Source organism: Cygnus olor, chromosome 13, assembly GCF_009769625.2.
Source record: "Cygnus olor isolate bCygOlo1 chromosome 13, bCygOlo1.pri.v2, whole genome shotgun sequence".
Lineage (NCBI taxonomy): Eukaryota > Metazoa > Chordata > Aves > Anseriformes > Anatidae > Cygnus > Cygnus olor.
Genome location: NC_049181.1, coordinates 12,211,760 through 12,472,279, shown reverse-complemented (window position 1 = coordinate 12,472,279; position 260,520 = coordinate 12,211,760). Strand labels below are relative to the sequence as shown.

Genomic DNA, 260,520 nt, shown 5'->3' with positions numbered 1-260,520 from the left:
TCATTAGGGTTAGGGTTAGTGTTATGCTTAAGTTTAGGTTTAGGGTTAATGTTAAGGTTTATGGTTAGTGTTAGTGTTTGGTTTAGGGTTGGGGTTACCTGTAGGGTTAGGTTTAGGGATAGGTTTAGAGTTAGGGTAAGGGTTAGCATAGGAACCAGATCCATCGAAATTGGTCTGGTTGTCTCTCCTCTGTTCTGAGTAACATCCTGTATTCACGGTGTTAGAGGAAAACAAAACTGGCAGTGAGTACAGGGTGCTCACTTCTTGCTCCTTGATGACAAGGAAACCCCAACTGCAGAAATAAGGTTGCTGTGCTCATGTGCTTTTCCTGTGATCTGCAAGGAATGTTTTCCCTTTGAGATAAGAAAGCTATTTTGGTGTCCAGAGTTGACATGAGTGGTGGGAATTTTTTATTTGTTCAGATGTGATGTGCCTGCCTTATAGCTTTTTATCACAAGGGTTTGTTCTCTTACTCTGTTCACTTCACCACTGCTACTACACCAGTAGAGAGCAGAAAGCCTTCATTTTCTGCTCATGTGGTAGCAAAAGAGAAAAGCAATGATGTTGGAAGAGCTGCTACTCGTGTTCAAACCAAGTTGAATTAGTTCCTATGTTATCATGAAACAATCTAAATAAATTGTTGACTTTCTCAAAACCATAATAACTGTCTAATGTTCTTGTATTCCTATTATGATAACTTCAGAAAATGATTGTTGGTAGTTAACAACCATAACCTTAACATGACTTTCATGGACTTGCCCTGAAAATTGAGCCTTGGCAAACATAGGCCAGAGTGGTTTATGTTGTACAGTTAAGAATAAAGAATCCTTTTCCTTTTATCATCCGTGTGGTATAAGGAGAAGTATAAAATAAATCCTGCATTCCAAGTTTTAATCGGAAGAAGGCTTTTTTGAGTGTTTGCATATTTTTATATACAAATCATACTCTCTTTGAACAGGAGCCATCTGCTGGCATAATGCTTTTAATAATATGTGTATTTGATATTCTTTTCACATGCCTTCCTCCTTCAGCAAAACAGATCAGAAAGTATTTGATTCATTTATTGGGTGCCTGATCTGCTGTGCCTATTGATTTGAGATGACAAGAATTCCTGTCACTTAGATATTTCCCTCCAGGGAATATTCTTAAGTAGTGTTTTCTTCTAACTCTTACAAATATTATGATAAAAATAAATGTTCAAGCGTCATTAATTTACATGGCTTCTGCATGTAGCTGGACAATCATTTAGGCTTTAGAAATGGCTGTTTTTGAGTGTTTAGAATACTGACCACTCCAGCTGGTTTTAAACTTTAGAAATGAACTTTGCTGAATTTGCTCATTAGCAACCTACTTTGTGCTAATGGTAGAATCTTGCACAGCATTAATCATCATCACTCACTATAGAGAGCTGTTAGTCTTCAACAATATGTTGAGTATATGATATTTTAGAGCTAATGCTGTATAAATAATTAGCGCTGATATCTGTGGTCATGGAGTTGATCGGGCTTGTGAGCTCATTGGGAGAAGCTGTAAAGCACCGTGTGCTTTTCTACAGTTTTCCTAATTTTTTCTACAAATGTTCCCCTCCCAAAAAGGACGGATGGGGGGAGATTCCACATGGAAACTTGTGGTCACTTTGTGCGCTGTTGTGTGACCCTTTGTGTAACTTGCTTTGTGCCATCCTGGATGAACATTATCATTTTGAAGTCTGATGCAGTTTGTTTTTGTGATCCGGCTGTCAGCAGGGCTTGTTATCCTGCTGGGGGGAGGAATCCATCACAGAGCAATGTGGGGTGGGTTCAGAGATGGTGTGTGAAAGTGCCAGGGTAATGGAGGTGGGAAGAGCCTTGAACTCTCAGATATACTTGGATTTGGAGGGAGAAAAGGGGAGAAAACTAACAAAAAGAGAGTTTTGTTTGTAATAAATGCTGATCTGTAGGAGCCATGCTGCCTTGGCTTTATTTGGAACTTAAGGCTTATGAAGAATAACAGATCAAGCAAAGAGCAAAATTTGTGTAGAAGGATGGCTTTGAAAATGTTATCCAGCAGGGATAGAGATTTTTTGTTTGTTTGGTTAGATGTTTTTGGTGTCTCTTTTAGCAACTTAATATGTTCTAGCTCCGGTAATTTTAAGTAGCGTAGATGGAAGAACATCTCTCGGCACAACTTTAGCAAAGAGTTGGGGACTTGCATTCAGAATTGTCTGCAATTTTGTCATTAAATGCTTTTCAGGAAGATGAGAACTAAGATCCACTCCTTTCATTAATTTATCTAATAAGATAGCAGCTTTGCAGGTGAGGTGATGATCATCCACCTCCTTTTCTACTGAGCAGGATCAGGTTCCCTAAGAGGGTGGTGGCCGCCCGACCCACAAATGGGTTCTCCACTGTAGGCTGCAAGTGAACAGAAGCCTTTGCTTTTGGCTGTGGTTAATTTGCCTAATCCCCAGAGAAAAGCAGGATTATGTAGTTTCTGTATTTGTATCTCACTGCAAGGTTTTTGCTGGCTGATCAGAACTGCTTTGCCCGGAGCCTTGTTTTCCCTAGGAATTGAATAAGGATGATAATATCTTTCTGAATTCTGTTCCGAATCAGGTGCTTAATAATTAAGTGCTTGAAGTTCAGGCTTTCCAAGTCTCTTGCTGGCTCTGGTCTGGAAACTTGAGCTCTGGTGATGTCAAGTTGCTGAGCAACTAGGGCACGCAGTAAATTTGGAAAATACCAGTGTTTTCACCCATAACTACTCCCATGCCTTTAAAAATTCTGACATATAGATTAACTTTTCCTTTCCGTGCCCTGTAAGTTTAAAATGTTAAAATTATTTAAGAGCATCTATTTTCCCTCAAAATGAAGAGATAACGTGTACCATTTTTATTGCCATCATATTTAAATAAAGTAGTTGGGCAGAACATCAGTTACAGCTATAATCCTTGACCTTTGGTATTTCAGGTACCTTACCTTCTGTGTCTATCAATCCGCAAGGAAATTTGAGCAGTGGTCCTGGCTTGCCTGAACTGTTCAGTGATTCTCTTCAGTTACCTTTCTTACAGTTTTTATTACCTGTGGTTTTTATTATTCTTTTATCCAACAGGGGGGTGTTTAATTTTTTTTTTTTTTTTTTTTTTGTACTGTAATGGTTGCTTGTAGCAGGTTTTTCTATTTGGTCAGTCCTCTGTGCCATGCTATGTTTTCTCTGCTAGCACCTTATTCTAGACCTTATCTGAAGCTGTTGGAAAGATCACAGTCACCTTCAAAGAAAGGTCAAATTAGGTACTCTGTTCGAGTCTATTGAATTAACATTGAGTTGTCTCTAATGCTGTTCTGTGCCTTTGGCACTTGCAGCAATTATACCAATGCAAAAAATCAAACTGAAAATACAGTTAAATGAAACTGGAAAGCTTACACTCACCTCACACAAATATAAATGAATGCACTATGTGCAGGGCAGTGGGGAATGAAGTTCTTGACCTTTTACAGTGTTTGGAATAATAAATGTGGAAGCCAAATTAACAAGTGAGATGGGAAGCCGTTAAAGTGGTTCAAAATTCAAGCACTATATGGTTTGGGTGTAATGAGTAGTTCAAAACGGAAAGCGGTGGTGACTGATGCCTGATATTAGAGGTCAAAGGAACAGGATTTCTTGTAATTATCATGCAAGCATACAGTTCTTCAGTAACAGCAGCAAATAGCATAATATTCAGTTGAATGTCACTCTGCAGGATTTGGCTCAAAAATACTCAGTTCATATCTTTTAGAGATGAGTTGGTTACCAAGCGTTTACTTTAGTTTAAAAGAAAATATTTTACTATTTAAAAATCACAAGCCACTGCTATCTTGAACTGCCATTTGCTGTCCTCTTTAAAAATCAGTACAGCAACAACAAAATCTCTTTCCATTAATCACTTTCTATCTATCTTGACTCTAGTGAAATATCTGTATGTTGTGGTATAAGGATATGTTTTACTTCTGCATAGATACAGCTCTATAAATACCTAGCAATGAATGCCTTAGATGTGGATAATTGGTGGTTGCCTGGTGAATTCAGCCATTATGTTTATCATAATATTGTGTGCAGTCAAAATTGTTTATTGAAATGTTGATTCATTTTAAGGTAACTTCTGTCAGGCAAAATATTTCACAAAATTCATTTCCATCTTCCATTCTTTCTTGTCGGCATGTATATCTATATCCAGATATTTGTATTTAGATATAAATATGTATATCAATCTAAAATATATGAAACCATTATGAGCGTTTTCCTATGCCAGATACTGAAAAAACAACAGCAAGCTCAAGTTAGTCTGTTATTAAAGTAACATGGAAAACTGATTTAAATGATATTTAAGAGCTTCAGTGTCAAACTCTAGCATGCATTTAGGTGGTGAGAGGATCTTCTCTGGTAGGTAAGATGCACTGTTGAGGCACAGATTTTTTCTCTTGTTCTGGATTTTTGTTATTTTGTGCAATGAGCTTCAGTTCTAGGTGTAGTGAATTGAAACAAAACCCTGGGTGTTTGCTTCTTGCTTTGTTATTCTAGGGATATCAGAGTTGTTATTAAGAAGTGACTTTTCTGCTTAGTTGTGGTAATATATTCTTAAGGTGGTGGTCTTGATTTAGATCAGTGCAAAATAATATTTGCATACATGCTTTAAAAAAAAAGCAAAAAACACGTATCCCCATTAGACAGACAGACTGGATCTATTCATACTGACAAAGCAGCTAATTACAGATCACCGAGTCCTACTGATGCCAGAGCATCTGTTTTTTTTTAAGTATGCATTAATTCTTTTCTGATATTTCACTGTGACTCAGATAACTTACTGTATTAAAAGGTTTTCACTCTTGCTACTTAAAATTGTGATGTATGCTAGTAAATGGATGAGCAAAAATTTTCCAGGTGATGGGTGGGGTTCTTAAACTGTATAGAGGCTTCAAATTGTTTGGGATTTCAAATTCATTAAAGGGTTCATCTTTTTATTTGCATTTCTTCAAAGTACATGGGAAATGACTGCTCTCTTCTTTCATATTATCTATTTGTAAGGGATTGCATTGTGAAAACCTCCTGTGTAACTTTGTCACAAGTCATTCCTCAGTCACAATAGTGACTGAGCCTTCGTAGCACATGTGACCAGCAAGTGTGCAGCTTCTCTGCAGGAGGTGCTCTGGATGGGGGAGCCCTGGCCTGGAGGAGGAAAGAGGGGAAAGCAAGTATTGATGAGATCTTAGTGTCCATTTAGTACTCTGACTTCAATCTCCTTCCCTTAGTGTCTCCTGAATCAGAAGACTCTTCTGACGACTGTCTGACTGGAGACTTCTATTTTGCACCACACAAGACATAAAAATACTTGCTGCATCTGCACTGTGGCATCTGTTGCTTTTTTGTTTTGCTTTTAACTGAGGGTCCATTAGCTTATCACTTCTTATATCAGCTAGCCAGGGACAGGTAGATAGTTGATGAATTACTCAGTGTTGTTTATGTCCATTCAGCTCAGGCTGAATCTGATATATCAGACTAATGTACGAGTAATGAGAGAAGGGAAACAATAACTTTGGATATTGTGAAAAATATTGCTTTCCTGGAACATCTGTGTTTCTTACCATGACTTGTTTAAGACATGAATGGAAACAGGATTCAAGTAAGGAAGAGAAAAACACTGGATAGATTCATTAGTTCACAAGAAAGTTTCCCTCTCTAGAAGAATATGAAGGCAGACCAATACAACTCTTCTGCCAGCTAGTAGAAGACTTAGCATATGTCAAAATAGTTATTTCGGTGCTGAGTTGTCACAGCAATTAGCAACATGAACTGAGGCAGTGTTTGTTATTGTAGTGGCTCTCACCGCTCCTATGCTGGACATCATTGTCTTGAAGCCAATAGGAACGCTGTACCGGTGCCTCAGCTGCTTGGGTTCTGTCTTTTGTCTGAAACCTCTGGTAAGGAAGGTGCTAAGCTGTTCATGCAAGGCTGTGAACTGAATTAGCTGAGGCACCTAACAACCTCTGTGGAAAACTGTCAGAAGAGAGTACAGATAGAAGAGGCTGGTGTTTTGCATTATTTTAATGTGTTTCCTGTATTAATTTCTTTGAGGCAGATGTCCTCCTCTTGTTTTTCTCTTGTAGACTTGCTATTTCAGCCTGTTTCAAGAGAACACAGCCCCAGTGAGTCTTGGTACTTACAAGTTTACTGGACTGTTGTGGTCTGTATTTGTTTGATGTATGTCTTGCTTTACACTTCAGATTAGCATGCTTAATATAACATTTTAGTCTTGGTGTATGTGTTTGCATTTTGTCTTGTCTAATTCTTACTGGTTCACCTTTCTTTTGCAAAATGACCTTCTGAAAATCTGGGAGGATATCAAATAACTGAGACTCTATTTAGTTCCCTCTTATATATTTAGAAAGATTAATTTATATGTTTCTTGGTAAGCTGCTGTTTACTCAGAATATTAGATGCTTTATTACTGGAGAAGCATGCCAGACACTCATAACAAAAAAATTACTTAAATGAATGGTCTATGTGGGAATGTGACTGTGTTATTTTAAAGTTTAGATGCATTTGCTTGCACCTAATGTTCCCTGAATGTATATGCTGTAACAACTACTGGGAATATAAAAGCTGTGAAACATAAATTTGGCCAATTATTTCTGCAGAGCATGATATTTCTAACAGAAAAGATGATGCTTTTTATTTTGCTGATAATTGTACGTTTAGTCTGTAGAAATAAGGGAAAAGAGAATCTCATAACAGATCTAAAACCTTTCAGACCAGTGTTCAGCACAAGCCAATTTCATCCAATCCAATTACAGACTCAGAAAAGTCACCGATGTGTACACGATGCTTTTACCTCGCACTCTGTGTCTAATTGGAAAGGTGCAGCTACTGCACTTTCAGAAGGTAGTAAAACACTGTACCTATTTGACATCTTGACTTCATCTTAATGTGAGAGGCAGTCTGAAGATTTCTCACTTGTCTTTTCAAGTCTCAGATGTTTTTTATCATGATTAAAACAGCATTTTTCAGCACATACAAATATCTAGTGGTTTCTTGTGTCTTTTCTTTCCTCCTTAGAATCTTTCCTCTTTTGATGATCAGTTTCTTCAAAACTTGGACTGGAGTCTTTGAAAGGTTCATCAAAGCTTGAAAAGCTTCTCTGTTAACCTAGAATGCTTAAGAATATAAAATAATGTAAGAAAATTGTGCTATAATGTGATCTGCAAATGAAAGCAGTTGGAAGGTGATGGGTTAGAAGCTGCTTAACACTTAATGAAGCAGCTGAAAACATTGTCAGAGAAAAGGAATATTTTTATATTAAGTATGCAAAAGTTTTCTAGGTATTTTGCTGCACTGTGTATAGAATTGAGTTTAAAGTGGGTTCAAAATCTTCCACTTTCTTTAGAAGTTCAATGCATCATTCAAGAGAATTTTAAAAATATTTCAGTTGTACCTCAGGTGAAATTATTATTTCCATGCAAAGTTTTTTTTTTTTTTTTCAAAAAAGGTAAACTCTACTTACAATAGTAATGCCAGAAGAATGGCCTAATTTTTCTTAATTAAAGTGAAATAGTAAAAGAAGTAAAGTTCCACTAAATGATCAATAACTCTCAGCCCCGTGACAGTTTTTGTGGAAGGTTAGAATGAAGGATTTTGTTCTTAAAAACATTAAGAAATATTTTATATTTATCTGATATTGGCATCAGAAAATAAATGAAAGACTTTGTGACAATTGTTTTGTGTCCTAAAAGTGCTGGAGAAATTACGGAGACATCTAAGTCATAAGATACACATTTGAACTTCTAACCTCATTCTGCTCTAAATATGAAGGGGAGAATAAACATTGACAAATGAATCATTGACAAATCTGATTAGAATTATTACTAAATGCTTTAGAGCTTAAATCTGTTACAAGAAAGCCTGTCTTCACTGGATGTCAAGGTGATTTATAAAGGAATTAGTATTGTTATACTAATTTGACAAACTGGGATGTTGGCATATAAAAAGGTTGTTAGCTTATACGAGCATGTGCCAACCTTTCCATGGGAGAAGAGTTGGTTAGCCCGTAAACCTCAATTTTTTTCCTAAAGATTGCATCTGGCAAATGGTTTCAAGAGTGAACATGAATGAGTTAGCTGGGATGAACAAAGCAAATGCATTATGCACAGAAAGGAGAGTGCAAGGCTTCAGGAAAGTAGGTTGGCATTATGGAAGAGGAAGGCTCTAGGTGAGTCCAGAGGGCTTCGGATTTGGGTTTGATTTTATTTGGGGATTTTCCTTGAAGACTGCTAGCAGATAAACTCACAGTAGTCTGAACAAAGTAGTACTGAAGAATTTTTCAAGAATATGGAAGGGTTGGAAAGTCAGTACTACATGGGAATTTCATGTTTCTTTTAGAGGCTTAAAGGTTCTAGTGGGAAGAGTAGGGCTGGGTTTTAGAGAGAATTCCTGCAGGAGCTGGAGTGGCAGCTGCATGATGGTGAGGGTGTACTGCCAAGCCTGAATATGGGACTTTTCTGCGGCATCTTTGCTGTGCTGGTAGCTGAAGTTGGTGCCGTGCACAGGTGTTGCTCTGAAGATAGAGAACAACACTGCTGTTGAACACTGGGATCAGGATTTCAGCATAGATCTTAGTCCAACAAAATGCCTTTTTTTTTTTTTAAGAGGGAAAAGGAAATAACATTGTAATTTCCAGTGATTTTGAAACCTAAACATGGAGACTGCCCTGACCTTACTGGGTGAAATAAATAGCTGTAACTGAAGTCAAAAAATTCTGCTTGGAATCCTAAATGCTGATTATTCCTGTACTGCTATTATTTCATTTGTTCAGAACTTGCCATATGCATGCTGTTTTATTTCTGACCTTGATTTTCTTCCAAAACCAGTCTTATCTCTGGAAGAGACAACACATCTTTCCCTGTGCTTTATTTTTTTTTTCAAATAGTAACTGGAAATAAAATAAACCTTCTATCTAGTATGTGGAAAAGAAATTAAGACATAGGAAGCAGTAACAGAGTCACCACAGCCGGAGTTCATAGCCTTTTTTATTTTATTTTTTCCAAATCTTTGTCCTATGAAGTTAGTCAAATAATTTTTTTTTTTCTTAGCTGAAAATGGACAAGAGGGGAAAAGAACCTTCCAAAAATAATCCTCCCAACCTCAGTGATGTCTTAATTTTTTGAACAGCGTGACCATTTCACTAAGAGGAGTATGCTATTTTAGTGCTGAAAATTAAATATTCTGGCCTTGCGCTTTGATTGTTGCCATGTAAAATTGGAAAGTTATGTAAAAAAAAAAAAAAATAATGAGATTCTCATATAAGATGCCAAAAAAAAAATTATTGTCTAACATCCTTGGCCTTTGTTTTGCATACTGCATCATTGTGAGGTATAGGCAGAGAAACTAAGAAAAAATAATGGTTTCAGCTGTTCCAGGACTGAATATACCTTAACAACAAGGTTACACAAAGACTGTCAGCACCCTTGCAAAAAAAAAAAAAAGTTAAAAACTGGTCAAGCTTTAACACCTGGAAAAACAAAATGAATAATGACCAGCTGCCAGCCATAACTCTCTTTTTTTTTTTTTTTTTTTTTCCTTACTGAAAGCCAAGTGTTTCTGGTTTTTGTGTTGAACTTGTTACATCAGTATATATTTAACTCCTCTATTACCAGGAAGCTCACAAAACTAGAGAACTACAAAATACTGTGCAAGAAAATTTTAAGTAGGTTACATGTTATCTTTGAGTTAAGTGCCAGAACTTGTAATCATACTGTGTATGTATACTATTTTATATCTTTAAGAGGGCATATGTGATTTGGGAAATCCTGAAAATTTGAGATGCAAAGCTGTGATGGTGTTACAAATGAAAATGTAAGTGCAGCTTCTGTTGCATCATTCATAACCCCGTGGTAAAGGTCACTATATAACAGCAATATTTTAATTCCTTTTTATGGTTAGGAATAGATTTTCTGTTCTTGTTACTATTGTTGTTGTTTGTTTGTTTTTCTGTGTTCTAAATGGGGGGAAAAAATCAACATACTCAACCAAATAAAGTAAAAAAAAAAAAAAAAAAAAACAGTCAACAAAGATATCCCTTAAGATAGTTCACAGTCATTAGAGGAAGTTTGAGTTATGTCTGACTTTTCTTCATTTTTTATTACTGTGGATTAGAATACAATCACAATACTGTGTGGCAGTGAAGAAGTACTCCATACCTGGAATAACTTTTTTGATGGTCCCATTTTCTGTTAGTTTATAGCCTTCTGTGAATAGACTTCAGATGAGAAACATTAGAATATTCTTTGAGCATTCGGTAATTTAACAAGGCAGCTGTTCAGATTGGAGGGTATTTTGAACAATGAATGCTGCTCAGTAACAAAATGGGCTCTAGACGTAGAAAATTCTTCTGTGAAAGCTTAAGTAACATTTAAAAGAACAATAAAAATAATTGCTTCAGAAGAAAAAAAAATGGCCATGCTCTGACATTTCTCATTTAAGGGTACATTTTGAGGCAGTGGCAATTCTACTTGAGACAGGTGTGACATTCAATCACCTTGAGAATGAAATTTGGAGTTGTGTTGTCTGGAATTATTCATTTATTGATTCAGGTTAAAAAAGTCTAAACCTTGGTAGTTCTTGCTACTTTAGAATTCCCAAATGGCAGCTAATAAAAAAAAAAAAAGACACACCAGAGGAAGGCTATAAGTGAGGTGGCAGCTGTTGGTCCTGCAGCGATGTTATTTCTATAGTAAATTATTTGCACTGTTGATGAGCCTTAGAAGTGATATGGGAAACTAATCCAAACTGAACAAGAGGTTTTCTGTAGTAAGTGTAACATTATATTGGTTTGGATGAGTCTGATCCATGGTCATTGATTATTTCCAAGCACTGTTTGGTGCTAGTGTTTCAAAGCTGTCCTTGTATCTTTTTTTTTTTTTTTTTCCTGCTCATCACTTTTGGTACATATAAAACAAAGATATATAATAAAGATATATAATACAAACTGTTGAAACATCTGCTGTGGTTGGACAGCACTACTTTGTTATTCTGCAGTTATTCTAGACACCGTGCAGTATTATTACCTGTGTAGTTCTGTAAGCAGTGGAAGAAAGTCTCTCTCATATTATAATGCTTCTTTAATGCAAGTAAAGTGCTAATTTGTATTTAAGATTTTTTTATAACTCGAGCAATCTCTGTCTGTAAAACTTCTTTTCCTTATCTCTCTTCCATGGCACTAAGACTCTGAGATGAAAACCATGTGAAGCAGTTCCTTTGAAATACACTCAATATCTGGAAGTGTTTTAAAGTCATTAAGTCTTAGTCTGTAAGCAATCAGCATTCGTGTCCTGTGGGAGGAGGGAGAAAAGCTCCTTCAGTATAGTATTGGTTTTATTACAGAAGTGTGGATGAAATACAAGCTTTTCCAACTGCTCTCAGGCATACTGATGTTTTGCAGGTGTTTAAGTTCAGGTGAAGGAAGCTGATACACCCTGAAGACCATAAGAGAAAAAAAAACAAACAACTTTTTGCAGTTTTGGTTTCATCTCCTGTATCCAAAATGCTTAGTGTTCATATACTACAATTGAATTAGATCCTCAGTGGTGATATTTACTGTTCTGAGCATCAAAATAACTGGAGGAAGATTGGGAAGGTGGGATAACATCTGTGACAATACTGCACAGTATCAGCTCTCATTTTCCTATTGAAAACTTAAAATAAAATCTTTTCCTTATTGATCCTTATAAAAGCATTCATCTGTTTCATTCTCTGTGCAGCCCCCTGCACTTTGATTTACACAGTGGTAATCGAGAATTACTACTGAAATTAAAACCACTGTGACTGAAATCATAGTGAAGCTCCTTGGTTGGAAATGAGCCGTTCATGTAATACTGCCAGCAGATGCTGCAGGAAACGAAGTGATCTGATTTACCGTAAGCATGCTTACTGAGGCATTTAAGAGACTCTAGACCTGCTTGTAGCTTGATTTTTCTCAGATTGTGAATTTCAAGACAAATAGGTGACACATTTAGAGATACTGTGTAAACATTTCTCATGTCATGGGTGGCATACTAAGTGTTAAATGATAATCCATATGGAAATATTAGATGCGGTAGTGTGCAAGTAAAGAGGTATCTTGTAAGTCACTCAACTTCTTTTTAGCCAACTATACTTTACAATATTCTGTGTTATATTGTCAGCCATTCAGGAATGAAGAAAAATTCTTTTTTCTCATCTTATAAATGGCAAATAGTCTCAAATGTACTGATTTTGCTTTTGCTAGCAACAAGATTGGAACCATGAGTCCTTTTTCTCCTCCCGTCTGTGCTCCTGAAGCTTGGTCCTGCTCCACTGGCAGGGCCAGAGCAGTGCAATACTGGTGATTTGCATCCATGAGCACAGTGCCAAGACCACCTGCTCATCACCTAGGCAAGAAGTGTTTAGCTAATGCCTGTTTGGTAGGATAGAGCAGCAGCAGGCTCTTTTTACAACCTTAAAGTGTGAGTGGTTCTAACAGGAACAAGAGGCAGGAAAAAAGTGCTTATAATCATAATTAAAAGGAAGATGGGTTGAACGAACTAACAGGAGAGTATCTATGAACATTTACTATGTGAATTATAAGCTGTAGTTCCTGCCTACATGTGGATTTCCAATGGAAATCTGAAAACTCTTAGATGTTACCTTTTAACTTCCTTTTAACAGGTAAAAGAAACAATTTTGGAATAGAATAATCATGCTACATCAGGTGATAATGTGGCATAGATGGTCTGTGTATGAAAGATGCATTAGATAATGAAGCTTGCATTTAGTGTGAGTTGTTTTTGAGGCAGGAGTGTGGAAAATGAGTAGCTGTAAAACAGCAAATACAGCAACATAAGAACAAAGAGACATGAGTGTGTGTGTGTGTGGAAGTGGGGGATCAGAAATGGGTATCTTTGTATTCTCTGTATCTGACAATACCCTGAAGACTTGGCTCCAGCCTAGATAAATGGGAGTTTATAGATATGTTTAAGAAAGTAAAGAAGTTTGTTTATAAAGTTATGGCAGCGCATTAATAGCTTGTTGTATGCTCTTTAAAAGTAAAACCAACCTTTAACTATCTATCTTTTTTGTTTTAATAACAAAGTATTCAGCACAATGGATTCCTGTATGGTTAAACAAATAGCATTGACAACACTTGCTTCTGCTTGCCTGTCACACCTGGTAGAGTGAATCAATAGGAAAAAAACAAACACTGACATAGTTTAAATGCATTATAAATAAAGCTGTCTTGGAAGAATACATAATGTTTCATGGAAATATAATCATTAGTATTCAGTATCATCAATCATTTTACTTAATCTTGGCTTAGCAAAAAGTTGATATGAACATTTTATGCACTGTATTGAGGGTGAAAAAGAAACTTGAAAACATCTTTGACTTAAATCACAAACAACACAGAAAATGGGAGTGTTTAGCAGAAGGGCTGTACCCAGAGAATTGTGGCCAATTGTGGCTCTAGGTCCAGTGGAGTCTGGTGATGAGTGGTGTCCCTCAGGGGTCTGTCTTGGGACTGGTGCTATTTAATGTCTTTATCAGTGACATAGACAATGGGATCAAGTGCACCCTCAGCAAGTTTGCAGATGACACCGAGCTGAGTGGCACAGTTGATAGATGAGAAGGCTCTGTGGAGACCTCATTGCGGCCTTTAAGTACTGAAAGTGGGGCTTATAAAAAAGGTAGAGAGCAACTTTTTACATGGGCTGATAGCGATAGACAAAGGGGGAACTGTTTTTAACTAAAAGAGAGGAGATTTAGATTGGATGTTAGAAGCAAATTCTTCACTCATAGGGTGGTGAGGCACTGGAACATGTTGCCCAGTGAGGTTCTGGGTGCCCCATCCCTGGAGGTGTTCAAGGCCAGGCTGGATGGGGCCCTGGGAAGCCTGATCTGATGGGTGGCATCCCTGCCCATGGCAGAGGGCTGAAACTGGATGGTCTTTAAGGTCCCCTCCAACCCAAGCCATTCTATGATTCTGTGTGCTGACCCTGTAAGGGTAATTATATCACGATCCTAATTAACTATGACTGACTTATTGCAGACCCCAAAATTAATTTCAGTTGGAGATTCACCTTCAGTCAAACCTTTATTTTAGTGTTCTTAGGTCAGATTACAAAATACCCTGTATACAACAAGGCAACTTCAAAACATAGGAATGCAAACATGTTGGCCAAGTTGACACTGGTTATCGCTTCATGTAATATCATAGGGTTTGTAGGTGATCTCCTTAGCTGATGAATCCAACTCTTCCTCATCTCAGCAGGCATTTATGATCCAATATCTGTTGTATTCTCTTGCTAACATTGATGATGTTTTTTTCCCCAATAACATATTTAGTAGTTCATTAAGCCTGTTTTTTAGTAATTTATTCATTTTTCCATCTGTCACCAGGAAATCTTTATCATCTTAGTCTATAGACTAAATTAAATTCATTTACTTTAATAAGTCCTAAGTAACTTCTTTTGAACGTTTCTGATAAGGGTTGACTTGTCTGATTTTAGGCTCTTCTCTGTTTGGTTGTTCTGAAGACCAGCTATGCCCTTTCATTTACGACTTTATTTCTGCAAATATTAATGCAGAAACATGGACTGGCTATTCAGTTTACTGTAATTCTTACTGTATTTCTAATTATGCCCAATGGGAACTTTAATGGTTATGAATTAAAGTCAAAATACTATGTAAACACTACTTTTTATAGGACAATGATTGTTTTTTATTCTGAACAATGCCCAAGGTATCATGGTCAAAATACAAGCAGAGAAAATAAAATAAAGCAAATATTTAATGTGTATGTCAGTTGTTTTTTTCTTTTTCAAAATTCTCCTTAATTCTTTTTCTTTGATCCAGGGTTGTTAAAGAGGTAACATGAAATAAACATGGTTGTAGCTCTGACTGTGCCTTTCCTTCATCCTTTTCTGTGTCTGTTTTAGGCTGATACTCCCTGCAAAACTGTTATGTGGTGTAATGTAACAGCTGATCAGAAGAATTGCTCAGATTCTTTGATCTAAGAAATACCTCTAGCTGTGAGAGAAACAAGAAATGAAATGCTGTAAATAATCAAGCCCCTTGAGGAGCTGAATCTTTTTTGAAGAAAAAAGAGCACTAGGTCATTATTTGTTTCATGATCCTGCAGCCATTCCTAAATATGCTAAATATAATAGCTAAACAAACCAATGAAATGTTATAGTAGATTCTAGTGTTTTATTGAATGACAGTGCAAAACATTCAAATGTATAGTTACATTCTTAAACTACTAATAAATATTTGTTCACTCTAACTTCCAAACAATCAGAAATGAAAGAAAAAACCAAAACCCTCTATCCATTTGTCACATACACATGTAATATAAACAATTTTGGTTTTCTTGATCTTCATGTAATTCCACCTATGTGTCTTCTCTTATCTGCAGATTCTGCCTGCTGTTACTCCTTTCTCTTGTTTCTGGTTTTCCTTAGGAAGCAAAGTTCAGAACTCTGAAGCTTAGAAAGGAGGCAATGTCAGCAGTTTCTGTGAGATAGTTTTATCTTTCAGGAAAGAAATGTTCACACTTCTTCCAAAGGTTTCCGAGAATGTCTGTATTCAGTTCCCTGTTTTTCCTAGTGTGGTAGAAAACTTCATTTTTAATGGGTTGATGAGATGAGAATCGAAGCAGGAAGTTTTATTTCTATTCCCAATTCTCTTTGGCTTTTGTTTGTTTATAAGTATGTGCTTTCTGTTGCCTTTTATTTTTTATTTTTTGAATCAAATGAACATTGCAGAATGCTAATACTTGAGAACAATAATGAAAAAATTAACCTTCTATATTAATACAAAAAGAGGGACAAATTGCCACTTAAGACAAGAGCTCTTCGATAAATTAGATGGCAGTATAAATGACAGGCTACTTCCAAATATTTGAAACTTCATTTTGAGGAATGAAAACTGGTAGCTATAGCTTGGAAATATAAATTTAGATTTCCATGTTGGTGTTTATGCAAATGTCCTGTCTCAGCCTAAGAAGCTGGTGAAATCTTGTATTTGAAACTTGTAAATGTCTGTGTATAGTCTGTTGAAATCTAAATGCTGCTGCAACATGTGTGCAAAATAAAGTTCAACTTCATTAGCCATCTAAAATACCCTCTTTTACTAAAGACATTTATTAAAACCGGGTTGATAGATTATTTGTCATCTTTTTTATTTTTTTGCCTTTATGTATGCCCCTGAAAATGAAGTAAAGTTTTCATTTGTAATGTTGTAAGTATTCAGGGTCACGCAAACTGAGTGAATCGTTGCAATGTAAATGTTCCTGAGCTGTGTGCTGTGGGTTTGCAGTGTGCCTTTGCAGCATTGCCTCATGTGGCCCCCTGTGTGTTACTTGCTGCTTATTTTTGTAGTGGATAGTTGTTGCATCACTGACAATGTCATGTCCTGTTCTTGTTTCATACTCCATCAAGGCAATGACATTAATTTGTGTCCATTTGTATAATATTCTTTGTCACATGGAAAGAGATCTTGTGACAGCCATGAGCTTTGTTTAGTAAAAAACACTTTTAAGAAATGGCAGTTTTGAGAGGATTCATTTCACAAGAAAGAATGAGTAACTAAACAGTTCAAACTCATGAATTTTTATTTCAATTTGACCATTTGTCAATGCACTAGGTATATGACAGATGTAATTCCCTTTCCATGGTGCAGTCTAAATGTTCCTTCAATACAGTGATCAAATTTTCTCTTAATTTCTGATTGCTAAACACTGCCTTTGAGTATTCCTCAAGCTCTTCAAGCCACCTTTGTTCTTATCATGGGAGTCTTGTTCATGCCTGTTATTTTGGGTTTTTACTCTGATGCCTCAAATCAAGGACATAAGTTTCCAAACACCTCAGTGCACCCCACCACCCGCCATTTTAAGTAAACCCTGGTAGTGCCATGCCAGGACCTCCTCTGATTGGCTGGGGGGCTGGCGGCCATTTTGTCAGTTGCTGAGGCAGTTGGGATGGGCACATCCCTTTCACCACAGAGAGCACGTTGCAGCTTCTCACCACCCAAATCCTGCCAGTTGTGCCCAATATTGTGACAAAACATTTAAGGGAATGCATCTGTAAAGATACCAGTGCAAGAAGTTTTTTTTTTTTGGATTAATAAAGAATGCACGAAAAGGAGGTGATGTGGTTACACTGTGAGTGAGGCTAATGGGACTTCTCAGACTGAAATTACTGGTGTAGTACAGGCCAGAGCTCTTCTTGCTAATTAGGTAAAAGACTGCAATACTGTGCACACAAAGCTGCGTGATTCTAAGAACTGAAAGAAAACAAAATCACCACCAAACAAACCCCCAATGGTCTTGCACTTAGGCACTAAAATTTCAGCCTGAAGGTGAGATATCAGACAGGAGTAAAAAGATTTTTTTAAGCTGTTCAAGGTTAGCAGGGTATCTATCCATGTAAATGCTGCCGCAGGAATTATCAGCTCTATGTATTTTTTTTACATAAGTGTTAATTACATAAGCCTTAAGTAGTCAGTTTTCTGGGCATCCCTTTTAATGAAAAATGAGCCTAGAGTAGAATTGAAATGGAGATGGGCAAGAACCATGACCAGTTTTCTCTTACATGGAGAAACATTCGTTTCTCTAATGTAGACAAACAATGGATGAGAGTCTATTTATTTAGTTTACACAAATAGCTGTGTTGTAAGCACTACACTTAAAAACAACAACAAAAGCAACTGTGCTTATTTAAACTAGGAATAGACTAGGAACCAACATTGGCACAGATAGAAAAGTATCCATTCTTTTCCAGGTATCATGAAATACACTTAGGAGACAACTAACCACAACGAAAATTTTGAAACTGTTTAAGAAATTGTAACTTCATTCCAGACTCTGTAGTATTGAAGCATAATGTTAGAAGTAATTGTTTGTCTATGTGCTAAGTGAAATGATAAAATAATACAGATTTTCTTTTTTGTACAAGGGCTCAATATCTAGGCTACTACTGTCATGAAGTCCCATCTATATGGAGGGAGACTGGAAGTTCAAATGGTGTTAGTGCGTACTTCTCTTGTCAGTTTCCAGTTTCAAGTTCAAAGTGACTACTTAAAGTGAGTAACACTATCAGAATTTCAAAGATGGATTAAGATTCTTCTAAGGTAGTTCTTATTCAGAATGAATATCTAATATTTCTTGGTATATGAGTTAAGTGCCTTGAAATTAACCAGCTTTTGTTTAGGTGTTCCCACTTTTTTTTTTTTTTAAATGGTGTTCTATCACTTAGAATCAAGCTTATTCATGAGAATTATTTTAGGCCTTGTCTCTTTCTCCTTTGCTATTTTGAGCCTAAAATTAAGTTAGATTACTATTTATGAGTATCACTTGTACTTGCTGGTAGAAAATCATCATTTCCTTTTGAAGACAGTGAGAAGACTGATAAGTTACAGTTTTCCTTGGAAGCTAAGGAGCAGGTCAGGTAGGGTGATTCTGCAGATGTGACAATGGCTTTCACTCTCATATGTAAATCTGAGGGCTAGGTAAAATCTTCCAGAACCTCTTTTAAATTAGATAAGTAATAAAGATTGGACTTAAAGGAGTTGGTGTGCTTACCCAGTGTTTCTTCATTCATTAACAGTCCTGAACCATACAAATCTCCATCAGTTGAGAGTAAATTGTGTAATGTCGCATATAATATTTTTATTGTCATGTTTTACAGCCGGGGAATATCTATATGTGCTTTTAGGTATGCTCTGTGTGATCATGTGCCTCGCTTAATGTTTTTGGGAGTATTCCATGGACAGAGCTGCATTGCTTGGGCAGCTAACTTAGATATTTTTGTATACAGTCTTTTCTGCTGTTCTGTTTGAAAGAAACTAGTAGAATAATTCTGCTAAATCTGTGTTTGTAAACGCAGGTCCATACTGCAGCTTGCTGGCAGTCTCTAAATGGTATTAGTTTCAAAGTGACATTGTGGCCAAACAGCCAAATGTTATCACTGTATCAGAAATTAATACGGTGATATTAATCTGTTACCTAATTATCAATGGATTTCAAGCAGGAAGCAACTGCATAGCCTTAAGCACCATCCTTTTACATTTAAAAGTATTTGTAATTGGAAAGATGAAGGGATTAATAAACAGACCAGGAGACATTCTGTTTTCAAAGCATATGAAAATATTTCTCGTGATCTAGCACTGGAAGCCCCTGAGGCGAATTAGTCACTGCTGAATAAACTAGTGTGCAAAGTTTTATAGAAATGTTTTGATCATGTCTATGACACTTCAGTTTGTCCTCAGCAAACAATTCTTAGAAGTTGTCCTACCACTTTTGCAATCTTATTTCTTCCAACATTTTGTAAATATCAGCTACTCCAAACTGTACAAGAGAACCTGTCTATCCATCACTGTTTTCAGTTTAGATGTCAAAATGTGATTAAAACCTTTTATGTCAGGCAAACTTTTCAAAATGCTGCATATAGTGGGACTCAGTTCAATATTTTATTTGCAGCACATGTTATACAAATGTATTAGGCCTGATTCTCCAACTCACTTTCAAGACAACGCTTAATGCATGATATTGCACATATAGCATTTTGGAGCTGTAAATTAAAAAAAAAAAAAAGGTATTCTTGAATGTTCATGTTTAGTGTTATATTTGAAGGCCTTCTTTTACAGATCAGGACCTACAAGCCAGCATCAGCAAACTTTCATGGAAAAAAAGCAGTTGATCTCAAATTTCTGCTGCTTCTTTTGCTTATGAAGAGAAACAGGAGGCAAAATGTAGTCTGTAGGTTGTCAGGCTGTGTCAGTGGTCTTGGTGAAGACAGGTTTCTTCTTGGATGCCATATTGTGTGTTTTTTTTTCCTCTCTTCTGAGGTTCAGATGTGGCTTCCAAGCCTCATTGTGACAATGATTCTGAGTGAGGTGTGCCAGGCCTGTATTTCAACATCGAATAAGCCCTAGTAGTCTGCAAATCCTTGTTTACTGAACAAATATTGGGACACAGAAAGAAAAAAGGCTTTGGAGCATCTGATAAAAATGGGATATAAGTGATTCCCTGTTAGTAGCATTGCATAAGGTTGGGAGCAGTTAGGGGTAAACTGATAACTTTGTAATAAGTTTCTTTTCCCTCTTTTTTAACCCTGATATTTTTCCCATCTGTCAAACCAAATGGATCTCAATTGGATCTCAATCTTTTGCCTTTGCTGGGTTGTAAGGTTAGAGAGAGCTCAGCAGCTATGTGAAAACTATAGGCTTTGAAGCCTAAAACAGCATTGTATCTGCCAAGTGTTGAGTCTGTGCACTCATTATCTGTTCTAAAATGTAATTGCTGACTTCAAACAAACATTAGGAAAAGAATTTAATTATCTTAAGTGAATCCACTGGCCTGTCTTTCAAATCATATGGTTTCTAATGGTGGTTCCTTTCTTCAGATTTCAGCTCCATATGAAGAAAGTGTGTTGTTTTGGCTCTAACTGATCCATTTCCTGTTTTTTATAAAGGTTTTGCTCACTATATGTTGAACCTGGAGAACTTCTTCCTCATGGTACTACAGTTTTCTGCAGACAGTTAGTGCTATTTACCTTTGAAAATTTAAATTATACTTAATGAGATGGATACTAATAATCCTGTGTTTTCTGACCAGTGATATTTTCTGTAAAATCACATGAACTATAAATTAACTGGGTGTAATGCTTTTACTTTGTATGCAAATACAGTCTTCAACCTTTTCAAGTAAGTATACTTCTAGATGTGACTGTTACACCTCTGATAAATGAACAATTGAACAATGATAAATAATGAATACAAGAGCCTAGGCCAGTCTGTCTCTCCCTGGCCCTTTCCAGAACACTAAAGGAGAAATCTCATTAGCTAAACCTAGCAGGAGCTCTCTTGTACTTAACTAATGATCCTTCACATAGTCTCACTCCTCTGGGCCATTTGGAAGGTCAGGAGCAAAGGGTGAAAAACATAATGAGTTCAATACACAAAGCACAGCTGGAATCTGGCACAAGTTTACTAGTGGAAGCACAATCTACTTTCTACATAAATAACATTTTTTCTACTTCTGTTGTACCTGCATAGCTTTTCTTGCCCCTTTCGAAAATTTTATTACACATGAGAGAATGCAGAAAACTATGACCAAGTGACAGCTCCCTCTAGTTCACCTTATTGTGATGAAGTTTGAACATGTCTCTGATTCTAACAACTTGGAGAAAAGTGCCATACTCGTTACTTGTCCATCTTGTGCTTGTGAATCTCTCTTTTCCTGTGTTGTGTGTGAAGAATGCCAAGAATTCTCAAGTACGTACAGCTTTAACTTAGGCTTAGGTGATGCTGCTGAGCTATTGTCAATGCATACTGTTTTTCTTACCAGCAGGTAGCTGTAATTGGTCTAAGGTGCTCAGCTTTCATCCTGTTAAGGGCAGCAAATCTCACTAAAGGTATTTTCAAAATATGTAACGGAAGTATGGTAAAGATTTGTTCTTAAATATATGGAATGCATTTAATCAAACACTGTTATTCTTTATATGGATAGAAAATACAACTCGTACAACAATACTAAATCTACCTTTTTAGTTAGCTTTTTCTCATAAAAGTGTACATCAGAGGAAGGAATGTTCATAAAGCTTTTTTGGGGGTGAAAATGTGGCCATTACAAAGAAGGGGAAACAAAGCGAAGTTAACTGACTGGAGTCTTTATTCTCTATTCTAAATAGCTTCTTTAAGCATGAAGCCTTTACGTCAAAAATTTAAAGGTGAAAACCATGTGATGGAATCATGTGGAAAATAACTCACGCTTGCTTAAGTTTTGTTTTCTTGCTAAGTTGAGCATATTTTGCAAATCCAACGCTTATATTATAATGACATGATAAAAAAAATAAATGAAAAAGAGAGTGTTTATTGGCAGTAACTTTTGTCTTAATGTGTGCATTTTTCAGTTTGCAGTGCTACAATTCAGTGCTTTATTTTCCACAGTGTCTTTAATATTTCTTGGATTCACTACAGAGCTAAGTGCTAGGAAAAGCGATAACTGAGACAAGGTTTCTAAGTGTTTCAGAAGGGATGATAGAAAAGGTTTTGACCTGTGCTAGGTGACAAAGTGAAAAGCAAGTGAGTTGTGTCAGGAAGATAGTGGAACATACACATAAATGAAACAGAGGAGTCAGATGAGTGGATTGAGTAGTGGCAGTCTCTTTGGTTTGAAATCTAGTGGGGAAAATATGTAAATTTAGTAGTGAATAGAAAGTTGTTGTAGGACATAAGGGGAAAGGCCAAGTTCCTGTTTTTTCAATGACATTATGGCTAAGCAAAAAATTATTTGGATTCCTAGAGTTTTTAAGGTTTATGAGGATATATATATATATATTTGTTGTTGGTCATAAAGACAGAAGGAAGATTCATCAGACTCTTAGGTAAAGGAAATAATACTTGGATGTTGATTCAATGAACGGGAAGCAAAGTTATAGACAACGAAAGAACAGTATTTGGGACAAATGAAAGCATAATTTGGAGCTGAAAAGAACAGTATCAGAACCACAGACACAGAACAAAGGATGTTATCCAGAATAAGGACTTTGTAGACATTCCATTACGCTTTAAAACATTAGTGAAAGTTGTGGTGTATCCGACAGCTGATAAGACAGACAAATGACAGCCAGCAAAGTGAGCTGAGAGGTGAATCTTTGTGATAACCAAATGACAGCTATATTCAAGGCTAGCAACAAAAAGCCCGTGAGGAAAAAGAGATTAAAAGGAAATTTATGGTCAGTCATGGAGCATTGATATCCCCCATTTCTGGGAAAATGCGTGAAAGTTATAAAATAAAAAAGTTAATGATGGAAGTTACATACTAAAAAAGTGAGGCATTTAGAGAAGGAGTTTTAAAAACAAAGAAGAGAGTCCAGCTGGACTGCTTGCAAGGAAAGACTTATTAAATTAGTAGTAGACTACTAGCAGAAGGGTGAAGAAAGTTGTCAAGAAAAAGTTTCAAATTTAGAGCCTTCAGAAGAAGAATCCAAATGCTGTACTTAAGTAAATACAATAATAATAACAAACAAACAAACAAACAAACATTGTTCTGCATATTTTCCACATTCCCGTGTAAGTTCCTTCTAGTATGCAAAGTTGAGGCATTTTTAATTTTTTTTTTTTCAAGCTTGGAAATCAGATGTACTTAATTACTGTGAGGAGTTGGCTGGGGTGTGGGGGCTTTAGAGAGTGGAGCTGTTCCAATGATTAGACCATGGGAAAGTTTTGGCAAAATGCTTAAGAGATTGCATCTTGCAAAAGAATATATTTAAGGAATTTTTAGTTTTGTATGTGGTGCAGTGAGCTTTTAAAGGCTAAAAGTACTTCACCTTTTCTTTGGTTGCCATGGCTATTCTTCTTCTAGCAGTTTGAGCTCCTCAGTTTGAGGAGATTTTAGAGAAACTACTCAAGAAGGCTTTAAAAGTTTAGCTATCACTGGATGTATTATATTCTGCTTTTTCGTTGTTGTTCTTCTGTGTCTGCTGGGGATTTATTAGTGCTGTAGTGCTAAGGATAATCTCTTTCCTGTAAAATTACTTTTATTATTTCTTACCTGCTTTTGTAGTAAGTTCAATCATTTGTCAGAATTAATTGTGATTATTTTTGGCTGATGTTCTTTCCCTGATGACTGTATTGAGAATTTTGTATTGACAATCGGAAGGTTTAAAACACATTTCTGTATAGATTCCGTTTCAGGATGTTTGGAGGAAATAGACTATATAATCAAATAGTGAATTGGTGGTGTCAGAAATCTGTGATGAAGATTTATTTATTTCAGGACTCTTTGATCTGTCTAAATCTGTGAATGAAAATTTTTATCAAACCAAATTATAGAACAGCAATGATTCAGCTGATTTTGATAGCAACTCATTTGGCGTTAAATCATTATGAGGATCTCTGAATCTTTGAAGCTGTAAAGCTTTTACTAATAAATAGCAATTGCCTAAATGAATTTCTATTTTTGTTATGATTATGTCTGGAGTAAAGCAAACTTACTAGGGTTCGCACGTGTAGGAATTTCCCTGCTGAGGTGGAACTAGATTGATTTATGCTAAATAGTATGTTACTTTTGAAGCAGTTTCATCCATGTGATTCAGGGATACTAGGTTTAGGGGCCAAATTCTCTCCTGTTTTATCTAGTGTGAAAGACTTACTTATCTGAATATTGACTCAGGATTCTGATTACATTTGTGTGGATCAACTACAAACTTCCTGTGCCACTGTAGCAAGTCATTTAAATGATACTTTTGGTTTCTCCTGTATATTATGCTTTATAGAGGCATTGTGAAGATGAATTCCACTATTAATTTGTGAGCTGCATTGATTCTGCAATGTGAGAGGCAAATTATCAGAAAAATGAGCTGTCAGAAATCTGATTATATAAAATTATATAAATCTAATTGTATATTATCTGATTATATTTTCCTGAAGAAGTTCACAAAGAGAAACTCATAGTTTGAGAAATTAAACAGAATATGCACCAGCTAAAGGATACATGAGAATTTTTTGACTGTCAGTTGGGAAGTGAGTTGGGATATATAAACTCTGTGTATTTCTCAGATAAATTTACATTTCATTCAGAAGAAATGGGAGTCATAGTATCATATATGCATGTGTCATACTTAAAAATTTATTTTAGAATATATGCTTTTATTTAAAAACGTAATGTCTAATATATGCCTTAATGAGGGATGCCTTAGAATGTTTCATGGGTCTTTTCTCAAGCAGGAGTGTTGACTGATTATTCTCCATCATCAAAGCAAATCTTCTCTTAGAGTTATGTCACAGTCACTGGGCAACTAGAAGAGGTGAAGACAGCAGCCATCTTTCTGTAGATAAGGACATGTCATTTAGGCCTTCGTAGCATATTGCAAACATTAACTTGTAACTTCCAAGGATGTAGCTATGTGAACTTGATTAGCCAAATGATTGTGGTAATAAATCAGAAAACTTGTAACATTTTCCTTGTTACCATTTGTACATGAAAAATATTCTTTGCTCTTCTACTTCTTTTTGTTTTCTTCTTTCTCCATAATAATGTGGGGTCATATTTTTTTGAAGACTGAATATTTTTCCTGTTTTGGAGCTCTTTTGTTAAATGTTTAATCAGACTCTCTAAATCAGGCTGTGATTTATGTCAGTAAGAAGCACTAGTAGCTTTAAGTCACAAAGAAATAGTGCTGTAGGTTTTTAAGTTATGTTTAGGATGAAATAATATCCTAATTACTTGAGGTATTACAGTACAATTTGCTATTTACTTATTGATGATGTATCCAGAATTCCTTTCCACTCCGGAGTATATTCTTTTACCAATTACTTGAAGTCATGAATCCGGCTCTAAGATACGTAGCATGCACTATAGACGTCTAAATATTTTATTAGCTTAGAGATTCATTTAAAGAGCATGGTTAGTTTTCATAATGGTTGAGTGGACTTAGACTTGGGACATTAGATGAAGTTTGGGTGCAGGTAGGTTTTATATGAAAACCGTATTCATTCTCCTATATGTTATGCGCAACTTTAATCAAAATTAATATGTTTTCTTGTTGTTTTATTTTGTTTTGTTTGTACTTTTTTTTTTTTTTGAGCTAAGTATGACTCTTTTTTCATTCCAGATAGTAGTATTGGACTGAGGTCTTTAATCTTGAGAATATTCTTTTGATTCGAGGACCTATAAAAACAGGCCACGTGTATGGTATATCCACTTCATGGAAGCATTTCTATTAACAGATTATGAGGTCTGCTTTTTGGTTTTTAGAGGATAAGAGTGGGTGTTGTGGTTTAACACTGGTAGGTAGCTGGGCACCAAACAGCCACTCTCATTCCTGCTGCTCAGCAGAATGGTGATAAAATACAATGAAAAAGCTCATGGGTTGAGATAAAGACAGGGAGATTGCTCATCAGTGGCTATCACAGACAGAACAGACTGTGCCTGGGAGAGATTAATTTATTGCCAATTAATAACAGCATTGAGTAGTAAAAGCTAAAAACAAACTAAAGCACCTTTTGCCCATCCACCTTATTCCAAAGTCAGAGCATTCTTCCATTCTACTAATTTCTGCATATGTATTAGGATGGATTACTTATACTTATTCCATTTCCGTTCACGAGCTTAGGCTGGAGTAGTTTTCTAGACATTTGGTTAAAAACAGCTTTGCTGCCATTTTTTGATAAAAAGAAATCTGTACAGGTTTGTTCTCCTGAGTCCTAAAATCTGCAACAACTAATTTGGGAAAAGCTGTGAAATCCTGTTTACTGAATGTAAGGCATAAAACTTGCTGCTTTTCAAGACATTTCTTAGGACATTACACAGTAGACATCATTATTGCTTTCTTCTGTCATTGCTGTGTTATATTCCATGCTTCTTGTAACGCCATTCTGTCCCTGGGGATAGCCTGCTACATTCCTTTTTTGTTGTTGTTTTTTTTTCTTTCCTTTTTTGGTTTGCCTCTGTACTCTTGTTCTCCTAGTTACTTCTAGCTGTAAAGGCTGACCAAAAAAGAATTGAATGATGGGTTTCCAGTGAGAAAAATCAGAGCTGTTGAACTAAAGGGCATAAGGCCGAGATTGTATCTGCAATTTCCCAAGCAACATAAAAGGAAACATGTTTTATGACAGTTTTGTTGCACACTTGAAAGGTTGTGTTTAGTTTGGAAAGGTGTAAAGGATGCTAAATGAGAAATAAACCATTATTCTGTAATACAGGTTTTAACAAATTCATACAGATTTAGCAAGATTTACCATACAAACGTAAACTGCAAAGTAAGATGTTAGTTTTCCTTCTGCAGAGGTAGTTTTCCTGGAATCTCATTTCTAACAAATCTTATGCTGTTTACACCTATAGTTTTTGATCAGCTGTCCATACACCAGCTGTCAGGAAAACACCAAGCTCAAAAGTTACTAATTAGATACACAGCGCAAAGGACACAAGCTGTTTGGAAAGCTCAGCAGTCTTTCCAGAGTTCACAGCATTTGAACAGTACCAGTTTTACTTTAACTAATGATATATTGTATAGCTTGTTTGGCAGTGCGGAATTTATCATAAATATCTCTCTTGTTCAGTTCTGAAGTCAGGTTAACAAATGTAATTACAGTTACTTGTCATCAAAGGTCATATTTTTCAATATAGAAGGAGATGCAATGCTTCTTAAATAGTTCCTTGATGAAAATTCCTATCAGCTACCCTTAAGAAGTAACTGTGATCATACTGTTTCAAAAGAGCTTTTCATCAAAGGTTAGAAATAATCTTTGGCATTCAAAAGACAGCAGTTCTTGCAAAGAAGACAAAGAGGCCACATTATCTTTAGAATCTGTGTGCCAGATTCTTTTTTTTTTCTTCTTTTTTTTTTTTTTTTTTTTTCTGACTCCCCAGAGAATCATAGAATCATTTAGATTGGAAAAGACCCTTAAGATCATCAAGTCCAGACATTAACTAACACTGTTAAGTCCACCACTAAACCATTTCCCTAAGTGCTACATCCACACATCTCATAAATACCTTCAGGGATGACAACTCCATTGCTTCCCTGGGCAGCCTATTCCAGTGCCTAACAACCCTTTCTGTGAAGTAATTATTCCTGATAACCTGTCTAAGCCTCCCCTGGTGCAGCCTGAGGCTGTTTCCTCATGTCCTCTCACTTGTCACCTGAGAAAGGAGACCAAAGTGCTACGAACTCCTTTAAGGTGGTTGTAGAAGACAATGAGGTCTCTCCTCAGCCCCCTTTTCTCCAGACTAAACAACCCCCTCAGACACTCCTCATACGTTTTGTTTTCTAGTCTCTTCACCAGCATAGTTGCTCTCCTCTGAACATGTTCCCACAACCCAAAACCTTTCTGGTACTGAGGGGCCTAAAACTGAACACAGTGTTCAAGGTGCAGCCCCACTGGAGCTGAGTACAAGGGGACAATCCCTGCCCTGGTCCTGCTGTCCACACTATTCCTGATACAAACCAGGATGCCATTGTCCTTCCTGGCTTCCTGGGCAGACTGCCAGCTCACGTTCAGCAGGCTGTCAACAAACATCCCCAGCTCCTTTTTTGCTAGGACAACTTTATAGCCACTCTTCCTCAAGCCTGTACTGCTGTATGGGGTTGTTATGACTAAAGTGTAGCACCTGGCATCTTCTGAAAGGTTTATTGTCTCTGAAGAACTTCATGTGTTGTGGTGGTTCTGAATCATGCTCTCATTTAATTATTCTGGTTGTGCTGTATAGATTCAGTTCCAAAATCCAGATGAGTTGGTATGAATCCATCTGTTCACTTTAGACTGGACCCCTCATGCATATTGGGAAGAATGACTTGTAATGACATATAAGGTACAACGACACAAATAGAACCCAGTTCTGCACAGCTTATAAGCTATCTGGTTTTCAGTAGCCCAGTTAGGGCAGGCGTGACCAATCACTTTATTGCTTGTAAATTCTGCAGTGATAATTCAAATGTTTCTTAATATAATGTATTCCATTCTTCTCTGCAGACATAACCTAACCTTAGTAGCCCTATTTAACATGCAGAGTTGATAAACTGTCAAAGCTGCCACAAGGTCACTCTCAGAATCTTCTGTTTATGATGTCATGTAGTTTTCTCTCAACCTCCAAGCCAACTGAATTTATTTCTAAACAGAGCATAAGCTTCACTATTTTGAATAAAGACTGCAGCAGTTGTTCTAAGTGAAAATATATGTACAGACAAGCCAGAAAAACTCCGGAATGGGATGATTTGCAGATATTTTCTTCTTCATAATGTCCAATAATGTACTGCAATTTATCTTAAAAAGTAGAGGCTTATTTGTCAGCAGACTTCAACAAAATTGCCACTGCACAAATGATCTCTCTTAGTTGATGATGTTCTAATTTTAATGGAAATATACCAATTCACTAGAAAGTTCCTTTAGTTATTTCCTTTGCCTGGAGTGGAGGGAAACAAAACATAACAAAACCAACAATAAAAATGGCCATCCTCCTCCCAGAAAATAGGACTGTCTGATTCTGAAGGATTTTCTGTTGTTAAACCATGAAAAAAGGGAATTCAAAGTATCTGGTCGCTAGTATGTGTTTAAAAAGGGGGCAAAGGGAATCAAAGCACTTTGACATGTCTTTGAAATGACAATGAAGAAATGATCCAGATAAATTTAGTTTAGACCGTCAAAAAGGAAACTGACTGAAATTTAAAGGTTCCAGCAAAAGAGTGAATCAGTTTTTGGTGGTTACATTATGATTTCTGAAATTTGGCTTTTGTCCTTGAAATTACAGAAGCTGTTCATCAAAGAAATGTCTATTCAAACTTGATCTACCTTCTTTATGAAATTTGGTTTGTGGCTATTACCAATATTATAAGCCAGTAACTGCATCTGAAAATTTTGCATGTTTTAGATGTTAAAGTTAGTCCCAACAGTCTGAGTTGGGAGGGTGATTACTTTCAGTACTATGACACAATTGAAAGAAGATAAACTGAAGTGTTCATCTTTGCTTCCCCAAAATGGGAGTGGGTGGGGTGCAGCACATGTTCATGTGGAGTTCATGGACTTCATAGGGGACACAGTTACTCCCTGAGTAAAATGGGCTTGATAGGTAATATCTAAAAGCTGTTTACAATACAGTTAGAAATTAACCAAAATTTAAACAAGATACAAAATGGTCCATCTAAATCATCTGTAATTCTGGAAACATTATACAAGATGTCATCTTGAAATTATCAATTTAAGTTGTCTTGTCAGCATTATTTGGAAAGAGAGCCAAGCCTAAGGGACAACACTGATGTGAATATGTGTAACTGCTTCTATTCTGAGCAGGTTACATGGTTCAGTTATTCACATCTGCACATAGCATTTGCTGGGTAGTCTTGGAGGAGTTACAGGTGAAAACTCCGTAGCTTCTGTTTGAGCACTGATACTATGAGCCAAAGAACAAAGTAGAGCTCATTTTCTCTTGATTAATTCATGTCCTTGTCCTCAACACTGTAGTTGCACAGACACTAACGTGGTATAAAATTGGCTAAGCAACAGGGTGTCTCCACATAAAGCAATCAGCATTGACTGACTGAATTCAAGTCCTCGTACTGTTAATTCTCTCCCTAGCTGGCTCTGCATTCAATCCTTTACTGCATCCCATAGAGTAAGATAAACAAGTCTGTTAATATAAACAGGATTATCATAAATATTTGTTTTAAAATATAGTTGAAAATAAACTGAAAAGAAAATGGCAATAAGTGGATGGTAAGAGTAATTGCTTATGAAATAATAAAAATTGAAAAAGATCAGTATAGAATGAGATTAGTAGTCTAAGGTAAAAATATCTAAAACTAATAGCGGATATTTCACACGAAGCCAAGGTTTTAATTATGGAATATGTTACTGAATGTGCATAATATTTTGAATACTTTGAATATTTTTGCATTAGTTTAAATGCTGAATGCAACATTTAAACATTTTTCAATAGCACAAGAACTATACTTCAAAGCAATTTTACTAAATGATGAAGTATACCTCATAAATCAGTTGAAGATAAACGTTTCTTTGCAAGGAATTTGCTGCCTCAGTTATGAATGTATGAAAAGTCTAGAATTCAGAAGTATTCAAGAGTGGAAGTCAATCCTGATAACTAGGTAAAGGTTGAGTAAAAGCATTTTTTGCTGTCACTGTAGTTAACCTGATTATGAATAGGCTCACAGACTGCCACTTGTAGCTACACTGGGTAAGGGATTAATGCTATTAACAGAGATGTTAACCATTGCAGAAACAATATAATATTTTGCCAAAACTTGTAAAGGTGTTGTCAGTTTTCTTTCCAAGAGCTACAGCCATCTAAAACTTTCTTATACTTGTAAATATAACTCATCATCCGTATGTACCTAATTTCACTGGACCTGATTTTTGGTCTGCATTATCCAAGATATTTCATAACTGCTTACATTACAGTATGGCTTCTGTTACAATTGGATTACGGATAATTTGTGGTATAATGTTCATCACGTTTTCATGACGTGACTTTCTATTCTTGAACAAGTAGTTGAATTCTGAGGATTGACACCTGAAATTGTTTCACATTACCATCATTTTTTTTCCTAAACTGTTGAATTTTGATGCTGTGTTATATAGTGTGTTATTCCCCTTCCCCTTTTCATGTATATTGGATTGTGAGAATATTATTTTGTATCTGTGACTTAATGACAACTTTATATAGGCTGGTAAAACTCATTTTCAACCTTCTCTTCCAGTCTCTAAGGACTTTTGCTTCCTGCCTGCTTGCTTGCTTTAAGCATGTGTCTAAAATTGCTTTCTTTCAACTTGAGGTTTTGATTTGGAAGTTAGGTCCCCTGCATTTGCTCTCTCCCTTCGTTGTTGTGACCAATTTCTTAGGCCTGTTTTTCTTATATATCTTTTGACAAGTGATGCTATGATTTGGCCTTTGATAGCAGCAAATTTTAGATAACTGTAGGCAATAACTGCTTGTTTTTATGATTTACTCTTTGTGCTTTTCTTTGATAGCTTAGACTAGGCTTTTTCTTTTCTTTTTTTTTTTTCTTTTTTCTCCTCTGAATCAGTGGATGTAAAATTGAAACTAACACTTACAAACACATGAATGTAATTTGAAATGATGTGCTTTGTGGTCAGCTGTGGTGGTTTTAACTTGCTGGGCAGCAGGTGGACTCCACCACAACTGCGCTCTCACTCTCCCTCCTCAGAAGAAGAGGGGAGAAGAAAGTATGCTGGAAAGAAAAAAAGAAAGCTCATGGGTTGAGATAAGGATAATTTAATTATCCCACATTGCTTTCCATGTATTATTTCCTTTCTTCAGACAATGAAATATATCAATGAACTGTTCTTTATGGCAAACCTGATTGTTAAAATCAGGGATTCAGTAGAAATGTAGTTTTGGTGACCTCTGTGCTGTCACAAGGCTTAATGGGACAAAATAAAATAATAATTATGAATAATAATAATAATAATAATAAAACTTTACAAGAAAGTTGATTCTTTCAACGTGTTTTCTAGTTTCTTTAAATGTTTTTCACTTTTATTGATCTCTTTACAAGACCCATTCAAAAAACTTCCATTGAAATTAAGTCCAACTAGTGTAGGGATTTAAGCCTGTGTATTGCACACATCCAGCCATTCCTAGGTGCCAAGCTGTGAAATGAAGCTGTCTCTTCTTTTTCTGCCTTTTTGTAGGAGTCTCAAATTCAAAAATTAGTTTGAATAGAAACCTGAAACTGTTCCAACTTTTCTTGGAGTGAAAGAAAGCGTAAAGGGTTTTGATCAGGCTAATATTTATGAGATTAGATCACGGTTAACTAGACTTTTATAAATGATTGATGTATTTAATTACTTTACAGATAAGTGAAGATCTGAGGAGACAGGAATGGACAATGTGTGTTTACAAACATAAATCTTTTATTTTTCTTTAAATAAAAACAAAACAATTTGCATCTAGAGACCAGAGGGGGAAATACTTCATTTCAAAGAAAACCATCTGGTTTTTCTTTTTGGAAGGAACTTATGTGACTGCAAACCCCTCTTATAAAACTTCACAAGGAAGTGGAATCTTGCTCTAAAAAAAATAAAAAATAAAATTAAAAAAATAATAATCCAAACTCCGAAACATCTTAAAGTGTGTGTGTGAAAATATCAAGTGGTTTCAACAAATATTTTATTACATAATATGCTCATCTTTTACACTATTTTACATAATGTCCAAATTATTTCTCCCTTCTGTAACACTGGAGACAAAGGCTCCAAAGAGTGCCTACATTCATAGACTGATGTGTGGGCAGAAGAAAAGCGTGTAATTTATTGTGTCGGGGTATGAACTAGCAGTGATAGAAGAAATAAGCTAATTGTATTTATTTCTGCATCCCTCTTCAGAGGCAATGATGAACACACACGAATACTATTTTTAGATATTTAGACGTGCAGAATGTCTCTTACTTTCTAGGTATGATGCCTAAAAGGACTAAGGAGACCTAATCTGTTTCTTGGAGTATGTCACTTGTGTAAAGTGAATTTTCTCAGAGATTTATTATTTTGACAATATAATTCCATAAGATAAATCATAAGTAAGAATCAATAACAGATTTTAATTGTTTTAAATTGCTATGCACAACACAAAATCAGCATAAGTTGAGTTTGGGGATGTGAATTACTAGTGATCTCCATGATACAGATGACTTCCCTTATTATGAAATATGTTTAGTTTGAGACACGGGCATTTTTTAACAAAGAATGCAACAATTCAATAATACAAGCCATAATGTTGACATTTTATTTATATATATATATATATATATATATAAATATATATATATATATATTTTACCTTAGCTTTTGCAGAATTCAATTCTTTCCTGATGGAACAAGCAATACTTTTCTGGGTTGTACATGACAATAAAAATCAGTCATTTATATGTTTCTATCTCAAATTTTGTCAGATGAGTTGAATTTAATTTGATCTATGCGTGAAATGTTTGTCTAATTTGCAATACGTATGAAAGCTAAAGTCTATTTCTGCCCTGAAAATTATTTATTGTAATTAATGAAAGTGCTAGCATTTAGTTTGTCTTCCTTAAGATATGTTTCAGCCCTTGTTTTTGAAAGAAATGTCTCAGCATTTTATTTTTTTTTTAAACTGAGCAGCAAGCACACAGGTTTTTAAGAGAAATTATATGCATATGTAGGGACAAGAATTGAAAAGAAATTTGTTCTACAACTTCTGCTGTTACTTCTTTTTTGTACCTTTGTCAAAAGTGGCAGTATATACTACTTGTATAGTGTGGCATACAACTGGATACCAATGTTTTGACTAATGGATATGTATATAGTAAATGAAGTATACAAATGTATTATGTTCTGCTTATACTGATGTGAAATTCAGTTGAGATTTTGATCGTGTCCTTGCTGACACTGGGTAACTGTTTTTTTTTATTTAGATGGCTGCATAAGAAACAACACCAAAACTACAGTTCTTCCTCCATTCCCCAGTGTTTCTGCTTTAACACAAAGAACAAGTAGATGGTAACTGACTTAGCAAATATGGAAATCCAGCATACTTTAAAGCACTTGCTTGAAAGCTGAAAGAGGAAAAATCAATAAAGAAATGAGAAAGTTGCCATTTCTAGTACTCCATTAGCTGCTGCTTTAATAAGATCTCATTAAATAGAACTTAAGAGCTGAACAAGGTGCAATTAAAATCAGCAAATTTCGCAAATTACTAGTTAAGCCTGCAGTTTTCCAGTATGTCATGTATCAACAGTTTAAACATAGCAGAATGAAATAGTCAATACGTTAAGCACCAATGCATGTGACTGGGTAGATTGCTATTGATTTTGGTGGAGTTTAGGACAGGCTTTAGTAACCAAAAACAGCAGAATTGGTCAGCTGAAAATGAATGATGGTGTAAGCCATATTTGCTCATTCACTTCATGTTAGAGAAAGAGTAAGGAGAGGAAAAGATTAAAAAGCAGATGCAGCAATGCTTGGAATTCTTGGTATGTTGCTTTAGTTCAGTGTAACATTCAAGTAAGGACAATGTCCTGTGTTTGAGTAGAATGAAGAGAATGATTGACTTTTATTTCCGCCAGTTAATTAGCAGTCATGTTTATTAGAAGAATATAGGATGAGGAGCCTTAATTCTTAAGAGGGAAGTGAGAGGAATCACAAATCCGTAACTTTGATATTATTAGCTAGAGAGCAGCTCTGCAGAAAGGGATCTTGGGGTGCTGGGTGACAGCAGGCTCGACATGAGTCAGCAGAGTGCCCTGGTAGCCAAAGTGACAAACTACATTTTGGGATGCAATAAACACAGCATAGCCAGCTGGCCAGAAGAGGAGATTCTCCCGCTGTATTTAGCATTAGTGCAGCCTCACCTTGAAAGTTGTGTGCAGTTCTGGGCCACACAATATAAAAAGGATGTTAAGGTCCTTGAAAGCATTCAGAGGAGAACAACAAAGGTGGTTAAAGGGCTGGAGGGCATCTCCTGTGAGGAGAAACTGAGGACCCTTCGGTTGTTGGGTCTGGAGAAAAGAAGGCTAAGAGGCTACTTTGTTGCTCTCTATAACTTCCTGAGGAGGGGAAGCAGAGAGGAGGTTCTGGCCTCTTCTCCCTGGGAACTGATGAACTGGTGGGAACAGCACAAAGCTGTGCTGGGGAGGTTCATACTGGGTGTTAGGACAAATTTCTGTACTGAGAGGGGGGTCAAACACTGGACCAGGCTTCCTAGGGAAGTGGTTGATCCCTCTTTGTGTTCAAGAGGCATTTAGATAATGCCCTTAAGAATATACTTTTGGTTAGCCCTAGAGCTAACTTTTGGTTAGGTCCCTTCCAACTGAACTATTCTATTCTATTGTATTCTATTCTGTTCTGTTCTATTCTGTTTTTATAGTGTTAAAATTTATTTTAGAAATGTAATTTAGCACATACTAACCAATTCAATGCCTGCTTTTTGTTGCTGTTTTTTGGGTTTTTCCTTACGTAAGGAATTGTTTACTAGTTAGCTGGAACTGCAGGCATCTGACCCAGGACTTTGTGTTCCCTTTTTGGGTGCTGTGGGACTAAAATAATATATATTAGAGAACCTGCCTTTTGAGACACTAAATCCTTTATTGGATCTAGCTTATGGGTTCACTGTAAGATAGAGAAAAATAGGTACAACAGACAAAGGGAGAAAAGTGTGAGGAAAGGGAGAAAAAGGATGATAAGCAGCAGCTGGGCATTTCTACTCATTTATTAGGTGTGTTGCTTGAGGTTGGCATAGTCAGAATTTTTTTCTGTTGTATTGACAGATTCCTTTTTGTATTTTGAAACATGATCAAAAGCTGAAAATTTATTTGAAGAAAATATAAAGGAAAGTTGAATCTATAACTTTACTTTGGCTCTTTCTTGGTTTTGTCAGGGCATGACTTGACATTCAGCTAGATGTTTAACATCTTTGTTGCAGGTTTATATAACAGCTAATTCTAGACTCTTCAAATCTAATGAAATTGAAGACTTTTTTCAAGTAATGCTTATTTTTTAATCCATATTGTTTGCTAATTACTTTAATTCTCCTTGCTGAGAACACAATTGGAAATGTTATTCCCACCATACCTCATTGTTTTGTGTGTTTTATGTATATAAACATATACAAAGATCATTACTGTTAGGCACTACTGTTCCAGCACTGTGGGGAAAAATGAGTCTTTCAGCTCTCTTTTCGTGGTGGCTGTTATCCAGCACCAAATGTGAATGTGCTCTTGAGAATGAGGTCTCTTCCATCCCCTTTGAATGTCATGTTTTCTTTCATCTTCAGAAATGTACATGGAGATCTGAATATAATAAAAGCAGTATGTCAAAAACTGTGTGAACAGTAACACATTAATTTTGAATTTCAGAATTAGTATTGTTTGACTTTGAATTAATCACATGGTGACTATTGAGTGCAAAATAGGTTTTAGTGTAATTTTAAAAACAATTTAGAGTTATGATATGTACTTAAAATATTAGATTATTTAAAACCATTGTTTTGTGTCAGGAACCAGTTACCTTTTTAAAAAATAAACAGACAAAACCCAGTATGCTATGGATTTAGCTACCCATAGTACATAATACATGGCTAATCTTATTTGTCTAAATGGAAATACTTTTACAGTTATGAAGGTAGCTATACCTGCTTTAATGTCAGTCTGGGTTTTATGAATTCCAGGGAGATAGTGGGCTCCAGGTCTTTTCTGAGGCTGCTCTTGACTTCATTTTACTTCTCTAAGCTTTGCGCATGTGTACAGACCTAAGTGATGATGGTGAGGTTGCCGAAGGTTTTCACCCCTCAGTTTCTCACTGAGTACAGCTTTGTGCTCTCTAGTTACTGATAGAATTGGTCATGTGTATTTCTCATGAAATTAATGTCAATAAGAAAAATCAAGCTAGTATATTAAGAAAAATTAGCAAGATTTTTCCTACCTCTGTCAAACTAAAGTTACCTGAAATATATTCTACTTTTACACATCACTTATGATATTTTCTGAGGGGTGTGGGGGGGGAAATGTTGTTTACTGAGAAACAGAAGAATAAAGATTTAATTTGTTTCTTTTTACAAGCAAAGCTGTAGTTTGTGCTAATTAGAGCAGCTGGCTTACAGAGCCTGCCTTAAATCCCAGAAGAAATCAGGAAAAGAGGCTCATTTTAAGTATTTCTTAGTCTCCAAGGTTTTAAATTAAAACCTCTTTTGGTTAATGAGAAAGCTTACCAGTTCAGTTGATATCCGGCAGGAGGACTGACAAGGAATTCTTTGCTATTCGTATTTCCTTCAGAGCATGGCCTTTTGATTTAGAAAATGTATCAGTCTAATAAACTGTGACCAACAGTACTTGAAAATTTATTGGAGAAGTCAGAGGTCTCCGATAGGTGCCTGCGTTTAGAGGGAGGCGGAGTATGGAGAAGCTATGGAAACAGTAAAAGAAATGTTTGTTCTCCCGCAGGTCTTTTAGCAGAGATGAATTTCAACCAAAAGTAAAAGTCTCCACTTTGTTGGGAGATGTATTTGAGTGTCCTGTTTGATGCTAACACTAGGCCTGCTTTTAATCTGCATTATTTTGCAGCCTAGGTTCAAATCATAACTGATTTATATTTCTCTTTCTAATCTTCTGTAGGTATTTGGCAGGAGGTTTGTTGACTCTCAGTCAGTGAGACCTTAGTTATACTGCGTAATTAGAATCAATCCTGTATTCTGTAGAGCATGGAAAGAAAGAGGTAGATTGCTGTTATATGAACATTTCTTTAACTCAGTTTGTATACAAATAGTCTATTTCCTATCTTTCCTAATGGTGTTTTTAAAATTCATTATTTATATCTCTAATATTTATTATCCCTTGTTCTACTTTATTGATAGGGGCAACATTTCATCAATATAAGTAAAGCACTCAAAAAAACAAAAAACCATGACTTTGTAAATGACTTTCTGGTGATTGTAATCAGTATTCTCTTGCTTTGCAGTTGTTTCAATAACTAATACACAGCTGTATTGATTGCAAAGTTTAAGCAGGCATAATTGCCTTCTAGGTTAATGAATTGTACCCACAGTGAGTTTGTGAGTGTGCTGTAGGTGTTTGGAATGAGTCTGAGTCAGTGGGCAGCTCACAGTCAAGCTGGTAATTTATTGCACAAAACCGGGTAACGTTCCTATTTCTGACTGAAAAACTAAGGAAGAGAAAGAAGCTATGGAGTTTGTGGACGTCTTTCATGTGTGGGATAGGGTATAAAATTTGGCAGGTTTTTTTTTTTTTTCCTAGTTTTGTTCCCATTAATCTTGAAGAAGAAGGATGGCTTCATTAGATACTACTTGTAACAGTAGCATTATTATTGCAAAAGCTGAGTTTGTTTTGGGTTTGTTTCTGGAACATACCATGAGGCACTGAATTCTTACTGAATCCTGAAGCCTATGAAGAAGTTCCAGTGGGCACTTCTGAAGAGTTAGCTACGTTAAGAAACTTCCAGGATCACCAAGCTTTCTGTCAAGTTAGCCACTGGGTGATGTTTTCAGTTCGTAAGGAAAATAAAGGGTAGTAGTTAAATATTTTTCTCTAATATTTTTATGTTTTTTTTTTTTTTTGCAAGTATTTGGGAGTTTTACTAAAATTCCATTTTTATTAAAAACAAAAACAAAATTAATAGAAAGAACAAGATCTTTGTTCTTTCTTAATTGGATCTTAAGTGAATTGCATGGTAAAGCTTAGATATATGGATGTATAAATAGCTCCATCTGTCACCTTGGCGGTGTTATTTAATGTAAAGCTCACCATATATAAATGGGCACATTTTCCTTTTGCTTCTGAATTTTGCAAAAGATATCAAGGCTGAAAACCCCATGTGAAGAGTTAATGTTAGTGAATGTTGGGTTAGGAATTTAAAGGTATCTCTAAACTGACCTGCAGGTAGCCATGAAAATATTTCACTCCCTATGTCCTCTTTTTACTCTGTATGATTCTGCCTTCATTTTTCATGTTTCAACATAGTTAAAATATAAAAAGGTTAAAATATTATTTGAGTTTTGCTTAAGTTTAATAAGGCTTTCTATTCATTTTTAAAAAGTCTCCTAGGCCTTGAATTCTGATTGTGTAAATATTGCTTGGTGATAAAAATTACACTGTTATTGCTTCTGAGTTTTTATTTGAAACTTTTTATTATGAATAGCTTGATTGCAATGTAAACGTCTGGGTACTCGTACTTGTCAGCCTCAAACACTAAAAAACCTTTAATCTGCTGACAAAAACACGGGCTAAAAACAGCCTTTGAAATACTGTGGAAAGAATTTATTCAACTAGTGAAAAGAAAAATGTCAGGTTTGTCTTGAATCATGAAAGTGAAAATTAATGAGAGTTGCTACATATGTAAATGCATTGCTTCAGATAATTGTAGTAGAGATCTGCCCTCTTAGCCTTCAAGAGGGAGAAAAAACACAAAACTTGTTTTAGTAAATCATTAGGGGAAGCACATCAAGTGGCTAGTAATGGGTAGAATAGGAAGAACGTTTTAATGTTAGGGCCAAATTTACCTTCATCAGCTTAACTATATCAGTAAAATAAACTTACCTAGCAGCAGTGTTGTCAATAATAAAATTACACGGATGCCTTAAGGAGAGAGCTGTGACTATACAACCTAAAAACCACTGTAGGCATTTGAGTATCAATTTCTTTTCCTAGTTAAAACTACAGTAATACTTGTAAAATCTTCTGTGGATTGTTGTGGTGGTTGTTGTTGTTTTGTTTTCTAATTGCTTGTAATTTTGTGGCTTAGATAATTGAGGTTGAGATCGCATTTCAGTTGCAACCAAATGCTACATTACCTGATAGCAAGATCATAGCTTAAAACCAGCTACAGAATTTTGAAAAATCAAAATGTGTTCTTAATTGCTTTAATCACCCACAGATTTTCCTAGAAGTAATCAGGGCTAATGTCAGAAATTATTCCAAATTAGTATAAGGAAATCAAAGGCCAGAAGCCACAGCATGTGAGCTGGACCAGAATGAACCAATGATACTGCCACTGTGGGATGCAATACTAAAACCCTTATGGCAGTGGGTTAGTCAGGTTGCACAGATACTTACTGAGGGAAGTTGCACAAAACCTGAAAGCAATAGTACTGCTGCAGGAGTGTGTCAGTTTACCTTTCAGAAACAGATGTTGATACCAATGCTGCATTATGTAGCTATATTGTTTCCACAGACAAGATATATTATGTTCTCAAATGTAATCTGATTCTATAATCTAAATCTCCATAGTGGAAATCCATCAAAAAAAAAAAAAAAAAAAAAAAAGAGCTAATATATCAGAAATAAACTCACAGGAGTGTTCAGTGACATTAAGAATGTCAACTTCCTTGCATGAAAGGAGGAACTCATGCTTGTGCTATCCCTGCAGATCTGACCATGTGCTTTTTTTAAAATGATGTCTCTTTGTCTGAAATACTTGCATTCTGTTGAATGCTAGAGAAGGCACTGCAGGCATTGCACACTTGTTTTTGATATTGCAGGAAAGCCAAAGGAACAGAAGAATCCTTAAATACACTGAGGGATCTCAGTATGCGGTATGCCTAAAAGTACATAAAGATGCTTTTACTTTTAAATATTAAAGTATCTGTAATATTAATAACAGATGTTACATCAAATTTTAGATATTGGCTCATTACTTACTATAACAAAACTACTTATTGTAAGTGCTTCCATTTAAATTAATATTTGGCTTCACTTTCTGAAAATGATGACAGACTGACAATCCCCTTTCTTCTTTGGCCAAATGCAATATTGCAATTTTTTTTGTATACGTAGTATCATAAAGACCATAAAAAATGATAGTATAAACAATATCAATGCTTTCCCTATGACCAAAGTTGCTTCTCAAAAATATCTGCTTGCAATACTTGCAATATTCAGGCAGAAAACAAGCTTAAGAATTGTTCTGAGCTATAAGTGGAATATTAGTTCTGAAATCTGATTGTGACAATTTGGCTGTCAGAGATGCCTATTTTACTGCTAATGCATTTGATTTGGGCTTGTGGACAAGGCTTGCATAGGTTTTTAACTGTTTACTCTTCTCTGACAGCTGACCGAACAACTGCAAGTCCATTAGGATCCAGGTTACCTGGATACCCTTTGCATTCTCCTAGAAATGACTAAAACATGTTTGAAAAATTACCAGAACAAAAAGCTATTCACTATTAAATTTCCTATGCCCTACATTATCAGTAATTGTGGCACTGTATTTAAGCATCATTTTTTAATAAGCTGCTTCATTTCTCAGTTGCTTTTAGTTCCTGAGAAAGCGTTTTGGAGACTTTTTTTTTTTCTTTAAATCCTAATGAATGGTGCCTATCACATTATTATCTGCTTTTTTATGCAATAGTCAATTCTACTAGGCTTCCTGCTTCAGCTCAACTGTAGCTGAAGATTTTTTTCTGCACAAAATACATTTATCTTTGCACATACATTTTTTTATGTTCAGATGCACAGTATCTGAGCGTAAAGTAACTTGCACAGAATGGCTGAAAAGCCATTATTTCTTTAGTATTTTCTATTAAAAACAATTGCTTCTTGTGTGCACCTATTCCTACCATGCCCTTGAATTCCCTGGGGCTACGGAGTTTTTTGACTTGTATTACTTTAACTCTGGGTTTAGCATTTGATTATTTTTTTTTTCCTCTAACTCTTCAGGGGGAGAGGTTTCCTGAAAGTAGATGTAATTCCCTCCCATGCTTATCAAAACCCTTCACAAAAATTCCTTTTGGAAGGGACAAAAAATCTAGATTAGATCTGTGTTGAATATTGGAAAAGTCTGAAAATCTGGAATTCAAATTTGAAATGAGAATTCACTGTTTTAAAAAGCATAATAATTAACAGATATAAAATCATGAATGGATGGATTTTTTTTATTACTATTATTTTTTTCCCAGTATGCAAAGAAAAACATTTGAAATTGAAAACCACCACCTGGACCACTTCACAAGCAACCCAGTGTTAAATGAAGCATATATTCAAAATTCTACTACAAAATTGTTGTGCAGCGTTTTGACACACAATGCTGTTAATGTTAAAAATTCCTGAAGATTTAAAGGAGAGTTTCTCTCTCTATATATATGAATAAAATACTGTTGGCATACTAGTGCATATGAATTTGAAAGAATCATCTAGTATTGTGCTTCAGGTTATAATCTACAAACCAGCTGAGGTCCAGGAAGAAAAATTTCCATGTTACAGAGTGATGATAATTTTTATAGCCTCATTATATTTGAAATATTCAGTATAGTTGTGTTAATTATAGAACTGGAACAAGATGAGATGCTGGGATAATGCATAATTAAAGTTCTTAATGTTTTCAAGGTCCACATATGTGTGGAAAAGGTATTTTGTCAGAAGTGTAAAATTAAGGAACTTGTTTGTTCTGAATATGCAGAACTGTACAGTTCAACAACCCTTACGCCCAAATGTAAGCAAGTATGAAATATGCATGCAAGTGATGAATTAAATTGAAAACGTATTTATGACTTTCAGTCTCTTAAATAAACTTTGTGTAAGGTTAACACTAATCATTCTACATCATAGGCTTAAGTGCTATAAGGAACCAAAGACAAAGCTTTAAATAAATTAGCACAAAATTGGCCTGGTTAAGATTTTTTTTTCAAGCTTTTGTTAGACATAAAAGCAAACAGAGGTTTACCAGGACTTGTAAAGAAACCTTTTATCAGATTCCTGCCAGAGGCAGGACAGTGATCAAATATAACAGATTTGCATTTTTGTCAAACAAAGCTAGAAGGTTGTGAATTATTAGAAAGTAATTACAGAAAAGCGATGAAAGAAGTAGGTGAAAATAACCTGGTTTCCACCAGCTGAGGTCTCTGAAATTTGAAAGTTATTATTACTGGAATATTGTGCACACAGGCAAACCACTGCTAGTAAAACGTGAGCTTCTAAAGTGGAAGATACTATGAAGGTGCTTTAATTTATAATTAATGCAGTGCAAGTGCAGTAGCATGTGAATTCTTTCAGACTACTGCAGAGCTAGTGATCTATAGAAGACAGTGAATTTAATCTTGGAAAAGCTGAACGCTTTTCATTGGACTTACAGATCAATGCCTGTTCATAGATATCATCACAATCTTTTTCTATTTAATTCTGTGATAAAGAATTAAGCTCATATCAGCTGATGGAAGGAATCTCGCATTGGAAAGTAGTTCTTCAAAAGGTTGGATTTAGTGTGATTGTTTTGTAGTTGTAGGAGAAAACATGCAGGAAATACCATTTAATTTATTCCAGGAGGATTTCAGACTGAAGTATTTAGAGATCTCTGGTAGTGTTCCTGTGTTTCTATCTATCTACGAGTAGGTAGTGGTTATTGACAAAATGTAAAGCTTGCAGCTTTAAATGTTGGTGCTTAAATGTTGGTGCTTCATTTTAAAATCAGAAGTTACAAAGAAAAAGGGGTAAAAGTTCAAAAAGCTAGGATGCTTTGTCCCCCTAAGTCCCTATTCAGTGCTTGTTAGGCAGAGGCCATCGTATGCAGAATAATACTATTCAGTGGCCTTTAAATATACACGCATAGTCATTGCAGGTGCTGGTTGCTTCTCAGGCTCAAATTTTAAGGGGGGTTGGATTCGGTACTAAAAAGCATCAAGCAGTTGATTTCTGTGGCGTGTAAATGGAGACATTTCTGAAAGGTAGCCCGTAACTGGAAAGTTGCATAGCAAGGATTCCACAGTCATCGTTTGAAGAACTGAAATGAGGCTTTGTCCTTGGGATGCTGGTATGACTCAAGATAGAGCATCAAAAATTGAGGCAAAGGTGACATTTAGATTCACAGTATCTGTAAAAGTCACAAACATTTTAAGTACCTGGAAAATTCTTTAATAACCTTGCAAACTAAGGGTCACTTTAGTGAGGTTTTTAATAGGTCCTGTATCATCTTTTCAACATGTGTTGTCATGAAAGCAGTGCTCAAATGACACTTGTTGGCAGCCTATACTGAGTGTTGCTTTTCTTAATTGAAACCTGGAAGAACTGTACTGAAAAAAAAAAGCTGGTTAAGTAATGAACGCCACTCAGGGACCTCTAGGAAAATTTACACTATCATGGTTTTCAGACACTTTAATATTAGAGAGAAAACTAAAGTGTCCTTTTATGCTCTTGTGCGTGGTTTCTCTCTTTCTCTCCCTACAAATCTGCATCTCTACCTTATTTCAGTTCTGTCAACATTTTGTCAGTAGAAAGACATTATACACCTAAAAAAAGTGCAATGATGATGCTTTTATTTCTAGCCACAGCGTGGAGAAAAAAAATCATGAACCAAACTTTTTTTTCTTTTTGTCCTTGAGATCTAAATCCTGTGCTAGCTTGGAAATACATATTTATGATTTCTCAGAAATTCTGTATGACTCAAACTCTAGGGCAGAAATAAAACTGAAAAAACTTAAATTATTATAGCATTGATTGAATATCAGTAAAAATCTAATAGAATAACCTGTATCTTTTAAAGAGAAAATGGAGAAAAATATAAATTACTCTAATAGGCTAAGATGACAGCTAATTTTTAATGATTTTGTTCAATTTAAATAATGTTTAATTTAAATTTCTTTCATTTTGATGCTTGTGCTTTTCTAACTGCAAGGCATCACTGAAAACATCTTCTTCTGTGACTTTCTTATGGTGCTGTCAGTAAACTGGCTGTTCTGGAACTTTAAAATATGTTGTAGCTGTTACTATGCAGGAGGATTTATTGAAGTGGATGTGAACTGGAATATCAAATTCTGTTGCAAAATTCCTCATTAAGAGGGTAACAAAGCTAATGATCCCTATTGACTCAGGTTTATTTCAAATGCCTAAATGAGTACTTGGATAATAAATCATTTCTGTAATGTAACAGAATTCTTGTAATTTGAAGAACTTAGTGTTAGATATGCTTTTGTTTGCATATATACTTCAAATGATATGATTATATTAGATGAAGATAAGTAGTTGGTAAATTATCTATGATGTTTGGAGCTCCTTAATAAAGGAACATTACAGCAGATTAAATATGAAGTGAAAAAGGTTTTTCAGTCTAACTATGCTAGAAAGCTGCTCATTTCTTGAACTATGTAGCGTATTTTATTACCTTTGGTAACATAAGGGAGAACAGCTATATATATATATTCAAAAACCCTGGAGTAATTTATTTGGATTACTGTTTTAAAGAATCAATTTCAAGGCTTTTGAAATTATCTTGTTGTCCTGCCTTGATGTTTTGTTGGAAGAGGTAGGGAGCTACCTACTTGAAGATGAGGGTAGAAACTTGCAAAACTAAAGGAAAAGAAGGTAAGACATCTGACAGCACACATTCTCATCCTGAATGACTTTTCCTTCATGTCAGGAGAGAGGAGCTTTGAATAGACTGGATGAGCAGAGCCTAGTGAAACCAAACAGAATACTTTTTATGATGTTAGAGGGCTTTGGATCTATCAGTTGTCTCTATATGGCCTTTTTCTTCTTATAAATCAATAATATGTTGTTCTGGCATATTTTCAAACATTACCCTTAAAATAGTTGCTTTTTCATTGAACAGCCTATTTACAGCAGATCAGAATATTGCTAAATTGTATAACTTCGCTTTAGGATGTTAATTTGCATCAGTAGGTCCCAGTTTTGTAAATATAATAGATCTTCAAAATTAAACTTGATCTCCTTAAGCTCTACTTCTTGATTTCCTAATAGTTAACCTGAGTCTCTGTAGAGATTAATTTGCCTTATGTTTCAGTACAAATGAATTGCAAATGAAATGAGGATTTAATTAGAAGAGAACAGCCAAGCATGCTGACTATACTGAGGCCTGGGAGAGGGATATTTAGTTTTAAGTAACTCTTCATAACAGAGTTCATCATGTGATGTGCAAGTAAAATAAATCTGAATAAAGAATGCCGTATTCTAGATCAGTTTCTGTCTGTGAAAAGTGTAGAAAGTGAATGTGTTACTTTGCTTTGTTATACAAAGTTGTAGTATTTGCTTCAAGTTCTGTGGTGGTGTTTTTGTTTCTGTACTTTTTGTTACACAAAAGTAAGCTGCCTGAAGTACTGCCTATGATATTCCTTGAGCAAAAGAAAAACTCAGAGCTGCAAAAGTGGTTAAGACAACTACCTGCTTCTTTCTACTTCAGCTCTCAAAAATAACTGGTAAAGAACTCACACTTTTGCATCATTGTTGAGCTTTGCAAATTTTGTTTTAAATTTTTAGCACATGTACCATCATGATGCATTAAGTGCATCAAAAAATAAAATAACTACTTCTCCTCTAGGCAGATTTTTAATTGTTCAGAAAACAGCCATTCTCTCTTAATTTTGAAGTAAAGTAGACAAAAGGACACAACTTTAATATGCCTGGTTTAGGAGTATTTGTTCTTGGTAGAAATATAATCTTGCTAGTTATATTTAAAAACTTTAACAATCTTTTCCCTTAATTCGGAACTAGCACTTCATTCAAGATTAGCTCATCTCTCTCTTCCTTTTTTTTTCTTCTTTTTTTAATTTCTAATTTCACCCATTGTTAGGCTAAAAAAGGTGTTCTTATGAAAAACTGGGTCAGAGTTAGGCATACATATGGAGCTCTACTCTTTCCAAATTTTTGTGATTGCCCTAAAAGGCAGAACAGAACTAGGAGGGAGCAAACCAGAGATGACTGTTGAGCCAGATGAGTGTTTACTGTTGGAACCACTGCTACTTACTACTTTACCTTTCCATGCCAGACAGATTGGTAGTATAAAAAAGCATAAATGTTATGCTTATTTTTGTTGTCAATGAAACTGAGTTGATGCTATGAATTTTTGATGTGAATCCCAAATCTTAGTAATACAGGAAGTTGAGCTGCAGGTGGGAATATATAAATTGTTCCTTCTTCTGTGTAATTAATTCATGTGTCTATGATTTTAGAGAACTAAAATAGGAAATCCTACACAATGCAGAAAGCAAAATGCTACCAACTTGAAGTTTCAAGTAAATCAAAATTTCTGGTTATTGTAGTGTAAACTTCAGTTTGTTTTTGTGACTTCATCTTGACTGTTAATTTCTACATTAAATGCATGATAATAGGCCTTGCATAAATGTCGTGTCCTGGGTTTGAAAATTAAAGCGACTTCATGTATTGGAATATTTTCTGAAGAGAGAGTTGTTACTATTTCCAAAATCTGATGAATGGGATTACAAGCAAATTTTGTGGTATTATCTAAAAGTTATCTAATTATTTTGGCATTCACAGTTGTTGAAATATTCTAGTCCCTTATCTTTAGTAATTTCACTGAAAAGGAACATTTGTGCTAAGAAAATTAAATCTTTATTTTTTCTCTTGAAATAATTTGTCACTGAAAAAAATGGGGGGAGGGGAACGGGCTGGGGGGAATATTTTGTAAAGGTTAATCTATGGATATTTTTTTTCTATAGAAGGGTGAAATACCTGATACAGCACAGTTATAGCACGTTCTCTGGGATCAATCTGACCCTATCTTTTCAAGTTCCAGGATATTAAATCTTGGTGTTACATAAGCAATGCTGTAGTACAAAGAATTGCCAGTAACATGAACAGAAAGTCTTTGTTGATGCAGTTTATTAAAGCTAATCCAACCTGACACCACCTTGTGTCATATTTAATTACTCTCAGGTCTAGCAGCAATTGTGAGTGAAGCCCCTAGGTTAAAATTCATTTTCAATTTATTTTTTTGTTGTTGCAAATAAATGCTGAGAGATTTTGTAGGATTTCAGAATGTTTGTAGTTGAGCAAAACATCAAAGATTGTGTACATGAATGTGCTTAGATCTTGGATGTGTCTTAGATGTGGATGTAGTCTGGGCTGGGGGGAGTAAGGGGGTAGGGGATGCATGCAAAGAGGGGTAACTGGCAACCCACAGAATTTCAGACCTGAGAGTCCAAAAGAAAATATCTCCAACTTTGTGTGTAATCTGTGTCACTGAAGTATACTCAAGGGGAAATCTTATCTCCAAAGCACTTTTTCCCCATCTTTTTAATTGGATCTGGCAGGAGAGGAAGATTCTTTTCAGGACTGGAGGTGGGCAGTCTAGTTCCTAGAACTTCATTAAATATGTTATAACTTGAGGAGAAATTTTAGTTGATTACCCACAAAGCTAGCAAACCTCTATTCTAATGAAGATAGAGGTTAGGCTTCCTTTCCATTTTGTTTTACTTGAAAAAGCTAACCTGAAAAGTATGGCTATGTAAGATGCTAGTTTTGAGCAGTCAAGGGGTTTACTTTCCATCGGTTCAAAGTGCTTAATTCATATTTGGACTGTTTTTTTGTTTTTGTTTTTTAATTATTATTTGATGTTTTTAATTGCGGGAAGATGAGCATTATGTCCCTTCTGGAGCTACTGCTTCAGTAGCATGTGTAAGAAAAGGCCAAAGAAATTCTTCACTATGGGGATGGGGAGGCACTGGAACAGGTTGCCCAGAGAAGATGTGGATGCCCTATCCCTGGAAAAATTCAAGGCCAGGCTGTATGGGGCTTTGAACAACCTGGTCTGGTGGGAGGTGTCCCTGTCCATGGCAGGGAGTCAGAACCAGATAGTCTTTAAGGTTCACTCCAACCCAAACTACTCTACCACTCCTCTAGCAATCAGAAGAAAAGCAGAGATCTATTACAGATGAAATTTAGATAGATCCAAATTAACTGCGGGGTTAGAAATTCAGAGCTTGATTTTGTGGAATGTTTCTGTCTCTGCAATGGGAAGAAAAACTAAACTTGTTTAGAAACAGAAGTTCAATGGAAAAAAGAAATAGTTCTGAATTTGTCCAGAAAAAGAGATTTTGTACTAAAACGTGATTACTAATTCAGTGTTTATCAATTATGTTGCTTTGGTTTTTATGTGAATTAGTGTCAGCTTCACTACAGAATCTTGCTCTTAATGGTAAACAATAGGATATATTTAACTTATTATTCAACAACTATTCATGTTTTGCAGTATCTCCCAGAAGCTGAAATGTGAAATACCTTTAATAGAGATGTAAAGGAATAAAAAACTGAAGGATACCGTAGAACAGTCTTGGAGTTGTAGAGTATGTGAGAACTAGAGTTAGGGTGAAGTTAGTGCAAGATTCAGACAGTCCTGATTCTTCTATGTCCTGTGGCTAGTTATGGGAAATGCTAGCCCTAGAAAACGTATTTTTTTTCTCTGATGAAGTGACTTTTTTTTTTTATCTCTGCCTGATTTAAAACACACCATCATAACCAGTTTGAGACAAGATTTTTTTTTTCAATATATATATATATCTATATATCTTGGTTTTGTTTTTCTTTATTGGTGTTTCTGAAAAATACTGAAATATACACAAATATCTTCTGAGATAGGCCAAACTAGCTTCACTTTGATGTAAGATTTTTCCCTTAAGAAAAATAATCAGATGACTCATGTATACATATTCATTGAAACAATCTGATTATGTAGTTCCTCTGTGGATTGTCTGTGCTTTAATATTATCCAATGCTCACAGCTTTGCATCAGAAAAGCAGAGATTTCTCTCCACATCAGCCCACACGTTTTCTTATATTTCAGGTGGTGGAGAGGTTGATGGGTTGATGTTTCTTTGTTAAACTGCATTTTCAAAAAAAAAAAAAAAAAAAGACATCTCAAGACTGACTGAATGTTGAACAGAGCTTGTAGTGACAAAGTGTTAGAATAAGCTGATGCCATATGGCAGGTCAACAGTTCCATTTTGTTTTACCTCTACATCTACGGATTGTACAATGAAAATGATTGGTTAAAGCATGAAGAAAATTCAACTCACTTTTTCTGTTTGTTGGAAAAATTGGGAATTTCTGCCTTATGTTGCATATGTGAAAGAAGGATGTCTGAACTTGATTCTACTTTTATTTTTTAAATTAGGCATCATCAGAGAGACAAAAAGCAGACAGCCGGCAGTAGTAGTTTTATACAGTTCATGACTTTAAAGTTCCAGATTCTATTCAATTTTGTCATAGTTTTTTTTGTTATAGTCTGTTCAGGTTATAAGAAGTTTGCCAACATCTGAACTGAATTGCTTGATTGTTATATTTATGCAACTGTACTGATTGTGACTATTTCTATTCAAATCAGAGATGTTTTAGTTAGAGGTAGTAAATATTGCCATTATTAAAGTCAGTCAGTATCTCTTTCCAAGCTCTGGAGAGGCATGGCAGTTTGTTACCTTTTGTATATTAGTAGAGTCAGCAAACGCTTATTTTCTCCAGTGGTGGTTTATAAACTCCTTGTAAATGTTCCCTTGATGAATTACACCTACCAAAGGAAAAATAGAGCCTGTTATACAGTGATCCTCCAGAATATTGATCTGCTGTCCTGTGTACAGTGTGTTCTTTTTAAATTGGCCTGGTTCTCTGCTTGCAATTGTGCAGTTCCCCTGGAATGTGTCAATTTGTATGACCACCAAATTTATCCATTACAGTTATCCACTTTGTGTGTGGACTAGAGGCATTTCTGATGGTTAAGAAAGTATCTGTAGAGCCATGTTATGCAGAATATGTTTTGGAAATAGTATCTGTGTGGGTGAGATACTTAATTGTCATTGAATTAAAAGCCTAGGAGTAAATGAAAAGTAATGTCTTCCTGTGGGATTCAAATTTGCATTGAAGTTGAGTCTTGAAATATATATCAGTAAATACTGTGCATGATTTTTCAAGGGATCAGTAATGAGAATTTGTGACAAATTGTAAATTTGTAATTAATGTTATTTTTAATTGAGTGTCTATGATTATTCCTATAGCTCTGTGTGCCATAGGAGTGAATGTAAATTGAGGTAGTATCTCATTTATGCAATACTGAGAATGCAAGCCCTCCAAATGAGTTCAAATTATTTTTACTATAGACACAGAAAAAATGCATTCAGTAGTTTCATTATCAATATTTGAGTAAGTACTAGAAATAATTTTGTTTCCAAATTAGACCTATGGAGATGAACAAGGCTCAAAATGAAGGAATATAACTCATTACATTTAAAATGAATTTCTTTAACTTCTGTAAGGTCAAGCAAGATAAAATGTCTGAGCAAATTTAGTCTTAGATTTATCAAGGCCAATAAAATTAGGATTCTTTACATTATAATGTTATTACAGCCAAAATTTAAATAGTTATCTTAAATGTATTATGACTGCTGTATCTGTTAGATAAAATACATTAATTTTAAGTGCCAACAATGTAAGATAGTATGGACACTTCTAGCAAAGAAAAAGAGGATTCTAAAATTGCATTTATCATAGACTTCATAGCAGAAAGTGTAAATTATTTTTTTTGATCTGAAACAATAGTAATTACAAAATTCTCCATTTTTATTCACCAAGACCAACCATTTTTTCCTCTTGAAACTTGTGGAAATAGAGGATTATCTCTAATCAAAGAAGACAAGCTCTCTTTATAACAGGGTTGTAACTAAAATTTATCCTGCTCACTGGATGCCTTTGAAATTGCGTTTTTAGTATGCTTAGCTTGTTCTGTTATGTCCAGGGATACATTTGATAGGTTTTCCTCTCTGAAAGTTTTATTTGAGGATCATGTATGTTTATTTGCAGGATAAGGATGTCCTTCCTTACAGGAAGAACTGGAATAAAACTGAATTCCCAAGTAGTCCAACATTACAAAATGTACTGTCCTTGGGCACAGCTTTGGTGTTTTTTAATAGTTTTTATGAATTTTATTCCTTAAAAGAATAGCTCATGTCATTGATAATAAATTCATATATTATCAATGATAATAGGTAAGATTGATAAGAGATGTTTTGACTCTTTATTTTAAGTGCACCCTTACCGCAGACCCAGAACCAGGAATAAGAATGTCCCTGAACTGCCCAAACTTTAGAAACTTGGGCATGAATTGCTATGTGGAGGTTCAGGATCCTGCCTAACTTGGAGACAATGTACAGGAGTGAGAAGACATTCTTTTTTTTTTTTTTCCTTCCTTCCTTTCCCTGGCACATCTTATGTGATAATTTCCTGTCACGTTATGTCCCCTTTTATTCGATGTTGCAAACTTCATGTAAGTGGCAAAGGTAAAATAGAATATCTCTTCTGTAGTATTGTGATCTTTTTCATAGAACCACAGAATATCCCGAGTTGGAAGGGACCCAGAAGGATCGTTCAGTCCAGCTCCTGGCTCACATAGGACCACCCCAAAATCAGACCCTATGTATGAGAGCATTGTCCAAACAATTCCTGAACTCCAGCAGTCTCAGTGCTGTGACCACTCCCTGGGGAGTCTGGCCCAGTGCCTGGCCACCCTCTCAGTGAAGGTTTCCTAACACACAGTGACCCTCCCCTGTCCCAGCTCCGTGCAGTTCCCTCAGGTCCTGTCACTGCCCCAGTGAGCAGAGCTCAGCACCTGTCCCTCCACTCCCCTTGTGAGGGAGCTGCAGGCTGCCGTGAGGTCACCCTGCTATAATTTGGTCCCATGTTAAATCAGTAACAGAAATGTATTTTTATGTTATCTTTTCAACTTTCTACTTGGATTACTGTCTCAAAGACTTCATAAGCTTTCTGTTCTGTTCATCTGCTACCTAGTGCAGTGTGTCCCATGGCTCTTAATGACTGTGGCTCCTAAACAGTATGGCAATGGAAATAAATATTAGTATTATTTTACCACTACCAATACACGTTACTTAAGACAAGCAGTACTGTAACCTGATTAGTATCTATTAGGATTACTTTGGACATGAAGAGCTATACTGAATGGTAGCTCTTTGTACAATCAGCCTTTTAATTCTCTCTGAGGCAGAAGACTTCAGAGAAAGGTTTGTAATAGGTCCAGAGTGCATTTGTTTTCTTAGCAGCAAAAATAATCTCACTTCATTTAACAAAATGTTTTTTCTCCAGAATGTATTTAGCTGTCCTCACTTACTAAATGGAAATAATACATGTTAATTATGGTTAGTGGGTGCAGTGCATTTCCTATCTGATGGCTTTGTCAAAAGCTGTGTTTTATCTTTGGTATTTTTATATAATGTTTTGACAAAAATAGCTTATTTTCTGTAAAATGTAATGAGTGAGATAATAGCTAAACATTCATCCTGTTTTACTAAGGAGTACCTTAAGGCTCTTTTTGATACTTTGCTACTGTGGAGTTCTTCCCATGCTTAATAAAAAGTATAACACTTAATAACTGACCCTTTCTTACCAATACTCTGTGATAATATATTAATTATGTCATGGCATTCTCAGGTGTTGTATAAACACCCTAGCAGACTGGTAATTGATCAAGTGTTTCTGCTCAAGTAAAGCCTTAGAATTTTTAATGACCAGCAATTGTTTGAGTAGCGTGGAATTGAGTAGTAAAGCTCCTGAAGTCTCCATTGGGATCAGTGTTTTACTCAGATGACATTATTTTCATACTTAACTGAAGAAAGTGGCTGAGCTGTAAAAGTGTGTTAGTATAACTTCTCTACTTGAACCAATCCTATGGGATCTAGATGTTAAATTATTAGGCCATAAGGACAAGGTGTTCCTTGTTTTGCTGGTTTTAAAGTAGTCCTTGATTAGGACTGCCTCACACTATTGCAATACGAGTAATAGGCCAAACAACCATAGCACTGAAGAGATGGTCATTTTGTTAGAGAAAAATGTTACTTGTACAACTCTTTTTCCCCAGCCAATAGCTTCTACTTAGGGGAGCTGATACCTTCATCTTCATTATTTAAAAATTCCCTTGCTAATTAATTTTTTTTTTTTTTAGCCTATTGCTTTTGACTCAAAGCCCAGGTTATGGTACTATTGATTGATAGCCTTGTTAAGGTTTTGAGTATTTGTAAATGTTTTGTATTCTACATTTAACCATTTTTATTTTTATTTAAATTTAATAATGTATTTAAATTTATTTTATTTATTTTATATTTATTATTAATAATATATAATTATATATTTTTATATTTATATATATTTACATTTATATTTTATATTTATTTTTATTTTATTGTTTATTATTTTATTTATAATTATATTAATATTTTTTATATTAAATTAAATAAATTTAATTTTTTTTTAAATGTGATGAATTGGAAGATAGGACAAAAAATCAATTAAATTTTGATTCATGGGCTGTGATTCTAAGGAGACCATGGAGTCTAAGAAATAAAACTTTTACAAAGAGCACCAGTTCTAATATTCACTGATTAAAAGAGTTTGCATTCTCATGTCTTGAAAAACTGTTGTACATTCCTCCTTCAGGTATTACATCCAAAGTGCCCCCTGCGGTTCATTTATGGGGTCTAAAACTTCCCTCCCTTTTTTTTTCCTATGTCTTTCATAGTCCTAACTTCGCCTGTGTTAAAGCACTTCAGCACCTTCAGAGATTCCAGATAGGGCTTGATTGTTTTCTTCAAAATGCTTTGCCAGTAATAAAGAACTTGAAAAAGTGACAGGGTTTGATAAAGATAACTCATCTGGCATCTTGCGGGTGTTGATTGACAGTCAGTACAATAGTTTCTATATCTGGTGTGAAGATACCTGCTGTACCACTTGTGTTATTGCAACGCACTTGTATGTAGGTTGTTACTGTCATAGACTCTGGATTTATATTACTGAGAATTTGGCAGAAGGTGAAGGCCAAGTAAAAAGAAAATAAGAAAATCTCTTAGTAAATAAGAGCTTAGTAATGTTTAACAAAGAGATTAGTTCAAGCAGAAAGAAAACTAATATATCTTAAGTTTGTAATGTTGCTTTCCAGTTGCTATATTACAGTATATCCTCAGTACAGTATATATGGTACATTTTCAGTGGATTTGGGGCGGGGTGGGGAGGGGAAGAGGTTAGTTCTTAACCACCTGATGACTGAGATGGTGGAATAACCTAGTAGGAGTCATGAATGCAAAAACCATAACCTTCTATTAGTAGTTTGATAGATCCCAAATTGTTTGGGGGGCAGTGGAGGGGAGATATTTTTGTTGCTGTCTTTCAAAAAGAAAGAATTCAAGATTTGGGAGAAGGGGATGGGGAGGGAAGCAACACCCTGCTGGTGTTCTGGAGCAAACAGTTGTAAGGGTATGGCCAGTAACAAGGACTTTGAGTTATGTTTTACTATTCATCTTACTGTTGTCACGTGCTGTGTCCTTCCTTAAGCTGCAGTCCAAGTCTGATGTGTGAGACAGAAGGTGCAAGTTTTTGTGATAATATTAGAGAAGAACAAAGGAGAAGACAAGTCTGTAAAATATATGCAATAGTACATAGAGATTTACAGTGGACTATTACATGTGGTCTTTTCCAAGACATTAATTGGTTCATTCCAGATATAAATAAAATACTTGCCTTCTATTAAATGTACGATAGTATCAAATCACTTAATTCTCTTTAACATTAAATGTGCTTTAACTTAATTAGGATCTAAGTGAGAAGACAGGTCTATCAGTGAAACACTTTTGTGTCTATTGGCATTCATGTAAGATTTTCTTTAACTAAAACAGCTTACTGGTGTTTAAATAGAATTTCAAGTAGTACTTAAAATCGTCATATTAACAAGTTTACCAGTCTTAAACAGTGTTTTTTTATTTTTTTATTTTTTTTCTGGTGTGCATCTGTGTCAGTTGCAAATGTAATAGACTCAGGGCTTTAATAATGCAAATTAAAATTTCCAGTAAGAGAAATGCCAATATAGACCAAGAATTAATTCTGAATCCAAAGGGATTAATGCAAAGCTATTAATTGGTTACATCTAGCAGAAGCACTTCAGTAGTTCCCTTTTAGTTATTTTGATACTTGGTCTGAAATAACAAAGGAAGCTGATCTTTCCTGTGTTGTGCATCGATTGCACTTGCTGGAATCTTCATCTAACTGAAGAAGTTGTATTTTGCTTTCTTTCTTCTTCCTGCTGCACTGTCACCTTCTTTGCGTAAACTTCAGAGGTCAACTATATAAGAGAGAAGCAGAAGCAGCCTGTGATATTTTAACTGAATCTGGCAAGAATGGGGAAGTCAACAAGAATTAGGGGCAGAAACCAGTTGAAGTCTTTATTTTTTTTCTTTAGACTGACACTGTTGGGGCTTTGATATTCTGTGCCTTTTTTGTGTGTGTTTTTATATTGGATTCACTAGAGTTCATATTCTAAGATGTATGAAAATTGTTCCACAATGATTTTAAGTACAGAATTAATGTTTCTTTATAAACAAGGAGAAGAATGAACAACTTCAATTAGTTCTTACAGAAACATACAAGGATACTTGTCTTGGTTGGTTAGGAGTGAAAAGAAGGGTAGAAAAACTTAGTTTTTTTTATTTATTTCCTTGATATTTTGAAAATGAATATATATATATATATATATATATATATATATATATATATTCATATACTATAGATATTTTGTGTGAAACTGGTATGGATATCATAAGTGTGTTACCTAGAGACAAAATAGTAATAACCGCTATGGTTACAGACTGCTTCAGTGAAAAAGCAACAGGTACTGACAACTACTTTGGGAGTATCTTCAAAGTAGTAGTATATTTTTAAACATTTCAAATAAAGCTAAATAATTAAAACAGTATCTCCAAATCTAACTGACTTTGGTATGAAAGGGGTTAGGTTTTAAGATTTAGTCCTTTTTCTGTTTGCTTTCCTTTCCTTTTAGAGGTTGGACTAGATGATCTTGGAGGTCTCTTCCAACCTAGACGATTCTGTGATTCCCTTACAATGGATCTTGTTGTTTTGGTGGGGATTTTTTGGTCTGCTCCCATGTCCTGGATGAAGTATGTGGGTGCTTGGGTAATAGTGCTTCCAGGTAGATTTTATACAGTCTGAGAAATCCTGCTTTACCTATCATGAAATGCTTTTGTGTAGGAGTCAAGTTATGTGAGGAGATAAACAGACTATATAACAGTACAAAAATTACTGCTTTAGGTAAAATGCACCCTGCTGATAACTGAGTAAGCCCTCCTGTATATGCTAATGCTGGTTTGTTATAAATGGTAATTAAAGACAGTTTGGTTTACTGCTTGTAGCCACGAGCACCTGGAAGACTGACTAATCCCATCCATATGCTGGGGACAATCCAGCTGGTATTCTTGCCTCACAATGTGGAAATTTTGTATTTGAGAGTTAATTTGTATTTTTTCAGGCATTTAAAGATGCCCTTTTCCGCTGCCATATCAGGAACTGGAACAGAATGTAAATGATTTGGACCTCTACCTAGCATGTAGATTCAAGTAACTAGAGGTAGCATGGATTGTGCCATCTGTTGACAAGAATTTTTATTTATTGATTTTTCTTGTATAGCGTATCTTCTTAAAACATGACTAGGAACACTCAGGTCAGTAAAAAGTCTCACTGTTGAACACTTTTTTTTTTTTTTCCCCCTTCTGGAAATATATTTCACTGGGAGAGTATTCATTCTAAAGACTTCAAATGGTCCATTTAACAAATCATGCAAGAACTGATATAACATTTTAGCTTTTCTTTTCTGTAATCTTTGAGCTGTCTAGGAATTTCCTTTATTTAAAAGTTTTGTGCTAACTTAACCAGGTTTATTGTATATTCAAGACAAGTGTCTCCTAGTATTTTATCGCCTCTTTTGTCACAATGGAAACTATGCAAATTATTGGTTTAACAACTATTTTCTCTTAAGTTTTTGTAGTCAGCCCGTATAGAGATCATTTGCAGCATCTGTTTTGGAAATTTGGAACTATTCTCTCTTCCTTACATATTGTAAAGTATTCTTGAATCTGGAAGGTGGTAGCGTGAAAAGGGAATGAAAAATTAGGGGCTTAAAGTGGAAACAAAGGGGTGTGTATGATAGTCCATACACAATCCAAGTGCAAGTGCAACAGTTATGCAAAATATTATCACTCTTCTCAAGTTTGTTGCATTATATTTGAAATTGCATGGTTTTTCCTGACAGATAAAATTGGAATTTATTCTTTTAAGAAAGCAAAATTAGTTATAAAAAAAAATAATAATTCGAAATAAACCCATGACTGTTACAGACCCCAAAATGAATGCCACCTCTGTAACAATTTCATGTGAATTCTTCTTACAGACAGCAGAGAGCAGCAGTGTGATGACCTGAATCAGAACAAATGATGTTAAGGAATACTTAAAATAACTTTAAAAGCTAAATACATTTAAAAAAACAAACAAACAAAACAGTTGTTGCTTTTATCTGGTATAAATTTAATGAGACTTTTGGGAAAAGGAATGAAAAGGTTAAAAAAAAAAAAAAAAGACATTAACAATAAAATAGCCATTTTGGAAATAATTGTCAAAAAGGATGTTTACATACAGTAAAAAAAAAAAAAAAAGAGAGGGTGGGTAACTGAGTACCTTAGGAAAATGGATAGATTAGTGTCTGAACTGCAAGTAGAACTGTCAAAAATTATGATATAGAGTAATTAAGAGTAGAGTACAAATACTAGCTCACAGACTATATTTAAAGAATAATTCTAATTGAATGCATACTGAACAGTCTCAAATTTGATGAATTCAGTTTAATGTTCAGAAATCCCTTATTATATCTGCTAGTAACTTACAAATCATTATTCTTGTTCGTATGAGAAGTTCATAGGTACAGATCAAACCACGTTAAAATATACAGGGTACCAGATGTCATGTAAAATGTGAAATATTTTTTCTGAGGTCTTGAAAATAGTTTTTCAGGTCTTTCACTTCTTCATTTGGCTTCTCCTTAAAGCAAAACCATAGTTAACAATTTTGATTTTCATCAGTAACACTTTTACCCACCGTTATTTTCTGTAGTAAAAACAGGATGTAGACTTTTGTGGGTAATGAGCAGATATAAATACCTATGAGTCAGATAAATTATGCTGTATCCCTTCATTCCAGAAAAAACTGCTACAATGAGGGACATGGGCGGATGCTGTTGCCCTGGTGATTGCTCATTTGAGTCTAGATTGCAACAGGTCTGCATTTCTCACTTCTCTAAGATGTTTGCGTTTGTGTATGCAACTCATAGAGATAAAGCTAAAAATTGAATGCAATCAAATAAAACAGTATTTGTGCAATGTGTCAGAAATGGCATATATCTTACAGGGAGTACGAATAAGAGATTACACAGGAATACTTACCTTACACATGGATAAAGGAAATCTTAAGAAATATATCCATAGCATACAGGACACCAGTATAACCATCTCTCTGTAGGGCTAATCAAAGTGATATAGGAATAAACTTAGAGGCATGAAATTTCTGATCTGCCTTGCTATGCTGAGTGCCTGAGTGTTAGTGTGCCCCATCTAAGAGTCAGCAACTGGCGGCGGTTTCTGGTAATTGAATTACTGAGATATTTAGGTATTTGTAGTGTCTCTTTCTCATGTTTTTAATATTGTAAGCCACGAGACCTGATCTGAAGTGTGCAGTAAAAGCTGCTATGTTCCACAAATTAGTCTGAGCTCTGAAAAAATACTTTTAATCTCAGTTTTCATTCTGTGATTTTTTAATATTAATTTTTTCCATAATTACACATACCGTTACACTTCATTTTGGAAGCAGGTGGTCCCTTAGCTGTTAGAAGTTATTTGTGTTTAAAATTGGTGTTTTACAAAAGTTTTGCTGATACAGACTGTTCTGAACGTGTTTTGGTGAACCTCATTTGGGGCTTTCATGTATCTCTCAAGATGTTGCATGTTTCTAAGATTATTTTTCTTTGTAGAGCCTTAAAAATCGAGTCTAAGAAAGTGTGACTTAAATTCTAGAATAAGCTGTTATACTGCAAGTTGCTTTTTGAAAAGATACGATAAAAAGATTCAATGTTCAAAATCAGAGAACAAGATACAGACTTTAAGCAACAAAGCTTAAAGCTATTTCACAGAATCACCTAGGTTGGAAGAGACCTCCAAGATCAGCTAGTCCAGCCTCTGACCTAACACTAACAAGTCCTCCGCTAAACCATATCACTAAGCTCTAAATCTAAACATCTTTTAAAGACCTTCAGGGATAGTGACTCAACCACTTCCCTGGGCAGCCTATTCCGATGCCTAACAACCCTTTCAGTAAAGAAGTTCTTCCTAATATCCAACCTAAACCTCCCCTGGCACAACTTTAGCCCATTCCCCCTCGTCCTGTCACCAGGCACATGGGAAAATAGATCAACCCACACCTCGCTACTGCCTCCTTTAGGTTACCTGTAGAGTGCGATAAGGTTACCCCTGCGCCGCCTCTTCTCCAGGTTGAACAATCCCAGCTCCCTCAGCCGCTCCTCGTAAGACTTGTTCTCCAGACCCCTCACCAGCTTCATTGTCCTTCTCTGGACTCACTTGAGCACCTCGATGTCCTTCTTGTAGTGAGGGGCCCAAAACTGAACACAGTACTTGAGGTGCGGCCTCACCAGAGCTGAGTACAGGGGGACAGTCACTTCCCTAGACCTGCTGGCCACACTGTTTCTTTTGCAAGCCAGGATGCTGTTGGCATTCTTGGCCATATTTCATATAGTGGGACATGGCTGCCAAAAAATAGAGATCCTTGAAATATTGGCGGAGGCACAAATAAGTGCTGAAAATCTTTATTTCCAATATTTCAGCTACAGTGACTGATAATTCTAAAATGAACAGGCCAGGAATATCCTGAAACCTCTAGAAGAAGGATCGTAGTATGGGGGAACAGAAATGGAAGATGTCAAAATAAAACAAACCAATGCTGTTGAGGACAAAACATCTTGAAAGATATGTAAAATATGCTTGTTCTTCATGGAAATGAGGAATATTTTGTCACCAATAACAAAAAATAACATTGAATTATTATTAAGATAAAGCTAACTGAAAACATGCATCTTCAAAGTGTTTGGAGATCCCAAACACATTGGCATTTAGGCAAAATAAAATGAGCAGAGACCTTCCGGCGATTTTGTTCCTTCTTTTTAGTAACATGTCTTTCAGCAATTTCGTAGACCTGCATCATGAAGTAAGTATCTTAAACTAATGTTGAAGTAAACCACTTAGATGAAACTTCGCTGTAAATGAAACATGGAAGCACAGGAAAGAAATATGTTTCCTCATCTTATAAAATGGCCAATCCTACTTCACTTTTAGAAAATGGGTAACTCCTTATTTAAATGAGTATATTGAAATGCATTTTTTAAAAGTGTATAAGCATAGAAATGTGTCCTTTTTCTTTCCTTCCAGGTAGTGTCTTTTCTCATTGTTAGAGTTGGGAGTTTAAACACTTCTGCTCTACTCTGTTTTTGCTTGCCCCTTCATAAACTTGAAGGGAAAATATAGTTCATGCATCTATTATGTTATTTCATCCCCTCATGCCAAGTGGTCAGACTTGTACTTTCCACACATTAACTGATAATACAGAATACTTAAACTACCTGTAGAAAATCTGTATTTACATAGTTTTGGCTCTGCCATTTACAGTTTCCAATCCTGCAATCAGCACAGTATACATGAACATAATACTTCAACAGATTTTCTGCCCACATATGTCAATACTTGCATCTATCTGCTGCCTGAAGTCAGTATGACTTTTCTGATACAGCTTTTCATAAAATAAGGTATGTTTACCATTTTCCTCCATTTGTGGATCTAATTTGACTGATAAGCTTGAATACTTTGAAGTCAATAACAGTGCATCTTCTGAGCAGTTTGCTGTGTAATGTCTTTTCTGTTCAAAGGGCTGGTGGATGCATTTGAATCCATATGGGGAAAACAACTTTCTAATTGGTGCACAGTTAGCTATATAAGTGAATCAATGTTCTTACAACTACAGTAGCTTTTTATTTCAAGTAGTGCTTTTTGGGATGGTGAACCTTTGGTAACATTAGAACCATGTGGCTTTCTTATGTCTTTCATTTTGTTCCTTCTGAAATTGCTCCTTGGACTTGTGTAGTATAATTAATCAATGAATTATGGTTGTATGAAATTAATGTCTGTGGCTACAACACTATTTCTATAAAGTTAGAAACTTTATGTATGTGTGTGTGTGTCAGTATTAACAGCTAGATGGTCTCAGTGTATTTTCCTCAGTTGTAGTCTGTTCACAGAAGACTTGATGGTGCTACTGTTCACAACTTTTCTGCTTTGCTTTCATTTGCTAGAACTGGCATCTTAGAACACTAAACCCATTTCTAGAATGCAACCTTTCACTTACATGGAAGGAATGAAGTATCTCCACCAGTTACAATATTTTGGAATGCAAAGTAGAATACCTTAAAATAAATAAATTTTATTTGTATTTATTTAAGTGAAAAACAAAACCCAAACCACCACAAAAGCCTCTCTTCCAGAGTTATATATCAGGTTTCCTGTGATACAGGAAGATGTATGGATACTGTGAACAGTTTGGTAACTTTGGCAAGACCATGTGACCTTGCTGGCTACTAAGAAGTGTATTCAAATCTCTCTGGAAAGAGTATATTCAGTATTCTCAACGTGTCTGAAATGAAAGGAGTAAATGTAGAACTAGTTATACTGAACTTGTCACATCCATTGTTTTAAGTGATTTTGCTATAGCAAATATTGTCTCATACCCGCATTCCTTCTCTAATACAAATTTTCTGGCATTTAACACAGTGTTACAGGATAATTATTCTGATAGAAGCATCAATAGTACAGACTTGATAGAGCATTAAAATCATAAACAAATCAAAATAGACTTTTAAAGTATCAATCCCATTTGAATCACAGGAAATGCTTGAAGCAGCCTGTAGATGGATTTTTATGAGTGTGTGCATTTCTGTCTGTAGTGTTTCTTTCTAAATCAGAAGCATAGAAAGAAATTAAGTGCGAAAAAAAATCCCAACACAGTGATATAGCAGCGTACAATCAAAGTATCTTCTATTTTGTCAGTAGCAGTTTTTTTGGTTAATGACACACTACTTATCATCAAGTTCTCAAATTTTGTTTGCACGTGTCGGTTGTTTTTTCCCCAAAGTCATCTCTGTGGTAGCTGTTAACTGATTGTTCTTATTTTTGGAAAATTAAGCACCTCTTCAAGTCAGCTATTAATGTACTTTTTATCTTGCACTGATGATACTAAGATTGGGACATATATAACAAGGCCCTTATTCTGATACCAGAGACCGATAGGTAACTCCCAAAACAAGAATTAGGCTCTGGTTTATAACTTCATGCAGCAAGGATGTCTCTAGAAGCAGTACGAAGTGAATGCCAGCCATATGTAACCTGATTTTTCTATTCATTTCTTGTTAAGTCTCCATTATTTAGGTGGGAATCATGCCTTCAGTTGCAAAATTAAAACTTATTTCACATAGAATGAGTATGTGAAAGTTAGCTTGGTGCTTTAGTTTGTAATTTAATCCATGTAAGGAAGAGAGAGATTGAATTATACTGGACATTTGGTGTCAAAAATACAGTAGACATGCTCAAAACTTTCAATTGAATGAAAAAATACTTTCTGGTACAGGTTTCTTTTTGAAAAACTGATGAACCAAACCTTAGAATAATTTTTGATGCCAGGCTTTTGACACAGTACCCCGAAATAACTTGGATGTCATTTAATGATCAAATAAACTATCCTGTGAACAAGTATAACATCATTCTTTGTGAATGTCTATTGCATAATAATGCTGTAATAGTTTCTTCAGTTAAAGACTGAAGTACACAGCATACTATGTACTGTGTACCTGAAATGCAAAGGCTTCCCAATTTTTTTTATTTTTTTAAGAGATCTCCCAGTGAAACTGTAATAAGTAGCCTAGAGAAGGCAGTGGAAGAGTAATGACTTGTTAAGAGCCTTGTTCTTATTTGAGTTAAAGCAATTATGATCTGTTTATGATGTTTGTCTACTGCTAATGCTGCCCAGCTGTAGACAATGATTAAACAGTGTTAAGGGGCATAATATGTTAACACAAACATTTTTAATATCCTACTCTCTTCACTTCTTCAAATAGACTTAACATTTAAAAGAAACTCTCATCAATAAAACTGAAATTTTTTGTGTTCTTTCAGTAACATTATTCTCTTATTAGACTTCGCAATATGTATTTTGCTGTATTCAACCCTTAAGGAATGAAGAATCCTAGTATTGATCAAAAGTCTTTGTGTTCAGTTAAACATTTTAAAAGACAAGTAAAAATTGTTGATTCAGTCAGTATAACTAGAAAACTAGAGGATCTTGTTTAAATGAGTAGACTTCTTTGATCCTGTTGGGAAGGGTGCATCTTGAGGTTTTTGTAATATAAATAAGAAAAGTATCTGAGTTCTGTTCTAGTTCACAGTAAATTCCATTAAGATAGAAAAGATTGATTAAAGATTAGTTAAAATTAGAAATTGGAATCAACAGTCTATCCTTGAGGTGTTTGGCATATAGAATAGGAATTCTGCCGTTAAAATATGGAATTAATCAGATTTACCACTAGCATATATGGATGTTTCTGTTGTCCAATCAAAAATAGTCATTTACACCTATTTTTTGATACACAGTGGAAGGAAAGCAATGTGGCAGAGCTGTGTTGTTTCCCCGTTTTTTTTTTTTTTTAGATATCATGAATATATTCCACAGGGAGATAATTTCAATTGGTCCGGGTTCCTAAAGGAGCCTGTATTTCTGTGACCCCAAAGTATTTCCATGATAAAGTATTCCAGGTCAGATGATGTTACAAACTGTGACCAGTGAATTGCAATTTTCAATACATGTATTTATATAATCTTTACTTTTTTCTGACTGCTCAAATATTTATGAATTAGGAAGAAGGGAATGTTTGCACCTCAAAATACGCCTTGTTCTTCATGTCTGTGTAGCTCCTGAATTTAAGGCAGGAGTAAATGTATAGTCTTACCTTTACAAATCATTACAGGCTTCTGAAGATTCTCCAAGTATAGGCCTATTGATATAAAAAGTATTTATTCAGAAAGTGAACACCAATATTGTAGTAAGTTCACAGACAAACTGGAGTGCATTAACAGCTCTGTGGACTATATGCTTCTGTATCTACCTCTGTGTCTTAAATCCTTGTGATAAATGGACTGCTTTAACTCAGTTCTGATTAAGAGTTTCTTTTTGTACAAATTAGCATAATCATAGCAGAACTAACACAGGAACATATGGACAATTTTCAGAAGTCAATGACTTGGCCGTAGAGACACCTAGAAAATCCAAGCACAGACAAAACTAATTAAAGCCAAGAAACAGTTAAAGGTCTTTTGACTAATTTTTGAAATAGATTTCTAGAGGCAAAAAAATAGTTCTCTTCAATATGACTGATTGTCTTTGAATTTTTCATCAGGGAAATGGTTCTGTTTTTTTCTTCTTTTTTCTAGATTTTTATTAATGTAGCTAAGATGATCAGATATGTTTGTGGAAGCAAGTTTTTGAGTGAGTAGGAGGGACGTAAGTTCAAACTCAACCTATAGCAGCAACCTCCTAGTATGCAAGTTTTCTGAACAATTCTGAAAATTGCCTATCAAGATCATAATTACATATCTTGAGCTATCTAAAAGGGCATTCCATTGTCCTCCTAGTTCCTTCTTAATCCGTCTTAAAACACTTCTGATGTAGTGGGTGTGCAAAGCTTTACAGTATCAGAGAAGTGGAAGATGCAGTTAGACCAACTGTTCGTACTTGAAAAGTGTTGACAGACCTAATTAACTGCTAGGCCAGTGATACGAGTGATCAAGGACAAAGAGGAAGCAATTAGAATACAATAAAGTGTATCATAAACTGCTGACATTGGGTGGAATCTGCACATGCAGATGAGTTGTAGGGAGGTAGGATCAAAAGTAAGTGAGCTGACAGGAGACAAGTGAGCTACAGTTGTGGGTCATAAGGTGGGGAGAAGGTGCTGATGGAGAAAGGATCTCCCTGCCAGATATGATTTTCAGAGCCTGAAGAAATGTGCTTACTTGGTACAACAGTCTGATTTTCTTCTCAGATATATTTTCATTTGTAGAGTAGATTATTCTGTAAATAAGTGTTAGAACTGGCTGAAACAGTTAAATTGTACCCACTTGATTTTTTTGGTCAGAAATCACGTTAATATTTTTTGTAAATGGGCAAGACTAGGGGCACAACTGTATCTGAACCTCAATTAATTTATTAAAACATTAATTTCAGTGGTATCATTAAAAGAAAAATATGCAAATTTATTTAACTTTGCACACAATTATATTGTGGGAGTTACATTACTGTCTTTTTAAGGGCATTTGCCCTCACTGCATCGTATTGGCTGTGTCCATTTGACACTGTGTTTTTCTGTCAGAACTGGTAGAGACACTTCATGCTAAAAAGCAGTATTTAACTTTTAGTTCCCTGAGTCGGTTATATGACAGAACATGACTAGCAACTAAATTCTAAACTGACATTAAGATTAAATGAGTGCAGTAATGAAGACTAAGTGTTCAGCTCACAAAGCAGTTCTCTGTTCAAAGAAAGACAGAAAATAGATGACAAAGAACAACTTTGTGAGCAGGACAATTGTCTTTTGCTATTCATGGACTGCCTAAGTAACCAGTAAACAATTTGGCATATCCCTTACCTTTACATAACTCAAAGACAGATTTCTACCGTGTGGTAATATTACAAATTCGCTGAGATGGAGCGTTTCAGAGCATTCATGAAATGGTTACTACAAGCATGTTATCTGAGTTTGGTTAAAAACAGTAAAATTGACAAAATTAAACCCTTCTGTGATTTTCTTGAATACAGTGAACTGTATTGTGAGCAAGATTTGGCTGAGTATCTGGAAACAGAGCCTGGTAGACCCTATTGAATTAATGGATACTGATTAAAGCCTTTAAAGATTAATAATATCTTCCTCTTCAGTTTTGTTTTCTTTATTTTCAAAGCTCGTGATATTGTTTTCTATTCCTGAAAATAATAAGGATGTTCCCGGTGAAACACACATTCAGATAGCCTCAAATCCAATTTATTCTACCAATCTCAGCTTTTTTTCTTTATTTTACACATTCTTAATCATCTATTTGCCATATTTCTTGAAAGTCCTAAAAAGGCATCTTTTTTTTTATCTTTTCTGTTTCTTTTGTTTCGTACCCTCTGCATGCTGATCATCTTAGAAGCATTGAAAGAGTCCCTTGGCTAGAATGCTAGGTGATCTTTATTCCTGTTCCTTTAAATCAGTGAAAGAAAACAAAAATTATTTACTTTGAAAAGGTAAATGAACGGTAAAAAAAAAAAAAAAAGGAAACCTAATGATGTTGGACAGTGAATCAGCGTCATTGACTATTTAATTTTTTTTTAACTGACTAAATTAATTTAAAGTAAGATTATTTAAGGTACGGCAGGCTATGAAATAGATGAAGTTTTGCAAGGCATAGTTAATTATCAGAATATAATAACTTTTACTGCATAGCAGGTCAAAATGAGTTCTGTAGTTTTAAATTAGTTTTTTTTAATATATATTAATGGCTGTGGAATTTCTATCGGGATCATGATCATTTTGTGAATTTTAAGCAGGCTATAGCAAGAATTTTATAGCAATACAAAAAGCTGCTCAAATTATTAAAAAATAGTTTTCAACTAACAGAGAACAACAGAAGAATTCATGGGCTGTCAGAAAAGCAGAACAGTTGTACAAGGAACAAAATATTCCAAAATCAGGTTGCATTAATTATATATTTAATCAGTAAGCACTGTTGGTACACTTCTGCATTTTAGTGCCAGCTGAAGTTCAATGCCAGTAGAAGGTCATCGGAGAACAAATGGATTCCAACACTGCTATTACTTTATGGGGTATTGCTCATTTTACCACTTAAACTTTGGGAGAAGGAAATTTTATAATCCTGAAGTTATCTGGATTAGCTGTGTTTAGAGCCTTTTTGTAAATTATAATGCTCTAAAGAACCTCATTTTTACTTTTTTTTTTTTTGAGCTAAGAAGAATTTATCAGACAAAAACACTGCGTACTGTGCATGTGCCAAAGTAGCTCATGGAAGGTTTGAATACCTCTGAATGGTATGGTGCCAGAGACATCTTGAGCTGACTAAGCTGTCTTAAAGTAACAAAATCTAGAAACACTTTTTAAGCTTAAAAAAAGAAAAAAAAATGTACTCTTTATAAGGTTCCTTTTACTATTTATAAACAAAATAAAGAGAAGCTATTTTAGTGCAGTGGACAAACAGGTATGAGATAATGAGATTGCCTTCTTATCTCTTCTGACCTAACATAATGAAAAAGATAAATAGAAGGTCCCAATTACATACACCGAGGATGTCTCTTCTCTGGGTCTTGTTCTGTTTTGTAGGTGGCTTTATTTTGAAATAGGAATAATAATGTTGCCCAATAGGGAAGGTGCATGGGGATTGTTGGTTATGGGATATTATGTACATAGCTGAGAGCTATAGAAACAGTTTATTTACTGTAAGTCAAATCTGTACCACTGTACCCACAGTATTTTATAGTATTAAGTATAGTATAGTATAGTATTTATAGGATTTCAATTAGCCTCTGAGGCACTGGTAATGAGTCAATAGTTCCTAACAGTTATAAGCACAGGATAAACCTTTCTTAACAAAGGAAGATATATTTCTTAAGCTAGAAGCATTTAGGCTTTAGAAGGAAAGTTGTGGACGACACCAAATTTTCTGAATAATTTCTGTGGAAAATAAGTAAATCATATAGACCTCTCTTCAGTTGTCAGCCAGACGTGACAGCAAAATCAAAGGAAACTTTCTAAGGCATTTTTTTTTCTTCTTAGAACTTCAAACCAAATCACATGAATTTCAAGTTTCTTTTTTTTTTTTTTTTAACTCTAAAGCCATAGAAAAATCCCAAAATGGTATATAGAGCACAGCTTTGCTCTTCAAGCATGGAACTACATGGGCTTTATCTGCTTTGTCATAGACTTATTCTCATAGAACTCTCATTCTGTATACATGATAAGATCTCCATTCAATGACAGAGGTGCAGAGTTGACAGATATGGATGGACTAGATATTAATTAGTTGGGATACCAGAATTACTGTGGAGTCACAGCTGTTGCTGTATCTGGCAGCTGGATTCCACTAAAAGAGCCATTTCCTTGGTTTCTTTGAGCACCTGTTCAGGAGCATAGGCTTTTAAAACATGAGCCTCTTTCACACAGAGAAAAAAAAACATTTGAGAATCTCAGTGATTTACCTTAAGGAAAATATATGCATGCTAAAAAAGTAACTATGCTATAGTACTACAGGCAAAGGAGGTATATAGCCTCTCTGAAGGATTATGCTGCTGATGGTAAGTGCTCGGCACACTCTTTCATACTTAGTTTTCAGTATATTTTTTTCATAATGTCAAACAGGCGTTCAGAATACAGATTTTTTTAAAAAGGTAATTAAACTTAAGAGATTTTATTGCTAGATTTTTATCATTGACTTAGTGTGCTGGAGTGCTTAAGCGTTTCAAGCTTTTCTTCATATTTTCAGTATAGAGACAGGATTTATCTTTTTTTTTTTTTTTCTCCCTTGCTTAAATCCAAAGGACATAACCTGATTCCAGCTGCCAGGATTTTCAAACGTGCAAATAATGATTAAGTTATTTTATTTAATATATATAATATATATATATATATATAATAATAATATATATATATAAATATAAATTATTTAAGTTATTTAATTAATCTTTATGGTAAAGTGACATGATCAGTTACCATCAGACAACTAATACAAATTACAGTGTGACAAGGACAACAAAATTGTCATAAATAACTATGTGGACATTTTAGTAGGAGGCTAGATTAAACTCTCACTCTAGTTAACAGGGGTCATAAGATGGGACTAAAAGATGATGAATTCGTTTGTAGAAAACTGCTAACTTCAGATTACCTTCATTGACTTCGGTGGAAACAAAACTCATGTAAGGGCCTATATTCTGTAATATTGTTAGCAACGGAGAATTACATGAATGAAATGTATTAAGCAGTTCTCGATACATGATTTATTCAGTGCTTAGGATGGTATGATTTTAAGTTCAGATCTCTGGATAGTATAATAAAATAAAAAATAATCTGAGCTTAGCTAAAGACTTGGGGAAAAAATTAGTTCTCAGATTCTTACAAAATTTGAACTTGCCATGTTTTTCTTAGACAAATTACCAGTGATTACAACTGAGGAATGACTACAAGCCATGGCGTGATAATTATTCTAGGAGGTAATTAGGAAGCAGAACAGAAAAATATTACTGAAGGATGAAGGCAGCAAGCTACGTTATAACTTAAAAGAAAAATGCTGAAACTCACATCTATACTTGACTGTATTCTTGTGTCATGTTATGCTATAGAAAATTTAGCCTTCTTACCAAATATCTGTTTGTTTGTTTGTTTGTTTTTTAAGAAATTGAGCCAGGAAGGGATTTTGAGAGTTTGTCTTATTCCAACCCTTGCGTTATCTTTTTCTGAAACTAAATTGATTGTATCCAAAGCATTCTCTCCAAAGTTCCCTAACCTGTTCTTGGACACTTACAATGATCAGTATTTCACAGCGTCCCAAGGCACTCTATATCAATGTTCACTAATTTCTAATTGTTAGAAAATGTGGCAAAATCCAATACAAATTTCTCTTGCCGCACTTTAATCCCCTTATGTATACAGTCTATGCTAAATGGATAGAGAGAATAGTTGACTGTATTTTTCTTTGCAGTTCTGAAAATTGTTATTGTTTTCCTTCCTTTATCTTCCTTTTGAAGTTAGTCTTTAAGAGAAATGACCAATCCAGAGAGAAGTTAATTCAAAATGATGGAGGGATGTTCAGCCAGCCAAGTTAAGGGCTTGATTTGATGCCTGTTGAAGTGAATAGGAAAGTCATCCTGATTCACAGAAACTGCATTTTTACCACGTAAAGTGCCAGTGCCCTCATTCGTGCTGCAGCCAGACATGGAGATTACTGGGCAGCGCAGAGCTGGCTAAGCTTCTCAAATACATTAACAGTGTTAGCTGTACCATGTCTCAGCCTCTGGCCAGCTGGACGAAGGCGACAGAATATTCATACTATCCAATATGCTCAGATGGTGTTCTTTACTTTTCATTCCCAGTGCTTTTGCTGTCTGCTTATCTACTTTCATGGTCATATTTGCCATCTATTTATTTATTTATGTAAAATTAAATTTCCTTGTTTTCTCCTTCCTCTTATTTTCTCTGGTTGTTTTACATGGTCACATCTTTAGAATGCTGTGATTTTAATCACATGTTTACTGTGCAAATTGATGAGACAAGCTTTGGAGAAGGCAGCAAAAAGTCAGGACAAATTTAAACAAAAGTCCTACTTTAAAAAAAAAATACAAATAGTAGTAAAAAATTTACTTTGCAGTTTGACATCAGGGGTTAATGTCAATATAATTTTACCTAAGAAAACACATACCTTCACTGAACTGTAAAAAAATAAAAAATAAAAAAAATAAAAAAATTATTAAATAGAAAATTATAAGCGAGTTTGAATTAGGTACAGCATGAATCAAAGGGAGTGAATTCTACCTAATAAACTTAATATTGCAATATTAAGAGTAATTATTCAAAATCAAAGGAAGGAAGTTGAAGTTACTTTGAAAATATTTCATTTTTTTTAAAGCTATTTTTCAGCAATTCTTAAGTTTTGTCTAACACTTTGTCTGGGAGACGGCAAGGTTGAGTTTTTTTTGAAATGTCTGACGCAGACTCCTGATCTAATAGTAACTGGATAGTTTAAAATGTAATGACAAGGAACACATGCATGAAGCCTCTTGAGTTATATTTATTACAGTTATTGAAATTATCTCTATATTTCTGTTGTCTCCAAGCACTTTGGGGAGCTACTGGCAATATGTCATTTTCTGGTCAAATTCACATACATATCAAAAATTAAGGGTTCTGTTCCTTTTCAGTGCCATTTAATCTCAGATAGGCCTTTATAATGGTTTATGTTGGCTTGTATACAAAAAAAAAAGCAGAGTCAGCCACATTTTATCAAGTTTATTTTCAGTATTAATTCACACGTGTGTGCGCATGTTCATACACTTGCACATATAATTATACTGTACCAGAGCAAAATATATGTATATTGTGCTTGATAATCTGGCCACATCAGCTGAAGTGCTCCTGAACATAACAGCCTGTGTGAGTGGAGGTGACTACTGTGCATCTTACTAATGCTGCTCCACTGTTACCTTAGTGCTGCATCTCATGATATGCTGTATGGGCACCCTGGACTTGGGAAAGACAATTGACATCAGTGGGTTCACTGGGGTGACTTTTTATCTCGCTCTTCCTTGCTCTTTATTATACTTGATTTCAGTACTTTGTTTCAGAATTCCTTTGTCATGGCATGCAAACTTCAGAGTTTAGTTTTATGCACACCATGGGTTGTATTGTCTTCCTGCTTCCTAAAGTTATCCAAAAGAAACTGCGACTTCTAAATGAGTTCTGGGATAGTTCTGCAAGCTTTTCTCTCCAGATAAGGATGTTCAGGAAACATGGATCTCTATAAATACCCCTTTTCATTTTTGATTTACAGTTCTTTATATTGGCATTTGCAATTACTGGGCAACTTCAAGCCTTCTGTCCTGGCACAGCCTGGATAGACTAGGTTACCTCCATCCAGCAGAAACAGCCTCTATGTTGGCACACAGATAATGGAGTGGTATAGCAGAAACATCACTTGCATAATTATGCTTCAGTTTACACTGAAGAAAAAGCAGCCATTTCCAGCTTAATTGCTGCCCTTGTCTCTGAGAGGTCTGTGTCTTCCAAGTTCTTTTTCTCTCAAGAAATTCAGCTACTATGTAATTAGGAGTGCAGAAAAAACAAGCAACAAAAAGGTATGTGTTGGAAAATATGCAGGCAGCAGAAGTACTTTACGAAGGTGTGCAGTATGAAAGCATTTTCACTTCATATCATGTGATCCAAATTAATGAATTTATTAGGACAGCACAGTGGTCTAAGTATTTATTGTACTTTCAGATTAGAAAATTAAACTCAGTTTGAGGGAATAACCAGTGTTCAGGTCATCAGTAATGCTTCTCAGACACAGATACTTTCCATAGTTTGTTTCAGTATCAATAGAAAACAATGCTTTTACTCATTTTCAATCATGGGACTTTGTCTAAGCCTATGGCATTCAGTAGGGGATCAAATCTTGTATAAAGCTGTAGTTATATAATAGAGTAAATATCATAGAATCATAGAATATCCCGAGTTGGAAGGGACCCATAAGGATTATCAAGTCCAACTCCTGGCACCGCACAGGTCTACCCAAAAATTTAGACCATGTGACTAAGTGCACAGTCCAATCTCTTCTTAAATTCAGACAGGCTTGGTGCAGTGACTACTTCACTGGGGAGCCTGTTCCAGTGTGCAACCACCCTCTCGGTGAAGAACCTCTTCCTGAAGTCCAGCCTAAACTTCCCCTGCCTTTTCTTTAAAAAAGGAAGCTTGTTTAAAAAGTGCATTCTTTTATTCAGGCTTCTAGTCATATTGAAATCCTTATAGCATTCAGATAGTGCAGTAATTGCACTCATCTGATGCCAAGAGTACAAAAATTTGACAAAAGCTGTAGCTTTCCTCTTGCTGTGTATATATATCATGTTCATTGCTGTAGTGAATCAAAACAAAGACTTCTTTAATACCTTTCCATGTTATATTTAAATTTTGTGCTTGGAGTCCAGCAAGTCATGTCAGCAGCAAAGCTAGAAAGTGAATTTATATTTTTGTTTCTGAATAACTGTCCCTTTAGGTTTATAAATGACTCTCCTTTTCAAGAGCTGCTAAGTATTCAGCAGTTGCCTGAGCTATATGGACTTCCTCATTAGGCTGATGAACTTCAAAGCATTTGGGGTGCCTTCCAAGTATGAAGGGAGGACACACGATGCATTTCAATTGAAGTTAAGGGTAAGAAGAATGTTTTTGGAACATAACGTTCCAAATCATTCTTTTTTTTCCCCGCTCAACTGAAAGAATATGTAATTTCTCTTCTAGCAAGCCGCTTTTTCCTCCTGACATTTCTGATCTGTAAAATTAAGTTTTACTAGAGTGAAAGCCTATATTGACCTCCTGTGTACCAGATTTTCTTCTGTGAAGGTCAGAATAGGTACGTAGCCTATGAATGAATTCTGGACACATTTTACTGCAGAGGCATTTTTAGTTGTCTTTCCTCAATTCTTTATTTTTAATGCCTCTAAATTCTGCTTTGTTGTGGCTTAACCAGTCAAGCTCTATTGAATATGTTTAAGTTAGACTGGATACTTGTTTTTTTCATACGTAACTTCTAGAAGATGCTTTGTAGGAAGACTCTTATTTTCTGTTTCAGTAGATCTCAGCCTGAAGACAGATTATTGATTTTAGTATTAAGCAAATGAACTTCAAATTCTTCTTGGAGTCTTGAGTTTGAGAATGAGGTTTAATTCTCTTTAACAAAAGTTATATTGAATGGGCTGTAATACCACTGTCTGATGGTCATTTCATGTTTGAGTCCAAATACAATGTAGAAGCTAGTGCGGTATAGTTTCACATAGTAAAAGCCTGTGCGGTGGTGAAGACAACATTTTTTTTAATGATTTGTAAGGAGCTGAGAGAATAAGATCTGAAGATAAAGATTTAAACTAATGATCATCTTCTGAAGCCCAGTGTTGTCAAAAAACAAAAAAAAAAGAAATAAAATCACATCTCAAATTTCTGCAGACTGTAGAAGTTTGCATTGCTTATTTTTTTTTTATCCCCCAAGAATGGAGAAATGGGGGAAATGACTGCTTATGAAATACATGAACACTTACAATGCTGGCAATAGAGCATAAAGCCTACTGTCTGTCAGGTAAATTAAATTCTTTTCTTTGTGGCTATGGACATATTAAAAATGTAGCATTTTGCAAGAAATTAGTGCAATGTGTTGTGATGATATGGCATGTAGTTTTGTGAAATTTGGTGTGATATGACATGACTTTATAGAGTTCAATGGTGTATTAGCACTGTATAATATCATATGTTAGTATCTTTAAGATGAGGGAGAAGTCATCTATTAAAGTTGTAGCTATTTTAATCAAAGCTTTTTTGTTTGTTTGTTTTTTTATAAAAAACAAGGTTTAGGTGTGCTTGACTGAGATGTGGAAAGGCAAAGAAGATGAGTGGTGTTGACATGTTTAGGCTATACAGATGATTCACTATCAACTGAACAACAAAATCAGTTGTGTTGTATAGCATGTAGGAAATCACTGACAGTCTTGTTCAAATCAAATGAATTGGCATTCCAAAGGAAGGATAAATCATCTCTGCATTTTGTCCTTTCATACAATGTCTTCTGCTCAAAAAGAAAGGTGAACAGAGATATTCTTATCATCATCAAGTTATTCCTAATTTTCTCAAGTGAAGGAAATTCCGTTGGGATGCTTTATTTGCACATTGGTGTGAATCTTGAATGTGTCAATAGATACCAGCAGGATGACAATGATATCAGAATTGGTCTAACAGAATGAGACTGGAGGAAATTGGAATTAAAAACCTGGATCAGCTGATTAGCATGATGTTCTGTTTGATTCATGAAATGCTACAGGCTACAATCCTTTTAATTCCTTAGGTTTGTTGAGTGCTGATTTTAATTAACAAATTTAGTAATTATATAAACTGAAGTGATGCTTACAGAAAAGAGAACACCAGTGGTTCTAAGTTCATGGGAGTATTCTCTGTATTACTAGCAGAATTGGAGCTCATTATGTTGTTTACCTCTGAAAACGATCCTTTCTATATTCCCTCTTCTCAAGCGGTAGCTTCTCTATAGCTGTGTTGCCTAGAGTATTAAGATAGGAAAGGGTAATCCTGTAACAGCTGGGATTCAGTAGCTGTAGAGGGAAAAAAAAAAATCCCTCTAAGCTCAGAGAAAAACCCAAACCCTGTAATTAAGATAACGCTTTATTTGACAAATGAAAAGGTGCCAGACCTTCAGTCACTTTTGAGCTGGTATATTTCCATCAATTATTTTAAATCTCTACATTTGCCAGATGTTGCTCTTATGCTGTTAGGCAGGACACTGGTGATGCTGATCTACGATCCAGCCAAATGGTAAGAATAAATTAGCAGTAGTGTAACTGGTACGTAAGTGCAAATGATACCATCATGAGATCACAGCTGTGTCTGCAGAGTAGATTGTGTTTAAGATACTTTAATGAACAACAACGTGGAAGGGCGTGGCAAGAAACAATCAGTTTAGATTATTTCTCTTTTGTTTTTTTTAAGAGAAACATTTAAAGTAATAAAATCTCCATTGCATTCGGGCTATACGTGCACACCTTGAGTTTTCTGACTCAGAGGGAGAAAGGTCTTTTGATCAAATTCCCAGTTACTGCTGAATTTTTACATATTGCTGCTATTTAGCAACATACAAACCAGGTATTTCACACTTGGCACGTTGCTTTGAGCACAAGTCTTGCAGGTTGTTCTGCAGCTGCAATAGTGGTTATGTAACCTGAGTCTGTGTTTGGCAACTGGCAGTGGTTCTTAGGCAAGCTTCTATCCCAGGATATGAATTTTCCGGTGAGAGCTCTTAAATTTGTTGGTGGTACTGCTCAGCCTACTTTAAAAACAAACAAAGAAAACCAAAAAAAACAGAATTCCTTCCTTCCAAATCAAGGAAATCTTCTGTTTGTCACCCAGGGTGATGTTGGTGAGAGGAGCACTGTTTTATTGCTTGATACGTGGTTTTGTTATCAGTAGTTTGTTCAGATACATTTTCAAAACTGATGCAATAAGGCTTCATAAAAATAATCAGTGCTAAACATTTTCTGTGGTAGACTGCAGGCTAATTTTGTTGTCCATTGTTTTCTTTCCTTTACTAGTAACTAGTATGCCATTTAAGCAGTGAGCTAGTTGACTGTTTTCCTCATTGTAAATTATGAAATCCTTAACATAAGCACATTTTGTCCTAGTTTGTAAAACTGTTTTCTACAGAAAAATTAAATGTATGTTTTTAAGCAACATAACAGTAAAAACAGATTGAAATTTATTACGTGCAAATTTCTAGCGGGAGACCTGAGTAGGAGTCTAATATATATAAAACACAATGCTTTGTTTTATTATTTAAATGGAAGGGTTTGGTGTGCCCAGAGGAAAACATTTCATTATGGCTTTGTCCTTTACAGTCAAATAACTCCTCCCATCTAGGTTATCTGTATTTAGATCATGTACTGTTAATTTTCTGATTGATTTTGGAGACAGTTGTTCTTTTGATATTAAACAGAAAGAAAAACTGAAGTATTTTAAAACTTGATTTTAAATATGTGAATTGTAATCTTCTTACTGATGGATCCTGAGGAAGTTGGGTTTGGTGTCAATGTGAGTAAATCCAGAGTTAAACTGAGTATGGAAAGACTTGTTGCTTTAATGTACAATCATGTTATACTTTCCTGCGTACATATTTAGAGTGTCATTGCCTTTCAAGCTACATACATAAAGTAGTACTCACTATGAAAACGAGTTTACGCAGCTCTGCTTTAGGGTACTGGAAGATTTATTTGTTATATCTCAGTCTCACATCTGAGGCTGGAGCCCTGCCATCTGTGGTTAACTGTGCATTAAGGAGACTGCTGCCCGTACAAGTGTATAAGAAGACAAGTAAAAAACGAGTTGGAAATTATCTGCTAGAAATAAGAGAGAAACACATCTCTGGTATAACTAAAGCCTCAGAGAAGTCAAGGATTATGTTAAGTGTTAGACTTCCATGATGTATATGCTTTTCTGTAGCATCTCCCTACCCGAAACCCTATATAGTCCACAGTGGACATTCTCCCACACCCATCTCCCTCGCTCAATTCCCAAATAAAGGTAGATTTGCATTATTTTGGAGAGTTAGGTGACAGTTTGTGGGTTCAGCGGGGGGGGGGGGGGGGGGGGCGGGGAGCCTTATGACATTGGATTTATCCTGTTCGAAAGAGTAGTTTAGTAGTATGGTTTACATCCCTCTGAAGGTCAGCAGCAACTACATTCGTGTCAAGGAGAATAAGACTGAAAGACATTAAGGGCTGCCACTCTGAAGAAATGCCAAAAGCTTGCAAGCCTGTTAGTTTTAACTCTACAAGAGCATACAGGCCACTTATTTCATAGAGACATGCAGAGCATGTCTTGTGAAACATAGAAACTGGCTGCTAGAAATCAATAAGGTAGAAATAATCCAAAAAAAATTGATGAGCAATGGAAACTGTATCATAGAGGAGTGAATACATCAAGGAATTTTTCACGTTGATGTGTTATAAATTAACTTTAGCAACATATTAAACACTTAGATATTGGTATTGCCAGAGAATTTTAAGAAGGTATCAGAAAAGAAGGAAAAGTTTTGAGTTCAGAATACTCCATTTGTATTTGAACCAAAATTGCTAATATCTTCTGGGTGGGAAGGAGGTGGGAGATGACTTTTCAGTTTCACCTGCGCATTGTTTCTTTTAATGAAGTAGTATGTTCATTAGAAATTATCTCCCTGTGTTTGTGAAGATGAGGTACAGGAAAAGGTAATTCCTGGTTGATGTTTATTTGGGTTTGCATTTCCTACATATGCAGCAGTCATCTAAACAGTGTTCTAGGAACATGTATAGGAAAAAATATTAGTTTGAAGGCCATGTTTTGAATTACTATGACCTCTGCTTTACTTTTTGTGTTGTACCACAAAACATATTAAACATCTGAGGATATATTTTTCAAAAAAAACTACCTGTCAAGCTATACACGGTCGAACAATTAAGAATACAGAGGTTAATTGCTAAGATTACACAGGACTGAATCAGCAGTTCTGAATCAGCACATAATTCTGTTATCCTGGGAAGAACAAAGAATGGATCATGAGTCAGTCATGGTACTCTTTTGCTTTAATACTCGATGTCAGTGATGAATAAGTTGTTTCCTCTCTGAGCAGGTAATTCAAGGCCATGCAGTCAAGCTGGCTCTTGGCAAAGAGCAATGCTGCCACTATTCCCTACTGCTTGCTCTTAGTGAAAAGGCACAGAGTAGTAGTTAGTACTAACTTTCCTTCCTGCAACCCGTAGGTCAGCAGCTGTGATGTCTCTATGGCTGTTTCTGTGCTGGGAAGCAGGTGTGAGGTCTATGTGGCTCTGTACCACTGGTCCTGCTCTGGTCCCTGCTCTGTTTACAGTATGCCATGGTGTGTCTCCAGAGTCTGGGACTTTAAACACTTCTACGGCATCACAGATGGTGGGATCTTCTTTCCTGTGTGAATGAATCATGAGCAATACCTGGTATAAATTGGACAAAATGAACTACACTGTCGATGTATACAGAGGGCTGCTCTAGCAAGTGATTCAGAACAGAAACTGTCTCCTGCAGGAGGAACAGGTCAACTGGATTTAGCTCCTTAAAGTTGCATGGTAAAAAGAAAGGAAAAAAAAAAGTCTTAAAAATTATATAGTTCCTCCTTAGGAACAGAATGTGATGTTCACCAAATACCATTGCACGCCCTAAGAGGTACAATCCAATCAAATCCATCCCATTAATTTAACTGGCAATGAGTTTCAGTTCTGCAACTTTTTATGTAGAAGGAATAAGGAATAGAAAGGCATATCATAATCTATTGGGGTGGGGGCTTTACTTTTCCTGTGTAGAATAATGATCCCCACATGGAGAATTGTTGCCTTTAAAGAGTCTTTTATGGGTCATGGTGAACAGAGACGAGTGATGAATGCTTTTTACCAACTTGTTAGAAGCAAGCGCATTAATGATAAACTTTTTTTTTTAAACTACATTTTTTTTTAAAGGAAGAAATGTAACCAAAAGCATTAGTTTGTGTGGCAGTGGGTATTTTCTTTTAGCTAAGAACATTTTTTTCTAAGGCTGTACATCAAGGGATTTTTCACTTCAAAGCTGTCTGCACTGAGGAATAGTAACATCTAATGAAACTGATAGTTAGAATCTCAACATTCACATCATAAATGGGTTGAGATAATAGTACCAGCAACTGTTGCACATCCTTTTTGATTTATTTCACTTTGGATCTTTACCACCTGCTGGACCAGTATAGCTTTGTTCACCCTGTTTTTTGTTGATGTTTTAAAATTAACCAATATACCAAACAAAAAAATATCAATCTGTGGTCACTCTTTGGACTCAAGTAGAAAGGATACGGATAATAGCCAATCAGGTATCCAGGGGAATTTTTTTTTTAAAGCCTCAAACAGAAGGAAGAGAGCAAGGCTACACTTAAATTTTTTTTTTTTTTAAGATAAAAAATCTGGTTATACTACAAATTTCCTTGTACTTTACTTAAAAACCTGACAATGTGTGTTTTTCTTATTTTAAAACAGCTGCTGCACTTGGGTAAATAGTGTTTAAAATAATGGAAATAATGGTGTTTTGTTTTTTTCCCCCTAGGGTTTAAACTAGGCTTTATAAGTATGCATTTCAAAGTGATTGTATGTTTTGAGCTTGCTGAAGGTTGTGTTTGAAAATATGAAATAGGAATAGCTTCCATACTGATATTACTGCATCTTCCTAGCTGAGTATTGCTTCTTCCTAGCTGGATATTATATTAATTCCATTTACCATACTAAAATGGGGGCAGAGGGTAACCTTTATGGGTTTCCTTCTTCAAAGTAAGAGAAAACCCAAAGTCGTCTTGATGGTGGTATGAAAAATCTATAGGTTTATGTCATTATTTGGTGAGAAAATAAGTATAAATTTACCTTTGGGGAAAAAAAAAGAGGATTTTTTTTTCTAATGCCACTAATTTTTCTAACTGACTCCTTTTAACTCGTTCACTCTACTTCAGCACTAGAGAGGATTAGGAGGCCACTGGGAAACAGATGCACTCTGACTGTCATTTTTTGCTCCTGTTGTAAATCTGGAGGATCGCTCTCTTCCACAGTGCATACATGTATGAATGTTGAGAGGGAGAAGTATCTCCACAGTGATAAATCCCTGGGTCTTTGTTCCCAACACAGGTGGTTTTTTTTGTTTTGTTTTGTTTTTTACCAGAACATGATTTATCTTTTTGAAAAAAAGGCTTAGATTGAACACTGAGTTCCAAAGAGTAACATCTGCATCTGTAGTATTTGTTATTTTAACAGGACTTGTTTAATAATTTGCTGAAAAGAAGCAGAGTATTTTAAAAAGTATTTTAATTGTAATTCTTTTTACTTATCTTCCAAGCACTGAATTTACTGTTATTCCAAGAGTTTGATCCCTATTAAAAATACATTTCTTTGAGTTTTCTTAAATAGAAACAAAACAAAAAGCAAAACCAAATACAAAACAGCAAAAACTTGAGAATGGAAGCTGGTTTTGCTGAGCTTTAAAAATGACATTGATACTCCTTATGTAAATTACATATGTTATCCATTTACTGGATTAACATAAGAGATGGGAAATCCTCCAGAGTGCTAATATATTATGAATAAATACATCTGCCACTTGAGACAGTAGATACAGAAATGAGTTTGGTCTGTGGAGTTGTACACTGAAGATTAGCATAGTCCTACAAGTTGAACTCAGTGATACGTGTTTCTCTCTAATGTTCACCTTTATAAATCTTCAGGTGATTACAGAATACTTTCTCATAGTAAAAAGATAAATTTGTTCTATATGGTGCTGCCTGTTTAGGAAGATAACAATTGGAAAACTTATGCAGTCAAATCTCAGGACAGGTAGGGGCTCAGTGTAGGGGGAAGACTTTTATTTTGTTAGGATATTAGGTGAAGAACCACTAAAATGATTAAGGGACTGGAACATCTCTCCTATGAGGAAAGACTAATAGAGCTGGGACTGAGAGCTGAGCCCAGCCCTCCTCATAGGAGAGAAGGCTCAGAGTGGGAAATCGTGATGTGTAAAAGTACCTGAAGGAAGACTGTAAGGAAGATGTAGCCAGGCTCTTTTCAGCGGTGTCCTGTGACAGGACAAGAGGCAAGGTGCATGAACTGAAATACAGGAGGTTCCAGCTGAACATAAGGAATTTTATTTCTTTTTACCGTGACTGACTGAGCACTGGAACAGGTCATCCAGAGAGACTGTGCAGTCTCCATTCTTGGAAATATTCAAAAGCTGTTTGGACATAGTCCTGAGCATCCTGCTCTCAGTGACCCTGCTTTGAGCAGGGGGTTTGACCTCCAAAAGGTTCCTTTCAACTCAGCCATTCTGTGATTGTGATATTCTTTATCAGAGAGATTTAAGAGGTTACATACATCTCATAAGCAGAGCTTCCCATTATGATACAGCTATGCTTTCATTTGTATTCTTATTTTCACAGGGAGGAGTGAATTGAAAAAAATGTCCCTTGGACTACAAAGAAAGTATGTCTCTTTGAAACACTTTCAGGACCTTAAATCTAATTAAGAAAAAAGAAAGTGTTGATCTGTGGTGGTGTTGAGATGGCACGTTCTACTTTCTTTCAAATTCCACCATTTTGCAGACTGTTTGAAACGATAGGTTTCAGATGTCATTGTGAGTAGAAGGTGCCTTACCACTAAGGCAATGGTTACTAGTAACTTTTTTGACACTCTTCTGTTTCCAATATCCAGGAGACTCCACTTAGATGCTGCGCAGTGCATGTAGGCATGATGAGATTATCCAACCTGATTTAGGAACTATGTAGTCAGTTTACCCCAGGAGCCATGTAACTTCATCTGGTCTCCGATTAAAAGGACCTCTTAGCAGGGCTGAGGAGACTCTGAAGAAAGCGTAGTTCATGTATCTGCATCACAAGTTTTATTCAAGATTCCCCTGGTTTAATAGGACTACATACTTAGATGTGTCAGACTGTGATAATGTTCATTAAATTCACTGGTCTTTCCTTTATGGGTGGATTTGAATGTTGCTCGTATTAGATTTGGTACAATCCAATGCAAGTGGATATAAAAGCTTCTTAAACTGAGAATTTGATCCGACAACAATTTTCGTCTATACAACAATCTGAGAAATGAATTATCAATTTGAGATCTAACCATTATGTTGTAAAAGCATTGAAAAAAAGAGATGTTTAATCAACTAAAATAATTTATTTAGAAATACCAGCTACTTGATCTGTTTCACTATCAAGTTATTTTTCGTTTTGAAAAATCTTAAGCTATTTTTCCACGAGTACGTATTGTTTCAAAAACAGATTAAAGGGAGTTGGTTCACCGACTATTAACACCTCGTTTATTTGAAGTAATTATGTGGAAAAATTTCTTCCAGGAAGAATATTTGATATAAAATGAGTCAGTAGTATGTCCTAATGTTGCTGCATAAATGAGGCTTTGTCTCAATAAATTAGAGCCTGCAAAGCCATAATCTTAATAAACTTCACAAATTACTTTGCCAGTGACTGTTAAACTGGAAGTGTTATCCACTCTAGGGGGAAATAACTGTTTTTATACTTGTTTATTTCTGAATGGCACAATAATTATAAGGCGTTCTTTTTATGTAATCCCTTTTACATTTGTATTTAAAGAGATATGAACTTATTTGTTTTATAATTTAATAATTTGGGAAAACACATATCCAGTCATCAAACATTGTTAAATAATTTCACTCAATCATCTGAGTATTTATTAGAAAGAGATGAAGAATATAGTGAGTTTATTCTTGATCTTTGAAAGTTATTTCCTGTTATCCCAATTTCTCTACAATTCCTGAACAGAAACTTACTACGCACATGGACTACAGAAATAAGTGAGTTCCTGTGCCCATTCATCAAATCACTTGAGCATTGGTGTAATGGTAAGCTTATTAACAGGTTCTTTTTAACTTCAGAGATATAGTGCAACTTTCATTCTGTCCAGTCATGGAAGGCAGAGTATTGAAAAGTAGATTTTAATCATGATTTGGTAGCTTTTGCCTTTTCATACTCAGAACTTCCTACTTCTGTATTGCCATGTTAACTTATTCCTCAGACTGCAAAAAAACAACTAGAAACTGCTTCCCTTGCATATCCCGATGCAATTTTTACTTCTCTGTGCATGTTTCCCAACTGACTGACACATAGAGTCATAAAAGCAAGCGAGAGGAAAGTTTTAGTATATTTTCTTATGGTGGTCTCATTTGAATTAATTTGATAGGTAAGTAAAGAAAAGAGCCAGAAATTGTCTGAAAGGGTCTTTAATCCTTCAAAGAGAGGCACATTTAAATGGGCAACTTGACTTTTTTTTTTTATATCTGTGAGGGTGATAAATATTTGGAACTGACTAGCGATGAACAAAGTAGATTCTTCACTCCTTGTGGTATGTAAGAAAAACCTGAATGTGTTTCTGCTTAACTTCAGTTAAGGATAGCTTCCAATTCAGTTTTGGGTATTCCAATTAGTTTTGGGTATCTTCCACTAAACAGATTCTTTTCCCATAGCTCCTGACCATCTCTGAGCTCAAGGAAGGTTTTTTTTTTTTTTTGAACTTGGCTCTTTTTGATGTTTCTATTTTGCTGATTTTCCTACCTCAACTATATTGATAATAAATTGTGTTTTGTTCACTCTGAAACTCTATTTTGAAGACATCCAAGGGCAGCTGAAAGAGTAGTTTTAAAAGGTTAAGAGGGCAATTAGGCACCCACTTTGCATTTAGAGCCAACAATGAAAGACAGACAGGTCTCACTTAAATGCCAGTTTTCCAAGGAAATTTTTCATTAGATGAAACAAGAAATAGGCTTCTATATTCTTCTGTCAATTTTTAGGAACAAGATTTAACCTTCTGTTTGGTTAAGTGGTATTTAGCTCACTTACACTCTTTAAATCTTACCCTTTACACTTATGACAGGTACAGACACATTCATGGCATTTAAGTATAAAGGAACAGGCCATTTCTTGGCATAGTCATAATATCATAGAAGGGTTGATGTGGAAATGAATGACAACAACAGACACTTTGTTTCTTGTTATTTCATTAGTAAAGGAATGTATTACTTCAAAGAATGTACTACAGTTGAGAAATATGCAGTATACAAAATGCTGAAGCAGTCATGACATCCAAGTGAGAATGTGACTATTTAGCTTGGCATATGGTGATAGAAAGAAGGCAATATGTTTTGACAGATATTGTAATTTGACAGTTAAAATAAATACACCAACTGTCAGACAAAAATGTTATGGTAGATGAAAAGTATGTACAGTATTCTTTCCTTATAGTTCTCTGTTTGAAAAAAAATGTATAAACATTTATGACATTGCTAATGTGGAACATCTGTAGACTGAGTGAGAATCGATGACACTACCTCATGCTACAGACATGCATTTTCTTCATGTCATTGACTAAACTAATGATTTTATTTCCAGAGAGTATTGTAGCGTTCTGCCACAGAAACCTGCCAGTGTAAGTATTTTTCACAAGTGAATCGTGAAGGTTAGCACAAATAACTAGACAGAAATGCAGAAAGACCCTACAGGTCTGAGGGTGAGCAAAAATGTTCAAGCCTTTTTATCGCGTTCCTTTGGTTATAGGCAAAAGAGAAGGGGTCCATAAGAGGGCTTTCAGCACTCATATCTTCAAAAGGAGTTAATTATATGTAACTTCAGAAGTCCTGAAAATTGTCTGATAATGGTCAAACCACCCAGGTGCTCAAGCCTTTCACTAAGATACAACACTGTGTTACAAATCCTGGTTCTACCTCCAGAAGAAATGCTGTATCTGTCTACTGCAAGTAGAGCATTTCATAGAGCCAGGGACCTCAGAAGCAACACCATAGGAAGGGCTAATTAGCTCAGGCTTTGTGCTGTGCTGCACTGGCAAGAGACTATACTACTTTGAAGTATTTTGTTTGGTACCAACTTGGTTATCTGTTTGCTTACCTCTCTGTACTTGTTGGAGTTTGGGAACTTTATAGAGAAATACCTTCCACACGCAGACATGATTCTTAAATGGTACAAATTACTTATTGACTTTTATTTAATATGTTGTTTTATTCAAACGGAGGATCTGACTTGTAACATGTCTTGTAAATCTCTGTTATTCCCCTGCATTACAATATACCTATTTTTGGAGAGAAAAACAAACAAAAAAAACAGTTTGGAATAGCTTGTAAGGAAACAGTAAGCCAGACCTTTTAGATGCAACATTTTTCTTTAAGGACACTAGATATTGGCATGTACAGTTGCCAGCTGCCACTGTACTTTGATAGATAATTCGCTTTTTTTGCCAGGAAAAAGATCTGAAAGTGTCAAACAAGATATTAATGTGGCATAGTACATCTTCCTTTTATTTGGTTCATTGTTGCTGTACAGTTCTTGTTCGTGTAAAGGTGATTGCTTCTTAAACCTGTGTTACAGAAATGAGACGATTATAACTGTTATTCTCAAACTTAAATTTTGACCGAAGTCTTATCCAACTTTCTGTTATCAAATGTAGCAAGACTGGAATTTGTTTTGAAAGTTTCAGAGGACTTCTCTGTAAGTACCTGCACCTCTCTGCCCAGCATATTTGTCAGTATGTTTTTTTGAAGGTGGAAATGAATATTGGTACTTGTTACAAGCCTATATAAGAATCTATAACAATGAGAGGGCTTAGCAATTTTGATGTGCTCTCTGGATTACAGGTCTGCCACTCTTTGATTTTCCACAGAACAGAATATGTTAACATCTCCAAAAAAATAAATATGCCTGGGTTTCCAGAGTTTTAACAGTACTTATTACAAATAAGTGTCAGTACTTCAAGATCTCAGGTTATCTATTTCTTCCATTTTTTTAGTTACTAGTCCATGAAGACCATGTTCTTGCACTAAACTGTAGGAAAAAAAAAATCAAATATGACTCAATCTCTGCCTTTTCCAAGCTTTTCAATTTTCCTGACTAGAATAGATGAAAGTACTGCAACAAACAAGATTGCTCCTTTTAAAAATCATTTCATGTTATGTTTTTTTGGTAAAGAGTCTTCAAGAAATCTGGATAGATCAGGATTGATAAAACACAGGTTTAGAATTGTACAGCTGGGGAAAGAATATTTCATTGCTGTTGTAATTTTATTTGAAAAAGTAGCTGATAGCATTACATGCACAGTATGTTTCTGCATTATGTTGTATAGAAAAGATTCTCCACATCACTGCACCATTTGCAGTATGCAAACAAAAAAGGCTCATTTAAATAAAACTGACTGAAGCAATATTTGTCTAGGTTCCCTATAATTATTGTTATAAGGATTTATTTATAACCATATTTTAAGATAAAATAATAATAATAATAATAAAGCGTCTAAGGCCAATGAATAGAAGTCTGTAGGCACTCGAATGTGGGCCAGATAAATATATGTCCCTTTGTATCTATCTGTAATTTGTAAACAAATTCAAGTTTTAGTGACTCAGGCCTTACAAGCTTGGAAAATGTCTCAGATTATTTGCTGAAATATAGAAAGATGAAGTTGGTTTGCATTTACTGGGTAGTGTAATCTTTTTTGTTCAGAGACAGCTGCATTATTTAGCTTTGGGAAAAAGGAAGATCTGATAATAGGTTTCAGAGGAGCTAAATCATTGACAGAAAGCAAAATCTCCTTCCTGTCTATTTTTGAATATGGCAACATGTAATTCTTAGCATCCTAGAAAATTCTTTTCATTGTTACTGTATGTAGCGTGGAGCAATCGGAAATCCTGACTGACAGACTAAAGGTTGGGGGGGTATGTGTAATCTCTGAAATACAGAACTATTTAGCAATATTGAAAAAAGCTGCTTGATACAAGGCATTAACAAAATGCATTGTGAAAGCTTGGCACCCAAATTAATGTGGCTGCCAATGTCAGACCAAAAAATTTGAGAGCGAAACAATTTGTCCAGTACTAAGCAGACACCATCATGGCAGATTCAATGAACACTCATACAGGGATACCATCTGTTCATAATGGCTTTTGAAGAATAGCAGATAAAAATGCAGTGAAGACATGAAAGTGCAAGACTGAACATCCATGGAAACAGGGCACAGTGTATACAGAGAAGCAGTGGTGGAATAGGTTAGCTAATATAGTCAATGGAACTGAAGATGTTGGCACAGAGGAGATGAGTGAGTGTACTCAATAAAAATGAAATAGTTTGGGGGCAGTGGAGAAGAAACACTGGATCTCTAATCAACTGTGAGCTAGTTTATCTTCATGGCTTGGACTGTTCAAATAAGGATTTCATGAAATGCTTTACACTGACCTGCAATTATCCTTACTTTCCATTCTGCATTCCACAAGTTGTCTTCAGCATTGTAGAAAAGATACTTAGTTCCCAAGGTTCTTATAGCTTTCTATTTGTGGTTATAAGCAAGGTTTGTTTTGAAGTGCAGCTCCATCTTTGTATAGCATATTGATAAGTGTTTTATCAATATCTGCTGTTGAAGCAAAAAGAAAATGGGAGAAATGAGATAAAATTGTTCTCTGATATCTGGGTCACTTCAGATGCAATGTTTAACAAACAGACTAAATTCAAAACTTTTAAACTCTTATAATGCAATGCCCCTTTTAACTTCTGGAGCTGATATGAGTTTGCAGTGATACAGTATATCCAGTGATAACCCACTAGTTAAAAGTAACATTTCAGTTATGAAGAACTATAAATGCAGGTGCATCTTGTTTCTAGAGCACTAGTCATGTATTTCTATAAATAGTATTTCTGTTACTTTGCAAGTGTCAGCTTTGGTTGAAATACAAAACCAAATGAAGCTGTACATGATACAAAATCTTGCGAAATTATAGTGGAAATTGTTGAATAGCCATTAATCTTCATTTTGGAAATTAATCAACTGTAGTCTGGGAAGTAGAATGAATATGGATTGGCCACCTGACAAGACAGATATTTAAGACATTTGTTTGAAGCATGTGTGCTTTTTCTAATAAGTAAGATTCTAAGTAAGAGTAGCAATATTGTTATAAAGGAACAATTAAGAAGAAAAGTTTTTTCAGTGGAGTGCTTGTCTTAATACAACATTTTTGTGTGCATGTGCAAGTACTGTATGTGTGAAGACCACAGGTTTCTTTCCCAGATCTTCTACTCCATTTACCTGCAGTAGTTTTGTAATTAAAATGTTGTATCTGCTCAGTCACACCATAATTTTCTTTGATGCTGTAGCCAGAACAGAAAAGGATGCTGGAACTTGAAAGGTTTTGTGTCTTCTAAAGGATTCAAGTTCTGTTTATACAACACTTGATGGAAGAGAAGATAACATTTTATGCATAATGCAGTCTGTAGTGAAGACTTGAACATGAAATTAATGGCCAGCTCTGTAAAAGTAATTTAATTTTAGATTGATTTTAATTTGTGAGCATTGCATAATACATCCTACAGGTGTTTGTGAACTGGTTATGCTGATACTGAGTTACTTTAGATGTCTGTGAGTTCAAACACATTCAGCAATAGAAATTCTATTTCCTTAAAAGTTGTGTTTCAATGAAGGAGAGTATTACAATTGATTACGGCTAATCAGGCATCATTTGATACTTGTTGAGAATATCATACTAAAATTTTGTAAAATCTGCAGGCTTTGAAGGGGGGTTAAAAGATGTTTTGTTTATTATGTTTATGAAGGAACCCAAGGCCTAATTAATAACTTTGTAAAGTATTTCTGAATCCTAGTTAAAATGATTAAAAAAAAAATCTAAATTGAGATTATATTAGGTCTGCATTTCTTGAGATTGGTGGTAGAACTGGGAGCAGTGCTTTTCAAGTCATTTGTTCCAGTATGCGTGTGTAAAAGGGCAGAATGCAAATTGTCGATGTAATTACTCTTATTTAGAGTATTTGTGATTAGCTCATGTATTTAGCTAATGAATTAAGAATGCCCTTTGCAGCAGTTGAGACACCTTCAATTGAAAGATAGGTCAGGGTCTCCGTTTTTCTTACTGTTCTCATGAAAAGTGCTCACTAAAATAAAACCAAGTAAACCTCATTGTTTTGTCCCTACTCTAGATATTTTTGTCATTAAAACTTCCTGTGATTACTAGAGATTCCTGAAAATCCATCGAGCTTTTTAGAATAATATTGTAGGGATGACATGTCTAACTTTGTGACGTTCTTGACCTGTTTGTTTAAATAGCTGATTTGTCCTTGACTGATCTTTTATTTATGCATGAAAATCAATATTGTTTATACCATGATCCTTCACTGCAGAACTTAAAAAGAAAACTAACAAAGTAAAATTAATCTCTTCAGATTTCTCTGAAGTAAGCAGAATAGACTGTAACTAAAAGTATTTCTTGTCACTTGCAACTGTTTTGCTCTGCAATGAACACTGAGCACAGGATGTGTTTTTGAGCAATTTTTTTTGGCACAGCTGTGAATCACTGACCTCCTAACTTAGAAGAGTTTAATTAGAGTCTGTTTGTTATAAAGGGATATCTTGTATCATTCAAAAAAACTTCCAGCAACAATTTGTAGTGATTCATTTGAATGTTCTTATTTTCCTGTTTGCAGTGTAATCTGCAAAGGTGGTTGGTTATTTGAAGAGGAAAAGATATTGGGGCTCAGCTGCCATTTGTTTGATGCTTTTACAGGTGACATATTACATTGTCAACACTTGCTTTACTTTAAATTATGCTGGCAGTAATTTAATTGGCACCATGCTTAGCCTGATGTTACTCATTTTCAGGGTGGTTAGATAAATCAGGGCCATGAGGTCCTGATTCAAAACCTTTTTTAAATAGCAAATAAGCTTTGTTTTTTTTGCACTAAGGATGTCATGTTTACTATTTAGTTTTTAATGTTAGTATTCAGAAGCATTTGCTGTTGAAAACATTCTGGTTTATGCTGAAATAATAGTGCCATCAGATGCTGAATTAGTTCCTGTCATTCTGAAGGATTTCCCACATACTTTACAAACTAAATGTTGCAATGTCAAATCTCTTTCTTCAATTATCGATATAGAGACACACTTTGTCCCCCTCAACAAAACAATTACCAGTAAAGGGTTTTCGAAAGGTAGTTATTAGTAACCTGTGAACCAAGAATCAGGAATCAGGTGTCAATAGACTGAGAACACCGGTTGGACTGAAGAAATATTAGTGTTTTTTGTTTTTTTTTAAAATTGTATTACTAATGTGAAAACAAATGAAAGTCCAAAACCTCATGTAAAACAAGTCAATTTTGTAAATACCTATATCCTAGTTCTATCTCCAGGAAGATCCATTTGGTGATGCATTGACTTAAATCAAAATACCTCTTCAGTTTTTTCAAATACTGCAGATTGTATAAATTTGTGTCATGATATTTACATTCATGTGAGTTTTGACATGTTTGCCACTCATTCATATGAGTTTTGTCTGTATGCTTATATTTCTTAAATAAATGAATAAAAATCCAAAAGAATATTCCAGCCTGGAGAACATCTGGGGACTGATAATGTTTGGCTGATGGAGATCTTTTCCATGAAAAGACTAGCTTTGCTCAGTTTTCCACAATCAGATACTGAGCTGGTTCCCTATCAGCGGCATCTGTTATATTTTAAATGATTCACACTGTTCATATGAAAGATATTAATAAATCATGCAGTAATAAATAAGTAGTTGGTAAATGCAAGAACAGTGAAGTGGTAAATGGATACTGCATGACTGACACAGATGAACCAGTATAAATCTGTCAGTGGGGAAAGTTGTTGTGCTTATGCTTAGCACTCAAATATAGTAAGGCATGCCAAAGGAATTAGAAGTGATTGAAATTAGTGTAAAATGATAAACGAACAATGAAAGTTACAAAACATCCTAAAATGTGAAAGATTACCCAGGTGTTCTGGCAAATTGGCCATTTTTTTTGCCTTTTTTTTTTTTTGCGAGATGTTTGAAATGTGAACGCTATTTCAAATGTTCCAAAGGAATAACACCAAGAGTTCAGCAATGCAGAATTTTGTGGGGGCTGCCTTTAACCTCTCCAACAATTAGCAAGGAGAAAAAAATAATAAAAAACTTGTACACCTCTTTTCAGCGAAGTCATAAGACACCATAGTCGAAGAGGCTGTGTAACTTTCTAATGTTTATCAAACTGAATCTTAAAAAAAAAAAGGCACAAAAAAACAGCATACATTTGTCAGTTATTCAAGGGTTTCATATTTTGCCTCTTGCTTGCCACATAATTTTTATATTATTCACCGGATGTTTAACCCAAAACTAAGGCGTGACCACTGGGAAGAGCTACAGCTGCTTTATACTGATGCATGTAGTGGGGTATCTATTTGTGGGGATGGTGAGCTATAGATGGCCAATTTTGGATTTAAACAAAACAAAAAAGACAAACACAACTACTCATGTAAAAACAGCATTAACTTGTTGTGTGTGTGTGGCTTAAAGCATATTATTGCATGAGTAGTCTGCGTTTTGTAGAGTCTTTCAATAACTTGAAAGTACTACAGTCCTCACAAATCACTTCATGACAAGCACATAGTTGAGCTTTCAGAAGTGGTGAGGCAGATTGCACAGGTAGCCCTGTGATTGAAAATGTGTGTGGTTTCTTGCATAGAACTATCTTCAATTAAGTGCATAAATTATTTTCTAATTCGGCAGTGAAATATAATTCTAATTAATGGCAGAATGATGAAGTGTGACTTCTGTCCTCATCTGCACTATCTTATTGTTTGACAACTTTCTGCCCACAGAATTCACTGCAGGTACCTTTTATTTTAACTAAAGAATATAAACAGTAATGTTTTGCTTGGCAGTGAAGAACATTTGAATGAATTTGGACTTTCAAATGACTTTCTGATGAACTTTATCTGCCACTGGAGCTGCATGTAAATATATGTGCATAAACTTTGATGAATTTAGACTGATGGAAAACTTGAAGTCTAGAGTGTGACAAAAATCTCTTGACCAGGATAAGGAAAATATTTAATGTATTCTAATGTCCTTCATTCTAATCTTGTTTGCTAAATACTAAAATAAGAGTAATACACAGTTGCAGTTACTCCTTCATAGCAAACCTTCTTAGACAATGCATATAATAAACTGCCCATCTGAGGTTAATGTCAAGGTATGTTACCCAAGCACATCTGTTCAATGCAGAACTCAAAGGCAATGCAGAAAAGAAAATGTCAGACATAAAATTTTCTGAGAAGGAAGAGTATTCTCAAGTAATGAAGAAAAATAAATGAAATTACTTGAATCTTTTATGGTTTGAAAAAAAATACAAGGAAGCAGTTTTGTCAATGCAGGTGGAAATGTTGCCTTTGAAAATAAGGGATGTCAGGCAACCATATATTTTTGTTATTTCAATATCTTTTTGTGAAGAAAAAAGAAATCATGAACCTAAATTCACATCTAGATTATGAGTAAGAAAAGCGAACAAGTTTGGGTTTAGAGCAGTACCTATACTGAACTATTAAAATGAGAATAGGAATGTGACCTTGGATCAGTGAGTGACATGTTAACAGAGAGCATCCTTTGATAATTCTGCCTTTTAGCATTTTAGCATATAACAAATCATAGAAATTAATATTTAGCAAAGACTGTGCTAAGTGCAGATAGTCCTGAAACTTGTTAGTGTGCTTTTTTTCACTAAGCATTTTCTGCTGAGATTCAGGCATTTCTGAGATGTAAATGAACTGATTAGTACCAAATAGCAGCACAACAGATCATGAGGGAGGGGGCATAGTGTTGTAGTTTCTGCAGGATAATGTGCATTAGCAAAGGAGCATTAAATAAGTAGAATATAATTTCCCATTAGAATTTGACTGGGACACCTAATTTCTCTGGCTTCCAGCTGAGAAAGCCTCATTGAATTATATCTGTCTGCAGAAATAGCTTGTTAAAATGACTTGCAAAGCAGCATGAACAAGATGGATGCAAATGGCTGAAAACTGGAAGAGGCTGTTTGCTTTTCCAAAGATTCTAATCCCTCCAGACTTGAACATCAAAGACTTAAAACAACTTATGAACCACACTCTTATAATCAAATGGTTCTTGTCATATCATTGAGCTGGTAGAAGGAGCAGAAGGAACATAGAAGGTATTTACAAAAGCCCTGCTCTGTGCTTCTTACTGCTACAGAGGGGATATCTTTGCAGAGCTACCAATAAATAAAATAAAATAAAAGTTCTGACTAGTCTAGACATTTGCTTACATTTGAAGATGTTTAAAAAAAAAAAGGGGGGGGCGGGGATATGTCATTGCTGACTTCAGAGTTTACAAAGTATAGGTTATTTTCTGTGTTCAGAAATGTACCAAATAGGAGTGCTCAGAGCCATCTCAAGGACATAGTCTGTTCAATTAATGTCCTCAAATATTTGAGGTATCTAACTCTTACTGCAGTACTGTCAAAGAAAAATGCAGTGTACCTGTATCACTGACACTATAGGTATTGAACCACCAGTGAACTGGGCAAATAATTTATCAGATGGATTTAGTACGACTGTTTGGATTAAAGAAAGCCAGAGAAACAACTTCTTATATTGCTGGGGGTGTTTCCCACTATTAAAAGCCTTCTACCAAGTCATTTGTTTGTTTTTGATGTGTTTTTGTGCATATCCATGGACTTTTTTTTTTTTGCCAAGAATGAAATGCTTTACAAATTCTGGAGGAATTACTAAATTACTATGTATTGTAACAGGAATGTTATGCTTTGTTTGTCTCTCTTCTTAAAGAAGGCAATTGCACACAGTTTCTGTATCATTAAATTATTAAACCTTCAGCATTTAAATCAACCTATATAAATTGTATGGAACACCCTGATAAGAAAAGATGTGCTTGATATGTGATTATTTTGTTGGCTGTCTTTTAGAAGTATCCATGAAGCTGTGGCATGTAGCATACTTGTGAAAAGCAAGTGTAATAAGTGCAACTATTGTCATTTAATTGTCCGTAAGTAGCATTTCCAGAATAAATTGAGGCTTTCTTTCTGTATGTTTAATCATCAGCTTCCCAACGTTTGACTTCTTTATACCTTTCACTTACAGTATTTGCATTTTTTTCTAGGCATGAAACTGCATATTAACAGTTTTATTAACACTGATTCTGCTTCTGTCAAAGTAGTAAATTTTGTAATGGGAGATTTAATGATTCTTGACAATAGTAATGAAATAGAAGAAAAACTGTGGCATTGATAAAAACTCTAAAATAAGTAAATGAAGCTAAAAATTTATTCTCCCATTTCCTGTCTTGGGATACTAAATAAAAAAAAATATATTCAGATTGAATAGTAAAAAAAAAAAAAAATAACTTGGACACTGAAAAAAATGAATGTTTATTTTTAGCTGTAGAAAAAATCTCAGTCCCAGACTAATTTTTAAATTTAGGTAATTCCATTCTGCCTTCACTACTAAGATGCCCTCCATTTTCTTTTTTTTTTTTTAAAAAAAAGAACATTGTGAACACCTTTTTCTCTTCTCTAGAAGCATTATTTGCCTAGTAAGTGAAATGATTCAAGTTTATCTACAGAAAATGTAATAGATGCAAAAAATGTAATAAATGCATAGGACTGTAGGTTCAATTTGAAAGCAGTATTTCCACAGCTAGCCAACAGTTTGTGGGATTGGTCTTAGGAGAATGCCACAAATGCTTTTCTTTTTTTCTTGATACTTTGATTTTTTTTTTTGTTGAGTAAATATTTTTCTTTAAATATGCTTTCTTTTAAGTGTAGAAAAAACTGTTCCCAGGACTATAGAGAAGTGACTGGTTTGTATTTTGTGTATGGTACTCTAAATGCTATGCAGATATATTAACAATTCTACTTCCAGAAGTCCTGGGAAATATTCGCACTTGGAAATATACTTGATTTCCTACTTCCTTTTGCTTAACAGCAAAACAACTTAAATTTTAGTGAAGAAAAATATAATGAAACCTAAAGGAATTGCAACCCTTGCATCATTTACTATTGTAGTACTTATAAACTAATTTATAAGAGTTAAGTTTCTAATTCCAACTCCATGGAGAAAATCCAGTTTATCATAGGGAAACAGATGGTTTCCTGAAGTTATCTTTTTCTCCATTCAGAAGACCACAGTAATAGGATATCAACAGTCCCTAGTGAGGTGAGTCTGTGACCATGAAGTTTATACATAGGAGACTCACAGCTTTTGTTCATCCTTACTAAAGAAGAGATTTCATCTCTACACTACAGGGTAGATGCAGGGTGTGTGTCGGGGGTGCAGGCCCAGTGGGTGAGCCTGGCCATCAGCCTCACCCTATCTTCAGCACAGCGGAGGTGACTGTGGTCAAACAAACTTTAATCTGCTTCAGGTTTTAGTCGTGTGGCCAGAGTATGATGATTAAGCAGGTGGTGAGTTGGGAGCACTGCTTCCCATGTAAAACCAGGTCTCTGCTGATCTTTGTCATCTCCCTGACTCTGTGGCCCATATCTTGTTGCATGCTCCTATCTGTCTTTTGGTACCCTTTTGGCTCAGGGTCTAACTGGAGAGTAAAGCAGTGTAAGGTGTAGACCATGAAAAGAAGAAGATGCCCTCACCATTTAGCTGGAATGGTTCTGTAGTGGGACAGAACAATTTAAATCCACTTTAAATCCTTCTTTTCAAGCTTTTTCCTTTCTTAGAATAATGAAGTCATTGCTGGTATTGAGTGAGGGAGCATGCCTTTAGTCTGTTGATTAGAGGCTTTTCCTCAGAGAGGGAACACCTCAGCTTCTTTCAAAATATTTAAGCATTTTTACAAATATGTGACTAGAGCCTGGATCCAACGTGTCTCTAGTAAGGACTCTACCCACTGGGGTATTCAGTAGTTCTCACTGGTATAATGAGTATGTATCCCACAGAGGATCGGTTACAGAAAACGGAATTGACAGATTCCTAACTGACTATTCCTAGCTGGCTGACACAGATGACTCTGAACAGTAAATTGACCTATGTGAATCTCATAATCGTTATATGAATTAAAGAATTTGCTTTCAGAGTTAGTGCAATAATGGCTAGGTGCCTAAAATTATTTGCTGAGTAAAGACATTAACTACCTAGACTTGTTTCTTTCCTTTCTACGTTCTCCTTTTTTTAAATTTGTTTGTTCTACACTGGACATTTAAGGTATTTAAACTTACAGCTAGTAATCTGCTGATGCTGTTTCCATGAGACACATCAGAAGTGAAAATGCTCTTGACAGATTGTATCTGAACAGTGTGTGAAAGGCCTTAAGTTCTTACAAATATCTTACTGTTTTGGTAATACTTCAGGAAAATTCTGCAAGAGAACATTCCTGGAGTTCTTGACCTCTCCTCTCCCTTTATTTTTTTTTTTATTTTTTATATATATATTTTTTTCAGTAGCCCTTTTTTTGAAGTACTTTCTAATGCCTTTAAGGAGAGTGCTTGCTAGTAAACGCTGCGGATGTTTCTGTTTGTCTTCTAACAGAAAGTTATGAATATTAGAGATGCTAGGCAGCCTGAACTTGTGACTATATCCTGTCTTGGGTTAACAGAAATGAAAAGGCATATACAGTGTGTTACAACCTCATTGACACCCTCCAGTTACACAAGTGCAGGACTTCTGTTGGTGAGCTGTCTGTGCTAGCATTGCTCAATATTATCCAAGGGCATGACGTACAGCAGGCAGTCACCATAGCTGCTGGGTTTTGTATGTATTGGTGATTTTGTATGTAAAGGTGTTTTCCTGAAAAGAGCATCATTTTTCCCTATCTTGTGGGTTCATATTAATTTATTTTTTTTAGCAGATTGTTTGCAGCTTTTGTAAATGTTGAGAAAGGATGTGATTTTATTTCAGCCATAGATCTTTGTAGCAGGCAAAATGATTGCAGCACATATTGTGGAAAAGGTAATTTGCTTTTGACTAAACATTCAAGTGAGCAAAGACTAATTGTGAGCTTAAGTACTAGAGGTAGGGAAATCTTTAGTGATTTGGTTTAGTGATTAAAGTGCAAAACCAGAAAGGCCAAGAACTTGACTGAGCAGCAGCAGAATTGAGGAAGCTTGATTTCCTGTCTCTGTGTTGTATGATATACTCTTCAGGACACCCAAGTTTGTGAACCTCAAATGAAGTCTGTCCTGAATTTAAGCTGTACTTCCCACATGCATCCTTGCAGTGTAATGAAGGAGTAGGCTCACACTTACAGGGTCTCTCTGTCCAATGGCTTCCCAGTCACTACAGAACAGTACAGAAACTTAATTATCTGTGAGAATACATAGCTCTGTAACCTGTTTGAGTTCTATTTATGCTTGACTGTGCCAAGCGAAAAAGAGAATAGCTCTTCTCAACACAAAGCTCTGAGAAGCAAAACAATTCCAAAAAGAAGTCCCAGCAAGTGTAGGACGATACAAGCGTAGGACAATACAAGAAAGGAAGAAGAGATGTTAGAACATAAGTAATGTTAATTCTTACAGATGAAGACAAGTCAGAATAATCCTTTCCTTTTTCTGCTGAGTTTGAGTAGTCTACCTTGGCTACTGCAACTGTTTAGCTTTAAATTGCTCAAGCATTTGAACAAGTTAATACTAATCTGAACTGCAATTAGCACTTAATCGGTAGTGGTAATGTGAGTTTAGCTTTTGCATCGTGTTTTACTATGTTTTGTGAGCTGGTCACATGCTGGAACACTGCAAGTCTTTGTCATTTCTTCTCAGTTGCTGGACTCTAACTTGGATTCTACTAACATTTATTTTGAGATCGTATGATACATTGATAGTAGACTCTAAAACTTGTCATACCATCCATAATTTTTAATATGTAGCTTTCTGATAAAACCTATGTTCTACAACTCTTCTGTGCAGGCAGCCACCATAAAGAAGTGCTTTCCAGACCCTATCAACATCAGAGATGCAAGTTCAAGAAACTTGTAAATTAAACCTCTATTTCTGATGATGGCTGTGTGACAGTTGGATTCAGTTGGGCAGTGTGTATAAATGCATCAGATTAGTAGCTGGACTTGGCACAATGCAGGAAGCATATCAGGAGAACATGGGCTGATCTGTCAGTTGTTCTTTCAGTTGTTCTTAATTCCTTCCAACAGGAAGAAAGCACACAAACGTGTATTTGAATTATATCTTTATAATCTTTATATCTAACATTTATATCTGCTAGTCACTACAGTCGTGTTGTAGAATGATCCCTTCTTCCTGCTCCTGAGCATGAAGTTTAACTTCGTTAAGTGATGCATTTCTTGTCAAATGTTTTAAATAATATATTTGCAGGATCTTTGTCAATTTAGCAGTGATAGGAAAGTGTAAGAGCTTTTTCTGTAATATAGACAGTCATGACTGACGCAAGTATTCAGGTGCCTTAACATGCTGTTCTTGTCACTGTTCCCTAGGGTTTTCAGGGACATTTTATTACCTGTGGGTACATGACATGTTGGTTTCATCACTAAATGTTAGAGCTGAGATAATTTTGATGACTTTTCAGCAGATTTGATTGTTAAAATGAATTTCATTGGATCCATATTTTGGACTATAAATTAAAAGTGGCACTCTGATGCCTGAGAGCTAGACTAAATGAGGGGCTAAGTTAATTTCTGAACTGAAACTTAAAAGATTATACAGTAGTTTAGCCAAGGGATAAAGTACAGATCTTAGTTACTTTTATTCAGCACAGAAGTTAGGTGAAGTCACTGATCTTGTGTTTAATGACTGAGAAGTGAATCTGGTTCCTGGTTTTCTTGGTGTGTAGTCACCACATACATATTTTAATTTACCTTTCAGAATTCCCTGTTTTTTAAAAAGACTTCTGATCTCTTATTCTAGAGAGAGATATATTTTTCTTAATGCTTGTTTTACTGTGATCATTCTCAAACATCAGTGCATACTGTCCTGTTGTATTAAGTAGTTACAGCTGTCCCCATGACTTTTTTATTTTGAAAAGTTAGATGACTTTTTTTTGTTTTTCTTTCGGTTAGGCATGCCTTATTTCTTACATCTGTAGCTACCTGAAGGGATCTGTGGTGTGGATAGTTGAGCATATCCTCATAATTTTGTTTGAAGATGGTGTTCCTTTTTATTTTCCCTTGGTTGGAAAGTTACGTTTTTTAGAATCCATCCCAAAAGGCTCCATTCCCACAGTTTCAAGATCCAACTCTGATCTGGATCCTATACACTTCTGCAGAGACGTGCACGACTATAAATAAAATTTCCTTCTGAACTGTGTATACGTGTGAAAGGACCATGATTTCACGTTGTGATTTGTGATGAGCTAAGGACCTAATTTTCACACCAAGTAGTAATTAGCATCAAACCATAATGTTGTTCTGGCACAGCACTTGCGCTTGCATAGTTACCTCATTGAATCTTATTCTGCCCCCAAAGCTCAACAAAAGGTATCTAGAAAGACCGCTCGGTGTGTTAATGATTACTTTGTCTTGTAAATAGTCAGGGGCTTCTGTGTCTTTCAGGAGTTTCCGGTTATTTTTTTTTTTTCTTTTAACCTTACTTGGTCATTAAAAAATAGACTATAGAGAAGAATAGATCTTTTTGAGATTTAAATGAACTTCGGTGGGGTGAGAAGGGGATGAAATTGAATCATGACACTTACTCATGTGTGTTCAGGTTTGTTCAACCATAATTAAAAGATGCTAATTGGTTTGCATTAGTTTTGGATGTAAGGCAGAAACTGCACATCTTTTCCACACTATTTGGAATGAAGTCATGCCAATAATGTATGTATTTAATTCAGCTTTCAGTTGGATATAATCCAAGGCCATTTTGGAGAACAGTTATAGGAAGGACTTGTATGAATAAACTAGATTGCTGTTAACGTTTCTATTCTTACTTTCTGAAAGGTTTGCAATTACTTCATCTCCTTCATTCAAGCTACCTCTGTAAAGGTCAGGAAAAAAAAAAAGAAGTGGTTTGGGGGGGAGGGGAGAGAGGTTGTCTTTTTTTTTTTTTTTTTTTTTTTTTTGCAGGGGTGGGGGGGGACAGGAATTTCATCTGAATGACAAATGGTTCTTTGCTGATACGATGGGAAGAAAAGAATTAATGGTTCAATTAAGGACGAACAAATGATACCAGGAAGAAAATCAGAACTTGCCCAATTTAAGTGCTTTGTATTATATGAACAGAACTTCAGTGATTGCTTCAGTTACTGTTAATGCTAAACTCCATGTATAAATTTCTGAAATCTTTAGTGGAATACTTTGGCTACATTAGCCTTCATTCAGCTTTTAGTATTTCATTCTCTCTGTGCTTGTCAATTTTTTTTGGATTTGTTAGGCAACCTTTTTTTTTTTTTTTTTTTTTTTTTTTTTTTTTTAAGTCCATTAACACCATTCCAGAGTCCTGGGAATTTGATCCTTGACATTTTTTTGTGAGGCAAGAGATCATCATCCTTTCACTGGATGCTGTCCTTGGCAATAAAATATGGGAAATGCCAACTAGATCTGGGACACTTTCCTTTCGGTTCCACGCTGAATTATAGTGGCTCTGTCTATGTATTTAGATAGTAACAGCGATTTCATAACTGTAGCTCTTCGTACATCCTTGACTTTGAACAGAGTAAACGAGGTGCCACACTGAGATTACTCTGTTACCCTTTTTGTCTTTTTTGGGGGAAAAGGAAGTTGTCTGATAATACGGAAGGGCTTATGCTATTGTCCACTCTTGACAGTGTAAGAATGGAAATTGAAATGAAGGCAACTTCCCACGCGGGAACTATTAGCATAGCCAGTCACAGATCCTAAGGCCAAAGAGCAAATCAGAGCAAACTCATATTTAAAAGAGCAGTAGTTTTGAATGTCTACCCAAATGTGGAGTTCAATTTGAACTGGCCAATTGATAGAGCTACTTTGTGAAGTAGTAAAGTCCCTGGGAAAGTGTTTTTGAGAATAGAGTTTTTAAACAACCTAAGACAGATTTTCCATGTTCCACTTTAAACACTGGGGGGTGAGAGTTATTTTACTGTAGCAATAAAAATGTCTAACCTAAGTAACTTTCTTAGGCTTCCTTTTAGTCGGATATAAAGTTATAGGAAGTGATCAGTCCCTCTTTAATGTATGTGGAGTAAATTAGTTTTAGAAATGACTGTTTGTCCACATGGACTACAGAACAGAAACTTGGTGACAATCTTTGTCTAGATTTTGAGGCAGGTAGAGTGAATGAATTCCTATGTGATGTGGAGATCTACCATAAATTGCTCTGAGGTATAGGATGTTGTTTTAAACGTTTCTTTTGTTTCATTGTTAGCATGACTCCGGTGCTTTGGTAAGTATCATAATAGTAAAACCCTGCATCACTATAGATTTTTAGGAGAAGTACATTAGAATAAGTTCAGAATGTTTGCTTTATGTTTTGTGTGCTCTTTCAACTCCATTTTCAATTCAGGACTAACCCGCTAAAGAATAATAAGTAGACTTTCCATGTATTTGGGTGATCTTTAAAGTTTAAAAAAGGACTTTTTCATATTAAGTATAAGTTTATTATTTGAGAGTTAAAAATACCTTTCTGTTGAAGTCCTAAGTTTTGGAATTGCTGTTTTATTGATTTTTTCGTAAGGACAGAATGAAAGAATTCTGTCTTTGAATTGTGATAAAAATATAGATTTTTTTTTTCTAGGTGAGTGCTTCTAAAATACAATCAAAGTGTCATCTCTGCTGAAAGATTGCTAAATTGTTACTTTTAGTCTTCCAAATAGGCATGAATTAGAATAAAACATTCAGAATCTGTTGTGTAAACCACATTATTTTATTTAATAACTTCCACTTAACATTATTTATTATTTTATTTAACCACAAACACATGAGCTACTTACCCAGATAAATTCCAAACTTAACATTACTGTAGATCTTAGCAGTATCCCATAACTGTAGATTAGAAGAACACAAAAATGAAATATGGAATTAAAAATATGTAGCATGTGAGACTCTCATGCCTTCTGTAGCTTACAGAAATAGTAGAACCTCCCAACTCTACTCCTGTATTCAGTGCAGGGAGTACACTGACTCAAAAGATGCCTGAGTGAGTACCTCTTTATCTTTTTGTGGCATCATAAGAAACAGCAGGGGAAACAATCAAACAACAACAGAAAGAAAAAAAAAAAAACAGGAAAACAAACAAACAACAAAAAAGACAACCAGGAAAACAGTATCTTTCTCTCAGCTTCAACTACATACTCTGCTCTCCTTTGCATCCGTCAGAAAATGGTGTTTCAATTCCAGTTTTTGCTGTATAGAGTAAAAGTTATCTCAGGTGGCCTGGGTGAAGAGTAAAGACCTTCCTGTCATCCTTTTAGTGTGGCTGTATCACAAATAATTTACATTCAACTTCATTTAGTAATTTAGACAGACTTGGGTACTTATATAACAGTATTAACCAGGTGTTGAGATTGGTAGAGGCAGCCGAATCAGCTTGCTTGCCCCCGTAATATACCGTGGCAACTTCATTATTCTATGTAAAGGACACATTTCTGATGGATTTTTTTTTTTTCCTTTTAAATTTGTATGTTTTTTCAGGACTAGTATTACAGATTTATTTTGAATGCAAAGACCCTAATGTAGGATTCTGTTCTGAGTTCTCACCTAGCTAAACCCATCTGTCTTGGTAGACGGGTTAATCACCTAATCTGATTGGACCACTTGGTTAGTTTTTTTAATTAAGCTTTGCAGGGGTACCTGGCTCTACATTCTAAAGCCTGTGTTGTTGTGACTTTGTTAATGACATCTAAACTAGACAGATTAAATCCAGTCTACACACACTGCAAACATATCCATTTACAAAGTGACTGTCTAATTATGGAAGTCTTTTAGAGCTCTTTGTGGGCTATTCTGATACTGCAAACAATGTGAATCTTTTAAGGCTTTCACTCACTCTGTTTCTATCTCTCCAGTTCTTTCATGTGGCAACTTTAGATGCTCTAAATTATCCTTGGGGAACCTAGAGAGTTAGATTTCCCTTGGCTAAAGTTGGCCTTTGTGAACCTTACTTTCTTTGCGTAAAATTTGGCAAAATTAATTTAGTAACAATTTAAACTGCATGTAGTTCCACAGAAGTAGCTGACTTATTTAACATTCAGCTCTGAGTCTGCACTTGCAAGTTTATTTCTGGTCAAGAGAGTCACTCACAGAATTCAGATATCGTTCATTTCAAGCATCTAGCTTTATTTTCTTTTACTCCATTTTAACAATTTAATTACCCTAAACTAGAATCAGCCCATACTTTTCTTGTATGTTTGGGGTGTAGAAACCTCCCTGACTTTGCTGTGTTGTAGGTAGGATAGCCCACAACTTTTGTTTATAGGTACTTAAGGTTAAATGATGGTATAATATTTATGAAAGTATTTATTGTGCTTATATTATTGGTAGCAATATTAATTATGTCATCATAACGTCCTGTTTTATTCATGCTAATATGATTAAAGAAAACTATAAAACACTGAATTACTCTCCCTTTAACTTAATATTCAAAGTAATTTTTTGAAGCAAAGAGATGGTGTAAAGGAGTGCTTTGGCAACTTCTGAGGAAGGAAAGTGTTGAAGGTACTGTAAATCATTCTATAGTTAAAAAACAACTATGGTTATTCCTTAACTGAGAAACTGTTTGCATGCCTGGCAAAAGAACAAGTACCTAGGGCAAACATCACTTGATCAATATGTATGTTGACTGCTCGGTTGACTGCTATAAACTATTAATTTTATTTTTTTTTTCTGTGCATAACGTACAAACAAATAAAAAAAAAAAGCAATTATTTAAAATAGGACTTTCTAATTTCAGGAAGCTAGTTCTTGATTAACTTGCAGTTAGGAAAGTGGAAATATAGAAGCAGTGTTTAATAACCTGGAACTTTACAAAAACTGAGATTCTGGTCTATGGATCCAGTAGATAATCCTAGGAAATCTCTGAATTCTGGAAAATTTGGAGAGAATTGTAGACTTTTCCCAAATTCATTTAAATTTTCTTATTTAGAAGATTTTCTGGGACCAATCTTGTTAGTTAGTTCAAAATCATAATGGTCAAGTGCTGTTTGTAGAACTTAAACTGTGAAAAAAGTACACAATTTATTCAGCCATCAGTATAGTCTGATTGTAAATTCAAATCTTTAGTTGGATTACGTGGACAAGTACACTTGTCATGCTTTCATGTATGTTCTCCTCAAAACAGTCCTTTGTTTCTACAGGAAGATCCAAGTAGTTGTTTAAATGAAAGCTTGCTATTATAGGTAATCGATAAGGCTCTTATAGTATATAACAGCTAATAAATTCAAAGGACTTCCTGAATATTACAGAAATAAGCTTTGCAGAACTCTGCTGAAATAGTGTCTGTATCTGCACTCAGGGCCATGTAGACTGTCTTTTCTTATCTTTATCCCTGGGGCTGTTTAATTTTACATTAAAGTTTAGAGTATGTTCAAACTCAGGATAGAGAAATATTTTTTGCCAGAAAAAATCCCTTAATGTGCAGGGATTGATCAAGAAAATGCCAGGATGATCTGCTGCATATCATAGCACATCTTAACAACTCTACTTGCAGAAATAAAATCAGACTTAGATGAACAAAGACTGCTATTGGAAAGGCATGGAGGCTAGCTGAAAAAATGTTTGCAAATGGTGGGATTCCATCACCTCTTCTTTAAAATTATGACAAAGTTCCTATCCTCCAGTTCTTCTTCTTCTTCTTATTATTATTATATTTTATTTACTTACATATTGATTTATTTAGTTTTCCATCTCTCTCTACTGCTAGAAAGGTTTTTTAACCTCTTTTGTACTTGGTGTAACAGGACCTGAGGATGATGAATGAAGCGGGTAAGAAATGAGTATTGATTTAACATTGTGTTTGCTGCCTGTTTGGCATTCTCAGAAAACATATTACATTATTCTGTGTTAATAATCAATTAGTAGTAAGGTTTTCATAATCCAATAATAGCTGCAATAAAGAACAATTTACTGGGAAATGGAAAGCTGAATATTGTTGGCTGTAAAATCACATGCAGCATTTATTTCGGTCACCGTTGAACATTCACTGGAATACATGTTGATTGATAGAGTAATAAAAATGATATTGACAATACTTAGAAAATCTTACTTAATAAAAATAAACAACCATCCTGCATAAAAATAAACCAGAAAAAACCTTGAACACAATTAGTTTTCTTCTTTCCTCTTGTTATTAGAAGCTTCAGTAAAATGAGGTAGTCAGTAGGTTGGAAATTGACCTTTTGTGAAACTGGTGTAACTACATGCTTAAGGAGAAATTCTCCCTTACTTGTTTGTTCACTTATGCTTGTGCAAGGAGGGTAGAAAATTCTGTCATTGTGGTGGAGTTTTATGATGCCAAGACATGGAAGCCAATGGAAAACCAAGTTCTGTTTGTCTTCAAGACTTTCCTGGTTAATTCCTTCCTCAGTCAAGATGACTTAGATCTTCAGCTCTCAGGCAAACACACTGACCTGTACATTTCAGTTACTTCCTCCACATTCTTTTTGAGATGTTCAGTGTACAGAAGAGAATTCAAAATGCATTAGGTATAAAAGCAGACCTGTTCATTTGAAGCATTTAAATTTTCAAAAGGGATCCTTACATTTCTTTATGCTATTTTGTTAAATTGTAACTTCAGCCCTTACAACTAGAAATTATTTTTTTTGTCCTTTTTTCTGTTTAAGAGAATTACTAGATCTTTGTATTGAACGTTTGCTGTTCAACCCTGCTGAGCTCTGCCATTATTCTAGCACTGAATGAGGTCTTGGAACTAAAGTGTTCTGACACTTCATCCTGCTTTCTTGCATAGCTATTTCATGATTTCTCAGAATGGGTTTCAAGCTATTGCACTGCAGTATCCTTAATGTGTTTTTTTGTTTGTTTGTTTTTGTTGTTTTTTTTTCCAAACCACTTGCATTTATTTTTGAGGTGACAGTTTGGTATATGGTCAATTAAATGTGCAAAAGCTGTTTATAACTTCACAAAAAAACTATTAGGAAAATAAATGCTAGTGAAACATGCCTAGTTTTCCTTACGTAGTACAAGATCTCAGTCAAGCACATTCTACAAGTATTTGATGCTCCAACTTGGCTGGAAACAAACCAGAAGCATACTCTTTGTAGTTAAGGCCCATGCTTTATTCAACAAAATAGCTAATTCCTGGGCAAACGTGAATTGGTTTATAGCTGAATAGAATTCTGGTGTTGAAGGTGATGGTGACCTACTGGGGTCATCAGTAGAAACTTCTTTCCTTCCTCTAGTACTACATGGATTATAAAGTTTTCCCTCTGATGTTTTCCTGAGTGTGAGACACTGCAATTGACCAAGTCAGTGCTCCTCCTTCATATTAGAGCAGAGAAAAGCATGCTTGCTTAGAGCAACTTCACAGGACATTCAGCCTGCTGGAGCTGCTGCTTGCACTTTTCTAGGTGACATAGAAAATGACATGCCTTCTTGTGTTCTGCGAACACTATTTTTCCTTCTCATTTTCTAAAAGCCTTTTGTTTCATGCAGTATAATGACCTCCTTCCAAACATGGGTGCAGTATTATTTTTTTTGGTGACTGGTTTACAGCATTAATTCAGAAATAGTTGTATTCTCAGAAGTGGAGAGCTGATGAACTGTGATATGGTGGTGAGAAATGGTGACTAAGGATTGGGTGTCGAGTAGGTCTTGTTGTCAAAGCAACTGTATAGAGAACTGTGACCTTACAGTTCAGTGCTACAAGGTCGACCCCTGAAATCTTTAATAGTAGGATTATTAACACTGTAATGTTTTTAAATGACTGTAAAGCTTACTTATTTGTTGTACAATTTCATTGTTGGCAGATTTAAGTCAGAGGCATGCAAAATTGACTAAAATATCAAAAAATATATTTAGGAAGTAATTGCTCCATGGACAGTGATTAAAAATACTTTAAAATAATCTGTGCCATTTTGATTTTCAGTTTTAGAAGGTTGCTTTAAAAAGTTGCTTAGAAATTGTAGTTGTGTATGTGGTGACGGGCCTGAATATGCTTGTAATTGCTGGACATCAGCCCAGCTATCAGCTCAGCCTGTAGAGTCCCAGTGGGTGTCATACTTCGTTTCCTGCCAGTGCTTTTGATGCACATGTGGATGCATATGTAAGTGCTGGCCATTAGCAGGGTTATTAGCATAGCCATGCTCTCCCTACAGAATACCACCAGCAATTGTTTAAAAAATCTTAGAGGTTTATGCATCCTACTGTATTTCTAGCCAGGTTGCCATTACTACCTTTCTAAATTCAGCTATGTATGTGTGCATATCTGTGTATACATACCTGCACCTTTGTGAGAAACAGGTTGATTTATTAAGGAAGAACTACGCAGAAGGAAGAACTGTCCATTCCAAGAACACCGTATATGCAAAACTAGTAATCGCTAACTAAGCAAAGTGGTGAAATTTTAAGGAATTGAGATCAAATGTAAGCCTGGAAACAAATGAAACCACTCTAAAATCTACATCCTGAAAATGTTTATTGCCAAAAACACTTGATTATGCCAAATGACTTAATATCTGCACAGCAAGACACAGCATCATAGACTGAGTTAGAAATAAAATGCACTTCCTTATGTCATGCAATTTGTAGCGAGGAAAAGACAAGACCAAAATATGAATACAACATCTTAGTGTCTGTCCTGCTACCTCTGTCATGTTAAGATTGAATTAAAATTCTGAGACAAAGTATAGGAAGGGAGCAGACTGCATGGGAAAACAATTTTACGAACAGCTCAGCTTGGAGGGAGATATTTCACCCTGAGTATTTTTTCCCCCAGATAACAGCATTTTAAATATTACTTGTTTTGATCTGAATGTGTTTGTGTGGCCACTGGCAAAACAATTTACAACTTAATTACAAATGCACCTTCCTTAAATTAAAATCTTTTGACATACGCCATCAAAGGACAAAAGAGTAAATGTAGGGTTGGGACTGAGGCTCAAAAGACACAATCTCTTTTGAAAGGAGTCAGACTTAATTTCCTGTTTTTTGTTGATCACCTTCATGAATAGCAATGTTTAGGATTTGGGAATTTGCCAGTAAAATTCAAGTATATAAAGTGCCTGGCCACTCCCAGTTATGAAATCTGTGAGCTAATTTACCACCAGAGAAGTCAGGAACAAGGAAGACATTACAGCTGATGCACCACTTTGAAAAAAATGTTCTGTTTAGAACCAGCTTTCTCTTCCCAGATTAACTGACTGATTAGGCCTCCTTTTCCATCTCCCCAGTGAAATAAAGGCTGGGAATATTGGTTCAGGTTATTGGTTCAAACAAAACCTTAAAATGGTTCCCAGAGAGGGACAGGCTTCAGTCTTTTGCAATGTTGGCCTGATTCAGAGAAATCATTTTGCCTTAACATCCATTGAATCTGCTCAAGAAGAACCTCTAATTAACCTGACAAACAAGTATAATACCAAAAAAAGTCTAACATTTGCAGTTAGGGGTATTTTTTCTCACTTACTGTAATGCATTTCCAATTCACATTTAAAAAGATATGAATTAATGCTTAGGGTTGATAGACTATTTGTATGAAAATCTTTTTCTGCTGTTTCATGGCAATTTACATTTTGTATGAGATTTACTGCAGGTGAAATTCAACAGAACTAAGTAATATTTTTGTTTGTAAAACTAACTCCCCAGTTTTCCGGAATGTTAAATACTACAACTGTTGTCCTTTTTGACACCAAGCTGTGAAGTTACCTTGATCGTAAACAAAAAGAGTATGATCTATTTAAAAACACAAACGGTATGGATTCTAATGTCTACATTAAAATGGTAGATGCTTTTTTCTCACTAGACACCCACCTTCTAGGTTTCTGAAGAATTGTAATGAATAATCAGAAGGCTATTTTATTAAGGAACTTAAATTTCAAAAATTATTTTTTAAACCAGTCTTCAGTCCGCCTTAGGTTCCTTAAATAAAATCTGTTGGCTAAGACACTGTAGTGTCTGTTTCAAATACAGACCACTTTTAAATGCAGACTCAGCAAAGTATATCAGTCTGTGAACTAAAATAAGTGAACATAAGTCTTTCACTAGATGAGAAACTACTTCGTGGTATGCTCAAATTCTCTACTAATATTACAGATTTTATCAGTATCTTAAAGTGCTGGCAAACTGAAGCATATTGTAAAGCATATGGTTTGAAAGAGCCTGAATGCAAACTATCTATCTATACAACAGCAGAGTTTTGAGGATTTAAGAATCTGTACTTTTCTGAATTTCTTATCTGATTTTTAGCTTCATAAGTGGAACATGGAAATGCTTTCTAACTATTGGGATGTTTGTAATCCCATTTCTAAAAACTGGAAGAAATGCAAGCTTCTTTTGAGTACTGTCTTGGTAAGTATTTCAACAGGATGATTCAACACCTACACTGAACTGGATTATCTGTAATAGATTTCCCTGTCAAAGAAACATTTTGCGTATGAGAAGTGTTTTTTTTCTGTGCTGCTATGGCATTGAAATTGTTTTAAAATGTTTTTGTCTGACAGTGTACTATTGCAAATGCCATAACATCCATCATGAAAGCAATTATTACTTTTTTCCATTTTCTCAGCCTAACTCACAATGTGTTCAAAGCTGCACACAGTTATAATACAATAGGTGAAGAATTGCTGTAGAGCAGATGGTCTTTTCTGTACTATTACTGCACTCAACAGTGAACCATTTTCCTATGTTCTTTAGTTTATTGAATGGCTGATAAAAACAGTGTGCTGTGTTTGAGAGAAGGAGGGGAAAAATGTCATACTTGATCTTGGCTAATACTTTTCCCTTTTGTAGAAACTCTTCAGAGACACAGGATGTATGATTAGCTAAATTTGCCTTTTTTTAGTATGGCTCATTCAATAAAATATTTTCACTTTACACTTGTATGCAAAACACACAGCCTTATAACCAAGTCCAACATCCAGTATTTATAATTGTATCCTGTGTGTTGGTAGTACTGTTTCATCAAGTTTTAATATTAAACTCAGAACGTTGAAAGTCATTTCCTTTGGTGTAGGATAGATAGAGATAGATGAGAAAAGAAATCCCTGTATTCTTGTTATTTCAGTTTATTAGGGAGATGATTATTACAACTGTTTATCTATTAAAATGGTAAGACCTGATTTGAAAGGAACTGTTTTAAACAATTGCAAATGCAAACCTGGTCCATAATACCTAAATTTTAGCAAGGAGAAAATTAAAGGATGAAGTGTTTTCTTAAACTGGCACACTGAAGTTTTGGATTTGCTTGCTGCTTTACTGTTTGGAAAGAGCAGGATACTGGGCGGTGATAGAGATGGCTGAGGAGGTGCCTACTGATCCAGAATTACTGTTGCAGCTGAAGAGCTCTGCTGTGCACTCAGCCAGAAGGCCATGGGGAAGGAGCTGGCAGTTAGAATAAAGGCAGAGAAGGATAAACTTTTCAGTGTCTTATCAAAGAGCCTTTGATGTAGCAGATGGGGGGTAAATACAGAAGAGATCTGAAGGGAGATGGCAGGAGAAGAATGTCATTAATCTAAGATGACAGCAAAGGAGAGGAGAGCTGTATGGGGCAAGCTGAAAAATAACCCGAATGGATGATGATTTTCCTGGCTGTTTGAAGAGGAGACAGGTTTTTCCAGAAGATGCATGAATTTCTGGAAAGGACCTGGAAGACCTGGAATGATCTGCCTGTCCAAGTTTCCCAATTAATACAGAATAAATCAGGTCTACTTGCACACCTCTGTTCCCATGCTACCACAGTAAGAATTCTTTGTCGAGACCTTGGAAATCTATAATTGCTATAGAATCATAGAATGCTATACAGTATCTATTATTACTATATCAGAAGGGTTAAAACCCCTCTGAATCCTGTGTTAGCCTAGCATTTTGATACTTAAGAGACTTGTCTTTAATAAGCACTATTTTTGAAAAGATTTATCTTATGCATGATAATACTATAATGCTATTTACCATTTAAAATGTGTATTTTGAAGAGGTGCTTGAACACATCTATACAGTTGATTTGAATATATTCCAATCCTCTGATTTAGTAAAACAAACAAACAAACAAAAAAAAACCCTAATACAAATTACAAGTAAAATAAAATAAAATAAAATTTTAAAAAAAAGAAAACAGCATTGTTGCTTTGAAATTTCATTTTTACCTATATTTAAAAGAAACAACAACAATACAGGATTTTTAAGCCTGTAATTACCTCTGTACTTGTTTCTATTAAATTTTAAATCTACTTTAAAAATATTTTTCAGTAATATATCGCTTTCCAGTCAAAGCAGTCATGCTTAACAGGCTTACATACAGCAGACCATTTAAGCTGCAGATCCAAAGACATCAGACACTATAACTAGTTAGTGTACTAGTTGTATATTTTTGAAAGTACGATAAGAAATAGCTCTATACATAGTAAAAATTTATGAGACAGGTACATTTCTTATAGCAGTTATTTATTCATGAGTCAGTTTGTTAGCTACACTCAATGAGGGTATAAAAAATTGCCAAGGAAAACATGGCAAATTGGATGAAATTGCAGCATCCAGTAAAACAATAGTAAAATGTACACTAAGATCAATATAACATGTACAGTAAAAGTAGGTCTCATTTCTTTTATCTTTTTGAGGTTTCCTACATTCACGATTTTTTCCCCTTTTGGCTTTTTTCTTCCCCCTCTCCCTCCCCCCCCCCCCCCCCCCCCCCCCCCCCCCCGCCAATTGTACAAGAATGAAATAAAACCAAGTGAAATTCCCAAATTCCCTCTTATTCTCCTGATATTGAGGTCAAAGACTTTCTCTAAACACAATACACAATACAGTTTGAGGTAGAAGAAAAAAGTGCTGTCCTCTATACAGGTAGGAGTCCACAGGAGGCAGCAATCAAAAGACAGTATGAACTTGATCAGAAACAAAGAAAAAAATGACTGTGATTCAGTGTCTTTTGTTTTTTTTTCCTTTTTGGTTGGAAGAGTTAGAGTAAGTCACACTGTGAGCAATAAGAGCAGCGGTGCTCTCTCTGTGTAAGTGTCTTGGAAAAAAGGTGTTCAGTACTCATTTTCAAACAAAGAATGAAGGTGAATAGCAAAGGAGAGGACAACTTTTACCCTATCTGGTATTTAACAGTGCTGAAAAATGCATCTTTCAAAGTTCAGTGCTGCTTTTCCTCTCAATCCCCAAGGAATGAAGATTTTGATCTTTGATTCTGTTGCTGCCATCAGCAGGTTGTGTGGTTTTGGTACCATTGAGAAAGCACCATTTAGGGTGCAAAAGCCTGGGAGAGTTAGAGCAAGCAGCACCAAGGCCAGCAGTACAGTCTTATGCAGCCTTTGTCAGTTATTAAGACTAAAAGACTTAATATTGATCTGAACTAAATTAGTCTGCTTATGCCTTCTGCTTATTTTTGCTGTCATATGTATTTTAAATTACTAAGTTCAGAAGATGAAAAAAATCAGGTAAATGGCAGTCTGTTCACAGCAGTGAAATATATAGCAAGAGCCTCAGGATAGTACAAGGTCAGGGCGATAACAGAACTAAGGAAAATCTGTAGTTTTCTTGCTGGCAAATTTGAATTACTTCATCCTGTGTTGATCCAGGCATGAAAATACCATTTCCAGGATGTGACCCAATCGTGCATCTCAGTAATAAACTCCTTAAAGTAGACGTCAGTTTGGTTTCCTTATTTATCTTTCTTTAGTATGTTTTAAAAAGTGTTCTCTGGTTTCTAACTTCAGTTTGTTTTGTCTTGAACAAGATAGTTGTAGAAATGATGTGGCGATCCTATACTACCTCAAATGGTGCTGGAAACTATCTCTGTACTAAACCAAATCTTTGGGATAGGAATAAAACTTAAACACACAACTTAGAATGAAGGACCGCTTGAGCTGAGGAAGCATGATCTAGGGCTGATGAGCTTAGGGCACTCTGCTTCTGTGGTACAGACTTGGTTTCTGTTTGCTGAGAACCTCCTTACACACCGAGTGTCCTCATCCTGCACTTGGGAGTTGTGTTCCTTTTGTTTTCTGTTAGGACTTCTGACTTTTTGGCATCAGAAATGGGACAGAGTATCTTTCCATGGGAAGAACGTATCTTATTGCTAAAGTCATATAATGGGAAGTGGAAGGTAGGGGCTAAAATTTCTAGACCTCGATCTGGAGGAAGAAATTTAAGACAAGTCTTTTGGGTAAATATTACTGGAAGATTATCATAACAGCACTCATGAACCGTGTTTGTGAATGGAAGTGATTATGAATCATAAAAAGAATTCTCTATCATTCTGCTACTTTGTGTATTGCAGAAAAAGTAATGAATTTCATGACATTGTATCAAATACTTTTGTAATTATCAAATTTAAGGTCTATTTTGCTTAACTATTCTGAAAAATAATACAATTCTGTAAGTTTTGAAAACTTACAATTTGACCTCAGAATACATCTACATCTTAAATCCTTGCCATGATCGCTATGCTCTCTGCTTGTCCAAGCTGATGTTTTCAGGAGTGAAGGAAATTGAATAATATAATAGAACAAATTTTATTACATTTTTATTATTGTTCTGTATTTTAGGGTATGGTGATGACAGCTCTGAAATATCTATATGCTTTTCTAATCTCTCTCAGAAGGTACCAACATATAACTTTACTTTTGAAAAAACCAAGATCATAGATGGTTAATTTTTACTTCTTTTTTTTCTGGGTACGCAACAGTGAACATCGATCTACATGAGTGCGGTTAATTTATCTATATGACTGTTCTGGAGTGTAAATAAAAATACCCTCATTTACATAACTGCAACTGGCAATATCTGCGGGAGACAGCTTTTCAGAATGTTATGGTCTTTTATTGAAAATATTATAAGAATATATATAAAATATCAAGTTTGTATGTGACTATGCCTTAAGTAGGTTCTCTCAATGTTATGACATAATATGAAGAATCCTATTTTACATACACAAAAATGTAGGAATAAAATGACAAAACTGCTTATATATATATATATATATATATATATTTTTATTTTTTTTTTTGGCCAGCGGCAAAGTAATATAAACAATAAGCTACTTAGTGCATACAGGGCAGCAAAAATAACATCAGGATTATTGCTGAACATTTTTCATGTTTATGAATCATGTAGTGCAAAAAGGCTCCTATACAGAATTTTAACTGTATTTTAAATGAGTTAGGAAGCACAGAATCATGCCTAGCCTAGTCTGGGGATATTCTTCTTAGAGGAAGATTCCTCATTTTTTTTAAGTTCCTGATGTAACAGCTCATCAGAGCAGAACATCGTGTAATTACAATACATTAAATTTGACTTTACAAGCACTTAGTTTTGCTAAACAGGGACACTAATGAGAGCAGAATAATGGAACAATTTAGGAGCCTTGCATAGTATTTCAGTGTTTTGGGTAGTCAGGTTTGTACAGCTCAGGTGTGACATGCTGTCATCTCATGATGAATTGATATAAGTGGTTTGGCATCTTCTTAACTTTTACAAAAACTTTAAAATAAACAAAAGTCACGTATTGGTCATTGAAAATTGGGAACTGGTGATTGAAATGTTATTTAACTTTCACCATTGTTTTAGAAAATTGGATGTGCAGTGCTGACTAAAAGATGCTAAAGGTTTGCAACTTGTAATACCTCCAGTTGGCTGTCCCTTTCTTGGAAAGAAGGGAGTGAAAAGCCCTTTCAACAGATTTTATTTTATTTTATTTTTTTTCTAATTTCGGGGCTGATATAAGCAATGGAAAAACTGTGGTTTCAAAATGGTCTTTTTTGTTTGTTGTCATATATAAGCCTCCTTCCCAGATGCTGCTTTTATATTGAAAAGAAGATTTGCCTTTATTGTTAATGTATTGTTGCATTTCAGATTTGAGAGGCCCTAGTCCAAGGTTATTCATTAGTGATCTTAAGAAGCTAGAGCTGGAAATTAGTTTGTTTCCTTAATATTTCTTTCAAAACCTTGTTTTAGAGCTTCCCTGTCTTCAGTTTTGCTGTTTATTCATATTAGTACAAAAGCAAACAAAATAAACAGCACTAAGAGGAGTGGGTGAAAGCACTATGAGAGCTTTAGAATAGCTCACCTGAATTTCTCTGTCCCATTTGACAAGAAGAGGAGTGCAGTACATATGAATAAGCCTTATAATCTTTCTGAATACGTAACTATGTCAGTCAAATATGCAACTTGCTTCTAAATGAGGAATTCTTTGTCATCGTACTTTCCCATCTTCTGCTGAGTCCTAAGTTAGCAAATGCCATGTGGCGTTATCCTACTGTGTCTCTCACTGCTCACGTGTTCTTTAGCATGGTTTGGATCAATATGTTTCCAGAAATACATATAAGGCACTTAAAGTAGTCAAGAGTGTAGGAAAGTCATAGATGCTTATTTGTAAGGATATGACAAGTTGTAGTGAGATGAGAAAATGGTGGGGAAGGGAGAGAGAGAAGACTTACGAAGGCATGAGAAGATCATATTACACGACAATTTTCTCCTTGCCAGCTGTTATAAACCTAGTGTTAAAAACCGTATAGCTGTACTGAGTGCATGGTAGTTGTTAATAAAGAGGAAGTGTTGAATTGTATGCCTTCATGATTAACCTATACCACTTACATTTGGATTATTTTAATTGTGGGTACCTACAGAAACAGAAGAATCACCACTCCCCAATTTGGATAAAACACTACAAGTTCAGAGTATGAAGAAACTATTTAGACTACTGACATGGAAATAGTTTGTCACAGATTGAGGGAGAACAACCCACAGACACCTCCTGAGTTTTGTGTTCCACTGTAGACTTGAACTTTGGTTCATGTTCAGCAGATGGCTTGAGCCTTCCAAGGGAATTATTGCTTGGTGAATAGTTTTGCATTGTTTTCTCACAGATTAAATCCAAAACTACAGGCAAACTTTTGAGTCTCAACCTTACTCTGCACTCCTAAATGTTTTTTTTAGCTATGTGCTGCCAAGTGATAGGGCTGACACACCAGATACATCAAATCCTGCCTTTATTATGTGTATCAGTGTTATGTAAATTTTGTGAAGCACTGCAGGAAGAAAAAATGGAGGTTTTTCCTTTGTATGCTTACAATGCCTTTTGTAGCTGGAATGAGCAAGGGTCAGGCAGCTGAGTGGTGTACTTGCTCCTAAGGACTTACATGTATGGAAAGGTCAAAAAGCCACCATGTCACAGTTAATTCTATAAATGCTTTCTGTAAATGTAAAAGCTTCATTTTGATAGACATTCTAAGTCAAAGTAATGAAAACCAATTTCATGTTTATTACAGGTTTTATGCTAAAATGCACCTTTGACACTTGCAGCAAAATTGTGACAGGTGGATAAAATGGTTGAGTAATTAGTTATAAATATCTGACTATTGCCATTTGATTTCACTGCATAAAGTGTGCAGATATGTCAAAAAGTATAATCCTTCAAAAGAAGGTTGTTGCAATCGCAAGAAAAGATAGCCTTGTAATCAAAGTGCTGCCTGGGACCATGAAAGGTCTGTGATTATTTTTTTGTATTTTTTTCTTCTCTGCCTCTGCATCTGGTTTCAGAGTCACCTTTGAGAATGTTTGATAGTCCTTGTACCACTGTTCTTTACTGAAGGCCCAGTGTGGTATCCTGTAAGCAGCCATGGAGTTTTTATAGTAGTCAAAATGCAGCCCGTGTGGTGGTAGGGTGGAGGTCCAAAACTTCATAATTGGAATTTAGTCTCAGAGTGCAGAGAAGCTAGAGGCATCGCAGGGAACAGACTATTCTTGCCTCTTCTTTTCCTCGCTGTCGCGACTCAGCTCACTTTGTTCTTGTGCTCTGCTCTGTCAGGCCATGAACGTTCCTATTTTACAATCTTCCATTCATAGGGGCATATTGACATTCATCCTCCTGTAATGTTGAACCGAAATGAAGAGTGAAGAAGTTCATGCTATGTCTTCAAACTACTGTTTTTAGTTCTGTAGATCAGCCTGGCTGTATAAGCGTTGTGTAACCAATGTAACTGCTGGGGCTTGCTTAGAAACTGATTCCTCATCCTTAGCAACTTTGCAGTATGTGCTTGAAAGCTAATTACATAAAACCATGAACTGTTTTAAAACAGGGATAGTGGGATGTTTGTGCATTGCTAAGGTAAGCAACAATTTCCGTATATGAAGATTATTACGCATATATTACATTATTATTAGTGATTTTGAAGTGTCAGTGTTAAAGGCTGATACAGAAACAGTAATGATGCATTGTATGCACAAGAATAATTTACAGTAGCTTTTTTACTTGGTGTACTTAATTAAGATGCTTAGTAATACTTGTCTAACATTTTGAATTTAGGATTACACTACTGATGTGGAGCTCCTTTTGCAATATCCCATATTCTGTTTCTGACTGCACCTGAGTTCACCTGCATTACTTTTAAGACCTGAGAATTGCTGTGTTCCTTCCCAAAGGGATGTGAGTCCTGTCTTCCATCAAAGGTGTTTTTTTGTTTGTTTTGTTTTTTGTTTTTTAATAGTAATGCCTGGAGTAAAAGCTTGAATTGGAAAGATTTGTCTTTTCCATAGTGAATAAAATCCAGAGTCCACTACCATTTAAAACACCTGTGGACAGGGTTGTTCAGATGTCTCTGAGGTAAGAGGCTCATAAGCTTATCTCCTAGTACTTACTCAAAGCACTATGTGGTCTAACCACTGCAAGTGACACAAAAGCCTTGTTGTTATTTCTGCTATTTATTCCTATTATATAAATGGCTTCAATAGGCAGTGAAAATGTGTATTACACAGATATTTTTTCTTAATGTCTAATTCAGTAGGAGAATTCCTTTTCAGATTTAATGAAATAAATGAAGTAAATTTATTTAATGCTAGATAACTGTTGTCTTGACATAGCATCTGTAAGAGAATGTACTGTACTGCAGGACAAATTTTTGAAAGACCCTTGGAGTCTTTTGGAGGGAGACCATTTCTGGAGTTTGAATATTTTAAAACTACTAAAAAGACTGTTCCAAACAGTGGGCAAAAATGCTTCAAAATCTATCTAGTTAAGAACGGAGGAAAGGACTGCTAGATGCAGAAGACTTTGCGACAACACGGGTCTGGGGAAAGGAGTGTGAAACAGAAAGCAGCAAAACTGGCCCCTGCTAAAAATTATAGGTGGCTCAGAAAGGCAGCAGCTCTCAAAAGTAAATACTGATCATTGTCAGAAGTAACTGTCTATGCAGACATACTGTGCTGGAAGATGCTGTGCTAGGACTTCTGATTGGGCTTAAATTCAGGATATTATAGGAAAAAATACTAAAACCTGTGTATAGGAACTAAGTGCCAGAGTTGGTGGTTCTGGACCTGTACAAAAACCTATGCACACTAAAGTCATGAAAGCCTGCAAATAACAGTTTATGTAGATAGGAAAACTTGTGTATTTGTGTGTAGGTTATAGTAATGTCTAGTGCGAAGATGCTAAATGCTCACTGGAAGACCTGGAGAAGCTGAAATAAAAGGGGGATCTCTGTCTTCTGGAGTTAAGATCAGAACTGTGTCATGGCATAAGAACTAAAGGACTTGCAGGGGAGCTTTCCAAAGACAGGAGACAAGGAGCAGCATTGCTAATTCATGAGTGGATTCCCTGAATAGCTTACCTCTGGGATGGGCAACAATTACGGGAAAGGTGACACAAACAAAAGGTTTGGGCTTGTACTTTGAGAAGTGATATTATGTATTCTTAGGAGTATCCTTACGAAGCAGGACAGACCATGCTGTTTTTCCTAAGGACATTAAAGACATGGATAGAGCTTTGGGCAACTTGATCTAGTGTAAGGTGTCCCTGCCACTGACATGGGGGTTGGAACAAGATCCTTACGGTCCCTTCCAACTTAACCCAATCTGTGATTCTATGATTAAGAGAAATGGAAAAAAAGAAATAGGCTGTAAAGGCTGAAACAAGATAATTTAAGAGGAAAAAACAGATCTGCTCAACGCTCTGAAGAGGTAGCAAGTGAAGTCCTTAACACATTCTGGACTCTTGTAGTAGCCAAAAGGGTTGGCATTAGATAATTTAAATGTTATCTTTTTTAAAAACCTAACTGGTATCATTAGTAAATAATGAATTATATTTTTTCACTCCTTATGGAAATAGCATAACTGCTTTTCTGAACTACTGTAACTAATGATAGTAGCCCATGAGTCTCCTGTGAACGTTAATGTATTTTACTTCTGCAGATTTGCTGCTTGATTGGATGTTGTTTCAAAAACAGCAGTGTTACAAAAACTAGAATACAACTTATTACAAAAATAAACTTAGAAAAACTAAATGGGTGGTGGGGAGATGCACATACACACATCTATGTATTTCACAGCTTATTGAAGAAAGTATGAAAGTAAAACAGCAGAACCTATGATGTGTCATAATGTAACAGGTGGCGTTACTTCTGTGCTGCTGGGAACAACTGCTGCTGGTACAGTACTCCCTCGCTGTGCCCCACAGTAAATCCAAGTGGAGTTCAGGACAAGAACAGTAGCATCTCCTGTCTGCTGGACACAAATATAGGTACTATTTAGAAGCGTATAGCCATATGTTATTCCAGGCAGAAAATGTTATCCTTTTTATGGGTATCCTTCCTTGCAGACTATATTTTGTTAGTTTTGCATCATCCTCTAGACTGTAGGAAGGAAATGCTTTCTTCGACAAAACAAAAGCTGCATTTTTCTTAAAGAGCCTGTTTAGCAAGCCTTGAAGAACTGTTTAAAGCTGGGGGAGAAAAATTTGCTAAATGTCTGATCTGCAAACTGGCTCTTAATTTATAAATTTGAAGTTAATGTTCTACCTTTTCTTTTGAGGGTGGTGAATGGGCAGACAGAAAAGGGGAGGGTTTACAATTATAATTAAATCATTGTTTAATTGTTTCTATAATGGCAAAAAATATCACTGATTTGGCAGCCTAGTGCTGATAATTTGTTTACTTTCCTTGGATTTAGGAGGCACAAGTTTTTGATTCCTCAGTCAGATAGAAAAGGGACATATAGCTTAGTCTCCTATATTGTTAGAGTCCTCTCTTTACCGAGGGACAGACTTTCATGCTTTTGCAGAGAGAGAGAGATTCAAAGTCTTGTCTCTCTCCATTGTGGAAGGAAATCATGTTCCACAAATCTGAATCCTATTTTAAAAAAAAGCTTTTTTTAATTTTAATTTTAATTTTTTTATTTTTTCTAAGAAGCCCTACTGCATTAAAAAACAGATTTAGCTTTCTGTTGTACTATACAGCACAACCTTAACTGTGCTCTAGTACCAAAAGCTGGTGTGCTAGGCAGGTAGCTGTATTATCTGGCAATGTCTCAATAATGAAATTTTCTGGTGTTCCAGTATGAATCTGCAGGACACAAACCTGGAAAATGAGTTTCATTTAAACTATGTTATTTAGATACTTCAAACATGTATATACTGATGTCAAAGTAAAAGTAGGGACATACCATTAACAAACCAAGAAATGTTTAAGGGCTATATTTAGAGCCATTAGCTGTAAAGATGAAAAAAATCAATATAATTGTTTTCTCTTATTGAATTTTTCTGTAGGAATTTAACAGAAGGATTTAAGACAAACTAGATGTCTCCTATTATTAAAGTAATTTAGTATCCTAAAAACAAGAAGGTCTTTTGCTGAATGTGACTTCCTTATAGCTTACTTATTGACAAAAGAAATTAGCCATCTTTTTCCTAATGTTACTGGGGTAAATTTTCTTGCTTTTTTTTTTTTTTTTTGCCTTTTTTTGTTGTTGTCTTTCCCCTTTTCCCAAATGACACTCCTTGAGTAGCTGCATGTCTTAAGTTTCACCTTCTGCTGTTTCTACTACTGTGCTAGGAAACTTGCCAGTGCACATAAATCAGGGTTATGTTTTTGCTTGTTTCCTCATGCTGAACTCCACCAGAAGCACTACCTATAAACTGTTCTAATTTCATGCCCTGTTTTAAGTAAGTTTAGAAAATAGAAGCTTTAATCTGGATATTCTCTATTTAATATTGAAGGTGCAACTGCTTGGCGTTGATACGAATTTGTGGAGATTCAAGTCAGAGTCATAAGTGAAGGGAAGAGAGAGAGATCTTTGTCTTGCTGTCAGTCCCATAAAATCATGAGTCATACTGGCTGTAGTGCCATCCTTCTAGAGAGAGATGGGGACAGAGCAATCCATACAATGGAAGATTCCCCTGATACTGCCTCTGTTTTTCTCCTCTTTTTGGAGGGATTCCATGCAGAATGAAGTGGCAGTTTCAGAGGTGACTCTTTCATGTCTTCCCTTATTTGCCCTGTTCATCTCACCAATAAAGAAAAGGGCTGGAGTACCCTTTGGAATGGAGATTCATGTTTATATTGCTCCCTTGCTATCATGAGTCATTTACTCTAGTACACATTTGTTTCCTATTCTACCTTAAGGGAGAGGAAAAGATAAATGCTATACTTGGCTGAGAAAAGTTAAATGGAAAAAGTTGCACTTACCTTTCCTCATTTGTTCTCCCAGTGTACCGTCAGCTTGTGGAAGAGAGAATGAACAGAAACATTGTTTTCTCACTCATCTAATGGAAGGAGACATGAAAAAGTCACTTGACTAATTATTTATGGCCAAAAGCAAAATCAGTGACCTTGCCAGGTGAGGCTTAAAGAGCCTGAACTGCTACATATAAATGCTTGGTATGTCTGCTTCTTTCTGGAGTTCTCTCTCCTAGGGCATTTTGAAAGAATCTATAGCAATGTTCTATTAATTTCTACCCCCTTCTTAGCCTTGATATCTGTACTGCCTAAACTAAAAAAAAAAAAAAAAAAAAAGAACTGAGTTTCACATTACCCATCCCATAGTTGTAAGAAATAAACTGTTACTAGAGTTGGTTCTGGCTCTTTGAAATCGTGAAGAAGTTGGTGATATTTTTGCCTCATCTCTGGTGATATAAGAGATCTCTGGTGATAAGAGAACTATTGTGGCTTCCCCATACAGGAAGGTTAAATAGCAATATAATTTGAAGAACAGGAAATACTCCTGATAGCCCTCCTTAGGTAAGCTGTGTGTATGGCAAGACAGGCTTAGCCAGTAAACCTAGATCTAAAAAAGATCCATGAAGTCTGTTTTGTAAAGGAGACTACAGAAGAGAGCATTTACAAGAGCTATGTTCATGGCTACACACATTCAGTCTGGCTCTGTATGAGAAAGGTGGGAAGGTCTGAGAAGGGGAAACCCCAATTCCTTGCTGGAAAAACAAACAAACAACAAAAAAATATTCTAGAATAATCACAGGACTAAAACATGGGCGATGCTGATACTGTCAGCGAAGACAATTCAGTGACAACTTGCTGGAAGAGACTGATGGCTTTTGACAAGGATGTTTAAGTAAATAATTACTCACACTGATTTTATTTTTCATCTTTTAGATGTGTGAATGATGTGCTTGCAATCCAGACAGTGGTAAAGGAGACTTGTAGTCTTCTGATGCTTACTTATCCTTTCCAGTGGGTGACAGGGAAACCAAATGGTCTGATTTCTGTAAACAGGAGTCAATATTGCTTGTGTCTGGATTATGCATGCAAACCTCTACTTTATGCAAATTGCTGATGTAAGAAGTGGTATGTTGTGCATTATCCATATTTGCTTCAGAGATTTGCGTCCTGCTAGCAACTATGTTAATTTGACGCGTTGTGTGCAGTGCAAGTCATATTTATCTATGCTTCATGTATTTCATGAATGAAATTAAGTGACCCAGACCTTGAATGGTGAGCATGGAGCTGAATTTGAAATGTTCACAGATAGTTCACTATAGCTAGTCTTCAGGCGTAGAAAGCTATTAACAACACTGAATAATAGTTCAGTGTAATAGAAGTGAGGTCTTTCATTTTATCAGTATGCCTAATAGACTTCTCTGCTGCATGGAAAGCATTCTAATTTTACTAGAGGAATCTTTTAGAAGTTAATTTTATGAATATGTTAATAACTGTGGGAGTGCTTGAAGGAATTAGAGAAGTTCCCATTTTTCTTGTTAAACTCTGGAAACCACCTTTTTAGTGCTGCATTAAAAGCAATTTGTGTTAGTTGGTGTCTGTGGTTTGCTCTATTTTTGTACAACTCTCATAGCCCCAGAACATTTTTGCAATTTTAGGTGCTTTCAAAGCTATTAATGAAGAGCACTTTATTACATCCAGGCATTAATAAAACTAGAGATGTAGGCTAAACAAAAATTACAAAGTTTATTTTGTGAGATAACACCCAAAGGATGAAAATAATTATTCTGCTGTGTAGGTTGTGAAAGGTCAAAATAGATGTCTTAAATTGTCATAATTAAGTATTCTCAAAAATAAAGTGAAGTGACAGGTACATACTGTTTCAACAGATGCATTTGCTACAGCACGTAGTATATGATATTGTCTCATTAAGAAGGTCTGGAGAAATGATGCAAATTTTTGCCAGATTTGTGAAAAATAAAGTATACAATTTTTCAGAGTAACCACAGTATTTTAAACAGTTATCCTATGGATCTATTTGCCTCATAGACTTTTTGCAGGGGAAAGGGGGAATCAATAAAAGGTATGAAAAACTGTTAAGGATGCAACACTGATACGCTCTTTGCAGGAAAATTCCAGATCGTGTTCTCAATTTTGTCCACTTCCTTCTACCTCCCAGTGACATACAGGCACTCAGATTTTGAAGTCATTGAGGGATATTCTGCTACTGTCTTGGATAGTAAATCCAATACAGCTGTTCAAAAATCCACAGAAAATTTGATGAGAAGCACAATGCAAAATATTTTGATTAATGTTCCAGTTCTCTGCCTGAGTACCACAGTGCCACAAGACCTGATTTAGCACTAGCAGAGAATCTATTGTCAACCATTGACTTGAAATACAGGGTTTAACCCTAAATGTTTGTGATGATTCATATTCTCAAATTGGAAATGCATTTAGCTGTCAATGCTGTGTGCAACATAAATACTCAGATTTGTCTGCAAAAGTTTAATCTATTTCCTGCAAATATTGCAAATATTCTTTCTTCTTCTTTTTCTATCTCAGGCATGATAAAAGGTCTGAGATCAAAATTTGTATTTTCATTACAGAAGAAATGGTTATGCTGAAGGCAAAAAATTGTATTCCTCTTCCCCTCCTTTCTTTCCTGTCACTCTGCAAACACAAATATGAGCTACAGAGGAATTCCTTGGAGACATGACATATCTAACTCTTATAGCTGAGGTTTCTTGCTTTCACCTTGTGTAATTTCTCTCTAAGTTGGCAACTTTAGCAAACTGATATAAACACGTATGGAAATCCGTGGCAAACTGATTTGGTGGGATAGTACAGCTCTTTCGGAGTGATGGGAAATATGGAGAAAAAGGGTTTTGCTGAAGGAAAAGTGCCAGTCTTGAGTTGTTCTGTAGATACCTTGAGTATCTGATCAGTTTTTAAACTTTGTCTGGAATTTTTCAGAGGGATAGGAACCATTCAGTACCTGTAGAAACAAGGGGCATTTTCTCCTTCCAAATAGGATGTTTTACTCTTATTTTTCTTCCTCAGTTTGATATGGAACAATGCTCAACTCTATCAGGAAAATATTCAGGTAGCTTGTTAAGAGTTTTCTATTTTCCTAACTTCTACATGAAGTAAAAGGTAATGGGAATCTCTATTCCCATTATTCCCTTTATCTCTGATTGGAGTTGACTCTTAATTACCTTAATTCTAGATCTTTTTTTAAAAGTAAAATAGAGTGTTCACTGTTAAAGTCAAATGAAAACACATCCTCATGAGATTTTTGCAAAGAGACACCTCATGGACCCCCATTATAGCCAGGGATATCTGAAACTGTTGAGTGACATGTCTTCCAAGTCTCAAATCTGAATGACAGCTGCCAGCTTACATTTTAGGTTTAATTTTATAGATCACTGTGTAGAACAATTGCTGAATTTGCTTAAGCTCTTTCCAGTTCTATAAATCAACTGTATGTCAGATATTGTAGGTAAATCCTGTCACCATAGTCAATATCATTTTCACAGTGACATTTGTCATACTAATTCTTTGTCTATAAATCTTCTTTAACAGAATCATATCTATATGGAGAACTTGTTTATAGGTGTGTGAGAATAAAACTTTGTTTTTCAGAAGTGATATTTCTGTGCTGGGGTTCTCAATTTATGGTGTGGATCCAAGTCAACATCTGTTCATTTTTGGGGGAGTGTTTCTGTTGACTTCACAGGAGTTTCAAGTGCATTTTTAGACTTTAATAATTGCCTAATTTAAAGTACATTTTGGAAGATATAAATGCAAAACAAAGTGGTTTGTTTTTTTTTAATTGTATAGAAATGCCAACTCCTTACCCTGTTGTTACATATCATATAACAAAATATGCCAGTGTTACTATTAGGTAAAAGCAAAACAGCCTTCAATTACAGTATGAAAGAGGAGTGTACAGTTATTTGATCGAGAAGATGGAAAACTAAACACCATTTAGTATTTGAAAGAGAAGAATTTTCATGTCTGTTGTATAGTATAGTGATACTGTTCTGCTGATGCCCCAAGGCTGGACTTGTAAAGACTACTGAACAACAGTGAACATCACTTACAAAAGCATTAGTTATGCCACAGTATGTTTTGTTTCATTATTGGTTATGTAAAAATACTAAACGCTTCAGAATGCAGGTTAGGTTTATTCAGAACAATTTCATGGAGTTGCCAAATGGCTTGTATTTCTTTTGTGTAGTAGAACTTTGTACAAAGCTGAAGAAAAATTGGAAATAGTTCTGCATTTTATTCAGAAGTAGCCTATTTCTATTCTATAAAAGCTAGCTGGTCACAAGAGGCGATTCTCCCACTATATTTAGCATTGGTGCAGCCTCACCTTGTGTGCAGTGCTGGGCTCAACAATATAAAAAAGGATATCAAGGATGCTTTCAAGCATCCAGAGGAGGGTAACAAACCTGGTAAAAGGGCTGGAGGGCATGTCCTGTGAGGAGAGGCTGAGGACACTTGGTTTCTATGCTTTGGAGAAAAGAAGGCTAAGAGGCTACTTCATTGCCCTCTACAGCTTCCCGAGGAGGGAAAGCAGAGAGGGAGGTGCTGGCCTCTTCTCCCTGAGAACTGATGACAGGACAAGTAGGAACAGCACAAAGCTGTACTGGGGAGCTTATGACTGGACATCAGGAAAAATGTGTTTACTGTGAAGATGGTCAAACACTGGAACAGGCTTCCTAGAAAGGTGTTTGATGCCCCACGACAGTCAGTGTTCAGAAGCATTTGGATAATGCCCTCAATAACATGTTTTAACTTTCGGTTAGCCCTGGTGTTGTCAGGCAGTTGGACTTGACAGTCTTTGAAGGTCCCTTCCAGCTGAACTACTCTACTCAATTCTAAAAAGAATAGTTTTCAGGGATACAGGTCTTATAATGGATTTTAGTGCCTTCTGTGAAGATAAGCCTGACTATTTTTACAGATAACTTTCTATGCTGAGCTAGAGTGAAGTTTTGCAGTGCACATCTATCTAATTACACATAATTAAGAACAGTGAATTCTAAAGGGGAGGAATTGTTCTTAATTTTAAAAAATGTGAAAAAGTGTTTTTTTTTTAAATGTGTTGTCAGCTGCATTCACAGCTAGTTAATTAATTCTCACCTGTTTAGATGGAAGATCAGAATATTCAGTTTTTGATATTTTAAGACATCAAAATTGGGAGAGTTTGTGTATACAAAGCGCAGTCAATTCACAAAACCTTGTTTGGAGTCTTTAGAACCCAGACTAGAATAGAGTTTGTTTTTAATCTAGCTGTCCACCAAATGGTCAAAGGCCATCATTTTGTCTGCTGTGGTGTCTAGCATGTTAAATGTATGGCATGGCAATCTAGGATTGTTTGATTCAAATCTTAAAATTAATGTAATAAATCCTTGGCAGAATGTCATATTACACTTGCTAGATTTCATGAGTTAAAATGTGGCATGTGAGGGAGGAAATCTTCACTTCCAGTATTGATGACAATAACCAACTTTTCAAAATTTATCTCCCTACTTTTTTTCTTATAGTGAAGATCGGTATTGTTTATTTTTATCTCCTTTTACTATGAAAGCACTAATTAGCCATGATGAAGTCAACATAGTGTTCATTATATTTAATAACATGACTGAATACAAGTGCCTTTGAAGTATACTGTAACGTCATTCACGCTAAAGGAATAGAAGGTCTGAATCAAGAGATGCATATTTTTGATCAAAGGGCCAGCTTCTTTGTCGTCTTTTTTTCTTTTTTTTTTTTTTTTAAGACTGAGATGCTATATATAACCTCAATTTCCATGTAGAAAACTTTAATTTTAAAACTATTTTTGCAGATTTGATAAATCTTGGTTTTCACTACTTTCTCCACTGTTTCAATATTATTTCTGCACGTTTCTCAGAGATGAATTAAAGACACACCAAGTTTACCCACATTTTTCTTTTTTTTTGAAATACAAGCTGTAGTGCACAGTGAAGAGATGTAGGGATATTAATGGAGTTATTTGACACCTGAGTGATAGGTTGAATAAAAATCCACTTTGTTGTGTAATAGCCATTTCAGCTGTTGTGTGGGCAAGCTTTTTCCAAGTTGATGTTATAACACCAATATATATATTTTCATTTGAAAAATATATAATCTTGTATGTAAGAAAGCAAAGGGTGCATTTAAGGTACCCTTAGAGCGCATAAAGCTCAGGCTTTAGATGGACTTTTATGGTATTTCCACAAACTATCCAGCTCCTTTTGACTCGTGCTGGAAGTAAAAATATAAGGACTGTAGTCATGATTTATATCTCAGACTGATGCCTGCTGCATGATACTATACATATTTCCACATTCGTCTTCCTACAAAGCTTAGCTGAGTTCAGATCACATGAATTGTTGGTTAAAACTCATACTTTGATTGCAGACATTGTCCTAATGCTGCTTTTTATAGTGTTTGTTCACATCTGTACTTGTTTGGGTGGGATTATTTTTTTTAACAATCACATCTACAGAAAATTCTATCTCATTTGATTAAAGTTGTTCTTCACAGATTATATATATACATATATATATGTATATATTAATTCTGTTTCTTGCAAGGAAAAAGCAGAATACTGTTTGTGGTCCAATGACAGCTCTTTTTTCTCTTCTCTTTGTCCATTTCCCCTCACCCCCGATGTATTGCTGATGCATCTCAGCCTTCCATTTGAAACTAGTTAGTTCAGATTACTAGGGCAATGTCATTAACTTCTTTCTCCTTCATTACATGGGAAGACAAGAATAGAAAAACAGCAAATGCTTTGGTTTGGAAAGACAGTTTTGCTTTCCCGCTTTGTCTGCTTTTGTACAGGGACAAACTGATCTTAATGAACTGTTCAAGTTTTTAGAGTTAAAGCTCTCTTAAGCAAAGAAAACCCACATTATGTTCAGCTGAAATGAAAGATAGTTTGTTTAAAACCTGAGAGGAAAAAGAAAATCAATTTATAAATATTATGGATACATGATTTTTGAGGCATGAAAAATATTCGGGTCACCAACTGGACTCAAGTCCTAATCAACTGAGTGTGGAATGACAATAGATGATTCATCTTATTTCTCTAGGAATAAACAGTCTACAAAGATTACTTACCAAACTATTTGAGGAATTCATTTTCAGCCTATCTACATGATAGGATTTATTTGCAGAGAATTTAATAAGGAATTGATAAAATTTACTGGGTTTAGGCTGAAGGATATTTTTCAAATGAATTGTATTTATTTATTTATCCATCTGCATTTATTTTGGTCCCAAAGTGACACAGCAGGATTCCTATAACTGCAGTGGAGAATATTAAAAAAATAAAAAAATAAAGCTCTTCTGGAAGACTTGTGCTCTTTATTAGGATGTAAAGACAGATAGTGGTTATATTCTTGAACTCCATGTGCCCTTTTCGTACGGTTCACAGAATCACAGAATCCTTAGCTTGATAGTAACTGGGCTATTATTTGTGTGTTCTGTGCTTTTAAATTGCTTTTTGTCTGGAACTTCTGCTGATTGAAAGATCTGCAGAATGAATATTTGCTATTTGGTAATTTTATGAAGGGCTTGAAGGCACTTTATTTTGTCTGTAATTTGTGACATTTAGATAATACATATTAATTTATTAAGTTTAGAAATATTTTCAGATGTTTTAATGGTCTTTCTTGAAGAACGTGATGGTGGTCGTAGGAAAATTTGTAAAGGAGAAAATACATGGATGATCAGCTAAGACATGCTGAACAAAATAGTAGAAATTGGCAGTCTCTTGGCAGTTGTAAAACTGAGTAGACATGCAAGAAGAATCACTTTAGACTTGAATGAAGCTCACAAACTGACATGAAGTAGATATTTGGTAACCTTGGTTTCTTGACCCTGTAGCACTTATCTGCATACAAGAAACAAAGATCCAATGCTTGGTAACAATCCTGCTGAAAGAAGCACTGTGTAATATATTAATGTACTTGCAATTACTCTGGACTAGCAAAAATGTGCTTACCCAAATATTGTCTTTTTTGAAATATTTACTGACTACAGTGTTCAACAGATGTCTAAGCAAGTCTTTCTGAGAAATAGTAGTGTGTCCATGGTGAGCAGAAGAAACCATCAGTCCTGGTGAAGACAGAGGGGTAGTAATTGAATCTAGGTCAAGGAAGACCGATAAGTAGTCCCAAGTAGGCTGGATCAGAGACTGGCACCTCATTTGTGGAGCTCATTAAGTCATTGAGGTAGAAGCAGAGTTGTTTCCTTGTGTAAGGCAACAATCTAAAATGATCTGGCAATCGCGGGTATAAACAAAGCATGTTCCACCAGTATATGGCTGTGGTATAATATAAGCAGTAGTAAGAACAGATGCAGCTGCTTTGTTCAACCGTTCCTTTCTGCATCCTCATCTTCTTTTGGAAGTAAGAAAAAAAAAATAAATCAATCTAGCTTTTTCCCTTGTTCTCTAACTTTTTTCTTTCCTGTGGTCAAAAACTCAGACCCAACCTCTGTGGCTCAGGCAACCAAATTCAAATTTGTCTACCTCACTGAGAAGTCTAGAGCTGACTCCAGGATTTAGTGAACTGTAAATTCATTTTCCTGCTTACAGCAAACTAACCTTCCTTGTGTAGACAAGCTCCTGGTTTTATATAAAATCACGCATAGTGCTAACTTCATTTACAGAATATTTACAGTCTTGCTGTAATTCTGACAGTGATTCTGCTGGTTTATTAAATGAACAGGTCATCTTTCGTGCGTCATTACTGCTGACATTATTATGTTCAGAGTCAGAGCTCTGTGGAATTGATCCATGACATCCCTGTTAGTACCTGCAATGTACAAGGGCATTCCTGCCCTACATAGCTGTGCATCTGGAAATGGGAATAATGGTTTTCCTTAATTTCATGGCTTAGCAAGATATCACAAATACATAAAACAAATTGTCCCTGAAAAAGATCTGACCTACATGTTGTTATCTTATTACAGTTGTGTGGTTATTTATGATATCTTGGTTATACAGAACTGCTCACAATGCCAGCACAGTAACTCTGCCCGTGGTCACTGTAGGAAAGCCTTTTTTTCTTCCCTAGTCTGATTTCTGATGTTACTAAATAGCTGCTGGCAAGACACAACTTTGGCATCTTAGCTTTACCTTTTTTTTTTTTTTTGAATCAGTCTGTTCAATTAAAAACAGCAAAGTATATAGAAGTTAAATGATAAGCAACAAAGGTAGTAATTTGTGCTTATTTTTCTTTTCTTTTTTTTCTTTTTTTTTTCCTTTTTTTTTTTTTCTTTTCTGTCTGTGCCTTTTACCATATTCTTTAACCTTCATTTTTTGGGTTAATATAATCTATTCAAGGGATGAAGAATCGGGACTTGATCTAAGGAGGACAGACATTCTGCTATTTTTAACATAAGATAGAAACAAATGGGTAAAAGTGTAATTTGTCTTTCTCTTTTTTGCTAAGCTTATGGATGTAGGACTGATATTTGAAGCTGTTACAATATGGCATTTGCCAAATGCTAACATACAATAAAAGTGGAGGCCTTTTTCTCAGTATATATCACAGAAGTTTGTGGTTTGTGCTGACATGTTATTCCTCCTGTCTTAGGCTTCAAATTGGTGCTGGGTAGGGAAGAACAACAAAGCAACTCTTTTGGAGAAGTCAGGTCTTGTTGCTGCAGTTAATAGCAAATCACAGTTGCCTTTGATCAAGTTCGGATTTTGGCTGTTGTGTCTGACCATGGGGGTATTTGAGAGATGTTTCAGCATGGTGTTAGTCATTGGCTTTCAGCTGCTTGGCAAACACAGATCATCATTATCTCAGACCTTTGGTGCTCTACCTTCTGTAGTAGCTTTGGCTGAACAGAGAATCCAATTTAAAATCTCTGACCATATGCTCAAAGTTACCTATGGGACTGGCATTAGCAAACAGATTAAATTGCTGTGTGCCAGACATGTCCAGTGACAGCAGATTTTCTCTGAAAAGATGAGACTGCTGAGCGACTTTGATTTTTCATAAGTACAGGATACAAAGTTTTTATGAGAATTTAGTCTTGCCTGTAAGTAACATGTTGTGAAACACGTATCTATGACACTCTCTGTAGTAGTTTGTTCTTGAAACATTTGAAAAATACATTTAAATTTAATATGTTCCCAATTCTTGCTTTTTATCAGTTGGTGGGAGGGTTGAAGATTGAACACCCGTGAAGTTTCACCCTCCCTATTTTTCTTCAAATGCTAAAACAGATTTTTAAAGCTGTTTTTGAAGCAATTGTGTTTTTATTGGAGGAAAAAAATAGAGAAGGAAGAGGAGACAGAAGGTTTTAGGATAACAAGGAGACTTCCTATTTTGGGAGTGAAAGATGTGGACCCACCTCTGTGTAGAATGAAATGTACAGGTTTTCTTCAGATTGTCATTGCCTCAAATAATATGGACTAACGAAGCTGAATTAGGTAATGGATAGATAATAGAAAATGGTGCCAACAAAAAGAGCTTTTAAACTCCTTCCTGGTCAACTATTTCAATTTTGTTCCTGTAGGCAAAGTAGCAGTGAAGTTTAAAAAGAATAGTTAATAAGGATAGGGGAGGGTGTCCAAAGCCAACTTTGTAAGCTGTGGGTAGCACTTGACAGAGGCAAAGTCCTTCTGAAGGCACAAAAGCAGTGACGGTCCAGAACAGGTACCAAAATGAGAAATCACCTAAAATAGCAACATAAGAACACAGATAAATGCCAAACTGTGACAGAATTTCATACAGACATTGCAAGCTCAGAAGTCAATAAAATCGATCAAAGTGATCTGCTATCTTTGCAGAACCACAGCAAAAGTGGAATGGGACTATTTTAGTCACCTCAGCACGATATCGCACTTCAACAGCAATGATTCCTGTAAATTTGTCAGGGACTCCTCTGTACAAGGCATGTCCAGTTTCTTCTCTCTTCCTTGCAGAGATACTACTTCAAAAATACCAGAATTTGCTGGCTTCTAATTCAAAGAGATTTTAAAATATGAATTCATGCCAGTAACTTAGGGCCTATGGCAATGGTTCTTGGTCATGCAGTAGGAAATGTATTGTGTTGGTGAAAGATTGCAAAAAACAACCTTAAACTGCTCTCAATTGTGTTTCCTTCCATAGCGGGAGGTCATGAGAGCTGCAAAGGGAAGTTACAATTTGGAGTGGTTCTCCAGGTGATTTAGATCAATACCAAAGAATGTTAGGTTCTGCCTCTAGGCCTCAGTCTGTGATGAAAGCTTCTGGATAAGTTTTTTTCTTCAACTACATTAACATTTACACTGTACTTATGCCTTCATGATGAAATCATATTTCTACTTAACTCTGCCCTTTAAATAGAAAATTTTGCAACTATATGCTGTTCCCATCTGAATTCTGCTTCCCAGTTGTTCCAAGCTCTCATCTAATGCACTGTCCAGGTTTATTTTCATGAGCATTCCTGTTCAGATTCATGACTCTTCCATCACTGTATTGTCTGTGCAAGGATCATTCATTTTTGCAAAGCTGATGCCTGCCTGCCAATCTTTGCAGCATTTGGTTGTGAAAGTCAACTCAAAGCCCTAAGAAATAGCTGTGAAATAATCTCTCCTATTTTTTGTCATTATTACAGTGTTTTGGTTGAAGCATAGTAAGACTACTCATACAAGTATACAGTCTGCCTTTTTTTCTTATTTCAGTGGTAATTGTAGTTGTGCTGAGGTGACTGAGACTTCCTATAACTACTGTACTTGAAAACGCAAGAATGCAATCTTGAGAAGTGGTGTTAAATGAACTTAAGGGTACTTTTTAACACTGCGAGATTGACTACAGGCACACACTCACAAAGTAGGCTTCCACAAGGTGTTTAACTAGTCTGAGCAAGTCCTTAAATGAAAAGAAAAAGGGAAGAAACATCACTAATTTGCTAAAGTATTTATAGAAGTCTACAGCCAATGTCCAGAGTTTTTTGAGGATCAAGAATCTTTCTTATCTACCTCTGTAGGCCCAAGAATCAAAACTTAACTTTCATATTAGAAATGTTCCTAAGAGAAATAACATTTTCAATGTGGGGGTAAAAAAAAAAAAAAATCCTTTCATCTAAATCAACTCCCTGATGCACGTCCGTATAAGAAAGTCACCTTCATAAAGCCCATGTAAATTGAGCTCTCTGAGGCTCAAGTTTAGTGCAAGCATGGCTTCAGAAGGCCAGATCTTGTGGCACTGGTGCAGCTCATGCAGTAGATGATAGGCCTCGCTACCACTGATAAAGGAATATGAATATCCTGCAAAGTGCTGAAGCAATAGGTTCATTGCTGTAACAACAATACAACTAATGTGCTGGGAATCAGGGAAGTTACTTGGGACAAAAAAGCTCATTTCAGTGGAGAATCTGGGCTCTAATGAGTGTTGTATCAAAACTCCTTCAAGAAGCAGGAATCCTACTGGTGACCCTCTGCCCTTACCTGTTTTTGCATGTCAACAAATTTCAGACACACTTGACAAGAGTTTCAAAGCTATCCTACAAATTTGATGAATATTGGTGGGTTGACACTGTAGTGATGTCAACCCATTATGAGCCCGTGGGTTCACGTTATGTTATACTCCAAAATATCAAGAGAAAGGAACCAATGCAAGAAAGCATCAATTCAGTCTTGATCTCTGTTAGACCCCAAAGAACCTCGTCACGAGGTATGAAGTTCAAAGAAACCCATTTCATTAATTCTGCTGCTTGTGAAGCTGCCTCCTTTAATTATGTCACTTTAAGTACACTTTAAAGTCATTTTCTAGTTGGACCTGGGTCCACAAATATGGGAATGAAGTTTTCCAAACTAGAATAACAGTTTAACACCATGCTTTGTGAAGCTATCACTTGATAGCTCTAAATTAGGATGCCAAGACAGTGATACTCATCTGAAAAGAGTTCAGGGATTTTTTTCTTTATTACACTATCACTTAAAGCTTTCAAGTAGTATGAGCACTTTGTCACAAACTGCAGTTTACTGATGTATAAACAAATTCTTTAAGGGATTATTAATTCATTTAAATGAGGGGGAAAAAAACCTTTCATTTTCAGAAGAAAAATCTGCCAGCATAACTTTGTAGCTTTAGTAAAATATATATTAAATTTCGCAAGTGCTCGAAGTTTATTAACCTTATAGTCTTGTTGCCACAATTAATGAAGTATATATTTACTTATAGAGAATAATTACTCTTTCTGATCACTGAACATAAATTTGTTTTGCTATAAATGATATGTTTGTTATAAATGTTTCATTATAAATGGTCATTTCTGTGTATGACAGCAAGCAGATTCTTAAATTTGTTCTGCATTCTAGCATAGTTTTATGGTAACCTACTGATGAATTTAACAGTCACTGTTAAGTAAAAAACATTCAGGATAATAACCTTGCTAACATTGGTCTGTTGAGCCACGTGGGTGACATAATTTATTGCTGCTGATATGCTGACATGGCTATCACCTCTTCCAAAGTACACTTCAGTTCATGCACTCCACAGTTAAATCACTTTGTATGTGAATGTTGAGTAGTTGTGTGCTTACAAGTATACCAACATCATGTACAAATTAGATCAATTACAAGATAATGTATTCTTAAAACAAGACAAAACAAAACAACAACAAAAACCTTTTAGCTTATCGGCAACTCATGGGGAAAATACCTGTTTTTCTGTTACATTTAGGTATATGATACAGTTTACATAATGCTAGATATAGGAGACTGAAAACCCTAACTAATCTTAAAATACAGAGAAGAGGTACAAGTTAAAACTTGCTCCCAAGCAGTAGGCCTAACTAGACATTAGTGAAAAACTCCGAGGAGCTCGAGGGTCCTTTTAAGCAGTCTTACTTGTCAGGTAAAATTATTTGAAATAACAAAACTTGAAGTTAAAATTATACATTCTTGTGGGTAGTCATATGTCAAAGAAGGGAACGTGTGTGGCTTTGATGAGGTACATAGTCATCTGTTTGGACATCCTGCTTTTTTTCTTTCTGTTGAGTCTATAGGAGCTACTGTAAAATCCCTCTGAATCAATTCATTGTTTTAATGCACAATTTCTTGGTGGGAGTGAGGTGTCTTTTATGTCTATTTAGTAATTTTTGGCTTGTAATGTTACCACTGAATTCATTCATGTCTTTGGGCCAGTACAGACCTGTTAATTTTGGTATTTGTTACTGATTCAAATACATTTGACTGGGGGGAATAAAATGAGATGACAACTCAAATTTTTTCTCTAGGGTTTCAGAAACAGGAAATAGATATGAATATATGTAACAGATCTATTTTTATTCTCATGTGCTCATTACAATCATGCATGTAGTAGTCATCCATGAAGTCATCCATTTCATTCCTAAATATATAGCCAAAAGCATATCTGTCACCTTGCTTGACTAGGTTTCTGTGAAATGATTAGGCTTTATTTTACCAAAAAAAAATAAAAAAATAAAAAAGTGTACAGAACATACAGCTTCTTCTAGTGGTGGTTATTGTCAAAATAACTGATTTGTCTCAGAGTACTTCCCTTTCTTTTTTTATAAAATATTATCATCAAGGATTAGATTTTGTCCTTGTCTTGCCATGTGATCTTCTCTCTACGTGGTGTAAATGGATAGCTACATTGAACTGAGTATATGACTCAATTGATTTGCCTTTGACAAGACTTAGAATGGAAACAAAAATTAGAAATATATTTCTGATCAAAACCAGATTTCAGATGGTGAGCTCATCAACTGGCTCAGACCGTAACATGAGACCAGTAACGGATGGAACTAAATGAAATGGGTTCCTCCCTACCACGTCAGGTTACATCTGGAATTCAGTACTCTCTGCCACATACTGCCTCATGTAAGCCTTCCAGGATCTGAAATGAAAACAGAAGGGATATATAAAAATGCTAAGCCAATCCATCCTTGTGGGTCAAGAAAAAGGGGGCCCTACTTTCTCTCCATGTTTTGCCCATCTCTAGCCTTTCATAAATACCAAGTAGGTACACAGATTTCAATCAAATCTGTGATGATGGAAGTTGGTGTTACATGTTAACTTTTAATAACAGAATTATTATTTAAGTATATAACCTGTCCAGCTACTGAGCACTGTTGTTCACTTTGGCTTACAGATAAGTTCCTGCTTTTAAATGAGAGAGTAAAAGCTTCTGTCTTGAGACTTGGTGGTTACTTACAACTGGTAGGGAACAGATTTAACTGAAGTTGCTTAACATCAGCAGCATTAACCTACAGCAAAGTAGTCCAACAGCAGTATCAAGTACTACTTTCCAATATATCTGCACAGATTTTTTTCTTGTTCTCTTACAATGCCTTTGATCACAAAATATAGTACAGGGCCTTGTCACACTAGCGGAGTCAATTTCTCGTTACAAAATGATCTCCAGTGTGACACAAATAGGCCTGCAAATAAAAATCAAACCTGAAAATGACTGTTTTTAGAGGAAGAAGGCTTGTGATCCTGATCCAAATTATTGTCTACCTTTTCTCCTAGATATCATATGGCAAAAAATAACTTTTTTTTTTCATGTTTAATGAGTGGCAAAACTTGAGGAGAAATTAATGAAATTTGCTTGTAAAAATAGGAACTCTTCTCTGTGAAGCCTGAAGTTTCAAAAGCCAGAGCTTTTACAGGCTCTGCCTTTTGATATCTTGAGGCTGAAATGCCTTAGGAAAGGACAAAGTAATGCATGTGGGTGAGCGACTTGGAGCTCATCTCTCCCAGTCTGTGGACTGACAGAACTGAGTATATGTTTCATAACCATCATTTGCTGAATCCTGGCCCTGCAGTGCCACTGTGACTGATGAAAAGGTTATGATTTTTTTTTTTTAAATGAAGTGTTGCCTTGCCACTGAAGGGTAAGAATCCAGTAACACAAAGCATTGAAAACAACATCTGCTAGAAGATAAAGTCTAGCCAACCAGTAAATCCATCACCATTAAACACGAGAGCCTATAAGACATCTATTTTTTAAAAACTATAAGCCATATTCCTGAGCTTGAAGGAACTGTCCAGAGCAGGGGATGTTTATGAACGGATTTTTTTTTGTCTTATGTTAGGATTTGTGGGAAGTATTTTTCATTATTGTAAAATGTCAATTTATATCCATAAAAAACAAACAAACAAACAAAAAAAAACAATACCTGTAAAAGATTTGTCATGGAAAAGTGGATGAACAAATCTGGCTAATATTTCTCCCAAGTCTGGCATAAAATTACTGTGTGGGTTGTTACAGAACATTTAATTCATGTACCAGAGGACTAGGAGGAGTGACCATTTAGTCTCCAAACCCATCTAGAGTCCTGTCCTTCTGAGTTTCTCAGTCCATAATATATCAAAGGCAGCTACAAAGTTAAGAGAAAAAGACATGTAGGCAGAGAAAATAGCAGATAATAAAATTTATACTCTTTTAGGAATTTGTATAATATTTATGCTCTTGTAGTGTAAAACCATTTGTGATGACAACATGCAGAGTCTGTGGATGACTTCTACCTCTCCCTCAGCAAGTTATGATAGATTTTTGCATTAAAAAAGCTTAAGGAACACAGTTTTACTCCAGACTGCAAACTGTTAGTTCCCATCTAGTTGCTACTGTCCAATAACAAACTTTCACTGTAGATGACGTTGCAACCATAGGTGACTTTTCCATCTGTACTGTGGCTCTCAGGCCTGCTGATACTCTAGAACGGTGGACATCAGCCGAGCAATTCCACAAAATAAATCTGTACTGCTAGTGCTGCTCACAATGTCATTTGTGTCACTACTGTTGCTTTCTGCTGCAGTGCCAGCAGCAAAGGCCATGCTGTGACTGTGATGTTTTGTTGGCCCAAGCTCTAGTATCACACTGTTTGAAAATTAGGAAACAGAATTTATTACTGGAAATGATTTAATCCTGAGAGAGCGCTTCTGATTCATGCACTCAGACATGGTAGCCAGGCAGACCACTGTAACCCACAGTAGTCTGCACACATGCTGCTGCCAGCAACAGATCGTGCTTCTATCATCCCACTTGTTTCCTCTGCTTTAAAGTGAGAAAAATCTTGACTGTGGCTTGGGGCCAGTTTCTGCTCTGGCTCCCTCAATTCCTCATGTATTTGCCTCTGCTGCTGTTTCTGCAAATGTTTTCAATTTTGATCTAAAATTTTACAAAAGCATGGCTCTTTGCACCCTTTTGGTTTATTATGATGCTTCAAGACTCAAATGTAGAGATTTTGGGATTTGCCTCAGTGCCTGAGCTGTCCTTTGAAGTACTCTCCTGTAATAAAAGCGGGATCTCAGATGACAAGATGTATCTCCGTATCTTATTTTGCTTCTCTGTTCCCTTTTTGCTGAAATTGGTTAAGCTTGTAAAGTTTAATGGTGCAGGACATGGCCTACTGTCCCTTTTTAAAGTGCACTTACTGAAGATAAACTAAGGGAAAATATTTATCTGGTATGCAATTAGTGGTTAGTAAGGTGTAAAGATGGCCCATTGATCCTGTGGTGAGCTTGCAATTCAAGTGGTGAGGGAAGAAGCGTTTTTTTGTTTTTTTTTTTTTTTTTCCTGAAGAGCTTTAACACTTAAATTTTCCTTTCTACTCCAAATAAATAATGGTAATGATATCTCATCTAGGCATGTTAGACTGGGAAGCTTTCACTAGGCAGAAACAACCTAGTACAGCCTGTGGAGATAACTGCTTCCAGTGTCAGTTTTCCTGGTTACCCTTCACTTTTAACAATCTTAGAAGGCCTTCCTGTCTTAGAGATTACTCCTGTAGACTACTTTTATCAGACCTGTCATATAGTTATTGTTGCCAGTTCATAAACAATCTAGTGAGACTTTGCCCATCTTTTCGAGATGATCAAGAAATTAAGTTAGGTCCTATCAGCTACCCAGTGGCTGCAGTCTGATCGCTCTGAGTCATGAGTGTCCATCTGGCTCATAGGAACAGCAGCTTCCATGGAGGGTTTGGGTTAGTCCATCTCCGGTCTGGAAAGGCTGGGTGCTCATGTGTAACTGTAAAAAACTCTGGCCTCTGGCTCTTAGCTTACTGTCCAGCCACTGTGAATAATAAAAGTTTGTATAGATTGAAAGGAGGCTGGAAAAGTTCATAGAAGAGAAGTCCCATAACATAAAATGATATAGCTGAGCCTTGATCTTCTCACTTCTGGAACAAGTCACTCTCCATTATTCAATATCTGTAAGATAAAAGGATAGAAGCTATGCTATAAGTTTATATGATGTGATTTTTTTTTTTTTGGCTTGATTACAGTTATTGAATGTAAGTTTTAAGTAAATTAAAACTTTTTTTTTTCTCCTGCTTAGGCAGAGATTCTGAGGCTTAATCTTGCATTTTTCTCAGATTCAGTTTTCAGATTTCAGTTTTCAGAGGCTAACACTAGGAACTCATGCAAGTTTACACTTTATTTTTTTTTTTTGTGGTTTCAAGTGGTAGGTCTGAGTCATGTTTAAGTGACTATAATCTTGTATTTTTTCACGTGCATTGCTACCTGTAATTGTTTTTTGTGTTTTAAATGAAGATTAAAACAAATGAACAGGGAGTGATGTGTATGTGTCATCTTACTTTTGTTTGTGAGAGACGTTTAATCTGTGTATGTTTAAAATAGAGCAGGTCCTCTCAAGTTTCAGTAATGCACTGTCCTACCTACCTACTTAAGAGAAACAGTTTTTAAGGTCTGACTCTTTTCTGGGTAAGAACATCGTAGGTTTAATGCAGCTCTCCCACATACATAATTGAATGGGGGTGGTGTGTAATTCATTAAACATAAAACGTGTGTTCCATATTTTATTTTTAATCTTTTCTGTTATCCTCAGATCATATCCACTGCAAAGTCCTCATATTCATCGGTCTCAACAAGAGGATTATTAGCGGTGTTACCTTTCTATGTGGCATATGTATTATTTTTTAGTTTATAGGACTATACTGTTATGCATATATAATTCTTTTACGGATTAGGGTGAAGAGGGTTATTTAAAAGAAAAAAAAAGCCATTACATTCTTTTAGCAAAGTAAAATGCTTGGTGCAGAAGAGAACAGAATTTTGTAATGAAGAAAAGAAAACCAACAAACTTCTCCAGCATATTGAATGCTAGATCTGTGGTAGTCAATTAAAAGTGATTTGCTTTAGCTTTGTTAAAATATTCTCACACACACGTGCACACACGCAATTTCTGCTCTCTGTCACCCAATCTCCCTGCCCCACATCCCAGCCTGTCAACAAAAGGCAACTAGAGTTCAAGGAATCAGTCTAAGCATTAGTCCTACTGTGTTCCTCTGGCTAGATATTAGTAATGTCCCTCCTGTCCTCTCTTCTACATTCATCTCCAATCTTCTTATTGCTGTTGTCAAGGAATATAAGCTTTATTTTATGTTTTGCATTATTTTCCATTTCAAATTTGGTGAGATGTATCTACGTGTCATGAGCCATGAAGATGTTACTTCAGTCTCTCTCTCTCCCCCTCCCCCTTTCCTTGAGGTATACAATTTTCTTTCCTTACTCTGTATTGAAGAGATTTGGGGGATATAATCTGAAGCATCTCTTACTTATTCTGCTCAATATTTTGAACATACAAGGGTGTCTAAAAAACCGTGTGTTGTCTCTTCTCCACTGTCCCTGTTTTGTCCCCTTTTTTGTTGTTGTTTTCCAGCAAGTAGAGTATTGTCTCTTCATTGCTGGTATGATTGTTTTTAGATTCAGTTCTTCTCAGGGTGTTTTTAGAAGATATTCTTGTGTAGTTGGGAGGAAAATGGGTAAAATTATTTTCAGAGACAACAGCTGAGTTCCAGACATTCACCCACTGAAGCTGATTTGCCATTAGTCAGAAAGGCAAGTGCCGTATGCATCTGTTCACTTACCCAGGGGGGAAGACTTGAGATAAAAACATAATCTGATATCAAAGCTAATTACATGGCAAAGACATATAGCAATGTAAAAATTTATTGACTTTATCAATCTGGTTTTGAATCATGAAACTTGTATTAAATAGGAATTGGTGCTCAGATGATTCTTTTTACAGAAGTTATGCTTAAAATAGAAATGAGTGGGTTTGAGTTTTTTACAGAATATGATTTCTTCCTCTCTCTCCCTCCTCCTTGCCACCCTGTTCAACAAAAGTAAGCCCACGGGACAACCTACATTCAAATTTCATCTTTTTTTTTTTTTTTAATTATATGAAAAGATGAAGCTGATCGAATACCTATGGGAATGCCTAATAAATGTGCTATGACATAATTTTACAAGACAACCTGTCAAACTTACAACCTAGGTAAGCTGCCGTAGGTAAACTGTCATATCTTCAACTAAGTAATACTGTTCTTTCACCTCCACTAGGTGAAGATTTGTACACCTCAGTTGAGGCATATGGTAGAACTCTCTTCTGCATAGCAGAATTTTCAGTTTTTATTATTATTTCATCTGCAGTATTTGACTTGACCCCTTTTTATTATTAGAGTGAATACTAAGCTGTCAGTCCTGCATTATCTTCATCCATGTTCTTGAAGATTTCTTCAGAAGATTTCATAAGGGAACATTGCTTTCCAAAGCTTTTTTTCTTTTTTTTTTTTGATTCCTTTTTTTTCTTTTTCTTTGTATACCACATCTGTTGCAACTATTCATTTGACTAGCTGAGAATTAAAGTTTCATTGCCTTAAACTGCTGGGGACTTCCAGTTCTTGCCTCCTCCTCTCCTCCTCTGTCACTCCTTATCTGAGTAACAAGGAAGAACTGTGATTACTTTCTTACTGGGGTGCTGCAAGGGTGATCAGTTACTGCTTGTAAACTTCTTGGAAGGTCAAAAAACCCCACCTTCTGTTGATCCATTTTAAAGGTCTAAGTTACAGGAGAATAGTGTGCCATAAATGAATGCATAATGTTATCACTGGGAATTTTTTAGGAAGAAGTAAATATTCCCATGTGGAAAATGATTTCTGTTATGATTTCTGAGACTGTTAGTGAACTGCAGGGTAGTAATAAAATAGCTTTTTGAGTTCAGATAACTGTCACAAGTGTTGGCATTTATAAGGAACAAACATGAAAGCGCGGTGGGAGTAAACATTAGTGCTGATGCCTTTTCTACCAAATCTGCTATGGTGAGAAGATTGTACTCTTGAATACATTTCTGCTATTCACTGTATGCTCAGCACTGTGCATGCATTCATCTATGCATTGTCTCCACTTTTGATGGGAAAGTAGGCAGGTCTAGGAACCCAGTGTTGTTCCTGCAAGTCCTCGAGTGAGGAGAAGCTTTGTCTTTGCTTCTTAAATGCAGACCTTATGTGTTTTCTACTCTTTCAAAGTACATCAGAACAATGGTCTCGCAGTATTTCAAGTGAATGAGGGAAATACACTCCAAATGGTGAATGGTTGCAAAGATGCCTGAAAGATGCCTGGTCCACAGTTTGGCTGTGGCACAAGTATCTTGATAAATTCTTAAAACAAACAAACAAAAAAATGGGCATGCTTGTTCAAACTGAAACCCAAAGCACTTCACTGTTTTTGGGCTACCATTGCTCTTGTGCTGACTGCTGGAAAGTCTGCCATCCTCACGCTAAATCCTTCAAAAACAGAGAATGGCCACATTCAGTACAGCTTTTGTTGATTCCTGATTTGTTTCTTTTGAAATAAACAACTACTTGCATATCTGAAAATAAAACAAGTGCTGTAAATGATTTTTTAGTATTTTTAGTATTGGCAGTTTGGCTAAATCATTAAGGATAGTTCTTTCAAGGTTTTGGTAAGCATTAGCTGCAGGCTTTATATACATATATATGTATATATATATATATATATATATAATTATTTAGGTTGGAAAAGACCTCTAAAATCATCCAGTCCAACTATGAGTTGTCTAGAACTGCTTTTTCACCAGAATTTAAAATCTTGCTACAGAAACCAGAAACCTCAGGGACCAAGGGGCGTCACTTTAGCAGCCCATTTTCAGCTTCCTCCTACTTCAAGTATATTCATAGCAACACCAACCAAATCCCATTTTGCCATACTTTTCTATGATGTCTCCATTGTTGCAAAAGAATGCACAAATTTTCTAATCGCTTTATAGCATAGGACTAAGAGAAGCATCAGAAATCCTTGGCAGCTCCTTCGACTTTGGAAACTTAATCACTTTCATTGGTACTTTGGTCTTCGATATGGAGTCTAAATAAGAACCTGACTAGCTGGGTATCTGAATGTAGTTACACTCTACCTAAACTGCTGGGTTTCCTGTTGGTGGCAGTGGATTGGTTTTGGCTGGGTCAAGAACAAGTAATGGCTCAAGTAGTTTAAAAAGCCCTAAAATGCGGTTTCAACATTTAAAAAAAAAAAAAAAAAAAACTATAAAATTCCTTCCTGGGGAAAGAAAATATTCTATATGCAATTTCAGCTTTAAATTCAGCCTGTCTTGGATCTTGTCATTATTTTCTTGGCTGCATAAATGTGTTTCCTGTCAGAGGCCATCCTCTTGTGGTAATTACTGTAAATTGTAATCAATTCTCCTACTGACTTTCTTTTTGATAAATTAACTAATCTAATCTTCTTCCTGTGTAATATTTACATATTTTTGAAAATGCTCTTTGCTATTCCAGAATCCTCACCCTCTCTGTTGTTTTTTCCTTGTAGTACGAGTCTTAACATCATGATTTTCTGCTTCACTGATTGCCGTATAGAAAGATATGTGATATACCTCAAAACTTAATGCAACAATGAAAATATTTTAAGGAAAAATGTTGAGCCACTAGAATCAGTGATTTGGTAATACTTGTGTGGGAGTGCATTCCTGCACTTATTAGCAAAATAGTCTTACCCAACTGTTGGCTTCTTTGTGTTTTTTTTTGTTTTTTTTTTTGACATGTGTTTATTTCCTCTACCTTACCGAATTCTTATATGGGTTAACTTGTTAAGATTTGCATGATGCTGTGAGTATCAGACACTCTGTTAATTCTAGGAATTATGATTTGTATCATCACTCTTCTATTCTTAATTAGAGGATTTGGAATGTGAATAAATGATTCTAGCATATGCAAAAACTTCTGTGAGGGCAGCAGATTAAGCACTTTCCATTTAACATGCAAACAACATGCGAAAGGATTTCAGAGGAATATTCTCATTTTTGACATTTGAACTAACTAAATTACAATTACTTCTCCATAGCATAGAGAGAAAACTTAATTTAGAAACTATAGCTCTGTGATGTCAGGTGAGATGGTTCAGAATGCACCAGTCCTCAAACAAGGAAAGCGATTCCACTGTGGTGAGGGATTTAGCTAGTTATCTGTAGCTGAACACTCATAATTGTTTGTTTTACAACTGTTGTTGGGATTGGAATGTGGCTGTGTTAGTCTTGCTGCTATATTTAGTTGTTTTGTTTAGCATTGGGGACATCAATTCAACATCTGTAGTGCTCTGCAGTGCACACAAGCAGCTCAGCTAGCTGACATCTTTATAGCCAGCCGCCAACAGACTGAAGCTGTGGCATGGGAGGGCATGCATTTTTCATATGACTACAAATGTTAAAGTAATTTGAGGGCATCTAGTTGATGAATGAGATTGCATTAACTTATTTACCTATGTGTATAAGTAAATAAGTGTCTAGGCACCCTTGATGGCATTTAAATATAAAATTATGAATTAGTACATCCAACACCTACTCAAATACAATGGCTGGGCAAAGAGAAAATTAACATTAATTTATTACAACCTTCTTCTTGTCACCTTACACCTTAAAATGTAGGAAGTATATATGATGCTTCTGCTGGAACATACGAATTACTTCAGGAAGATTGTATAGACCAGTTGAGATGTTTGCTTGTGCTTAAATATGCCCCTTGAGACGTGGAGGAGATGCTGCTGCTTCAGTTTCCAAACATGTTAGATGTAGTCAAATCCATGTATGAAGCTCAGTGTTGGCTTTATCTCAAGATCACTATTACACTGATGATTACAGAAGGCACAGCAAATAATCTCTTGGTCCCCTGTAGAAAAACAAACAAACAAACAAACAAAAAAACACAAAACCTGCTTTTTGTACATCTCCTTGATCATTCAGTAACAAGTAGCAGCTGGTAATCTAATGCTCAGAGCAAAATGGCACTGCTCAAGGGAAAGTGCATCATCCTCACGCTGTCTCCTGTGTTGTTGCCTTTGCTTTTTTTTGCAAAGACCTTCTAATGTCTCCTTACGTAGGAGACAGAGATGAGATGAGCTGGGATTCTGCAGAATATTAAAGAGCTTCCTATCATTTCCCTTGAGGGTGTTGATGTTAAAAGAAGAACTATCAGATGTAAGGGAGTGAGAAACAAAAGTGCTAGTCATGGAGCTGTTGGTATTTTTTGATAGCCTTGTGTTTAGGACAAGTTTGAACAGGGAGGGGCTGATCCCTGTGACATAGAAGTGACTATAAATCATCAGTCGTTGCAGCCTACTTCCATCCTGGCACCCAACTAGGTCTATTAATCAGCCTCCTGGTACATTCCGGATCTAGCTGTCCATAAGCTAGATGAGATGCTGCTCTTCCAATCCATGGGGTGTTGACATTTCTATTCTGCAGTGAGAAGAAACTGAGATCATATACATTTTTCATGACAGTGAGTGAAAAATTATGCTTTAAAATAGAAGAAAACCTGTGTAAGGAACTTAGAATCTCTAACCAAGCAGAGGGTTGAACCTGGGTTCCCCTTCTCTCAGATAATTGCTCCAGTGACAGACCTATTGGCTATTTGAACTTTTTTTTTTTTATTCTTCCCTTCGTGTTTTAACCTGTCTGATGACATAAAAAGACTTTCCCCAAAACAAACAAATTAAAAAAAACTTCATCAGAACTAGCATATCTCTGTGAAAAGTATGTTTTTTTGCGTTCTTTGGTCAAAATCCCTCCTTCCTTATTAAATTTCCAAACTGTTCTAGTTTCTGGTTTTCAAATACAGGCATAGCAAAAGTAGTTACAGCTACAGTTGACAAATAAATGTTATGGTGTTTTTTGCTTGGAAAACCAGACTGAAGTTTCTTCCTCCTCCTTCAAGATGTTGGCCTTCTTTTCAATTAATAGTGCTGCTAAGTGTTGGGCCTTTTGTCACATAATTTTGAATGAGAAATGTAGAGTTAGAGAATAGATGACCCAAGAGCAGAACTGCATAATGTTTGCTTTTGTCTCTTCCGTCTCCTATTCTTCCCTTAAGCACATTGCAATGAGGACAGGAAAATGTCTGGTCCAGCTGTCATGGAAGTCTGATTTATAAGTACAGTTTTGAAAAATGAATATATGATGCTTTTTATAGCTGCTGTCAACAACTACCAGGACAGAACAACTTGTGCAGCTGGTGTGGGAATCCAATGTCAAAGCTCAGTTTAAGAAAACATTCTGCTTTCTTGGGCAACTGTCAGAGGTAACAACTGAATTTGGCCTTGATTTAATCTTGCCTTTCCAATTTCACAGAGAAACAACTGTCTGGTTGGAATCCAGGTGGAGAAAATAGATGGGGAAGAGTAAATTAAAGAGCAGCATCACTGTGGGTTATATTCATGATACCGTCAATGAGAGGCTGCATGCTCAACTGTGTCTTTTTTCAGCTGATAGATTAACATTTTCTTCCCAAGTCAGCTGAGAGGATAGTTTGGTATAAAATGGTTTTCTTGACCCTGGAGATTCTTGAGACTTCAAAAACTTCTGTTTGATTTAAAAGGCAAATATAAGACATTTCAGCTTAAAAGACCAAAACCAAACAAAGATAGGGAGATGTAAATACACCCAAGTGACAGATGCACTCAAGAAATATGCAGAAATGTGTTTTTTCATCTGTAATCATCTCTTTCATATTTTGCCTAAAACGTATTAGATGTTTTGTGTGGGAGTGATAAGATGAAGTAATAATTTCTGTAAGAGATGTAGTAACTCTTTAATTAGAATGGATGTATTATCTGTACCCTACAAAGCATTTAGTTAACCTGTTATAACACACAATCTATAAAAGATTATTAATATAGATATATAGATTCCATAGTCAATGTGAATAGGATGCAATGTGTTACCTTATTTTCAGAAAGGATTTTCCAGCTGAAGAAGTTGAGAAATTCTAGCCTCTGGAATGGGATGCCAGACTGAGACTCAAAGTTGTGTGGCATGGATTCTCGGTGTAGTCAGAGCCCTTTGTGTGCTGGTAGCCTTATCTGCACTTTTTTAATGTTGTCAGCTTTGGCTTCAAATGGGTGTGAGGGTGACAATAGCTCTCAGCTTGAGGGTCCAAGGCACACCTATTTTAGCATAATAAATACATTTCAATACCAAAAATGAGCCCAAGAGGCTTAACAGGCAGAGATAGACGGTTTTATTAAATACAGCTTGTAATAGAAAGATTTTCATCTGCTAGCAGGCAAGCAAATTACTGTCATAGATGATGTGTAAGAAGATTGACAATGTACCACTTCGGAGTGGGAAAGGCAGGAAAATAGCCCAAATTACCATTACAGTACAAACTTGTTATGCAGTCATGTCATGCCTCCTCTTTGACCCACAGATTTTCAAAAAGAGAATCATAACTTTTATCAGGGATTTTTCTGACCTACAGTTCATACTAGAAAGGCACCTCATTAGGTGGTTAGCAGGATGTGCTCAAAGCATGGGAAAAATATTGTCAAAAGCACTTCACCTGCATGACCTCTCTTTTGAAGTATACCAGGAGCTTAACTTCCATTCTAAAAGTAATTATCCTTTTATTTTAGCATCCTTAAATAATAGCTATCATCATACAGAAGCTTTTCCATTCACTTCTTCCCCTGCATGTATTGGACTTTTTTTTTTTTTTAATTGCATAAGTAGATGCTTAATATATCTTAAATCAAGATATATCATAAGTACTCTGAATAATCCAGAAAAAAAAATAAAAAAACCACAGGTAATACTTTCTTCTCCTGTTCGTTTTATGTTAATTTAAAACAGCATTTGCAGTGAAAATTCTTTTGCTTTGCTGAAAGTTGTGAATATCCAGCTTTCAGTGGATACTTTCCTTAGTTTCAGTCATTCCAAGTTATCCAACTATCTGAAAAAAAAATACAAGCTTTAAAAGGCACAGTCCTGAAGTTGTTGTACATGACCTGTATACCCATGTGAGCAAACATATGGAATTGGAGCTTGCATCTCAAGAACTTTCAAGTGAAAGTACTAAAAGAGACTATTTTCTGAAACTTGAAAAATTGATTTTATATTTAATTAGGTTGTGAAACTGAATTTTTCACAAAAGACAGATACTGAAAAAAAAAAAAAAAACACAAAAAACACAAGGTTTTATACAACATTATTTTTTCTGACATTATACCCAATTGAGATAAAATGTAAATGTCAACAGTTTGAAAGCAAATGCCTTAAACTAGTCAAAATGAAACTGTCAACATGTGTTTTGACACTCTGCCATCAAAAAAAACCATGATCCTATGAAATGTTGTTGCTGCATTCTTTCAGCCAGCTTGAGAAAACAACAAAATACAGCCAGTTTCATTTCATAAATTTAAATTTAAGTAAATTTAAATTGAAATAAATTCCCTTTTTTCTCTTATTTCCAGAAGGAGCAATCAGCGTCTGCTTGTCAAACCAACCCCAGGATGATTAGATTAGCCCTTCATCTCACCAGATCAAAGTCTGATTTTTTCAATTTTTTTTTTGAAATGTACCTAACCCATAAATTATATGTTTCTTATGATTTTGAATTACTGCAAACAGCTAGTAGCTGCTCTAACATTTATTACCCAACACTATTTTCTGCCTACGCTTTAATCACTGGCTCTTATGCAGCTGTATTGTACTGTCAGCACAATTGTTGGTTTTTATGCTAAACAGTGGCCCCCATGCAAAGCTAATTAATGTTCTCCTCTAGAAATGTAGATGGCCTTGTGACTTTAAAGTTCTGTAGCTTAATGAACAAGTATACTAAGACTGCCTTCAACCTTGGGTTTAGCTGTGGCTAAAGCTATTAACTTCTGTAAGCTTTGTGATTACACTGAATTTAGCCTTGTTTTTTTGCTATTTTTACAGCTTTAAGGTGCCCTAGTCATGGTCAGAAAGTGTTATACCATAAAAAAAACTAAAAGATAATCTGTACCCCAAGGAGATTAAAAATATGTTCATGAAATGAGAGATAACAGATGATTATTGGGAGGAGGCAAGTGCAGAGAAGAATAAGATGCTACTGGAAAATATAGTAGGCAGTGAGTTCAGTAACTGAGACCCCAGCCATTCTCAGTTGTCTTTTAGCTTCACATTAAATGCTGTACAAAACCCTGTAGAAGAATTTTCTGCTAAGGGACACATTCAGAAATAATGTCCACTCTAGCAGAAAAGTATATGGATTTGGTCTTGGGGCATTATTGCAATGTAAATAATAAATAAGATAACAATTAACAGATCCATATTCACATATGGAAAAGAAAGATGAAACAGAAGATCACTTACAATCGTTAGTGTTGTGCATTTTATATTAAAGCAGTGTGCAGCCCATCGTTTTCAGCATTGTGTACATGTAGGAGCATCTGTGTTAATACTGACAAGTAAAGTAATAACTGTATTTGTACATAGTCATATTAACTAGCCACAGAAGATTGCTGCTGTATCCGGTTATGCAGCATCCCATATGCGCATGTGGAGACTTTTTTACCTTGGTGAAACTGCTGTATTATCCAGGTAGAGGTGCATTGGTTACAGACACCCCAGTCTACCAAGTGCGTAGACATCAGTATTCAGAATTTTTTCCTGTGTAATATTTTACCCTGCATTTCTGAGCTGTATGACACTTTTCTTCAGATGTGGTCCAGCAAGATAGCAAATTTGTTGTTGGTTTAGGGAGGTTCCCATTGGCACCATGGGTATTTCTGGAGAAGGGTCCTTGGGGTTTTGAGTAAAAGGAAATGTTCAAATGGTTTATGAAGTGAGGCAGTGTGTATTTCTAGGCTTTGAAGAGCTGTTTTGATGAAAATCCTCAAAATGGCTGCCTTACCCTATTTAGGTGGTTTTGAATTGCAGTTATAATGATTGTGTTGTTCTTAAGCTTTTATGTTGTCAGTCCAGCTTTTTGTACTTAATATTCTTTGAGAAATAGCTATACAGTTCTCCCACAAGCAGAGTCATACCATTGAGGAAAAAAAAAAAAGGACACTCCCTGCCCCGAGGGTCTTACAGTCAAAAGGCTGGGACAGACTGAAGGGAAAGAAAAATACCTCCAAAATGAGAAACAGCACCTTGTTTTCCTAGTGCATGGCTCTGGTCATTCAGACAGCCTGGGACACTTGTGAAAGTTACTCCACCAGCCGTTAGGAAGTGAATTTACGGCTCACTGGCTGCTCTATGCTGACCTCCCAGGTGGGCACTAACTGAAGATCTTTATTTTTCTGGAGCAGCTAGTGAGGAGTGTGCTGTAAATGACTCAGTGAAATCGGTTTCTGGTGTAGGTTACAGCATCCTTGAGGCTGCTGTAACAGATGACCTGATCCTGTGTCTTCCCATCTGCCTCCTCTTGTCCCACTGCAAGTACTGATCACCTGGGTACACAGCTTTAGCCCACCGTGCCCTGTGGCTCTGAGCCACAACAAAAATGTGTTCTCTAAGGATCACTCGTGAGATTACTGTCCCTTCCAGTTTGCCCTTACTCTAACTGTGTAAGCAGTAAAGGTGCTTCTCTAAGTGCTGCTTTTACAGATTTATGTTTCAAAGTAGAAGGTTACCTTAAAGCATAGAGCTTCACTTCGCAGTTCAGCTGTCTGTATGGCAAGGCTTGGGTTACCTCTGGAGGCCATAACGTTATCAGTCATCCTGACTGAGAATCAGAACTCAAACTTGGCATTGGAATGTTTTTCACTGTTGATAGCCTTTTGTAAGTCCACTCTAAGCAGTCATTTGCAACTAGTATGTAACAATCAGCTCATGAGAGTCATAAATCCACTATAGCAATTAATTCTGTAGCATATAGAATTGCTTATGTTTGGGAATCACAAAACTGTAATTGTGAAATTTTTTGTTTTGATACTGTCTTTATCCATTTATTTGGGGTCTGTTTTCAGTAGCTCTGGTTATTTACAGTGCAGTGATGTGATTTATTTTCTTTCTGGAGAGTACATCAGCATTTGGAAGGAGCACCAAGAGATAAAAATTGTGTGAATTTATGAAAATGCAGATTAAGACGAGAAAAAAATTACTTTGGGCAAGTTCTGGAATAAACTACAAGACTCATGCAGTTGAAATCTGTCTGTCAACTGTGCAGAAGGACAAAACCTGCAGAGTTCCCTAGGACTCCCTGTCTTGTGCCAAATCTCTGTAGGACCTGTCTGCTGAAGGGGGAAGTAGAAAGCATTTGGCCATGCTGCTGTTTCCAAAAAATGCTGAGATACTGGTTATATTCTGAAGGAGAGGTGGTTACAAACCACTGGTATCCTTTCTTCATCACTGCTATCCATCCAATTGCACGAGTAACCCAAAGGATTTACTCGCAGACCCATAATGATTTTGCATGAACCAAGTACTTTTTAGTGTTGCTTTGTTTCATTTTTCTCTGTCCAGCTTTGTGATGATTCATATGGACCAGATGTTTCTTGGCTATCTATGCTTGACTTTCAAGTTAGTTGCTCTTTATCATTATTATATTGATGTTATAAAGAACATCTCAACTTTCTTCACAATAAGCTGTGTCAAAATTGTTGCAAGTGGCAGTGATAGTACATCCTGTAGCTTAAGGAGTTGTTTGGTGTTCTTCCAGCTTTTATCCCCTGTATCCCCTGTTTGCATTTATCATCCTTTATGCATTGTCTGGTATACTTCTTCAGTCAGTGGCTAAATCTTCAGCTGGATGAATCAGCACAGACCTCAAATACAAGCTTTTTTTGGCACCATTTCCCTTCCTAATTTTCAATTCCAGGAGTGAATTGTTATTTTAAGATCAATGTTTAAACATTCTTAAAGCTTACATGTAGACTGTTACCAGACAAAAGCTTTGGTAGGGAGAACTGCTAGTTATGATTTTAGAACTGTTAGTTACGATTTGACTTTCTTAATGTGATCAGCAAATGGAGTTGAGAGGAAGCTCTTTCTGACTACAACAATATTGTCTGCAGTATCCTATCAGACTAGTTAGGAGACTACAGGATGCCTGCAATGCTGTTTCCCTTCTCTTCATTCCAAGGCATAGCATGCTGCATGCATTTCTCATGCTTTGTTGCTAAGGGTGAACATTGAATCTGAACCAAAGGTTCAGTTAAATGCAGCAGTGCTTGTAACCTCCGTTACCAACTGCAGAAGTTACTACAGTGCTAAAAGTGGAAGAGCTGCACTTAATTCTGTGCTGCTTCTGGACTAATGCATTCAGGTGTCTCTGCAATGCACTAATGAGTGTTTCTGCTTCTCAGTTTGATGCATATTTGGGTATCTACGGCCAGCATGCACACAAGTACAATTTTGCATCTAGAAAACAGTTATTTGAAATCCCTGAAAACAGCTATTATCTCTTAAATACCGCTTTTAATAAATAGTGACAAAAGATTTTACTATTAGGTTGGATCTTGTTTTAGCAGGCAGTTAAAGATAATGAAGGTTGTGGGATTCATGAGTTCTTCAGTTAATTTAATGATTGAGAAAACCATTACCTTAAAAAGGAGAAGAAGAAAAAAAAAAGAGTGGCATGAGTCTGGTAGTCTTGTAGCCAAAATTATTTTAGAATGACTAAAGTTCTTACACAAGGCCATGGTTTCATTACTACTTCACTGCTCTCGTCCACTCTTCAGGAGGTCTGCTGGAAATGAGTTCTCCCAGCTTGCTGTTCAGTTCCTTTCCCGCGTAGGTATTTCTTCATTCAAGCAAAACAGACACCTAGTTTTTGATTTAGCTGCTTTACTTCAAGTCGCAATTAAAATTTTTAACATTTCTAATCAAATATGTTAATAGAAATGTCTAGCTTTAGTTTGTACGGTCCCACACTGTAATACATTCCTAACAAGAAGTAGTGGTAATAGATAAATACCACTGTATGTAATACAACATGCCATTATCTCAAAAAGAGGAAAAAAGGTATCCGACTGCTTTTCTGAAATATTATTAGCTTCCTGGTGAAAAGTGTGTTGTCACTTGATTGTCATTTTCAACTGGAAAATAAAACAAATGATCATGCAGGTTCTTTGTTACAGTTACAACTGGGGAATGAGCTGCTGATAGTTCTGGCATAAGTGTTAACTTCCACGGCCAAAATAAATGTCAGAATGTTTGTGACTGAACTGGAACCAGCCACACTACTTCCACTAGCAAACTATGTGTTTGCTAGTGTAGTCTCTTATGTGGTGAGTCTAGCACCTAATGGTATTGCTCTGTGTACCAGTGATGGATGAACAACAGCAAATGCAACACTATTTGCATGTGTAATTGTTTGAGAATATGTTAAAGCACAAATTTGTAACTACTGATTTATTAAAGCCATGACTGCATCTTTCAGAAGCTGTGCCAGCTAAAGACGAGATTGCCCAGTTTGTCTTCCCTCCCACCCTGACTGGCAGAGGTCAGTGCACTTAACCGGGCTGCTTGCTGCCTCTTGAGTGATTTCAGGCAGAATGAACACATTCACAGCAAGCTGTGCTGGAGAAGGGCTGTCGGTGTTGCCAATCCAACCCCTGCTGAGTGCTCTGAGACAGCATGGAGAGCTGTGTGCGGGCTGCATGGGCTGGATGTAGGTAGCTGTTGCACATCTTTGGATCTCCAGTAAGAGACATTTTAGTGTCCTAACCTCCCTTTTAAGAATAAGTAATGTCCGCTCCATGACGCTAAGACCTAGTTAAAGTCTGTGAAGGCCTTAAATATGAAAAACATAATTCTGAAAACTTCCTCTATTCAGAATGAGAGAGGTCTGTCCACAGCATTGTTTTTTCATTTTAACTGAAGGCTGTCTGATTAAAAACTGACTATTCATCTTTCAATATATATTTTTTTTCAGTACAATCCCATCCACTTTAACCATTGACATACAGGACAGAGTATTGGTTTCAGCAGGTCAAATCAGCTAAGGATCTCCCAAGATGATTTCATAAAAACAGCTTCTTGCAAGAGCTCTCGTTTCTTTTATCTTATCTATCTCATGTTATTTTTATATTCTGTTTTGAGTTTTTGAGAGTATCAGCAGAATTGTAGGTGCTGTGTTATGTCCATGTCATTCAGCACCAAAAGTAATTGCATTGTATTTTTGTTTTGCCCTCGCATTTTCAGTCTTTAATTCCCAATTTCTACAGGAGATCAAGAGGTCCGTCCTGAAGACATGATTGCTACTGGAGTGCTTCCCCCCCCCCCCCCCCCAGCCCCCCCGAGAAAAATACTGTTCCCATGCTGGTGACAAAATATGCATCCCAGATATGCATATAGCTCTTTATAAAAATATGACAGTAAACATGATCAGGTAAATTGTAAACTACAAGTACTCTGCTATTGTATGGAATATAAGTTGGAGTACTGGATGTTCTGGCATAGAAAGATGTCTCTTTGGCTTACTGTGCAAGACGTGCCCTTGAGAAAGCAATTCTAAACATCTCATTCATTGCCTGTGTATCTCTAGCACACTTGCTGTAATCCAGGATTATTGCAGAAAGGTTCCTACTATGGAGTAAATTGTTATTTACAAGAAGTGCTTAATCTTTGCATATATGTGCCTTTCATTATATATGGCAAGCAAGGAACGCCTCCAGTTCTTACCTGTCCAGTCAGGTATATTGTGGGATATGTGACTTTGGGTAGGATCTGTAATGGAAGTTTCTGTTTTAACCCTGCATTTTGATTACTTTTATTCATAAGAAATGATTTGCATATCTGCCTACATCATATATGCAAGCAAATTTCTTCATTTACCCTTGATTTTATTTGAAACCGAAATATTTTTTGTCAGATTGTTGTATCTTTTATCCATCCTAAGAAACAGACCTGCTTTAGGATTTTATTAAATTGCTACACGTTGGTCTTTGGACCTGGTTGTAGATTTCTGTTCATAGGAAAATGCTTATAAATACAGAAATACAGTTTTTGTTGCATTTCCATTTTTTGACTTGAGACTTATCAGGATGCAAATGAGATAAAAGGATATTTTATGCTGAGGAGAAGCATTTGTGTGTGTATGTATATTTTTCTAAAGTTTTGTGCAGACGCTTTCCCTTTGATTTCCCCCCAGCCAGTGACTGTTCCGATATAATCAACTGTAAATCATTTACAGAAGATACTGAATGTAAAACAAGTAGACTGAAATAATAAATGATCATTTATATTATTGTCATATGAATTAGCCATTGATTTAGGTTTCAGTAGGTTTTGAATAAGGTCCCTTTTCATTGCAGTGGGAAGGGAAACAGCAAAGTACAATGCATAAGTATATTCTTGTCCGTCCTGAGAACAGGCAGTGAAGTGGTCAGATTTTTAATTACATTATATGGTGAAGTATGCATCAGGAACAAGATGCTTGCAAATGAATTTTATCCAAAATTAAAGATGAAAGCCAAATGAAGAGACAAGGGTTCAAATTAGTTAACAAGAAGAAGATCAATGTCAAGCAGCTTGTTAAGCTGGTCCATTCTGTTAGTTCAGTCTGCTGGTATTTGACTATGCTAATGGCAAGTTGCAGCTTTGGTCTGTGTAAAAATAGAGAGTGGGCTTTTTTTTCCTGCAACTATAATTTTGGGAAAACACACGCAAATAGATTTATGAACTTCGTGATTATTTAACCATTTTTCTTATATATTTTTAATAGGGATTTTCACCCTTGATAAAAGGTGGTAACACCTGTATTTTAGTTTCTTGTAGAATTTGATGGTGCTACTTAAAATAGGTCTGTTTGCACAGCCTTGTACAGATTCTGCCGGGATTACAATGAGGTAAATATAAAAGTTTGCTTTATTGTTTAACAGCATCACTGCAAGACTTTAGTACCTAAAATAGAATGAAAGCTTTTTAGAGAGTTTTGACACAACAAAGAGTTTATTTATAAATCTTTTGCCTCTGAAAAAGTGCAAAAAAGGCTCAAATAAGACAAATATCTTTATCTTTCTCTCTAAAACTAAGATATGTCACACATCGCCTTTCTGAATTGTCCAAGCAAAGATAAAAGCATTCACTGATACAATTCCGATTTACAAATATTTTTAAAGGACATACAGGACTGGAAATCCAGTCATCACTGAGTTAATAAATAAATAAAGATCCCCAGTCTTCAAATTCCAGTCTGTATTGTTGTTCTCAGCAAAGACTCCACCGCAGGCATAACTGGTTGGACTTTCCAAGGCATATCACGTTATATCAAAAGTAACATTTCTATGAAATATTGGTGAGGAATATTGGAGTTGTAGTCTGCGACACACTAAGAGATCTCTTTCTACTATGTTACATATATAAGGCCACAAAGTTTTTATATGTACATTCATTCATCTCTATTTTAATACTTTGTTTTGACATTAAATTTTCAATATTTTCATAAAACTTTAATACTGCTTTTTAGTTGAACATGGACAAAGCTGCATGAAAAAAAAAAAAGTGGCTGAGTAAGAAAGCTGTCTGGACATTTCTTTTATTTCTCTTCCTATGAAGCAGACCCATGCTTGCTTTTTCAGGTATGGTGCCTATCCCAACATTTTTCTCTTATAACTAGCTGTCCCCCAGCTGCTGTCAGCTGTGGTGGCTGACTGGGGAATTGTTGATGTCTGTCCCCCAGGACTAGCAGTTAGACAGAGACTATCTGCAAAAAGTCAGTATGCTTCTCAAAAAAAACCAAAAAACAACAACAACAACAACAACAAAAAACAAAACCACTATGATTTCCATTGGGTATTTTGTCCAAATAGGACTAGAATGTTTGTCCAGCTGTTTACCTTGTTCTGCATGAGGGAATGAAGGGGTATTCCTTTCCAAGTGAAATCAGTATGAGGAAGCTTTGGAAAGCAACAGTCATCACTTCTTTTTTTTTCCCCATGGAAATAATACTGGTATCTAGCGGAAATTGACCTTTTTTAATAATTTAAACCACGCAACATTGATATGAAATATTGATTATTGCAAACAGTTGAAATTTGTCGTTTTTCTAAACGCTGTAGTTAGGCATACTGATAGAAGGAAAAAATAAGGACTTTAACTGAAACAAATGTACAGTAAAAGCAAGCTAATTCCTACCTCAAAGTACGTTTAAACGGGAATTTTAAAGTTCTGTATAAAGTTGAAAATGTTGGTATGCCCTCGTCTTTTTATCTCCTGTTCTTGCAAGGCCTTTTGAAGTGCATCTTGCATGGCACATATAACCCAGCTGGGTAACTTTTTGCATGCGACAAGTACTTTTGTGAGCAGTTGAATAGCGCCTGGTTCCCTGTATCTTTCTGTCTCCTATTTAGATAATCTCCTATCTAATACTCCAGGAACTTTGAAGCTTTTTCTTTCTCTTTTTTCCTCTTTTCTCTTTCTTTTTCTTTTTTTTTTTCCTTCCTTTTCCTCCTTTTCCTCTCTTTGAAAAAAAATTATATATTATTTTTATTTTAGAGCATACATAATGTCTCCCTTTCAAGTAGATTTTACTAGGGCTTAGAATTGTACCTCAGATCATGCTTCTGACCTTCCCTTATGGAGATATGAATTTGAGTCCATTTCTTCTCCCCAGGACTTCTTTTCTGATATTGCTGTAATTTAACATTTTCAGAAGCTGTACCATTCTGTCAAACTTTCAGCCAGAGTGTCTTAACAATTATTAGCATATACTCAGACACCCATTCAACCAAACAACTTTTATTGCTTACTGGAGAGAAAATTTGTAATGACACTACCCTGCTGTACATAAACATTAAATATAATTCATGCCATTGACAACATAAAATTTTTCTCCCAGTTATTGTTTAATTCAGTTTTGAATACCAGACATTGATACCTATTCTATGCTTCTGCTTAACATATTTTTGTCTCTATTCACTGAGTTTTTGCCTGGTACTATCATGATCTTGGATCCTTTTCACCACCACTCTTTGTAGTTTGCAACCTTCTCATATATGTAGAGTAAAGGATATTTAGGGTAAAATAAACTTTCTGTACATTATTATTTTGTAAAACAAAACAAATGTTTATATGGAAAATCATTCTAATGAGAAATTCATGAGTCACTTTACTCAATATCTAGGGAAGATAGGCCTATAATGCTCCATAATCTGAAACTGTGCCCTTAAAATTGAGCTGTGTAATCAGTATTCAGACAACGGTGAAGAAAAAGGATCAAGAGTGTAACAATGATTCTCAACCCTAACACCTACGGTCTGTAGCATTCTATGCTATTGTTTCTCATTCAGTATCCCTCACCTGCTTGCTGGACTGCTGTTATTACTCACTGTTTGCTTCCCTTACCTGTGCTGCATTCAAGACAAGTCCTGGATTTATATTTTACAGTAAGGTTTTGTGACATGCTGTATAAATTTTGTTCCAAAAGTCCAGACACAACTGCATTCATTGGCTTGTCTGTTATAATTAATTATCTTATTCTGTTTTTTTTAGGGGGTGGGGTGGGGAAAGACATCCTTCTGGGTATGACGTGTTGACTAGCTTACCTGTGAACTGAACTTTGCGTGCTATAACTTTTCTTTTTGTTTCTGTGTTTTGTTAGCTTTCTGAAAAGAGGTTGCTTTAAATTGTTTAGAAAGGAAGCAGAGACCACTGTGCGTTACCATTGCTATAAACGTCATTTGGTATTAATGGCAGACAAATGCAGTGCACATGTAAATATTCATCACTGTTACAACACCCTGTGGGCCTTGAAAAGTATCACAAAAGCAGATGTGCTAGGAAAAGAAAATAGAACGTTTTTAGAATAGAACATTATTTTAAAAGTTAAATCAAAATCTGTTTTTTGTTTGTTTTCCTGAGTGCATAACAGCCTAAAATTTTACAGAGGACTCCAAGTCTGTGAGAAACAGTTAAATGAGGTTGCAAATATGACTGAGGAGGCTGGTCTGAGTTAGGGCAGTCTGGAGTAACCCTTTAGGTTCCTGTATCTTGCAGCATCACAGGGTTTGGGAAATGTTTTTGTGAATGAGTCCTGGACTGGCAGGGCTTAGGCTTTGTCAATGCCTGGCCAGATTGGCTGTCAAGGACTCCTCTCTTCTTCTGTACCTTTCAAAAAGGATCAAAATATATATGAACTCGTGTAATTTCCACCAGCTGGTTCACAGGGCTACAGATTCTGTTAGAAATCTGATTCTTCGTCATCTCCCATATAGACCATGAAGTAGAAGAGAGGCTTTTATAGTCTGAAAGATAATGCCTTTTCCTATTTGAGATGAAAACAAATGAGGTACTGGGAGGGAATGCCTTTATTTTTGTTATTTACTCCAGCTGTAAAAACATAAAAATTAAAAAAATAAAATAAAAAAATTAACTTTCATCCAGATCTTGACCTTGTTACCCAGAAACATTTTTAATTACAAAAAAACTCCAATCGTAGGCCTTTGCATATGAAATGTAATGCAATTTTCAACTGACTCCAAATCAAATTAAATTTTTGGCCATTGATCAGTGTTGAAAGTATTTTCCTTATTTTGAACAGAAAATGATTCAGTCTCTTAAAAATTTTGTAAGGAAGTATAGAAGTTATGTTAGCCAAGAGAGGGAGTTTGTTTTAGCAAGGAGTTAGGAAGAGCAGAGTGGTTCTGTACTTCTGATGGTATAAAGCCTTTGTGAGTCCGAAGCAGTGTTTGTGGCTGTTGCTTCAAACTGCAAGGAGGAGTCAGAAGTGGCTGAGGATACACCGAAGTCTTGTTTCCTTTCTTTAATAGGGGAAAACAGATTTTTTTTTAACTTCTTTTCATAAAGAAATGAAGTGCTCTGATTCTCATTGTGTATATGACTTTGTTCTAATAAGTCTTTGACCTGTTGGCAGACTTCTGATAAGCTTAAGCTGTTGAATGCTCTTAAAGATATTAAATACCTACATGCCATACAAAATTAGTTGACTAGAAGATTACAGCTTCTGTATTTTAATTGAGTAATGTGATAGTCCATTTGTCAGAGGGTCTGAACATTGTTTCTGGGAGGAAGATGGCAATGCGCAATGACACTATATTTATTTGAGATCATCAGGAAATCTAAATGGGAGGGAGACACATTGTACACCTCAACTTTTGCTAAAAGTCTCAGTAGAAGTCTATATTCTAGTAGAGATCAGAAATCTATGCCTGACGACCTCCAAACTGGCTACTGTGTACTCTTTTCAAGACACCTATTCCAGTGCTTCACTTTACCAGTTTTGTAGATAGATGGTATCTTTAGTCTCTTATTTTCTTCTTTGTACTGTGTCCACCTGTGACAAAGTTTTAAAGGTGTCAGCTCTTTAAACACTCTGGGATGGAGTTTGCCAGACCCCGAGGCTTTAAAAATTTACAGAGAATAAGACTTGAGTAGAACTACACCTGCTTCTCTTCATTTATTTCTGAAGAAGGAGGTCAAACACCAGGAGACACATTAAGATATCCAACACTTAAAATATGGAATCTATATACAAAGTAGTTCCTATGGGAATTGTCAAATCAAGCTCACTAATCTGTGAAGCCTTAATTTTTTTCCCCTTGTTATATATATGGAGATGGTTTAGTCAGTCTGTCAAAAGATTGGGAGCTTAGGGTCTATCATTCCCACTAGGCTAGAAAGGTAAATCCAGTCTGATTGAGGGAGTGAGGCATTCAAGGACTCATATACTTGGGAGGAGACAGAAGTAAACCCTTGGGATTAAGTCTCAGGCTAGTTTCATCCATAACTCTGGAGCTGTACAGGCATGAAGCATAGCAAAGGTAAATTGGAGTTCTTAAAATTCAGACCAGATCATTTTGCTCTAAGTGGAAGCATTTAGGTTTTGCCGTAGTCTTAAGGGAAATAAATGATACTCATTTTGCTTGCCTTTTAGAGATCTGCTAGCATCTCTCTGTCAAAATCTGTTGCACCCTCCAAACTTAAATGAACTGCAGGTGAATGTTGAAAATACTTAAGTTATGAGAGAGTTTAGATTTTTAAGTCTTCTAAAAGATATTCATTCATGCTGGCACTGAAAAGTCAAATGGTATGCCACAGGATATAGGATAAACTGGCTGCATATGGTTATAAAATATGAATATAAAGTTTAAACTCAGACAAAGGTACAGAAGGAATTATGCTTAATGTGGAGGAGAGACATAAGAATCATAATTTTGAGTGGATTCCATGTTTGGAATGTGTGTGTGTATATATATACAGTGCTCTATATGGCGGACATTTTGCAATCAAATTATTTTTACTTAAAACATAAAAATATTTCTGTCCAGTACTGTGTCATGACAGTTATTTTGCTCTTCTATACCTGGGGAGCACAGTTTCAGCAAGGTTGTCAGCAAAATCAATTATAATAAATGCAAAACTTCCATGTAAGAATGCTTTTTCTGTTGCAAATCAAATTACATTGTTTGTGATACTAAGCTGACAATATTTGAAAGCTTCATGCTACGAGTGAAAATTGTACCATCCACTGCTCTTCGCTTGTCTTCACATTGCCTTTTAATTCAGTCAGAAGGCTGGCACAGGGACATAACTGATCATGGAGGTAGTGATCATTGTGAAAAGTGGTATTGACTTTGCCTCTTTGTTAACAAAGGTGTTAGTGATGGCTAACCAATAAATTAGCACTTAACAGATTTTGCTTCTTGGGAAGATCATGCAGTTGTAGTACTTGCTGTTACCATTAAGTCAGAAAAATGTAAGAATTATGGTAATGCGGCAGGCTGCTAAAAAGAAAAGGTTCTGTAATTTTTTTCAGAATTAATTCAAGTTTTATATTTAGAGTGAAGTAGGAAGAAGAACATCTGCAGAACAGAGCTGGACTTCTTGAAACAAAAAAAGGACAGACTTGTCCTGGCCAGAAAACTCATGATATTCAGAGGCATTATTTAAAAATAAGAGTCTGAAAGGAAGCTGAGGAGTGCTGGAAACATCCAGGTCAAATAAAAGTACATGTTGGTGATGTCAGTAACAGAAAGCTGAAGCTCAAAACTGAGCTTAGATTTCTTTGGGAAAGCTTGGATGGTTTTAAGCCTCCCAAGTAAGTCTCCTCTGTCCCTCTCTTGCCCTTAGTGCTGGCAGCTTGCAGCATCCCTGGCTGTTACCCAGATGTACTGCTCTTTCTGAATCTGCAGAGATGTTTTGGCATGGCACAATCCTCAGGAAAAAAAAAGGGGGGGGGAGGGGGGGTTAGAGCTTCCTTGGCTGCAGTCCCACACTGTGGGCCCACCTATACCAACTGGTTTGGCATGGAGGTGGGAGAGAAGGGAGAGGGCAGCTCTGCAGACCCCTCTCCCTTTTTCTCTGAGTGTACTGGGGCTGTGCCTGCTGGAAAGAAGCCACAATTGAAGAGAAACAGATGGAGTTTAGATACAATCTCTGACAAAGAAACTATTGTAAATAGCTCTTCATATACCACTGAAACTTTAAAACAGCAAATTTTCCTGCAAAAAGATCAGCTTTGGCAAAAAACAAAATGCAAGAAAACAACAACAAAAAGTGTTATTCCACTTACTTAGATAGAGGTTTGTCACTAGTTGTGAAACCCTCATGCTACTGGTCTGGAGAAGAATCTTCTTTATGGGCAGGACTCTAACACATCATCCACTACATTGTCACTTGGGGCTCTCCTACCTTCCTTTGAAACACCTAGTATTAATTGCAGTAGGAAACAGCATACCAGAAGATACAGCATAGAGCTGTGAGATCTAGTTTAGCTGTTCTTAAATTTCACCAGATGAATAGCTGTGTCTGCAATTTGGCTAATGAGCAACACAAGGCAAAGAATGCCCTTACCTTTCCTTAGAGAGACAGTGGGTTTTCCAAGGAGAGCACAGAACACTTTTTCCCAAGTGGTGAATTACCTAATTTCAGTAAATTGCCTCCTTTCCCAGTTGTACAAGCAGCTCTCTTTTATAGCTTTAGGAGATACTGCCAGGTGTTACAAATAGTGCAGATGATACACTATGTTGCCAGTTGCTTCCAGACTAAAAGAAAATCAACATTTCTTTTTTTTCTGTTTTAAAAACTGTTTTCAAATTAATTTCATTAATATTTTCCAAATGAATGAGCAAGTGTAGAATAACTCCCTCCATACCTGTTTCAGGCACTGCTCATCCTTGGTAGTAACCTCACATGGAAACATTAACAGCAGCTTTTATTATTCATATTTTTGATCTACTTTGTGGAGGTAGAACAGCACTAATCACTTAATTTGACTTCCTCTGAAGTAGCTATTTTGTAAAGCTTAGTTGGGAAGAAGATGCGAAGTGTAAGATACCATTGGTCTGGAAAGGAAAACAATGGTGATATTGCCTGAAAATGCTCAGTCTTTTCTGTAATCTTTTTTTGTTTTGTTTTTGTTTGTTTGTTTATTCATTTTTTATTCTTATTTTTTGAAGGGGAAGGGGAATTCAGGGGTGGTGGTGGTGTCAGTTAATGATAAGGAAGAGGTGTGGACTTAATTGGAAAGTATTAAGTCAAATGAATACCTGAAAGAACTGGGTAACTACTAATATATACATAAAACTTCCTCATGTGTAATACACTATCTGCAGATCTCTGGAGGTGATTTATTTTAATGCAGCTTGAATGGAATATTTCTATTTGCAAACAAATTTGATCAAATACAGTGAACATTGTGCTGGAGTCCTAATGTCCTATTACCTGTAAGCCAGTACATAAAACAGTAATGCAGATGCCTAACAAAAGGCAGAGTGGCTTCTCTGGCTTTGCTGATAAATATCAGTGTAAGTCATGTAAGTCTAATAATCAAACACAAAAGTTAGAGAAAGCAATATCCCTAGTCTTGTCAGAACATAAACAGAATATAGATGAAGGCTGATGCTCTGAGTAAAAACACATGCTGGAGTTAATGTAAGGAATAGTAATGTAAAGCTGAAATTTAAAAACTAATAAAAATATCCTTTGACAACCTGATGTACAGAATATCTTGGAAAATACAAACTACTCTAAAATAAAGATCAGACAGAAGTAGGTCTACCATATCTGGTTTGTTTACTCATCCTACCACACCATTACTTATACAGTTCTGGAGTTGGAGGATACCTGGGGGCTTCAATCTACAATAAATATCTCCCTTACTCTTGTTCATTGTACCAAAAATTGTCAATGCTTTTTACTCCCTCAACATAACAGTTATAACAATTTTCCATAGGAGAAAGACGTTTTTTTTCTGAGGGAAATATTCTCAGGTGCTTTGCAGCCAGGCATTTGTTCAGTGCAAGGCAGTGTTCTAAATATTTTTTCTCTTGGATTATAACCTCCTGTTGTCCTTTGTTTTCTGTATGGTCACAGCTGTGATTTTCAACTTTGAAAGTGTGTTAATGAGGGCATACAATTGAAATCCTACCATTGTAGGTCAAAATGAATTTTGAATTTGGAAGCTGCAGCTGTGGGATTTGAGAAATTTAAAAACATCAGACTGAACTGGTAAGCTATTAGCAGAAGGAAAGAGCAAACAAACTCCAGGTGGCTGAGAGAAATGCAATTTGTATTACAATGCAGAAATTTTGACCTCAGCCATCATTAGTTTACATAAGCAACTACTATATGATGGCACCTAAAACACTAGATCCTACAGGCTAAGGAGAAATTTGATTTTTTTTTTTTTTTCCCCTGCTTATCTTTCACCTTGGGTTTAATCATGAAATAGTAAAACTTCTAATTGGTAAAATGGCAATGCTATTACATAGTTTGGGAAGGTGTAGGAAGAGAAAAGTATATTATCACAGCTCCAAAGTTTTTTTGTTTTTTTGTTTTTAATTTCTGCAGAGTGCAGTTGGTGACACAACTTGTTGGCCAGTACAGTACAAGTCATGTATGCTGATGGTTCTGAAGAAGAGACAAGACAGCAAAGGTAAGACTTCAGTACTAATCCTGTACTATGATTGCCATTGAAGGGGCTCACAGAAGGTTGTCAGTTATGTATTTCAAGAATGAAATTCCTAAATTCCTATTACAATAAATGTGTGTGTGTGTGTTGGAGGAGAATTTATGAAAAAAAATGGAAGGAAAATGAGTCCATTGTCTCTATTGTTTCAATGAAATGATTAGAATCTTTATTAATTTTGATTAGAGGAAAATTAAATACTTTTCCTGTCTGTTGAATAAGTGCTATTTTTGCAAACGAGTCAGTACTTAGCAGTTTGAATCAATGAGACTGAAACTATTCTGTGGAACATGTATTTAAAAGGAAAAAAAAAAAAAGAAAGAAGGCAGTGTTAATTTTGTTTAACAGAAACTGGAACACCCCCTGACTCAAAGGAATGATCTCAAATGAACAAGATAAAGCCCATTACTGTCACAGTAGAAATTTCTTTTGACTTTTCTGACAGGAGGATCCCATCCATAGTGAAATCAAGGTAGTAATCAAATCAAGAGAGATTAAGTTTCCACCAAGTCATGCTGGGAAAAAAAGCTCCATTCTGTTTGAAAGAAACAGAAATGAACAGAAACTTTTTCTTTCCCTCAGCTCTTATCATACATGGATTCTAACCTTTGGGAGCCTTGCTAGCTGTCTCTGATCAGGATACAACAGCTCAGCAACTATTATTTAAAATTTCATGTTTATATTCTTGCTAAAGGGAGTTTTAACAGTACACTGAAATAAAAGGAAATGGCCTGAATCTGACAAGGCTACTGCTAGAACTTATATTGCAATTTACTGCTATTCTTTTCTATTATCTGTCTGCTTTCAAACATACTCCAACCATGGACCTAACTTCTCACTGTCATCCACTTCATCAGCACTGTCGTTATGTTCTCTGAATGTACATAGCTGCATGTTACTGTTCTGTTGGGTTTGAACATTGGTGTATACAAGACTGGAAAGGGGATCATCATCATCAGAAGTCCCATGTATGAAAATATTTATCAACTTTTGTTGAACATTTTCTTTCATTGTGTTCTTGTTGTTTTCTTTGAAAATTTTTATCTGTCTTAGCTCAAAAAATACCTGTTTGTTCTGTAATCATCTTGGTTGTAGCTTTGAAGAGACTGTCCAATGTTAGCAACTAGTCTGGCATGTTGTCTCAGTTATTTTCAGTTGGGTCACATGGTAAGGTATACTGGTTACATTTCAACTGAGAACTTGAGGAGTCACCTACCTGGAGTAGTAACCTAGGGTTAAGAACCTGACATTCTACAACACATACATCACCTCCCTAATCTATCCAGAATGATAGTTCCTATTATTATTTGCCAATCACTGAATTATACACTTTGAATAGACTAGGATTTGATGACAGGCCTGGGATCCCTTGATTGGTCAAGGTTGTAATATGGAAAGATACAACTGAAAGCAAATGAACTACTCGGTATATGCAAAGCGTGTGTATGTATAAATGTGTGTGTGTGAATGTGGGTGGGTTTTGTTAATGGATTATCTTATAGTGCTCTCAGTATAATGGAATAGGTTGTGTCTTATAGACTGCCAAAAAGGAAAATCATTGCTAAATAAAATACTCAATGGGACTCCTTCCTGTGCTCAAATATCTAGCCAAATATCCTGCCTCATGAAATAAATTTCCTGCTCTTGTTTTTTCAAAAAGTAAAATATAGTTTTATATAGCAGCTCTAGGAAAAGGAGGAGCAAAAGACATCATTTCACAGAAGTGTGTGGTTATAGAATTTAACCTGAGTAGGCCAAACTTCTCAGGAAGATTGCATCGGAATCTATAATATTTGGCATGCCTCAGAGAAATGTTTCACCTTTTAACAGACAAAGCAGAAACATTCTTCCATTTTTCTGTTGGCTGAGAAAATTTGTCTAATTTTTAGTCAGAGAAAAATGGAAGGATAGCCTGACCTAAAAAGACTGTTTTAATGTTATATTTTATATCGAAAAAAATGAAGGACCTGAGTTTTATTTGTAATTCACCTTTTCCTTTTTAGCCTTGACATAGGCAAGTTTACCTGAAAATCAGTATTTTACTCTGGGGGGGAAAAAAAAAGTGTCAGTAATATTTTCGAGCAACATAGATCTTAAAGAAAAATGCCAGAACTTGCCAGGTAAATATTTGTAATGAATAACCTGCCTGAAATTCAGGGAAACTGCAAATCTGGAAGCAACAGCCAGCTTTTCCAGTGGTGCTCTTGAGGAGCTATTCTTCCCCTTCTCCCTTTTTTTTTTTTTGGTTCATTATGTTTACCACAAGGCTGCATCGTTACTCTTCCTTTGGCAGCTGTGACTTTTCTTGCAAATGTCAACCCTCAGCACAAAAGCAACTCTTAAGCAATAATTGCACAGGCTGTCCTGTGGGAATAGGGCACTTACTACAGAGCAAAGCATGCCAGGTACTCTGGCAGTTTTCTATTGGTCCCAGTTTGTCCTGAGTAAGTACAAACAGGTGATATGAGTTTATTTGAGCAGGCGGTGTTAGAGGTGAGCAATTGGTTCTTGTCTCTGCTATCATTTCACCTGGGGTATATATCACCTAAATTTTGTGTTTCAATCACTTCTGTCAAATAAAGGTGTTTATGCTTGCCTGCGTCTTGTAAAACAATTTGGGATCTATAACACACAAATTCCCCTTGATCCTGTATCCTGAGGAGTCTGCTAAGTAACTGTTTTACTCTGCACTCGAGCAGAAGATCTGAAGGATTTAACCATAAACAATTGGTCAGTTGTTCCCACTAAGAACCTAGATTTTCTCTTCCAGGGGGGTTGTGATGGAAGCAAACCTTTAATTATTGTATTCTGGATCCATGCCTGTAGTCTAAGTTTCACAATACTGTGGTGTTACAAGATTATGCTCTTCAGAGTTTGACTGCCCAACAGTTCCTGATATTTCAGCTCTGGATAAACTGTGATTTGAAATGAAAGTTGCTGAAGTTATCACAAACACAAAGTAGAGTGATGTCTTATGTCATAGTGGCAAACTGGGAAGTGGATTTTTTTATTTTATCCTCTTTTTTTTTTTTTAATTTAAATTACCATATTCTCACTCTGCAGTTCTAAATGAGTTCATTTTACTCTACTTTTAACGTAACACTGAAGGTTTAATCTTTTGGAAAACCCGTGACAGCTATCATTGGAGAACATAAGCCAGAATCTGTATTAGTAAGGAGCTTTGCTGCAGATGTTTGAAGGTTCCAGTCAGATTTTTAAGAAGAAATTACGTCCGTTTCTGAAGAAAATGAAGTAAAGACAAAACCCTAGCCTCTCTCATCAGAATATGGATAAATATTCAGCTTGCCTATTGCTTGTAAATGAGGTGTTTTGAATTAACTGTGCAATTTTATGGAGAACAGAGCTTTTCTGTAAAGTGTACATGATCTTGAGACTGATTTTTTTCTATCATGGTTTGAAAGCAACTGTTGAAGCAATGAGAACTTAACACAAATCACTCCTATTTTTTCATTTTTATTTTTATTATACATAGTGTAATTTTAAGGGAGGTTGTTTGTAATGGAATTTGACACTTTTCCCCCAGCCTAATCAAATTGTTATTGCCCTCTTCAGATACATTTGGGACAGGAAAATCTTTTTGTAGTATGAATTACCACCCCAATGCAATGCATCCTTTATTATGATTGGTGACCATAGGGCTACCTCAGCATAAACAATGATAATCAGGGCCCATTTGTAACATTAAAACAGCAAAAAGAGGAGAATTTTTAGCATGTCCAGTTTGCTTAGTGTTTTACACAGTAGTGTGTTTAGTGAACAGGGCAATATGCTCTCTTATTCCCCAGTTATCAGCTGTCCTTCTGCTCCCTTGATGTAGTTCTGCAAGTCAGCCATCCCAAGCTTAATTTCATAATTTCAGCTCTTCAGCCGTACCCGCCAGGTGCAGCTGCTGAGCCACTGGCTCATTGTGTCAGCTCTGTGGGTGATCAGGGCTGGCACTGCAAGCGGCAAACTTGTGCAATTGGATCAACGGGTAGGAGCTGTAAGAAATGTAAGCTTTGTGTTTGGTTACTGGCTGACAAGCAAAGGACTTCAGAGGTTTCTCCATGGAGCTGATTTTAAGTAGTAGTATTGGAACAGCATGTGCTGAGAAGGCTGGAAATGAGAGAAATAGGCAGTGAGAACAGCAGTGTGCCTGCATGCCACAAACAGAAAACTATATCACTGATTTCTACATTAGTGCCCATTTCTATTCACTCGTATGGACAAATCTGCAAAGGTCTCTAAGCCTCATTCAGAAAATAAGAGCTGTAACAGAGTTTAATGTTTGTTTTACCAGCAGTTTAGTCTGAGGTGATGAAGGTAACAGACTTGTATAGTCCCAGTGCTCTTTGAAAGTGCAGTGCTCAGGAAAGCTACCCTCTGCTTCTCAGGGATTCTCAGGGATTACAACCTTATTGAAGCCCTAAACACTGAGGGGTGGGAACAAAGATGTCTGATAGATTATGTAGACACAAGTCCTATATCAGACTGAGGGGAAATTAGGGTAAAATTTCTGGCACTTTATAGAAACCAAATATATAAATATTCCTTTGTCAGTGATGTTTTTCTCTTAAGGGACCAATTTATATTCTGTTGCCCCGAGGAACACTGAAAGGGCGCAGTTTTGTGGCCATTGTATCATCTGCTATGGAGAAAAGTGTTACTGGTTCTCCTGGTAAATGTATACTTGCCTCTCTAAGGCTTTCTGCATGGTGATCACATTTGCTTCCCAGATAACGTAAATTGGTCCCTGTGGTCAGGAGTGTGCAAGTGTGGAAATGAGTGTCTCTGTATGTTGAAGTTGTTGTTGTAAGGATGATAGCATAAAAATGAGATGAGATTTGTACAGAGAGGTATGAGATACAAGGCAAAACCTTAAAATAATTGACATAAAAACTTATTTCCTCCACATCTCAAGAAATGCCTTCAGACTGAAGTGCAGTTTGATTCTGTTTGATTAATACATGAGCTAAGATAGTTTTTTCCTTTATATTTAACTAGCCTCACTAAAATCATAGGCTTACGGAAAGTATATTTTAACCAGTTAACCAAGCTTTGAGTGGATGTTGCATGTTTTCCCAAGGAGAGAATGAGAAGGGAGGACACTGAGAGTCTGTCTAAAACATTATGCACCTAATGACAACCGTTGATAAGTGAGTGTTAGGAGGCATAGTGAAGATTTAGAGCTTGGTAAGTGCTTGGTAAATAGAGCGAGAAGTCTATGCATAGCAAGGGCAAATTAATACATTTTACAAAATTAATATAATACCATGTTTATGCTCTGTAATAATAATGTGTCATGTATTCTGATCCTGGGACATTTAGGACTCAAGGCCCAGTGTAGCGAAGACCCTTATGGTCCATTTCAGAAATGAGTCAGATTTTTGCACAGAAAAGATCTGAGTTTGCTGTTGGTGCTTAGCCTGAGACTTCTTGTGAGGAGTAAAGGGAGATTTACATGATTTGTATCGTAACTTTCATGAAAATTAGTTTTCATTTTATAGCCAAATGAGAGTATTGCATAGCTTAGTATTTTCTTCAGTTTGCTTTAGTCATGTTTTTTCCCCTTTGGCAAGCAGGCTCCTTTCTCTAAAGAATTTAGAAACAGATTGTTTTCCAAACAGGGACTAAATAATTTAGAAGGATGTGTCATAGAGGAGTGAGTTTAGACACACATTTATTTTGCGTGTGTTGTTACTCCTTGTTAGCAAAGGCAGTAGTGAAGGCCACCCACAATGAAAATCCAAGTACGGTGTCCAAGACTCATAAATTGTCTTCAGCTTTTTGCGTAGTTCCTCACAGTGTATTTTCATGTGTCTGTGGCATCATGGCTGCCTGTCAGGTACCTGGCACCTTATGATTTAAACTACAGCTGTGAGAAGCTGTGAAAACAGGATGCATTGCCAGAATGTATTGGTGAAAAGTATTTTTCAGTCTGTCTGGTTAGAAACAAGTAATATATTGTGACAAGCCACTGGAGTGAAATGGTCCAGAACCAAAAGATTGGAAGGGATTTGACAAAATGGTTGAGTAGGTTTCCAAAGTACATGTTCCAAAGTAACAACAGCTCTCATCCTAACAGGCCAAGACATGACATGGGAGCAAAGAGAGCAGTCTTCATAAATGTTGATTATTACCAACCTTTAGACCTTATTTCACAAGAGCAATTGGCTAAAGCTAGGACTTAAAGTAGGAAGCTTATAAAATTGAATCTTTTTATTTCAAAGGATGTATGTGCATGGATATACATATGTATGTGTACAGACACTTCAAGACAAGCAACACTTTTTATCAACTTCTTTTCATCAAACACCAACTGTCCTTCTTAGGACCTCATGTGTAGTATTCTGTCCCTTCTGATACTAGACGTGGCAAGGAACATCCTTTGGAGGCTTACTGAACTGGTGAGCATCTCTGCACGGTCTGAGACCTGGTTTAGAGTTGGATGTAGGAAGTGGTAAGTTGACAGTGTTTAGAAGCATAGAGGCGCCTGTGGGTTTTTTGTTTGTTTCTATTTTACTATCTTGTCCTAACAACTGAAGCAGCCTTTTCTTTTTCGTGTTCGTAACTTCTTTGCTAGTCCAGAGAGACTTGAATATTTCTGTTAAAAGCTCTGTGGGTCATCCAGCTATAATGATGGCCTTGTCCCCCAGGCAGAGCATCCTGCTGGTCTTCAAGTTGAGCAGCTCTTGTCAAATATGTGGTATGGCTGATGCACTGCAGAGGGAAGTATGGGAGGCAAGTTCCCACATCCACCTCATACACAATGACTGAACATTATTGTGTTGTAATCCTGGAAGGGTAATCCTGTAGCTGTGGCTGTTGCTGAGCCGGTGTCCTACATGAGCCATCATATTTTACTGTAAATGCAAAAAAACTGGCTCTATTTTTACTTACCTGTGTGAAGTCATCCTGGCTCTAGGCCAAGAGATGGCTGTTCATGTTAACACAAGCAGGGCTAAAATTTCTGTGAATGAGTCATAGATTTCCGTTGTCTCAATGATTTACTGTTTGATTTACTTGAACCACCTAATATTTTGGCAATTAAGTACCATCAGGAAAAAAAATACAGAAAACGACTCAGGCTGTTTTTTCTGAGATGACTACTGATACAACTAAAGGGCCATTATCCTTGTACAATTGGACCTGTGAATTGATAGCAGTAACAGCAATTTAATAAACTGTTCTTGTTTTCAGAGAGGTCAGGCCAGACTGATTTTACCTACTTTGTATAGTGCAGGAGTGATTTCCTCACCTCGATGTTGTGCCAGTTCTACATGCAGCAGTCCTGCAACTACAGCTGAAGAAAGAGAGGAGTTGTTCTTTTTTTTGTTTTAAGGGACTTATGTTATGATTGACTTCATCTTTTGCCTTTTATGAAAAAGAAAAAAAAAAAAGATAAAAATAGAGGACAGGCACTGATGCACAGAGAACATAACAGGAATATTTCCTAAGAAAAACCACTGAACTGCAGCAGTCTATGTACCAGAAGGATTTTCAGTGATCCACAGTTGTATGTTGAAATTTTCTCTCATGTCTCCAGCAGAGATGGAGAAAGAGACAGAGAAAAGAGACATCCTTGAAATTTGAGAGTCCTGCAGTTCAGAGGAAAGCTGTTAGGTGCCTGATTCCAGTTTTCATAGCAGTCCAAGAGGGCAATTTGGCATTCCTCAGGGTCATGGCAGCAATAAAAAGAGCATAAGGAGAAAAGAAATAGATATTTAATACCTTAAAAAATCATAGTGATGTTGGCACATACGTATTTTCCACAGTATTTTCTGAGATTTTCTGAGCGCTGAAATAGAAGTTTTTTAATGAAATAGTTGTTATCTTGCCATAAAAAAAAGATATAAAGAGAAGCCATTTCAGAATATGTTCAGCACGCTATGTATGTGAATGAAGGGAACAGTAACAAACACCTTTGCCAAAGAAAACTATATAAAAGCAAAACGAACAATAAAAACCTAAATATTGGTAATAAGCAGCACAACACACACTTTTCCTGTGCAATTCTTTTTTTGGCATAGTTTCTAAAATATTTGTTACAGCTGGAGTATGAGGCCCCTGTGCTTTCTATATAAGCCTTACACAGGTAGTTTCCAGCTGCTGAAGCAAAGTGCTCGGCACTATTCGAGAAAGTCATTGGCCATTTACAGGAAGAGCAAGAATAGAATTGTACAGGCATACAAATGGGGATTATAAAAGAAAACATCATTCAAAGCTGTTAAAAGCCCTCATACTTCCAACAACAAACCAGCCTTCAGCTAATTTATATGAGAGAGGGAATTACCTGCAGACATATGATTCTATTGTATAGGTTTTGCCCTGGTTTTATAAACTCCATTACTGATCTCTGTGACTGAAGCTCAATTCCATCTATGACCACTGGCCTAATCCAGCAAATCATCTTCTATAATTGTCTTCTTAAATCTTCCTGTGTATTGAGCTTTTCAATAGGTCACATGGAGTTCACCCAAAAACACCTTAAAGAGTTGGATTGAAGGTTATTTCTTTAAATTTGTTGAATGTGTGTTGATCTTTACCACCAGGCAAAACTAATAAAATATTTTGTCTGCTCTCTTGTTAAGTTGTCAACTTGTTGTTCATAGCAGCTGCTGTGAATTAGTATTTTTTGCAATAGGAAATATGGTAAATACATAAACTAAAATACAATTACAGAGAAAACATTTTCTCCCATTCTGATTTCATAATAATGTGATAGGCGAGTGTTTTTTATTTTTGTTTTTCTGTGCCTTTTGTTTTTTTTTGGTTTTTGTTAAAACCAAAAAAATAAAGCTTTCCTTCCTACTCTAGAGCTGGAGATCAGACGTTTGCTTTCATAATTGATAAAATGTCGTTATATTAAATATATTTTTATTTTCCCTTGGCAAAGAAAACACTATGGTTAGCATAGAAATCCTTCTCAGTGTGTGACTCCAAGTAGACACCATCCAAAACCTCCTGAAGTTAATAGAAAAATGCTCATGCTCTTCATCTGATATTGGATCAACTCTTATTTTAGCTATGACCAAGTTCTCTTTCATATTTCTGGCATATTCCTGGATATTATAGATTTGCATGTAAATCTGTACTTACTAAAGATATTTGAAATTGCTAAATCACTAGTCATGAGCTGAAGTGTTCCTCAAGTGAAGTAAGAAAAAGAGTTCCTACTGCATTTCATAAGGCCAAGATTTCATTCTTACTTTTATTTTTATTAGCTGTGGGCAGGGTAGGATGGAGGTGGTTTGTTGTTGTTTTTAAGGTTTGTCCTTTTTGTCCTCATGATCTGACAATACATTTGTATTACCAGGGGTAGGAAATTAAGGCACACAGTTTCCATTAAGAATTACCCGTTACCTTGAAAAAATGTTAATGCTTTTATTTCTGCCTTATTATTCTTCATTGCATTGTTAATAGTAATGGAGTTGCATGCCTAATTGCACCTTAATGAAAACTTGTCCTTATACGTACAATTAAGAACAGATCTATTGACAAGTTATTTGGAAGAAAAGAACTTCCAAAGGAATGCCTGGATCTCTTCTGAGAGAGCTGTAAGGAAAGAAAATTAGAAAATCTAGTTATCACAGCTTTCTTTTTTACTATCCTTTTCTCTGGTGACTTATAGATCAAAGTTAAGTTTCACAGCTTGCATTTAATGAACTAGTTTGGATTGTGACTTGTCTTAAAATGCCAAATAGAACATTTTCTATCTTCTGTTTGTATTTCAGTCTTTCTGTATTTAAACAGTACAGTAAACTTTAGATTGATTTGATTGAACACCATTGATCAAGTGTCCACCAGTCTCCATTACCAGCTCTTTACACTGAAAAGAACGGCATGTTCTTCAGCCATACTCGTAGGACTGGCTCTTTTAACTTTGAAGTAGTAAAAAAGAACCGAGAGATGTTTTCTTTTACAGTAATTTCAGATAACTACCTCTTGCAGTGATAAAGCATTGCAGGATGAGGACATTTACAAGTGTCGAGCTTTTAACAGGAAAGATGTATATTTACTATTAAGAGGTGCAAAGACCAGGATATAGATGTTACTGCTGCTCTTACAAAGTAAAAATTCCAGAGACTTGAAATGGTCTAGGTGAAGCTGAAGGATCAGTGTTGACTGTGAGACCCTGTAATGTGTTGCGGGAAGGATGCATCTAAGTGAAACTGATAGTTTTGTATTTCTGAGGTTTTGTCTATATTGTGCTATGACTTCCTGTGGACTTCTAACCAATAACCTTGTTATGGACATTTAGACAGGTTGTAAATATTCTTCCATAAAAGTAGCTATAGAAAAACTATGTATTTTAAGGAGGACTGCAAAATGCTGTCCATAGTGAATGCTTTTCTGCCCCTGAAAATTGATTATTCCACCCCATATATTTTCCTAAGCTATTTAAGTGCATCAGATAGTTATCGATGTTTGACATGCTAAGTGATGGTCTGGCTATAGTAGCATTTGTGTGAGTTAAGTGAATCGTTTCCAGTAAACTTGGCACATCCATATTGTTAATATGCTACCACCTGCCTTAAAAATGGTCAGCCAATTTACTGCATGACATTTTTGGATTAAGAGGGTTGTATGGATTAATTGTGTTAATTCTAAATATGTATCATGGATTTTTTCTAAATGACCTGCCCTGTTATTCTTTTGCCTCTTAAGAATTGATTTTCTGTGTATAAAGCACTTATTGTTTAATGTATATTGCAAAATAAAATGGTAAAATGCAATAGATTTTCAAGATTTTCTGTCCTTCCTCATGATAGGATTTGTAAACCCTATTGTGCCTTGTTTGAAATTGTGATTGTCAAGCTATGTGGAAAGGCAGAAATACAAAAGTTTTTTGCCACGGTATAGTCATTGATTAGCAGTTTCAAAGCTCTCCTGAGGCATAACTAAATCAGCTGATGAAGTAATAAATATGAACTTCCTGATGAATAAGTGATTTTCTTCTCAAAGTACCAGTAAGCACAGGGAAATAACTAGCAAAACAAGTGGGATTAAGATGAAATGTTGTTTAAACTGTTGATTGTGTTACATACACCCCTTTTCTTGTTCTTATTATCGTTCTCTTACTTGAAAGATATACTAGAGACATGCTGTCATTGCAGCAGATAGTGGTGAGAAAAGAGTGACTTAGAAAGCTTGAAATACTTCAGTGGCCAAAGATAGCTTGACAGAATTGTGTTTCATCTTGGTCTGAGGGATAAGTCACAATTTCAATATACCTCAAGAGCAGCCAGAACAAGGTACCAGGGTTTGATTCTCTTGATGCAAATCTAAAGCTTTTCAAGTCAGGTGAAGGTAGCTGAGCCTTTGTTTAGTGACAGGAGACTTGCATTACTTTTTTTTTCAAAATCTAAGAGAATATCTGACCTGTAGCTCTGTGTTCAGTCTGATATTTTAAAAAATATTTGGTATGTTGGAAAAGTTTTTATTTTATTTTATTTTATTTTATTTTATTTTTATACTGGTTTCTTAGCTTTTGTCTAGTCTGGTTTTCCTGTACTTAATCAGATATGAAGTCAGAAGCATATATGAGTGAGCAAGCTCCTGTTGACTTCCACGTAGTTTTTGTTGACGAGGAGACACTAGGGTTTGTGGGAATACAGCTCCGTGTTGAAGGGCTAAAATCGCAGAATCATAGAATATCATGAGTTGGAAGGGACCCACAAGGATCATCAAGTCCAACTTGTGGCCCTACATAGGACCACCCAAAAATAAAACTATATGTCTGAGAGCATTGACCAAATATAGGCATCTAAAAGAGATGGACACTAAAAACAAAAAATGTGAGAGTTTTCTGGAGTGCATTGACAACTTCCTAACACAGACGACTGGGGAGCGGATGAGGGCATGGGCTCTGCTGGACCTGACTCTTGCCAACTGGTCAGGGATCTGAAGTCTGGGGGCCAGCTCAGCTGTAGTACAGGACCCTGAGATGAGTAAATGAGGCAAACTGCAGCCCTTCACAAGGGTAGAGTTTTGGCCTATTGAGGGATCTGCTTGTAAGAATCCCATGGGATACAGTCCTGGGGAGAAGAGGGGATAAGGAGAGCTGGTTGATTTTCAAAGATCTATTGGTCTAGCAACATGAGTTATTGATACAGCATAGAAATAGTCACAATACTTATGATCAGAACTATCAGAGCTTTGGCGTGTCCATCTGACTCATCCTTCTTTTCAACGATATTTGAGAAGAGAAAACTTCTCCAATTTCTGAGGTGTGTGACATTTTGTCCTGCAGCTCTAGTGCTTTTAAAAAGAACTGAAGATATTAATTTATTCTGGATAATGGGAAGCTGCTGCATCTTATGACATCTTTAAAAAGACCAATCATACTTTTAATTGCTTAATTAATCACAGCATGAAAGGGGCACAATCCTCAAGGACATTTACTTTTTTTCTGTGGCTACAAAGTTTGGTTGTCTCTTTTCTTCATCAAAGCTAGCTCTTTGATTGTAGAGAGTATAACTAAAATGGTTGATCAAACAGACACAAGATCATCGTTGACACTCTGTATTATAAAATGACTGACCTATAAAGCCCAGCTAGATAATTCTAGCCCTCAAGTGTAGACGAGTGCATGTGATCTCAACTGTCAGAACATGCCCTTCTGTTTCAGCCAAACATAGATTAAGAAAAAACCAACACCAGAAACCTAAAATTTAACAGGACGCTGGGATGCAGATATGAGTGATTTGCCAAATGGAGAAGTGCCTAATTTGAGGATAGTTGAGGATCCAGGTTCTCGTACTGGTCAGCGGACTCATTACTTCTCACCACTGAGAAACATGCTGCTCTCTTTGTCACACAACCTGTCTCATCTCATTAGCAAAATGACTTGAACATACTGACAGCATGTAATGGTTTTCACTGCATATGCTAAGAAGTGATTTTAAACCAATTTGCTGTTTTCTTTGTAGGCAGAGTGTGACTGCTGATTGTTGCTAAGGTCTCCTAAAAGTTATTCATTAACCACAATTCCTATAGGTAAATTATGACACTGTGAAACAGATGATACAATGCACCAGCATGCTTATTTCTTTCTCTGTATGCTAATGAACTCCCACTCATTCCCGACTAGTAGCTCGGTACATTGTGGTGAATGCATTCAGACTGAATCAACGTTCAGTGACTCAACAGACAGCTTCTACATTAGCTCATTGTTTCCCTGAATGCTATTAAAGTGTAGCTAATTCTCAGAACTGAAAGTTCAGGATTTTTCAGATACATTGTCTGCATCTGATAAACATATTTGAATGTTAGACTTCATTCTTCTCATCAAGTACCACCTATCTTACTAGATTGTATTTATATTTTTTCCCCTAGTGTTAATATGGCGATCAAAGCTTTTGAGAAAGGTCTTACAAGTCTGTTCTTTGTATTTACTATTGATTATAAGAAGCTCACCATTTAGCAACCTTAAGTAATGTTTTGCATTCAGTGGTGACCTAATGTTTGAGTGCTAACCAACATTCAGCACAGAAAAATTAAAGAAGAACTGTAAAAACACTTTTCATATTGTCTCATCTCTCATAGCAAGTTGCCTGTAAAGAGTTGCCTTAAGCAATGGTGCTGTTTTTTCACATTATTGCTGCTAGATTTAACCTTCTGTCCACTTTCTAGGCTGTACTTAATGGGAGACTGGCACATACTAGAAAAGTTGTTTAATCCTGTTATAAAGCTGTAGCTCATTGGTGGTGGTTGATGTTCTTTGCACTGTTGCCGTAAGTAGAAATTGCATGAGCAAAATTAAGCGGTGACTTGCATTGTTTCCAGGCAGGACTATGAATACTTCAGTGCTACCTGACTTAACGTAACTGTCTGGGCAACAACTTATATTTTAATTTTTCTCTGGAGATCCCTAAAAATAAGTTTCTACATCAATATCCTTTTTATGGAAATTTTGTTTTTGTTTGATTGTCTTTATATAAAACAAGGTACACAAAATTTCTTTCTCCTCGCCAGTGAACACTTGACGATTGGCCTGTACCACAACAAATTAAATCTGTAAGTGTTCTTGTGAAAATTGTCACAAAACTGGAGGCACTTCTTAGGGGAAGGGAGAAAATAGTTGTTATCTTTGTATTAATCTGTGCTGAGTAAGGAATGCTTTTTAAGTATCATAAGGCTAGGCTGATGAATCCCACTTCAGACAAATGGCTACGAGAGACCTCATGTCATTGCTGTGGAGTTATTTTTGTGAAAGGGATTGAAGTGTTCTTCCAAAGATTGTATTTGAAATATTTTTGTTATTCCTCTGAAATATCTGAAAAGGGGGAATTTTATTTTCAGATGTGTTTTATGGGAAATAAACCTAAATGATTACCTAGCAAATACCAGTCAGGTAAATGTGCTTGATAGTTTGAAAGCCCATGCTGACAAATGATACAGTATTTCTAATCTTCATGAAAGTTTGTGTCTAAAATTAAGTATTTTATGTCTCCAATTTATTTTCTCCTGAGTCAATTTTTGGAATTATGTTGTGATCTGATGCTGGCAAATTCTACTAAGTTTGGAAAAGTGGCATTTGTTCACTTGATTGCAGATTGTTAAATTCTAGAGGTAGAAAGCAAATATCTCATTTGGATATATGCATTCACAGCTTTCCTGTTCACTGAATTTGCTGGAATCAAAATGCATAACACCTGGGTAGAAGAGTGGAGTCTTACCTGGTGCTCAATTGCATTGCGTTTATTGGCATGCATCCTTTGCAGAAGCATTTCTTTTGCTAGGTGCTCATTTGAAAGCTTACAACCTTGGGTCTCAAATAGGGTATATTAGGGGGGTCTCTGCCCTAAAATCCCACTGGCTGCCTTTTATTTTGCTGCCTCAACGTTTATGTTGCAGCTTGCTCTGGTTATATCTATCTCTGCCAGTAACCTATGGCTCCAAGCTGCTGTCATTTGATTTAACCACTCACAAATCAACTAAGTCAAAATTAATTAATGAATTCCTGTTTCCCTTCTTCTGAGCTCTTCTAAATAATTCATTTTTAACTTATTCAAAGTACTAAAAACATTTGGCTTGGCATTATTTGTCCAAGGTGACTATGAAAATGGAAGTGTTCAAAAAAAAAAAAAAAAACATGTAGAGAATGGTGTTTTTGAGATGCTACAAAGTTATTTTAAAATGCCTGGTTTTATTGTATATGAGGGGAAAAATGTAAGCCTTACTTTCAGAAGTAATGGAAGATAAATAAGAAATAATTATGGGATATTATCTAATATCCGATGTGATGAACTGACTACTAAAAAAAAAAATCAAAAATAAATGACACATTGACTCTCCTAGAATTAAAGGGACACTGTACAGCAGAAACTCATCAGAGCTGAAGTGTGTAACTATCCTTTTTTCTTCTGTGGCACACCATCGTTAGAGAATATGCACGCTACAGAATCATATGAAGCTAGTAAGTGTGGGTCACAACAGATCTTGTTCTTTTATAGGATAATGCTTTTTAAAAGGAGAACAGAAAAAAGGAATGCACAGCAGCAGGGGAGACAGTAGCTGCTTGCATCCTGGGTTTCCTAAAATGAACTTGACCTTTCAACAATACCAAGATGAATGATTCTGTGACTTTCCAGCAGCAGAAGAAAGAGGAACTTCAGAAATATTGAAGGAGCTTTCATCAGTGAGTGAATATGAGCTTAGAGTAGTGCTTGACACCCATTCATGTTTGTTTTTTTTTTTATAAATAGTAGCTTAATCACAGTTAATAACTGTGATTTTTTCAAAGACAATTAATACCTGAAGATATTGAAAGATGACTCAGATTTCCTAGATAACTTGAAACCTGCAGTTGTTTTAAGGTAAAGGTTCCTGATCCAAGTTAGGTGAGCACTGCCAAGTACTGCTGGAGTCTCTGCAGGGTATGTTTTGCTTTGATTCTTGTGTCATTCACTGGCTACCTTTTCTACATAGTTTGCTTTCTGAGCTAGCAGGACAGTGTTTTTTAGTCCTCATGATAGAAACCAGAAAATGAGCGTAAAATATATTTAAATACGAACTAATAGAGCATATTGTGTGATGGTATTATTTCATAGTATTTGTCCACTGATTTTGCTCTGCAGAGATTGGTTCCCAGGCATGTGGGATAATACAAAACTTGATGATCCATGTTGGAGGGAAAGACATTCTAGGTAGTTTGCTGTGCAAAAGCTTAGCAAACACTCACTCCTTGGACAATGTTTCAGTTTCATTTCCCCTGTGCTCTCCTAGGAGGGAGAGTTAGTGAAGTGCTGATTCAGGTGTCCACGTGCAGAAATGCAAGAAAGCTGAGCCATGTTAAGAGCATACATTAGCTAAGACGCATCAACACTTTTCTTAATGGAGGGAAAGGATTTGCCCATTAAGAAATGAAGCAGCATTAGTTAGTTTGTTCATCTTCTGTTACAGAAAATAAGCCACTTAAATTGAAAGAATTTTTCTTCACCATCACACTTTTTTAATGACAGCCTTTTTGTGTCCTTATTTAGGCAATTTATTTAGAGGTATAGCCTTCATAGTTAAGACCAATCTCTTGAAATTCAGGGCATGACCTGATCATTATTCCAGATGACTAGTGAGATATCTCATGTAAACATGTCTTAAAATTCTCAAAACAATTTTTCATGTAATCCAAAGTGATTAAATAGCTCTGCATGTAGTTTCAGGCACACAGACAGTGAAGGTAGAAATACTTATTCTGGAGTTGTGTAAAGCACCATTGCTGTAGCATAACAGAGGAGCTGTCTTCTGCAGAAGTACAATCAGTTTGATAGTACTTGTAAAGAATATGTATTGCTGAGAAATGAGGCCGTATATAATTAGTACTACATCTCCAGGGAGGCATTTGGCTTCATTTCATTTTATTTTATTGTTTTTACATGTAAAAAGCTGCACTACTGCTCCTGTCTATGAATAAGATGATCTTGTGATTTGTCCAGGTTGGAGTTCAGCCACTGTTGATGTCGTTGTTGGCAAACTAAGGAAAAATGATAACCTGTTCCTATCACACAATCCTATTCTGTGGCTTTTAGCATCAATAAAGAGGAAGTATGTCTGGCATCTTTGCTTTCTCAATCACTACAGCACAGCCCTTGAAAGAGTAGACTGACACAGAGACACCAAAGAGAAGCCAGGCCAATGTACAAAGAGTTTATTCCTTTGTAGTTACTCTAATATCCGTATGATTTCCCTCTGGAAAACAGAACATCTGCTCATTTGAAAGGCTGTAACTCTACAAATTGCCCTCTAACCAAAGATGTTAAAAATGACAGTTGTTTTGTAGGAAATTTCAAAAGATATATATTTGTTTGTGTTACTGGAAGAAGAAAATTATGACAAAGCAATGGATTTTTTTCTGCATGTCATGGATGTTCAAACATTGTGTTCTTTGGGTGTTTGCAGATGGTTTGAAAAAAAAATGCTTAAATACTTTTTTTTTTTTTCCCCCCTGCAATTTTGGTTAAACAATCTGAAACCTTAAATTAAAATCTTACTTTTTTCCATGGGCTGTGCTAGGTTGCTTCATGAGACACCCTTAGCTGAGAGCGGGTGCTGGGCACAGAGGGAGCTGGTTCCTAACCTTCTTCCCCAGCTTGTACTTCTCACCTGCCTTAGTGCAAAAATGCTTTAAATTAAATTGCTAGGCTTGGCATTCAAGTGGATTTTGAGCCTGAGGCTTCTGAGCAGTTTTCTGCCACCTTCTAGCAGCACCTGCAGAGAGTCGGGGCTCCTCATGCCTAGGTCTCTGGAGAAGAGCTCAGTTTTGTCCCTGTGCATCCTCCTGCTGTGACCTGGCAAGCAGTCTGACAGCATTGCTGACTCCCTTGATGGCTCTACTTTGTTCATGCACTTGAGTATTTTGTATGCAACTGAGGTGCATTTTAGAATAACATGTACTGCAGAAGTTTCTTGTTTTTTTCTTTGGGCATCCCTTTCCCTGGAGTTCTACCTGGAGTTCACTGCACAAATTTTCCTCCTCCTTTTTTTTGGTCCTTGCTTTCATTCGTATGTGAGGCCTGGAGTCACTCACAGGCTTTACAACCTCAACAAGAAATTGGTAGTTGTTTGACTTTATTGAAGAAATACTGTATCATTGATACATTATTGTCATTTTTTAAAAGTAACTGCATATATAATATTTTTAAAATATAATGGCAGTAATTGCTTGTGTTACTTATATTTATGGAATAAATATAATTATAACTTTTACTAGGAATACTTCTTAAATATTTATATTAATAATTAATTACTCAGTAGGAATTAATTGCTTGTCACAGTGATGTGCAGCATGAGACACCACTTTGAGAGTAATAAATAGCAGGCTGTTCCCATAAACATATGTTGAGATCATAGTCTCTGAGTAATGAAAATCATGCATCATAAAGAGAACAGTATGGTAGAAGTTCTGCAAAACAACCTTAATGTATCACAGATCCTGACTTGGCAATTACAAAACACATAGCTGCAGTGGAGCAGGTTCCCAACTGGCATAACTTGCTGTAATGTCACAAAGCTGATAAACACCAGTTTAGAATTTGGGTGAAGATAATGAAGTTCCTGTCAAATATGTCAAATCCTTTGAGGTGCATTTTGCAGAGTTTTCTAAATTTGGTTGCTCAGCTCTTCCCAGTGCTGTTGTTTTTAATGCTTACCTTTGCACTGAATTGGAATAGTTGAGTTATATTCAGCTGCAGCTGGGGCACAGTTTGGGATTTGATTATCAGCTCTTTTCTGCCAAGAGCAGTACCTCTTTACTAAGCATGCAGGCCAAGACAGCAGTGCAAATCTACTTGGAGTCCCAGAACGTGTTAGTGGAAGATCTGAACTTCTTTCATAGTAGCTTGGTTATGGGTTTTGTCTTCTTCTGAACAGACTTCTCTTTACTTGGTGTCTGCACTCCTTCTGTTCTACACAGGGGAAAAAATTATATATATATATATATATATATATATATTGAAAAAGGACTGATCATAGAAGTACTGGCATCTAGGATGGCTGCACTCAACAGAGCTTTCTTTCAATGAACATTTGCAGTCACACTAATTTGGACAGAACACTGCCAGAGATGATGCAAAGAGAGGGAGGTGGCTGAAGGATTATGAGAAGCTATTGATGCTACTTGTGAATCTTCATAATTTCTCTCAATTTATAATCAAAGGATGCTGAGGGGTAGCATGTGTAGCTGAGAATTGTTATACTCAGAGCAAGAACTAAAAACTTTTCTGTAGGAGGGTCAGTTCAAGCTGAGCAACTATTCTTATAATGGTATCAGTTTAACTGCTTACTGCTTGCACTGCACAGTTAACTGGAAATGTAATACTTCTGGGTCCAATGCTTTAGGATTAAAAGTTCATACAGGAACACAGAACCATTATTCCAGTTATTCCAGCTAGTGTTTCTGAACATTTCTGTGAGTGGCCAGACAATCTGTAATTAGCGGTTTTCCAGTCTTGTGGAGTACTTACCAGTTTCTTTTCAGGTATCAGGGAAAGATAAACCTGTAGGACAGCTCAGTTTAGGAGCATAGTCCACCTGTGATATAGAATAGTTGCAATGGACAAATAAATGCACACTTAAGGATTTTATGAGTGAAAGTAGATAAAGCTGGACATGAACATTTGTAGATATATGAGTTGAGACAGGAATGGAAATATATTCTAAATCATCGTGATTAAGAAAATTGCTCAGTTACACCTTGGGGTCTGCAAACTCCCTGAATAATCTGGGGGTGATAGCTCTCCCACACTGCAACAGTGCTCCCAGTCAATCAGTACTTATCTGCCTTTCAAGCCTTCCTTATGAGTTATCACTGCTGTCCATTATTACTTAGGCAAATGACAAATTGAGACTTCTGTTTTTCTGCCAAATCCAATTTGTTTTGTTGTCTTTCACTTTTCCCACCCTGTCTGTCTCAACCAGCTCTTGCTTTGAGTCTGTGCTCTAGACTGTGGCTTTCTGGAGCAAAGGCTGCTATTTCAAAAAGACTGTTGATGGCATTCCAAGGTATTGCCATTATTTTGCTTGGTTTGCATTCAGTTTAAAAATCTGTAGTCTTTTAGTTAAAATAAACAAAGAAGATTTGGATAAGAAAAAAAAACAAAAACAAAAACAACACTTATAGATATAAGGTTGTGACTGAAATTGGGCAAAATTTACATTCGCTTTGGAAGACATTTCACGTTGTATTTCCATCCCGTGTGGGGACAGTTTTCTCGTATCTAAATGGTGCAGTATACACTAACTTATATGGGTTCCTGTTGTATTACACTGGAAAAGACTATCACTCTCCTTCGTACCCCAGTGGTTAATGAAGAAGTGGATATGTGGGATCATAAGACTGCTCTGTGTTCTATAGGATTTTGAAATCTTCCAGTTTTTCCTTGTTTCTCCTTTGAAATCATAGAAGGCTAAAAATAAATATTGTAATTCAAGATACTTGGGGAAAGAATCACTGATTATGGACCAGCTTGAAATTAATTAACTGCTGTTTTTTCAAGATGTAAAGGATTCTAAGCACTGTTATTAAGATGGTGCGCTTTTTTGCTCTTACAAATGAAGGGTCTTACAAAGAAGGAACAATGTGACCAAATTTCGTATTAGTGACTCTTACTTGAAGCTGATATGTGGAGTTCCAAAAGAATAAAAATACCATTTGTCAGTATTCTGTCAAGATTCAAAAATACACGGGATATCAATCCTAATGCTTCAGGGCATGAACTGATTTCTTGCTAGTATTTTGAAGATATTTTCCAATGTAACTTAGTGCAACTGGCTAGCTAAGCTATTCTTCACTCCTGAGTATTAGAAAATGTAAGTGTGGGCCATTGCCAGAGGTAGGCTGCTAGATTTAATTACCTCATTTTTTCTCCAGTAAGGTAGTCTTGAAGCTCTTGAACACTAACATTTTTACTAGATTATGAGAGAGAGGAGGGGATAGGTGGCAGGGGTGAGAGAGAGAGAGAACGCACGAGAATGCTATTTTTAGGTTCTATTCTGTAAAGCAGTTTGAAGTTTGAACTTCCACTTCTGCAAGCAATATGAGTTTATGCTTTATTGGTAATGGTCTGTCATTTCTGAGGAAAAATGGCTACAAAACTTGCTCTGTGTGACTTATACTCAGAGCACAGAACGCAGAGATTTCTAACTGCCTTTTGGAAGTAAGGAAATGTGGGGTTGGTTTAGTTTAGACAGTTTGCTTAAAGCTTCCATGCAAAATGCTTCTGATGGGGGGTGAATGCAGTGTGGGATTCACATTGCATGTTAAAGTTGTCTAGAGACAATTATTAGTGAATGCCACAAAATATCCTGGTAGGAATTCAAGCGACCAATGCTTATTGCCCAGATAAATCTCCACTGATTTCAGTCCAAAATTCTGCTGCAAGCCAGAGGCAGAGCAGAAGCTAAATGAGGAAAGAGGGATGCTCCAGAAGGGGACAGCTAGATCTCAGCCCTACTTAACTCAGCTAGAGGGGTGGCAATGATGGAAAAGCATAGCACCCTAAAATGAAAAGATACAGGGAGTCTGTGGCAGCTGGAAAGGTTTGAGTTGAGAAGGAGCAATACCTCAGCTATAGGAGAAAGGAGAGGGGCTGGTGAAGAGAGCATGGTCTCATTTGCGTGGAAAAGCTACTGCAGGAAAATCCCCAGACATATTCAAAAAGCTCCAGCCTTTAATACATCTTTATCTGTGTATAAAGATAAAGATATGTATACCTGTGTATACATCCTGTAAGCTCAAATAATTTTATTGGAAAGGAGAGCAGCTTATAACTAATATTTAGTTTATCACGTGCACGCTTTGGTATGCATTTATGTCCAGTTTGTACATATTGACATCTGAGACTGGAGAAGAAAGTAGTGTTAGGTCTTCTCTGTATGACTCATCTTTCTTCTTTAGTGCATTTAAACAACCTCTGAAGCGCCTCTCCTGCCCCACCAGGGAAGAATTCTCCTCTTTTCTCATCTATGAATAGAAAGTAGTTAAGAAATGCACAGTGAATATACACAGTTGTACTAGAACTGACACATTGCCAGTATGTGACATTGATGTTTAAGCAATAATGTTACAAAATTAGTACTTTAACTTAGTTAAAACTGAGTTACTATATGTAATGTGTCCCTCAATTTTGCTTATAATTTAGATTTGTTTTCTGAATGACTCGTGCATATAATATAGGTAGAGCATTATTGTAAAGTTTATTAACTTTTTCTAGTTAAGGTTTAATTGTGAATTTATACATCAGTATGAGGGTCATAAGTGGGATTTCGAAGTAAGAGAGGATCTGGTAGTTTCAGTTACTCGGTGGTAACTTCTGATGTGCTTCCTATAACCTCATTAGAAACATGGAGTTGCTTGTACTTCTGTGAAGAGACCCTTACTGTGAGCTCATTCTAGCAGTCTACATATCTTAACAAAGCAACAAAAACAAAAAAACCTTTTAACTAGATGCATTTTTTGTTGCTGAAGATATAAGATTCTGTTTTTGTTTTTGTTTTTTTTTTTTTTTTTTTTTTTTTTTCTCAGCAGATTGCAGCTATGTATGATCTGTTTGGATTGAACTTGAGCAGGGGCAGAGGTATAACTTTTTTTAGTTCTTCTTCTGTAAGGCCTTGAATGGTTGGAAATTGCTTTTCTTTATGCAGAAATTTTGTTGTAGTAAGTTAATTTCTGAAAAAAATAGTAAATTTAAATGGGAATGTTTTTAGTTTATTTTAAGAAACTGTGCTTGCAGTTCAGTTCTGATTTTTGTTGATCCCTTCTGATTTTTTTGTGTTAAGGTAGTCTTTTGAAATATATAGATTTAGATCATATGAAAGAATGAGTTATGACCCCTTCTCATTGCCCTTGTCAGTATGGAGCATGCTCCAAAATCTAAAAAAGTCAGTGGAAAGGACTCTCACTGGTTTCAGAAACTGAGAATGCTCTTTTGATGCTGGGCTTTTCCAGCATGCTGTTCTGCTCCAGTTATTATGTTCTAAGCATCTGAGTCATATTCACAGAGTCAGAATGTCCCAAGTTCAACAAGCTATTTACTCAATTACTGTATTGTCAGTAGATCAAGAGGTTAAAATCCCAAATCCCAAACGAAAATACTGTGCGAGGTTAATACTTGGGGCAAATCCTTGAACTACATTCCTAAATATCTTCTCTACAGAAAAATGGTAAAACAAAGTTGCAGTTAAAGTGTTAAAAAATGACCTCTATAATTTCTGCTGAGTAATATCTAGTTAGGCTGAGTTCCCAATTTCAGATCTGCATAATGACTCCCCATCAAATTTTAGTGTGAACATTGATAAGCTTCTTGATCTTATGGTATTGTTAACTGTCTTCAGCCTTGTTTAATCTTTTGTGTAAAACTACATTTTAAGCTTGACGTTGAGCAAATAAAGACATGGAAATAAATGTAATTCTGCATAATAATAAGCTCTGAAATCTCTCTACACCTCTATACTTTCTAAAGGAAAAAAATACATGTTGCCTGGTGGGTGGTATAAGCTGACCTATTTAACTGTTTTCTTAGATAGTGGATTTGTAATCGAAGAGAAATCACCCTCTATGACAATCCAGTAAATTCTCTGTGGGCGAAATTCCCTGTGAAATTAAGGCTTTGCAGGACTATGGCCTTAATCTTCCAATTGTTCTGTAGTTTTTGACTAATGTCTCAAAGGTATTTAGATCATCTAACAAATCTGATTTTTTCCTTCATGTATATTTCCCTTAACTACTGTGGTCTGTCTTCTGTTATTGCCTGCCTCACATAAACGTTTGTGGTATAATCAAAGAAAGAATTAGAAACATTATATATATATGTAAGAAAGCTTGAATAACAATGCTACCCTTACTTTATATATATATATATATATATATATATATATATATATAATCTTTTGTGACAAGCCATAAGATTATAGACTTGTAGAGCACTGTATCTTGGCAGAGTAAATGAAAACACATTTAGGTAGATTTGTCTTATGTTGTAAGATAGCAGAAGATGAAAGATAGCCCCCATATCCAGCAATATGTTTTGAGTCAACTTTTAAATATAGGCCAAAGAAAATAAAGTTTTGGTTTCTTGGTTTTGTTTTTGCTCAGATAGGATGCTTGATACAAGCAACAAAAACATCAGATTTTTATCCATATTTTCAGCACGGTATCAATCATGGGAATGGAGAAGTGCATCCTTTGTAAAGTGAGCCACTGCCTGCGTTATGGTTAACCTGTAGCCTGTCCTAGCGTGCTATTGCTAAAGGCCTCTCTAATGATGCCACCCTATTGAAATATTTCCTCTAGTTCCTGGTTATGCTGCATACCAAACTGAACTTCCTTTTCAATTAAAAAAGAATAACTCTAAATATTTGACCTTGCATCAGATCTTACAGTGGTAAATGTTTCCATAATTCCACTGAGGTGAAATAAAAAGAAAAATAATAGAAAGATACAAATATGTACGGGAAAAAAAAAAAATGACATCCTGGAAAAAAAAATCCTAAATCTTATTTCTCGGCTATATTCAGATAGTATACTTCATAGTAATGGTAGAGGTACTCTTTTTTTTTGCTGATTAATGCACACAAGTTTTCATGACGAACCACTTTGTAAAAATTATCTAGTATTTATTAACCACAAATCTTTTGCTTTTTCACTTCCATTTTATCACTGAGTTATTGACTGAATCCAAGAAATGCTGTTGATGAGATTTATGCAGGTATGTGTATATGAAATCACCTCTCCTATGAAGACAGGCTGAGAGAGCTGGGGCTGCTCAGCCTGAAGAAGAGAAGGCTCTGGGGTGACCTTATTGCAGCTTTTCAGTACTTACAAGGGGGCTTATAAAAAAGATGGAGAGCAACTTTTTGCTTGGGCAGACAATGACAGGACAAGGGGAAATGGCTTTAAACTAAATGAGGGGAGATTTAGAGGTTGAGAGGAAATTCTTCACTCAGAGGGTGGTGAGGCACTGAACAGGCTGTCCAGAGAAGCTGTGGATGCCCCATCCCTGGAGGTGTTCAAGGCCAGGCTGTATGGGGCCCTGAGCAACCTGATCTAGTGGGTGGCATCCCTGCGTATGTCAGGGGGGTTGGAACTAGCTGATCTTTAAGGTCCCTTCCAACTTGAACCATTCTATCTAAATTGTAACTAACACAGCCATTGATGGCAGTTTGTGCAGTAGCATTAGGAACTCAACCAGAGAAGCTGTGTCAGGGCAGTTTGAAGGTACATAGTAATAGACGTGTAATTCATAAATGAATTATTGTAAACTGTTTGAATAATCATATGATGGAAAGAGAGGGATTCTCAGTAATTATTTCCATATTTGGTTATATAAGCACTAAACAAGTGCTGAAATATTATTAAACCCACTGGGCTTCCTGCCAGTGCATTTGCTATTTCCGTTTATGTGGACTGATATACCTTATTACATTGCCAGAACTCCCACTGTCACGCATCTCACTGATGCATATTCATGAAGACAAGAAATATACTCTCCTGAAGGATAATTATTGTTAATACTCCATTTTTTATTGCTATTTTTGATAAGGTAGAATACAAACCTGTACATTTTTTTCACCTTTTATTATCTGATCTTAGAAGCTGCTTAAAAGCTCTGTGAGTGGATCCATGGAGCATAGAAGCACAGGTGTCTGAGCATGTTTTTTATAATTTACCATTTCTGTTTTACTTATACAAGCCACAATGTTTAGATGTAGGGTAATGAAACTCAAAAATATTATTACCACTAATCATATATTATAAGACTTTGAAAGGATAGAAATGTGCAGTTTTTGCTAGTCTTTCTCACTCCCACTGGAGAAAGTATCAGGATCTCCCAGGAACTTAACGTTTGTCAAGATACAGCCCTGACATATTCACTTCAATGGACATCAGTAACAGGCACTCATTTCCTTTCTACCAAAGTCTGCAGAGCATGACAATACAGAAGTTCACTGAAAAATACTGTGGGACTGCAAAAGACAGCCTCTAGGAAGCTGTTTCTACTACATTTTAGGATGAATTAATAAGTGTTATATTCCTTGTAATATTTCTTTAAATGGTATCTGGAGCACTCTGGAAGTACCTCCAGATACCTTTTTTTTTTTTTTTTTTTTTTTTTTTTTAAATAATGAAACAGACAATATAGTCAATAAACAACATAATTGCAAGAAGAATTGACTTAATTACAGGAAAAGTTTATTATTATTTTATTATTTTTTGTTTGTTTGTTTTCATTTATTTGCAAGAACTTGGATTTTCACCCAAATTTTCACCTGATGTTTTTAAGGACTACTGCTGATTTTCATGGTATGTAGGTAAAAGCCCTAGTGTGGTTTTTTTTTTTTTTTTTTTTTTTTTGTAGCTATAAGGAATAATTATGTGTAGACAAACAGAATTGTCGAAGTAAAAAAGTTATCAATTTATACAGGTACCAATATAAAGACACTGTCCTTTTTAACAGTGAAGGGTAGAGCAAATATGTGGAGAGCTGTTGATGACCTTCAGCACAAAAGCATTCTCTCAGTATCTGGGAAACTGGCTAACAACAACTCTTAAGATGTCTCTACCAGGTCTCACAGAAACAATGTATGACTGAGTTTATATAATTCTTGGCAATAACTTCATTTTACAGTTTAATAGTGTAGGAAGAAATATAATTTGGAATAAACAATTAATTTAGCTGACTACAGTCTGTCAGAGCTCAAATATAATGGCACCTTCTCAACTTATATAGCCAGAATTCATAACAAACAAGTAAATACTGCAAGTGTTCTTTTGAGTAACAGGTAGAAAGACTAGCATAGTGTTACACATGCATGTTTTTCCCACCCTGTTTAAAAATAAAATAAAATACTTACGCTGTGGTTTAACTTATTGATATGAAGCTTACAATAGGAAAAATAATTTTAAAGAATAAGAAAGTGTCAATTAGAAATCCTTGATGATATGTTAGATGTACAGAGGCTTGTAAATGGGTGGCAAGTCACATTCTATAGCCTTGTGTTATGAACAGCCCAGTTGTAAGTAATCCAAATTTCAGAGCGCAGAGTGGCCTGAGGAGGTGTGTACAAGTGATTAGAATTTCAAAGAGCTCAGAATAAACACTAGCTCTTTGATGGATTAATTTATGCATGAAGTGGCAGGAAGAGCTGAGTTGTTCTTGGAAAGTTCACACGGAGCACTGTTAAAGTGCTTAAAGATAAGTTTTGATATTTTATTGCTGGTAACGTGAATGCAGTATGAGACCTTTACCAAATTAAGGCAATGACAAAGGTTCCCCCATGAAGAATTTATTGAAGGCTGTCAGGACTGTAAGATTTGTACAAAAAGAAGAGGACAAGTAATACTAAAATAAAACAAATAAAATGTGGTTTCTTGCTACCTAATAAAATCCATACCCAACTTATATTGAAATATGGGTATATATGCTATGTAGATGCTATGTGGATGCTATGTAGCCGCATACAGGATTAAACCAGCAAAAGTGGTTGTGACTACTGTACTAGCATCCAATAGGTTTCTGTAGCTTAACATTTCAGGGAACACCTTTATTTGAGAAAGCTAGCAACTCTGTAAGCCATCACAGTTGTCTGAAGAGCTGCTGTACTACGGTATCCAAGAGCAGTTTCCAATCTTTCCTGCGATGGGCATTTCTGCAAGGCACATGAATTTCAAAATTAAGTCTGGTTATACTTGATTTTCTGTTATTTGTTACTATAACTGAATTTTCTGAATTTTAAGTCACTGTTCTGAACTTCAGGTTTCAACCCAGAAAAAGAAAAGCATCACATTTTCTTTGGAGGAAGCTTATGTATCAGCACAAGCAAAAGGAAGCTTAACATTTTAGTTGGCAGATTAAAAAACTTGACTGACTAATATTACTAGGCTAATGTTGGTGATATGATAACATTTTCTTATTTGTAGACCAGCCTTTACCAGAATCCATAAAAGAGAGCACCCATGGAAAGTTACCTAACAAGTTAAGCAAGTGCTTTTCAGCTATGCAGCTAGCTCACTGCTGCAGGATATTATCAAAGTCAATAAGTTAATACTTACTTATTTTTAATACATTAAATGTACATAACCAGCGTATTGTAAATATATATATATATATTTGTGTTTTGGCTGCTGTGTTAATCTTCATGATTAATGATCTGTGAGCAAGTCAGCCAATAATTTTCTACTGTAGAATTCTTTCTCTTTCCTCTTATGTTTCAAGGACCGAATAATGGTCAAATAATGGGACAATGGCCAAGTAAGACTACTGACATGATGCAAAAAGACATTGCTTGCTTGCTTGTTTTTGCATGAAAGTAGGCTGCAAAACTGAAAAGTTTTTAATATATTAAAATCAACAGCATTTCGTGTTTGTTCTTTTTTTTTTTTTTTTTTTTTGTGAGGTAGCATAAGTATTTTACCAGAACTAGAATCATTGAATACTTCTTAGTTACCAAAATTATGTTCAATAGAATTGAAGCATCATGTGATCAGTTTCTTGTTTTTCTGGAGGAGGGAGTAGTCCTGCTTTTGGGGCCTAGTAGAATCTCATTTAATGGACTACAGAGGCCTTATTACACATCTTTCATCCCTTAATTTACAAGATCAGATTATTGTCATATCGATCTTATTTCATAATCTTTAATAGACTGTTCCAAAATTAATTTGATTTTTTTATATCCTCTTACCTGCAGACACTGTTGCTCAAATATTGACAGCAGTGCCACCGCACACTGTGTATATTACCAAATGATAAATTAAAATCACAGCATTAAATATCCTCTTTTCCATGTTATCATTACATTTAATATTGTCCTTCATTAAAAAAAAAAAGACATAAAAAAAACAAAACATGAAATTCCAAGTCAGTTAGGCTTTTATACTTTAACAGTGCAGTATGTGTTTTAGAATGTTGTGCACAGTATAACGAGTAAAAAGATCTATTGTATTGAGAAATGTAAATAATCACATAGATGGGATAGCAAAAGTGTGTTTCCTCTTGGGCTTAATACACTTTTTTTTCCTTGATATTGCAATAAAGAAAGGAATTAACAGGTTGCCCACAACTAAACAAAAACAGTGTCAAATTAATATTCTAAACATATTTTAAATGTAAACGTGTCTCGATATGTAAGATGTCTTTTTTTTTTTTTTTTTTAAAGAAAAGACAGCAAATCATTTGCTTTGGAGAGAATTATAGTAATACTGTGAATATAGCAAATGAATGCAGTAACCAGTTGTACTGAATAGATCAATGAACAATAAAAGTGCACAACATCTTTTTAAATTTAATTTATATATATATATGTTTTTTTCCCATGCTTCATTATACACGGATGTTAGGATGACCTTTTCTCATGGTAGAAAAAAACACATTATGACCTGAGAACAATTGGCTCCTGAATTGATGATAGCATTATCTTAATAACAATTTCTCCTTACTAGCTGGTTGCAGTGAGGTTGCAAAATCCAAGGACCTTTGTTGTAGAATGTAGGGATTGTAGTGTTCACCTCTCACAGCAGTAGAGATGCACAACGTAGGTGAACAAGCACTGTCTCAAATTCTGTCTGGAGTGCAATTTTCAGGCAGGCCATGTTCTTCTCATCAAAGAAAGTGTACAAACAAAATAATAATTATTATTCTTTTTTTAAGATCAGGGTAGATCCAATCTTGTCCTACTTCCACTTTTGTTAAAAAGAAGCAAAGTAGGGATTCATTCATATCTTCTGTTCTTCAAAAGTCTTTAACCACGCAAGCCTAAAGGTATATAGAATTCTAGTCTTTCCACACCTAGTATGGTAACAGGACTTCAGTAAACATGCACACCCTTTGCCTTTCATAACAGCAATGTTAGATACTGATTTGCAGTCTAGTACTAATGTTGTGTTGAATAAATTGTTCATTGTTTTGCAGCTCTGAAGAACATCTATTTTATGGGTGAGGGGTGAGAGGACAGAAGTTACAAAATTTGAGAGAAAACTTATCTGAAAGTGTCTCAAATCTTGTACTAGCACTATTCACATTCACCTCATGAACTATTTGTCATGTTCATAGAGACACTAAATAATGAATAATGAACTATTTTATTGGGTTAATAAATCCTTGGATTCATTTTCATTTTGAGAACATTAGAACCAATGAATTTTCCAGAAAGTATTCTTAACAGAATGATTTGACAATGTTGATTTTTCCTTTACTTTATGGAAAAAATGCAACATATAAATCTTAAACCAATCAGTGAAAACGATAATATACCTTTCTTCACAGAATACGGTGTACTTCAAATCACTTTAAGCATTTTTCTAAGGACTAGCAATTGCTTTCAGTGGTTTCCCTAAGAAAACACAAAGTGGCATAACCTGAGTAATAGTTATTGTTCTTTCAAAGTGTTTAGCTATGAAAAGCTCTGTGCAGTATAAATGGAAAACAGTTGGTGGTTTTTCAACAGAACAGTAAACAAGAACCCTCACTTTATGAAGTTTCTGAAGTGAAGCCAGTTTCTGGCCTAATAATTTCAATTATAACCTGTCCTAACATTTTTTCCCCCCTTTTGGTAGGCTTTTTGCATGTTCTTTCAAAAAGCATCATCTGCTCTTTTTCTCCCATCTCACAGCTGTGCTCTGAATTTTCACTGTGCATCATTTCTTTCTCTAATGATAATACTGCTAATAAGTCACAGAATTAAAGTTGTGGGTTCATAACACTTTTGAGAAAAAATCTGGGATAAAAAAATATTTATATCTGATCCCCACATTTTTTCTTTATTGTAGATACGCACTTTATAAGTGCCACCAGCATCCAGATCTGCACAATTCGATGCACCCAACCTCCCCCTTTTTTAAAATGATTTATGTAGAGGTGTTTCTACATAGGTTCAGTTGTAGTGGTACCACAGAAAAGGAAGGTTGAGAGGATGTAGTGCTATTTGATAAATAAAATACATGCTTGAGCAAGTGCAGTAAAGGAAAGGATTAGCAATTCAGGAGATGGTATTTCAGGTTTTAAGAAGGATAAAGAACAATATAAGAAGAAAATATTTTATCTCCTTGAAAAAGTTGTCAATCTGGAGAATCACCACAGAAGATCAAACATGAAAATAATTGGCCTTCCAGAGTATGCCGAAGGGTCTGACTTTATAAAATGCATTCAACTCTTTTCTTAAAGATTTAGCTGCAGGACACAATTCATATTTTCCAAGTTACAGAAAAAGTTCACAGACCCTGGAAATAGTAAGAAAGCAAGATCAATTCATGTGAAATGCTTTAGTTATTGAGATAGGAAATATGTATTAAAAATAGCCTGTGAGTGTAGAAAAATTCTATGAGGGAAAAAATAGGGAGACAAGCCTAAAAGTTACCTGTTGAAATGTCTACAGGGTAAAGAAATCTTTAGGTCCATAAAAGTTGAGTGCGCTGACATTCCTGGCAATACCTGCCTACAATGAGAATGGATTATGAAGGTCTGAGGCTTTTTTCAGTTACTAGAAATTCAAATGAACTGAAGGCTACCCAAAGAATTGTTATTTATGGCCAGATGATCCCCTTTTTAAATTATATGGAAAGATTCTGCAAATATGAAAATGATAGTATCCCCTTGGTGAGTCCATGCTGCTCCTATTTTAGTGTGTTGCCCCAACAGGAAGATTACTGGATCCCTGGAGACAATAGGACTCTCACAGATATCGCTGACTTTTAGGATTTTCATCAGATTTTCATTAGATTTTCATTAGGTAAGTGTAAATATACATCATGTTGCACTTTGCTATCCTGAGGATGAGGAAAGTAGTAGTTTCACTTGTATGCCTAAAAGAACGTGGAACCAGCTCTGCACAGTTCTTTCATTTTTGAGTGGGTAGGTTATTTGCTGATCTAGTTTCAAGTTTTATATTGAAATGTTTTAATTGTTTGGGCTCTTGAGGTTTTTAGACCTTTCTTAAATCAGGCTAGAAAGCTGTATAAGTACATCTGGTACATACAACAGAGACTAAACTTCAAAAAATGTGGATCTCCCACTTGAACCCTCAGGCAAAGTGATTAGTCTTTCAAACTGCTGAAAATCCAACAGCTCCAAATAGAAGAATGGATGATCAAAGTTTAGGGGCTCTCGAAGAAATCTGATTGTTTCATTCATCTGCTTAAGTGAGCGCTTGACTAAAGGCTGATTTCTATGTGAATATAACCTAGAAAGTTTTTAGTCTGATGAGTCTGTGGGAAACTTTCACCCTTAAATCTATGAATCTTGACATCTTTACTCCGTCAAAATTCATGTTAACATCAACTATGATTTTACTTCACAAAGTAAAATGAGCAGACTGAGGTTCAAAGAAATCTTTCTGAAATGTACCTGCAAAAGTGCTCTGCTATTTTGGAACAGATATGCAAATCAGTCCTATTTAGTTTGCTGGTTTTTTTTTCACATGTTCTAAGTGCGAAGTAGCTTTTGATATCACAGGATTACATTAAACAAATTTAACTGTTTGATGGAAAAATAGTTAGAAACAGAGAACTCATTGAAAAAGGAACCACTGATAACAGAAACTAGCTTAGAGCCACACAGAAAAAACGAGCAGAAGGGAACAGCAATTAAAATAATATCAAGGAGTAGGTTCTTATATATGTTTGTCTCCAGCTCATTGTTTTCAGTCTTGCAAGAATGGAAGAAATGAAAGACAAGTACTAGTGTTTGCAAAACCTTCTGGTTCTGATCGAAGATGTATTCTGAACATTCATGAGTTAATGGAGATGCTCTGGAATTAAATTGCTAATTAAATGCTAGAAAACTGACCAAAATGTTCTGCTATAAGGGCTATTAATGAACTGGTATTAAATATACATATGTAGTTTGTTCTGAGGAAAAAAATATGATCTAAATAGTACTAAATTACTTTATCAAATTGTAGTTGCTCTTGAAAAAAAACATGCTAACATTTATTTATGTTACAGTATATTTTTAAGATTGTTTCAATAAAATAGAAATGTTTTGTTTTGATAGAAATGTAGAAACTAATGAAAATGTCTTCTCAAGTTGAAAGAGGAGTGGCTTGAAAACAGTGGGAAAAGAAAATAATTTTGTTGAAAATTGTCATAATTCATGGAATTATTATTACTTGTTGACACTTTACAATACACCCTTTTTAATATAATAATTTCCATGCATTATGGTTTTATATAGATCTGAATAATTAAAATCTGTTGCACTGTTAGACACTACAGATCTTTAATTTGTCCCTATAGAAGCACCTTTGAAATGTCATATTCTGTCTTACTTTGTCAAAGGTTAGAAGAAATAAGAATCCACTATACTTTTGATACGTAGTACCTACAATATTGAATATATTAAAAAGGTAATAGCCCAACTACACTTAGAAAAATAATGAGATAATTGGAAAGAAAACTTGTGCTGCTTGAATGTGGTGAGCTCATAGCAACAACTCAGGCATTTTGGAATAGTAAAGGTAGTTACTGGCACTTGAATAAAAGATTTATTCTCACTAAAGTTTAAATATATAGTTAGAACAAAAATGACACTTTCTGCCTTGCAATCGTTGTATGGTTGTAAGGATGTCAGAATAAAAGTGTATTATCAAAACAATTTGTAGTGATTTGGGAAGGAATTTAAATATGATAGCAGTTTGTTGGTTAAAAAATAAAAATGTACGTATACTGCTAATTGAAAAAGTTTTTGTGTTCCAGAAGTTGTCTGTGATTCTCTAAGGTGGCATCTATCTCTGGCTGCACAGGAACAGAATTACGTTTTTGTATGCTGGTGGTGGTGGAAGTACGTAACCTAGAATTTTTTGGTTTGTGATGGCTTTTGTTTTTTTTTTTTTTTTTTAGAACAGGCACTACAATATGGTGTTGTAAAAAATAGTATCTGTTTCTGTAACTTTATCTTATTTCTGTAGATATCAGTAGTCATTTAATTGGCTGACTATTACCCTTCTAGGAAAGAAAACTAGTATTTCTTCCTGTGTGCCAAGAGTCACGAGAGCTTTGCATGTGGAAAGGTTGCAAATCTTTGAGTTAATGAGAACTAACCTCTATTCTGATGTATAGCAGGTAGAGCTGTGAGTCAATTTAATTTAGCAAATAGAACAGTCAGAAATCTCAAATTAGTATGAAATTTTACATGAACATAATGTCCTTACTAGCATTTGGACCATCTCATGTACAGATGCTAATCCTAAAATATCTTTCACAGTGTTTGCCTCATTTTTGAGTTCTAGTAAACAGTAAATTCAATGAATTCATTGTATTAATACAGTGGAGCTTTTTAGATTCACTATATCCGATTACCAAAGAGAATGCATTTGGCAAAATATTCTGTTAAAACAAACAAACAAACAAACAAACAAAAATCTCTACCACATTATGTTATTTCATGTCATGCCACCATCTGTATTATTACAGCATTCCATGCAAAGAAACCATTTTCAAATCACATTAGTAACTATGCTTATCCATGTCTCTGCACTGAGAAAGCCAAAAAATAGAGAAAAGCTATGTCTCTGATGAAACTGACTTATGTCTAATTAACTGTGGATAACAAATGAGTTTCTAATATTGACAGTTCTACACAAACTTGAGGACAATTGGCAAGAGTGTTCAGACCATCCAAGCAGTAAAAAAGGAACAAGATGGTCACTTAGCAAGCTAGTAGTCAAACTGTAAGGCTGTGTAAAAATTGACATTTTGAAATATATCCAAGAAAAAAAAGAAAAAAAAAAAAAAAAAGGAAGAGAAGCGATCTTTGGTAACAAATATATCATCTTTGGAAAAGATGCTCCTTGGAAAGCATATGTTTGCATTGCCTTTTAGCTGAAAGCTTTTAATAGTTTTACTTCTAGGGATTGAATTTTAGGTGGTAGGATTACAGTATTTCCATATTGCATTGTAATTCGTATGTAATTCATATACATACTTTTTTTTTCTTGTAGAGACCCACATACTGTTCCAAATACGAATGCTTCGTCATTTATGAGGCAATATTTTTTGATGCATTTTATTAGTTCTGGTATTATTCAAGCATCTAGTCTGCCAGCGTATAAATTTCTGCGGGGACATTTTTCTTTATCACAGAAATTAGTCAAGGAATAGTAAAGCCTCAAGGGGAGAAAGACCTTGGAACAGTGCATTGGGACCACTGCCAAGTAAAGAATTTGGAAGAAAGGAGGGAAAGACAGGCAGTCACTTTATAGCACATGGCACAGGCCCTGGAGAGAGAAGGCGAAAGCAATACCATTTAATTACAAAGTGTATCTAGGAGATCAAAACTATGGGACAACTTTTTTGTCTTTTATTATCAAAAACATGCTTGCAATCATAAACAATGGAAAAGAGCTGAAAAAAGGTCACTGTAGTTCATTTGGCGTACCAAAGTCTGGTCATTCTAGTCTTTTTAGCACCTTTATTGAATCACAGAATCATAGAATATCCCGAGTTGGAAGGGACCCATAAGGATCAGCAAGTCCAACTCCTGGCACCACACAGGTCTGCCCAAAAGTTTAGACCATGTGACTAAGTGCACAGTCCAATCGCTTCTTAAATTCAGACAGGCTTGGTGCAGTGACTATTTCACTGGGGAGCCTGTTCCAGTGTGCAACCACCCTCTCGGTGAAGAACCTCTTCCTGAAGTCCAGCCTAAACTTCCCCTGCCTCAGCTTCACACTGTTCCTGTGGGTCCTATCACTGGTGATAACGGAGAATAGGTCACCTGCCTCTCCACTCCCCTTCGCGAGGAAGTTGTGGACTGCGATGAGGTCCCCCCTCAGCCTCCTCTTCTCCAGGCTGAACAGGCCCAGTGACCTCAGCTGCTCCTCATATGTCTTCCCCTCTAGGCCCTTCACCATCTTCGTCGCCCTCCTGTAAAAATTTATGTAGTTGACTATAAGCATTAATGCATTTGTGGGGAACTCCTGAATGTGAGAGATGAAACTGAGGCTCAATAAAATCTGTTTCTGATACTTTGGTCATGAAATTAAACCTGATTTCCTGAAGTAGATGTGTCAGGCCATACACACTGGTGGGGCTTGAGAAATGAACTCTTACACTTTCTCATACAAACTCCGTACAAAGGATTTTAAGTGATGTGGGTTCAATCATAAAAGCAAAGATGACTTTGGAGAACATTAGAAAAGGGCAATTTTCACCCTGTACAACATTTTTGAGTTAGCTCTAAAAGCATCTTCTATCCCATCTGTCCACACTCTGCAGGATGAGGTAAATTATGGGGTTTGCAGCTGGAATTTTTAGGTAGTATTTGCCACTAAGTGCTGGGATCACAAGTCGATGGCTATGATTCCTCTGTGTGTTCATAGAGCAAATCAATCCTTAAGTTAGAGCTCTAATAGGAAGGGCTATGAGATCAGTTAGTGGCTAGCAAGATGGAATTTCTGTGGTAGAGGGAAGCATTAGGGATAGTATTCCTCTTGGTTCTTCCTGAGAAGCCGGAGCACGTGCACTGTTAGCTGAGATGGAGTGAGAGGCACAGGATCTAGGCCAGAGAGAGAAAGCAGAACACTGACTTTGCAAAATAAACCATACGAGGGTTGGAATAAGGAGCCACAGTTCAGGAGGTGACTGATGTGTTCTTGCTGTGGATCTGACAGGACTGGCTGTTCTGTCCTCTTGCTGTTTTGGTCTCTTGAAAATTTAACAACTATGAATAGAAATAGATGAAAGACTATAGCAAGCAGTTTCCTAGTTTTTAACAGGAAGATTTTTACTTCTCTGCAGCTGAGGAAATATTGCCGATTCCCTTCAGATATAAATTTATTTAAGTTATACTTGTTGACCAAAAGGGAGCTTTTATTTTTAGGTAGGCTCCCAGACAGTGTTTATCCTATATATGGACGTCAAAATGAAAATAAATTTTGTGAAAAGCTAGGGCTGTGGGAATCAGCATCTGGTTTTATTTCATCACCTAGTGATAAATGATCAAACAAACATGGAGCAGGGAGATCTAGAGGAGCTCACAGAGGAATAAAAAGGCTGTGAAAACAAGAGATTCCGGAGTTTCAGTGTAATATCATGTTCTTTTGCCTTCTGTTCTTTACAGCAACTAGTACAGTGGCCGAGGCTTTTTAAATATTTTCATAGAACAAACAGTAATAGTGAACTAAGATTAGGGGTAACACCTCTCCAGTGTCTGTCAAGAAATGCTCTAAAAGAAGGGGCAGCTTCTGTGGAGCCACACAGCATTTATTAGGCGGGACTTAAGAGTATAAAAATCCTCTAATAATTTGATGGACATATTAGTGCATTTCTCCTGTAGCTGGTTTTGCTATATATTTTCCAGCTTTGCAGTGTAAAAGACATTAAATGGTGTATGAGAATCGAGGAGGTTTTTCATGATGTGTTCTTGGATGGTAATATCACTAGCGTAGATAATAGGTTTCTATGCTACATGCAGAGTATTTGGATCCTGAGAAAACTATTTCACTTCCTATATGTGCTTTAAAGGTTGAGGGGAGAAAATTATCTTCATCTTTACTCTTTTGTACTTTATTTTTCAGGGTTTCTTTTTCAAAATACCCTGATTTTTTTTAAGAATTTCTCTCCCTACAAAGGACATTACTTTTTTCCAATGTGACACGAATGTAATAAAAAATAACATGTCCTTTGAGAGACTTCTTAACACTTTTCTACCTCTGATAACACATGGCAGGATTCTTTTGGAGGCTGGAGGCAGGAGTGTTTATTTTTGTCTGTGTCTGTTTGCATATGAAGGCTTTATTGACAGACTTTCTAGAAAAAAATCAAGTATTTTTATTTAGCAGCTTGCTTTTGGAGTCTGTACAGCAATGCAGTGTAATTGTAATGAAGGAGGGGATTGCTAAACAGAATCAATCTTTGGGCCACAAATACAAAAGTAATGATCTAAAAATCCACTGTATCAGTGGCAGAGTGTGAGTTGAAATGAGTTAGAAAGTGAACATGTTTGTGCTGTGAGGTACCAACTTTTCAGTCAACTGAACTGGTAGAGACCCAGATTGTGATTATGTCATTACTTAAACCTGACATAAAACTCAGTCCTGTCTTTCCAATTGTCATGTCTGTGTTATCTTCCTGACTCCACTGTGCTGACACTAGCACTTGTGTGGTCACTTGGTGAGATCCATCCGTCCTCCCAACGGATTTGAATAAGATACTTGTTTAGATGTCTGGGTAGATGCATGTCTCCAGCAGCATCCTGGGCTAATGCCAGATGAAAGTGGACATGTAACCATGACCTCTTTTTCTTAGGGCCAAGAATCTGTAAGTCAATTACAAAATTAAATACTTCAAAGCTCATTTTACTGTGTTAATTTTCAAACAGAGTAAAAATATTCAGCCAAGTGGAATTTCCTATTTTAATCAGCTTTCCATGCAGCTATATTACTGAATGCATGCATCTCTGTAGTAACTAAATTGAAACACCAAAAAACATCTGTATTGGCTATGGTAAGGCTGTGAGAACTGCTGTTCATTGTTTAAATACTATTTTTGCAGATTTTTTCAAATCCTTCTTAGCTTCGTTAGATGGGGGAAATCCAATTTTTTTTTTGCTTGCTCAGCTGTTGAACTCCAGTTCTTCGTTTGTCCTGCAAAGTTACTTAAATTATTCATGGCTTCATACATCTAAAAATCAGAAAGGACCATTGCAATCCTGTAGTCTGACTTTCTGCATAACATAGACCAAAGATTTCCACCAGTAATTCCAATATTGTCCCTAAGCCCCTAAAACTAATGCAGTGTAGGAAGCTGTTAATTCCATTTTCAGATTTAGGTGGCACTTGTATTTTCAGTATTTGAAGGGCATGCCTAAAGTGTTGGATAAATGATAAATGATCTCCTGACTTAACTTTTTAAAATGCTTGGACTACACATCTGGAACCTTTTTAGTTCTGTTTTTATTTCTTTATCTATTTATTTATTTATTTTTCATTCTTATTGTCATACACTTTAAATGATACAGTCAGATACACATGTATTGAGGTTACTTTTTTCCATCATATTTGAAGATTGGTGGCTACATTATTCATTTTTGTGTCTGGTCCTACTTGATTTGTCTCTCAAAAACATGCATTTGTTAAAATATGTCCTAGGACTAAGCCTGGAAAAATTATATTAATGTTCGGCATTGCCTCTGATTTTGAGTGTCTGATTAAGAAACAAAAACTAACTGAAAGGAAGAAGTCAGAGTCTCAGCTATTGCCTCAGAAGTCAATAACCTTACTTTCTTCAGTAGTTAGAAAGAAACATGAATATTTGGCTAATCTGTTTGTACTTATGTGTCTTGGTTTGTAAGGGCTATACTAAACTACCATTACTTTTATCAGTGATTTAAATCATAAATAGTTTTCTGCCATTTGGGGGGGGGGGGGGAGAATAACAACAAAAAAAGTTTTTTTTTATATGAAACTGAAATGTGTTCTATTAGGCTTCTTTGGCCTATTTTATGAAAATGAATAATTTATGCAACTAAAGCTAATTGGTGTGTTTGTGCTAGAATTAGGGAAGGGATGTGGTGGGAGAAGAGAAAACACAATTGTAATGGTTTAGATGACTTCACAATTAGGAAGACATTCAGTGGTACTAAAAGTGGCATCGATATTCGACATATTGTCAGCAAACCTGACTACAATTTAATGGAAACAAAAATTCAGAAGAAAGACCTCAACATCATTCAGCTACCAACTGCTGAATTCACAAAAAAATCTATCGTTATTCTGAAAGTGCTGCCTGTCACAAGGGTATCAAAAGAAACAGCTAAGAAATATGAACTGTATTAAGCTGAAAAGGAACCGTGGAGACAAATCACATTGCAAAGATAAGATAAATCCACGTCTTAAATATTTTAGAGAATAAAGATAACCACAATTTTGATCAAGCTGAAGTCATGCAGAAGAATATGGTACAACTGTTTTCTGTTGGTTTTTTTTTGCTTTTTTTTGCCCCCCCCCCCCCCTTTTTTTTTTTTTTTTGTTTCTAGGTATAGCTTCTTTTGTAAGGATATGTAGTGGAAATGTTCTCCTGATTATTTATATTTCAGTCTCACATTCTTGGTCCTTTTTTTTTTTTTTCTTACCTCTTTAACTTTTTTTTTTAATTTTCAAAATTATTTTTTCATTTTAAGTTCCTGAGCATTTAATGAGCCCTGTCTTTTTGTTGCAAAGGGCTTCAGTAATGCAGAAAACAAGTATTTCTGCCAGTGATTAATCAGGTCTTGTGGAGAATGGCAAATAGTTAAAATTGTGAGAAGTATTAAAGGTAATCCCAACATGTCCATTAATCTGAATTAATGTCTAAAAGGGAATTTAAATCTCATCTACTTGAAGGGTAGTAGAGTTAGTGGAATTCTCGAAAAATTGTTTATGAGGTTGGAATTGTTCAGTATTTTCTTTGTAAAACTGTAGCACAAAGTATGAAGTATTAAAGCTGCAGTGACCACGGATTTTGAAATTATGTGTAGAGGAAGATCCATTACTTTATAGAAAGTCCTGGATAACTTCAAAGAATGGAGTGATGAATTAGGCTGAAGCACAGTAGTACATGTGCAGTGTTGTAGAAATGGGAAAGTAGTGATAATTTCATCTAGAGGAGTGGGTTTATCACTTGCAAATGATTCGATACATCAAGAAGATAATTTTGATGACAGATTTGTCAGTGGTACAGGTGTTGGAACATTATATATGGTTTTAGAATACACTGAAGAAGGTATTTCCAGGGGAAATAGGAAAGTATCAGTATTGTTGCTCAAGAGCCTGCTAAGGCCTTATTATTTAAGTTATACAGCTTCAAAAAGAATTAGTACTAGCATGGATCCAGAGAGGAGCTGGGCTGATAGACAGAACAGAAATAAAGGAGGATGCTGAAAGAGGAGAATTCTAGTAGAATTTCCATCCTTGTGAGGTGTGATAGAGGGGTTGTATGTGTTTGGGATTATCCAGATGCCCAGAAATTCCATGAAGAAGTGGGATCAACTGTCTAGGTAAACTCTGGAGTTTATGGACAAGAAGTGCAGTATGTTCTGATCTATCTGTGTGAAATGACAGATTGATGCGTTTATGCCATTTGGGATATTTACATACTGTATGTGAAATTCTGGACAGAAATGTGGCAATCCTGCTTTTGTTCCAAAGCAACCTTAACTGAACTTAACAATGGGGTTTCTTTCTTTCTTCTGCTTTTATCAATGTACCTAGAAACTGTGTACAAGAACAAATTACAGCTTGAAATTACCACCAAGATGAAAAAAATATATAAAAAGGAAACTAGATATAAACGAAAAAGGTTGCCTTTTCAAGTGAACCTTTGAATTCCACCCCAGGGTCATCTTTCTTTATCATCAAAGAAGAAAAAATATCCATTTTCTTCTTTCATTTTCTTTAACGGTAGAATATCAAACTGTAGACTTGCTGGGAAAAAATAAATAAATAAATAAATAAATATCAGAGCACCTAATTTTAACAAGCATTAAATCTTACTTTTTTGGTAGAAGCTAGGGCATTTTGGTGTTTCATTAGTAAATAGTCTTTTTATTATAAATTCTCGTGCAGTCACTATTTACTCTAGTAACAATAATTACATTATTTGTTACAAATGCCAAGTGTTCACTGTATACCCCATACTTCCAATAATCTGCCTCTCAGAAATTACCAGGACTTCAAGATGAATTCATTGGTAAGTCATGGCACATTACAAGAGAAGACAATGGGGTGTATTGGTGTATGAGAAGTATGTAAGAGAAAATGGGGAAAAAGGACTCGGGCAAATTTGTCTTTGTAAACTGAATGTAGAAGTATTTTATATGCTGCTAGATTACATATAACTTGTGAACCATTCAAGACAAAATATTGTAGTTAATCTCAATAAAATACAGTATGAATTTTCATTCATCACAATATGCTGTAAATAGACATAAATATATTCCCAGATATTTTTTCAAATAATATTCAGTACAGAAAGTACTGTTGATGTAAAATTAAACTTATGAATAGTTAAGCTTAGGGTGAAGTCTTATTTATCCTGCTCGTTCAGGTTGTTTCTGTGGCTCTCTGAATCTTGTTCATTCAAATAAATATGATGAGAAGTATGGCTAGGACTGAGAGAGAAGTAAATTCTCACTGCTTTGCAAACTTAAGATTTCCAAGAAGAATTTTATATCTAAAGATCTGACAAAAATAATTCAGAATTTTCACAAGTTCCTACTGAAGTAATATTGCATGAATCAAAGTGTTTGGTTATATTGGGAAGTTTTGTTTTGATAGTAAGTAATGTTTTAAACTGAATATTGGAAAATTAGGGGAAAATGGAAATGTCTTATTTCCAGCATTTTCCAATATTCTAGATCTCAAAGTTACTTTAAACACAAATTTAAGCACCAACCTTACAGTATGGCTTTGAGGTAACCCTGAGTCAGTATTTTTAAAAGAATTTTTTCTAAAATGTATTGCCCCATCCTAGTATTGAAGACCCAACGATAAACTATAAACTATCCAGTAAGATATGGGAAAATATTTTTACAGCAGTATTTTAAAATGAATATTATTCACTACTTTATCAAAAATTTTGCTGTTATATTTGCACCTCAAATTTGACAGTCCCTGAAAAGCACATACCAAAATATTTTTTCTTCATTTTCATAAGGTATTTGATTGATACATTTTCCAGTACTTATACATTAGTAGTCTAATGTAAATTTAAAATCTCTGTTGTTGAAAGCAAATGTTAGTCACACTTTAAATGTTTATTCATTATGCCATCACTTCATAAATTATAATGGATAAAAACATTTACTATTAGAAGCTATGCACATTGCAAACACCAGTAATATTATGAACATTTAGCAAACATATGAATAGAAAGTTTTGTAGCTATAATTGTTAGCTGGGATTTTATCAGGCTGTTTGCCAGCTGAACTCTCTAACAGTTCATACCAAGGAATGGCTAATTTTCTGGGTGCTCCAAACTTATATTGATAATTTATTAGCTTTGTTGTAAAACTATTTACAAATGTATCCTCAGTATCAAATGAGATCTAATTATTTAAGAATTCAGGAAGAAAACCAAGGAATAACAACATATCCCTCTGTCTCCCTTTAAAAATTGGGCAGTGAGAACTTTATTAATCTTCTTACATAGCTCTGCAAACCTCTCCCACTGCACATCTCAGAGCAGTGGCTTTCTTGCTGATAGGTCTGTTGCCCGTCTCTTCGACATGTGACAGCTTCAGTTTCTTCCCCATGCTGAGCTTCTTTGATACCTTCCCAGTGGTTTTGTCAGACCAAAATACATCCTGTTTCTGTCTCCTGATTCACATGGAAGTTAGCTCTGGGTGTAGTACTCACTGGTAAATTCTGCCAACTTGTTTATATTAACCTTATGATAATCACGTTATGATAAATCACCTTATGATTTTTGCTGCTGAGAACAATAGTACTCTGTTTGGACATCTCCAGTGTGATCAAAGGGGGACAATTTTCTACTGTTTAGCTTAAACTGGTATTTTGAAGCTCATTGCCCCCTAGAAAGGGATATATCAAGGTTCAGTCTGAGCAAATTGCGTACTCACTTATGCATAGTGTAACGTGTGACCCCCAGTCTCTTAATGCTGTTTTGCTGTTTGCAGTAATTTTTCAGTGTTTCAATGTCAGTTTGAGTGATTTATTTTGTTGAAGCATTTCTGAAATTCATCTTGTTCAATGTGCAGATTTGCAGCTACTTACTCACAGTGTTTTTTCACAGGTGAAAATTCTCATAACTTTTAAGATGCTTTCTTAAAGAAGCTTAGTTAAGAAGAAAATGTCCTCTATTTTAACTAACATTGTGCAAAACACTTTACTGGAAATGCTTTCATAAAACATAGAAAACAAGATACATCTTCAGAATGGTAGTGTTTATATATTCCTTCTACATAATAATCTGTTATTTATATGCATTGTGATGGAAATTTTAATATGTAAATGTTGAATTTAGCAGTGAATATTAAATAGTTTTGAATATTATATTTATGCCCGTTTCACACAATTCCTATGAGAGATTTACTTGTTAAAGTACAGAAATGTTTTCATGAGTATAATTTTGCATAATATGATGATTAATAGTAGATTTTATATTTTAATGTGACAAAAATTCTTTGGAGTTTAAGTTATTGTCAGAATTTATAGCAACTAAACTGATTGTTTGTTTCAATAGCGGCTTGAGATAATGCAATAAACCCATTGACACAGTAGATTTAGGACAAAATACACTGATGAGCTTTTAATGAAAAACAATGAGCACTTATGTTAGCACTGTCATGGCTAGTTTGTTTTGTTTTGTTTTGTTTTGTTTAATCTGAGGTGCATCTGCAAGTATTTTACTGTGTAATAAAGTCAAACTTACAGAGCATCTCTACTTCATTCTTTCTTCTGGGTAAAATGTACCACTACCTGAAGTTACTGAAATCTTGTTTGCTTTGATTCTACACTAAGCCTCGTAAGAAAACCATTGAATGTACTGAACATATAGTTCAAGATTGTGGATTATGTTGGATAAGTAAGTTCAGTATTGACAGTATCAGTATTCAGTATCTGGGATCCCATTATTATAGTATGGCTGTTTTCATTATAGAGTGGTTTGCGATAGAAGTTTAATCTAAAACTATTTTTCTGGATAAATTTGGCCCCTTGGGACTTGGTTATATCTGACAAGCTGTGGTTGATTTTGTCTGACTGAACATGTAAAGATAAGTAACTGAATTTTGCAGTGTCAGTAACAATGACTCAGCATATATGAAATGGAATTCATGTGCTATGAGTACAAAAGAAATTAATGAGACTGAAATTGCTTTATAGGAAACAACCAAATTCAGATGATTTAGAATAAGAGTATTACTTAGACCCCCATCTTCAACACTTAAGAGGTTAAAGGTTCAGCTAGACAACGTGTTAGACAATCTAAGTCCTGCTTTTACGATGAGAGGTTGGATCGCATGATCTGAGGTCTCTTCCAATCTGTGCTTTTCTGCAATTCTATGGTTTCACAATTTTCAGTAAGGCTGTTGCTGCTAATGTACGTGTAGCCATACAGGTCTTCATTCACTGCCTCAGATACCTTGTTTCTGTGAGTAACCCCTACAGGAAATACTTCGGTAGAAAACTCATCAGTTAAAAAAATATACCTAAGTTCAGAATTGATAATGAGATAGACTCTTATTTCAGGCTCTTTGTAGGAAGTGATCCTATTTCTGCTGTAAAACCTCTGCAGCACTGTTCAGTCAACTTTAATGACTTCAATTATCTCTCATTTTATCTCAATACTAGTCACTGTAATTAAGGTTCATTCTGGTGGTCCTTTTTGTCATTTGACCCGTGCATATTAATTTATGAGTCAGAAGGGAACACCTCTTTTAAGAGTGTGTGAATAGGCTGGAAGCATATGTGTCAGTCTTCTAAACCAGAAATCCCCACACGTTAAATCCAAGTAGAGGTGAGTGTGGGTACCTTTTGATTTTTTTAGCAGCAATGAAAGACAAGAATATAGTTAATTGTAACTACTTTGAATCCTTCAGGATGTGTGTGACTAGCTTCAGGTCTGCCTGAGAACTTATCTAGGTATGTGTTTATTTAATCTTGTAAAAGATGAAACATCAAATTTGGAACATAATCTGAAAGTTTATGAATCACCGTACTATATGCAACATGGTCTCTGGAAAACTTGGTCAATGAAAACCCCTCTCTCTCTCTCTCTCTCTCTCTCCCTCTCTCTTTCTCTCTTCCTTCCTTTCTTTTTTCTCTCTCTTTCTTTTTTAAAATTATGTATGTGTTCCTTCGCTATTAAACACCATTTCCTTATGTTTTCCTTTTATCCTTACCTGTATATATATACACCTATATATATATATTGCAGATGTTATTCAAAGAACATACTCACTCGTGGTCCATGCTGCAATAACCAGAAAAGGAATAGTACTGTCTCTGAAGTGGTAGAAACAGCTATATAATGTCACAAGGAACTTTGAACCTCTAATCAGTGTTGCACACTATGAAATTTCTCTTTCATTTCACTCTGATTTCATTTACTCTGTCTTTAAGGGCTAAAAGTAAAATTTTGCTTGCTTGCTTTATTTTTAACTGTAATGCCCAAAAGTTAGCATGTTGATATCTTTCCTTAATATACTGTGTGAAACATTTTTATTTTAGACTTTTAAGAACTTTGTATCTTATTGATGGTAATTGCACTGCTCTTTCACAATTTTGCTGCACTGAAGACTCTATAGCTTACCCATTAGAAGCTCTTCATCCTGGTTTCTTTCGTCCCTGGTGGAATTGGGATGACACTATTCCTACATCGTTGACACATGATTTCTATTTATATCTTCTGTGGCCTTTATTCTTTCTACTTCTACTAGTGGACCTGCACCCCTCAGAGAGAAGTATAACCTATAATTTTAGATGAAGACTGTTTTTTTTGATTAAGGGAATAAGAGAGATTCATGTTCAAAAAGGATACCTTTCATCTAGTAAGGCTAATGACAGAAAACATAAGAAAGTTAGCTTTCAGCAAACTAAAGGGTGAGTGTTCACCCCCATTTCAATTCCTATTTGTATTTCTGTTTCCTTGACTTTGGGCATCTTGCCTAACCGTCCTTTGCTGCAGTGTCCGATGTGTGAAGAGGGAAACATACAGTGCTTCCAGCCCTGACTTTTCTGTCTGTGTATTCCCAGGCACATCTAAGCCTACTAGATGAGAACTGTAACCCAAGTAGATCAGAATTTGAGTTAGGATTTGGAAGAGCCACTGAACTGAGACACTATTCAAATATTTACAGAAACTGCTTTACATTATCTCTTCATGATAACAGTATCTCCAAACAGATCAAAACGAGATGTTTTTATATTTGCTACTGCCTTCTTCTACACAGCAGAATAACATCTTTTTCACTGCAGAGATTAACTATTCAATGAAAACTCGTAACTGTCTAAGTTAATTTCTTTTAAACTTGCCTTCCTCCTGCAAACAACAAATTCATATACATATTGTGGAGAGTATTGACACCAAGTGCTTTTGTTAGATGCACATCCATATTAAGTGGAAACTGACCATATTTAAATTTATGCACCAAGCAGAGGCTCAGTCATTTCATATTTGGATCCCCAAAATAAAGTTTTTGGGTGAAGAATATACTGAACATGAGTGGTGTTTTGATGACCATGCCTGGTCAGGGTAATGTCTGGTGTCTCTCTTATTGCTGCCGACTGTTCTTCTGTGGTCCAACCTTGCAGGTAATCTGTTCTCATTTTTTGACATACAACGGCAGTTTCTGATTTCTTCCTGTTCTGTGAGCAATTTCTCTTAAGCCTTGACAGTCTTAATATACTCAGCATTTTCCATTTTATCAGTTCAAGGGGTTAAACGATTTCTAGGACGCTAGTAAATGCTGCCTTTTTTTTTTTTTTTTTTTTTTTTTTTTTTTTTAAGCATTCTTCCAGGTACTTGTCTCTGCTTATCAAAGTTAAATTCATGGAAGCACTTCCTATTTCTCAGAGAAACTAAGTTACTTAAGTTTTGAGATAAATGATTCTAGGGATGAAATTCTACTTCCTTGATATAAATATGTTTTACCTGAAGTCTACACTTTTCATACTTAATAAACTGTTTTGCTTTACGTATCATCATAACGGTTATTAATAATAATAAAGTAATAAATAAAGTTATATTGTTTAGTAAAGCTAAAGGCAAAGTTCCAGAAGAAAAATAGTATTTCTTGAAAGAATGATTACAACAGCTGAACAAATATTTAACTGAATGCATTTTCTTGTATGTGTTCTTTATCCCATAGACTCAGCAGTTTGTAAAGGTAATATCTCCATTATTTCATAAGAGTCTACATTCTGTAACACCTATAATCCACTGCAGTTTTTTTCTGCCTTAGGGACCCATCGAGAGCTTAAATACCTTGAAATTTGATTTTTTTTTTTTCTTCTGAGCTTTTCAGCTACTGTGATAAAATTGTCGCCTTGAGTAGCAACCATGTTTTAGAACAACTTTTCAAATATCAAATCAAAAATATTCTTTGCCCCAAAGAATTGTCTCTCAAAAGTAAGAAATTACAGTTAGAATGTTTCTCTTTCCTGAGTTAGTTGGCGGTCTCTATACTGTACTCCAACATTTGTTGTAGGTCTGCCCTTTTGAACTGCACTATGTTATCTTTTATATCTATCCTATCCTATCTTTTCTGGTCTGTGCCATATAATGAGGCTAATTAAAATTGCCTTTTTTTTTTTTCATTGTAATTATCATTATGATTTGAAAATGTATGGCATTAAGAAGAAGTATGCAATTTTTTTCCCAAAGTAGAGAGAATATCCGGAGTAGAAGCTGATTTTTTTTTTCTATTTTCTGTGTACAGTTGCAAGAGCAGAGGTGTGTGGTTGAGCATCTTTCAGGAAATGATTTGCAACTCCATGGTTCTTCCCTGTCAGATCCCTGCTTAAGCCGCAAATGTAGATACAGAGATACATGTGGAGAACAATCTGTAGAAGTGTTGTCATTGAATGAAAATGTATCAGAGAGCTTCTCTAGTAAGTTAGCTCAGCTTATCAAACTGAGGATTCTTCCCTTTTTGGACAGAATTGCTGTACTGAAATGATATGGGTAATACCAAAATGCTGAGCAAGTTTGTGTTATTTAGTCTCTCTGTGTTATATTGCTTCCAAATGGAGTTTGTCCTTTGGACGTCTAACTAAGTGAAGCTACTGAATGGTGTTTGCAAACCAGTGAAGTCACAAAACCCTCTTTCTGAAAAGGGCTGGATTTACAGGAGCTACAATATGAATTCAGATACCAACGTTCAAATTCCGTGTGTTAAATGATTGAGGTTTTTATCCCCTGATGATTCTGTTCTTTTGGCTTCTGGGTTTTTGAGCAACTCAGATTATATTTCAAAGTTCCTTTTTAGTGAATTTGAAAGTCAGGCATTGCTTTAAGAAAAGGAAAGTGATAGGTGAGTGTCTTTCATTGGCTTTCGGTTCCTGGTGGCAGGTCTTTTTAAGAAAAATAACAAATAGCACAGTGACTGTTAAGAAGTTCTACATAGCATAGACTCATTTTGCACAGAGTCTAACATACCAATGAGTAAGTTGTCACTTCTGTGACTCAGAAGAGTGGCTTAGGATGACACCAGCACCTGGAAGCAGAGTGTTTGTGCTGGCTGTGCTAATTAGTACATCACTACTGTATTCATCCTGCAGTGAGTTAAAGGGCTTACTTGTTTGTATATGGCTCAAGCATCACTGCACAGTAGATGTACAAAGATATCTGCAGATCCCAAGTTAAAAGCACAAAGCAAATATCCATTATGAAAGTGGCACGCATGCGTACAGGATTTGGTTGCGACTTGGTACATGAAAAGTCAGTTTGGTACAATCTGTTCCTTCCCACTTCTGTTTTCACTCCCTCTGCGTCTGTGAAGTAATTTTCTGTTCTCTCTGGATTTACCTTTTGAAAACTGGAGTTTCTGAGTTATATCACTAAGCAACAAATTTTTTCTTGGTGCATTTTATTAAAGATTGCTAGTAATATTCCAAGCCTCATGCATCCTATTCGCTAGAAATGCCTGGGAAGAGTAGATGTGTTGCCGACCCTGTTGCTGACTGCATCTGGCTTGACTCAATCAGTGTGGAAATAAAATTACATTAATGAGATGGGCTTGCACAGACAGAAAAGCCTGTGGGTGAAGATGCAGGGTTTTAAATAGGTTAGTGTGTTCATTTGGTTTTGGTCTCTGATAACCTTTTTTCTGTAAAAACAACTCAGGTAGAGAATTGTCCATGTATCCTGCAAAAATCTGAAAATATTTTTGAAGCTATAGAAGGAATATTGAAGTATAAATCTATAGCTGAAAAATATGTAATGTTTGTAAATCATTTATGTGAGAACCCAGTGAACTTCTGCATGCTATTGCTAACTTTATTACCCACTCCGATGTGCACTCAGGTTCTGCATCCTATCCCTTTCTCCTTGCTATAAAAGTGGTCTTTTGGAAATATCAACACCTACTTTTTCCTCCAGATCAGTCAGGAAAAGGCTGAAATTGTTTCTTCTGCTAGAGACTGACTTAATCTTCACTCTCTCTGTTATCTTTAACTCTTTCCTGTTCCACTAAACCAATCTCTAATTCAATTTATTTATTTATTTTGGGGGTGGGGGTGGGAATTTGCTCTGCATTTCGCTCGCAGCTGTGGTTGCCACATAATGTTTCCTTTCATTTGTACATTTCAAGGTCATTCTCTCTTTGCTCATTTCTGAGTTCCGGTGAAAGCTTTGCAATGTGACCGACTGTTACTGGTCCATGTAAATGCCGACTCTGCCAAACAGAGGGTAAACTGACGCAGATTTTACAACTCAGCAGTCATCTCCCTTTTGAATGTGACATTCATGTTGAGAAGATGAATCTGTGTAAGCAGCAAAGGCAGGCTGTGAGGACCAGTACTGGGAGAAAATGAGATATCAGTATGACATTTGTGCAGAAACTAAATTCAGTTGGTGTTAGAATAATAAAGAGGAAGAATAAACAGGGGGAAACCACTATCATAGTCCTGCCTTTTTCTTTTCAGTCCTGCAATTAATTATGAGGCTGAATTGCGAGTTCTGGAGTGCGGCTTCCACACACTGCTCTGCTGACGTGGGGCATGTTACAGAACAGGAGAGGAGCACATTGAGAAAAAGATAGAGAGCTCAATAGGGAGAATTGTCTGCATTTTGCTTAACCTTCCTGCCGTGGTCCTGCCAGAAACACAACAGACCTAATCTGCACAGATTGAAGAGTCCATTTTGTACAACTCTAGACAGAGTCCTGTGGGAAGGTTAAAGAGTTACGAAAAGGCCTTTACTGTGGTAGGGTTGTTTTGTTGTCTGCTCTTCCTGCCACCCTTGGTATGGTAGGGAAAATTTCATTGTGAAATTACCTTTGATATGAGAGGGAATTTAGCACAATTGAATCGGTGGCAATAGGATTGGGTAATTTTTTTTTTTTTCTGTGTTGTATCTTGCTTGCATTACTAACAGTTACCAGGGAAACCAGCAGATTTCCAAACTCTTCTGCTAGAAATGTGGCTACGGTTATAAACAAGGTCGTTTAAAACTGCCTGCAGATTATGCAAGAGCTAGGGGGGACCCTGGTGTGGGTTCTCATCCCAGTCCCAGTGTCCTTCTGCATGCTCAATTGTAATTAGATATGAAATGTTTATCCTGGCTATTTTTTTTTTTTTTTGTTTTTGTTACAGTAAGAAAGGAAAGCAATTTTTCTGATTTACCTTGAGAGGAATTGTCATACACCAAGTATAAAGTTTGCCACTCTGGTTTGTCATGTACCACTTAGGCTTCTACTATAATCTGGGGTCTGTCTGTCTGCTCTGCTTTCTCTGGGAACACTGGATACCATTCAGGAGTTTTGCTTAGCTTTAAATATGATAGCAAAACAAATCATAGCTCTCTTTGTACTTAAGATGTAACCATTTTCCAAGAGGTTAAGCTAGGCTAACTATTTGTTTGCCTTTCATCTACAAGGACAGTGTTTCTTATATTTTACAAAGTGTCCCGTCCCCCACCCCCATAAGGCACGACTGTGCACATCTATCATAAGCCTTTCAAGAAAAAAATACCAAAATTTGTACATAAATCTTTTTAAGGAACAGATGCTTATGAACTTTCTCTCACATCGAATTTACACGACTGGCATTTATTACCTTACTGATTTCAGCTCAAGCCAGTAAGGGAAATTGATTTAGGATGAAAATAGGTAATAATAGCTTGATTAGAATCGTTTTCAGCTTCAAAGGACCCTCAAATGCTTCTGCATTAAATAATGATCATAAAATCAGTTTGTGTATCTGTGATTCCCATTTTGCCTTTTCTGAAGGTGATGTCCTTTGGATGGACACATTCTCCATGGAGTTTCATTGCTTTGAATCCCTCACCTTCCCTTATTTACTTGACTTTCTTAGTCATGTACCCAAATATGTTCAGTCTATTAAAGCAACCAAAGACAATTAAAAACTATGAATTTTTCTACCAGAAAATGCCACAGACTATACACAAATTTTTGGTCCTAAAACAAGCTGTTTCTACCTGTCCCCAGTCCCATGTATTTTACCTGTTATGACTTGCTCTTGGTTTTGTTTTTTGTCCTTTTAGTACTGCAAAGGACAAATCTGATGCTCAGAGAAGTAGCAGTCACAAGCATATCTGTGACTGTGCTCATGCAGTTCAGATGTGACTGAACTTTGTGCAGGCATATCTAGCTACCTCACTGCTAGTTCTCCCGGGTATTAACAGTGTGTCCTGGTGGTTGGGAAGCTGTGATGTCCACACTGAACTCCATGCCCTTCAGCCTCTGAGGCAGTTTGTTTAAAAGGAGATCTGGTCTCTCTAGAAAAAGATGGTGTTGACACAGTCCATGTGCAGCACTTGAACTTCTCAGCTTAGGGAGGTTAGAGTGACTCCATACGGGCGTCAATAGGTTTTATTATTTAGAATAAAATGATTGCATTTGAAATTTGTGCATTCATTAGGATTTTTGCCTGTTTCTTTTGATGCTGCTCATTACTATTGTACCTGTGTTTCCCACTCAGGAAGCATCTTCACAAGCCAAATAAGTTTTGTTACCTATTTATTAAAGAATGGTGAAACGTAGTTAGAGATAATTTTGATGTGACCAAGATGATAGGGAAGAGCTACATTTCTCTGGTTCCCAGGTGTTTGTATTTGACATTTGACCAGCACTGAAGCAGTAGAAAGCTCTTCTGGAGGAAAATACTAGCAAAGCAAAAACTTTTCAGAAAGATCTGAAAGAAAACTGCTATGTCACATAAAGTTCAAGTGGAGACTTGGTGGAGTGTGATACTCCTTTGTCTGGATTTTTGATACTTTAATTTTCAGCTATTTAATATTTAAAGAAATCTGCACTGAAGCTTTTGCCATCATATGCTTTGATTCCCAACTGCATGTTACTGTGAATGAAATGCCTTTTTTTTTTTTTTTTTTTTCCACACGCTTTTGGTTGTGGAGGTATATTACAGACTAAAAATTACTGATTGTGATTAGGTGATATTTAAATCTCAATATTGTTCTCATCAATCAGTTTTCTTTTCAGCATCAGATGTTCACATATGTAGTCATTTTCTTTTGTATTGTTATGCAGTGATTGTGTGATTATAAATGCCCCAAGAGTGAGGTGTTATGTTAGGGAAGCACAGTGTACTTTAAGGACTGACATCCTTTCCTCTCTACAGTTTGATTTTTGAATGTCTAACAGTTTTCTTTCTCAGTAGTTACGGCTATGTGAGAACTCCTCCAATGGCCTAACAGCTAAGATATGTGTTCATTTTAATTTATCACAAAATATAAATTACAGTTCTAAGCATAATCCTAATTATTAATGCACAACAAATATACTTTGGCCTAGTTTTGGACATCATCTTCTCAACAGAACTGTCAAAATAACAGATATTTGTCTAGCAAGCAGTTCTGAATGTCATTTTATTTGGTGAAGAGCCATGACAAAATGGTTCCACCTAACATATTTTTTATTCACTGTTTGAAAAACAAAAACTTAAAGGGAAAACTTAATTGAAAGGGAAGCATGTTTTCAAAGTAAAAAGACATTTTGGATTGAGAAATCAATGTGTTTCATTCTAATAGCATCTCAATTCAATTCAACTCTCAAAACACAGAGTGATTCTTCTTTTCTTTGCTCCTGTGGACAGGAGATTTTCTCTCTCCATTGATTAAATTGGGCATCTACCCTTCCCACTTACAGTACTGACAGTTTAGGCAATGCAAATACCTCTTTCTACTATGTTCTCACCTCCCTCCCCTGTCCTTGTAACTGTTAATTCATTTGCTTTTTAAAATATGTTATTTGGAGGAAGCAGATGAGAAAGGCAAGGTCTCAGAATGATTGCAAGGAAAAATGGGCCAGCACCAAGTCAGGCTCACCACTGACACGACATAGGAAAGTAAATGAGGAGATAATAATGACAGGATTTATTCCTGTCGTTCTTCAATGAAGAATGTGGGAAAATACAGCTACACAATTCTCAAATCCCCTTTTCAGAGTGACTTAAATCACCCACAAGGCAGTGTATTCCACAGAGCACAGAGAGAAAACTCGGGGTTTCTCTTTGAGATTACCAACTGAAGAAATGAAAAGGTGGTTTCATGTTGTTTTTTGAGAGGGCCAGCATGGTCATGTCAGCATCGTTTTGTGTGTATGAAAACAGTGTCTGCTTGTGGTTGCTTTCATATTTTTTTCATCTAATTGAAAAAGCTAAGAAAATTTTAATAAAAGAAAACACTAATAGAAAACCAGGGTTTACAAATCTCAGTATATTAAAAAAAATCTTTTTTTTTTTTTTTTAAAGTGTAGATGTTGCTAGCTTTAGATGGAATCCTTGGTCTAATTAGAAACCTGGGTCTAGAAAAAAGAATAGAAGGAGGAGGTGGAAATCAGTATGATTCTCAAGCTACCTTGTCACTTACAAGGATTGTCTGTAGTCAGTTTAAGTCTGGTTTATGTTAGAACAATAGCAATTTCAAACAAGCTTAAATAAAAGATGTTTCTTAAATACATATTAGATAATATAATATCAATACTATGTGACCTGCAGTCTGATTTATATTCTAATTTTAATACTTTGAAACCAATTGTAAATGTGTATATGCAGAAGATATTCATTAGTCCAAAACAAAGAAGGAAGAAAAAAACTAACCTACATAAATTGATAACCTGAACATGTAATTATCACATATAATTATTGCTATAGGCCATATTCTCCTTCATGTCAGTTTGATTTTGTCCTACACCTGACACCATATAAGTGTTAACTTTAGTTGGACTCCTAATGAGTTAAGAATCTTTCTGCTAGCAAAGATTTTCTTGAACTCTTATTTTTGAAATATATTGTGGCAAATATGTTCTGTCTTTATTTGACGTGTTGTGCACATTTATCCTGAATAAACTAATGACATGACAACAACACGATGAATATTTAGACCTCAGGATTGTGTATTTGCTAAACAAGTGGGGCAACAATTATCTCATCTAATTTTATATCTTTAGTAACTGGAAATGTCACAGTTTTAATCCAGAGATCCCCAAATGAAAGTACAACTGGAACCATATAACTTTTGTCTGCTTGTTTGTTTGTTTTAAATTATCCACATAGCCACACTGGAACAACCTGGCAATTTTGGCTGTGTCAAGAGTTCATTTCTTGTGCTGCTAACATACCAGAATGCACTCAGATGAATTCTTCCATCTGTCTTCATGAGTGCTAACTGTATTATTTGCTTGATTTATTTATTTTTTCACTTTTGTCTGGCGATGTTGTATATCTGCAGAAATGTAATTCAGAATTCCTTGCCCCGTTGGTGAGGCTGCCTGCTTGTGAAGGACTGACATGTCCTATTTATACCGTAGCTGTGATATGCAGTATTCAGTCGGGCACTACAAAACAAAGTAAAAAATATAAAACCAGAAATGACAATCCTCTAATTAGAAAATTATCATGTGTGACTTTAAATATAAAGCTGTGATCCCAACCATTTCATAGTCTTGCTTATACAAATTTAAGCACTTGGTCATCGAAAAGGACTTGTGTCCAGCTGTTCCCACCTGCACACATGGTGACTAATTAGCACATTGAGCCACCTGTGAACTGATGCATATTCCCCTCCATCAGGAATCGGTATTATCCACGTTTCTGTGCAGTTTTCATTATGAGTACCATATTGCGGTGCAATATGTTGCAAATACAATATGACATATCAGATAACTCAGGAGTTTTCTACCTACCAGTTTTATTTTTTATCAGGTCTGTAATTCTTAGGCATGAGAGAAAGGCAGGGGATTAGGGGCTTGAGGAATTTTACATGCTCATTTTAACCTGGGGACAGGCATAGTCATGTAATCATTTTCTTAGCCCCACATTTAATCAGCTGCTCAGATATATGTTAATATAGCAGTGTGCCCTGGCAGCCAGGAGGGCCAGCCGTACCCTGGAATGCATCAAGCACGGCATTGCTAGTTCGTCGAGGGAAGTGATTGTCCCCGCCCTACTCTGCGCTGGTGCGGCCTCACTTCAAGTACTGTGTGCAGTTCTGGGCACCACAGTACAAAAAGGACATTAAACTGTTGGAGAGTGTCCAGAGGAGGGCGACGAAGATGGTGAAGGGCCTAGAGGCGAAGACATATGAGGAGCAGCTGAAGTCACTGGGCCTGTTCAGCCTGGAGAAGAGGAGGCTGAGGGGGGACCTCATCGCAGTCCACAACTTCCTCGCGAAGGGGAGTGGAGAGGCAGGTGACCTATTCTCCGTTATCACCAGTGATAGGACCCACAGGAACAGTGTGAAGCTGAGGCAGGGGAAGTTTAGGCTGGACTTCAGGAAGAGGTTCTTCACCGAGAGGGTGGTTGCACACTGGAACAGGCTCCCCAGTGAAGTAGTCACTGCACCAAGCCTGTCTGAATTTAAGAAGAGATTGGACTGTGCACTTAGTCACATGGTCTAAACTTCTGGGCAGACCTGTGTGGTGCCAGGAGTTGGACTTGCTGATCCTTATGGGTCCCTTCCAACTCGGGATATTCTATGATTCTGTGATTAATCATGATCATACATCAGAAACTTTGTAATTGCCATGTTCTTCCTTGGACATGCCCCATTGGCCACTGTCACAGGCCTTTTGGCCTAGCACTGGAAAAACAGTTATTATTAACACCGAGATTACTTTAATTTCTTGTATATTTCAATTTCACATCTGATTCAATGCAGTCACCTGTCTTCTGACCTTTCATGACTACCAGATATGAAAGTCATGATTCTTTTCAAGGAGTGCAGTTCCTTGTATGGAAGGATTCCCAATTGGCTGCAACTTTCTGTTAAGTGCTGCTCAGCGTACACTGCCAGAGGAGTCTCTAGGAACTGGAGAGAGATATTTTACAGGGTCTCTTTTGCCTGGACCTTTTTAGAAACACCTCATTACAGGTTTACATCAGTAAAGACAGGAAATGAGCAGTAGAGTCTGATATATTATTGCTCCATGCTTATTATAATTTTTAACAATGGTATTTAGTTAGAGAGTTTCAAGTAAATATAGAGCATACACCTCTAGCATGCATTTCCTTGATAATGCAGTCCGTAGGAACTCATGCAGAAAAAGCCAAAACAGCAGAATAACCTGGACAATGTTCCTTCTTTGATTTATGTTTAATTTTCCCCTGAGCTTTAGAATAGTTTCAGTATCAGTGATGTTTCTCTTATTTCTTTGACTAGCTGGATTCAGATTAAAGAACTGTGTATTTCCAAGGAATCTACATAATAATCTACATAAATATGCTGAGAAATTCCTCTCAGGAATGGCTTCAGCCTCTCTCTGGCAATATACTAAAACAACATTGAAAATAAAACAGGAAAAGGAATTAGAGTTGCAAATGGCACAAACCCTATCCTCCTGTGGAGACCAGTACAGTTGTTTTTTTTCGTCCACACAACCAGCCCAAATATGTGACCAAGACCCCCACTAAAGTGCCTAAAATATGACTATGGAAGTGGAATGGAGTATGTTAAGGAAAGGAGCAGTTAAGGAGCTGCTAAGAAGGGGCTTCCTTTCTTTAAAGGGCTGGAAATAGTTTTGACGTTCTTTCCTCTTCAAAGTTAGTACCAGAACTCAGCATACTCACAGGTTTAAGAACAAAAAAAGCTGTGCGTGTGTTTTGGAAAAAGGAAATCAGGATGGTCTCGTCCATATGGAGATCCAAGCTAACAAATTCACATGCAACAATGGTGCATGAACTTTTCTGATCAGGACCAGATACATCTAGTCAAATTAAGTTGGTACCAAGCCTAAACTAAGAGGCTTTGATTCTTGTAAAGATTTAGCTTTGGAACCATGACAAAACTTTTTGAGAAAATCTATCTGGATTTCAGGGCAGATGCCAGTAGACAGCATTGCAATTACCAACTTGTGCGTTTCCAGTTTTGAGACTAAGACAAGTAGAACAAGGTCCTTCAGCATATCAGTATAAAACTTATCTGTCTTCCATGTGAAATTTATAGCACACATGAACATGTGCTCTGCTTGACGTCACAGACACATGGAACAAAGCTTTGCCAAACTCATGATTGAAAATAGCAACAAAAAAAAAGTTGTCCTCCTTTCCCCAATACTCTTTTTTCTCCCCAGAAAATCCTAAGATTGAAAAAATGAAAGGAATTCCAGTAGTAAAATGTATTATTCTTCGCTAGCTTTTTTTTTTTTTTTTACTGGAAAAGGAAGAGTTAATGTGGGCTAAAGTTCTTGGATAATCACAGGAAACTAGAAATGCCTTCTGCTGTGATATTTGACAGCAGTGGAAACTGCTCAAGGTTATTCATCCCTCTCACCATTGACCTACAACTACATTCAACTACATTCAATAAACATACAACTGAAAGATGACAGCAGCAGGGAATTTGTCAAACTCAGCCAGAGACCATGGATTAGAAGAAACAACCTGTGCAATGATTCTCTGAAAAAAATGTTCTGAAAAAATGGCATTCCCTTCACATAAAAAATCATCTCCCTAAGCATATTCAGACATGTGCTTTGGAAACAAAGCATTGTTTGGATTTTGCTGTTGTCATTTAACTGATGAGCAAAAAGTGCTGGAAGCTTGCTTTTAGGCTTTTTTAAATCTTTTTTTTTTTCTTTTTTTTTTTTTTTTGGACTTTTGCATATTCAGCAGCAGTTGTTTATATTCCAGCAAAGTACATCTGCCTGTGATGGGGACTTTCATAGCTGGCCAAGAGCATCTAATGTGTAGATATGTAGATCCTAGACTGATGAAGTCCAGTGATCCTTCTGGAGATGGAGGGTAGGAAAAGGAAAGAGAAAGGATGACAATTTTTGTCCTCTCACCTGAAATCTTGTAGTGTTCTGCTACAGTGCAGACCCTAACTTTTTTGCACTTACTCTCTAGTGTGGTTCATTTATATCTGAGGAAAACTGCCTTTCCTGGTAATTATTTATGTCCATTGAACTTTTGGCCTCTTTACATAATTTAAGACAATATATTCTATTTTTGTAAACACCGTTCTGTAAGAAAAATGTGTGAAAATTTGAATGTTTTGTTTTTACACGAATCACAGAACAGCCAATAGTTTGCAGAAGCTCCTCATAGCAGTGTTCAGCTTGTGAATACAAGTTTCGGTAAAATCACTGAGATATTTTTGACTCATATGGTGAAAAGTTATACATACAGCCAATTTCTAAAAGCAAAGATAACTTATTTTCCTTACTAAGTTTGGCAGAAACAAAAGTCTGAAAGGAGAGATCTTCTAGTCAAAATATAGCCATCAGAGGTTTCTGTTTAACTAACATGTTTTTGCAAGGTGTTTCTGTAAAGCTTCAGCCAAATGTATTCTTATTCCCTATTTACCTTTCATTGTGTCTCCGTTTAAAAAAGCTTATGACAAATTCTGAAAAAAGCAGAAACAATGCAGTGTGCACAAACTAAACAGAATAGTGGTCTATCATTCTTTCACTGATTTGTAAAATACTTGCAAACAAATATATTTGGAAAATATATTTTCCATATTTTATTTATGAAAGATTCAGTGAGTAACGTACTAAATAAAAAGGAAAACTATTTTTAATAAATAGTTCTGTTCTCATTATTAGTTCTCTATATCAAACAGTTCTTCCCTAATTGATTTTTTAAAAACATTTTCTTCTTTTGAAAGAAATTAAATCTACTTTACATATCCATTATGCTTATTTTATACATCTTTAATGGATCAAATTGTTTTCATTAAGGTCTGCAATTATCTGTGACAGAAATGTTGACTGGATATAAATAAAGACCCTTGTTTGCTTGTTGCTGTTAGTTATGTGCCTTTGATTTTCATGGCATGCATTTCAGAAAACTTAAAGAAATGTAATTACTGATGAATGTCTCCGGTAGGGTGTGATTATAGTTGAGTCTCTCTTACAGCTATACAAGTTAAAATTTAAATATAAATGATTTTCCTATTGCTATGCTGTGAACACTGGTACTAAAATTCTTAATTAATAGTAATGAATGTGTGTGTGAAGAAGTTAGTTTGTGTCTGAAGTATTTTGACACCAAAATTAATTATACACAGAGAGACCTAAAGAGAAATAATATTGCTGCTCTAAAGGTCAAAAGGCAAAAAACTTCTACTTCCTCCAAACTTCTAGTTTGGAGGAAATTTTCATTTTCTTTCAATCTGATCAAATATGTACTGTCTTAAAAAATATTTATCAATTGTGACGTCTTTGTCATAGTTGAGTTGAGGTAATCTTTTTCTTTGTGTTCATTTTGGTAGAGATGATCTTCATAAAGCCAAAAATGCTTATGAGTAAGGCATCAAACAAATCCTGAAACCTGTACCTTCAGTTTTTTGTTACATGGACTATAGTCATATATGCATCACTATCAATGAAACCACAGGGATTTATCCTACTGGCTAGTTGTCCATACAGAAATGAAGCTGAAGAAATTCTCCACTACAGCATTAGACAAGGCAGACGAGGCAGACTCCGTATTAATTCTGCCTGCTCTTTACTTTCAGGAAGACAGTTCTGAGCCTTATGGATATGTTCAGGCAGGAGTACTGTGTGATCTCGAAGTAGCTAAAGGGCATCAGATGTCCTATTTCTGCCACTGAGATGTGCCTCAGCAGACAAGTAATAGATTATAAATTTCTGAAAGGATTTTTCAGTCGTGCATTTTTACCATATCCATAAACCAACCACAAGATTTCAAAGAGCATGAAAATCCCTTGTACCAGAGGATTTTGTAGCATAGATAATACTGTAGAAACTCTCTGTACTGTCATTTTGACACAAATAATTGGGCATGGAGCTGCACATACACAAAACAAGAAAAAATTCTTTATCACATACTACCACACAGGATGTGTAATATAGTGTTACAATTGTAATAATCCATCACTGTCTTTCTGTATTGAAATTGAAAACAAAAATACTGTGTTTGGGCTGCAAAAAAAAGTAAAATTGAATACCTGTGAGACATTTTGGTGTTATATTGTTGCTGGTATGTCTGCAAAATTAAGCTTTTTTTTCTCTTCCACTTCAAATTTATTGCTGGGTAAATCAAAAGGCAGTTTGCAGAGATGAGGATCTGCCATTTTGTAATTAAAGTGTTGTTTATTCTGAACAATTTGGGTGCATATTTATCATTCCCTGCAATGTTACTTCATAGAAAATACAGCCGTTTCTTCTGGCTTGCTTTCTCTCCCTTTCTACCAAAGGGATAATTACATTGCTTATGGCTTGCAAAAATTCGTGATTTATGTTTGTAAACTGTAATCTGCCCATTTGTGCGATGGAGACTGAGAGCTGTGGGCAGCATATGTAACATGTACAGATTAGGGATGTGTGCACATTCCCCCATTTCTAGTCTGCTTCTAGATGGGCTGCAGCCAGAAGAGAGAAGGGTGTGAGCCATCAGCTGTGACATGCTTGAAAGGTGATCTCAATAGAAAACAATTTGCTTATGGGCAAGGGCAATTGTAACGAACAGAGAATGCAGATGTAATATTCTCTTTTACGGTCAATGAACATAAAGGATGCTTTTGCTGTCAGTGTTGCTGATGTTATCACTGAATGGAGTTTCTGCTTTACCCTAAGTGATCAGTGTGTTGATGTGTTGGAAGCTTGTGGAGGGGATTGTTTCATAAAGACAAGTTGGTCTAAAACATTATTAAACAATGTATTTCCCCTTTCTGAAAAGTAAGCTGGAAATTTGACTTGCTTTATGAAGAAAAACAAATATTGATGTGCTTCGCATAGGGGTCCTTTTTTTTTTTTTTTTAAAGAAAAAAAAAAATGTCTGATGACCACTGAAGTTCCTCAAGAAAATGGGGTTATCTGAAACTGCAACCATACATTAATCAGATAAGCCACATTTCTCATGTTTCTTTTCTTTTACTTTGTTTAACTTCTTAGGACATTTGCTGTAGTGTTGGACGCTATTTATTTACTCTTGCTGTTGAAAGAGTAAAGCAGTATTATTTCACTAGATTATTTATTTATTTTTTTACTTTTAGCAATTTCTTCATTAGTTTTCTATGGCTTTCTGTGTTCCTGATATTTTCAAAGAGTATAGCATTAGTGAAATCTAGTTTTTGATTAGTAATGCAGCTTTTCCTTTTTGCTGCCTGATGTGTCACTGGCAAGAGGAGTTTGTTCTGCTGGTGTAGCTGGTCAGTTGCTGTAGAAATTTAAATTCTTTGAAGTTTAGTGGGGAAACTGAGATGAACAAACTTATGCTGTAGTAGTTTTGGGAAATCTTTTCAGTCTTGCACAAGTACCTTTTATTTTTGTCAGCACTTAATATCTTGTGCATAATTTGTGTATCAAGCCACTTTACAGGTAGGATATGACTCTACTCCATCTACATTTGAGTGCGTTTGAAGTCATGCATAACTCTTCTTGCAAAAGCCCTGTTATGACAGTGTATTTTCCTAATGCGTGATGGGACAGTTTACTTTAGAATATTTCCGATAGCCTTAGGCAGTGTTTTTGGCTTGGCCAGTAATTAAGTTATGTGACAAGAGCTCATACTTCTGTGTCTTGAATACGAGAAGTAGTGATCATTTATGGCAAAGTTGGCAGCTTGTTTGTCAGTTGTTTGGGATGACACTAAGCTAAGTTTTTGACTTTCTGGTATGAGTGATTTTTGTTTTTATTTATGTATTTATTTTGGTTGGTTGGTTTGTTGAGGGTTGCTTTCTTTTGTGTTTTGTTTTGTTTTTTACCTTTTTCCACTTGCTTATTTTTTTCATAGCCACATATATCTCTTTATATCTATTTTGGCCATGTCCTGTTTTACTTAGGCACTTTACAGTGACAGAGATATTTTTGATGGAAGAAAATATAACCAGGGTTCCACTATGGCAGTTGTTCTGTCTGGTTTTGATCACAGCTTTACCTCCCAAATCCCAGCCTAAGCAAAACCTATACATGTATAGTCCCTGTCCAAAATGCTGTCCTGTTTTATTTCAAAGTAGCTACTATCTGCAGTCTATGTGGCAGGACCAGTAATGTGGCAGATGTGGAAGAGGCAGGACTGTAAACTCTGTCTCTGTCACTGCTTATATTCTCCCTGTACGAAGAGTATTACAGTGTGTGGCGCCTACTCTGCTGTCATCTCAGGTCTTCTCTGATCCAGATGAGGCAAAATGCTGACATTTTGCAGTTTATGAAATTTGAAACAAAAAATGCACATGCCAATAGGCAAAACCAAACATTTTAAAGAAAACTCACTGTTTAAAACAGCTTTTCTTTAAAGCAGGGAATTGGGAAGGAAATCCTCCATATTTCACTTTTGCCCCAAACGTTTGTTGTTAAGGGTATAATCTTAAGCCATTTGTTAGAAATATTTGTTCTGTGTCTGTGGTGATGGATCAGATTCCATCAGAATGTGATTTTGAAAATCCAGTATCCACAGCAAGCCCGGGAGGACATTTTGTATATTCATTAAACAGCAGTTTTAAATGTTCACTGAAGTGCCTGAGTCATGCCACAGAGCAATACAGCTCTTCTTCCACACTTGTAATACCTCAGATGTTTTGGTAAACAGGCACATAAATTTGATTTATTTTTTGATCTTCTGAAAGATAAACAGTGTTCCTACCAGGGAATGTCAAACATATTTATGCCATTAAAAATATTTTCTTCTGAAAAAATAAACAACTCTTTAACACCTAAACCAGATAACTTTATTTTTCAATTGACTCTGTTGTAAACCTGGAAGACTTCTTTGAAACGCTGATGCAGATAAAGTGGTTAATTCTCACTGAAAACAGAGTTTAAAGCTCAACTAGTGTCTCACATGTCTGAGATTAATTTCCTTTATATATAAATATATAAATATATTATAAATATAATATATTATTATAATATTATAAATAAATATAATATATTATTATAATAATTTATAATAATTTATAATATATTATAAATATAATTACAAATATGTATTTATATAAATATAAACATAAACAAATATATATATATATATAAAATAGCATCTAAATAACACCATCATTGCCTTGTTAGGACTAAAGTATGCATTTGCCTGAGACTTTGTATGCTAGAATAGGTGAACACTTTTATTCAGGATATATGGTATTTGTTGACTGCAAGTTCTCCAGTTGTTTATGCATTAGTCTTCCGTGTCACAGATGAGAATACCGTACTGCAAAAGCTTATTATTTACCTTCATTGAATCATTATTGAAGTGGTGCACCGCAATAATGAGAAAACTTGTAGATAGAATATAATGCATTACCATGTTAAAGGGTTTGGGATACTGAACAGCACAACCTCTGCAAAAATTTCCTCGGGCTGAGCAGGATGATAGCAGCAAAGCAGAACAGGCTGATTTAACCTCTAATGCAAAGCAAACTTTGCAGCCCATCACTTAGCCTGATTTGCAAATAAATCCTGGAAACTATGTCCCTTTTACTAAAGTTTATCCTGGAATCTGCGTTTGATTTCTGTGTTGTCTTTGTTATTGTTGTTGTTGTTTTTTTTTTTAATAATATCTAAAGGTTGCTTTATGAACATGTTTTTCTATGGGAGCCAAAAAGGCAAACAAGTCTGATCTACTGGTTGAGAAAAGGTATCAGCTATGAAAGAGGTCTGCCTTTACCAAGTACTGAATATCACCCTGACGATGAAAAAAAAGGTGCATTTGAAATATGACTCTAGGTCTCTAGACAGTGTTGGTGAAAGAATACACTATGTCACTGAACCGTCTGTAGTTTAATATATCAAAAATGCATGAAGAATTAACATGCAGAGGATGGACATTTCTGATCTAGAGGCAGAGGTTCAGAAATCACTAGAATGTTTCTTCTGAATTGTAAACAAGTCACTCGCTCAATGAAGAAATGTGAAATATGTGCAGAGGTGAAGTAGCTACAGGTGGAGGCTGGAAGGGTAGAGCAGCTGAGTGGGCAGGTTTGGGTACCTCCAGTAACACCGAAAAAGATGGAGAAACTTGAGAGTTCTGTGGGTATGTGAGGAATGGTTTGAAACTGTCCTGAAGAGACCTTGGTTTCTATACTAGATTTCAGTGTTGTGCCTTTAATAATTTTGCTCTCATCTCACTATCCATTCTACCCTCTTGCTTGGGAATTTACAGGCTCTTGTTAAACATGGTTTCTTTTCTGGCATTTGATGTAATTATCAAAGGAATGGAGTTAAGGCTCTCTGTCTTGGATTGCTCTTATGATTTACATCTCATGCATTCATTGCACTCTCTCCAACATGTAAGTGGAGAGTGTTGGAAACTTTTTTTTCTTGTGTGAAGGAGTTTTATCATTCTTTTAAAAAGCCAGCTTCGAGAAGGTGGTCTGCTGAAACACCAGCTCCCTGTCCCGAACAATTTGTCTTTTAATACACAACATTGTGCCAAGAGTACAAAGAATGAATTCTTACTGATTCAGATAGGACCCTCTTTCAAAGCAGTCTTTGAAATGTTCCAGTGTCTGTTGTCATAAAGGATGTTCTGCCAGCGTGGTAATAATCAGTCCCGAGGGAAGCCCCAGAGGAGGGACATCTGAACTACAATGTTGAGGAGGGAGTGTAGGTAGCCCACCTCCCAGGAGGTGCTTGCTGGAGATGGTTTAACATTCCAGCTTGGGAACTAGAGACAGTTTTTTCCAGCTGGCTTTGTTAAAGCACATTGAAGCTTTCCTCCACAGTTCCAGTTTCATGTTCCCACTGTTTCAACTGTACATTGTGGGGAAAGAAACAAAAACATAGTAAAACTTGATGTATTGTGTTTGTCCAAATTTTCAGCTTCTCAGAATTGCGCAGGACTCAACTGATCTACAGGGAGGGAGGGAAATGTTTGCTTGTGGTCTTGGAATCCATAGGATCTTGAGTCTTTCTAGATTAATATAGAAGCACAGAGGAAAAAAAAAAAAAAAGATCACAAGAGATTGCCTCAAATGCCAAAATAATCACTTTTCAGAGTATTACATGATTTTTAATGTTTCTTTTTTTTTTGTTTGTTCAAATGTGCTTTATCTTCTCCTCCCCTCCCCCTAAAAATGTATCAGTCCTTAAAATGTTTTTCCATAGAAAACCCAGAAAATTAGACAATTTATTCTTATAAATACAAGGTCAAATTGCCACGTTTCTATTACATTGTACCTGATGAAATAAAAGTGTATAGCCAAATGTATTACTATCTATGGCAGGTTATATTTTCAGCAAAGTTTCTTCCCTTGCTTATGTTAGAGATCACAGTGCTTATGTTTGGTAGTCTCACAGGAACATAAACAAAATCTGTGGTGTGTTTAATTATTAAATACACAGTAGAGCTGCCAGAAAAGTTGGAGAGTGAATTGAGAGTTTTTGTTTTGTTTTGTTTTTATTCTAATGTCATTTTGGTCCCCACTAAACCTGTAACCATTCAACATAGTAGAAGAAGCTTATCACACCATTGCACAGGCTCCCCATGCATGCTGTTAAGGAACAAACGAGTTGCAGAGGGAACTTAATGGGACAGTGCCCTAATATAGAAAAAACAAACAAACAAACAAAAAAGACATGTCTGAGGACCAAAAAAAAAAGTTAATTTGAAGAAATGAAACTAAAACAAACCAAAGCAAAACCCTGAAAGCAAGATATTTATGCAGTTATAGGAAGATGTATTAGCCAGCTTCATTCATGCATAGAATTGAATGCACTTCCATTTTACTTTTTCTCATTCTATCTTCTCCTCAGTGGGATATTTGCAGCCAATACAGTTTATGTTTGGAGTTAGGGGTTCTTGTAAGATAAATCAAGTTCATTTCACTGTTCCAACAGAATTACTTGAGCATGATTTAGGAAAACAAACAAACAAACAAAAAATAATAATTTGGAAGCTACCCCAAAGAACTGGTAGGAATGGTGATTATAGGAAAGTTTAAGAGCTAGTTTATGTAGGAAGATCTTAACAAGCATGATGAGATTATGAGTAAAATTAAGGAAAGTGACCATTTTGTCTCACATTCTTCAATGCACTGAAGAATGCCTTTTCTGAAGCTATTAGACATTTAACCAGGACACACAAATGGGTAGCACAAGAGAACTTTTGCATAATTCTGAAATCTTTAATAGTTCAAAGAGGCTTGATCTGCAGATGTACCAGTGTTATAGAATTGCATAACCATTCTCATTGTACATATTGTAGAAGGGCTTGCCAAACGGTGATACTAGTGGATGCTTTTGTGGTACTGCCTTAAAAGATTTGTGTGTGTGTTCTGATAACACTGATCACACTGAGCTATTCTTCATCAAGTAAAGTGCTACCTGCACGGTAAGCTTCCATTATGAGGAATAAAAATATCTATATATAATTTAAAAAGCCACATGTAAACCTCTATAGGTGCTAAAAAAGAACGTTTCAAATGATCAAGTACTAAATGTCTATTTCCTTATTTTAAATAACTATGTCACAGTTCATTCAGAAGTATGATTTTGCGATTCTTAGGAAGATGGGATTCTTTGCTGGGTGTTTTAAGTAGCAGTAACTAACAAAATTAGGATGGAAAGGCTAAACAGTACACAGTCAATAAAGAACGGTGACTTCAGATACAATCTCAGAATTGTAAAGTTGCTGTGAGCATGCTTAGAAGTTTTATTGGTCAGGATAATTATTTTTTGACATACTGCACACTTGACGCTGTATGACAGACACAGATTTCTTAGAATTACCCTTCACTAGAATATTTCAGTTTCTAGTCTCTGCTGTTATTTCTCTAAGTGGCCTAAAAATAATTGCTATTTTCTATCAATTTCATAAAAGCTAAATATATTTGTAATGACGTAGCACCACAAAATAGTTTAGAATAACTATTAATAATGATCATTTTTTAATCGAAGCCGTGCTCCTTTTGTAATGTCATTTTGTGTGTGCATGCATTTTGTACGTTGTATGCATGGCTACACATGACATATAAATGAAGTTTCAGTACTATACTCAACTTGCTAAATAATGACAGAAGGCCAAGCTACTCAGATGCTCAGTTGCAGTCACAGTGGGTATTGATATACCTTATGTGAAAGAGTACCAGTGGGCCTCCTCTGACCCAGGACAGCTGCCCAATTTCTTATGATGTAATTGGAATGTGGTATAGAGAAGAATAAGTGCAAGAATATCTACCTGAAGAAAGCTGAAGTAAAGCCGCACTATTCTCAAACGGTAGAAACTGTAAAAATGTAAAAAGGCAAAGTTATGATGTTTTTGGCAGCACCTAGCTTATATTTGTATTCTACTGCTCAGTCACAGGTTCCTGAGAGATAATGATATGAGTGACTATGGAAAGGGACCTGCTGTGGCAGTAATGTCTAAGTTACTGTCCAGGTCCTGCATAATGGCCAAAGTTCACACATTTGTCAGAAGCCATTTTATAGTACATGAAGCACTGTCATCTTTCAATGATGTAAACTCGGTAAGCTGTAGCATTAAATTACCATTTAGTAGTAGCACATGATCAACAGCCATATCTGAATTATATCACTGAGTTATTGTACCTGATGACACTGCAGGTGATAACTTCAGACTCAAAACTCTGCTTTGTTACACGTGTTGCCAGAGAGTTTGATTTATCTTAACCTTCCTGCATTGTAAGCTGAGACAAAACTCTAATTTCACTTTGAAAGCCCAAATTTATGCCCCTTTTCTTTTGCTGTAGAAATAATGCAGTCAGCTGGGCTAGCTGGAACTGGCACTAGGCCTTTTGATAGCAGCACAGTTAAGGTCATCAGAAGCCGTGTGTGATCTGCATCACTCTGTGTTTGCCACCAACTCAGAGTATGCACATAGGTACTGCTGGAGCAGTTACTTGCTAAGCTTCTGAAACTTGTTCCTGTGTTTGATCCCTTAGTCTAGAATGAATTCAATGTAGAATAATTTCAAGGTAAAACAGGATTTTACCTTCATAGTAATAAGCATATTAAGGAAATAAAAGTTTTCAGGGTCCATTATACTGTCTGTTGAATCTGACATATTTTGTTTTCTCTGAGGATATAAAGTTAAGATTTGAGCTGTTTAGGAATATAAGGCTGTAAAAACAAAAAACAAACAAACAAAAAAAAGAACACCGTAAAGGATTGTCCTCCATCATCGCAATCATTCTATAGACAATGTTAAATCCAGGAAGAGAATATCCCCTCTGTAACTGCACCCTGACTACTTCTCTTTCACATACATGTTAACTTTCTAAATTGAGAGAACAGTTTTAACACGTAGTTAGGAGGAAACATTGAAGCTTTTGAGATGCTGAAATCAATAAAAAATAATTTCAGTCCCGTTAAGACTGTCCTGTTAACAACCTTAACAGCCTTGTCCTGTTGTTGCTGTGTGGCTCTCAGCAGTTCGAGTTTGTCTACTGCTTTACAGAAGAAAACAATTTATATAAATTAATAAAAAATCAAGTGGTGTTTGATCTTTTCCATACCAAGCTATCAAAAGTTTTTTATATAGACCTAAATTTTCAAAATCTGGTGCTGGTGGAGAAGCTTAGCCCTTTAACTAGAGCAAATTACTATTATGTCCTAAGTCCTTAGCAGCATCTTTTATGTTGATTACAATGCAAAACAGTTTTGCAAAAAGTGATGAAAATGGCAGATTTCCTTTTAAAACTGGGCTGGATTTTTATGTCAGTGGTAGCTAAGCAATGGATGAAGTGGAATTACTTTTAAAGCTTCTTTTCTGTGCTTGAATTTTGAGGTGTCTTAATACCTTATCTTACCTCCTCCTCATCTTGTAAAGGAATTCCAAGGACACACGAATCCTTGTTGTTGTAGCATCAGATTGCTCCAAGGTGCAGCTCTCATTACATTTTTGGAGACAGATCAACACTGAATTTCAGAGGCTTCTTTCCTCCCTGTTGAGCCCAGGGTGACTTGCCTTGCCACCTATCTTAGCCTGGTCTGCTCCCTTCATTGCCTGAGGCTCTGAAATTTGCCCTCAGTCCATCTTCCTGAACGTAGCTCTTACCTCTTGTCTTCCATTACAGTTTAGGTAGTAAACTCGTGGGACGTGAGCTTTCTCGTTCCACATGTATGCACAGCCAGAGACAATTTTATGGAACAGAAATCGGGAAAAAGACTGGAGGCCTCAAGCCAAGGGATAGGCACCTCCTGGACTATGAGGTAGTGTATGGAGAATTCGTGGTATGTTTGGGAGGAAGAAGCAGCAGCCCAGGCATTATCCCAGCAACCCTCTGTGGCTAAATTGATTTTGGGTACTGCAATGAAATTGGACTTTTGCTGGCTTACTTTACATTGTATTGCAATAGTTTATATAGGTGTAAACTGGCCATATCAACAGCCAATATCACAGCTGAGAGATCAGGAGGCTCTTTAACAGCTCTAGCTTGATTCCTTGCTGTTGCCTCCATGTGGGCTCATACCTGGGAGACCTTTTATGTGAACTATGGGATTACTCAGGTGTCCCCATGTTCACATAGGCTTTTGAATCGATTTTCTTTTTTTTTCCGATAATGTAATTTTACATTTCCTTTCTTTTATACTGTTTGAAGCAAACCTGGAGTTTCTGACAGAAAATTACAGCCCCGGTCCCACAAATACTGACTTTTCTATTATTCATTGATTTTCCCTGGTGACACACTGCAGGGATGCCAGGAGACTGTGATTTCTGAATTTGGAGTTCTGCCTGCGGACAGAGGACTCAGCCTCAGCTACTGAGAATGCCAGGCAGCTCTCAGATGAAAAGGGTTCTCTGGCCTGCCGTGAATAGCAAATACATTGTCTGGAGCTAGCCTGTATTAGAGATAGGCTCTTCTAGCCTATGTGCAAGGTAGAAAGGTAGATAAAGTCAGATAAAACTGGGAAATAATGCAAGAAAAAAAAAAGTAAAGAAAATACAGTGGCAGCATTAGGAGTGGTTGATTAGAGCAGTTTCTAAGGAACTGAGAATTGGGGGTGTGAATCCTCTGTCAGTGGTAGTAATTAAATATCAGGTATCTACATTCTAGATGAATGCTACCATAAAACACGGTCTCACAGCATCTGTCATGTTTGGCTAGGTTTAGAAAAAAACATACCTGCTTTTCAGTTCTCTAAAGATGGTACTGGGTACTAAATACCTAACTGGATTTTAAGCAGGGAATGTAGGGAGAAGGATTCATTACCCAGTAAAATAATGTAAAGTGCATAAACATCATCACTTGATATTTACTACTCTTCCATCATTAGTGTCAAAACCATCCCCAGGCATGATTCATGTGTTTCAATGAATGTTGTTGTTGGCTTTATTTTTTTTACGTGAAAGAACAAAAATGACTGCAGACCAATTACAATTCACGAGAATAAAATACATTTTTAAATTGTACATGTTTCAAGTAGCTGCAATACCTCTTGTAATATGTTTTTAGTAATGTAAGAAACAACCCTAATCTCTAAAATAAACTCATCAATGTCCTCAAAATGAATTTGGGCCACCATTCTCAGCATGTAGGTGGTAAAAATCTGTCATTCAATCTGGAAGCCGTAGGAATATATTTCCTCTCTCCATATGAATTCCCATTCTGTTTTGTGCCTGTCCAGAGTGTGGACAATTTCCTTTAACAAGCACTGAGGAACAGACTGTCTCATTTACAGTCTCAACAAGCCATAGGGTTCGTGACATTGCCTATTGTGGCATACTTGGCACTCTAAAGGATATTGCTATCTAGGTGGTAGTTCAGTAGCCAGCTTCTATCTTTTTGCTAGGGTTTTCATTAAGAAATCTCCTAGAAGATTATATATATGACTTTAAATTTCCTTGATACCTAAAGCAGAAATGTTAAGAGCCAAACAAGGCCTTTGTAAAGAGCAGAGAATTGGCAGCCACAGAGTCAACGTGAAATTTGGTGAGTGATAGAAAGGACTCAAAAACTGAATAGCTGACAATACTTAGTTGAGGAAAATAAATTGTGAAGACCTCATCAGCTTGTTTTCTGTGGGTGCTCTGAGAGGTTTATTCTGTAGAAAAAAAAAAGGTGGCTATGATGGCAAAAATTGTAAATAAAAGGCAAAGTAAACGAACAGTATGAGGAAAACATTTCAGAATTTTTGTTCTATACACCAGAGAGGGATGTCTGTATCCCTACATATATATGACAACATAGAAGTAATAAGGAAAGATGTGTTTGTAGGGGGAGAGTGATTAAAAGGAAAGGCTTGAAAAAAGTTTTCATTGGTCAGAAACATCTGAAAGTTAAATAAGCAATTATTGATATCCTACACAAGTTCTTTTCTACCACTGAATCATGCATAGAAATTGCAATGAAATGAGCAGGATTTTTTTAATGAATGTCCATGCCAAGAAATTGTGAGATTAAAGTAGATATTTCTCATTGTTTGAGAAAAAATGTTTCTGCATAATTACTTCTGCCAAAATGTCATTGCTTTAGAGTTCTTCCGGAGGGTTGCTTTTCAAAGTTTGTTTTATTGCAGTCTTTAAAGATAATGCAAGGTTGTATCTCTGCTGCTTCAAGTGAAAAGGAATTTAAACTGATTCCTGTTTTTCTTTTTACCTGACCAGGCTATGCATGCTGTGCCCTTGAGATTTTTCAATGTTTATATATTGGTTTCTGTAATAGTTTTCATTTCAGCAGAATGCATATTCCAAAAGGTCACTGGAAAGTTGGGACATACCAGTTAGCAAATATTGCAATGATTTGCACAGCCTCAATCTGAATTTCTGTTTAAAACAAAGTCTTTATGTGAGTCTTCGAATACAAGCTGTGCTTCTAAAATTTGTCTTAGCAGGTTACTTTTTGCTTTCTGCCTTCTTATCCTGTACCCAGCAGTAATGAATAATGGTTTTCCAGGATCCTATTACATTGCACAGGGCAATTTGGAGGATATGGATACAGGTTAGTAAACTGCATATTTGGATTAACTTTCCATATAGAGTTCTTGAGAGGAGCTCTGAGTCTCCTTTAATTTGCACTGCAGTCAATTCTGCGTAACTAGGTATGTTTTGTTGAAACCCAGAGCTGTCTCAAGCTTGTCTCGTGCAGTTGTTAACATGAGAATATTCATAAACCATATTAAGGTGAAAAAAAAAAAACACCACAGGTTTTCTTCTCCCTCTGTCCTCAGTCTTTTAGGCAACGTAGAAGGAGCCTTTGTAGGATTTGACATTTGTAGAGGATACAGGATACAGCTGCTTTCTTTCAAGAATAGCCCGTGGAACAGAAGAGAGTTTTGTTACTTCCCTGCAGCCTGGTGATTAGAGCACTCTCTGAAAATTGGAAGTCTTCTACAGCTACCTAATTGGATTAAACTTTCATGTTTCCTTTTAAGAGACATCCCTGATGTTTAGAAGGTCTTTCTGAATTCACTGCGTGAGGGAGTATGCAACTCCAGCACTTCAGTAAGCAGAGGAAAGTTTCCAGATTCTGGTCCTTAATTCCTAGGGTTTTATTTGGTACTGTATTATTAATGAGCTGTTAAATAGAAACATGTGAAAACAAAACAAAGCTCCAAACACAACTACTACCCTTGCATCCACCAGAAGAAAAAACAACAGAACTTGACACTGATTCCCACATGCTCGTCCTACAAAATCTTCCTTTCTTAACCCCATGGAAATCCTCAATCCTTTTCTTGCTTTACTGTAGATTCAGTTACAATTTGAGCTCGACTTTCTGGTCACCAGAAAGACCACAGGAATGGGATAAGAATGTATTGTGGATGTAACCCAGTGGTAAATAATTACCTATTATTTTCAAGGAAGATCAAGGTCAGAATTATAACTTAAGAGAGTGTGTCCACAGCACCTTTCTGCTTGGGTGTCGTCTCTTCAAGGAGACTTAAGGCAAATGTCAACCTATGGCCTTCAGGTTTATGTAATGTTTTGTGGGGATGGTTTCTGAGCTACAAAGTGTGGATCCATATTTTCCTATCCTCATTATTTGAGTAGATATTCAGGTATGTGGCGTGGGATCAATTTTTTTTTCCAGTTTTCACACACACTATAATCTGAGCTCGAAAGAGAGAAAGGGAGGGAAGAGGAAAAGAAGAAGGCAGGCAGGCAGGCAGGAAGGAATTCCTGTGTTGTCAGAGTAGACCAGAGGAACTACATGGCCCTTTTTTATCCTATCAATTTCTCTCAAAGGTAGATTGAGCTGGAAATTTTCTTTGATCTCTACATGTTTCTGATATCCTGAGCATGTGTTTTCTCTGAAGTGCACTGCTCACTGTGCAGGAAATTTTAAGGTGTAATTTGTTTTCAAGCTACCACCAATTTTACTCAGCGGAAGAGAACACTTTGTGTCAATTTTATCTGGTGATGGCCGCAGGGATATATACCTTTTTTTTTTTTTTTTTTTTAACCTGCAGCAAAAAGGCCACGGTAACTCTCATAGATCCTGCCTATGTGCATTTTCTGTGAATTAAACAAAATAACAAATAAAGCAGTGCCAATCCTGAAAAAAATATGCCTATCCCTTTTCAGGAGTAGTTGAAAGTTAATTTAGAAGGGAATCAAAAGTCAGGTAGAGTTCACTTCTCTCTTCATTTTTAGCTTAACTTTTCAGTAATTGGAGACTATGAACTTTCTATATGCTCTTGGGAAAATGTCAGTAACTTACATTCTGCTATCACATTTGAAAGCTCTGACAAATGAATCCATACCTGTAACCCACTAGCTAGTTTCCACGATACCTGTCCTCGCTCTTTTGCCCACTCTATATTACATCTGAAATTGTTTCAGTTCTCAGGTATGGATCCTGTCTGTTTAGTTCAAACAGTAATGGCTCATGCATTAACTCTGACCACTGCCAACAAGGATCACTTGTGACAGTGCCCGGTACTGCTTTCAATTACAGTGCTGCAGTATTGGAGACAGCATAACTGAACTTTAGGGCTGGTGAAGTATGGTGAGCAAGAACTCCCCTACAGTGGGGTTTGATGCCAAATTTTTGTTCATATTACTGCTTGCCTGCAGAAGCGCAGTGGCATTGGATAATCCAACTAATGCACCAGTGGTGAAAGTAAGGAACTCCTAGTGGCACTTACCTGCTGGGCTGATGGTTCTTGACATGTCTTGCTGCTTTTACCTGCCTTATATGTCTTTGCACACAATGATGATGTGTCCAAGGTGAAGGCCAGGTGGCCTAGGATAATTCAAATAAAGGTCTAGCCATCCACAAAGGCTTGGATTCATCCCAGGTCATACACAGCGGGAGTAGGAATGTTGGCTATAGGCTTTTATGATCATCCTGAACTTTGGGACATAATGGAGATGTAGACAGGGTTTTCATACCGCTTTTTGGAAAAGCAAGCTTTTGACAAGTGCTGGTACAGCTGTCTGCAGAAAGCCAATCCACCAAGTGTCCGTATTGGCCAGTTATTACTTTTAACTAATAGCAGCATTGATTTGGAGAGATTTGCTTCCAGACTGGGGACAACAGCATATCATTTCCTGTTCTCTTTCCACTGCTTCTTTCAAAAATCCCACTCCTTTGTCCCTGGGTTATTTGTAGCATTGGATATGGCACAGATGTAAGTTATCTATAGCACAGAGGACAATCTGTATTGCTGGTGCTTTGTGCAGGAGTTTAAGCATGCACTAGCACAGCTTCAGGATTGGATGCAGCCAAAGCATACAGCTGAGGGATCTGTTTGCAAAGAGCCTGTTTAGCAGTACATGCACTTGTTGTCAGATACCGTCCAGACCATTACTTTGGTCTGCTTGTTTTGGTAGCTGAAGTTAGATACCTTTAAAGGCAGTGAGAACAGGAATATGTAGGGCTTAGGTCCTTGGTTGGTTCTCCAAATCATACACTCATTTGGAGCTGAAATAATTCCACCTTGTGATAAAGGCAATTACTTCTTTACAGAACAGGAAATATTTGAGTTAGAAGAAGAAGGGAAGACTCAGAATAAAGCCCAAACCATGATCTTGAGCAGACATGAGTGTGCTAGTTCAGCATTTAGTCCTCAGGAAGTACATGGTAAGTACATTAGCACACTTACATGGGTCTGTTTTTACTGAACTATTGCAAATCCAGAACCCAGTTCCCATGTAGAATGAGAACAACGATAAGAGACACCAGTAGAAGTTCAAAGTGTCTGTTGCTTCTCCTTATTTCCCTGTTTTAGGATAGGTAATGTAATTTAGTGAAGTTCTGGGTGCTTATCTAAAAGACTTTAACTAACTTTTAATTTCCTTCTCTCTGACACAGTGTTCTTTGCAAGGGGGTTATGCAGAAGTGAAACCATAGTGCGACTAAAATCAGGGCAATAAGATCTGTGTGCTGGCATCTGAGAGCAAAATTTGACCTTCTGAATTTTGAAAAAGCTGCAAAGAGCCTGGATGTTGCAGTGCATGTGTCAGAGAGTAGTGTAAAGGATTGTCATATTTTGGCTCGGAGACTTCAGATATGATTTGCAGCATCCTTGCAAAGAGCAAGCCTAGGTAGCTGAGTGATGAGCATGGAATAGACAGAGATTTCAGATATCACATACAAAATATTTTTTTCTCTTTGGGAACTACCAACATATCACATCCACAATGTCCCAAAGCATCCTCCCAGCCAGTTGGCTCTTAGCAAGAATAGAACCAATTTCTTAATCCTTACTACCACCTCCTGCCAACACACTATGGAAATAGCAGATATATCTGTTTCAAAAAGCATTTGTCTGCTTTCATAGCCAGGCATAGTGCTTCAGAGGTGACAGCTGGTGTAGGAGAGAAGCACTTATTTATACATGCATATATATAGCAACGTATATCTATATATGAATATATATGTGTACATATATGCATATAGCAAATGTGCTCATGTTTGTGTATAAAAAGGAAACACCAAGGAAACTGATGAGATGCCAGTTTTCCAGTTCAATTTTATATCTTAATGCTTTAGTAGGGACAATGTGATTATCCCTAGTGAGCAGCAGACAGAGTAGAACTTCTCTTGTGATGATTTCTAAGGTTGGCAAAGTATACTTTTATTCTTAAGTTGACATCAAATAAATACTTAAATATGAAAAAAGATCAACTGTCTTAATTCTCCTCTTCATAGAAAAATAACAGTCCTGCACTCACCATTTACTGAGAGTGACTCAGTAAATTCTCAGTAATGACATCTATAGTGAAGAGAAGTACCAAGAGAATCCTAAGGGAGGCAGCTGAGTTTTAAGTTGTCTAAGAACTGCATCACCTCAAAGAGAAAAGTGACTTGCAATCCTTCTTAAAGAAAAAAATGTCACCATGTTGACACCAGTGTAGCAGAGTTAACAGATGCTACATGCCATAGCCTGAGTTCTGTGCAGATGAAAACTGGAATAAAAGCATTGTAAGAATATGGCTTTTTTCTGGGGAAAAAAAAAATTATGCTAAACCTTTCTTAAATGCATGTTATACAATTCCCCTTCTTTTGCACTGGATAGATGTCAAAATTCTCAAGCTAAAAATGTGGTTAATCTGTAAGAGCATAAGCATACCCATGGATGCCAAGAGAGGGTTTGAAACGCATTTATTCATTCCCAGTTTAGCACCTACCACTCATAGCATAAAATTCAATGAATTATAAAGAAAGATACACAAGACTCCCCCCCCCCCCCCCCATTTTAATAGCACGTACTTACCACCATTCTTATGTTAATGAAATGTTTGTACAGCTGCTACACTGGACACAGGAAGATTAAAATCTGCTGTCACTCCGCTTATAAAACCTAAGGGAGATCAACACATCTGGTCTAGGGGGAAAATAAGTCTGTCAAAGCAATTATTTCACGTCACTTGCAGCATGGAGCATGGGTAGGAAGGAGAGAAGGAAATTTATTAACCTTTAAGTTAGCCATATGTATGTTACTTTATCATACCTGCTAATTCTTTACTTCATTTAATGATTAGTAAGCCTTACACTCACGTCATCTTTAGTCTCCCAATCACTTTTCTTCTTGATCACTCTTAGTTACTGCTCACCTACTGGAAACTGAAACTGATGAGTATTTCCAAGGTCACGCTCAATGGTGAGGGGTGATCCAACAGAAATTGGGCCTGTTTACCTGGATTAATTGGTGTTCCCTAGATATCAAAAGAACACATTTCAGAACAAAATGGATGGATGGGATGAGCAGACAGATTCTAATGGCAATGCTGAGGAAGTGTAACTTTGCTCTCAGTGGGATTAGTGAAGCCAGTGGACTTGTTTTAGCTCACAGCTCTTCCATGTAGCAGTGACGTTTCCCTTAGGGTTTTAGTCATTTAACCCAAGAAATATTATGAAAACCAGTAGTGCTTTGCCTGCCATTCTGTTACCTTCAGAGGGTAATGATATATGCATGAGAGATGGTGCTTGGTTGGGTGTGAGAAGATAACTGCAGACAAAGAAAAGGTGTTTTTCAAAACAGTTAGAAATAATTTAATCCATTTTGTTACAGTGCCATTGCCTCTAATCCTTTCCTGATATTTTATTGATAGGCTTTTCACAGTGTACATCATAGTAGGATTCATCGGACTTGACACTTTATCCTCACAGTGCACTTGGGATGCTCAGAAGTCTTCTGTTTCCCATTTTACATTTACATTTATTTCTCATTTCCTGACATTGAGAGAAGAGAGAATGTAAGGCAAATTGTTTGAACTTGACTTTCTGCAGTTAGGCAAGAAATGTTCATCCTGCTAAAAATCAGGCCAAGGATTTTGGTCTCTAAATACAGATTTTTAATTCTAATGTTAGATACCTTATGGGAAAGATTGACCTCTGTGATTGACCAGTACTGTCCGAGAGGCCTACAGTAAATCTCAGACATATTTTTGATCTCCTAAATATTTATTGCTTAAAATTTGCTTTTCCAAGGTTTTTCCTGCAAATCAATCTGTGAACACATCTTAAAAGTGAGTGAGACATAAATTGGCTAAAAAGTCTTTTCTTTCCCTTTTTTTTTTTTTTTTTTTTTTTTTTCCCAGAAGCTGAAGCAGAAATAAGACATAATAACCTTTGTTCAGTTGGAGTGAAAAATATTAACTGCTTGTTTGGGGATTTTCTTCTAAAACAAACAAACAAAAGAAGTTCTCTCCAAACATGAGATTTTTTAACTCAGCAAAAAACCACTTGATTTCTTTTTTTGTGCTTGTATCTCCTTTTTTTTAAAAAAAAATACCATGTCTGCTTGTGATTCCAGATGAATTGGTTTCAGTTTAAAAAAGGATTTGAATGTTTAAATTCAACTTTATTTATTTATTTATTTATTTACTTGTACTTTACCTTAAAGTAAGTACTGCTTCTGGTTAGTTCACTTTTCTGAGTTTTTTTGTATACCTCTGTAAACCTAGGGACTGACTTTATTATAAATTTATGATAGCTTTGATTTTGAATCACAATATTGTAACCTGGAATCAACCTACCTCCAGGTTGAACCTCCTGTTACAAGTGAATACAAGTGAATTCTCCGGTTCCCTTTTTTTTTTTTTTTTTTTTTTTTAAAGTGTGTAGCCTTGGACAAAAGATTCTGTAGCTGTATTGAGAGCAATCAATAACTTCGTGATAGATTGAATATAAGCTTTTAACCGTTTTTGTTGTTAGAAATAGTGTTCATGTTGAATATCTGAAACTGTTCTTGTTGTTTTCTGCTCCAATACATGATTATTAATCATCTTTTAACTTGGAAAGATCAGTTAAGATGCATTTTATTTTCTGTTTGGGAAAGGCTGAGAAAGCTACAGATCTCCTAGATCTGGAGCATGCAACTTTTAATTTTTGTCCAGCTCTTGCTTCACAGTGAATGGGACTGGATAGCAGAAAGTTTGCACATCATTATCAAATTATTGGCATATTATTTTAAATAAACTGTATTTAGAATCAGTTTGCTGCATAGTAATCAATTTTATTTATTTTTTCCTGGGGCATTGGAAATAGCGTTATGGGAATAGTACTTTAGGGGATAAATGTGCTGAGCTGCTCAGCATGGTTAAAAGTTCTGCTTGGCCAGAAGCAGAACCTTCAAACTAGGGACTTTGCTTTACAATGATATGTGTCTGGGTAGTGGGCGTATCATTACAATTAGGAAGAGTGTGAGTAAGATAAGAATTGTGAATCAGGACAGAGGAGTCAAATCTTGGTTAATGGTGGATCTACATTGCATCTAAACTTGTAAAGGAGAATGTGAATGTTTGACCTGTAGAAAATTAGCATAATTATGTTGCATCAAATGAACAAACATATTTTATATCCAAAAAATACATACTTCGCATCCAATACTTTTCTCAAGGAATACAGCTGTGAAACCAGATACAGAACAAGCTGGATGTAGTGGGTTTCTGAAGGAAATCCCTAATTTTTCTTACTCTTCAGAGTAGCTAAAGCTTTTCAAATGAAAAGAAAAAGCTTTGTCACTTCTGAGATATGCACTGCATTGCATTTCATTTACAGTCATTCCAGTACCTTGATAACATTGAGGAAGAATTTGTAGCTAAATGAAACTTCTCTGATTTTGTTCCCTTGTATTGCATTTATGTTGTCTTAGGGAGATACTCTACTTCAGATTAATTTTTGATAATGATTTTTTTCCACTGAGTTAGTTTCTAATATTATAAAATGAAACAAATGTTCATGATGTGTTATTCTACAGTAAACTGTTTGAAAATGGTTTTGTCAAAAATGAGATCTGTCATATTGTTGTATTAATGGATTAATTTAAGTCCTAAATATTGTGTTTAATCATGCCATAGGAAAATACAGGCTTATATTACAGTGACTGCAAGCAGAATGATAGCAAAGGTAATGAAACATTCTGTTTTGAGTCTATGAAGTAAGTGCACTTAATAAAACTCTTCTGAATCTTTTACAAGAAAAACAGCAAAACATCAGCTATTGCTTTTCTAGAGGGTGAGTTCATCGCTACAAGGTCTTTGTTGAAACGGTTTTAATTTTTATCATTTTCTGAGTCAATTTATCACTGAATCGTATGAAAGGGAAGAGTTTTGAGTGGTTATAAACAGATTTTGTCTAGCAAAGTCATGAAAGAGCTGTTATGGGACTAAGCAACAGAATGGTAGAAAATAGGTCTATTTTCTCTTACTTAAATGAGTTCTGTAACTGTGGTAACTGATCTCCATGACATTTCTTATTATTTACCCCAGTGCAAATGACAGAAAAGACAGGTCTTAGAGTCTTACTCTGTGGAAGCTACTGAGTACCAAAACAAACAACCAAGCAACTCCCTTGTTACTCCCAAATTCACTTCAGTAATGTTTAATCAGAATGCCAGTCTGAATGTACATGGGAATCACAAAGGCAATATTTAAGTCAACATAAATATTTCCTTAACTGATCAAGTTGCTATGGAGTGTGACACTTGATGATACTGAAGGAGATGAAAGTCATGATTTTCAAAGCAGAAGTTAAATCAACTCTTTCCGAAACTGATCTGATTTGATTTTAAGCACCTCCTTGCTTCTAAAATGAGTTCTCACCTGTGGACACCTGGGATCCTCAGTCCTGTCCTCAAAGGACAGGCAGATGAGAGCTTACTAGAAATGCTGTGACCCTACTCTAGGAATAGATAAAAGGATTTTTGGAATAAATAAATCAACATAACATCACCTGTTCATCCTTAAAACTAAACCTCAGTAAGTCCCGACATACTTCTGTGATGGCTGTGTGAAAGGTCTGTGGGATCCCATCATAAATAACATACAAAACATTTTGGTTGGATTGTGACTTTGAAAAAAAAAGTGTTTTTCAAGTCTGAGTATGGGTTTGTGGTGACAGTTATGACCACACAAGGTGCCACTCCTGTTAGCAGCATCAATGTATTATTTACTCTGGAGTTCTCATTAAAATATGCTAAGTGGATCCAAGTCTGTCTTGATTTATATTCAGTGATTTCTGTGGAGCTTAACTGTACCTTGGTTTGAAAGAGATGAAACATTCATCTTTTTCAACATGACTATTTAGAAGGAAAATGCTACATGGCTTTACAGCATTTCATATCAAGGACAAGAAACTTATTGCAGATCATGTAGTGTTCTGTTACTGACCACTGATTTATTCACTGAATTAAAGAAAAAAATGTCTTCTTATTTGCAAAAATTCAGAGCCTAAGCTCCAGAGCTTCCTTTAAATGGTAGGTGTTGATTTCTGCTGGAATCGCATAGAGCAGAGAGAAATCTTTAGAATAAAGGGAAGATCTTATTCCCGTTTGAGAATTACTTGATCAATTTACCAAGGAATTAGTGGTGTGTCAAGGATTTATGAGAACAGGACAGAGAACAGAAGTTTTTGTGATTGTTGCAACTTGCAGTTAGAGCCAGTGTTTCCTAGCAGCTGAGGCAACTGGGGTTGTTTAGTCTGGAGAAGAGGAGCCTCAGGGGAGACCTTGTTGCTCTCTACAACTACCTGAAAGGAAGGTGTGGGGAGCTGGGTGTTGGCCTCTTCTCACAGATAACTATGATAGGACTAGAGGGAATGGCCTCAAGTTGCTCCAGGGGATGTGAAGGTTGGAAATTAGGAGACATTTCTTCTCAGAAAGAGCAGTCAGGCATTGGAACAGGTTGCCCAGAGAAGTGGTGGCATCACCGTCCCTGGGGGTGTTCAAGGAAAAGTTGGACCTGGTGCTTAGGGACATGGTTTAGTGGGTGACATTGGTAGTAGGGGGATGGTTGGACCAGATGATCTTGGAGGTCTTTTCCAACCTTAATGATTCTGTGATTCTATGATTCTTGGGCCATTATATGAGACTGGATGTCAGTAATCACAAATAGGGGAAAAAGGGAAAGATAACATGCTAGACTAGGTAAACCAAAAGTGACAAAACATCACATTGTACTGATAGAACGTCAGATACAGCATCGACATTAACTCCATGTAATCCCATCTTTACAAATCTGTATTTTATTTAGCTAAATAGATTAGCTGGGAAAAACATGAACAGAGTTTTTGTTGTTGTTGTTGTTGTTTTTTATGTATTTCAAAATCAGCTTCTGGTCATTTCAATTCCTGCTAGTGTTTTCCGTTCATGTAGTTTTTGCAGCTTGATGGTTCTGTTTATGACACACATGAACTGATCTCAGCTTCTGTAAAAACCAATTAGGAAGTTCACAAGCAGTCTGTATGTAAAGGTTGGGTTTTTTGTTTGTTTGCTTTTAAATTATTTTAATGTGAAAGATCTGTTAAATAACTTTTTAATTTTCTTTTCCATTTCCTAGACTTAACCATGAATTATATGATCAACTTGAGCCTCAAGCATTTTTTTCCAAGAAACACGTAGAAGTATGCATTAGTTAGTCAGATGCTTGCCTATCTCCAGATAACACAACACACCATGGACCTTAAATATCAGTGTTTATCTCCATCACAAAATTAAGCCAGTACAGACACTATAATCTAGTTTATTAAATAAGCTGATTAGAATTTATTTAATTCAATATCTCAGAAGGTAATAACCAGTTTAAGAATAATTATTAGTGTAGCACAGAAAGTTGAAGAGTCTTAGTAGTGAAGCCTGACAGTAACAACAGATAAGGAATCATTAGTATGGGGAATTGGGTCTCATTTAAAAATGAAATTATACAAACCCATTCAATTACATTGAATTATTTCCTATGTGTACACATACAAATTTGTGAAACATCATCAAGATGCATCACTGTCATATTGATTTGAATTAATTCTCTGCAAGAGTGGAGAGTCATACCCTGTTTTGTAAACTAATTCAGCTTTTCAAGAGCTCTGTTCCCAAATAATTCAGCACAGGAAAGCAGGGAAAGACCAAGAAGCAGCACTTAAAGCCAAAGCAGTCACTGTGGTGTGATACACCAAACTCGGGAATATTCTAAGTCTCAGTGAAGCACAGAGTTCACAAAAGACTGCAGAAACCCGGCTAGAAGCAAGCTAAATTAGACTTTTTTTTTTTTCTTTTTTCTCCTGCAGGACTGAGAGTTCTTAGTATCTCAACTGGTTAGTTTAAAAGAAACCTGAATTTCTGTACAATGCTCTCTGTGATTTGTTTTGACTGCGCAGTAGATACCCTCCAAATGACTTCACACGTCTCTCTTATCAACTCATCTAATACTACCGGAACACTGTGTGCTTTGTGAATTGAAAAGACTATTGTGTGTTAAAAGGCAATTTTTCCTTTTGAAAAATGCTAGCACAAAGCACCACTTCCAATAGTATTCTCAGATTGACCTCATGTTCCTTGTTGTCAAATTTTGATTTTTTACAGGTACATAGCAAAATCATTTTTCCTTGAAAGGGCAGAAGACTCCCAGAATTTTTGGCTGCTTCCATTCAAGGCCATTATTCCTTTTATTCAGGGTAGCATTTTATCAATGCAGTTTACATTTAGCAAACTCATAACCCACTCTTGCTGTTACTGGAAAACTCTATATAACATAATTTTCATACAAAACTACAAACAAACATTTCAAATAAAATGAAATTTAAATAACAATAGTATTAGTAAAACAAAATTTTACTTGCTCACCACATTGGAGTGGTACTATGCGACTATTTATTATAACAAATAAGCTGCAGTTCTGAGAAATAAAATGTGTAGAAAAAATAACAAACCACAAAATTCACACACACAAAAAAAATCATACAAAAAAATCATGAAGGGATTTCAACTTCTAATGATAATCCTTATTCTTAGAAAATCTCATGAAGTTATGCTCTACACTAAGTATGGAAGTTGCTTTTTGTAGGGCAAATTTAACCAAAAGTTTTAATAGATTTTTAAGTTTTTAGTAGTTTTCAAGCCCTAAATTACAGTCCCTTTTATAACCATATATATAGTGAGGTAGAGAGAGACTTTATGCATAGCCATTCAGAAAAGGCTGGAGAGCAAATAGGACACAAGAATTGGATTGTTACCAACCAATTTTTTTTTTTAAAGAGAAAACAAAATACTAAGTTTTATATTAGGCAGAAACGAGCATGCTATCTGTTGAGAGACTGTAGGAACTACTTTTTATAGAATCGTTTATGAAACAAACTGGACTGTTATTGCCTAGTACTGGTAGAGGACATAGGGGTTCCTTTTTGTAGTCAGTAGATTATTGACAGGACAGACCTTATGTGTCCCTATTGTGTAGACACTTGCAGGATTATTCTTCAATATTCATAATAATCACAGAAAATTACGGTGAAGGAGGCAGTTGAGTAGTTTTTCTGCTAGGAAAACATCTATTTTCTAAAGATGGTAATTAGTGAGATGTAAAAATCAAGTGAGGACAAAACAGGTTCTTGTTTTCACACATATGAAGTGAAGACAGAGTTTGTGGGAGCTTGGGTTTTACATTTACTTGCTATGCATGGGAAGACTTTAAGTTGCTTTTGGTACCCTGGAATGCTCTCAGGTACAATGAGTTAAGCAATACTCTGGCATCAAAAGCTTTTCCCCAGCCTTTGTTTCTTAGATTTTTGCGTGAGCAAAAGATGGGAGGTGCTCACTGTAAACATCTATCCAAACACTTCACTAGCTCCTTAAAATCTCCTTTGTCTCTTGACATATTAGGCTATTGGTGAATTATGTTGTACTGTGTGGTCCTGACCAGTGAAGTCCCCCACTCCCTCCTGGTGCTCCACCATCTCTTTCCCAGCTTTGCCTACTACTTAGCTGTTAGGGTCTTGGAGAAGAAACTAGGTATTTGTTCCCTGTCTGCACTGTACATGTTACTGTTAGCTGCCTGACTCTTGGCTGTGCTTGCTGGGTGCCATGATTGTAAAATAATGGTTAATGCAAAAACTTGCTCTCTCCATCCACGATACTTTCAAAGAGCTTCAAAATGATGGCTAAGGATTACTGACAACTTAATACCAAATATCAGTGTCATGAATTAAATTTAATTAATGTTGCAGAATAAATTAAATCCACAGATCTAAAAATCTGGAGATTCATTGTTTTTTCTCTTTTCTGTTGTCTCCCTTAACTCTGGGTGTTATCTCTTCTCTGATATTGGCTGCCCCAGGGGACAGAATGCAGAATATATATGTTATTTAAATATGCGTAAATTAGATTAGAAATAATTCAGATAGTAAACAAATATTAACCTGCTGAATTGTGTGAATCTATGAGAACAGTTATTCCCATTTTCCAAGTAGATTGTGACTGACTTTTATGTGCAAGTTAAAGTCTCTCTTAAAGCTCTAAATTTATCTTTAGTTCAGCTCTGTGAGGAACAACCCATAGTTGTGAGTTGCTGCAGTACTTCTGGGTGGTGCATTTCAGGTCTTGGTCTCCTGGGCTGTATGTGTGGTGGCAGGACAAGGTACTTTTTTAGCAGAAACTACCTGGTGTGTACCCTACAACAGTCTCTGACAGCAGCGAAATGTTTGTCTGAAATGTTATGCTGCATGTACACTGGAGTATTGTAAAGTTAAGTGATCAGATCTGCAGCTGATGTAAATTGATTTATCATCACTGCAGCAACCCTCATACACATAGTGTGAAAACATGGTCCATTGCCTTTCTTTTAACTTTAAAATGATTGTCTTTCAATTTATTTCTCAGAGTTGCCTGAGACCCTTTTTTATTTCTTACATTTGAGATGGCAAACTTACAGGCTAGGATCTTTAGGATGGGATCAGAGAGAGTAACACTGTGCCTTATGACAACAGCAATATATCCATATTAAAATAACAAATCTATTCAACATTTTTACTACTTTTATGGAGTGATGAATTTCAACATATTACAATTTTCACTACAGAAAAATTATTTTTGTAAAAGTTACAAACAAGTAAAACAAGCCATTTTAATTAATATTATTTTCTAGTCTTAGGATGTTAAGAAGAATGCTGTGACTGTCGTGCTGAGTGCTCCATCTGTATTGGTTATGGCAGTGCTGTACGTCAGTGTCCTGGTTATTCTTTTAGAATGCTGTGGAGCTGTTACCACCTAGTGCCAGAAATCCTTTAAGAGAGATGTTTTAATTCAAAGTATATTGGCATAATAAACTGGGCTGGCCGGCTTGAAACTTCTCTGTTCTTTTTAAGGGAGAGCATTGCACTAACTTTTCTTTGTTTCTGAGGTGAGTATGTAGAAATTCACTGCTTAGAAAGTGAATCTATAAAGTCAGTGGGTAATCTGGTAGACTGAATGACTTTTCATCCAACAACAAACGACAAAAAACAAACACACACAGACATATGTCCGTCCTGTATAATATTGGAAATCTAGCCCTGCCACTGTAAAACCCAGAATAGCTCTATTTTATTTTTTTTTCAGCCTGAAAAATCTGTATTTAAGTAACTTATATTTAAGCAAAGAAAAAACATTACTCTTGTCTGAAGGAAAATAATTTACTGAATGTTTTCAGAATGTCTAAGGGTAATGTCACATTATTAGCAAAACTTGTAATTAGGATTCTGGCTATTAAATTGGAATATTAAATCCAATCTGCAATCTGAGTGGCACTGAAGGTTTGGAAAAAAAAATATGTCAACTACTTATGTCCACTGTTGCTGTGACAACAGGGGTTGAGAACAGTCTGATTAAAACAAAACAACCCTTCCCAACAACAGCCACCGAGAACAATAGAAGAACTTTCTGTTAGTCATACTAAACCCAAATAACCAGGTAATAAGAGTATGATGGCACTCCAACTTAATGAAAATGAACTGTATGGTAGTGAAATTGTGCCTGCTGCTGCTGTTTAGAAGGGTATTAACAGAAATAGCTAACTAAAATTAAATGCAGTGTTGCTGAGTATTTGCTAATTTTGATAAACTGTTAAGTGTAGCACTCAGTGTGTGTTTTATTAAATCTTACTGAGGAATGTGTTTGACCTACTGTTCCATTACTCATGGGTGTCTTGCAAAGCAAATGTTAGATGCTTGCAGATGAGGCCAGTGCCTCTAACTATGGCTCATGCAGAGCTCTGTTACAGCCTAGGCACTTCTGAAAATCTCTTAGCTATTTGTGTGTCTAAATGGAAGTGGACCTCTACATCTTGTCTATAGCTACTACATGAGTTATTGTTATCTATGTTTTTCATATAAGATCCTATCTCAATTTGTAGACCAAATTAGGTAATTTACCTATTGTTTTGGTGCAATCATATCCCTATTTTTAGCTCTGTACATGTAGCTGGATATTCCCAGTGTATAGCAACTGTTATATTCAACCGCAGGCTCACAAGCCACAGCATTATAAAAATGGCAGGAGAAGACTGTTATTTTCTTAAAATGAATTTTGTCTCCTTAAGCCAAATTACAGTGGGAATCTACAAGTTATGAGGCTGAGGGCAAAACCGGGCAATTATTCTAATTTGCATTGAATGAATTTGCTGATTGGGGAAATTCTGGTTGTTGGAAGCAAAGGCAAAAGGGAGAGATAGAAAAGAGTAAACTTTATACCTGCCACTTAAAATATGTCTACTGAGCTGTAATTCAACCTAGCAGCAGCAAGTAACTTTAATTAATCTCTAATTAGGCCCATGAGTTTTAGCTGAGAGAGGGTTTGGTTTCTTAAAAATGATTAAAAAAAAAAAAAAAAAAAAAAAACATACCCCTCCACCACCAAAGGCTGTTTTTGCAGACTCTCCAAGCCTTAATTACAGTCCCAAACACCTCAAGCAATTTTGTGAGCCAATTAAGTCATGGCAGTGACTAGATTAACACATTGCAGTGCCTTATATTTGGTGTGCTTGCTTGCTAGAGTTAGATGGTATGAAAAGCGAGGAACTGCCTGGAATCCAGACCTTGATCTTACAGCTGGCATTGCCGTGCATCTGCTGTGGCCACTTCTGATCCTTATGGGTAATTTTTCTGCTGACACTCAAGTTTACTTAAAAAGCAGGAGGAGCAACAAGAGCAAGTAAGGAGAAAAAAAAAAAAAGTGAGGAAAAAAATTAAGTCATTTTTATTAATAGGGTTCTTACATGTTGAGCTTACATTCCACTGAAGTTCTTCTTCCCATGCTATCTGTTGCGCTGCAGTAGATTCAGTGTTGTTTATATTGCATGTATAAAGGAATGATGTTTCTCAATGACAGCTTTTAATATGTCTATCCAAATACTGCTTGATGAGGATGATTCACTGTATAGGAGTACATATCCATATTCCACACAAGGCAGTATTTTCCCTGATTTTTGGGAATTCTTACGTAGCCAAAAAGATGGTGAAATTTCACAATAAATTCTTTTTCCAGTGCATCTGCAAACACTGAGAGTGTCTAGAAAGTTCTGAGACCTAGATCTGCTGAGTATGTGATTTATATAATGCACTTGTCTATTTTCTGTAGAGTTAATTAAGAAAGGCCACCGAAATAAGCTAAACATGCTGTTTATGAGAGCTGCTCCATTTCAGTTGTTTCATGCAGTTTTAAAAATATTGTTACAGTGTCTGCTTCTCTGTTGACCTTAGATTACTTCTTATTTGCTACTGCATTTATATTTCATGCAGTGGAAATTAAACCACAGAAGTTTCATGCTGTAAATATAAAGGGTGAGAACACAGTAACCGCAAGCATTGATGACAGATGAGAAACTGATGTCAGAAAACTTGGATGGAAATTATCTTTGAAATTCAGGAGTATCTTCTGCAGCAGTAGAGTGAAATGGAGGTCATGAGAAAAATACCAGGTGTATTTTAAGTTCCCGTCTGGCAGGGAACTTGCCAACACTAAAGCACCTTTAGGCGACTTAGGTACCATGATAGGCAAAAGTCCTTTTCCTGCCATCTAAATTGTACAGGGTTTAAATACCTGTACAACCTTCTATGCACCTACATTTCTGCTACAGCGTAATTGTAGAAATTTTAGACTTTGACAGCTTAGCATCTACCTCATACAACTGTCCTGGTGAGAGACACAGGCCTGTGTACTTCACTAAGGAAATCTGACCTCGTATGAATAACCCCAGAATACTCAGAATAATCTCAACTCAGAATAACCCCAACAACCATCTAGGGACACTCAAAATTTTAAATCCTTTCATATCCCTGACTTAGAAGGACTTACATCTCCCTGTCAATAGGATACTGTAACATGGGGTAGGAGATATTCAGGGCTGTTTTCTCAAATCATCCTGGGTTATTCTTTACCTAATTTAAGAGATCTTGAAGTTATATGGGAAACAGGTACCTAAACACACTTGATTGTCTAGGACTTAGTCCTTGACTGCTTCAGCGCCGTAAAGTCAGCATCTCACAAACATCATCGGGTATGATTTCCGAAGTATGAGAAAGTCATATCCATTAAAAAACAAACAAACAAACAAGCAAAACAAAACAAAACAACAACAACAAAAAAACACAGCGGGCAAGTTTTAAGTATTGTCCAGAAATTAACTTATTCTCACAGTTTCTGTGTAAGATTAAGAAGTGTAAGATTAAGAAGTGTTAGATAAGGTTATTATTTTATAAGGTTGGAGTAGAGGCACAGATGCATTAAAAAGTGGTTTGTCCTCCCTCACTCTTACTTATTTGTACAAGGGATTAACACTCTGGGTTAATCCTGGTTTAGTAACTCCATTGCCAAAAACTCTGTGAGTTGTCTGTAGGCTAGATGGACAGATGCTGTGTTTGTATGAGCACATAAGTGTGCAATAGCCAGTTTGCACAATGGGAGCCATCCAGACCATTGGTAAGTGCAAGCTAGGATATTAGATGCTCTCTAGAACAGGACAAGGTAATTCACAATTCATCACAGAAGTCTTGGGAAGAAGAAGTATTTGAGAAAGAACAGTTTTTCTGGTTTGCTTGTAGACCAGAGCAGAAGCATGCTAACCTTTTTCTTAGAGCAGATTGTAAATTTAGATTCTGCCTCCAGCAGATTTGTCTCAGGTTACACGACAATCCTGTGGTTTGGATTGACTGGGGCTCCAACCACAGAATGATTTTTTTCCTCTTCCCAAAGTCAGCCTTTGATGAGGATGCTGAAGTCCAGGGCCATGAAGGTTATAAACACTATGGGTAAAAGTACTGAGCATTTTAGAAGACACTGAAAGACAGCATGCTGAAAGGAAGTCAGGAAGTGCAGTCATACTGCACTGAAAGGCAGTATGCTGAAGGAAGTCAGAAATAAGATGGCTAACCCTTTGGAGACAGCTGTGATTTCCAGTTGTAACTTGAGGACAAGTCAAAGTTCTGATTTTCCCAGACTTTAACCTGTCTTTAGCAATTCCTACCTTTCTGAATTCTTTGAATTCTTACTGTTGTAATGTTTTGCTGTGTCTAGATAGAGTCTCTGAGGATTTTATCTCTTTGTTTTTCCTCTAAATTATTGGCTGTTCTAAATCTCTGACCTTTTCTTATAAAACAAACAAACAAACAACCATAAAAAAACGTTTCTTTGTCTTTAATTTCTTTGTCTCTAATTTGCACTCTCTACCACAAATGATCAGCCAGAAAGTACCAAGGCAGTCATGCTAATACGCCAATTATCAGTAAAAAGGCCATGTTCAGAGAGACTGTGTACTTAAACATTTAAGTTTAAATGTACTAAAACATTTAAGCCTCTGGGCTGTAATGAGGCTGTCCTGTCTGTGGTAGTTCACAGCATGTCACATTGGGTGCAGAGAATCTGCTCTGCTACCACCTTCACCAATGATAATATACACAAGGGGAAGGGGGAAAGCATAAAAAATGACAAGGCACTTTTTTTCAGATGAGGAACTCAGCCTTTCCTGCTCTGTCCTGTCCATTTATTGCTAGTTAAAATGTCAATGGTATAGTAGGTGCTGCTATCCTGGGGTTGCACAGCTGCATGGACCAACCTTTTTCCATCCCTTACTGTATCTATGCTATACCACAGCACTCTTATCCTACTTTACGTTTTTTTCTGTTGTGTTATGATTTTCAAAGTTTCAAGATTTTTAATGCAAGCTTGATAATATTTTAAGTAATTTTTAAGAAGGACACTTTGTGATAATATAAATATTTCTTTAGGATTTTAAGATAATATGGTTTGGTTTCTTTGTCTTAAAGCAATGGTACTATTAAATTCAACTGAGGTAATTTAAAAGTAGAAAGAAAATGACTGATGGTATTCACAAAGATACAAAACCAGCACTCCCATGTCAGAATATTTTTTAAAAGGGGTATGTTCTGAAACAATAACCAGCAGTGGTGTCTCTGCCTTCGTAGTATTACTAATGCAATTTTCTTTTAAACTGCAAGATTTATCAAGTTTGGTCACGAAATCAAACAATAGTACATGAGAGGTGTGAAACGTGAACCAGGTGAGAGTAGTGCTACCCTTCTGAATAGCCTCAGATTTTATAAGCTTGATATCTTACTTTCATTCTCATGAATAATCATGCATTTTCTTTTCCTTTAATAAGCATAAAAGCAAATTGCATGTTCTTATGAAAGTTTGTGACTGTGAACTGAAAAGTCTTGAATGGCATTTACAGAGAGAGGGGCAGCCTTTCATGGCTGCCCCGATGAAAAGTAGCAAATCCATCTGGTATTATCTTGCTTTCTTTTGCCCGTTATTATTTTCACACGTATTGAAAAGCACAAACTGGGTGTAACAGGGTATGCCATTGTTCTTTCTATGACTTCTGCTGGCTACTTTATTTCATTCACCAGGAGAGCCACTGACTTCCTTGAAAAGAAGGTGCTTTAGAATGAAGTGTCTGTGACTTATGCCACAGGGCAAGCAATACCAATGTATAGATTTGGATGGCTTTGTAACATTGCTTTAGAGAAAACAGGACAACATATCATACGTAGTCCACTGGAGGGACCAGAAAGGTTAAGCCTGTTGTTCTAGTTAGATGTGAGCACAGTATGTTACAACTTTAGAGAAATTCATCTTCGTTTGAAATTTTCTTATTTAGAATGTGGTTTGTAGCGTTTTTTATATTAACTGATATCAATACTAGTGTAGTGAGTGAGCTGGTCGGGTGTTTGATTGTGTTAGAATTGTACAATCAGTTGGTTTCATTGTATTAAGCAATGTCTCCATCTGATTCCATCTCAGTAAAACTGTACTGATCTCATGATCATTTAGCAGAACAGAACAAATTCTTCCTATTCTGGGACACCAGTGACAATGGATGTTCCAACTTCTTAACCTCAGGGGATACAATGAACCAAAGGAGTGCTACTAACAAAACTCCCATGATAAAGTTTGTTAATATCCACAAAATAAATATTTACATTATAAGGAAGAGATAAGAAAAAAAATGTGGATTGTACAGCTTTAAAGTCTATAAGCAATGCTTTTGCATTCTGCATTAATTCTTTTTCTAAACTTCCCCTCCCCACCTAATTTTTCTGCTGTCACAATACAACCATCAAAGAGTATGTGCAATCTGTTAAGGGAGCTTTCCAGGAAAGTGTCTCCTGGGAGTAACAAAAATTGAAATTTGCTACTCCACTGGCATTTCTCCATCAATGAAGTTTGAACATTAAAGCTTAATGGCAGTCATTGTCATAAATTCCATATAGTAAGTGCTTCTTACCTAGGTTTGAGTTTTTCAGTTTCTGTGTAAGTTTTGTGTCTCTGGAGAATAACCATCAATATTTCACCTGTGTTAGGAGGAGACAATTTTCATTTTCCTAATGTAAAGTTATTTCTTACTGTGATGCTTGAGGATTTGCTGTCCATGGCTGTTCTGAATTTCAGCTTATATGAAAGCTTATGATGAACTGAAACCAATCTTTACTTGATTAAGGGAGTCTAAATAAATAAATAAATAAATAAATCAGATCTCATACTGGAAGGATCCATTTCTGTTGTGTTTTTTTTGTTTGTTTGTTTGTTTGTTTGTTTTCTGATGTTATATAAATATTCGCAAAAGTATTTCTGGCACCAGACTGACTATTATGTGTGGAATAAAGTCTGAAACTGGTAGAATTTTCTATGAGCCTGTGTTGGAAGAATTTCCAGTCCAGAAAAGGCTTACTATAGCAAATCTGGAGTTAACAGTAGTTTAGAGCTGAACACCCGATGAGATACATAGGCAATAGAAATGATTTATTCTAAAATGAGTTGAAAAAACAGAATTTTAAAAGAAAAAAAGAAAGTTTTTTTGCTTGAACTTTTGGTCTTGTCAGCACAAACCAAATTAGATTCATGCTCATGCTCTGTTCTGGCCTTGCAAAGTCCTTAGCAAATTCCTTAAAATATCCTTTTGTGTGAAAGGCAAGGTCTAGCAATGGAAAAGTGAGCATGATGGTAAAGTACACAGAAGAACTGTGCAATGAAATACTCAGAATCCACGCTGCTCCATGACTCTGCCTGCACAAAAAGGAGTTTGCCTTTTACATGCTTTCTTATTCTTTGCTGGATGTTAGATGTTTGCACAATGCATCAATGTCTGAGATGGTGCAGTCAGTCCACTGAAATATGTAGCCATAACCCCTCAGTTCAGATCAGACTTGTTTGGTTCCCAATTAATTGGATCCCTTTCCAGAAGAATTAGACAATTACTTGGACTGCTAATGGTGGTGGTGGAGTGAGTCTGTTTTGTGACATTTTATTAAAGTCCTAAGCTTTAAACATAGATAATTTGAGGTGATGATCTGACTGAATGATTAGGAAGTTTTTAGAAAAGCTGTAACTGTTCACTTGATGACTAAGTGTTTAGAGCTTGAATTTTGAGA

General features: G+C 35.9%; 3 long non-coding RNA genes across 5 annotated transcripts; 2 read left to right on the top strand and 1 right to left on the bottom strand.

The window, feature by feature from the left end:
• Positions 1–16,990: 16,990 nt before the first annotated feature.
• On the top strand, positions 16,991–173,720 carry LOC121077479. 3 transcript variants are annotated; one of them, XR_005824077.1, is made up of 5 exons: positions 16,991–17,182; positions 17,976–18,102; positions 165,833–165,917; positions 172,320–172,410; positions 172,607–173,720. It is a non-coding gene; the product is annotated as an uncharacterized LOC121077479 (long non-coding RNA). The 3 variants fall into 3 exon arrangements; XR_005824075.1 differs by lacking the exons at positions 165,833–165,917; positions 172,320–172,410; positions 172,607–173,720 and adding an exon at positions 33,945–34,214; XR_005824076.1 differs by lacking the exons at positions 165,833–165,917; positions 172,320–172,410; positions 172,607–173,720 and adding an exon at positions 33,945–34,214 and having other exon boundaries at positions 16,991–17,257.
• Positions 55,792–67,477, bottom strand: LOC121077481. The gene is made up of 3 exons (XR_005824079.1): positions 67,421–67,477; positions 57,952–58,028; positions 55,792–55,884 (listed from the first exon to the last, which is right to left on the bottom strand). It is a non-coding gene; the product is annotated as an uncharacterized LOC121077481 (long non-coding RNA).
• LOC121077480 lies at positions 83,438–85,495 on the top strand. The gene is made up of 3 exons (XR_005824078.1): positions 83,438–83,523; positions 85,067–85,103; positions 85,232–85,495. It is a non-coding gene; the product is annotated as an uncharacterized LOC121077480 (long non-coding RNA).
• Positions 173,721–260,520: the final 86,800 nt, after the last annotated feature.